Raw genomic sequence first — 285,000 nt, forward strand, 5'->3', positions numbered from 1 at the left:
GTGATCAGACAACGTCATCCTGCAAATTAAAAAAGCCAAAGTCATCCCGAGTCCTCTATTGCAGTTCAGATAGCTCCGACGATGAAATGGAGGCTCCATCAGAGCGAAAGTGTTCACCGACCAGGTCACTCTGCAACGATACTCACAAAACAGAAAGCAGGACAAAAAGAGAAAGCTTAACCCTAACGGCATCCGAAAAAGGTAAAGCGAACAAGAAGAAGAACAAGAGCCAAAGCAAAAACAAGGAAAATCAAGAGGTTCAAGAGGACGGAAAAGAAAACAGCAAGTCTCTTCTTTTTTCTACAGCGACAGTGTCTGACAACTCTGATAAAAGTGTTCGAGAGGAAGACTCTTTCAAAATGTCCTTCAGCCCAAAGGATGATTCGTCAGTGCACCTGTTTCACTTGTCGGCTGTGAAATCCCCAAAGCTCACTTACAGCCAAACTGACAAGCAGATGACTCCATTAAAACAGGAAAATGCAAAGACTTTTGTCTCCATTGGAGATGGATCCTGCCCTATGGATAATGTCAAGTATAACCACTACACAGATTCAGACTACACAGAAGGTTCCAGCAGTAAGAGCTGTAAGCACAAGGACAAAAGCAAACATCACTATAAGGAACACAGCTTGGAAGGAGATGACCGAAGCTCCAGCCCTTTTAAAGATGCCAGTTTAAGCAACAGTATGGATAGCTCTGAAGGAGCCTTCAGGAAGGCTGACAAAGATGGTAAGGTTGTCAAGAAGCATAAGCTAAAACACAAGGAGAAGGACAAGTACAGGAAAGACTACGAGTCTGAGAGGAATCGGCATCGCCAGAAAGAACTACGGAAAGATGGACATAGGAATATGGAGTTTGACCGAGAATTTTGGAAGGAGAATTTCTTTAAAAGTGATGAGAATGAAGAACTTAAAGGGAAATGTGAGACACCAGACAGTTGCTCTCCTCAGAAGTCTCTTGACTCATCACCAATTAAAGAAGAAAAGGCAACTTTAAAAGACAAACACTCGGTCTGCAATAGCACTAAGGAGAGAAAACAAAAAGACGAGCGAGAGAAAGACAAACTCATAAAAAAAGAGAAGAAAGAGGTGGCATATAAAGATGATCGAGGAGGAAAGGACGGGAAAGGGGCTGAAAATTATGACCGGTCAGAAAGTCTTAACTTGTTACGAAAGCCTGAAGACTCTCTTCCAAGTCCTTGTGTTAAAGAGGAGGTAGAAGATAGGCCTCTCACTGGAAACTTGGTAGATCACAATCAGCTAGAGACCACAGAGAAGAGCTCTAGAGATAGAAATGATAAACGGCTACCCACAAAGGACCGAGAATTTGAAAAAGGTGAGAAAAAACAGGCAGAAAAGGATAAGAAGATCAAATTGGAACATTTATTAGATAAATCGGACCTTCACAACTCCACAGATCGATGGAAAGACAGGGACAGATTAACCACGTCTAACTTGTCTAGTGAGAAGAGCCACAAGGAAAGTGAAAAACTTAAACCTGTGCCTGTTATGAAAAAGCATGAAGAAAACAAAAAAAGCAAGGACAAGCTTGACAGAAGAAGTGAGAAAGAACGGCAAGAGAAAGAGCATTCCTCAAGTGATCACAAGGACAAAGATAAAATGAGTTCTGAAAAGAAATCAAAGGCTCCAGAGAAGAACAGCGATCATAGTAAAATTGACCGAATTAAAGAAAAGGAAAGAGAAAAAGACAAAGACTCTGACAAGAAGAAAAAAGAAAAATCAAAAGAAGCCACTCTCCCCTCCTCGAGTTCTAATCTCAAATTTCTTTTGGAAGAGAAGAAGGGGTACATACCCGAGAGCAATAAAACGGTAACTTCAAAATTAAAAGAAGAGGTCGTGAAAACCCCTGAGAAAGACCGAGACAGACGGGAGAGGGATCGAGATTTGGAAAGGCATCGGGACCGGGACCGAGAGCGGCACAAGGAAAAGGACAAGGATAAAGAGAGGTCACTGCAGAGTAGGGATAGCAAACTCAGTAAAGCAAGGCCTGTTGAGTCAGAGTCAGACAGGTCCAAATCCAAAGCCTCCCCTGCACAAAAGGAAACCCGTCCCAAAGAGAAAAGATTGGTTAATGATGACCTCATGCAGACCAGCTTTGAACGAATGCTTAGCCTGAAGGATCAGGAGATTGAGCAGTGGCACAAGAAACACTTGGAAAAGATCAAGCAAAAAGAGAGGGAAAGGCTGAAACAACGACCAGGAGCCGACACTGGGAAGCAGAAGAACAAAGATAAAGCAAGAATTTCCACTTCCAGCGAACCAAACAAAGAACTCTTGCGCTCCAAGAGCTCAGAAACCCCAGAAGTTTCCAGTCGTGAGAAAATCTTAAAGGATGCAACCAGTGGAAGGACGCTCTCACTAGATGCGAAGAGTCTCTCGTGTTTTGGAAAGACTGGGCCAGTAATAGAAAACAGCCTTAGTCGATCTCCAAGACCTGACAGTGAACGATCTGGTATCATGTCAAGATCAGTGTCCATGATCTCAGTAGCCAGTTCAGAGGATTCCTGCCAGGCTAGCACGCTAACACCCAGGCCCACTGAGTACGACTCGGACCTCAATTTGGAAGCATCCGACTCCCAGCCACCTTTCCTCCAGTCTTCCCTCATAGTTCAGTCCTCCAGATCACCAGTTGTCAATGATAAAGATACCAACAGTCTTCCTGACATTGCTCCTGGCAGTCGAACACCACTGTCAAGCAGACTTGCATCCCCTTACTTAAGAGCCGTCTTGGACGAGGATGCTAAAGCTGGTCCATGCGAACCAGACAGACCGATTGAAGAACCTCAGAAATTCGGTGACCTAGCATACTCCAATGAGGAACCTGGTAAAATACACCAGACTGAAGCCACTGGAGCAGTCACACAGGAAAGTCTTAGTATTCACAACTCGCTGTCAGCGCATCTCGCTTGTGCTATACCTGAAGCGGAACATTCTGTCGGTGTTGAGGATGCAAGTGGCGGTTCGAGCAGTCAGTTTGCATGTGGATCTAACTCTCAAGATACTTCAGTGAAAGATTTTGCAGATCAACAATCTAGCCTTTCACAAGCCAGCAGTTTGTTGCCAACTACAGTAGAGGTCAGCAAGCTAAACATGGATACTTCACCAGAGCAAAGTGGACAAAATCAACTTGACAGCTCTGACACAGAAATGACAGACGGCTCAAACAAAAATTCCTTGTTAGCACCTGTGTCCCAGGTTGCATCAGCTGCGTCCTCACAGCCGGAACAAAGCTTCTCCACCAAAACACCTACACGTTCAATTAGCCTGAAGTGGGATTCTGTCGCAGAACCCAATAATGACCACCCAGCAAGGACTGATGTTGATTTGGGACTAGAGCAAAGAGCGAGAAGTCTTACAATGGGTCCTGAAAATATAATGGAGGACAGATGCATGGAGAACGTTTCTGGTGGAAGCAGAATGGATTGGACAACTATCCAAGCTCCATCCATAAGCTCTTGTAGGATTAGTTCTGAGGAGTCTACTAAAACACTTCCATGTACAGCCAGTGTGGTCAGAGATTCTCAGCAGGTTACAGAAAAGATTTCGCAAGATGACTGCAAATCAAGTCTCTCCAATGAGAACGCAGGTGCAGCTGATGGACAGCTGGAGAAAAACGAGCATAGTTTGCCCGTCAGTTCAATTTCAAATGTCCCTCATTGTGCTAGTCCTGAACAGACAGCTGAAGAGTCAATGGAAGTATCCGGGGAAGATCCAGACAATAGCCAGGTCGTTTCTGAGACGCAAGTAGAGAAAGCGGTGACTACAGAGGATGCTGCTCAAACCCAACTTCCCTCGGATGCTAAAGCAGATGTCAATGTGGAGATACCAGACCAGCTTGCTGTTGAAGATCAAACAGCAAAACCAGGTACTCCATCAGATGGAGATCAGAGTCTGGGCTGCACTAGGGTTCAACTCGATTGTCATTCAGAAATAACCAGTGGAGCAACATCTGGAAGCTCTTCTCCATTGTCAGTGGCAGACAGTGATTCGACTGGAGCCAGGACAAAAGTGAAAGCTCTAGATGACGAGGTTGAACTCCAGGTCGCTCATCCAAGGAAACGAAAGATGCCTAGAGTTTCTCCTTCAACCCAAGCCAGCCTTTCAGCCCAACAGATCAAGGAAAAGACCCAGCAGTCTTTGGCAGCAATCGTGGACTCACTAAAGCTTGAGGAAATTCAGCCCTACCAGACAGAAAGAGCTAATCCTTATTATGAGTTCCTGCACATACGCAGAAAGATTGAGGAGAAGAGGAAGGTGCTATGTAGCGTCATTCCTCAAGCACCACAATACTATGATGAGTATGTTACATTCAATGGGTCCTACTTGCTTGATGGGAATCCACTGAGCAAGCTCTGTATTCCAACGGTGAGCCACTTACAATTGTATTTTTGTACTGTATTTACATTATTTATTACATGACTGTATGAATTCATGCATTTATTTATTTTTATTAGATAACACCACCACCCTCACTACCTGAACCACTAAAAGAGATGTTCAAACAGCAGGAGGTTGTGCGCATGAAGCTCCGCTTGCAGCACAGCATTGAAAGGGTGAGTGGCTATTTCTAAATACATTTCCTTCTCAGTGTAGCAGATAAAGCTACCCTGGCTAAATTCCAGGGTTGCAGTACTTCACAATTTAGTGTAGTCCTAATCTGTGAGAACTAATTAGTAAATAAGTTGAATAATGTCGGAGGAGGTCGTATCCTGTTTTTTTTTTTATTACATGCTCCAATGTTTTTTTTTCCCTTCTTACAGGAGAAGTTGATTGTCTCCAATGAGCAAGAAGTCCTGCGTGTCCATTATCGTGCTGCAAGAACGTTAGCCAATCAGACACTACCCTTCAGTGCTTGCACGGTCTTGTTGGACGCAGAAGTATACAACATGCCCCAGGATGTACAGGCACGTAACTGCCAGTCTGGCCTGTATCAGACTATCATGTTATTGGTTGTGCTGCAATATGTATTTTCCTAGTGTCCTTATGATGATTCCATTGATGATACATGGCCTAATTTGGAAGCATATATTTAACTCCAGTGTACTGACCAGAAAAAATGCTTCCACCTTTAGTGGCTGAAATGCCTCATTGTTCTACTTCAGACTTTCATAACACTGTGTTGAAAATGCAGTCGAGCCATTTACTTTAGCCAGTGTCGTACAATCTCTGGAATTGTATGTTGGCTCAGGTTTCTGGATAAAAAGATTTCTAAAATGTCTAGGTTACCCTGTTCCCTGAGAAGGGAACAAGACGTTGCGTTTAGCACAACAGTATGAGAAGCGCCTCTTGCGCGCGACCGGCATCTGAAGCTTGTGTGAAATCATGACTATTTATAGGCCTGCCATGATCAGGTGATGTGGCAATTAAGCACGTCACGTGATATAAATATGGCACCTGTGAACCGTGCCATCAGCCTCTATTATCTGAAGTGAAGACGCAATTCCCAGGCCTTCTCTGGTATGACAAAGCTACGCAAAGTCTCGTTCCCTTCTCACGGAACAGGGTTACGTGTGTAACCCAGACGTTCCCTTTCAAAGGGAACAAGACGTTGCATTTAGCATAACAGTATGGGAACAAGAATACCCACTCTGTCATACCGAGGGTACGGCCTGTTCAAAAAGACCCAAGCCCGAGGGTCACTGCAAGACACTAGAGCCCAGGGTGGAATGAATATCCAGGCTGTAATAACGAATGAGTGTGTGTGGTGTAGACCACCCTGCAGCAGCACACACGTCCTGTAAGGATACCCCTTTGGACAAAAGCTTCGAGGAGGCGACCGCCCTAGTGGAATGAGCCCTTATGCGCCTCATAAGCAATAGAGATTGCTTCCACTATCCAATTAGAGATGCGCTGCTTTGACACGGCATCACCTCTACTGTCGCCGCCAAAGCAGACCAGCAGCTGCTCTGACTTACGCCACTGGCTGGAGCGGTGGATGCAAGTACACTTAGCCCTTACTGGACACACCAGGTGCATCCTCTCTTGTTCCAGTGTGAGGAACGGAGGAGGGCAGAAAGCCTGCAACACCACTGTGTGGGCAGCCGATGTAGGCACCTTAGGAATATAATCCGGCCTAGGATACAGGAACGCCTTGGCTAATCCAGGGGCAAAGTCAAGGCAGGAAGGGGCGATAGAGAGAGCTAGTACATCTCCTACTCGCTTGAGAGATCTCAGGGCCAGCAGAAGAGCTACCTTTAGAGTCAGAAGCTTCTCAGAGGCTGACTCTAAGGGCTCAAATGGGGCCCCTGACAGACCTTCCAGGACCACAGAAAGGTCCCAGGAAGGTATGCACAGCATGTAGATGGGCCTCAGCCGCCTGACACCACGCATGTACCTCGAAGTTAGAGTATGTTGCCCCACAGAGGCTCCATCAACAGGGGTGTGGCTGGCCAAAATGGCGGCCACATAAACCCTGATTATAGAAGGAGCCAACCCCGCTGAGAAACGTCCTTGTAAGAACTCCAGGTCTGTAGCTATTGCGCAGTTCACTGGGTCTACAGTTGATCCCTGCAGATGGGACTCTTCCAAGGAGTGCCATCTAGCAGGGATATTATCTCTGAAAAGCATATTCGAGCACACCAATAAGGTGCTACTAGCAGCAGACAGACTGTCGTGATGAACCCTCACTAGAACTTGTGGGAGCAGAGCGACCAGGGGAAAGCATACAGATGTGACCTCGGCCACATGTGCACCATGGCGTCCAGCCCTAATTGTGCGGGAAGATTGAGGGCGAACCACAGCGGTCTGTGTGTCGTCTCCTCGGAGATGAACACATGCAGTCCTGCTTGGCCAACCTCGCCATATGGACTCCACGACTTGTGGATGGAGCCACCAGTTCCTGGGCCTCAGCCCCTGCCTCAACAGGATGTCTGCCACATATTCCCAGAATGTACATTGCACTCACTGACAAACTTTCCCTCTGCCCAGAGAAGAATTAGTTGCGCCTCCCTTATGGTCAATATATGAGACCACCACTGTGTTGTCTGTAAACACATGGTGATCTCTCATTTGAGGAAGAAGGAATTTCAGTGCTAGAAATATGGCCCACATTTCTAGGCAATTTATATGCTGCTCGAGATGAGGGCTGCACCAGAGACCGTGAGCTGAACAGCTGTCTAAGACCGTGCTCCAGCCCATGAGGGAGGTGTCTGTCATTACCATTTTGTGCTAAGGAGACACCCCTAGAGTTTGACCCAAGGCTAGAAACCGGGGACACTCGAATTTTCAGAGCACGTAGGCATTGCCGCGTGACACTGATTACATTCAGAGGCCAACTTCTCAGCCACCACTGAACGGTCTCCTGTGCAATAGGCCCATAAGCTCCAAAGGTCTCCCAAAATCCAGCTTTATCTTGCTCAGTGTTGATAGGATTGACCCTACGCATGTTGGGGATAGAAACACCCTCATCGTAGTAGAATCCTTATAACCCCTAGAAAAGTTGTCCACTGCACTGGGGAAAGCATACTTTTCTGATGTTCAACATGAGCCACAAGCTCTTCATGTGGGCGAGAACAACATCTCAATGTTGAACCGCCAGTTTCCTGGATCATGCTAGAATTAATCAGTCATCTAGGTAGTTTAGTACACGCATGCCCTGGAGTCACAATGGAGCCAGAATGACATCCATCCACTTTGTGAAGGTGCGAGGGGATAAAGCTAGCGATATTTCTATGTGGAAATATGCACCTTTTTGCTCTATCGTCACAAACCTGAATCTAAAAATTCACAAAAAACTGAATCTGTGGAACGATAAGTTTGGGCGGCAGCATCTTGCACCTGTATGTCCAGAGAGTACAGTTCAGATGACGCAGATCTAAAATCGGCCGCATACTCCTCTATTTTTTGCAGACCAGGAAATAACGGCTGTAAAAACCTCCTTCCCTCAGGGAGCGGGGTACATGTTCTGTGCCCCCTTTGTCACAGAGTCATCTTACTTCCTGCGCTAACGTCTGGCTCTGGTCTGTGCTGACTACTGTGGTGAGTACACCTTTGAACCGGGGGGGTCGAGCTCTAAACTGGACCTGGTAACCCTTTTCTACGGTAGACAGAACCCACAGAGACACATTTGGCAGTAGTTTCCACGCTGCCAGATGATATTTTAGTGATGTTAACTATTCCACATTCTATTGGAGGGAAAGCATCAGATTTTCGTTGCCCTGTGACAGCTCGCTGATCAGAGGACACAGAAAACTTGGGACAGCCTTGGCTAGGGGAGGCCCTACAGTAGCACTGGGGGCTAACTACCCTAACAACCTCATGTCTCCCTAAATTACCTGCCATCGATGGAGAGAGGTAGCTCGCAAGCACCTCCTCCACCTTCAGCATAGCTAAATAGCCATGCCGTTCATTCCCCACAATGGCCGAATAATCCAACATCGTGGGGTTATAAATAAGGCTTATGAATGGTTTTCCCCCAGAAGCCTGATATTTTGTCATGCACTTCTGGAAGAAAGGGTTTTCTGCAGTGTGAGGGATTTACTTTCACTGGTCCGAAAAAGGCTCATCCAGCCTTAGTAATCACTTCAAGCAGCTCTTTATATGCTGCTCTCAGTTTTTAGCACATCCTTCTGGCTCCTCGGAATCAAAGAGGAATTATTACTATTATTTTTGTGTCCCCGCCCCCCCACCCCCCCTTTGGGCTTTCCATAGCAGAAGGAGGAGTCGCGACGCAAGCTCCAAAATCGAGCGGCGAGCCGGACCCGGAAGACAGAGTAAGAGATAGAGCAGCGCTCGTCTCCAGCTCCTCTTCCAGATCCATAAGAGATCCCCCGGACCTGAGACGGCTAGCTGCCTCGGCAGCTGCCGGCCCAGATCAGCGGGGCTCTGAAACCCAACTAGCTTCAGCTTCCGAGAAGAGTGCAAGTCCCGAGCGGAGCTGCAAGATGTAGGCGTTACAATGCGTAGCCTCTCTAGGCTACCATTGCATGCTCCACCCCTTAAACACTTCATCCAGAAAGTGCGCACGGTCACTACTGTAACACACTACCTGAATTATCTCACTCATATTTTTCTCTCTCGCTCATTACTTTTTTTTTCTTCTCTTTTTTTAAAGGGATAGAAAAGTCTAGAGATTTTGAGAAAAAATAGAGAGGATATGAAGTCTCTTTTTGTTTGTTTACACAAACAACCGACATGCAGTCTTTCGCTGAAGATAATAAAGGCTGATGCGCGGTTCACAGGTGCCATATTTATATCACGCAACGCACTTAATTGCCACGTCACCTGATCATGGCAGGCCTATAAATAAGCATGATTTCACACAAGCTTCAGATGGCAGTCGCTCCAGAGATGCACTCCCTATACTGTTATGCTAAACACAACGTCGAGTTCCCTCAAAAGGGAACATCTGTATTGGCAACTAGTCAAAAAGAAAATAATGAAGTGATAATTTTTTTGTTTTATACTCATGTGTATTGTTTGCTTGCGTGGCAGGGAGATGATGGGAAAACCTCAGTGAGAGATCGGTTTAACGCGAGACAGTTCATGTCTTGGCTTCAGGATGTGGATGACAAATTTGAGAAGTTAAAGGTAAGCTATATTATTGAATATTCATTGAAATTACATATCTAAGTTCACAGAGCAGTATGTAATGTTGAGTTTGATTTGTAAGGCCTTTATGTGATAAATGGTTTGCGTTACTCTGGCTTTTGTCTGTCCCAGACATGTCTCCTGATGAGGCAGCAGCACGAGGCAGCAGCTCTTAATGCCGTTCAGCGATTAGAGTGGCAGCTGAAGCTACAGGAGCTGGACCCTGCCACTTACAAATCAACCAGCATCTTCGAAATCCCAGAGTTTCACATCCCACTTGTCGAGGTCAACGATGACTTTGACCTCACCCCGATATAACAGCAGTGAGTCGGTGCTCGGATAGTAAAGAACTGACGAGGCTCGTCTCTCCAGGACTTGAGAGGAGTAGAGAAACACAAAGCACTTGTTTTGGGCGAGCTGCAGTGTGCATGGGTGTGTCGTGCAGTCTTGCACCATATGATCAGACACTCCAGAGAAATAATAATAATAATAATAATAAAAACAGACGCAATTGAAAACAGTCCTCCATCTCTGCGGATTAGAAAGTCTGCAGTATTTGTGTTGTAAAGTCATTTCGATAGGAGTGTCTGCCAAAAGACTAAACGCACGTGCTATGTTTCTGTACCGGGTCCAAGGCCCAGCATTGCATCCCTGAAGGTCCAATTACTTTTCTCTGTATCAGCTCTTGTTTGAAGACACTTACCTACTCCAGATGCACTTCTGTTACAAGAATCCAGTGCAATTCTTACAGCTGCTGGCTTTAAGTCCAAACTGAAATGCACTTAAACTTCCCTGTTGCAGAAAAGTAGAATCACAGGCAGGCAGGCAGGCAGAGCTGCATGTAGGAGATCCAACCAGCAGAGGGCGATGCCTACCCTCAATGATCAGAGGGAGAAAATGAGAGAGGGGAAAAGTTAGAAGTTAAACACTTTACCTCTCCTGTGATAGGACAGAGAGGTCTTGTTCCAAGTCGTTTCAAAAAGTGAGTGTTCATGATGTATAGAATGTGCTCTTCATTCTTTTTTTTTTTCTTTTTTTTTTAACTTATTTTATACATACTGATTGTGCATTTGTAAATAGCCATGTAATTATTATTTTTAACTTGTAAAAAAAAAAAAGAAGAAAATAACAGAAAGGAAGTTAATAGATATTTTGATTGTAAACTTTTTGTCAAATGTTTAATGGACCAAAGTTGGTTTTATATTGAGCGTCCTCTCTGTTGTTGATGTTGGCTTAACTCTTTAAGCATGTGTTTTTGAATTATGTTTGTTACGTTTCTTCTGCTACACGTTTCCTCCTAGATTCATCACAGCAGGTGTTTTTTGACATGTGATTCTATGCTGTGCATGCATTGCAGGTTTGTAATTCTTTTTTTTCTTCTTTTTTTTCTTCTTTTTTTTTCCCCGGAAAGCTGTGCTGTGATGAGGTTTATGTAAGTGGTCCTGCTTTTTCCCGCCTTTTTGTCGTCTTCTTAGTAACACTCACTTCCTACGTGTTGCCCGTTGTGTCTCGCGCACATTAAGAGAAAACAGCATTGATGTGTCTTCTCGTTAGAAAAAGGAAACATACTTTTACAGTTTTAATGTGAGATCACAACAAAACCTATTTTTTACAACACGCCTTTTGAACGATGGTTCTAAAAATGTCTATTTTAATATTTACTTGTTACAGGATAATGTACATAATTGTAATATATACCTGAATAAATTTTATTGGTTGTGAACTTTTTTAATGTCGTGTCCGTCTTCTTATGAACACTCCATACCATAGAGCATCACTATCAACTGTTACACACTTGAGTTGCATCCACAGCCATATTTCTTCAATCCTAGTGGTTTTATCTTTGCAAATGTTTTAATCTATGAACGGATACTTGGAAACAATGTTAAGGTTATTATTTATTATATTTTTAAAAAGTATGTGATTTTTTTTACTCTTGGCTGAGGAGGAGAAAATTTTCATAATTAAGGTATAAACATTCTGGTACGCTTTTATAGGAAAATGATCTACGATGGGGTGGTGTGATACAGCTGAGGCGAATCAAGCATTAAAAAGCACATTTATGAGTAAATAGTGCCAGCAAGTGTGTGTGCTCCTGTGTCTCTATGACCAGCTGCCTTGTACTGCTCACATTATTGTGTCACATTCTTTTTAGGATATTCTACAAAACCATTAGTTGATGGGAATGCATGTTCTCTTGCCATTTCTGAAAACCAGTACATGGAAACATATGTAGTAATTAAGTGTGTGGTATGTGGGTTTGGCTAGAGCTAAAAGGCATGTTTCTATCCATGTTCCACACTTTTCTCAAAAGTTACTTCATTGCCTTTCATTGTGTTTATATAAAATGGCTCCGCTTGTTGAAATTATAATCAGTCATTTTGGCAGAAGTTACAGTGAGGGAAAAAAGTAATTGAACCCCTGCTGATTTTGTACGTTTGCCCACTCACAAAGAAATGATCAGTCTATAATTTTAATGGTAGATTTATTTGAACAGTGAGAGACAGAATAACAACAAAAAAATCCTGAAAAACGCATGTCAAAAATGTTATAAATTGATTTGCATTTTAATGAGGGAAATAAGTATTTGACCCCCTCTCTATCAGAAAGATTTCTGGCTCCCAGGTGTCTTTTAAACAGGTAATGAGCTGAGATTAGGAGCACACTATTAAAGGGAGTTCTCCTAATCTCAGCTTGTTACCTGTATAAAAGACACCTGTCCACAGAAGCAATCAATCAATCAGATTCCAAACTCTCCACCATGGCCAAGACCAAAGAGCTCTCCAAGGATGTCAGGGACAAGATTGTAGACCTACACAAGTCTGGAATGGGCTACAACACCATTGCCAAGCGGCTTGGTGAGAAGGTGACAACAGTTGGTGCGATTATTCGCAAATGGAAGAAACACAAAAGAATTGTCAATCTCCCTCGGCCTGGGGCTCCATGCAAGATCTCACCTCGTGGAGTTGCAATGATCATGAGAACAGTGAGGAATCAGCCCAGAACTACACAGGAGGATCTTGTCAATGATCTCAAGGCAGCTGGGACCATAGTCACCAAGAAAACAATTGGTAACACACTACGCCATGATGCGCAAGCATCAACTGAAAAGTTTTGTTTCTGCAAGTCCGTAGGAAGTAGATTTATTTCTTTCCCTGGTTATTGGACAAGTTAAGTGAAGTGAAGTGAGCAAAATAAATAAAAATTGCCATAGACGGTTACATCATTCTGATCGGATGCCGCACGACTGCAAACATCTGTGGTGGATCTGTGAAGCACCACTAATAAGATCTTATATTTACACAAAATGTCTAGAACATTCAGCCGTGACCCTTTTCATAGTATCAGAATTCAGCCGTGACCCTTTTCATAGTATCAGAATAGCTGCGCTGGTGTAAGATAAGATTCCTTACGTCATGGTATTACTCATTACAGCTTATCCTGGCTTATTCAATTCTTCTTTTTTCATGCTTCACTTGAAGTACTACAAACACATAATCCGGGGTCAGTGCATTACATTACATATGCCGTTATTAAAGTGTGTCTGAACAGAAAGCATGTCAGATACTGGCTCTGACGCCGATCAAAAGTGTGCTGAGTCTGATCTGAGGTTATACATTTCATTGCAGGCCCATGATGACCCCTGTGAGCCGTTGCTGCCACAGCTAGTCAGAAGCTGCACCATGGCCAAGCCGGGGACCGACAGAGATGGAGCCATGGTGGAAAAGATGACCGGGAAGAAGGTGACACAACCACTAATGATACTTTTATTGTTATTACACCTGGTTTGGTTTTTTGCTAATGTTAGTTTCACACAGCAATATACAGGTGCACCTCAAAACATTAGAATATTGTGGAAAAGTTCTCTTTTTTTTTTTTTCAAAATTTAGTTGAAAAAGTGGAGCTTTCATGTATTCTAGATTCGTTACACATAAAGTAAAATATTCCAAGCATTTTATTTTGCTTTAAATCTTGATGACTACAGCTTACAGCTCATGGAAATCAAAAATCCAGTATCTCAAAATATTAGAATAAAGAATTTATAATACAGAAATGCCACAGTGTCGTATTCCTAGTGACAAGCCACTCCTGAACCAGAGACAACGTCAGAACGTTACCTGGGCTAAGGAGAAAAACAACCGGACTGGTACTCAGTGGTCCAAAGTCTTCTTTTCAGATGAAAGTAAATTTTGGATTTGATTATGAAATCAAGGTCCCAGAGTCTGGAGGAAGAGTGGAGAGGAACAGAATCCAAGCTACTTGAAGTCCAGCGTGAAGTGTCCACAGTCAGTGATGATTTGGGGGGCCATGTCATCTGCTGGTGTTGGTCCACTGTGTTTTCTCAAGTCGATAGTCGATAGTGCAGCGTTTACCAGGAGATATTAGAGCACTTCATGCTTCCATCTACTGACAAGCTTTATGGCTTGATGCTGATTTCCTTTTCCAGCAGGACTTGGCACCTGCCTGCAGTGGCAAAACTGATTTGCTGACCATGGTATTACTGTGCTTGATTGGCCAGACAACTCGCCTGACCTGAACGGGTCAGATCAGGTGAGTTGTCTGGCCAGTCACGCACAGTAAGGCTGAACCCCCTAGAGAATCGATGAGAGACACCAGACCCAATACAGAAGAGCTGAAGGCCGCTATCAAAGCAACCTGGGCTTCCAGAACACCTCAGCAGTGTCACAGGCTGATTATCTCCATGTCATGCCATATTGATGCAGTAATTCGTGCAAAAGGATTAAAGCCCTGATCCAAGTACTGAGTGCATATATGAACATAGTTTTCAGAAGCTTGACATTACTGTATTATAAATTCTTTATTCTAATATTTTACTTTACTTTTTTCACTTTGTGTAATGAATGCAAAATATATGAAAGTTCCACTTTTTTAATTAACTGACGGGCAATGCACCTGTAAGTGTTCATGGATTGGTCAGGGATTTGGTGGGGTGTGCTTTAATATACACTTCTTATTGGTTCTTTTTGGTTGGTTTTACTTTGGAGGTCATGCCAGTGCGTTTTGATTAGAGAAACGATAGAATACTATATTGGTTAACAATGAGTATGTCTTTATACATTAGAGCTGTTGATTGCTCAATTCTGCTTGGTCAGAAGGCGTTTAATTAATTTTCTGTAGCAGCAGCTCTGGCAGTTCCTTCTGCAAGTTTTATATACATTTTTAAATCAATTTCTCCAAAGAGACATTTATTTAGCATTTGGAACAGTATGAGCCATGAGAGAGGGTTTTGCAGAGCCATGAGAGAGGGTTATTTAAGGTCAGTAACAATGTCTAATGATGTAGTCCACACTCATGGAGCTATTTTGCTGATGCTAAAATATTCTTTAAAAAGTATTTAAGCTATTTTAGGGGAAAGACATGCATGTCTGTTGGTCCGTGCGTGCTCTAGAAATAAATACACTTTGTTTTGTATCAAGAGTGGTCTTTAATTTATTAATTTTTTTTCTAAAGTAACTGGTGCGTATCATTCTCATGTTATGCTGTTGTAAATAACGCAGTGCAGCCTATTCAAATGTTATTAGAGCAGGGGTCTCCAACACATCGCTCGCGAGCTACCAGTAGCTTATGGCCTGATTGTATGTAGCTCGCAAAGACATTCTGGAAACTCTTCCCATTTCATCCAATCAGATTGGCTATACAACGTCCTATCCCGCCCCTTCCACTGAAAATGTAGTATTTATTTATTTAGTATAGATGCAATGTTGAGCGCCATTTCACTCAAGTTGATGGTAACTTTACAATGGACTTTCCTGTGGGCAGCGGGCTACGAACTGAAAAGGTGAAGCAGCTGAAAGCACCAATACAAAAACAACAATCTTTATTCACCAAACCTATTAAGAGAGAAAATGGTGGACTTCAGTGACACAGCCAAGTTGGCTGTTTTCGTTTGGATGGTTTTTGATGATTTTTTCATCAAAGAGGAGTTTTTTACATTACTTCCTCTGAAAACCACAACCAGAGGAGTTGAGATCTACAACATTTTGAAGAACTACTGCATGGAAAAAACCGTGCCCCTTGAAAAGCTGGTGTCTAGGACAACAGGTGGAGCTCCAGCCGTGATGGGGTGCCACTCTGGATTTATTGCACATTGCAAGGCCGACCCAGACTTTCCTAAATTTCTGAACTATCACTGAACTATCATCAGCAGGTGATCTGCACTAAGGTTATGGGTTTTGATCATGTCAAGAAACCGGATGTTCGGATTATCAACTCAATTCGAGCAAAGTAGAAACGACACAGATGTTTCAAACTGTTTCTTTTTTTTTGATCACAGAATTTTTATTGGAAATTTGCATTTTACATCTTATAACACCCTACCCAACAGCCCCAACAAAACAAACACAGCCAAAACCAAATGAAAAGGGGGAAACAAAAAAATAATAACAAACAAACAAACAAACGAACAAACAAATAAATAAGGGAAAGATGATTTACCGTCTACCTCTCCTCGATCCACCTCCAGGGTGCGTACATCATTGAAGTAAGTAATAAATTGTTGCCATTTTCCCAAGAATGAGTCACCCCTGCCTCTGATGTTATACTTGATTTTTTCAAGTTTTAAAAAGAAGATTAAATCTTTAAGCCACACTGATATAGAGAGGGGTTGTGGAGAGGTCCAAGACAGCAATATTCTGTGCCGAGCAAGTAACGATGCAAAAGACTAAAACACTAGCTTGTTTGTGGTTCAGAGGCTGACGCTGAGATGGAAAACCAAAAATGGCAATTAAAGGACAGACATCCAATTTGATTTTAAGAACATCGGACATAGTTTCATAGAAAGAGTTCCAAAAGTTCTGCAGTTTGGGACAGAGTGCTGATATGATTGAGGTTACAGGGCGAAAGTTTGCATTTTTCACACATCAGGAACATTGGGATATATTTTAGACAGTTTACTCCTAGAGAGGTGAGCTCTGTGGACCACTTTAAATTGTATGAAACTAAGTCTAGCACAGGACGTGGTAGTACATATATTATCTAACGCTCTGCCCCAGTAATCATCCTCAAGCTCCAGGCCTAATTCCTCCTCCCAAGCACTAATGGTTTTGATATTGTAAGAATCGTTCTGTGACCAGATCGTTGCATATATCCGTGAAATAATGCCACCCTTATGAGGATTCAGCTTGAACACCTCTTCCCATGCAGATTTTGTAGGTAAGGAGGGAAAACCAGCGAATAGGGAAGAGACACAATGCCTAATTTAAAAGAAATGGAATAGGTGAGACGGAGGCAGGCTGAAGGACGAGGATAATTCAGAAAGGTTTGCAAACACATTATTAATGAAAAGATCCTCAAAGCATTTCAGACCCTTCTTTTCCCAAAAAGAAAATGTGGAATCTATAATGGAAGGGAGAAAGAGGTGGTTATTACATATTGGTGCCATGGTTGAGGCCGACATGGATTTAAAATGATGGTGAAACTGATAGAAAATTTTTAGAGAGGTACATACTATTGGATTATCCGTGTATTGTGAAAGGGGTATAGGAAGAGAGGAGAACACCATAGCAGGGAGGGAGGTTGAAATACAATACTTTGCTTCTAAGTGGCACCATGGAAGAGAGGGGGCCTGCACCCAGAGCACCAGTTTCTGAATATTAGCTGCCCAATAATAATACATGAAATTGGGAAAGGAGAGGCCATCACTTAGGCCGACTCTTTTGAAGTGAAAATTTGGAAACCCTGGGAGTTTTTCCTGCCCATATAAAAGAGGAGATTAATCGGTCTATATCCTTGAAGAAAGATTTGGGTAAAAACAAAGGGATGGACTGGAAACGGTAGAGGAATTTTGGAAGAATGTTCATTTTTACCATGTTTATTCTACCAAGAGGGGATAATGGTAGAGCTGCCCATCTTTGAAAGGCTGACTTCATGTATGAAATTAAAGGTGTAAAAATCACCATCATTAATGCAGAATAGGAACGGGTGACATTATGCATCCCATCCATTCATCTTCCACTGCTTACTCCTTCTTCAGGGTCGCAGGAAAACCTGGAGCCTATCCCAGGGAGCATCAGGTACAAGGCAGGGTACACCCTGGACAGGGTGCCAATCCATCACACAATCACATACACACTACGGGCACTTTAAACACACCAATCCGCGCATGTCTTTGGATTGGGGGAGGAAATCAGAGTACGCGGAGAACATGCAAACTCCACACACATGGCCCCGGCGGGAATCGAACCCCGGACCCTGGAGGTGTGAGGCAAACATGCTAACCACTAAGCCATTGATTGATTTATGGGGAAGCATTCACTCTTTTGTAGGTTCAGTTTATACCCTGAAAATTTCCCAAAGTCATTTAATATGGGTATAATCTCTGGAATAGATGCAATTGGATCTGTAACATAAAGTAGTAAGTTGTCAGCATATAGGGCTAGTCTATGTTCAATTCCTTTGCAAATTATACCCTGAAATACAGGAAGAGTTCTAAGCGTTATCGAGAGAGGCTCAATTGCTATGGCAAAAAGTAAGGGAGAGAGAGGACATCCCTGGCGGGTACCCCGTGACAAAGTAAAATAGTCAGATTTAGCATCGTTGGTATATATGGAAGCTTGTGGTTCCACATATAATAAACGGATCCATGAAATCAGTCCATCCCCAAAGCCGAACCTCTTTAGCACCATAAAAAGATATTCCCATTCTATCCTATCAAATGCCTTTTCTGCATCCAAAGAGATGACCACTTCAGAGGAGTCGATGATTTGCTTTGAATACAAAATACTAAGTAGAGTACGAATATTAGAAAAGGAATGCCGTCCTTTAATAAATCCGGTTTGCTCCTCTGAAATAATGCTAGGGAGAATCCCCTCTAAACGAGAGGCCAAAAGTTTGGCTAAAATCTTGACATCAACATTGAGGAGGCTAATAGGTCTGTACGAATTACATGATGTTGGGTCCTTCTCATCTTTAAGCAATAGAGTTATAGATGCTTGTCTCAATGTTTGTGGCAGCATACCTAGTTCTAAGGATTCCTTGAGTACAGCCAGAAGTAATGGGGCCAATGCAACATGAAATTTCTTATAAAATTCGGAAGGAAACCCGTCCGGGCAAGGTGATTTCTTAGATTGCAATGGATTGATTGAGTTAATGATCTCATCTAAGGTGATGGGGCTGTCAAGTTCAGATGCCAATAGAGGGTCAACTCTGGGAAAATCAATATTTCTAAGAAAATGGTCCATGTTACCTGAATTGTCAGGAGATCCAGCTGTGTATAAAGACGAGTAAAAACTTTTAAAAGTTGAATTAATTTCTACAGGATCTGAGGTTAATGCACCACTGGACTGCATAATCTGAGTAATAGAGCGTGAAGCTGCTCGGCTACGCAATTGGTGAACCAACAACCGACCAACCATATCCCCATATTCATAATAATTGGCACGTGTATGTAACAAAAGCCTCTCCGCCTCACCTGTCGATAACAAATCGAACTCTGCCTGCAAATTAAGCCTTTGTTTATGCAGCTCAGGGGTCAGGTTGAGAGCATATTGGTCATCAATGGCTCGAATATTATCAGATATCTCTTTTTTCTTATCCTTGCGTTGCTTATTGGCACTGTCCCCTTAAGAAGGCCTTTAGAGTTTCCCAAAGTAAAGAGTAAGAGATTGAATCAGTTTGATTAGTAAGAAGAAAATCATCTATCGAAGTAGAGATATACTTGCAAAATGCTGAAACGGATAAAAGTAGAGCCTCCATGGTGGACGAAAGGCGCGATGTTAAAGTAGACGAATGTCAAGACTTAAAGGAGCGTGGTCTGAAATAACAATTGGTAGATATTCAGAGTTTACATCCCGAGAAATCAGGGAGTTATTAATAAGAAAGTAATCAATGCGAGAAAAAGATTTATGTACGAAGAATATTTTCTCACTGTGGGGTTAAAATACCTCCATGGATCCATGTAACCATTCTGAACCATAAACTCAGACAATACCTTTGCCATTGCAGAGGGAGCCTTTGCAACAGCAATAGATTTGTCCAAAACTGGGTCAGTAACACAGTTTAAATCTCAAATCTCAAATATCAAGAGATGTGTGTTCAAAGCAGGAATTTTTGACAACAAATTCTGAGCTAAAGGAGCATTATCAAAATTCGGGGCATATACATTCACCAAAACTACTGGCGTCTGTGAAATTTTCCCTTCCACAATCACAAATCTACCATTTACATCAGAAATAACTTTATCAAAAGAAGAGGGCACAGTCTTACTTATCAGAATAGAAACTCCCCTGGACCTGGAATCAAAATTGGAGTGGAATATATGTGATGTCCAGCGAGCTTGGAGTCTGCATTGATCCCTAAGACGGAGATGAGTTTCCTGAAGAAATGCAATGTTAGGTTTTTGTAGTTTTAAATGTGTCAAAATCTTCTATCTTTTAATGGGACCATTCAGACCTTTCACATTCCAACTTAGGAATCTGATCGAGCTTCCGGTATTTTCCATCAATTTAGATTAATATAGAATGGAGTACAGAGAGGTTGATATCAATAGGAAAGGGGAAAAATGAAAAAAAAAAAAAAAAAAAACCAAGCAAAAAAAAACAACAACAACACAGCATCCCCCCATCTCCCACCCCACCCTCCCCACTCTGAACATCAGTTAATTTCTCTCCATTCCCAAACAATGGAGGCAGAACCCTACAACACTGGAACATCCGATACTTGTAAACCATACCTATTCTTGTTGTGTGAAGTCACTCCCAAGCATAAAAGGTGCCACAGTGACCATGTATCTCAGACAACCTATAGATTCACATGGAAACTGATATAGTTGCCCACACTCGCATAGTTTTACAGTCACATTACAGGTATTAATAAATTGGTTAACTGTCATGTAGGAAGATTAAGATGGAGGATACCGTTTTGGGGACAGTCGAATTGCAGTCTCTCATCACCGAGGCATATCCGAATCAAAACTCTGGGCCTTTGATTCTCTCGGTCCTCCGAGGGCGCAGGGCCAATACGGTGCGTTCTATCCAGCAATGGAGTGGTTGGGAAGATTTCTGAGCCGAGGACATCCTGGAAAAATTTGGACATAAACGTTACTGGATCACTCCCTTCTTCTGGATTGCAGCGCTGGATTGCAGCGCCGTGAGCGGGACTCCAGGTCCTTCATTTTATTGGTGAATTGTTTGTTAGCCGAAGTTAGCTGTAGCACCGTCTGTTCCAGTGCTACAATGCAGTCACTGTAATTGTTCAGGTGCTGGTCAAGCTCGTCAATACGCCATCCTTGTGATTCAATGCCCGATTTAAAACTCTCAAAAGACGCAACAACTGGGGCCAAAGCTGAGTCAATATTTGCTTTCACCTGTACTGCGATGGTAGATGTTAGCTCTGTGATTAAAGTGGTGCGGAGATTTTCCAAGTCCAGCGGTAGCTTGTCGCCATGACTCGTCATGCTTGGTGAAGATTTAGGTTTCCGTAGTCTTTCAGAAGCCATGACTCCTTTCTGGTTATAATTGTAGACTGAGTAATTGAAAATGAACGCACCAAATGTCTTAGAAAAGATTCAGGTTGCCTGAAAAGCACAATTAAAATATAAAATGCTCGGGAGCTCACTCCACGCTTGCCTTCTCACTCACATGCTCAGCCGGAATCCTCAAACTGTTTCTTGATGAAATTTCTGCAGAGTATAAGGATCTCCTCCTTCACAGATTCTGTTTTCTTCTCTGACTCCTTCAGGTGTATATCAGTTTGTTAATTTGAGAGTTACGATACATTATGTGAAAGATTGTAAGTATTGTATGACATGAGTAGCTCTGACACTTTCTTTAAAAAAAAAACAAAAAACAAAAACTCTCAAATAAAAAAAGGTTGGAGACCCCTGTATTAGAGCCAAAGAGGTGAACGTGAAAATGAAACTTTATCGCAGTAAGACAAGCACTTAGGCTCATTTATGTCATTTTTCTGCAGATCAATGTAAACGTCATTTATCTCGGACTGGGTTTGCTCAAGAATATGTGTGACGTGCTCGAACTTAGATGTATTTGTGGTGTTCCACGTTACTATGTCGAATTCAGAATAGAATCACTGTTGTGTTGTTTTTCTTCTGTGTAAAGATAAAATCTCCCCATTTACCAAAACGCCGAAGCTGGATCGGAGTGAGATTATGGGGAAGCCGAAGTCTTCCATGAAACGCAAGCTCTCCTTCAGTGTCAGTCCGCCCTGTAACGAGAAACGGGACTCAGACACAGGTCAGTTTCATTCTGGTAGAAAATTCCAGTAGCTTTCATGCGCTTCTACACTGCCTCTTGTGGTTAGTTCTGGAAACGGTTAAACATGCAGAGTGTACCGCTGTGCCTTTTCCCCTCTGGAGTTATATAACAGTTGAGCCAATGTCTTTGAATGTGGAAGACAAGGAAATGTTATTCATATGTGTTGGCTGGGAGAGCGACTGGAAATAGCTGTTTTGACTGAGAATTGTATTTCCTGTAAGAATATGGGATTTTAGTGTCTCTACTTCTTTGTACTGAAAGGAGAAGCGAAGAAAACAATATTTCTTTCAGCTCATTATGTCGAAGTTGTGGATGTGGTTGTTAAGCTGTGGGGTTTTACTTTATTCCATCAAGGGAATATGGATATGTACAAGAACTTATGCTTGTTATCCTAATAGGAGGTGAATCCCTTTTGCAATATGTAAGGGGGAAATGAGACAAAATAACCCTTAGAATAGCTAACAACAATATTCTTATTCTTATTTGTTTTGGTGTATGCCCTGCTACGTATTAGAAACCTTTAAAAAAAAAAAAAAAGAAGAGGCTTTTAAGCCATCATGATTGAATTCATGATGCCTGGAATTCAAATTGATTTTTGGTGATCATCTCTTCATGCAGATAAAGATGGTCCTGATAAGAAGAGGGTAAAAAAGGAGTCTGGGGGTAAGAAGTCCACCCCTGTGAATATTTTGTTTGGTTACCCACTGTCTGAACGCTTGCAGATGGCCCTGGTGATGCAGATGACAGCAAGGGACAACAGTCCAGGTAATTGCAGCTGCCTGACATGAACTGTATGTGGAATTGTCAATTTTCTGTTGAACCTTATAACTGGGGATCTTCCAGTCATACAAGATGTGCAAAACGTCTCCTTACTTAGATTGCCTCTGAATTTTTTTTTTTGACATGTTGTCAAAAATGATATTCTGCTCTTACTTCCCTTTATTCTAACCAAGACTGATTACTGTTGTACTACTTTTTTAGTACAGTACTATTTTCCCCAGAAGATATATGTAGATAGATAGATAGATAGATAGATAGATAGATAGATAGATAGATAGATAGATAGATTATATACATACATTACAGGTAAAAAGTTTGACTGAAATGTTTCTCATGATCTTAAAAATTGTGTATGATTTAATTATTTGAAATCGGTGTTGCAGACAAAAATATAATTGTGCCAATGTATTAATTTATTTAATTAGAACACTAACATTTTATTTAAATATTAAAATAAAAATAAATAAATAAAAAAAAATAAACGTTTTTAAATGGATGACTTGGAGCGTAATATTCAGAAAAGCAGCCGATTAATGTCCAGCATAGGTGGGAACTCCTTTAATACTGTTTAAAATGCATCTCAGGGAGATTCTTTAAGAAATCGGTTGAGAAAATCCCAAGAATACATTTCTGGAAATTCTCTGCAAAAAGGGTGTCTACATTGAAGATGCTAAAATGTGAAATTATTTTGATTTACATTGGATTTTTTTTTATCACAACATAATTCCCATAGTTCCATTTATGTTACTCCAGAGTTTTAATGACTTTATTATTATTATTCTAAAACGTGGAGAAAAAATAAAGATTGAGTGTTTCTAAACTTTTGACCGGTAGTGTATGTATGTATGTATGTATGTATGTATGTATGTATATATATATATATATATATATATATATATATATATATATACACACACACACACACACACACACACACACACACACACACAGTACTGTACATATACACACAGTACTGTACAAAAGTCACATGCAAAGAAATGCTGTATAGCAAACATGCCTTCAAAAATAATGAAATTAAATGTTTCTATATTTTTTAAACATACTATGAAAATCAGTAAACAGTAATCAATAAAACAGTAAATATTTGTTGTTGTGATAACCCTTTGCTTAAAAAATAGTAGTCTCCCATACTATTAGTGCAGTTTTATAAGGAAATGAGATGTAGGTTTGATTGAGCATCTTGCAGAAACAGTCACGGTTCTTCTGGAGACTTTGACTGTCGCACTTGTTTCTTATTTTTGCAGCAAAACCCAACAACCTTCATTATGTTTTTTTTTTTTTTTTTTTTGTCTGAAAAGTGTCTCTTACATAATATGCTGCTTTCTTTACTGACATACAAAAAAATTTCTGTAACATTTAATTTCGTACTGGAAAACTAATGTTTAGGAATCTAAAATGTTTTTTGTACTGACTTGATAATGTAGAAGACATATGAAATAAAAATGTAGAACTATAGGTTTGTACTAAAAAACAAGTGTGCCTAAGACTTTTGCACAGTACTGTGTATGTATATGTATATAAAATATTCTTTCCTTCAATGCAGACACAACGCCAAGCCAACCCTCCCAAGCTCCAAAGATGCCAAATAACTCCCCTTCGCGTCAGAAAGACAAGGTGAACAAGAGGAATGCGCATGGAGAAACACCGCTGCACATGGCTGCCTTCAGAGGGGATGTCAAACAAGTCAAAGAGCTGATTGGACTAGGGGCTGATGTAAATGTGAAGGATTTTGCAGGTAACGTTGTCTTTGAACATGGTAATTTTTTATGCATTATTTACTCTTCTAATGAATGGTCAACTCTGTTTTTGTAATTTGAACACATCTACATGAAGCTTGCAACCATGGTTACTATGATGTAGCAAAGGTTTTTATTGGTGCAGGAGCTGAGGTGAACACACGGGGATTGGACGATGATACCCCTCTTCATGATGCCTCCAGCAGTGGACACAAAGATGTAAGTTTCTTTACAGCACTCTCTTATAATTCCAGTGTATTCTTTGGATACAATGTTTATAAATGACATAACTATTCAAAGAAGCCATACTGACTGTTAACCAGGTTATTTAATTCTCACCAGTGTTTTTATTTTTTTGCCAGCTGATTTATGTACCTACTCTTTTGCAGATTGTGAAGTTACTCTTGCAGCATGGAGGAAATGCTTTCCAGGCAAACACGAGAGGCGAGCAGCCGGTGGACTTTGCTGATTCTCAGGAGGTTGAGCAGTTACTAAAGGGGGAGATCCCATTGTCTGACCCAGATGACAGCTCTTCAAATCTACACTACATTGCCAAAGGTTTGACACCTCACCTATATATGGGTTTTCCCCAAACTGTTGCAACAAAATTGGAAGCACAGAATTGTATAAGATGTCTTTGTATGTTGTACCATTAAGATTTCCCTTCACTGGAACTAGGGGGTCTAAACCTGTTCCAGCATGATAATGCCCCTGTGCACAAAGGGAGGGTGGTCCATGAAGACATGGTTTACCAAGGTTGTAAGAACTTGAGTGACTTGCACAGAACCCTGACCTCAACCCGGTTGAACAGCTTTGGGATGAACTGGAACGCTGAGTGTACCTCAAGCCACCTCACTGCCCAACGTCAGTGCCTTACCTCACTAAAGCTCTTGTAGCTGAATGCCACGCTCCAAAATCTAGTGGAAAGTCTTCCCAGAAGAGTGGAGGTTATTATAACAACAACAAAGGGTGTTGGGGCTAAATCTGGAATGGGATGTTCACAAAGCACATACGGATGTGATGGTCAGGTGTCCACAAACTTTTGGCCATATAGCATGTCTTGCTCAGTTTTGGTCGGTTCATTATCTGTGGGTTTTGCTATTGCATGCTTATACATAATACTTAATGCAATACTTAATGCCACTTTTTTATCTAAATGTTGAATATTTGTTTATTGATTATGTTCCTGCTACATGTTGTAGACTCTGAGGACCCTCCGTCAGTCAACCGCTCTAGTGTAGATGAGAATATGGAGTACTCAGACACCGAAATGGACTCTGATGGCAAATATGAGTTCAAGGACGAGGAAGAGGAGGAAGACCTGAGCAAGGCCCTAAATGACAGATACATCCTGAGACGAGAAACGCGTCAGAAAGAGAAGGAGGAAAAAAACCATTACACACCCAAACAGACCAACAAGAGTGATCAGACAACGTCATCCTGCAAATTAAAAAAGCCAAAGTCATCCCGAGTCCTCTACAGCAGTTCAGATAGCTCCAACAATGAAATGGAGGCTCCATCAGAACGAAAGTGTTCACCGACCAGGTCACTCTGCAACGATACTCACAAAACAGAAAGCAGGACAAAAAGAGAAAGCTTAACCCTAATGGCATCAGAAAAAGTTAAAGCGAACAAAAAGAAGAATAAGAGCCAAAGCAAAAACAAGGAAAATCAAGAGGTTCAAGAGGACGGAAAAGAAAACAGCAAGTCTCTTCTTTTTTCTATAGCGACAGTGTCTGCCAACTCTGATAAAAGTGTTCAAGAGGAAAACTCTTTCAAAATGTCCTTCAGCCCAAAGGACGATTCGTCAGTGCATCTTTTTCACTTGTCGGCTGTGAAATCCCCAAAGCTCAATTACAGCCAAACTGACAAGCAGATGACTCCATTAAAACAGGAAAATGATAAGACTTTTGTCTCCATTGGAGATGGATCCTGCAATATGGATAGTGTCAAGTATAACCACTACACAGATTCAGACTACACAGAAGGTTCCAGTAGTAAGAGCTCTATGCACAAGGACAAAAGCAAACATCACTATAAGGAACACAGCTTGGAAGGAGATGACCGAAGCTCCAGCCCTTTTAAAGATGCCAGTTTAAGCAACAGTATGGATGGCTCTGAAGGAGCCTTCAGGAAGGCTGACAAAGATGGTAAGGTTGTCAAGAAGCATAAGCTAAAACACAAGGAGATGGACAAGTGCAGGAAAGACTACGAGTCTGATAGGAATTGGCATCGCCATAAAAAACTACGGAAAGATGGACATAGGAACATGCAGTTTGACCGAGAATTTTGGAAGGAGAATTTCTTAAAAAGTGATGAGAATGAAGAACTTAAAGGGAAATGTGAGACACCAGGCAGTTGCTCTCCTCAGAAGTCCCTTGACTCATCACCAATTAAAGAAGAAAATGCCACTTTAAAAGACAAACACTCGATCTGCAACAGCATTAAGGAGAGAAAACAAAAAGACGAGCGAGAGAAAGACAAACTCATAAAAAAAGAGAAGAAAGAGGTGGCATATAAAGATGCTCAAGGAGGAAAGGACTGGAAAGGGGCTGAAAATGATGACTGGACAGAAAGTCTTAACTTGTTACGGAAGCCTGAAGACTCTCTTCCAAGTCCTTGTGTTAAAGAGGAGGTAGAAGACAGGCCTCTAACTGGAAACTTGGTTGATCACAATCAGCTAGAGACCACAGAGAAGAGCTCTAGAGAGAGAAATGATAAACGGCTACCCACGAAGGTCCGACAATCTGAAAAAGAGCGGCACAAGGAAAAGGACAAGGATAAAGAGAGGTCACAGCAGAGTAGGGACAGCAAACTCGGTAAAGCAAAGCCTGTTGAGTCAGAGTTGGACAGGTCCAAATCCAAAGCCTCCTCTGCACAAAAGGAAACCCGTCCCAATGTGAAAAGATTGGGTAATGATGACCTCATGCAGACCAGCTTTGAACAAATGTTTAGCCTGAAGGATCAGGAGATTGAGCAGTGGCGTAAGAAACACTTGGAAAAGATCAAGCAAAAAGCGAGGGAAAGGCTGAAACAACGGCCAGGAGCCGACTCTGGGAAGCAGAAGAACAAAGATAAAGCAAGAATTTCCACTTCCAGTGAACCAAACAAAGAACTCTTGCACTCCAAGGGCTCAGAAACCCCAGAGGTTTCCAGTCGTGAGAAAATCTTAAAGGATGCAACTAATGGAAGGACGCTTTCACTAGATGTGAAGATTCTCTCATGTTTTGGAAAGACTGGGCTTATACCTGAAGCGGAACATTCTGTCGGTGTTGAGGATGCAAGTGGTGGTTCAAGCAGTCAGTTTGCATGTGTATCTAACTCTCAAGATACTTCAGTAAAAGATTTTGCAGATCAACAAACTAGCCTTTCACAAGCCAGCAGTTTGTTGCCAACTACAGTAGAGGTCAGCAAGCTAAACATGGATACTTCACCAGAGCAACTTGACAGCTCTGACACAGAAATGACAGACGGCTCAAACAGAAATTCCTCGTTAGCACCTGTGTCCCAGGTTGCATCAGCTGCATCCTCACAGTCAGATCAAAGCTTCTCCACCAAAACACCTACACATTCAATTAGCCTGAAGTGGCATTCTGTCGCAGAACCCAATAATAACCACCCAGCAAGGACAGCCGTTGATTTGGGACTAGAGCAAAGAGCAAGAAGTCTGTCAGTGGGTCCTGAAAGTATAATGGAGGTCAGATGCATGGAGAACATTTCTGGTGGGAGCAGAATGGATTGGACATCTAGCCAAGCTCCATCCATAAGCTCTTGTAGGATCAGTTCTGAGGAGTCTACTAAAACAATTCCATGTGCAGCCAGTGTGGTCAGAGATTCTCAGCCGGTTACAGAAAAGATTTCGCAAGATGACTGCAAGTCAGGTCTCTTCAATGAGAACGCAGGTGCAGCTGATGGACAGCTGGAGACAAACGAGCATAGTTTGCCTCTCCCTTCAATTTCAAATGTCCCTCATTGTGCTAGTCCTGAACAGACAGCTGAAGAGCCAATGGAAGTATCCAGGGAAGAGCCAGACAATAGCCAGGTCATTTCCGAGACACAAATAGAGAAAGCGGTGACAACAGAGGATGCTGCTCAAACCCAACTTCCCTCGCATGCTAAAGCACATGTCGATGTGGAGATGCCAGATCCGCGTGCTGTTGAAGAGAAATCAGCAAAGCCAGATACTCCATCAGATGGAGATCACAGTCTGGGTTGCACTAGGATTCAACTCGATTGTCATTCAGAAATAACCAGTGGAGCAACATCTGGAAGCTCTTCTCCATTGTCAGTGGCAGACAGTGATTCGACTGGAACCAGGAAAAAAGTGACACCTCTAGATAACGAGGTTGACCTCCGGGTCGCTCATTCAAGGAAACAAAACATGCCCAGAATTTCTCCTTCAACCCAAGCCAGCCTTTCAGCCCAGCAGATCAAGGAAAAGACCCAGCAGTCTTTGGCAGAAATCGTGGACTCGCTAAAGCTTGAGGAATTTCAGCCCTACCAGACAGAAAGAGCTAACCCTTATTATGAGTTCCTGCACATACGCAGAAAGCTTGAGGAGAAGAGGAAAGTGCTATGTAGCATCATTCCTCAAGCACCACAATACTATGATGATGTTACATTCAATGGGTCCTACTTGCCTGATGGGAATCCGCTGAGCAAGCTCTGTATTCCAACGGTGAGCCACTTACGATTGTATTTTTGTACTGTATTTACGGTATTTATTACATGACTGTATGGATTCATGCATTTATTTATTTTTATTAGATAACACCACCACCCTCACTACCTGAACCACTAAAAGAGATGTTCAAAAAGCAGGAGATTGTGCGCATGAAGCTCCGCTTGCAGCACAGCATTGAAAGGGTAAGTGGCTTTTTCGAAATAAATTTCTTTCTCAGTGTAGCAGATAAAGCTAACCTGGTTAAGTTCCAGGGTTCCAGTGCTTCACAGTTTACTGTAGTCCTAATCTGTGAGATCTAATTAGTAAATAAGTTGAATAATGTTGGAGGAGGTTGTATCCTGCTGTTTTATATTACATGCTCCAATGTTTTTTCTTTTCCTCCTCACAGGAAAAGTTGATTGTCTCCAAAGAGCAACAAGTCCTGCATGTCCATTATTGTGCTGCAGGAACGTTAGCCAATCAGACACTACCCTTCAGTGCTTGCACGGTCTTGTTGGACGCAGAAGTATACAACATGCCCCAGGATGTACAGGCACGTTAACTGCCAGTCTGGCCTGTATAAGACTATCATGTTATTGGTTGTGCTGCAATATATATTTTCCTAGTGTCCTTATGGTGACTCTGTTGATGATACATGGCCTAGTCTGGAAGCATATATTTAACTCCAGTATACTGACCAGAAAAATGCTCCCACCTTTAGTGGCTGAAATGCCTCATAGTCCTACTTCAGACTTTCATAACACTGTGTTGAAAATGCAGTCGAGCCATTTACTTTAGCCAGTGTCGTACAATCTTGGGAATTGTATTTTGGCTCGGGTTTCTGAATAAAAAGATTCTTAGAAAACTTCTGTATTGGCAACTAGTCAAAAAGAAAATAATGAAGTGACCTTTTTTTGTTTTATACTCATGTGTATTGTTTGCTTGCGTGGCAGGGAGATGATGGGAAAACCTCAGTGAGAGATCGGTTTAACGCGAGACAGTTCATGTCTTGGCTTCAGGATGTGGATGACAAATTTGAGAAGTTAAAGGTAACTATATTATTGAATATTCAATGAAATGACATATCAAAGTTCACAGAGCAGTGTGTAATGTTGAATTTGGTTTGTAAGGCATTTATGTCATAACGGTTTGCGTTACTCTGGCTTTTGTCTGTCCCAGACATGTCTCTTGATGAGGCAGCAGCATGAGGCCGCAGCTATTAATGTCCTTCAGCGATTAAAGTGGCAGCTGAAGCTACAGGAGCTGGACCCTGCCACTTACAAATCAACCAGCATCTTTGAAATCCCAGAGTTTCACATCCCACTTGTCGAGGTCAACGATGTTTGACCTCACTCCGACATAACAGCAGTGAGTCGGTGGTCAGATAGTAAAGAACTGACGAGGCTCGTCTCTCCAGGACTTGAGAGGAGTAGAGAAACACAAAGCACTTGTTTTGGGCGAGCTGCAGTGTGCATCTGTGTGTCGTGCAGTCTTGCACCATATGATCAGACACTCCAGAGAAATAATAATAATAATAATAATAAAAACATTTCTCCATCTCTCGCAGTATTTGTGTTGTAAAGTCATTTCAAAAAGAGTGTCTGCCAAAAGACTAAACGCATTGCGTCCCTGAAGGTCCAATTACTTTTCTCTGTATCAGCTCTTGTTTGAAGACACTTACCTACTCCAGATGCACTTTTGTCACAAGAATCCAGTGCAAAACATATGTAGTGAGGTGTGCCGTGACTAAAATGTCATCCTTATTAACTACCTGGCCAATGAGCTCTCTTCCTACCATAATATATAAGCTGTTGTTTAGGCCTCACGGAATGCGTCATGGTCGAAAACTCGCCCCTTCCTTTCGTTGCTACGGACTGCAGTGGTATGTGCTGTTAGCTTTGTCGCTTAGCTGTGTGATGCTAGCGTTGTCCACTTATCATGCGATTTATTTGTTTAGTGTGACGTTGGGCTACCGAGACTGTGTATGTGTGGTGTGCTGCTTGCTCTCAGTGTAGTGTGCAGTCAGGCCTCTCATCTGTGTAGCATGGCAGTTTAACGTAGCCCTGGTCGGAGCGCCAGTTGCTGCTGTCACAACTATTAAACAAGCTATCATATGGTTTTCGGTTTCCGGATCACGGTAGGTAAATCGCTTAGTTCAATTATTTGAGCTAAATGATTTTGTATGCTTTCCAAATTGAGGTTGTAACACCTGTTTGTTGTTCTTAGGGTCCTTGATATTGCATGCGTTAAGGCAGACTGAGTGAGTGCGGTCGTTTTGGTATAGCTCCTCCCCCTTACTCGCAGAGCCACCTTGCTGCTTTGGGGCTGCTTTGGGGCTGCTTTGGGGCTGCTTTGGGGCTGCTTTGGGGCTGCTTTGGGGCTGCTTTGGGGCTGCTTTGGGGCTGCTTTGGGGCTGCTTTGGGGCTGCTTGATTTTGTTGCTTCAGTTTGTTTTGCCTTTTACTTTGTGCTTGTTTGTGTTTTAATTTGCTTTATTTTGTTCTGCTTTGTTTTGTTATTTTGTGTTGGTTACTGTCACTAACATCAGTTTTCTTTAATTCAACTGTGTTGTAACAATCTGTATCAATTATGCTGATACTGCTGTGCAGTAGTAGTCATTTTGGTCAGCTTTGGTAAACTTGCTACCTGCAATCAGTTTGAGTGTGGGGTTATCTTTGTTTTTGTGATAGTAAGTTTGTCTTTGTTTTGTTTTATTCTTTTGTTTGTCTGCTTTGAGTGTATTGTAATTGATTTTGTGTGTTTTTGTTTTCTCCTTGGAGGAGCTGAGTGCTTCCTGAGGCTGTGGGGGAGTTCTTTGCTGCACCTTTGGCTTTACTTAATTAAGGGTTGTTATTATTGCTGTGTTTATTTGCAGTGAATTTTGTGGGTATGATTCTGATTAGTGGGGTGCTTTTCCCTTTTGTATAGCTGGTGCTGTCGTACTAGCCTGCCCTTCATACAGGAAGCCTCAGTCCTCCTATGATTATAGTTAATGTGACTGTTTTATTTGACCAATGCTTGACTGCGTTGGATGTTTCTTCTAAAATAATTCTTGGCAGGTCTTTTTAACTTCAAAATAAAATGTATTTTTATATGGAAACCCATGCCTCTTGCCTGTTCTAAGTGGAACGTACTTACATGTCTTTATTTTGGTTATTTCCCCGTTTTCTCAGGGTGGCGTGGTTTGTACAAAACGAAACGAACGAGCCACATTGCTACACATAGATTCTTACAGCTGCTGGCTTTAGGTCCAAACTGAAATGCACTTAAACTTCCCTGTTGCAGTAAAGTAGAACCGCAGGCAGAGCTGCATGTAGGAGATCCAACCAGCAGACGGCGATGCCTACCCTCAATGATCAGAGGAAGAACACGAGAGAGGGGAAACGTTAGAAGTTAAACACTTTATCGCTCCTGTGATACGACAGAGAGGTCTCGTTCCAACTCGTTTCAAAAAGTGTGTTCATGATGTATAGAATGTTCTCTTCATTCTTTTTTTCTTTCTTTTTTTAAACTTATTTTATACATACTGATGGTTCATTTGTAAATAGCCATGTAATAATTATTTTTAACTTGTTAGAAGAAGAAAATAACAGAAAGGAAGTTAATAGATATTTTGATTGTAAACTTTTCGTCAAATGTTTAATGGACCAAAGTTGGTTTTATATTGAGTGTCCTCTCTGTTGTTGATGTTGGCTTAACTCTTTAAGCATGTGTTTTTGAATTGTTTGTTACGTTTCTTCTTCTACACGTTTCCTCCTACATTAATCACAGCAGGTGTTTTTTGACATGTGATTTCTATGCTGTGCATGCATTGCAGGTTTGTAATTTTTTTTTGTTTCTTTTTTTCCCCCGAAAAGATGTGCTGTGATGAGGTTTATGTAAGTGGTCCTGCTTTTTCCTGCCTTTTTGTCGTCTTCTTGGTAACACTCACTTCCTCCCCGTTGTGTCTTGCGCACATTGAGAGAAAACAGCGTCGATGTGTCTTCTCGTTAGAAAAAGGAAACATACTTTTACACTTTTAATGAGATCACAACAAAGCCTATTTTTTTTTTACAACACGCCTTTTGAACGATGGTTCTTAAAATATGTCTATTTTAATATTTACTTGTTACAGGATAATGTACATAATTGTAATATATACCTGAATAAATTTGATTGGTTGTGAACTTTTTTAATGTCGTGTCCATCTTCTTATAAACACTCCATACCATAGAGCATCACTATCAACTGTTACATACTATCACACCTGAGATGCATCCACGGCCATATTTCTTCAATCCTAGTGGTTTTATCTTGGCAAATTTTTAAATCTATGAACGGATACTTGGAAAACATGTTTTTATTAAGGTTATTATTTATTATATTTTAAAAAGTATCAATTCTTCCTTTTTCATGCTTCATTTGAAGTACTACAAACACATAATCCAGCGTCAGTGCATTACATTACATATGCCGTTATTAAAGTGTGTCTGAACAGAAAGCATGTCAGATACTGGCTCTGACGCCGATCAAATGTGTGCTGAGTCTGATCTGAGGTTATAAATTTCATTGCAGGCCCATGATGACCCCTGTGAGCCGTAGCTGCCACAGCTAGTCAGATGCTGCACGATGGCCAAGCCGGGGACCGACAGAGATGGAGCCATGGTGGAAAAGATGACCGGGAAGAAGGTGACACAACCACTAATGTTACTTTTATTGTTATTACACCTGGTTTGGTTTTTTTTTTGCTAAAGTTAGTTTCACACAGCAATATACAGGTGCATCTCAAAACATTAGAATATTGTGGAAAAGTTCTTTTTTTAAATAATTTAGTTAAAAAAGTGGAGCTTTCATGTATTCTAGATTCATTACACATAAAGTGAAATATTTCAAGCCTTTTATTTTGTTTTAAATTTTGATGATTATGGCTTACAGCTCATGGAAATCAAAAATCCAATATCTCAAAATATTAGAATAAAGAATACAGAAATGCCACAGTGTCGCATTCCTAGTGACAAGCCACTCCTGAACCAGAGATAACGTCAGAAAGTTACCTGGGCTAAGGATAAAAAGAACCGGATCTTTGCTCAGTGGTCCAAAGTCTTCTTTTCAGATGAAAGTAAATTTTGGATTTGATTTGGAAATCAAGGTCCTAGAGTCTGGAGGAAGAGTGGAGAGGAACAGAATCCAAGCTGCTTGAATTCCAGCGTGAAGTTTCCACAGTCAGTGATGATTTGGGGGGCCATGTCATCTGCTGGTGAGGAAAGGTTCAGTGATTTTGAGAACCTTGAGCCATGTGTGGCATTTATTGCCAACCATTTCATGGAGATAGACATTGATCACATTTCAAAGCAGATGGCTGAACTGTTCAATGTCAATGCTGTAGAGATGGAGATGGAGGTTATTAATCTCCAAAATCATATCCAGCTGAAATCTCAGCAACATTCACAACATTTCTGGAGTCTGGTAGACCCAGAAAACTACAAGAACATTCACCAAGCTGCCTCAAAGCATCTGCTTTATTTAGATCTACATACTTTTGTGAAGCAGCGTTTTCTCATATGAATGTGATCAAATCTAAATTTAGAACAAGACTGACAGATGAACATTTAAATGATTGCATAAGAGTGAACATAAGTGCATACACACCAACAGCATATACCTCCCTAGTGTAATCAATGCAGTGTCCGTCAGCTCATTCACTGTAAATAAGTGTGAATGCATTTCATGTCAAACTTGTGACTCATCATGCACTTTTCTCATTTACCATGCACTCTCATTCATGTAGTATACATTTCAGTTCAGAATGCAGGCCAACATTTGAAATGCTACTGCTGTTTATATTCCAGTTAATTTAGTTTGGACTTTCATTAATGTATATACGTAAACAACTGTATAGTTGTGTGTAGACAACTATAACAAAGTGTGCTGTTTTCCATAAAGAACTGTATTCTCTGATTCTGTTTTCTTCTCTGACTCCTTCAGGTGTATATCAGTTTGTTAATTTGAGAGTTACGATACATTATGTGAAAGATTGTAAGTATTGTATGACATGAGTAGCTCTCACTTTCTTAAATTTTTTTTTTTTTTTTTTTAAATAGCTCTTAAATAAAAAAAGGTTGGAGACCCCTGTATTAGAGCCAAAGAGGTGAATGTGAAAATGAAAATTTATCACAGTAATACAAGCACTCAGGCTCATTTATGTCATTTTTCTGCATATCAATATAAACGTCATTTAACTCGGACTGGGTTTGCTCAAGAATATGTGTGACGTGATCGAATTTAGACGTATTTGTGGTGTCGAATTCAGAATAGAATCACTGTTGTGTTGTTTTTCTTCTTCTGTGTAGAGTAAAGATAAAATCTCCCCATTTACCAAAACGCCGAAGCTGGATCGGAGTGAGATAATGGGGAAGCCGAAGTCTTCCATGAAACGCAAGCTCTCCTTCAGTGTCAGTCCGCCCTGTAACGAGAAACGGGACTCAGACACAGGTCAGTTTCATTCTGGTAGAAAATTCCAGTAGCTTTCATGCGCTTCTACACTGCCTCTTGTGGTTAGTTCTGGAAACGGTTAAACATGCAGAGTGTACCGCTGTGCCTTTTCCCCTCTGGAGTTATATAACAGTTGAGCCAATGTCTTTGAATGTGGAAGACAAGGAAATGTTATTCATATGTGTTGGCTGGGAGAGCGACTGGAAATAGCTGTTTTGACTGAGAATTGTATTTCCTGTAAGAATATGGGATTTTAGTGTCTCTACTTCTTTGTACTGAAAGGAGAAGCGAAGAAAACAATATTTCTTGCAGCTCATTATGTCGAAGTTGTGGATGTGGTTGTTAAGCTGTGGGGTTTTACTTTATTCCATCAAGGGAATATGGATATGTACAAGAACTTATGCTTGTTATCCTAATAGGAAGTGAATCCCTTTTGCAATATGTAGGGGGGAAATGAGACAAAATAACCCTTAGAATAGCTAACAACAATATTCTTATGCCATTTTGGTTTTGCTGTATGCCCTGCTACATATTAGAAAACTTTAAAAAAACAAAAACAAAAAAAAAACAAGAAAAATAAACAACAACAAAATGAGGCTTTTAAGCCATCACATGGAATTCATGATGCCTGGAATTCAAATTGCTTTTTGGTAATCATCTCTTCATGCAGATGAAGATGGTCCTGATAAGAAGAGGGTAAAAAAGGAGTCTGGGGGTAAGAAGTCCACCCCTGTGAATATTTTGTTCGGTTACCCACTGTCTGAACGCTTGCAAATGGCCCTGGTGATGCAGATGACAGCAAGAGACAACAGTCCAGGTAATTGCAGATAGAGGAAGAGAGAGAGTGATAAATATAGAGATTGATAAATAGATAGATAGATGGAGATATGTATGTATGTATGTATGTATATATATATATATATATATATATATATATATATATATATATATATATATATATATATAGAGAGAGAGAGAGAGAGAGAGAGAGAGAGAGAGAGAGAGAGAGAGAGAGAGAGTGAGAGAGAGAATATATACATACATTACGGGTAAAACGTTTGGAGGCACTTGACTGCAATGTTTCTCATGATCTTATAAAAAATGTGTATGATTTAATTGTTTGAAATCGGTGTTGTAGACAAAAATATACGTTGTGCCAACGTATTATTTTCTTCAATTATAAAACTAACATTTTATTTACAAAATAATATTTTTTAAAATGGTTGACTTGGAGTGTAATATTCAGAAAAGCAGCCAATAAGTGTCAAGCGTAGGTGCGAACTCCTTTAATACTGTTTAAAAAGCATCTCAGGGAGATTGAAATCGGCTGAGAAAACGCCAAGAATACATTTCTGGAAATTCTCTGCAAAATGGGTGTCTACATTGACGATTCTAAAATGTGAAATTATTTTGATTTATATTGGACTTTTTATCACAAAATAATTCCCATAGTTCCATTTGTGTTACTCCAGAGTTTTTATGACTTTATTATTATTATTCTAAAATGTTGAGAAAAAATAAAGAATGAGTGTTTCTAAACTTTTGACCGGTAGTGTATATATATATACACGGACAGTACTGTACATATATACACACAGTACTGTACATATACATACACACAGTACTGTACATATATACACACAGTACTGTACATATATATACGCACAGAATAGTGTGCAAAAGTCACATGCAAACATGCCTTAAAAAATAATTGAATTAAATGTTTCTATATTTTTTAAACATACTATAAAAATCAGTAAACAGTAATCAATAAAACAGTAAATATTTGTTGTGATGACCCATTGCTTAAAAAACAGTAGTCTCCCATACTATTATTGCAGTTTTATAAGGAAATGAGATGTAGCTTTTATTGAGCATCTTGCAGAAGCAGTCACAGTTATTCTGGAGACTTTGACTGTCACACTTGTTTCTTATTTTTGCAGAAAAACCCTGCAGCCTTCATTATGTTTTTTTGTCTGAAAAGTGTCTCTTACATAATATGCTACTTTCTTTACTGACATACAAACATTTTCCTGTAACATTTAATTTTGTGCTGGAAAACTAATGTTTAGGAATCTGAAATGTTTTTTTGTACTGACTTGATAATGTAGAAGACATATGAAATAAAAATGTATAACTATAGGTTTGTACTAAAAAACAAGTGTGCCTAAGACTTTTGCACAGTACTGTGTATATTGTGTAAAATCTAGTGGAAAGGCTTTCCAGAAGAGTGGAGGTTATTATTACAACAACAAAGGGTGTTGGGGCTAAATCTGGAATGGGAAGTTCACAAAGCACATACGGATGTAATGGTCAGGTGTCCATAAACTTTTGGCCATATAGCATGTCTTGCTCAGTTTTGGTCAGTTCGTTATCTGTGGGTTTTGCTATTGCATGCTTATACATAATGATTAATGCAATACATAATGCCACTTTTTTCAATTTAGAAGTTTAATATTTGTTTATTGATTATGTTTGTACTGCATGTTACAGACTCTGAGGACCCTCCGTCAGTCAATCCCTCCAGTGTAGATGAGAACATGGAGTACTCAGACACTGAGAAGGACTCTGATGGCAAATGGACCACAGCAAAGGCCACATCTTCAGTGTCTGGTGTGGATGAGTATGAGTTCAAGGACGAGGAAGAGGAGGAAGACCTGAGCAAGGCCCTAAATGACAGACACATCCTGAGACGAGAAGCGCGTCAGAAAGAGAAGGAGGAAAAGGAGCAAAACCATTACACACTCAAACAGTCCAACAAGAGTGATCAGTCGACGTCATCCTGCAAATTAAAAAAGCCAAAGTCATCCCGAGTCCTCTACAGCAGTTCAGATAGCTCCGAGGATGAAATGGAGGCTCCATCAGAACGAAAGTGTTCACCGACCAGGTCACTCTGCAACGATACTCACAAAACAGAAAGCAGGACAAAAAGAGAAAGCTTAACCCTAACGGCATCCGAAAAAGGTAAAGCGAACAAGAAGAACAACAAGAGCCAAATCAAAAACAAAGAAAATCAAGAGGTTCAAGAGGACAGAAAAGAAAACAGCAAGTCTCTTCTTTTTTCTACAGCGACAGTGTCTGACAACTCTGATAAAAGTGTTCAAGAGGAAAACTCTTTCAAAATGTCCTTCAGCCCAAAGGACGATTCGTCAGTGCACCTTTTTCACTTGTCGGCTGTGAAATCCCCAAAGCTCAATTACAGCCAAACTGACAAGCAGATGACTCCATTAAAACAGGAAAATGATAAGACTTTTGTCTCCATTGGAGATGGATCCTGCAATATGGATAGTGTCAATTATAACCACTACACAGATTCAGACTACACAGAAGGTTCCAGCAGTAAGAGCTGTATGCACAAGGACAAAAGCAAACATCACTATAAGGAACACAGCTTGGAAGGAGATGACCGAAGCTCCAGCCCTTTTAAAGATGCCAGTTTAAGCAACAGTATGGATGACTCTAAAGGAGCCTTCAGGAAGGCTGACAAAGATGGTAAGGTTGTCAAGCAGCATAAGCTAAAACACAAGGAGAAGGACAAGTGTAGGAAAGACTACGAGTCTGAGAGGAATCGGCATCGCCAGAAAGAACTACGGAAAGATGGACATAGGAACGTGAAGTTTGACCGAGAATTTTGGAAGGAGAATTTCTTCAAAAGTGACGAGAATGAAGAACTTAAAGGGAAATGTGAGACACCAGGCAGTTGCTCTCCTCAGAAGTCCCTTGACTCATCACCAATTAAAGAAGAAAAGGCCACTTTAAAAGACAAACACTCGATCTGCAACAGCATTAAGGAGAGAAAACAAAAAGACGAGCGAAAGAAACACAAACTCATAAAAAAAGAGAAGAAAGAGGTGGCATATAAAGATGCTCAAGGAGGAAAGGACTGGAAAGGGGCTGAAAATGATGACTGGACAGAAAGTCTTAACTTGTTACGGAAGCCTGAAGACTCTCTTCCAAGTCCTTGTGTTAAAGAGGAGGTAGAAGACAGGCCTCTCACTGGAAACTTGGTAGATCACAATCAGCTAGAGACCACAGAGAAGAGCTCTAGAGATAGAAATGATAAACGGCTACCCACAAAGGACCGAGAATCTGAAAAAGAGCGGCACAAGGAAAAGGACAAGGATAAAGAGAGGTCACAGCAGAGTAGGGACAGCAAACTCGGTAAAGCAAGGCCTGTTGAGTCAGAGTTGGACAGGTCCAAATCCAAAGCCTCCTCTGCACAAAAGGAAACCCATCCCAATGTGAAAAGATTGGGTAATGATGACCTCATGCAGACCAGCTTTGAACAAATGCTTAGCCTGATGGATCAGGAGATTGAGCAGTGGCGTAAGAAACACTTGGAAAAGATCAAGCAAAAAGCGAGGGAAAGGCTGAAACAACGACCAGGAGCCGACTCTGGGAAGCAGAAGAACAAAGATAAAGCAAGAATTTCCACTTCCAGTGAACCAAACAAAGAACTCTTGTGCTCGAAATGCTCATAAACCCCAGAGGTTTTCAGTCATGAGAAAAATTTTTACAGAAAATTTTAAAATTTTATACATACTGATTGTGCATTTGTAAATACCCATGTAATTATTATTTTTAACTTGTAAAAAAAAAAGAAAAAAAAAAGAAGAAAATACCAGAAAGGAAGTTAACAGCATTGATGTGTCTTCTCGTTAGAAAAAGGAAACATACTTTTACACTTTTAATGAGAACACAACAAAACATATTTTTTACAAGACGCCTTTTGAACGATGGTTCTTAAAATATGTCTATTTTAATATTTACTTGTTACAGGATAATGTACACAATTGTAATATATACCTGAATAAATTTGATTGGTTGTGAACTTTTTTAATGTCGTGTCCATCTTCTTATAAACACTTCATACCATAGAGCATCACTATCAACTGTTACATACTATCACACCTGAGATGCATCCACGGCCATATTTCTTCAATCCTAGTCGTTTTATCTTGGCAAATTTTTAAATCTATGAACGGATACTTGGAAAACATGTTTTTATTAAGGTTATTATTTATTATATTTTAAAAAGTATATTTTTTATATGATATATTATTATATAATATATTATATTATATATAATATATTATATATTATATATTATATTATATTATTATATATTATATTTTTTTACTCTTGGCTGAGGAGGAGAAAATTGTCATAATTAAGGTATTAAACATTCTGGTTTGCTTTTATAGGAAAATGATCTACGATGGGGTGGTGTGCTACAGCTGAGGCGAATCAAGCATTAAAAGGCACATTTCCTGGGTGTACCCTGCCTTGTGCCTGATGCTCCCTGGGACAGGGTCCAGGTTCCCCGTGACCCTGTAGGATAGGATGTATAGAATACCTCCTCACCTCTCCAGGGCCCTGAGTTCAATCCTGAGCTTGGGTTGTGCCACCTTTAGCAACAATAACTGCAACCAAACACTTCTGATTAATGGAGATCAGTCTTTCACTTACTTCTAGGACTTGGACTTATTCCTATGCTTTGGATCATTGTCTTGCTGTGCTTGAGCTTCATCTTACAGACTGAAGACCGAGAATCCTAATTCTCTTTTAGGATTTTCTGGTAGAGAGCAGAATTCATGTTTCCTTCAATTATTGCAAGTTGCCCAGACCCTGAAGCAGCAAAACATCCCCACACCATCACACTGCCACCAACATGCATGACCGTAGGTATGATGTTCTTGTATGATGTTTTGGCAAAATATGGAGATAATGGCTCTCACTGTGGTTCTTTGGAGTCCCTGAGCCTTTGAAATAGCTTTGTAACCCTTCCCAGACTGATGTATTTCAATCACCTTCTTCCTCATCATTTCTGGAATTTCTTTCAGCTTTGTCATAGTGTGTTACTGGGTAAAACCTTTTAACCAACTTCATGCTGCTGAAAAAGTTCTATTTAAGTGTTGATTTGATTGAACAGGGTTTGCAGTAATCAGGCCTGGTTGTGTCTAGTCCAGCTGAACCCCATTATGAATGCAGCTTCATAGACGGGGAATTAGTAACTGTGGGGGCAAATACATTTTCACACAGGCATAACATTTTTGCTTCAATAAATAGCAATCACTTAAAAACTGTATTTTGTGTTTACTCAGTTTGCCTTTTGTTTTCATGTCTGAAACTATTTAGTATGAAATATACAAAAAAACATTTTGACAGCACACATAAATAAACTCTTAAACTCAGTGATCTGTAAAGCTCAGTGTGCATATTTTGTGCATCCTGAGATGCTTTTATGTTCAACACGGTTGTAAAGAGTGATGATTTGAGTTACTATATCCTTCCTGGCAGCTCAAAGCAATCTGGCCATTTTCCTCTGACCTCTCTTATTAGCAAGTTGTTTCCACCCACAAAACCGTCGATCACTCAGTGTATTTTTTTTTTCAGCACCATTCTATGTAAAGAGACTGCAGTGTGTAGAAAATCCCAGGACATCAGCCGTTTCTGAAATCCTCAAACCAGCCCATCTGGTACCAACAACCATGCCACAATCAAAGTCACAGATCATAATTTTTCCACATTCTGATGTTTGATGTGAACATTAACCGATGCTCTGGACCTGCATCTGCATGACTGTATGTATTTTTCAGCTGCCACATGATTGAATGCTTTCATAACTGCATTAATAAGCGGCGTATAGGTGTTCCTATTAAAGTGGACAGGACATCATTGACTGGGAACTACGTGAACCAACTGGAGCATAATGCATCTGAGCAAGCATCAACTGAAAAGTTTTGTTTCTGCAAGTCCGTAGGAAGTAGATTTATTTTTTTCCCTGGTTATTGGACGAGTTAAGTGAAGTGATGCAGCGTTTACTGTAGATTAATGAATAAATGAATGAAGAGCGAATATATGAAAACATGCATTTAATCATTCAAAAAAAAGGTTAATCCCAGCAAACATAAACGCGCTTTCGACGAAGTCAAGCGAATCCCCTCCGTTGAAATGAAAGCTACAGTTAGTCGAAAAGAGGCTTTATCATGACGAAAAAAATCATCGACGTCGAATATACGTAGAAAAGAAGCTTGAACAATGTTAACATTCTTGAAACGGTATATTACTTTGAAATTATGTGAAGAAAACTGATTAATGAAGTTACTGCTGTGTAATTTCAAAGAAATATATCTAGATGTGATTGTTCATTGTTCACTAAGATTTATTTTTATTTCATTTTTTGATAGAGTATTCTCCAATTTACGGGAATACGAAATCTCTTGCATACGAAACGGCACATACGAAACCAAACATACAAAGCTAAGCACGCTCATGCGCAGATATTGTCCCTAAACAATGTTGGATTTCATTGAGGCTATATCTTGAACTGGTATGTTTGTGTTATATATGAATGGACTGTTAAGTAGATTATACTCTAGGCATTTCTATGACGTGTAAAAATGTTTATTTTATATACCCGAAAATTTTTTTTACCTGAAGTCGCAATCCCTTCGTTGCTAATATGTGGTCAAAATCGCGTTTAATAAATACGAAAGTTGATCTGATAGTGGTTGATATAGCGCTTGAATGTGAGCGATAAAAGAGACACAGAGATCATGCCTGAAACTTATCACTAAGTGTCAGAAAAATTCAGATCAATACCTCAAGAAATAATAATAATAATAATAATAATAATAATAATAATAATAATAATAATATCATATTTAAAAAATCGTATAGAAACCAGCATCAGATTTAGGTATTAACTTTAATAATAAAGATAAATATGTGAAGTGATACGTGAGGAGCTGAAAGAGAGTTGCCCCTCCCCCGCAGGGAAAACAACTGAACATCTTTTCCTGCTGGAGTTCATTCTCTCTCACACAGCTACATCTGAGTGGAGCAGCAGCAGTTCATAGCTGGACACCAACTCAAGGCAAGTAATGTTTTTTCTCCATATCTTTACACATAGTTATAAATCTGTTATGTAGTTTAATTAAATTAAATCGTTAAACAGTGTTTCAGCTATACAGTTTAAAGAAAAGACAGCTAACTAACGGTTAGCCCTAAGATTAAATCTACTGAAAATTATTTAAGCTGTGATGTAGAGTTGATACTTCTTTTGAGTAAAATCTAACATGTTAAAGTTAAAGGCTCAAGGTTTACTTCTTCCTGTGGACCTTTTTGGTTTTATTTTTACACACATTTCCCCACAAAAATGTTAGCTTTCTAGCTAACTTGCTACTGAACAAATTAGTTTAGTTTAGCACAGCATGAATTTTAGCTAACATGAGCTTAAAATGGACATTTCATATTTAAATCACAGCATTTTGTCTGAAGTTGTAAAAAGCTGATTTTTTTTTTTGTATGCTTTTTAAAGTTCTCAGTGAACATATTAACACAGCTTGCTGCTAGCTGAAGTTCAGTCGGTTATTTACACAAGATGGCAGATAGTTACACAAGATGGTCTGTCTTACCTCAGGGACTACGAGCGTGCGCGTTACCGCTGCCGGTTCAGCGAGGCTTTCTAAGAGAAGTGTTTTATGTGACTTGTTAAGAAGTTGTTTGTCATCAGAATGAGCATTTTAACCGTTTAACAGAGAAGGTTTTCTTACCAAAGACATTAAATCAGCTCTTCACTTTATTGCTGTGTGCCTCAGTGTGTTAATTCTAAGGGGTATAATTCAGAAAAACTGTTTTAAATGTGTTTCCAGTACTTCACACATACTAAAGATGTGAGTATCATCAAAAATACCTTGCCATAGTCTTTATGAACTCTTGTTTGAATATTAACCATTGAGACTGAAAGTTTACTGTTTTCTGATATGTATGACTTTTATGAATGTGTTATCTCCTGATCATGCATTTGACTATGATGTGGTTGACCAGCTAAATTTATTTATTTCCATTATTTCCATAAATAGCAATGTAAATAATGTAAAATAATGTAAAAATAACATATACAAAATTTCAGATACCTGTTATGGACATCACAAAACTGACAACTCTGACGGACATACTGTCCTAACAGTATTATGTTGTCAAGTTTCTGGAAGAAGGAGATCCATTTGCCATCGTTCATTAGTCATGGATTAAAGAAGATAAGGAGGTAATGTACTGGATAATGTTAATTTTTGTGGACATTTTATAGTAATTGTCACATGCTGACTATAGTGCATTTTTTTTGTATAGTTACTCAAAGTCATGAGCATATTTTTCAGCAGTCCTATCACATCAGTAACATTCAACTTAGTGGATTATACTACATCCCGTGGCCCGAATAGCAGCCAACACCAAAATGTCTGACGCGACCAGTTCCTCCAAGCCATATATTCGGTGGAACCATTATGAAGTATATGTCCTCTCCCGTTGTAGTAAGTGAAACCGCATAGCATAGGAAATGTATACTAGACTGTTTTCAAATGACTTCAGCAATGAATCCCTGCCACACACACACCAAAAAAACGACAACAAAATAACTTGCTATCACCTCTGGAACCATGACCAATGTAAATCTGCTAATGATTGTCCCAAGGAATTGAGTCCAGATGAAACAGTTTGTCTACCATATTGTTTCTCTTTTCTATTGTCTGAAATAATGGTATTGGTGAGCTTCATGAAATCATCCAGAAATAAAAATGACACCCAGTGACTCTTTCATGTTCTGACTGAAGATTGATACAGTAAAAAGGTAGCCCTTTATGCCAGTACGGTGATGGAATGGTCTACTATTAAAATCATTTCCCAGTATAATAATGAAAGAAGGAATTACAGTCATCATATTTTTAAAATGACTTTCTATGTATTATTGAATCATATGAATAACATTTCTGTATCTTACAGAAGATCTCCAAACTGCGACTAACCGGTTGCAAAACTATAAATGACATGGTGAAGCTGCGCATCTCTTGACTACGGATGTTGATGCACCGTGCCGTAAGAGGATGCTTGCTGAAGCGGATAATGAGGAATCTGATGACTCAGAGGAAAGCAGGAGGGTAATGAAAAGTGCAACAGAATGAAAAATTAAGAAAAAGTCAAGTAACGCCTCAAAAGGGAAGCAGGTGTCATGTCCCCCTTCTCCACCTCCGTTTATCGCTCACCACCAAAAAGAAAACATCTGTGTGGAGACACGGCAGCCAGTCCCCCAATCAACATCATCAAATATGGAAGTTAAGGTGAACATTCACCCTACTCCACAGGATAACCAAACATTCAGTGGCCTAGATGGCAATGGAGTTTCACAGAGATCGACTCGTTCCTGGTGTCCACCCCTGTGCGTTCTGTGTGTGTACTTTGTGCTGTTTTTGTGAATAGTCATAGGTCAGATGCATGACAATTTGTCACATAAATATGTATTCTGTTTTTGATAAATAGTTTGTTCATATTGCAGCTCAATGTTTGTTCATATTGCAGCTCTTACCACGGCCTCTCAAAACTCTCAGGGAGTTAGAAGATCTGAATGTGTCGTAGGTCTGAATTTGGTGTCGCAGGAAGCTGTGTCCCTCGAGCTGACACTATTTTCTTCTAATCTCTATACTTTAAAATGATTCTTTTTTTTTTATCTTTACAACATTTATTATGTTCTATGATGTATAAACATCATTATACAACAACATTAACATATATATAATATCACTGATACTAGTTTAGATAAAACAATCGTAACGTTGTGCTGTCGCTAAGTTTTATTGGTTCTTACAAACATCCACGACTAGTGATGCTAGCTGGCTACAAGCCTCATCGCTAGCCTTGTTTACATTTCACATTTATCTCATTTACCGCTGTTTTTTAAAGCAAATATGTCAGTTGTTTCTCCGCTTTTGAGTGCACCTGGTGCTGCTAGAACTGGGGGATGTGGAGAAACAGATCCGCGAACTACTCGACTTGCAGGCCCAGCTGCTGGAGTGAAGAACCGTGCTGGAAACATCTTGCGCTTCTGCCTACACATCCAGGGTAAGCACGCAGTGTGGTATTGCCACTGAATGCTTAGAGTCAACACTCCGCTACACGCTAGATAGAGTGGCTCCACTCAAAAGAAAATTAATTAGAGAGAAAAAGCTAGCACCCTGGATTAATGATAAAATGCATACCTTAAAACAGACCACTCAACAATTAGAACGTAAATGGCATTAAACCAAATTGGTAATATCTCAAACAGCATGGAAGGAGAGTCTGTTGAACTATAGAAAATCTCTTAGCGATGATAGAAAAGTCTATCTCTCCACCTTAACAGCAGATAACAAAAATAATTCGAAATTTCTATTCAACACAGTAGCAAAATTAATTAGGAATAAAACCACTACAGAAAAAAGCACTCAATCATTACATGGCAGTGAAGAGTTCATGTAATTTTTCATTGGTAAGATTGAAAATATTAGATGTGAAATTCAGGCTATTAAATTAAAACCAGACAGTATTGTAACTAACCCTATAGATGATAATATAGCAATATCAGATCAATGTTTAGAATGTTTTACTCCCCTTAGAGAGACCAAACTAGTTACATTAATCTCTTCAGCGAATTCATCAACTTGCATACTAGATCCTGTACCTACATGTTTATTTAAACAGATTTGTCCTGGAGTAATTGAACCGCTTTTAAAAATAATCAATTCTTCCCTTAGCACTTGCTATGTACCTAAATCACTTAAATTAGCAGTGATTAAACCCCTGCTTAAAAAACCTGACCTTGACCCCTCTCAACTGTCCAGCTATAGACCTATATCAAATCTCCCCTTCATCTCCAAGATCTTAGAAAATGTTGTAGCAAAGCAGTTATGCTTATACTTGCATAGGAATAACATTCATGAAATGTATCAGTCAGGATTTAGACCTCATCAAAGCACAGAGACAGCGTTAGTTAACGTAGTAAACGACCTACTACAGGCCTCTGATCAGGATTTTGTCTCGCTGCTTGTGTTACTTGACCTTAGTGCAGCTTTTGATACTATAGATCATACTATTCTCCTTGATAGATTAGAAAATGTTGTTGGCATTAAGGGAACAGTCCTCTCCTGGCTCAGGTCTTATTTGACTGATCGTTATCAGTTCGTAGATGTAAATGGAGACTTCTCCATGCATCGGAGAGACAGTCCGCTCCATTTTCCAAAGAATCGGGGAGAACAACCTGTGGTGTATGTTTTCGTTGAAAGGGTCCAAAGGTGGGTAGCTGGCTTTGACTGATCAGGATGAAGTGTATCGCCTTTTACACTGTGAGTATAAAGGATAAAAAATGTATATATGATAGTATATGCCTCCTTTTTCAAACTCTTGAAAATAAATTTTTGCCTTCAGAAATTGGACATTTTCTCTGTTATTGCATTCCAAGGCTGAATGTTTTTGTTAATATTTATGTTACAGATATTGCCGAACAAGCCCATGGACGTGAATATACTTTTGCCAGTTGCAGAGAGGCCATCGGCAGCTACGTAAAAAATGCCCCAGCCAGGAAAGGTGGCAAGAAACATAATGTGATTGTTTATGTATGTCTAGAATTTAAATCTACAACTTCTGTGATTCTATTTCTTTTCTCATTCATACAAATGTGCCATTGTGTAACATTGTTGACTGATTCATTAGTTTTTATATCCATTTGAAAAGCAAAAACCTTTCCACTATGCATATAACTGAAAGTGCATACATACTCCAAACCTTTTGTGAATATTGATGATTGATTTGGAGGTTTCAAATTATGAGTGAATTGTGGTTCACTTTCTTGCGTTCTGGAATGTGTAGCTAATATCTGTAGTTTACTGATTCAGAAATTGTTGGTTCAGACTGCATCATATAGTACATGTATATACCAATGAAATGAAATGCCATATATTCAGATATATCCACTGTCTGTTCACAGCAGAGTTACGTGGGATCTCCTACAAGAATTGGGCGTGAGTCCAATTTTGGAATCTCATTCCTCTCCCTCGCGTGACATCCTCCAAACAGTACAATTCTAATGAGCTTGTATATACTGAGAATTCAATTGGGATTTATTTGATGTCTGATTAATAAATTGTTTTCTTTGATTAGTAATACATAGGTATATCTGGTTGTTTTGTGTGTTACAATATTGAATGTCATTTTTCAGCTATTCACTTTGTCTGCATTTACTAAAATTCATGCATGTTTATTAAAAATATTCACGGAGTTTGTTAAACTATATCATTGTTACCTGTCATTCATAAGATTCATCATGGGAATTCCACAAACCAGATTCTAAAATCCACATTATTGAAGCATTGTTTAATTACGGATTTTTTAAAGCATGCGGTATGTTATATGCTTTAATTGTATCTTGCCACCTAATGTAGGAAATTGAGGACTTGTGTACTTTTCTGGAAATGATAGGTACAAGTGATTTCCATTACATGAGAGTAGATGTTAAACTTCCTGCTGATTTTAGAACGGCGAACTTGGCTCTCGCCAAGATAAGCACCAACTAAGACGTACCTTCACAGTAAACTAATGTGATCCATATGTGTCTCCGTCCATTTACGCTTCCTTCCATATAATGTCCTTCTGTCTGGTGTTGATGGCTGAAGTGTAATGCTGGTTCCAGGGATTAAAGGATTACACATATCTGATTAGAAAATATAGCATTGTAATGTATGTAACTTTGTGCATAAATATTTGTGTAGTGTATTTACACCACATTATGAGGTATATACAGCCAATTACAAAATATTATATGCATGTGTATCATTGAGCATATATTTGTATATGAATTATTACAAAATTTGATTAATATCTTGCAATGCTGGAATCAAAAACTGGAACTTCATGTATATGTTGCAGTTATCCTCATGTAGTGTTTGTCCCCCTGGAACATCATTGTCAACTGTCTAAATTTTCTTGTTCCAAATTTTAACTACAATTTTTACAAATGTTAATTAATTCTTAGCTCTTGGGAAAATTTCCCTGTATAATGAATGACTTCAAATCTATGTAAATATACTAGTCTGATCCCAGTAAACAATGCGCCGTAGAATATCCGCTTAGAGCCGTTACATTTAGAGGCTTCGTTTCGCCGCAGAATATCCACTTAGAGCCGTTACATTTAGAGGTTTGGTTTCGACAATAAAATGCGTATAAAAGTGTCCCCGTTTTACGACTTGAAAGCGGCTTGATTATAAGTCATATTGACGATAATCTTTGCGATTTTCCGCCGACTATTCCATGTCGAATTGTTTGCTGGGATCCATCTCAGGCATCAATCTCATTTTATCATGTTTCTTTGGAGAAAATGGCTGCATTTTGCGCTTAAATGAGAAACAGGGTTGAACGCAACAGGGTTAAGTTTTGTTTTAATTTTTTTTTTAAATTACGGAACATCGTTTTCTTCTTCACATGATCTTCAGGAAAGTCAGATGATACAACATCCTGTTGAACATGTGACTTGTGGTATATTGCAAATAATTAATGGGGGTGAATGTGTTAAATCCATCCATCCATTTTCTGTACTGTTTATCCTACACAGGGTCACGGGGAGCCTGGAGCCTATCCCAGGGAGCTCGGGGCACCAGGTGGGGGAAACCCTTGATGGGGTGCCAACCCATCGCAGGACACAATCTCACACAATCTGCTTAATGACAATAAAGTTGAATCTAATCTAATCTAATATATTTGAACTTGGGGAGCAAACTGGAGTACTCGGGGGGAAACCACCGAAGCACGGGGAGAACATGCAAACTCCACGTACACAGGGTGGAAGCAGGAGTTGAACCCCCATATCCAGAGGTGCTAGGCAAATGTGCTAACCACTAAGCCACCATACTTATAATGATTATTATAATGAGGTAATGAATAAATTTCATAGTAAAGTGTAGTTACAGTGGATTGGAACAGATGAGTACATCGGTTGTTATGACTATCTTCAAAATGTTTTTACCGTTGCGTAAATATTTGTAAATGTAATCTCTGTAGTAATTAAATCTTTATTTATATAGCATTTTTCTTAACCTTATTTACAAGGTACTTCTTGCTAGATAAATCACCATGCTTCATGACAGTAAAATTGACACATGGAACAATAAAAGTACAGTAGGACTCAGATGGGGCAGAAAGCATCAATGCTAATGGCTGACTGCTTGGTTTTTATGTTTTTTAAATAAAAAATGTTTTTACTGAAAACTTCAGCATATTATATATATATATATATATATATATATATATATATATATATATATATATATATATATATATATATAGAGAGAGAGAGAGAGAGAGAGAGAGAGAGAGAGAGAGAGAGTTGCGATGGACCGACAGCCGGCACACAAGAAACTAAAATCGCTCCTGCCGCAGTGGTGCTGAAGAGACAGCCCCGCTTCAGCACCACCAACGTTTTGGACAGCCGGAGAGCACGTGGCGGCCGACACACCTCGGCCGATGAATGGCATGCTGCATGGGAGAATTCCACCATCTACCAGACAAGGGGAGAGTATAAAAGGCCGCTGTTTCGCTCGAAAAGGGGGACAACTCCCACAATACATACGACTCAGACCCGAGCGAAGACTCCGCCCCTTGGCTGCAAACGCGGCGTGCCTGACAGCCGAGAGGAACCCCCGTCGCTCAGGAAAGCCCCGGTGTGACTCCAGCAACCCCGCAGTCAACTGAACCCCTCACCACATGATTTCAAGCCCACACGCAAGCACACACACACTCGCACTCACTCACACCCTCCAGACTGTCCTGAATAAAGATCCTACTCTGCAACACTAAAACGGCCTCCCGTGCGTCTGTGCTCCACCCACCACTGGCTAGTTTCCGTACACTGGTGGAGGATGTGGGCATGAACACAGACCCACCCACCTGAAAAAAAAAGGAGAGTTTTTTTTTCCCTTCCCCTTTAGGTTTCTTTTTCCACCTTTGTATTTAAGCCCCACGCTCTACACCACCCTTAAAATAAATAAATAAATAAATAAATAAATACATTTTTAGTAAATAAAGTGGCTCCCACGCTGCAGCACCTTCTGGAGTCAAATCTACAGCAGCAAGCCGTGATGCAGCAGCTCGGGCACAGCCTACAGGGCGCGACCCAGGAACTGGTGGCCCTGAAAACAACTCCCACAGCTGCCACGCCTCACTCTGATCCCGGCCACGAGGTCCGATGCCTGCTTCCCCCACTGACCCCTGAGGACTACATCGAGGCCGCACTAGAGACCTTTGAATGCATCGCCCGCCGCGAAGATTGGGACAGCGACGAGTGGCCACACATCCTTTGCCCGCTGCTCTCCAGGGAGGCGCGCACGGCCTACTACGCCCTCTCTCTGGAGGAAGCAGCTGACTATGGAGAGGTGAAGAAGGAGATCCTGGTGTGGTGTGGGCGGTTCCATCGGTGTAACTATTGGCCAGGGGTCAAACCACACGGGCAGATGAACACCCTTCTGTGCATAACCAAGAGGTGGCTTCAACCCAACAGATATACACAGAGGTAGCTTCAACCCGACACCGAGGTGGCACATAAGGTGGCCATGGACTGATTTCTAAGGGCTCTGCTGCCAACAGAATGCCAGGTCATGGGAGTGCAGGCTCCAGGGACACCCAAGGAACTCCTAGCCACCCTGGAGCGCGCTTTGGCCACCCTGGAGCTCGGCCTAAGGACGCCTATGGGACGCCCAGGGAAGAGCCCATGCCAACGGAGCCAGACCTGGGGCCACCCAAGAAAGCCCAAAAACCCTAGTTGGCGGGCGCACCCTCCACACGCCGAACCTGCCAAGAGCTCCTACTCTGACGGTGTGGGTCCAAGGGAGCCCGGTCACCGCCCTGCTGGACTCCAGGAGCACAGTGACCCTCGCCCGGCTGACAATCCTGCCAAGAGAACTAAGCCGGGACGGGACCATCACTGTAACCTGTGTCCATGGGGATACCAGGGAAATCCCAGCGGCTGAGGTCCAGATCCAGGGTAAGGCAGGCACCTGGCCACTCCTAGTCGGCGTCATCCCCAACCTCCTGGTGCCGCTGCTCCTGGAAAGAGACTGACCAGGGTTCCTGGCCAGCCCAGCTCCAAAATCCAGCAGGGTGCCTCAGCGCACGAAAGAGACATGAGCCTGGCAGGCCTACTTGGTGCAAGATGTGGGGGATTCCACAGTAGAAAGTAAGCCGCACACACACTAACCCGATCTCGTCTGAGTTCCAACAGGTGAACTGGCAGGGGAACTTTGGGTGGGAGCAGAAGGAGGATAACCGCCTGAAACACTGTTGGGCCCAGGTGCGGCAGATAGATGGGGTTGACCAGAACCCAAACCAGAGGCTCCCCTCCTCCTACTTCCTCGTTAGGGGCGGTCTCCTATACCAATGGGCCAGCCGCTGAGGGGAGATCATGGACCTCCTGGTAGTCCCCAAGAGCAAGACACAGACGCTGATGCACCTGGCCCACACCCATCTGCTCAGTGGCCACTTGGGAGCACGAAACACCCTAGAAAAGCTAAAAGACCACTTTGTCTGGCCAGGGATGGATGCAAAGGTCTGGGGCTTCTGCCAACAGTGCCCCCAGTGCCAGCGCACCACCCCACGGAGGCCCCCGCCAGCTCCCCTTATTCCTTTGCCCATCAAGGTTGGCATGGACCTCGTGGGGCCACTCCCCAAATCCGCCTAGGGTCACGAGTACATACTCGTAATCCTGGATTACGCCACCCGATACCCAGAGGCGGTGCCACTCTGCACAGCTACCTCCCGTAATATTGCGAAAGAGCTGATGCTCCTCTTCAGCTGCGTGGGGATACCGAAGGACATCTTAACCGACCAAGGTACGCCTTTCGTCTCCAAACTAATGTCTGATCTGTGTCGGCTGTTGCAGGTTAAGCACCTAAAGGCGTCCATCTACCACCTCCAGACCGATGGGCTTGTCGAGAGATTCATCCAGACCTTGAAGCAGATGCTACGGAGGGTGGTAAACGAGGAAAGGAGAAATTGGGACCTCCTCCTACCGTATGTCCTCTTCGCCGTCCGGGAGTGCCCCAAGCCTCCACGAGCTTTACCCCTTTGAACTCCTCTTCAGACGACGACCCCGAGGGCTGTTGGATGTGGCCCGGGAAGCTTGGGAGGAACAGCCCTCCCCATTCCACTCGGTCATTGAGTACGAGCAGGAGATGCAGCAGAAGATTGCCCGAGTGGCCCTGATCATCCAGGAGCATATGAGAGCCGCCCAGGAGGAGCATAAACGAGTGTACGACCGCTCAACACAACCCTGAGAGTTCCAACCTGGCGATCAGGTGCTCCTACTGGTGCCGAACAGTTCCTGCAAGTTCCTAGCTCGATGGCAAGGGCCATACACAGTTCTTGAGTGGAAGGGGGCTGTAAACTATCGCCTGCAACAGCCTGGTAAGCGAGCGGAGACACAAACATACCATGTAAACCTGCTAAAGAAGTGGGTAGAGCAAGCACCAGTAGTGTCTGCATTCGCGACCCGAGACACAGGTCATGATGAGGGTACCTTGGTCCAGCTGGGTGAAGACCTCACTCCCGGGCAAAGACAGGAGTTATCAGAGTTGGTGGGTCAATTCACGGATGTGTTCCCTACCTCCCCAGGGATGACGCAACTGGTCCACCACGAAATCAAAACCCAGCTGGGAATGGTGGTGCGACAGCGGCACTATTGTGTCCTGGAGGACTGCCGCCAGGCTATCGAGGAGGAGATTGGCCGAATGCTGCGAGACAATATCATCGAGGAATCCAATAGCCCCTGGTGCAACCCTATTGTAGTCGTACTGAAATCCGACGGAAGTAAGCGGCTATGCAATGACTTCCGGAAGCTGAACCAGGTCTCAGAATTCAACAGCTATCCCCTCCCCCGAGTGGATGACCTAGTGGAGTGACTGGGGAGGGCCCGATTCATATCCACCCTGGACCTAACCAAAGGATACACGCAAGTGGCTCTGGCCCCAGAGGTAAGACTGAAGATGTCCTTCAGCACGACGAATGGCCACTGGCAGTACCGGGTTCTCCCTTTTGGGCTCCACCGACTTCAATGTTCCAGTGACTAATGGACATTGTCCTGCATCCACATCGTCCCTTCGCAGCTGCCTACCTGGACAATGTGGTTATCCACTCCTCCATGTGGTCGGACCACCTGTTCCACCTGGGGGAGGTCCTGAAGGAGCTCTGGAAGGCCAGGCTGACAGCCAAGCCCAAAAAGTGCCATTTGGGGCTAACGGAGGCACAGTACCTCGGGTACCATATTGGCCGGTGGTTACTAAAGCCCCAGATGAAGAAAATTGAAGCAGTAAAAGACTATCCCTGGCCTACATCAAAAAAACAGATATGTGCCTTTTTAGGGTTGGCAGGGTACTACCACCAATTTGGGCCTAACTTCTCCTCTGTAGCCTCCCCTCTCAGATCTCACAAAAAAGGGCCAGCCGGACCGGGTGAAGTGGTCAGCCCAAGCGGAAAGGGCCTTCCAAGCCCTGAAAGAAGCCCTCACCAGCACTCCAGTGCTACGCAACCCAGACTCCACCCTTTCATTCACCGTGCACACAGATGCATCCAAAACCGGGCTGGGCACAGTTCTCTCACAGACTTTCGACGGAGAGGAACACCCAGTCCTCTACATCAGTCGGAAGTTGTCCCCGGCTGTGAAGAAATATGCAGCCATGGAAAGAGAGGCCATGGTGATAAAATGGGCCATCGAAGAGCTATGATATTACCTGGCTGGTCGGCACTTCGTCCTGGTGACAGGCCATGCCCTACTAAAGTGGATGGCCAAGGCCAAAGACACTAATGCCAGGGTAACCCGATGGTTCCTTGCATTACAGGACTTCTCTTTCCAGGTCCAGGACTGGGCGGGGACCTACCATGGGAATGCAGATGGTCTCTCGAGACGGGATGCTCTGTGGGCCTGACACACGGTGGCAGTAGGCTCAAAGTTGAGGGGGGGTACTGTCGCGAAGGGCCAACAGCTGGCGCACAAGAAATTAAAATCACTCCTTAAAGAGACAGCCCCGCTTCAGCACCACCAATGTTTTGGACAGCCGGAGAGCACATGGCGGCGGTGCGGAGCCGCCAACACACCCTCGGCCGATGAATGGTGCGTGGCACGGGAGAATTCCACCATCCAGCAGACGAGGGGAGAGTATAAAAGGTCGCTTTTCCGCTCGAAAACGGAGACAACTCTCACAATACATACGACTCAGACCCGAGCGAAGACTCCGCCCCCTGGCTGCAAACACGGCATTGCCTGACAGCCGAGAGAAACCCCCGTCGCTCAGGAAAGCCCTGGCGCGACTCCGGCAACCCCGCAGACAACTGAACCCAACACATGATTTCACGCCCACACGCAAGCACACACACACACACACACACACACACACAAACACACAAACACTCGCACTCACTCACACCCTCTAGACTGTCCTGAATAAAGATCCTACTCGGCAACACTGAAACCGTGTGTCTGTGCTCCACCCACCACTGGCATATGTATATATATATATATATATATATATATATATATATATACACTATTAAATATAATACAATACTATTAAAAAAGTTATCCAACAGCTATCACTAATGTGAACATTGACTTGCCTCCTGAAACTTAAAATCTGGTTGTGCCAACTTTAGCGCAATAACTGCAACCAAATACTTCCGGTAACTGGAGATTAGTCTTTCACTTACTTCTAGGACTTGGACTTACTCCTATGCTTTGGATCATTGTCTTGCTGCACTTGAGTTTCATCTTACGGACTGAAGACCGAGAATCCTAATTCTCTTTTAGGATTTTCTGGTAGAGAGCAGAATTCATTTTTCCTTCAATTACTACAAGTTGCCCAGACCCTGAAGCAGCAAAGCATCCCCACACCATCACACTTCCATCACCATGCTTGACCATAGGTATGATGTTCTTTTTGTGGAATTATGTGTTTGGTTTATGCCAAATGTAACAGGACCCGTCTTCCAAACAGTTTCACTTTCGATTCATCGGCCCACAGAACATTCTCCTAAAAGGTTTGAGGATCATCACAGTGTGTTTTGGCAAAATATGGAGATAATGGCTCTTGCTGTGGTTCTTTCGAGTCCCTGAGCCTTTGAAATAGCTTTGTAACCCTTCCCAGACTGATGTATTTAAATCACCTTCTTCCTCATCATTTCTGGAATTTCTTTCAGCTTTGTCATAGTGTGTTACTGGGTAAGACCTTTTAACCAACTTCATGCTGTTGAAAAAGTTCTATTTAAGTGTTGATTTGATTGAACAGGGTTTGCAGTAATCAGGCCTGGTTGTGTCTAGTCCAGCTGAAGCCATTATGAATGCAGCTTCATAGACTTGGGGAATTAGTAACTGCGCTGGCAAATACATTTTCACACAGGCATAACTTTTTTGCTTCAGTAAATAACATCATTATTTTAAAACTGTATTTTGTGTTTACTCAGGTTGGCTTTGTTTTATATTAAATTTTGTTTTCATGTCTGAAACTATTTAGTATGAAATATACACAAAAACATTTTCACAGCACACATAAATAAATTCTTAAACTCAGTGATCTGTAAAGCTCAGTGTGCATATTTTGTGCATGGTGAGATGCTTTTCTGTTCACCACAGTTGTAAAGAGTGATGATTTGAGTTACTATATCCTTCCTGGCAGCTCGAAGCAATCTGGCCATTTTCCTCTGACCTCTCTTATTAGCAAGTTGTTCCCTTTCAAAGGGAACTTCGACGTTGCATTTAGCATAACACTATGGGGGAGCGCCTCTCGCGTGTGAATGGTATCTGAAGCTTGTGTACAATCATGTCTATTTATAGGCCTGCTATGATCAGGTGACATGGCAATTAAGCGCGTGGCGTGATATAAATATGGCACCTGTGAACCGCACCATCAGCCTTTATTATCTTCAGCGAAAGACTGCATGTCAGTTGTTTGTGTAAAGAAACAAAAAGACGCTTAATTTCCTCACTATCTTTTCTCAAAATCTCAGAACTTTTCTATCCCTTTAAAAAAAAAAGGAATGAGCGAGAGAGAAAAATATGAGTGAGAGAATTCAGGAAGTGTGTTATGGCTTGCTCCCGTTTCATCACGGGGAATAGTGCACACTTTCTGCGTGAAGTGTTTAGGAGTGTAGCATGCGATGGCAGCCTCGAGAGGCTGTGCATGGTAATGCCTACATTAAGCAGCTCGGCTCGCAACTTGTGCTCTTCTCGGAAGCCGAAGCGAGTTGGGTTTCGGAGCCTCGCGGATTTGGGCCAGCCGCTGCCGAGGCAGCTAGCCGTCTCAGGTTCGGGGGATCTCTTATGGATCTGGAAGAGAAGGTGGAGACGAGCGCTGCTCTATCTCTTGCTCTGAATTCCAGGTTCGGCTCTCCACTGGATTTTGGAGCTTGCGTCGCGACTCCTCCTTCCGCTATGGAAAGCCAAAGGGGGAAAAACACACACACACACACACACACACACACACACACACACACACACACACACACACACACAAATAATAGTAATAATTCCTCTCTGACCCCAAGGAGCCAGAAGGATGTGCTCAGAACTGAGGGCAGCATATAAAGAGCTGCTTGAAGTGATTACTAAGGCTGGATGAGCCTTTTTCTCCCCAGTGAAAGTAAATCCCTCACACTGCAGAAACTCCCCTTTCTTCCAGAAGGGCATGACAAAATATCAGGCCACTGGGGGAAAACCATGCATAAGCCATATTTATAACCCCACGATGTTGGATTATTCGGCCATTGTGGGGAATGAACGGCATGGCTATTTAGCTATGCTGAAGGTGGAGGAGGCACTTGCGAGCTACCTCTCTCCATCGATGGCAGGTAATTAGGGGGGGCCGGCTTTGCCATCCAAGCCACCATGTAAGGCCACTGTGGCATTGGTGGGCAAGGCCTACGTGGTAGTAGTCTTGCTTGTGGGTCACTGCAGACAATGGCAGTGTTGCAGGCCTACCAAGCAGACCTGCTGAGTGAGCTCAACATATGGCGGCATTCATCCAGTTCCTTCCCTGTTGTCTTGAGCTCACCTGGGCATCCACGAGTGGAGCCCGGGCCAGCACTAGTGCAAGGGAGACCCAGAAGGTGAGTATGGCAGCCCGCCAACCCCCGCAGAAAGCCAGGGGAACCGGACGGCCACAGTCGCGGCCTGCTACTAGGCCTGCTCTGAGAATGGTCATAAAGGCCAAGCAGGCAAAGAAGAGCGGTCCTGAGGGGCCGTGGAGGGACATATCAAGGGACATGAGGTTGTTAGGGCAGGTACCCCCAATGCTACTGTAGGTCCTCCCCTAGCCAAGGCGATCCCCAAGTTTTCAGTTTTCTCTGGACAGCGAGCTGTCACAGGGCAACGAAAATCTGATGCTTTCCCTCCAACAGAATGTTAATGTCAAAAGACCATCGGGCAGCATGGAAACTACTGCCAAATGTATCTCCATGGGTTCTGTCTACCGTAGAAAAGGGTTACTGGGTCCAGTTTATAGCTCAACCTTTGCACTCCCATCTGCAGGGATCCACTGTAGACCCAGTGAACTGCACAAGAGCTACAGTCCTGGAGTTCTTACAAGAACATTTCTCAGCGGGGTGGGCTCCTTCTACAATCAGGGTTTACGTGGCCGCCATTTTGGCCAGCCACACCCCTGTTGATGGAGCCTCTGTGGGGCAACATCCTCTAACTTCAAGGTTTATGCATGGTGTCAGGCGGCTGAGACCCATCTGCAGGCCGCGCATACCTTCCTGGGACCTTCTGTGGTCCTGGAAGGTCTGTCAGGTGCCCCAATTGAGCCCTTAAAGTGGATCTACTGTCTCAAGCCGGAGGACTGATTTATCACCCTCAGCAAGAACTATGGAAACATAGGGTCTGGCCCCTGAGGGCCACCAGCTCATAGATTCTGTTCTCACAACTGAGATTGTAGAGACCATGTTAAATGCTAGAGCACCATCCACAATGAAATTGTATGCACTCAAGTGGCAGCTTTTTTTCTTGTGGTGTGAGGAATGTCAGCTAGACCCAGTGAACTGCGCAATAGCTACAGTCCTGGAGTTCTTACAAGAACGTTTTTCAGCGGGGTTGGCTCCTTCTACAATCAGGGTTTACGTGGCCACCATTTCGGCCAGCCATGCCCCTGTTGATGGAGCCTCTGTGGGGCAACATCCTCTAACTTTGAGGTTCATGCATGGTGTCAGGCGGCTGAGGCCCATCTGCAGGCTGCTCATACCTTCCTGAGACCTTTCTGTGGTTCTGGAAGGTCTGTCAGAGACCCCATTTGAGCCCTTAGGGTCAGCCTCTGAGAAGCTTCTGACTCTAAAGGTAGCTCTTCTGCTGGCCTTGACACCTCTCAAGCGAGTAGGAGACCTACAAGCTCTCTCTGTTGCCCCTTCCTGCCTTGACTTTGCCCCTGGATTAGCCAAGGCCTTCCTGTATCCTATGCTGGATTATATTCCTAAAGTGCCTACATCCGCTGCCCACCCTGTGGTGTTGCAGGCTTTCTGCCATCCTCCATTCCCCACACTGGAACAAGAGAGAATGCACCTGCTGTGTCCGCGTAAGTTGGAGCAGCTGCTGGTCTGCTTTGGCGGCGACAGTAGAGGTGATGCTGTGTCAAAGCATCGCATCTCTAATTGGATAGTGGAAGCAATCTCGATTGCTTATGAGGCACGTGTTCTCGCTACGCCTCTGGGCATAAGGGCTCATTCCACTAGCGCGGTCACCTCCGTGAAGGCTTTGTCCAAAGGGGTATCCTTACAGGATGTGTGTGCTGCTGCAGGGTGGTCTACGCCACACACATTCATTCATTATTACAGCCTGGATGTTCATTCCACCCCGGGCTCAAGTGTCTTGCAGTGACCCTTGGGCTTGGGTCTTTTTGAACAAGCTGCACCCTCAGTATGACGGAGTGGGTATTCTTGTTGCCATAGTGTTATGCTAAACGCAGTGGCGAAGTTCCCTTTGAAAGGGAACGTCTGGGTTATGCATGTAACCCTGTTCCCTGAGAAGGGAACAAGACGTTGCGTAGCTTTGTCATACCAGGGCAGGTCTGTGAATTGCGTCCTCGCTTCAGATAATAGAGGCTGATGGCACGGTTCACAGGTGCCATATTTATATTACGCGACACGCTTAATTGCCACGTCACCTGATCATGACAGGCCTATAAATAGGCATGATTTTACACAATCTTCAGACACCAGTCACGCGCGAGAGGCGCTCCCCCATAGTGTTATGCTAAACTCAACGTCTCGTTGCCTTCTCAGGGAACAGTGTTACATGTGTAACCCAGACGTTTCCACCCACAAAATCGTCACTCACTCAGTGTGTTTTTTTTTCCTGCACCATTCTATGTAAAGAGACTGCAGTGTGTAGAAAATCCCAGCACATCAGCCATTTCTGAAATACTCAAACCAGCCCATCTGGTACCAACAACCATGCCACAATCAAAGTCACAAATCACAATTTTTCCTCATTCTGATGTTTGATGTGAACATTAACCGACGCTCTGGACCTGCATCTGCATGACTGTATGCATTTTTCAGCTGCCACATGATTGAATGCTTTCATAACTGCATTAATGAGCAGGCGTTTAGGTGTTCCTATCAAAGTGGACACAACATCATCGACTGGGAACTACGTGAACCAACTGGAGCATAATCCATCTGAGCAAGCATCAACTGAAAAGTTTTGTTTCGGCAAGTCATTAGGAAGTAGATTTATTTCTTTCCCTGGTTATTGGATGAGTTAAGTGAAGTGAAGTGAGCAAAACAAAAAAAATTGCCGGAGACAGTTACATCATTCTGATCGGATGCCGCACGACTGCAAATACCTGTGGTGGATATGTGAAGCACCACTTATAAAATCTTATATTTACACAAGATGTCTAGAACATTCAGCCGTGACCCTGATTTTCATAGTATCAGAATAGCAGCGGTGGTGTAAGATAAGATTACTTCATAGTATTACTCATTACAGCTTATCCTGGCTTATTCAGTTCTTCTTTTTTCATACTTCATTTGAAGTACTACAAACACATAATCCCGGGTCAGTGCATTACATTACATATGCCGTTATTAAAGTGTGTCTGAACAGAAAGCATGTCAGATACTGGCTCTGATGCCGATCAAATGTGTGCCGAGTCTGATCTGAATTTTTAAATTTCACTGCAGGCCCCCGTGAGCCTTAGCTGCCACAGCTAGTCAGAAGCTGCACCATGGCCAAGCCGGGGACCGACAGAGATGGAGCCATGGTGGAAAAGACGAATGGGAAGAAGGTGACACAACCACTAATGATACTTTAATTGTTATTACACCTGTTTTTTTTTTTTTGTTTTTTTTTTTGCTAAAGTTAGTTTCACACAGCAATATACAGGTGCACCTCAAAACATTAGAATATTGTGGAAAAGTTCTTTTTTTGTGTAATTTAGCTAAAAAAGTGGAGCTTTCATGTATTCTAGATTCATTACACATAAAGTGAAATATTTCAAGCCTTTTATTTTGTTTTAAATCTTCATGATTACGGCTTACAGCTCATGGAAATTCTGTCCAAGCTTGGGCAGCAATTTGAGGAAAGGTTCAGTGATTTTGAAAATCTTGAGCCATGTGTGGCATTTATTGCCAACCATTTCATGGAGATAGACATTGATCACATTTCAAAGCAGATGGCTGAACTGTTCAATGTCAGTGCTGTAGAGATGGAGATGGAGGTTATTAATCTCTAAAATCATATCCAGCTGAAATCTCAGCAACATTCACAACATTTCTGGAGTCTGGTAGACCCAGAAAACTACAAGAACATTCACCAAGCTGCCTCAAAGCATCTGCTTTATTTGGATCTATGTACCTTTGTGAAGCAGCGTATTCTGATACTGAACAAGACTGACAGATGAACATTTAAATGATTGCATAAGCGTGAACCTAAGTGCATACACACCAGCATATACCTCCCTTGTGGAATCAATGCAGTGTCCGTCAGCTCATTCACTGTAAATAAGTGTGAATGCATTTCATGTCAAACTTGTGACCCATCATGCACTTTTCTCATTTACCATGCACTCTCATTCATGTAGTATACATTTCAGTTCAGAATGCAGGCCAACATTTGAAATGCTACTGCTGTTTATATTCCAGTTAATTTAGTTTGGACTTTCATTAATGTATATACGTAAACAACTGTATAGTTGTGTGTAGACAACTATAACAAAGTGTGCTGTTTTCCATAAAGAACTGTATTCTCTGATTCTGTTTTCTTCTCTGACTCCTTCAGGTGTATATCAGTTTGTTAATTTGAGAGTTACGATACATTATGTGAAAGATTGTAAGTATTGTATGACATGAGTAGCTCTGACACTTTCTTTAAAAAAAACAAAAAAAAACTCTCAAATGAAAAAAGGTTGGAGACCCCTGTATTAGAGCCAAAGAGGTGAATGTGAAAATGAAACTTTATCGCAGTAAGACATGCACTCAGGCTCATTTATGTCATTTTTCTGCAGATCAATATAAACGTCATTTAACTCGGACTGGGTTTGCTCAAGAATATGTGTGACGTGCTCGAACTTAGATGTATTTGTGGTGTCGAATTCAGAATAGAAACACTGTTGTGTTGGGGTTTTTTTTTTTTTCTGTGTAGGGTAAAAATAAAATCTCCCCATTTACCAAAACGCCGAAGCTGGATCGGAGTGAGATTATGTGGAAGCCGAAGTCTTCCATGAAACGCAAGCTCTCCTTCAGTGTCAGTCCGCCCTGTAACGAGAAACGGGACTCAAACACAGGTCAGTTTCATTCTGGTAGAAAATTCCAGTAGCTTTCATGCGCTTCTACACTGCCTCTTGTGGTTAGTTCTGGAAACGGTTAAACATGCAGAGTGTACCGCTGTGCCCTTTCCCCTCTGGAGTTATATAACAGTTGAGCCAATGTCTTTGAATGTGGAAGACAAGGAAATGTTATTCATATGTGTTGACTGGGAGAGCGACTGGAAATAGCTGTTTTGACTGAGAATTATATTTCCTGTAAGAATATGGGATTTTAGTGTCTCTACTTCTTTGTACTGAAAGGAGAAGCGAAGAAAACAATATTTCTTTCAGCTCATTATGTCGAAGTTGTGGATGTGGTGGTTAAGCTGTGGGGTTTTACTTTATTCCATCAAGGGAATATGTATATGTACAAGAACTTATGCTTATTATCCTAATAGGAAGTGAATCCCTTCTGCAATATGTAAGGGGGAAATGAGACAAAATAACCCTTAAACTAGCTAACAACAATATTCTTATCCAATTTGTTTTGCTGTATGCCCTGCTACGTGTTAGGAAACTTCAAATAAATAAATAAATAAATAAATAAATAAATAAACAAACAAACAAAAAAACAAAATGAGGCTTTTAAGCCATCACATGGAATTCATGATGCCTGTAATTCAAAATGCTTTTTGGTAATCATCTCTTCATGCAGATGAAGATGGTCCTGATAAGAAGAGGGTAAAAAAGGTGTCTGGGGGTAAGAAGTCCACCCCTGTGAATATTTTGTTTGGTTACCCACTGTCTGAACGCTTGCAGATGGCCCTGGTGATGCAGATGACAGCAAGAGACCACAGTCCAGGTAATTGCAGCTGCCTGACATGAACTGTATGTGGAATTGTCAATTTTCTGTTGAACCTTATAACTGGGGATCTTCCAGTCATACAAGATGTGCAAAACGTCTCCTTACTTAGATTGCCTCTGAAATTTTTTTTGACATGATGTCTTGGTAGTCTGCTCTTGCTTCCCTTTATTCTAACCAAGACTGATCACTATTGTACTATTTTTGTTAGTATAGTACTATTTTTCCCCCAGAAGATATATATATATATAGATAGATAGATAGATAGATAGAGACAGAGAGAGCGAGAGAGCGAGAGAGCGAGATAAATATATACATACTTTACGGGTAAAAAGTTTGGAGACACTTGACTGAAATGTTTCTCATGATCTTAAAAAAATGTGTAGGATTTAAATGTTTGAAATCAGTGTTGCAGACAAAAATATAATTGTGCCAACGTATTAATTTCTTTAATTAGAAAACTAACATTTTATTTACAAAAAATATTTTTTAAATGGATGACTTGGAGCGAAATATTCAGAAAAGCAGTCAATAAGTGTCCAGCGTAGATGGGAACTCCTTTAATACTGTTTAAAAAAGCATCTTAGGGAGATTCCTCAAGAAATTGGTTGAGAAAATGCCAAGAATACATTTGTGGAAATTCTCTGCAAAAAGGGTGTCTACATTGAAGATACTAAAATGTGAAATTATTTTGATTTATATTGGATTTTTTATCACAACATAATTTCCATACTTCCATACATAATTTGTTACTCCAGAGTTTTGATGACGTTATTATTCTTATTATTATTCTAAGACGTGGAGAAAAAATAAAAGAATGAGTGTTTCTAAACTTTTGACCAGTAGTGTACATATATATACACACACAGTACTGTACATATATACACACAGTACTGTACATATATATACACACAGTATTGTACATATATACACAGTACTGTACATATATACACATAGTACTTTACATATATATACACATAGTAATGTACAAAAATCACATGCAAAGAAATGCTGTAGAGCAAACATGCCTTCAAAAATAATCAAATGAAATGTTTCTATATTTTTTAAACATACTATAAAATCAGTAAACAGTAATCAATAAAACATTAATTATTTGTTCTGATGACCCTTTGCTTAAAAAAATAGTAGTCTCCGATACTATCAGTGCAGTTTTATAAGGAAATGAGATGTAGGTTTGATTGAGCATCTTGCAGAACCAGTCACGGTTCTTCTGGAGACTTTGACTGTCGCACTTGTTTCTTATTTTTGCAGCAAAACCTAGCAGCCTTCATTATGTTTTTTTTTTGTCTGAAAAGTGTCTCTTACATAATATGCTGCTTTCTTTATGGACCTACAAACATTTTCCTGTAACATTTAATTTTGTGCTGGAAAACTAATGTTTAGGAATCTAAAATGTTTTTTATACTGACTTGATAATGTCATGGGCCCATGAAATTGAAATAGGGCCCAATTAGCCATTTTCCCTCCCCGGTGACATGTGACTTAGCGTTACAAGGTCTCAGGTGTGAATGGGGAGCAGGTGTGTTAAATTTGGTGTCATTGCTCTCACACTCCCTCATACTGGTCATTGGAAGTTCAACATGGCACCTCATGGCAAAGAACTCTCTGAAGATCTGAAAAAAAGAATTTTTGCTCTACGTAAAGATGGCCTAGGCTATAAGAAGATTGCCAAGACCCTGACAGTGAGCTGTAGCATGGTGGCCAAGACCATACAGCGGTTTAACAGGACAGGTTCCACTCAGAAGAGGCCTCACCATGGTCGACCAAAGAAGTTGAGTGCACGTGCTCAGCGTCATATCCAAAGGTTGTCTTTGGAAATAGACGTATGAGTGCTGCCAGCATTGCTGCAGAGGTTGAAGGGGTGGGGGGTCAGCCTGTCAGTGCTCAGACCATATGCCGCACACTGCATCAAATTGGTCTGCATGGCTGTCATCCCAGAAGGAAGCCTCTACTAAAGATGATGCACAAGAAAGCCCGTAAACAGCTTGCTGAAGTCAAGCAGACTAAGGACATGGATTACTGGAACCATGTCCTGTGGTCTGACGAGACCAAGATAAACTTATTTGGTTCAGATAGTGTTAAGCGTGTGTGGCAGAAACAAGGTGAGGAGTACAAAGACAAGTGTGTCTTGTCTACAATCAAACATGGTAGTGGGAGTGTCATGGTCTGGGTCTGCATGAGTGCTGCCGGCACTGGGATGCTACAGTTCATTGAGGGAACCATGTATGCCAACATGTACTGTGACATATTGAAGCAGAGTATGGCTGCAGGGCAGTATTCCAGCATGATAACGACCCCAAACACACCTCCAAGATGACCAGTGCCTTGCTAAAGAAGCTGAGGGTGAAGCTGATGGACTAAGCTGCTTGACGTGATGTCGGCATGGAGGAGTGGAAGTGTACTCCAGTGGCAACCTGTGAAGCTCTGGTGAACTCCATGCACAAGAGGGTTAAGGCAGTGCTGGAAAATAATGGTGGCCACACAAAATATTGACACTTTGGGCCCAATTTGAACATTTTCACTTAGGGGTGTACTCACTTTTGTTGCCAGCGGTTTAGACATTAATCGCTGTGTGTTGAGTTATTTTGAGGGGACAGCAAATTTACACTGTTACACAAGCTGTACACTCACTACTTTACATTGTAGCAAAGTGTCATTTCTTCAGTGTGGTCACATGAAAAGATATAATCAAATATTTACAAAAATGTGAGGGGTGTACTCACTTTTGTGCGATACTGTGTATATATATATATATATATATATATATATATATATATATATATATATATATATATATATACACAGTATCTCACAAAAGTGAGTGTTGGGTTGGGTTCGTTGGGTTGCGTGAGGGTTGGCTTGGCGTTGTGTCTGCATCAAAGGAAAGAATATTTTATATGTATACACATAAATATATATATATATATATATATTTATATATATTTTTATATATATATAAATATATATATTTATATATATATATATATAAATATTTAGATATATTTTATATATATTTATATATATATATATATATATATATATAAATATATATATATATATATATATATATATATATATAAATATTCTTTCCTTCGATGCAGACACAACGCCAAGCCAACCCTCCCAAGCTCCAGCAGTGCAGAAAAAGACGCCAAATAGCTCCACTTCGCGTCAGAAAGAGAAGGTGAACAAGATGAATGCGCACGGACAAACACCGCTGCACATGGCTGCCTTCAGAGGTGATGTCAAACAAGTCAAAGAGTTGATTGGACTAGGGGCAGATGTAAATGTGAAGGATTTTGCAGGTAATGTTGTCTTTGAACATGGTAATTTTTATGAAAGCATGCATTATTTACTCTTCTAATGAATGGTTGACTCTGTTTTTGTAGGTTGGACACCTCTACATGAAGCTTGCAACCTTGGTTACTATGATGCAGCAAAGGTTCTTATTGGTGCAGGAGCTGAGGTGAACACACAGGGATTGGACGATGATACCCCTCTTCATGATGCTTCCAGCAGTGGCCACAAAGATGTACGTTTCTTTGCAGCGCTCTCTTATAATTCCAGTGTATTCTTTGGATACAGTGTTTATAAATGACATAACTATTCCAAGAAGCCATTCTGTTAACCAGGTTATTTAATTCTCACCAGTTTTTAAAAAAAAAATTTTGCCAGCTGATTTATGTACCTACTCTTTTGCAGATTGTGAAGTTACTCTTGCAGCATGGAGGAAATGCTTTCCAGGCAAACAAGAGAGGTGAGCGGCCGGTGGACGTTGCTGATTCTCAGGAGGTTGAGCAGTTACTGGAGGGGGAAATCCCATTGTCTGACCCAGATGACAGCTCTTCAAATCTACACTACATTGCCGAAGGTTTGACACCTCACCAGTACACCCATATATGGGTTTTCCCCAAACTGTTGCAACGAAGTTGGAAGCACAGAATTGTATAAGATGTCTTTGTATGTTGTACCATTACGATTTCCCTTCACTGGAACTAGGGGGTCTAAACCTGTTCCAGCATGGTAATGCCCCTGTGCACAGAGGGAGGGAGGTCCATGAAGACACGGTTTACCAAGGTTGGAAGAACTTGAGTGGCCTGCACAGAGCCCTGACCTCAACCCAGTTGAACAGCTTTGGGATAAACTGGAACGCTGACTGCACCTCAGGCCACCTCCCTGCCCAACATCAGTGCCTTACCTCACTAAAGCTCTTGTAGCTGAATGCCACGCTCCAAAATCTAGTGGAAAGCCTTCCAGAAGAGTGGAGGTTATTATAACAACAACAAAGGGTGTTGGGGCTAAATCTGGAATGGGATGTTCACAAAGCACATACGGATGTGATGGTCAGGTATCCACAAACTTTTGGCCATATAGCATGTCTTGCTCAGTTTTGGTCTGTTCGTTGTCTGTGGGTTTTGCTATTTCATGCTTATACATAATACTTAATGCAATACATAATGCCACTTTTTTATCTTAGAAGTTGAATATTTGTTTATTGATTATGTTTGTGCTACATGTTACAGACTCTGAGGACCCTCCATCAGTCAACCCCTCCAGTGTAGATGAGAATATGGAGTACTCAGACACCGAGAAGGACTCTGATGGCAAATGGACCACAGCAAAGGCCACATCTTTAGTGTCTGGTGTGGATGAGTATGAGTTCATGGACGAGGAAGAGGAGGAAGACCTGAGCAAGGCCCTAAATGACAGACACATCCTGAGACGAGAAGCGCATCAGGAAGAGAAGGAGGAAAAGGAGCAAAACCATTACACACTCAAACTGTCCAACAAGAGTGATCAGACAACACCATCCTGCAAATTAAAAGAGCCAAAGTCATCCCGAGTCCTCTACTGCAGTTCAGATAGCTCCGACAATGAAATGGAGGCTCCCTCAGAACGAAAGTGTTCACCGACCAGGTCACTCTGCAACGATACTCACAAAACAGAACGCAGGATAAAAAGAGCAAGCTTAACCTTAACGACATCAGAAAAAGGTAAAGCGAACAAGAAGAAGAACAAGAGCCAAAGCAAAAACAAGGAAAATCAAGAGGTTCAAGAGGACGGAAAAGAAAACAGCAAGTCTCTTCTTTTTTCTACAGCAACAGTGTCTGACAACTCTGATAAAAATGTTCGAGAGGAAAACTCTTTCAAAATGTCCTTCAACCCAAAGGACAATTCGTCAGTGCACCTGTTTCACTTGTCGGCTGTGAAATCCCCAAAGCTCAATTACAGCCAAACTGACAAGCAGGTGACTCCATTAAAACAGGAAAATGATAAGACTTTTGTCTCCATTGGAGATGGATCCTGCCCTATGGATAGTGTCAAGTATAACCACTACACAGATTCAAACTACATAGAAGGGTCCAGCAGTAAGAGCTGTAATCACAAGGACAAAAGCAAACATCACTATAAGGAACACAGCTTGGAAGGAGATGACCGAAGCTCCAGCCCTTTTAAAGATGCCAGTTTAAGCAACATTATGGATAGCTCTGAAGGAGCCTTCAGGAAGGCTGACAAAGATGGTAAGGTTGTCAAGAAGCATAAGCTAAAACACAAGGAGAAGGACAAGTGCAGGAAAGACTACGGGTCTGAGAGGAATCGGCATCGCCAGAAAGAACTACGGAAAGATGGACATAGGAACGTGGAGTTTGCCCGAGAATTTTGGAAGGAGAATTTCTTCAAAAGTGATGAGAATGAAGAACTTAAAGGGAAATATGAGACACTAGACAGTTGCTCTCCTCAGAAGTCCCTTGACTCATCACCAATTAAAGAAGAAAAGGCAACTTTAAAAGACAAACACTCGATCTGCAACAGCATTAAGGAGAGAAAACAAAAAGACGAGCGAGAGAAAGACAAACTCATAAAAAAAGAGAAGAAAGAGGTGGCATATAAAGATGATCGAGGAGGAAAGGACGGGAAAGGGGCTGAAAATGATGACTGGTCAGAAAGTCTTAACTTGTTACGGAAGCCTGAAGACTCTCTTCCAAGTCCTTGTGTTAAAGAGGAGGTAGAAGGCAGGCCTCTAACTGGAAACTTGGTAGATCACAATCAGCTAGAGACCACAGAGAAGAGCTCTAGAGAGAGAAATGATAAACGGCTACCCACGAAGGACCGAGAATCTGAAAAAGGTGAGAAAAAACAGGCAGAAAAGGATAAGAAGATCAAATTGGAACATTTATTAGATAAATCGGACCTTCACAACTCCACAGATCGATGGAAAGACAGGGACAGATTAACCACGTCTAACTTGTCTAGTGAGAAGAGTCACAAGGAAAGTGAAAAACATAAACCTGTGCCTATTATGAAAAAGCATGTAGAAAACAAAAAAAGCAATGACAAACTTGACGGAAGAAGTGAGAAAGAACAGCAAGAGAAAGAGCATTCCTCAAGTGATCACAGGGACAAAGATAAAATGAGTTCTGAAAAGAAATCAAAGGCTCCTGAGAAGAACAGTGATCATAATAAAATTGACCGAATTAAAGAAAAGGAGAGAGAAAAAGACAAAGACCCTGACGAGAAGAAAAAAGAAAAATCAAAAGAAGCCACTCTCCCCTCCTTTATTTGTAATCTCAAATTTCTTTTGGAAGAGAAGAAGGGGTACATACCCGATAGCTATAAAACTGTAACTTCAAAATTAAAAGGAGAGGTCGTGAAAACTCCTGAGAAAGACTGGGACAGACAAGAGAGGGATCGAGATTTGGAAAGGCATCAGGACCGGGACCGAGAGTGGCACAAGGAAAAGGACAAGGATAAAGAGAGGTCACAGCAGAGTAGGCATAGCAAACGCCGTAACGCAAGGCCTGTTGAGTCAGAGTCAGACAGGTCCAAATCCAAAGCCTCCCCTGCACAAAAGGAAACCCGTCCCAAAGAGAAAAGATTGGGTAATGATGATCTCATGCAGAACAGCTTTGAACGAATGCTTAGCCTGATGGATCAGGAGATTGAGCAGTGGCGCAAGAAACACTTGGAGAAGATCAAGCAAAAAGCGATGGAAAGGCTGAAACAACGACCAGGGGCCGACTCTGGGAAGCAGAAGAACAAAGATAAAGCAAGAATTTCCACTTCTAGTGAACCAAACAAAGAACTCTTGCACTCCAAGGGCTCAGAAACCCCAGAGGTTTCCACTTGTGAGAAAATCTTAAAGGATGCAACCAGTAGATGGACGCTCTCACTAGATGCGAAGAGTCTCTCGTGTTTTGGAAAGACTGGGCCTATAAATGAAGCGGAACACTCTGTCGGTGTTGAGGATGCAAGTGGCGGTTCAAGCAGTCAGTTTGCATGTGGATCTAACTCTCGAGATACTTCAGTGAAAGATTTTGCAGATCAACAATCTAGCCTTTCACAAGCCAGCACTTTGTTGCCAACTACGGTAGAGGTCATCAAGCTAAACACGGATACTTCACCAGAGCAAAGTGGACAAAATCAACTTGACAGCTCTGACACAGAAATGATAGACGGCTCAAACAAAAATTCCTCGTTAGCACCTGTGTCCCAGGTTGCATCAGCTGCATCCTCACAGTCAGATCAAAGCTTCTCCACCAAAACACCTACACGTTCAATTAGCCTGAAGTGGCATTCTGTCGCAAAACCCAATAATAACCACCCAGCAAGGACAGCTGTTGATTTGGGACTAGAGCAAAGAGTGAGAAGTCCATCAGTGGGTCCTGAAAATATATTGGAGGACAGATACATGGAGAACATTTCTGGTAGGAGTAGAATGGATTGGACAACTATCCAAGCTCCATCCATAAGCTCTTGTAGGATCAGTTCTGAGGAGTCTACTAAAACAATTCCATGTACAACCAGTGTGGTCAGAGATTCTCAGCAGGTTACAGAAAAGATTTCGCGAGATGACTGCAAGTCAATTCTCTCCAATGAGAACGCAAGTGCAGCTGATGGACAGCTGGAGAAAAACGAGCATAGTTTGCCTCTCCCTTCAATTTCAAATGTTCCTCATTGTGCTAGTCCTGAACAGACAGCTGAAGAGTCAATGGAAGTATCTGGGGAAGATCCAGACAATAGCCAGGTCATTTCCGAGACGCAAGTAGAGAAAGCGGTGACTGCAGAGGATGCTGCTCAAACCCAACTTCCCTCGGATGCTAAAGCAGGTGTTGTTGATGTGGAGATGCCAGACCCACTTGCTGTTGAAGAGAAACCAGCAAAGCCAGATACTCCATCAGATGGAGATCACAATCTGGGCTGCACTAGGATTCAACTCAATTGTCATTCAAAAATAACCAGTGGAGCAACATCTGGAAGCTCTTCTCCATTGTCAGTGGCAGACAGTGATTCGACTGGAGCCAGGACAAAAGTGAAAGCTCTAGATGACGAGGTTGACCTCCAGGTCGCTCATCCAAGGAAACGAAACATGCCCAGAATTTCTCCTTCACCCCAAGCCAGCCTTTCAGCCCAGCAGATCAAGGAAAAGACCCAGCAGTCTTTGGCAGCAATTGTGGACTCGCTAAAGCTTGAGGAAATTCAGCCCTACCAGACAGAAAGAGCTAATCCTTATTATGAGTTCCTGCACATACGCAAAAAGCTCGAGGAGAAGAGGAAGGTGCTATGTAGCGTCATTCCTCAAGCACCACAATACTATGATGAGTATGTTACATTCAATGGGTCCTACTTGCTTGATGGGAATCCACTGTGCAAGCTCTGTATTCCAACGGTGAGCCACTTACAATTGTATTTTTGTACTATATTTACAATATTTATTAAATGACTGTATGGATTCATGCATTTATTTATTTTTATTAGATAACACCACCACCCTCACTACCTGAACCACTAAAAGAGATGTTCAAACAGCAGGAGATTGTGCGCATGAAGCTCCGCTTGCAGCACAGCATTGAAAGGGTAAGTGGCTTTTTCGAAATACATTTCTTTCACAGTGCAGTAGATAAAGCTAACCTGGTTAAGTTCCAGGGTTCCAGTACTTCAAAGTTTAGTGTAGTCCTAATCTGTGAGAACTAATTAGTAAATAAGTTGAATAATGTCGGAGGAGGTCGTATCCTGTTGTTTTATATTACATGTTCCAATGTTTTTTCTTTTCCTTCTCACAGGAGAAGTTGATTGTCTCCAAAGAGCAAGAAGTCCTGCGTGTCCATTATCGTGCTGCAAGAACGTTAGCCAATCAGACACTACCCTTCAGTGCTTGCACGGTCTTGTTGGACGCAGAAGTATACAACATGCCCCAGGATGTACAGGCACGTTAACTGCCAGTCTGGCCTGTATAAGACTATCATGTTATTGGTTGTGCTGCAATATATATTTTCCTAGTGTCCTTATGGTGACTCTGTTGATGATACATGGCCTAGTCTGGAAGCATATATTTAACTCCAGTATACTGACCAGAAAAATGCTCCCACCTTTAGTGGCTGAAATGCCTCATAGTGCTACTTCAGACTTTCATAACACTGTGTTGAAAATGCAGTCGAGCCATTTACTTTAGCCAGTGTCGTACAATCTCGGGAATTTTATTTTGGCTCGGGTTTCTGAATAAAAAGATTCTTAGAAAACTTCTGTATTGGCAACTAGTCAAAAAGAAAATAGTGAAGTGATAATTCTTTTGTTTTATACTCATGTGTATTGTTTGCTTGCGTGGCAGGGAGATGATGGGAAAACCTCAGTGAGAGATCGGTTTAACGTGAGACAGTTCATGTCTTGGCTTCAGGATGTGGATGACAAATTTGAGAAGATAAAGGTAACTATATTATTGAATATTCATTGAAATTACATATCTAAGTTCACAGAGCAGTGTGTAATGTTGAATTTGGTTTGTAAGGCATTTATGTCATAACGGTTTGCGTTACTCTGGCTTTTGTCTGTCCCAGACATGTCTCTTGATGAGGCAGCAGCATGAGGCCGCAGCTCTTAATGCCATTCAACGATTAAAGTGGCAGCTGAAGCTACAGGAGCTGGACCCTGCCACTTACAAATCAACCAGCATTGTCGAAATCCCAGAGTTTCACATCCCACTTGTCGAGGTCAACGATGACTTTGACCTCACCCCGATATAACAGCAGTGAGTCGGTGCTCGGATCGTAAAGAACTGACGAGGCTCGTCTCTCCAGGACTTGAGAGGAGTAGAGAAACACAAAGCACTTGTTTTGGGCGAGCTGCAGTGTGCACCTGTGTGTCGTGCAGTCTTGCACCATATGATCAGACACTCCAGAGAAATAATAATAATAATAATAAAAACAGTCCTCCATCTCTCACAGTATTTGTGTTGTAAAGTCATTTCGATAGGAGTGTCTACCAAAAGACTAAACGCATTGCGTCCCTGAAGGTCCAATTACTTTTCTGTGTATCAGCTCTTGTTTGAAGACACTTACCTACCCCAGCTGCAGAGCTGCATATAGGAGATCCAACCAGCAGAGGGCGATGCCTACCCTCAGTGATCAGAGGGAGAAAATGAGAGAGGGGAAAACTTAGAAGTTAAACACTTTACCTCTCCTGTGATAGGACAGAGAGGTCTCGTTCCAACTCGTTTCAGAAAGTGAGTGTTCATGATGTATAGAATGTGCTCTTCATACTTTTTTTCTTTTCTTTTTTTAAACTTATTTTATACATACTGATTGTTCATTTGTAAATAGCCATGTAATTATTTTTAACTTGTAAAAAAGAAGAAGAAGAAGAAAATAACAGGAAGGAAGTTAATAGATATTTTGATTGTAAACTTTTCGTCGAATGTTTAATGGACCAAAGTTGGTTTTATATTGCGCGTCCTCTCTTGTTGATGTTGACTTAACTCTTTAATCATGTGTTTTTGAATTATGTTTGTTACGTTTCTTCTGCTACACGTTTCCTCCTACATTCATCACAGCAGGTGTTTTTTGACATGTGATTTCTATAATGTGCATGCATTGCAGGTTTGTAATTCTTTTTAAAAAAAAATTTTCCTCCTTTTTTTCCCGCCGAAAAGATGTGCTGTGATGAGGTTTATGTAAGTGGTCCTGCTTTTTCCTGCCTTTTTGTCATCTTCTTGGTAACACTCACTTCCTCCCCATTGTGTCTCGCGCACATTGAGAGAAAACAGCATTGATGTGTCTTCTTGTTAGAAAAAGGAAACATACTTTTACAGTTTTAATGTGAGATCACAACAAAACCTATTTTTTACAACACGCCTTTTGAACGATGGTTCTAAAAATATGTCTATTTTAATATTTACTTGTTACAGGATAATGTACATAATTGTAATATATACCTGAATAAATTTTATTGGTTGTGAACATTTTTAATGTCGTGTTGGCCTTATTATAAACACTCCATACCATAGAGCATCACTATCAGCAGTTACATACTATCATAATTGAGTTGCATCCACGGCCATATTTCTTCAATCCTAGTGGTTTTATCTTCGCAAATTTTTTAATCTATGAACGGATACTTGGAAAACATGTTAATGTTAAAGTTATTATTTATTATATTTTAAAAAGTATAAGTTTTTTTTTTTTTTTACTCTTGGCTGAGGAGGATAAAATTGTCATAATTAAGGTATAAAACATTCTGGTGTGCTTTTATAGGAAAATGATCTACATTATTGTGTCACTTTCTTTTCAGGATATTCTACAAAACCATTAGTTGATGGGAATGCATATTGCCATTTCTGAAAACCAGTACATGGAAACATATGTAGTAATTAATTGTGTGGTATGTGGGTTTGGCTAGAGCTAAAAGGCATGTTTCTATCCATGTTCCACACTTTTCTCAAAAGTTACTTCATTGCCTTTCATTGTGTTTATATAAAATGGCTCCGCTTGTTGAAGTTATAATCAGTCATTTTGGCAGAAGTTACCTCAAGTATGTGCTCCATTCCATCCAAAACATATTACTAATGCTGTGTCACTTTGGACACTGTGTACTTTTAGTGCGAGTGGTGTGCTCACACTGGGAAGTTTAGTGAGATGCGTTGTACTTCCGAGACTTGGATGATGTATTAAATTTACCAAAAAAATGAAGGGTGGGCTACTGGACACTTGTTTTTGCTTTCAGTTGTGGTTTTCCGCGTATGGTGGTTCCTGTGGGTGCTGTTTGGGTGCAGTTCAATGACATGAAATATTGTGCTACTTATTTGTCATTTCTGTTTAACACAAAAAGTTGAACACTAACGTACTACATACTCAAGTACACACTGTATACTATCTAGGGTCGGGCTGATTTCATGATTGTGGTGCATTTAACCCTTGTAACTCTAGGCAGAGAGTTCGCCTCATACCTCCAGGGTTGTGGGTTTGTTTCCTGCCGCTGCCTGTGTGTGCAGAGCTTGCCTGATCCCCCTGTGCTGTGGGGGTTTCCTCTGGGTACTCCGGTTTCCTCACCCAGTCCAAAGTCATGCATGGTAGGCTGACTGGCCTTTCCAAAATGTCCGAAGTGTATGAATGGGTGTTTGAATCACTGCGCCCAGGGTCCATCTTCAGTTGTCTTGACTCGGTCTTGCCATTGGATCATGGTGGTCACCGGGAAGTGAGAGTGAGGCAGATGCTGCGCAAGTCTTCCTCACTATACTCCAATTCACGAGCAAGTCGAGTTCCAGTTTGTGTTCTGCATAATGGAGGCAGAAATGGAAACTTTGGTCTCGTTGAAATTGACGGACGAACTTCTCTGTGTGTATGTGTGTGACTGTGCCCTGTGATGGATTGTCACCCTGTCCCGGGTGGTACCCCACCTTGTGCCTGATGCTCCCTGGGATGGGCTCCAGGTTCCCTGTGACCCTGTGGGATAGGTGGTATAGAAAATGGATGGATGGAACTCTGGACACATAGGAAACCACCGAAGCATAGGGAGAACATGCAAACTCCACGCACACAATATTTGTAAATGTAATCTCTGTAGTAAGTAAATCTTTATTTATATAGCATTTTAAATCTTATTTACAAGGTACTTCATGCTAGATAAATCACAATGCTTCATGACTTAGTAAAATTGACACATGGAACAATAAAAGTACAGTAGGACTGAGATGGGGCAGAATGCATCAATGCTAGTGGCTAACTGCTTGGTTTTTATGTTTTTTTTACATAAAAATGTTTTTATTGATAGTTGCTGTGAGTAATGTCAGGAAAACTTCACCATATCATATATATATATATATATATATATATATATATATATATATATATATATATATATATATATATACACACACACACACACACACACACACACACACACACACACACATATATATATATATATATATATATATATATATATATATATATATATATATATATATATATATAATATATATATAGTGCTGTGAAAAATAGTTCTTTTGTTTTTGTGTATCTCTCATACTAAATAGTTTTTAAATACAACATAGAACTAAGGTAACCTGAGTAAACACACAATACTGTTAAAAAAGTTATCCAACAGCTATCACCAATGTGAAAAATGAATTGCCCCCTTAAACTTAAAATCTGGTTGTGCCACCTTTAGCAGCAATAACTGCAACCAAATACTTCCAATAACTGGAGATCAGTCTTTCACTTACTTCTAGGGCTTGGACTTACTCCTATGCTTTGCATCATTGTCTTTCTGCGCTTGAGTTTCTTCTTACGGAGTGAAGACCGAGAATCCTAATTTTCTTTTAGGATTTTCTGGTAGAGAGCGGAATTTCCTTCAATTATTGCAAGTTGCCCATACCCTGAAGCAGCAAAACATCCCCACACCATCACACTTCCACCACCATGCTTGACCGTAGGTATGATGTTCTTTTTGTGGAATTATGTGTTTGGTTTACGCCAAATGTAAAAGGACCCCTGTCTTCCAAACAGTTCCACTTTCGACTCCTCAATCCACAGATCATTCTCCCAAAATGTTTGAGGATCATCACACTGTGTTTTTGCAAAATATGGAGATAATGGCTCTTGCTGTGGTTCTATGGCATCCCAAAGCCTTTGAAATAGCTTTGTAACCCTTCCCAGACTGATGTATTTCAATCACCTTCTTCTTCATCATTTCTGGAATTTCTTTCAGCTTTATCACAGTGTGTTACTGGGTAGGACCTTTTAACCAACTTCATGCTGCTGAAAAATTCTGATCCGATTGAAAAGTGTTGATTTGACTGAACAGGGTTTGAAGTAATCAGGCCTGGTTGTGTCTAGTCCAGCTGAACCCCATTACGAATGCAGTTTCATAGACTTGGGGAATTAGTAACCACGGGGCAAATACATTTTCAGACAGGCCCAGTTGGTACTGGATAACTTTTTTGCTTAACTGTATTTAATGGTTACTCAGGTTGCCTTTGTTTTATCTTAGATTTTGTTTTCATGTCTGAAACTATTTAGTATGAGATATACACAAAAACAGAAGAAATCAGGCAAAAACATTTTCACAGCAAACATAAATAAACTCTTATAACTCGGTGATCTGTAAAGCTCAGTGTGTTTATTGAGAGTCGCGTTGTCTTTAAGAAGCCTAATGGCGGTCAGTCCTTCACTCGGGCGGGGCGGAAAGACTGGTGTGTGTGTGTGTGCGTGTGCGAGTATAACACCAGCAGCTGCTTTCTGATCCACACGGTAAGACCAGACTCGCCTTTGCTCTTTTGTGTTAAAAAATGAAGACTGTGGAGAAAAGTGTGAGGAGGTAGGATAACAAAATATACTTAAAGAACAGAAAGAAACATATTTTTAAAAAGCCACTTTATTAGTGTATGATGGATTAAACCTGTTGGTCGCGTGCTCTGAGGTGCATTCCTGTAAGGTAGATGTGTGTGTGTGTGTGTGTGTGTGTGTGTGTGTGTTCAGGTTTATAGTTGGTGTGCAAACCTTGTGTCTGAGTCTATAAGGCATGCTGGAAACATTGCGACTATGTGCAGAATTTATACATAACCCATATAACTGTACTGATGTAGCATACAAACCTAATCAGACATAGATTATAATAAATCATAAACGCATGAGTTTCATCATCATCATCATCATCATCAACATCATCATCAATATCATCATCATTGTCTACCTTCGTTTGTTGCTTCATATGGAGGTGAAGGAGCTTTTCCATTTTTTACTTTTAGTTTAGTTCTGTTTGAATTCTGAGCTTGTGCATAAAGATGGCTGTATGGAGAACGTATTGAAATAAGTAAATAAATAAACAAACAAATAAACTGACAAAACACAGCTAAAGTGTTTGGAGAAAAGGCCACATGTTAATGTCACACACTCTCCTGTTTCAATATTATGAAGTACAAATTTAGAATTTTTACTTTGTGCATGAAGATGGCTAAATCGAGACACCTGGGACAGATAGATAGACAGACAGACAGACAGACAGACAGACAGATAGATAAACAAGCAATCCATAAGACGGTTCTGAAAATGGTAATACACAAACACAACTGCAGTGGTTTTAGAAATGTTAATGTTACACACTTTTTGTATCAGTATTAAAGGGTTTTATAATAATAATAATAATAATAATAATCATCATCATCAGAATATGCCACAAGAGGTTATTGGAAATGATAATAAAATATAACTCCAGTCAAAGAGCTGTTAATGTTACATGCTTTTGGTTTCAGTATTGTGACGACCTAATTTGGATTTTTTTTTTATGTGGATTTTGAGTTTGTGCATGAGGACAGCTGTATAATACCTGTATAACACCTGAAATGAAACAGCAGCAACAACAACAACAAGCAAGCAAGCAAACAACAACAACAACAATAATAAAAGTGATAATCATATGCCGCAGGACTGTATTGAAAATGGTAATAAAAAACAACTCTGGTGGTTGTAGAAAAAGCCCCACACTAAGGTTACACACTTTTTATTTCAGTATTATGAAGAACATGTATTATGCATGAGGACACTTGTATGGAAACACTGATATGGCAAACAATGATGGTGATGATGATAATAATAATAATAATAATAATAATAATAATAACATTTGCCTCACACCTCCAAGGTTGCGGTGGTTGATTCCCGCCTCCGCCCTTTGTGCATGAAGCTTGCATGTTCTCACCGTGCTTCAGGGGTTTCCTCCAGGTACTCCAGTTTCCTTCCCTAGTCCAAAGTCATGTGCTATAGGCTGATTGGCATCTCTAAATCGGCCGTAGTGTGTGAATGGGTGTGTGAATGTGTGAAAGTGTATTGTGCCTTGTGATGGGTTGGTACCCTGTCCAGGGTGTCCCTTGCCTTGTGCCCTGAGTCCCCAGAGATAGGCGCCAGGCTTTCCGTGACCCTGTGAAAGATAAGCAGTACAGAAAATGGATGAATGGATGGATAGTAATGATAATAATAATAATAATAATAATAATAATAATAATAAAACAAAACACAACTCCAGTAGCTGTAGAAAAGGCCCCCACATTAATGTTATTTGCTTTTTTTGTAATGTTATTATGAAGACAGGAAAGCGCCTGTAGTACCACAGCAGCCTCTCAGTCTCTCCCAGTGTGTATGTTTAACTCCTCTCTGTGTTTACCTTGTAGGTGTGTATGAATGTATATATACCGGAGTGGTGAGGATGAGGTCGGCTCTCCTCCTCCTCCTCCCTCTCTCCTCACTCTTCTCCCTCCTCCTGTTCTCCCACATCCCAATCATCTCCGCCTGTAACAAAGCTCTGTGCGCCAGTGACGTGAGCAAGTGCCTCCTACAGGTGAGCCGAGACCCAGCGTCATTTCCTCTCCTTCCCTCCACCTGCTTTTCATCTATAGTGCACTTGAGCGTAAAGAGACCTGCATGGAATTTTACAGATGAGTATATCTGACTTCCCGGAGGTGGTGTGCTGTTTTGACACAGGCCTGTTGTTCAGTATGACATGCGGTTGAAACATTTTTGTGTCTAAAAGTTGTTCATTTTACAGCAAATTGTTCATGTGTAAGGGGTTGTGCTGAAAAGAAACAAATATGAGGTTGTGGTATGACGCGTTACAGCCCTGAAGTTGATTATACCACAGCAATTGACCAACGATCGCAATGTTGTTGTTTTTTTATTAATTAAAGATTGATCATAGTTTTTATCACATTATAGCTACATGTACTGCAGTGTTGAACATCCATGAAGCTTAGTTCCTGTTATTAAGTTACAGCAGCTATAAACAGTCATTCCCTCACGTTCTCTTGAATTTATTGAGATGGATAAATGCAGCTTGTCATGTTACTGAGAAATCACAGTAGTCCAAGTGAGAAAAATCTCTCTCCCATGTCAATCACAGCGACACTAGCCAATCACAGTTGTCTATGAGCTCTTGTATGAGGAAGAGGGTAGAGATCGAATGTGTTACTATGCCCAGTGATGCAGCGTGAGAGAAAAGATGCATTTTGCTGGCTTTAGACGTCGCAGAGGAAGCATGTGTTTACCTTCACCCTCATTAGTTGGTTGCTGTCGTATGATGGGGAGAGTTGGCTGCTGGGTGGAAATTGGAAAAGTGTAACGTTGTGAACCCTTAACCTTTCCCATAGAGGGAAACCGTCTGACTGTTACAAAGTGCTGGCAGACACTGGAGTATGCATTTTTCTCTGTTAAAAAGCATATTTTAAAAAATCGTTTATTATGTGTAGTTTCCACTATACAATTCCCTGTGAATTAGTTGTTACTATAGAATAATATAGGTATAATATTATCCAGGGGGGCATGGTGGCCTTCCATGCAACTCCGGGGTTGGGGGTTTGAATCCCGCCTCTGCCCTGTGTGCGCAGAGTTTGTATGTTCTCACCATGCTTCAGCGGTTTCCTCTGGGTATTCTGGTTTCCTCCCCCAGGCCAAAGACCTGCTTTGTACTGTAGGCTGTTTGGCATTTCCAAATTATCCGAAGTGTGTGAGTGTGAGGCGATTGTGCACCTCATTTTTTTGAAAACTCATGTCATCCATCCATCCATTTTCCATACCGCTTATCTGACACAGGGTTGCGGGGGAACCTGGAGCCTATCCCAGGGAACATGGGGAACAATGCGGAGGACACCCTGGACGGGGTTCCAACCCATAACAGGGCACAATCACACACACACACTCACACAAACAGCCTACAACACATGTCTTTGGACTCGGGGAGGAAACTGGGGTACCCAGAGAAAACCCCAAAAAGCACAGGGAGAACATACAAACTCCACACACACAGGGTAGGGGCGGGATATGAACCCGCAACCCTGGAGGTGCGAGGCAAGTGTACTAACCACTATAGAAATGCAGGTTTTGCTCTTGGTTTGTGTCTTAGAACACAATGAATCCAATACTATAACTGTATTCCTTCTTTATCTGCGCTGCTTTCTATGTCAGTAGTTAGGCTGACAATGAGTAATGTTTTGAACATGAGTTTGTGTGTGAAACTGAAATTATTTACTGGCGCTTTAAAGTGTACCGTTTTTATCCATTTTTATTTTACAATGAATTACTTTTAAATATGTACTCTATTTTAACTGCGTGTTTGACATTTGTGTCTGATCCTTCATAGACACGGGAGGACATGAGTCAGTATCAGCTGTGTGTGTATGTGTGTGTGTGTGTGTGTGTGCGTGTGGCCATGTTGTGAAAGCTTTGTGAGTCAGATCTCAGTCGGGATGTTATGTTTATGGTGAGCATGTGTTTCTCCTAAAGTCGAGGGAAAGAGTGTGGGGGTGGGAGGCAGAAAAGTGGAAAGAGAGACAAAGTAAAGGATTGAGAAAACAACAAAGGGAAATGAAACCCAGAAAGAGACGGATAAAGGAGATGAGTGAGAAAGAACAGCAAACAAAAGAGAGGAGAACCAGAGACCGAAGGGAAATGTGAAACCGAGACGGTAAAGTCGAGGGATGGAAAAAAGAAAAGAAATAGCAGATAGATATGGAAGAGGTTGAGAGAAGAATAGATGGAGCACATAGTCAGATAAAGCTTGTGCTTTGTAAGGCATTCATTTATTTCTTTTATCCCTCTCCAGTGCAGGGTTGTGACGTACTTCTTTACGGAATGCATTCTCTCTCTCTCTCTCTTTTTTTCCCTCCACATTTCTTCACTATCAGACCTGTCTCTAATGTTCTCTTTAATCTTCCTGTGTGCTGAGTGAAGATTTATAACATGAAAGAGGGGTTAAGGATTTCTCATAGCTTGCACTAACTACTACACCTGGATGGAAGCTGATTGTATATGTCAGTGTTGCTAGCTTTATTAACAGATGTCCATGTCGCGCCATCTACTTTTCTGGGAATATTTATTTCACATAATAATAATGCGGGGCAATATGACCTAAGACTGGGTGATATAACAATATTATACTTATTTTGTGATGTACAGTGAGGGGAAATACTGTCCTGTCTGAAACTATTGGAACAGTAAGGCCAATTCTATTATCTTTGCTGTGGACTGAAGACAGTTGGGTTTGAGATCAAAAAATGAATATGTGAAGAGAGTTTAGAATTTCAGCTTTTATTTCCTGGTATTTACATGTAGCTGTGTTAAAACGACATAGATCATAAGACTTTTGTGTCGAGGAAAGATATTGGAACATGTGACTAACAAGTGTTTCTTATTAACCAGATGTTTCCTGTTAGATTGATTGTTTAAACAATAAATAGCTCTGAACTTCTACTCTACTCAATTTACTCGTACTCCTCTGAGTTTTAGCCTTCAGTTTCACTCGTGAAAACTGCATTTGTTGTTAATAAAAGGATAAGCCAACATGAAGACCAGAGAGCTGCCTATGGGAGAAAAGTAAACCATTTTGAAGCTGAAAAAAGAGGGAAAATCAATCAAAAGCATTGCACAAATATTGGGCGTAGCCAATACAACACTTTGGAATGTCCTGAAAAGGAACAAAACCACTGGTGTACTGAACAACAGACACAGAATGGGTTGGCTGTGAGAGAAAAACCCAATAATAACAGTAGGTGACATCACCAACAACCTCTACAGGGCAGGGGTGAATGTATCACAATCCAACATTCGAAGAAGACTTTGAGAGCAGAAATATAGAGGCCATACCACAAGATGCAAACCACTCATCAGCAGTAAGAATCAGAAAGCCAGATTTGAATTAGCAAAGAAATACAGAGCCAACACAACAAAGGACTTTATAAAGGGGAAAAAATGGAAGGTTTTACACTTTTTAGTCACCAGACCTTAACCCATTTGAGCAGCATTTCACCTCCTGAAGAAGAGACTGAAGGGAGAAAACTGCTGAAATGAACAACAACTGAAAGAGGCTGCGGTAAAAGCCTGGAAAAGCATCACAAAAGAAGAAAACAACAATTTGGTGATATCAGTGATTGGAATTGAGGGATTTGCAACCAAATATTAAATGTTATTTACTTTAATTTACTTCAAGACTTCTCTGTTCCTATACTTTTGCTCACCTAAAAATTTAAGTGCTCTGATACAAAAGGTTCTATGTTTTGTGTTGTTTAACACATCTTGATGTAAATACCAGGAAATGAAAGCAGAAATTCTGATCTGTTATCTCATGTCCATCTTTTGATCTCAAACCCAAATGTCTTTGGTGTATAGCGCAAACAACAAATGAATTGGCCTTGCCATTCCAATATTTTCAGAAGGGACTGTACACACGAATAAAATTCTAGCATTTTAAAGTTTCGTTAGTCCAAAAGTGAAATACGTTAAAGTTAGCATTCAGAGATTTCATTCCGACTGTGGTGCAGGACCATCACAGACATATTGACCGTTTACATTTAAATACAAACAGAATAGATGAGGGTTATGCTCATTTCGCTACGGTATGTAGCTATCGAACAATTTAATCATTTACTGTGTGTGGAAATCATATAGTACTTAGCTAGCTTAGCTTAGTTTTTGAAATCTTATCCAGCATAATATTTGCAGAAAGCTTAATCAAGTTTGAAATGTAAATAAAAATATCCCTATGTCATTTTGGTGAAATATTTTTATGTTTTCTAATTTGAGGTTTCGAACTTTGTTATAGACAGAAAACCCTTATTCTGGCCAAAAACCCCATATTTTCGCCCAGAATTCAGCCTCAGCAACATCCGCTGGGTTTCCCAGACCTAATTCTAATTGAAGGTCTATTTGTGGTTACTCTGCTTCTTTTAAAATAGCACACCGCTAACAACTTATCCAGTTATTGTGAGATTCAAGCAAGGTTTTACAACCAGGTAGCGACCATGAGCATTTTATCAGTCAGTCAAATTACGCCTAAAGCCCTGAAAGGGGGTAATTGTGTTTTATAACAGCTGCAGTTCCTATACAATTCACTCAGCATAAGTCATTGTTTACCACACATACTGTAGACAACTTCAAGTATACTGATGGCCAGCCAAGCATATTTTTATCTCATTTAAAACACATTTTCATGTTCTGATTATGAAGGTTAGTGTCTGGGGAGGGAGTGATAAAACAAAAGAGTGGAAGGGACAGAGCAGAACAAACAGGTAATAAGGCTACAGAAGCACGTGCCAGACTTCTACATGTTTTGAATTTAACACAGAAAGAGGAGAGGGGGGAAAAAATGAACATTTGGTACAAAAATGCATCTTTCAAAAATTCCAAATGTTTTTTCTCGCCTAAAAATTGGGTGGTCTGATGCAAAATGTGTTATGTTGTATATGTCGGTTAACACATCTACATATAAATACCAGGAAATAAAAACTCTCTTGAAATTGTAAACTCTCTTCTTATATTCATCCTTTGATCTCAAACCCAAATATCTTCAGTCTGCAACAAAATCAAACAAATTGGCCTTGCCGTTCCGATAGTTTTGGAGAGGACCGTACATACAAATGCGGAAAATATTTCCGTTTATGAGAAAGTCTGTAGTTTTCAGAACTGCAGTACTTTTCTGTGAAAGCGTGAAAGAGACTACCATTTTGTTTTCATCGAATGACCATTCAGTACTTATTAATTATTTAGTGCCAAACGATAGTGATGGGAAAATATACAGTACATTAATTACAACTATGCAATGTTTATTTTTTGTAGGACTATTTTAATGTTCAATATTTACAAACTAAAAACTAAAATAGAGTGCCTAAGACTTTTGCAAAGTACTCTATATATAAATGCTTAAAAAATTGTTCTCATGTGGCTTGCAACTGGTGTCATTATAAAAGACATTTCAAGCAACAAGTAGCAATCATAGTGAAAGTGAAGGAGCTTCCTAAAGTTCTCACGTACAACATTATTAAACAAAAATCAACAGAGCTATAGCGAATACTTTAAACATCCCTGTCATTACAGTTGGTTCAATGATATGCAATGGAACGTTCATGGAACCACAAGCTAATGGAAAGGACAGGTACGCCACTCAAAATTTCACTAAGCGCTCTTAGACTGTTGATAAGGAAAGTAATAGAGAAGCTAGCAATCACTAGAAAAGAGTTGCAGGACGACCTGAAAGCAGCAGGAACAACAGTTACACAGAGAACAATAAGTTCTCACAATTTTATGTTCAGTATTACAAATAAAATATTTACAGATTTCATATGTCATGTTTTTGCTAGACCGTTGTACGATTTCTGAGCAAAAACAATAATGAATAATAATGATGGGAAAATGTATTTAACAGAAAATCACACAAAGTTCTTTAAAAAAGTACGAAATTTTATTATTAATATTGAACTTTAATATTAAACCTGCATGAATAAGTACTGCATGGCTGTTTGATTTAAAAAGGAATGAATGTATTGTTTATTTCCTCATCATTATTGCTTGCCACCAAATAAAACAAATGCTGGTCTGTGACTTTCGTACTGTACTATATATATATATATATATATATATATATATATATATATATATATATATATATATATATATATATATATATATAGTAGAAAATGTAAAAAACAATTCACAATAGCTGCGTCCCAATTCACCTACTATCTGTCCTAAATAGTATCAGAGATTAGATTTAGTAATAATAATTAAATTAGATTAAAGTAAAATAACTTTGCTTGTATTCTCTCATTTGTAAGTCGCTTTGGATAAAAGAGTCTGCTAAATGAATAAATGTAAATGTAAATGTCCCAAATCGTAGTCCCAAATCGTAGCATGTTGAAATGAATATCACAAAGGTTCCCAGATGGTCTACTATTTCCGGTCCATTTTCAAACTGTGGCTCCGTGGACACTTTTTCAGCTAATATTGCCCACAACTCCTTGCATGAGGGAGGAAGAGTTATGTCATGGTTTGCTCCACCATAATTCAACACGGAAACATGGCGGACAAGTGTAACATCGGCGATGCATCTTCGGTATTAAATGTAATAGTATAAATGATATAAGGTATAATGAATGAAGAAAAGGTGAAATGTAATGAGGAGTTTGTTTATGGTGACGGTGTGCGTAACTAGGCAACATGACGTATTAGTATGCCCCAGTACTTGCATACTCTTTTGATACACACTCAAACATATGTACTATACCTTCACAAAAAGAGTAAATACTTATAGTGCATACTCTAAGTGATGGGAAAGGGGAGAAGTGTGAGCACAACTAAAGCTTTTTTGATAATAAAACACCACATACAACTGCGACAATAAAATAATTGCATTTAAAACTAGTAGGTTAGATGAAAAAAATAATTTAATCAAAAACTGCGCGTTCTTAAAGTGCTGAGTATCTAGTTTCATATGAGCCATTAACCATGACTGTGGAGTGTGACATCACAAATAAATTAAATACTGGACACAGGCATGCCAACACAGGATGAAATTCCATTTTTTGGCCTTTGGTAAAAACAGTGTCAGCCATGATATGGCGCCCCTGGAGCAGAGAAGGTTAAGTGCCTAGCGCAAGGGCCCAGTGGTGGCAGTTTGGCAGTGCTGGGGCTTAAACCCCCAAACTTCTGATCAGTAACCCAGAGCCTTAACCGTTGAGCAACCACTGTCCCGAGTAGGGCATCAAACAAGACAGTACTACACTCACTGAACGAGGGGAGGAGGAGTCAATGAGGAGTGGATTTTAAATCAGGAATGTCTGCAATAAGCACAGAAATGCATGAAGTGATTTCTTTGCCATTCTGCACACTACATGGTGTCCCAAAAGGTTCCATATTTAGGGGAATATGTTTGCCAGCACCACTTTGGGTGTGCCTTAGTCAGTGGATGTTCATGGACGTCCAATTCTCGGGTCGGTCCGCAACACTTCCAGTCTTTTTGAATTTGTTAATAAGTTTGTCAACAGAGTTGCGTGTGACGTGCGACAGCTTCCCGATCCAAGCCATAAGAATAATATTTCACTTCTAAAGCACTTATACTTAAAAATAATAATTGCGCCAGATTGCGTTGAATTCTGAGCAAGTTCTGCTTCTGACATCTACGTTGACTTGATCTCTCCACTTGATCTTGTACATGAATGGAACGTTCATTTCAAGGCAAAACAGCAAGGGCAAGTCAACGAGTGCATGTTAACAACAGTATTGAAAAGGAGCATTTCTCGACTCTTGTGCGCACACACACACACACACACACACACACACACACAAACATCTGGAAGCTACTTTCTTCTTGAACCACGTCTTTCTCCCTCTCTTTCAACCTGTAATTACCTATAAATATGTCCATGAATCTGCTCACTTTCCTCACTGGGTCATTTTCAGATGCGTGATTGTTTTCTGTTTTCCATCATACATGATTTTTGTGTAAAGAGCCTAGAGTTACACTGATATTTCCATTTCTCCATTTCTTCATTTTTTGCTGTTTCCGTCCCCACTACTCCTGTATTTATCCGTGTGTCTGACTATTCCAGACTTCCTTTGGATAGTTTTATTCATTCGTGGCAAGTCTTGGACATGCTGATGTTTGTCTTTCCTTTGAGCATGTAATTCCAAGTGAGTCAGACTGTATTTAACTGTGAGGACGGTCATATTGAAGGCTGTTCAGGATGCAACTATTACTCAGAAATCCTAAAACTGGTCTGGAGTGTTTGCATTTTATGTATATCACAGAAGCACATCTTTGTATATGTATGTGTGTGTGTGTGTGTGTGTGTGTGTGTGTGTGTGTGTGTGTGTGTGTGTGTGTGTGTGTGCAGGGCCTGTGTCAGTGTCGGCCATCAGAAGGAAACTGCTCCTGCTGTAAAGAGTGTATGCTGTGTTTGAGCACACTATGGGAAGAGTGCTGTGACTGTGTGGGTGAGTCGATATTAATCAGTAATCAGTACACAGCAGAAGTTACAAATCAACCCTGAACGACTTGCACGTTAATCTTTATAATTAACTTGTGATCTTCGGTGGCGTCCAAGATTTAATTTGTAAAAAAAAAAAGAAGTTATCAAGTTAGCTTTTTTAGTTATGTCTTATTGACATATTTGTCTACTTTAACTTTCAATGGTTTCCAGCATTATCTACCGACGATGCCATTAGATCCCGCTGATTGTGTTACTAGTGAGGCTGAGCCTAGCCTCCTCGCTACCTAAAAAGAGCGGTGCAGCATGACTTTAGTCATCTCCTTGTCATCTGTATACTCCGCTAAAACAGATCAACGCTTCAGTGTTTATGCGAATACCACCATCAATGTTTTCATGTTTGTCATCTCACAGATTGCTGACTCACTGAGCTGAGTCGCTGCCGTAACTCGGAGCAGCTCTGTTATACGTATAGCTGTACTCAGTGCTTGAAGTGGGAAAAAAAATGCCAGTAGTCCCCTTATTCACATGATGGAGTGTGTATTGGCCAGTATCAATTCAATTCAATTCAATTTTATTTGTATATATGTAAAACAAAGAAAGTAAATGTTCGATATTTTGAATATTTAATATTCAAGATTCTGGACTATTTCTAGGTCCCTATTTAATATAAGCCAATGTGTAATATTGACCATGTTAACTGCTTTGTAGAAAAGGTCAGATTTTCCTCATGTCTCTTCTATTGAAGCACGTGTTCAGACGACACTGCAATGGATTTGATCTAAAATGGATCATTGGGTTTTGCACAAACTTGCGGATTCCGTGCCGGCTCGAGTGCACGCTGTCATTAAAGCAAGAAACAAAAAAGGGGACGTAAAACAAATACTTAGAAATAATAATATAATAATAATATAATAATATAGTTTGTAATGAAAATTGTATTATTAGGGGCACACGGTGGCTTAGTGGTTCGCCTCACACCTCCAGGGTTGGGGGTTCAATTCCCGCCACAGGACACGCTGTATCTGCAGAGCTTGCATGTTATGCAACCGGATACCTCCAGGTACTCTGGTTTCCTCCCCCCAGCCCAAAGACATGCATGATAGACTGATTAGCATGTCCAAAGCGTATGAATGGGTGTTTGAAAGTTTATGTGATTGCGCCCTGCAATGGATCGGCACCCTGTCCAAAGGTGTACCCCACCTTGTGCCCCATGCTCCCTGGGATAGGCTCCAGGTTCCCCGTGACCCTGTAGGATAAGCGGTATAAAAAATGGATGGATGATTGGATGGATAGAAAATTGAACTAAATTAGAAACAAATGCAAAGTAGAAGCATTTTCACTAGTGCTCTCAGACTTTTGGACCCCACGGTACTTATGGAGCCCTGAAATAGGGAGTCATTACTTCTTTGCAAAGAAATTGCTCTGAAATACAAAATTAAAACAATAAAAATGTGCCACTTTCCAGTAACTGCACTATGTATTAAACACGGCCCCATTTCTAGCACACACGCTAATTCCGTAGGCGAGTGTGTTAGCTGATTTAGATGAGTGCTGGCTCGGACTCTGACAGGAAAGAGGGTGCAAGGTGAAACAAACCAGACACAACATCTCGTCATAACAGAGCAGTTTGACCCAAAATTACTTTTTCATCAGCGCCAGGTTTGGGAGTGTTCTCATGGTACAGGGACAAACGTAAATAAAAAGTGATATACAATATTGGCAGTTAAAGTAAGTAGATTAGCTGATGCAGGTTTTAAATGTCTGTCTCTAAGTGTTTTTTTTTTGTTTGTTTGTTTTTTTAAATGGCAAGCACCTCATGGTTTTGTACATAGTTTTGTAACTCACTCACTTATGTTTGGCCAGCTGAAGCTTCTTCTATTAACACTCAAGTAGCAAGTAATAGCAGCAATAAACACTGTCCATGTAGACATTACTGGAGGTTAGAACATTGCATGAGAACTGTAATGTTGAGAAATGCTAGACTAAAGACTAGTGAGAATGAACTACACTCTTCTGTTGGTTTTTGCACAGAAGGAAGAATACTAGTAAACAGGAACGCTTGTTATATGACCTAGCATGATGGCTAATCCTCTCTGATAAAAATACATCAGTATAAGTCTCAGTTTTGGAGTCCATATCAGATTATTTGTTGGTAATAAGTGTCTTTAAGCAAATTCTGATGAAACCAGTATAAAGAAGCCATGCTGGGGCTGATTTCTTTCTAGCCCAGACTATAGATTAATGCAGTTGTGTCACACAGAGTAAAACGACAATAGCTGTTTGTCTGGTTTCCAAGCTGCACTTTAAAATGTAGCATTTTCATGCAATGTTAGGACGTTTTCAGACCCGTGGATCTGTGCTTTATTCCGAAACGGGGTCTTAAATTATTACAATGTTTTATTTTCTCCTTGGCTCAGTTCGCTTTCACAAGGCAACATTTCAGAGCGTACCAAAATATTTTTATGCAAGTCACATGTGAGTAAACTGTCCTCTCATTGGCCAAGATTGATAGACAGCAACTCCATGAACTTATTGTGGCTTTTTAGCTGTAATTTTAGCTGTAGTTATTATAATTGATCTCATATATATATTCCACGGAGCGATTAGAGCCCAGCTCCTTGAGACGCTCGCTAAACACTTTGTAAATCTCTGTGTTTTTATGCATTTATGAAAAGTGTTCACAATTATGTTGGTCAGACCAAATTTCCTTGAGGAGTTTTACTTCGTATTTGGTCCAATACAAGCTGATAGCTAAACAAATACGCTTTTTACATAACATATTTCCCCTTATGCATCGCTATAGAGGTTGGTTTGTTGGTCCGTTGGGTCGGATTGCTTTCTCACCACATGCGAACCGCTCCAGAGTTCGTTTGCAATTGGTACGAGACCACCTTGTTCAGGTGGTCTCCACCAGATTATATTGGCGCGGGACCAGTGTGCGATCGCTGTGTTTAGATATTTCTAAACCAACCGAACCTAGAAAACACGCCAGGTTCCAAAATAAATGCTCCAAACGAGCCAGGTGTGAAAGCGCTCTTAAACAAACTTACGAGCTCTGATTCTCTTTAAAACGTTCTGCTGGCGTCGTGATTGGTGTCATGAGCTGCGTCTCAAATCGAAAACTCCAAACTTACTTAAAAAATATTAACTAAATCTAGAAAACCAAGAAGACTGGTACTCAAGACTGACTTCTGGGGAGGCTTTTAAAACTCAAACACTAACTGTAGTAGGAAAACCGGTTAGCAGGGGGCGCTAAACATTCAAACTGTTGCTTTAAGGACATTTTTATGATGGATAAAATATACAGTAGGGTCGGACTATTTTGTGCTGTGTACTGTTCCTTTTGTTGCTATTTCATATAAATATGAAATGTATCTAAATACCCTATCAACACCACTTTTGTTTAATTTGTTTTTACATTATTGCCCAAAAACCATATGTGGTGTTACCATATGTGTTGCTTAGTGATTCATAAGCAATGTGTTGGATTGTCGAAGGCATGTGTAACCCGAGGAACTACAGTGAGACCCCACCCACTTCCAAAAGCACAGTCGAGGACCTCCATGCACCGATCCCATCACTCTTCAGGGCCCTCACTGATGGAGACACTCCTATCAACATGATGGTGGTGTCATTCCCCGTGGCTGACGAGCTCTCACACCACGAGAACCTCGTGTCCTTCCTGGAGTCTCTGGAGCAAGAGCATCAAAATGTTTCTCTGCCTGGGACAAGCATCCATGATACCTATGAGAAAGGTACCAGAATTAATAAAATGTTTGAATTTTAAATAAATAAATAAATAAATAAAAACATGCAAAAGCATGATGTTTTCCCATTAGTTTTAGTCATAGTCACCACAGAATAAAGACGAACTAATAAGCTTTGTCATGTGATTTATTCCACTTTGGATTTCTATTACAGCTCTCTCTTTTTCTTCCGTTGTTTCTTACTTGTTTCTTACTTGTTTTCTTGCTCATGACTGAACTCTGTGTCTGTGTAATTTGTGACAGTTATTTTTTCTCTTATTTTTTTCTCTTCTCTTTTCATGTTTTTTTCTTTATTTTTTTATTTTTTTAATTCTTTCTTTGTCTTGTCTTTTATTTTTATTTCTACCTCTGTTTTACTATTACTGCTATTACTATTTTTAAATAATTTTTTTTACCTTTTTCTCATATTTAATCTTTTCTTCTCATTTATTCGTTCTCTTCTTTTCTCTTCTTATTTCTACTCTTCTTTTCTTTCTCTCATTGTTTCTTCTTGTATTATTCATTCTCTTCTGTCATTATTTATTCTGTTATTTTTTCTCTTCTCTTCTCTATTTATTTATTCTTTTCTTTTGTTCTTTTATTTTGTCATTTATTTTGTTATTTTCTTCTCTTCTAATGTTTTTTCTTTATACTTTTAAAAAAATATTTCCTTCTCATCTTTTGTTTTTATTTCTACCTCTGTTTTATTATTACTGCTAATACTGCTATTATTTTTTAAAAATATTTTTTTCTTTTTCTATTTATCTCTTATTCTTTTCTTCTCATTTATTCTTTCTCTTCTTTTCTTATTTCTACTCTTCTTTTCTTTCTCCCATTGTTTCTTCTCGTATTATTTGCTTTCTTCTTTTCATTTATTCTTTTCTTTTCTTTTGTTATTTATTCCATTATTTTTTTCTCTTCTCTTCTCTTCTCTTCTCTTCTGGTTTTCTTTTTATTAACTACTTCCCCTTGTTCTTTCCTCCTGTCTGACAGATAACCTGTGCACGGTGGTGTATTTTGACGAGTGCGTGTCTATCCGCCAGTGTAAACAGTATTGTGAGTCGATGGGAGCATCGAAGTACCGCTGGTTCCACAATGCGTGCTGTGAGTGCGTTGGGCCCGAGTGTGTGGACTACGGCAGCAAAGCGGTCAAATGCATGAACTGTCTCTTCTGAGAGTGCTGACACACGGGATTGTGTTTCAGTACCTTATGGTCTATTAATATCATATTCCGTCTTTTATTGCTGATCATGTGTAATATGATTTTAGTTTTCTTTGCAAAACAATTGGTATGCTACATCTTTACTGACATTGTATGTTATTATTAATTTTCTGTTCTGTTCACAAATTGCAGTTTTTCTCAATTGCAAAGACACATTTCTTGAGCTCTTCACCAACTTTAAACACAAAGCCACATTCACAAAACTCTTCTAGCAATATCAAACAATGCTTTCAGATCATGCAAACAGCCGGACAATATATAAACACTACAGAGCATTCATTAGACACTGCATCAAAAAAATGAAGAACACAGCAACCAGGGCATGTAGTTACAGAAAACAAAAGGTTACTGTATATAATACAGGCATTTTGCAAATGCAGATGTTCAGTGTTGTACGGCCCAAGTGTTACATGATTGTGGAGAACCCCACGATTACTTTGTGCAAATGGTGGCATTTCCACCATGCAGGCCAAGGACTTCCACAATGGCACATAGGCTGATTATGTTCCTGCCTCTCCTTCTCCATTGTTGATGTCAACATTCAATGCGCCTGTGCACCCTGAGCTGTCTTATATTTTGTGGTTTGAGCACATCATTAGAAACAAGTGTGAACAATTTTGAGTTCTTGTGTGGTACTGATGATGACTGAATTGTAGTTTTGCTGCTTGTGTTTTTGCATTACCGAGTGCACCACAGTGCAAAATGTGTTTCAGTGAGTGAAAATGTGCTCAGAGTTTTGCAAAAAGGTGTCTAACTCCCTGAACTTGGTTAAGGTTTCGCCAAAAGAGCAGTTGATTTGACAAATGGGTTTAGGCTACTGAGCATTTGGTTCAGAAAATCAGGTTTAGTGTTTTAGAAATTGAGTGTGCTTAACCCTTTCCTGTTTGTGTGGTGTGTATCATCTAGTGTTAGTCACTAGATGGCACTCTCTTGCAAAAAGTTCTTTTTTGTTTGATCACATAGCTGAGATGAAGTGTATATACCATTAACCATTAATGCAGGAGAAGCAGTGGTTTGAAATCATATAGAAGTATTGTTATTTATATATAGTGTCAATCCATTGTTCAAATAAACCTATGCCACAAGAAATCTATACCACATAGAGTATATCTACATGCTTTCAGAGAGCTGTACAGGTTGCATTATGGTTCCCATAACTGACATTATTTAACACATTAGTTAACATGAACAAACCATGAACTTCAGCATTAATGCACCTTAACTAACATTAACAACTTAACTAACGCTTATGTTCATCGATTGATTAGTAATAAACCAAATAATCCAAAATATGATCTAATGTTCATACCATCAGTGAATAAAATGATGCCCACCATGAGCAGTATGTACAAGACCTTAATGAACAGATCAGATTGAATTTCAAGTTTCGATATGCACTGTATACACCTAGAGTTTATAAAGTTCTCATTGTAGTAAATATGCTATAGCATAAATTAGCTAGGCGCTAATTTATTTTTATTCATGGATTGGCGAGTTGACACATTAGCCAATACCGTTGTATTTCATTAACATTTAAACAAACGTCAGTCTCAGACTAAATATGTGTGTTCATGCTGCAATTCTCAAATCTGATTGATCAGAAGGTGTTAATTAATTTGCTTTAACAGCAGCTCTGGCAGTCGTTCCAGCTGCAGTACATATCACATGTTTCTATTAACGCGCTCGTTCAAATATGTTTCCCGTTTCTGCGGTATAATAACAACTTGTTCAAACTGACTTGTATAGCAAATGCTCCACATAAGCCAGATGGGTTTTTTAAAGTGTTGTTATTTAGCAAAGAAAATGACTGCTATGGTGAAGCTTTCTTTGAGGATGAATTATGAAACAAGTCTCCAGTGCCAGTGCTTTCAATAGCAGTCAGTAAGTTGTCCACCAGGAAAGTCTTCAGATTATTTAGCACTTTTTATTAAAGCATTAAATGTAACAATTCATGGTTAAGCGTACAGCATATTGTTCATTAAAAATGAAAACAAAAAACTTAAACATGGATATGCTGTTATTGGAAAACATAAACCTGTTCTTGATTATTTTCCTAAACCAGCATGCCTGTGATGTGTTTTATTCCTATATACATTCTAAACATTCCTTATGGTTTATTAAAGCTGAATTTCATCATTTCTTAACTAATGCAATAAATATGTTAATAACCAGGAATCTTAATGTACAGAGTTTTCAATGTATTCTTGTTTTGGAGATACAGTTGAGGTCATAAATTTATACACCGTGCAGAATCTGCAAAATGTTTTTACATATAGGCCACAAGACACAGTAATAACGGAATTTACACAAATGAACCAGTTCAAAAGTTTACACACGCTTCATTCTTAATATTGTGTCATTGTTGTTACCTGGATGATCAACGACTGATCAAATGGCAGTAATAAATGAAAAAAAAAGATCTTTAAACAAAATAATAACAATTTACACAAATCATGCTCTTCAAAAGTTTACATCAGTCCAGCTCTTAATGTATCCTATTGCCTTCTTAAGTATCAGTGAATGTTTGAGTCCCTCACTTACCCTTAGTGTGAAAAGATGGATCTCAATATCATATAGTCACCGTTGGAAAGGGGTCAAATATGCAGAAGATGCTGGAGAAGCAAAGAATGTGCAGGACCTGGAGGATTTTCTTGAAGAACAGTGGGCAATTTAACTGTTCAGGACAAATAAGGGACTTATGAACAACGATAATAAAACATAAACACAGGTAACGACACAGTATTAAGAATAAAGCATGTGTAAACTTTTGAACTGGTTGATTTGTGTAAATTCCATTATTATTGTGTCTTGTGGACTATATGTTATGTGAAATAGCTTATTCATGACCTTATGGCCTTAACTGTAATTTTGATAATGAGAAAATACAGGCAGTATTTACAATTGACTGATTTAGAAAAAATAAACTGGTAGATCTTTCTGAATTTCAACGTCACCAATAAACCATGCACCATTCTCATTTCAGTGTGCTTCATTTACATTACCTGACATCAGTAATGATTCATTATCTTAAAATTTTGCATTGGGAATGAGAGATCATTAGAACAGGCTAATCTGTAGAGAGGGTGTGTCAGCCATACAGGTGTGTTATTACAGTCATGAATGAAAGGAAGAAAAGGGCATGTTTGCATCATTTTAAAGCTATTCATCTTTCTGTCAGACGCTGAATACAGCCAGGTGCAAATTCATACAGTGTACTGAGACCACACGCACATACACTCCAACCTGCAGCTGTGTGTGTGTGTGTGTGTGTGTGTGTGTGTGTGTGTGTGTGTGTGTGTGTGTGTGTGTGCTTCTTACACAAAAATCACAATGTCCATGTGATATGGGACCTCTACACGAGAGTGATTTCTCTGCTCAATTCTAGGATTAGATGATTTGAGGATGAAGGGTACAGAACTGGAAACATTAAAATGATTCAGTAAACACATACAGACAGATTAAATGACACATCAAACAAATATAGACAGATTACATTGAATGAGCAAATTTATAGACAGGTTAAATGATTCAGAAAACAAATACACATTGAATGATTCATCAAGCACATATTAACAGATTAAATGATTCATCAAGCACATATAGACAGATTGAGTGATTCAGCAAACATATATAGAGAGATGAAATGACTCAGTAACCAAAAATAGACAAATGACATCATTCAGCAAATTTATAGACAGATTAAATTATTCAGAAAACATATATATAGAGAAATTAAATAACTCAGTAACCAAATATAGACAAATGACATCATTCAGCAAACTTCTAGACAGGTTAAATGATTCCACAAACATGTATGGGCATATTAAACGAATCAGTAAACAAATATAGCCAGATTAAATGATTCAGAAAACATATGGACAGATGAAATGATACACCAAGCATATATAGACAGATTAAATGATTCAGCACACACAAATGGACAAATTAAATGATTCAGCAAACAAATATAGACAGATTAAATTATACATTAAGCACTGATCAGCAAACTAAATGATTCATCTTGCACATATAGAGTGATTAAATGACTCAGCAAACAGACATAAATATACCAGTCTATGTGGTGTGGTGCCATCAAGGATACATCTTTTGTACGTTTATCAGGCCTGTATAAATTATACCTGAAAACATAAATATAGTGTACCTTTAAAATAATGTAAACTGTATAATTGTACCTTATGCATCACTGATTTACCTTTCACTCAAAAAAGCTCATTTAAGATCCACCACATGCACCTTCCCAGGTAAAGATACACAATAAATGTGGTACCACCCCAGTGACAAGGAACAGTACAATTCAGTACCTTTATTTGTGAGAATGTTGATATCAGTTAGGTTGTCTATCACAGTGGTTCTCAAACTTTTCCTGTGCAAGGCCCCCCAAATAGCATTACAATTTGACCGAAGCCCCCCTTTTGCAAGATATCTTTGAAACACATTAAAAATACAGACTTCTGAATATATCCCCCTTTTTTATTATTAATAATTACATCTTACATCTTTACATTACATTAGGAATTGACTGTGTGTGTGTGTGTGTGTGTGTGTGTGTGTGTGTGTGTGTGTGTGTGTGTGTGTGTGTCTGAGAGTGAGAAAGAGAAAACATGCATATATTTATTTTTCACACCAAATTGTTGAGGCCCCCCGGGCGCCCCCTGGCCGCGGCCCCCACTTTGAAAACCACTGGACTATCAGGCTCTGGGAAGAGTTGAGTGTTATCGTGAGTAATACAGCACCATCTTCAGGCCAGTTTGGGAGTATCTTTTCTTTATTTCTAACGCTATTGTAGTTGATGTACTTTGCTTTTAGTTGCTGAACCCAGACATGAAGACTTCAGTGACAGCTGCAGTTTGTATTTAGTTGAAAAAGGTAATGCCTGACACTGGACTAAGTGGTTTTTTAAACACTTCTCAATATGTAAAATAATAATAATAATAATAATAATAATAATAATAATAATAATAATAATAACCATCATCATCATCATAATCATTATTAATTAATAAATAAATAAATAAATTGTGATCTGACAGAACAGTAGCTGTGTCATATACCAATCTGCATGAATGTATTAGTGAACTTCCTAGGAGTTAAGCCTTAACTAGTGTTGAAGTAAGGTATATGCTCAAAGGAAATTTCTAACCAAATGTATTGGTTTGTATTATAGATTTTTGGGGCAGATAGCGGTTAGGATGTGGTCTTTCATTTTTGTGTCCTTTGTATCATCCTTTATCTGATCAAATTAAAATAATATTGTGTAAATTATTGAAACATTCACATAATGTTTATAATTGTGGCAACATTGTTTTAATTCTCTCATATGAACATTATATCTACACACCTAAAGGTTCTGCATAGAATCCTAAAGCACAGGCTTTTCCAAAACATATCCAGGCAAAAATTGTTAACCATCTTAGGAACACTCATTTCTCAGAATGAAAAGATAATTAGAGATTTTTAGTTTGTGTCACAAAAACAGTAAAACCACTAAATAATTTTAGGACAATAATCATGTGTGATCATGTGTGGCACAATGTGGTCCTTTTTATATAGTCTAGATTAGGGGTTCTCAAACGTTTGCATTTAGGAATGCCTTAAACAAACAAACAAACAAACAAACAAACAAACAAACAAACAAACATACAAAAGCATGGACCCCCTCAGTACATATTTATTTTACAAGCAAACTGTTAAAAACAATTAGGCACATTATTTAAATGTGTATAATAATTTACATTGACATTTATTCATTTAGCAGATGCTTTTATCCAAAGCTAAATGAATAAATGTAAATGTAAATTATTATATATATTTAATAATGCAATATTTATATAATATGTAATAATAATGCAAAAACAGTATGTTCTCTATTTACTGTAACCAGAATGCTTTTTTCCACCAATAGAACCCATTAAAAATATGATTAGATTCCAGTTCATATTATTAATAGGCAGAATAACATGCATAATAATTAGTCATGGTTACAACAAACAAACAAACAAACAAACAAGCAAACAAAACTCACAGAACCTCTGGATTCCCCACTAGAAAATACACATAAAGCTCAATGAATGGCTGATCTCTTTATAAATGTATTTATTTAAAATATTTTCATATTTTATTTTAATTACTTTAATTGCATTTTAAATGATATTACACTGATAAGTGGACATGTATTGTTTTTTTTCTGTTTGTTTTTTTTCCTTCATAAATTGTCCATGCAATATTTATTGAATGATTAAGAGTGACCTGTTTAGCAATATCAAATCTTCTTACACGTATTTGTGTTTAAGTATTTGTTTATTTGTTTAAATACACAGACGAGTTCTACGTGTACAGCTATTACTGCTGATTGCTGCACGCTCGATTATCTCGCTTCGCGTGTGCCTCCGGTTTGTCCCTGACGGGGATCCGTACACGCTGCGAGTCCCGCTACAGTGAATCCGAAGATGGCGGAAGCTCCCTTACGGACTCGCCGGTATTTCTGTCACCGATGTTCTGAAGAGATTAGCCCTCGTCTCCCAGTAAGTCGTACGCGTATACAAGTGGAGCATAATCGTGACGGTCGGTCTGTTTGTTCAGCAACATGTTGCTTTGTTTGGGAACGTCGTTAGTTTAGGTTCGACTATCCGCTAGTTAGCATAGCTCCCAGCTAAGTTAGCCTGTAGTAGGACTGATAGAATACAAGCGTATTATCTCTCTTGTTTGAGAGATGTACTGTAGCTGGTTAGGTTAGCTAGATGCTAACTATTGCATAATGCTCTCACACTCTTTTAGAGCATGTAAACATAACGTTAGCTTTCCAGCTAGGTGCATTTTATTAGAAGTAAACTAGCCTCGCAGGCTAACACTGACATGCTGCACAGAAATCGGCGGTGTTACTCGGGCTAGTTCTCAGTGTTTTCACTAACATTACAGTTGGTTTAGCTGTTGTTTACTAGCTGTTGCTGGAATTACACTTTGTTCAATCAACGTGTTTGCATGTGAGTATGTATTCCTGCTTACACTTCTTGTGCTTGTTAAACTGTCGGTCTGGTTCTTCAACCCATTCAGTCTGCTATCATGATTTCAAAGCATATATCCAGGCCTATATATGTTCAGTAGCAGTGTAGTTGATACCAGTGAGAACGGTCACTGTCACCTGTCCTGCTTGACTGTTTTCTGTCATCAGGACTGCTGCTGTAATGTGCTGTTCAGTAATCAGCTGATCAAAACGGGTTTCCAGAAAGTTCATGAGTGTCATCTTTGCCTGCAGGCATTTATTTCATTCAGACACACAGTGAGAACTTTGGTATTTGTGAAGTATCCTAGAAGTACTGTGTATGTGTGTGTATGTGTGTGTATGTGTGTGTATGTGTGTGTATGTGTGTGTGTGTGTGTGTGTGTGTGTGTGTGTCCGTGTCCGTGTCCTGTCGCTTGATTACTTTTGGTAAGGTCTGTCATAAAGAATGTCATGTGTGTAAAGGGACCTTTTATTGTATGGATCCTCTAGAACTCTCACTGTATGGATCTGCTGTTACAGTACAATAGCTACATGTTGTGGTGGTCGAGAGTAAACTGAGACGATCAGTGCAGTCTAATTTGTGTACCAAGTTGTTCTCACTGCTATATGTTAAAAAAAAAAACTTTAGCTCTTGTTATTCATTAGTTAAAGGAATGCAGGGTTTTGTTGGGTCTCTAAATAGGAACCATGTTTTTTGTTCAATTCCAACAACGGGGGGACGGGTAGAGGACACATTTTGGATGCTTTCAGCAAATTTCTGTTGTTTGCAGCTGACAAAAACCTCACTAACAATGCTTTTGTGACCTGAGTAAGCCCATTTTGGAAGCTTGCTGAACTATGCTTACAATTTGTTTAGGATTACACCTGTCCACGGTGTGAGTCCGGCTTCATTGAAGAGTTACCCGAGGAGAGAAGGTATGTTCTCCTGCTTTTGACGGATATTTTTGATTGTTTCTATCGTGTTTAAGGAGTGATTGCGAGATTTGCAGTCACACACAGCACACAAGAAGACCAAAACCCTGCTATTGTGTACTTGGACCAATCCCACCCAGTCCTGCAGAAAGTTTCAGTAATCTCACCCAGTCCACAGAAAGTTTCAGTAATCCCACCCAGTCCCGCAGAAAGTTACAGTAATCCCACCCACTCCCACAGAAAGTTTCAGTAATCCCACCCACTCCCACAGAAAGTTTCAGTAATCCCACCCACTCCCACAGAAAGTTTCAGTAATCCCACCCACTCCCACAGAAAGTTTCAGTAATCTCACCCCTTCCTACAGAAAGTTTCAGTAATCCCACCCACTCCCACAGAAAGTTTCAGTAATCCCACCCACTCCCACAGAAAGTTTCAGTAATCCCACCCACTCCCACAGAAAGTTTCAGTAATCCCACCCACTCCCACAGAAAGTTTCAGTAATCCCACCCACTCCCACAGAAAGTTTCAGTAATCCCACCCACTCCCACAGAAAGTTTCAGTAATCCCACCCACTCCCACAGAAAGTTTCAGTAATCCCACCCCTTCCCACAGAAAGTTTCAGTAATCCCACCCACTCCCACAGAAAGTTTCAGTAATCTCACCCACTCCCACAGAAAGTTTCAGTAATCTCACCCCTTCCCACAGAAAGTTTCAGTAATCTCACCCCTTCCCACAGAAAGTTTCAGTAATCTCACCCCTTCCCACAGAAAGTTTCAGTAATCTCACCCCTTCCCACAGAAGGTTTCAGTAATCTCACCCCTTCCCACAGAAAGTTTCAGTAATCTCACCCCTTCCCACAGAAAGTTTCAGTAATCCCACCCCCTTCCCACAGAAAGTTTCAGTAATCCCACCCACTCCCACAGAAAGTTTCAGTAATCCCACCCCTTCCCGCAGAAAGTTTCAGTAATCCCACCCAGTCCCGCAGAAAGTTTCAGTAATCCCACCCAGTCCCGCAGAAAGTTTCAGTAATCCCACCCAGTCCCGCAAAAAATTTCAGTAATCCCACCCAGTCCCGCAGAAAGTTTCAGTAATCCCACCCAGTCCCGCAGAAAGTTTCAGTAATCCCACCCAGTCCCGCAGAAAGTTTTAGTAATCCCACCCAGTCCCGCAGAAAGTTTCAGAAATCCCACCCAGTCCCGCAGAAAGTTTCAGTAATCCCACCCACTCCCTCAGAAAGTTTCAGTAATCCCACCCACTCCCGCAGAAAGTTTCAGTAATCCCACCCACTCCTGCAGAAAGTTTCAGTAATCCCACCCACTCCCGCAGAAGCTTTGACCAGTCCCACCATCTCCCTCAGAAGCTTTGACCAATCCCACCCACTTCTGCAGAAAGTTCAACCAATCCTGCTTCTGTTTTACATTAGTTTTTAAATGGGTTGTTTCTTCCTGCAGTGCAGACAATGGGTCCACATCCACGTCGTCTACCAGTGATCAGAACCGTTATCCATTTGAGGTGAGTGAGCAGATGCCCTTCAGTGAACTGTTTGGTCTCCCTTCAGTTTGCGTCTGTTGTTCAATTGCCCAAATGGAATATGACCACACTGAATTTTAATGACTCTTTTTGTTCTAGTTTAGTTATGGTAAGTGTTATTCCGTAACCCGCATTCACACCAGCAGTGACTCAGGTCGATCAGTAATCCAAGAATGCTTTACTTTTGCAAATACTATCCAGGAATGTATATTTTTGACTTAAAATAGAATTTAGAATTTAAAATAAAGAATTTTATATTTTAGTGTTATCTATTTCAGTATTTTTTCCTGTGAAAAGAAAAACGTTGTTTGACGCTAGTAGATGATGATGATGCACTGCACAGATGCACTTTAAACACGTGCACTTTCCCCTTGAAATGTTTCTTTTGGGTGGTTTTGTGTACATTTTGTAGCTAGTCTGTGGAGATATTGTGCTTGTTTGGATATCATGCTAGCCTAATGCTACCAGTAAAAGCATGGCAACCGGTAATAAACAAAAGATATGATTATCAAGCGGCTTGGTGCAATCTGAGTGAGGTGAGTTGGGGGGAAAAAGTATCACTTATCAGTGTGAATGCGAGGTAAGGTTTGGTTAGCTTAATTCAGAGCTATATTGGAGTCCAGATGCTTTGTATAGCATGAAAAAGCATCTCATGGAGAAACCAGTTGATTGATTTGCATAAAAGAGCAAAAGCAAAGTGAACCACCTAATAGTTGTCTTGCTGTTTTCTCAGAATGTGGACCCGACTCTGTTTACCTTTCCACACCCATATGGCCAGCTGGCTCTGGGCATCTTTGGTGAGGGTTTTGATCTCCGGACGGGCATGCCCTCTGAGGACGGGCGCGACGCTGAGAACCGGCGGGAGCGGGAGATGGCGTCACGCCAACGCTATGGGGCCAGACAACCTCGGGGGCGCCACATTCCCCGGAGACAAGGGACACGGCACGAAGGAGTGCCCACTTTAGAGGGGTCAGGACTGGACAGAACACGATAGGACAATCAGTTACTGCCAAGCAGTGCCAACTATAGAGCACTGACTGGACAGATGGCATGTAGTGCCAATGCATTTCAATTTGAGTGTGACTTGATTGCTGTCTGCGCTTAGTCCCTCTGTAGAAAACAAATCTACATATAAAAATTTACATACATACAAAACAAAATGTACAAAAACATTTGTTGGAGAAAAAAAGTCAGGTTCAGCAACACAGCTAAAAGATCACTTTGTGTGTCATGCGTTCAGTTTAAGTTAAAATCGTTTTAAGCATCACACGGTTTAGGAACCATGTCTATGTTGTCTCGGATTCAACGCAAGTATTTGTTTTTGTGTTTCAACAGAATAATTCAGCAGTTAGTAAATGGAATCATCGCCCCAACAGCTATGCCAAACATGGGAATGGGACCATGGTATGTTAATGCCGAATTCACGCTTATTATTTGCTTTATTTATAATTTACAATACTCTGAATGTGATTGTCAATTGGTTTGATCTTTTTTTAAAAAATTTTTTTTAGGGGAATGCTACATTCAAATCCAATGGATTATGCATGGGGTGCCAACGGCTTAGACGCCATTATAACACAGGTATTACACCTGACAGGATTATATCATTCTTTTTAACAAAAATTGCTGTTATTTACTGAAAACAGTAGCAAGGATATGTAGTCACTGACGTTCAATTTTAAAAAAAAAGGCGTGGTGGCTTAGTGGTTAGCACATTTGCCTTGCACCGCCGAGATTTGTGGTTCGATTCTCGCCTCCACGTGGAGACATCTGTGTGTGCATGGAGTTTGCATGTTCCCCCATGCTTCGGGGGTTTCCTCCTGGTACTCCGGTTTCCTCCCCCAGACTAAAGACAGACCAAAGATATGCGCTTATTGGCATGTCTGAATTGTACATAGTGTGTGTGTGTGTGTGTGCGCGTGCGATGTATGGTGTCCCCTGCCTTGTGCCCGACTCCCCTGGGACAGGCTTCAGGCTTCCCGTGACCCTGTGTAGGATAAGCAGTACAGAAAATGGATGGATGATTAATTAGATGAATTAATTTGAGAGAAATGTATGTATTTCTGAAGTGATGTGTTCTTAACTAATAAATGAACAATTAAGACTGAATGTAAAAAGTAAGAACTGAAATGAAACCATATGATATTATTTTAAGTAATTAGTCAAAACCCCATTGCAAAATATACAAAACACTGTGTTTTGAATGCTTTGAATATTTGTTCATTTTTTTTCTTCTTTTTTTCACTTGTCTTCCCACAGTTATTAAATCAGTTTGAAAATACGGGTCCACCTCCTGCAGACAGAGAAAAGATCAAAAACCTCCCAACAGTTCAGATCACAGAGGAGCATGTGGGTGAGTCGCTGCCAGCAGAGTGTGTTTATTACTGATGCATTGTGGGAGGATATGGAGAAACATCTGACCTGTTTGCTGCTCATTTAGCTGCCGTTCATGATTCCGATTGTGTAATATAAACCGTGAACATGACAAAAACTTGTTTGGTTGGTAACCACAGATCCTATTTACATCAGATTTGCCTGTATTAACCTATGTTGAAGCACTTGCTCTGTAGTAACAAAAGTGTTTAGAGGGATTGCAAAGGGGGAAGAAAAGCGTTTACCACGTGTATTCTAATGTAAGTATAACCCGAGTGTTTGCTAGATAATAAGTGATGAAGCTGATCGGGAAGCATAAAACACCAAACAAACTCATTTTAAAAGCGCATTAGATAGCCGTGCATAACTAAGGAGTAGATAAATGGTTTTTGGAATTCGTGATTGATTCACTATTGAAGATATGTGCAAGATATCCCACCCTAAGCTCTAACGCACAATCCCCAAGAGGGTGACTGTATCTCCTTGGAGTGGAATGATCAGCTCTATTAAAAAAAAAAAAAAAAAAGTGAAAGTGCATCTTCCCAATTCACTCACATCTCATTGCTCAGCGGAAGGCCATTCCACCCCGAGAACCCATGAGATTCGATTTTCCCTTGTGGCTGTGAATAGTGCATCTGTGAACTCGGACTCTCCAAATGTTCAGCTACACTCCCTGCAGAAAGTACTACAACGGCAAAGCCAAGTCTTTTCATATTGCTATACATTGAACACATTTGGGTTTGAGATCATAAGATGGATATAAATTGATGGATCAGAATTTCAGCTTTCATTTCCTCATATTTACATCCAGATATGTTAAACAACTTACACCATGGCACCTTTTGTGGCAGACCGGCCAATTTTTAGCTGAGCAAAGTAATTGAACTGATCGTCTTAAAGTAAATTAAACTAAACGACGCTTAATATCTGGTTGCATATCCCCCACTTGGAATAACTGCATGAAGCTGGTGACCCACTGACATCACCAAACTGTTGCATTTTTCTTTTGTGATGCTTTTTCAGGCGAGTACTGCAGCTTCTTTCGGTTGTTGTTTGTTTTGAGGGTTTTTTTGCTTCAGTCTCCTCTTCAGGAGGTGAAATGTAGCTCAATTGGGTTAAGGTTTGGTGAATGACTTGGCCAATCTAAAACCTTCCACTTTTGTTGTGTGTTTTGGGTTGTTGTCTTGCTGCACGATGAAGTTCCTCCCAATTAGATTAGAAGCATTTCTCTGTTAACTGAAAGACAATTAGTTTCTGGAGACTTCTGAATTCATTCTGCTGCTACCATCATGAGTTACATTAACAATAAAGATTAGTGAGCCTGTTCCAGAAACAGCAATGTAAGTTCAAGCAATGACACTACCTCCACCATGTTTCACAGATGAGCTTCTATGTTTTGGATCCTTTCTTTCTCCACACTTTGGTCTGTCCATCACTTTGGTAGAGGTCAATCTTGGTTCTAGAACTTTTCTGGCTCATTTCTGTATTTATTTGCGAATTCCAAATGCGTCTATGTTTCTGCTCTTCTCCGAATGGTGGATTGTGATTCCTTCATCCCTGCCCTTTGGAGGTTGCTGGTGATTTCATAACTGTTGTTTTTGGGTTTTTCCTTCACAGCTCTCGCAGTGTTTGTCATCAACTGCTGTTGTTTTAGTTTGGCCTGTCTGTTCCATGTCTGGTTGTTAGCATACCAGTGTTTTCTCTTTCTAAGGACATTGTACATAGTTGTATTGGCTATGCCCGATGTTTGTGCAATGGTTCTGATATATTTTCTCTCTTCCCTCAACTTCAAAATGGCTTGCTTTTCTCCTATAGACAGCTCTCTGTTTCTTTATGTTGGTTATGCTGCAAAATAAAATGCAGTCTTCACAGGCAAAACCTAGGGTTCGATCCTAGAGCAGACATTTAGAGCTATTAATTGTTTAAATAATCAGTTTAACAGGGTACACCTATCAGTCACATGTTCCAATATTAATGATCACTTGAAAAAATGGCAGGGTTCAAACAAAAGGTGCCATCTAGATGTAAATATGAGGAAATGAAAGTTGAAATTCTTATCCAGCATCTTTTGATTTCAAACCCAAATGTGTTCAATGTATAATGAAAGTAATTGAATTGGTCTTGCTATTCCAATACTTTCAGAGGGGACTGTATATAAACAACAAGTTCCAGTCTGGTATCTGGGGGGGAAAAAACAGGCGTCATCATTTTTCAGACAAATTGTGTGAAATTGGCTTGGACACCTGCCACTAGTGAGATGCTTCAGTAACAGGACTGGTGTCTGTGTGCACTGCAAGAATGAGAAGATGCACTTGTATTCAAATAGTTTTGTCTTGGCATGTTTTTTTTTTTTTATTCAGCATAGTACTGATATTATACCACATATCAATTTTTCCCCCATACGTAATTGCAGAATTTAAGTAAAAATAACGTTTTTGTTCCAGTATAACACATATTAATACAAAATCTAATAAAATGTAAATAAAACTATACCACAGCACTGTGGAGGTTTATATCAATTTGTTCGTTCTTGCATGTTATTGCGTCTATTGTGACCTGAAATTCACAGAGTAAATGTATTTAATACAAATGAACAGATTCACAATTGTTTGTTTGTTTATATAGTGAAGTTTACCGTGAGGAGACGATTATCTAGCAGTCCAAGGAGTAGCTGCGACTTTAAGTTTTCCAACAAGGGGAAGTCTTCAGGATTGACAGCTTAGTTGTTTCAGTAGCAAGACGAGCTGCATGTTTTGTGTAATTAATTTGAGGAGAGAGAAAAAGAGATGTAGACTTTATAATATCTGTTATAACGCAAGTAATACAACAGGAACTACGTTATTGCGAGGATGTTCCGCTGGTAAAATGTTTGAAGTTTGATGAAGATTGTGAGCGGGATAGATTGTGAGAGAGAGGGAAGTTGTGAGCGGGAGAGAGAGGGAGAGCTTGTGAGCGGGAGAGAGAGGGAGAGCTTGTGAGCGGGAGAGAGAGGGAGAGCTTGTGAGCGGGAGAGAGAGGGAGAGCTTGTGAGCGGGAGAGAGAGGGAGAGCTTGCGAGAGCGAGGGAGAGCTTGCGAGAGCGAGGGAGAGCTTGCGAGAGCGAGGGAGAGCTTGCGAGAGCGAGAGCGAGGGAGAGCTTGCGAGAGCGAGGGAGAGCTAGCGAGAGCGAGGGAGAGCTTGCGAGAGCGAGGGAGAGCTTGCGAGAGCGAGGGAGAGCTTGCGAGAGCGAGGGAGAGCTTGCGAGAGCGAGGGAGAGCTCGCGAGAGCGAGAGCGAGGGAGAGCTTGCGAGAGCGAGGGAGAGCTCGCGAGAGCGAGAGCGAGGGAGAGCTTGCGAGAGCGAGGGAGAGCTCGCGAGAGCGAGAGCGAGGGAGAGCTTGCGAGAGCGAGGGAGAGCTTGCGAGAGCGAGGGAGAGCTTGCGAGAGCGAGGGAGAGCTTGCGAGAGCGAGAGCGAGGGAGAGCTTGCGAGAGCGAGGGAGAGCTTGCGAGAGCGAGAGCGAGGGAGAGCTTGCGAGAGCGAGGGAGAGCTTGCGAGAGCGAGGGAGAGCTTGCGAGAGCGAGGGAGAGCTTGCGAGAGCGAGAGCGAGGGAGAGCTCGCGAGAGCGAGAGCGAGGGAGAGCTTGCGAGAGCGAGGGAGAGCTTGCGAGAGCGAGGGAGAGCTTGCGAGAGCGAGAGCGAGGGAGAGCTTGCGAGAGCGAGAGCGAGGGAGAGCTTGCGAGAGCGAGGGAGAGCTTGCGAGAGCGAGGGAGAGCTTGCGAGAGCGAGAGCGAGGGAGAGCTTGCGAGAGCGAGGGAGAGCTTGCGAGAGCGAGGGAGAGCTTGCGAGAGCGAGGGAGAGCTTGCGAGAGCGAGAGCGAGGGAGAGCTCGCGAGAGCGAGAGCGAGGGAGAGCTTGCGAGAGCGAGGGAGAGCTTGCGAGAGCGAGGGAGAGCTTGCGAGAGAGCTTGCGAGAGCGAGGGAGAGGCTTGCAGAGCGAGGGAGAGGCTTGCCGAGAAGCGATGGAGAGCTTTGCTGAGAGCGAGAGGGAGGGAGAGCTTGCGAGAGCGACGGGAGAGCTTGCGAGAGCGAGGGAGAGCTTGCGAGAGCGACGTGAGAGAGCTGCGAGAGGCGAGAGCGAGGGAGAGCTTGCGAGAGCGAGGGAGAGCTTGCGAGAGCGAGGGAGAGCCTTGCGAGAGCGAGAGCGAGGGAGAGCTTGCGAGAGCGAGGGAGAGCTTGCGAGAGCGAGGGAGAGCTTGCGAGAGCGAGGGAGAGCTTGCGAGAGCGAGGGAGAGCTTGCGAGAGCGAGGGAGAGCTTGCGAGAGCGAGGGAGAGCTTGCGAGAGCGAGGGAGAGCTTGCGAGAGCGAGAGCGAGGGAGAGCTTGCGAGAGCGAGGGAGAGCTTGCGAGAGCGAGGGAGAGCTTGCGAGAGCGAGAGCGAGGGAGAGCTTGCGAGAGCGAGGGAGAGCTTGCGAGAGCGAGAGCGAGGGAGAGCTTGCGAGAGCGAGGGAGAGCTTGCGAGAGCGAGAGCGAGGGAGAGCTTGCGAGAGCGAGGGAGAGCTTGCGAGAGCGAGGGAGAGCTTGCGAGAGCGAGAGCGGGGAGAGCTTGCCGAGAGCGAGGGAGAGCTTGCGAGAGCGAGAGCGAGGGAGAGCTTGCGAGAGCGAGGAGAGCGAGGGAGAGCTTGCGAGAGCGAGGGAGAGCTTGCGAGAGCGAGGGAGAGCTTGCGAGAGCGAGGGAGAGCTTGCGAGAGCGAGGGAGAGCTTGCGAGAGCGAGAGCGAGGAGAGCTTGCGAGAGCGAGAGCGAGGGAGAGCTTGCGAGAGCGAGGGAGAGCTTGCGAGAGCGAGAGCGAGGGAGAGCTTGCGAGAGCGAGGGAGAGCTTGCGAGAGCGAGGGAGAGCTTGCGAGAGCGAGGGAGAGCGAGGGAGAGCTTGCGAGAGCGAGGGAGAGCGAGGGAGAGCTTGCGAGAGCGAGGGAGAGCGAGGGAGAGCTTGCGAGAGCGAGAGCGAGGGAGAGCTTGCGAGAGCGAGAGCGAGGGAGAGCTTGCGAGAGCGAGGGAGAGCTTGCGAGAGCGAGGGAGAGCTTGCGAGGGAGAGCTTGCGAGAGCGAGCGAGAGCGAGGGAGAGCTTGCGAGCGAGAGCGAGGGAGAGCTTGCGAGAGCGAGAGCGAGGGAGAGCTTGCGAGAGCGAGAGCGAGGGAGAGCTTGCGAGAGCGAGGGAGAGCTTGCGAGAGCGAGGGAGAGCTTGCGAGAGCGAGGGAGAGCTTGCGAGAGCGAGGGAGAGCTTGCGAGAGCGAGGGAGAGCTTGCGAGAGCGAGGGAGAGCTTGCGAGAGCGAGAGCGAGGGAGAGCTTGCGAGAGCGAGGGAGAGCTTGCGAGAGCGAGGGAGAGCTTGCGAGAGCGAGGGAGAGCTTGCGAGAGCGAGAGCGAGGGAGAGCTTGCGAGAGCGAGGGAGAGCTTGCGAGAGCGAGGGAGAGCTTGCGAGCGAGCGAGGGAGAGCTTGCGAGAGCGAGAGCGAGGGAGAGCTTGCGAGAGCGAGAGCGAGGGAGAGCTTGCGAGAGCGAGGGAGAGCTTGCGAGAGCGAGGGAGAGCTTGCGAGAGCGAGAGCGAGGGAGAGCTTGCGAGAGCGAGGGAGAGCTTGCGAGAGCGAGAGCGAGGGAGAGCTTGCGAGAGCGAGGGAGAGCTTGCGAGAGCGAGGGAGAGCTTGCGAGAGCGAGGGAGAGCTTGCGAGGGAGAGCTTGCGAGAGCGAGGGAGAGCTTGCGAGAGCGAGAGCGAGGGAGAGCTTGCGAGAGCGAGAGCGAGGGAGAGCTTGCGAGAGCGAGAGCGAGGGAGAGCTTGCGAGAGCGAGGGAGAGCTTGCGAGAGCGAGGGAGAGCTTGCGAGAGCGAGGGAGAGCTTGCGAGAGCGAGGGAGAGCTTGCGAGAGCGAGGGAGAGCTTGCGAGAGCGAGAGCGAGGGAGAGCTTGCGAGAGCGAGGGAGAGCTTGCGAGAGCGAGGGAGAGCTTGCGAGAGCGAGGGAGAGCTTGCGAGAGCGAGGGAGAGCTTGCGAGAGCGAGGGAGAGCTTGCGAGAGCGAGGGAGAGCTTGCGAGAGCGAGGGAGAGCTTGCGAGAGCGAGAGCGAGGGAGAGCCTGCGAGAGCGAGGGAGAGCTTGCGAGAGCGAGGGAGAGCTTGCGAGAGCGAGGGAGAGCTTGCGAGAGCGAGGGAGAGCTTGCGAGAGCGAGGGAGAGCTTGCGAGAGCGAGAGCGAGGGAGAGCTTGCGAGAGCGAGGGAGAGCTTGCGAGAGCGAGAGCGAGGGAGAGCTTGCGAGAGCGAGGGAGAGCTTGCGAGAGCGAGGGAGAGCTTGCGAGAGCGAGAGCGAGGGAGAGCTTGCGAGAGCGAGGGAGAGCTTGCGAGAGCGAGAGCGAGGGAGTGCTTGCGAGAGCGAGGGAGAGCTTGCGAGAGCGAGGGAGAGCTTGCGAGAGCGAGGGAGAGCTTGCGAGAGCGAGGGAGAGCTTGCGAGAGCGAGGGAGAGCTTGCGAGAGCGAGGGAGAGCTTGCGAGAGCGAGAGCGAGGGAGAGCTTGCGAGAGCGAGGGAGAGCGAGGGAGAGCTTGCGAGAGCGAGAGCGAGGGAGAGCTTGCGAGAGCGAGGGAGAGCTTGCGAGAGCGAGAGCGAGGGAGAGCTTGCGAGAGCGAGGGAGAGCTTGCGAGAGCGAGGGAGAGCTTGCGAGAGCGAGGGAGAGCTTGCGAGAGCGAGGGAGAGCTTGCGAGAGCGAGAGCGAGGGAGAGCTTGCGAGAGCGAGGGAGAGCTTGCGAGAGCGAGGGAGAGCTTGCGAGAGCGAGGGAGAGCTTGCGAGAGCGAGAGCGAGGGAGAGCTTGCGAGAGCGAGGGAGAGCTTGCGAGAGCGAGGGAGAGCTTGCGAGAGCGAGAGCGAGGGAGAGCTTGCGAGAGCGAGGGAGAGCGAGGGAGAGCTTGCGAGAGCGAGAGCGAGGGAGAGCTTGCGAGAGCGAGGGAGAGCTTGCGAGAGCGAGAGCGAGGGAGAGCTTGCGAGAGCGAGAGCGAGGGAGAGCTTGCGAGAGCGAGAGCGAGGGAGAGCTTGCGAGAGCGAGGGAGAGCTTGCGAGAGCGAGGGAGAGCTTGCGAGAGCGAGGGAGAGCTTGCGAGAGCGAGGGAGAGCTTGCGAGAGCGAGGGAGAGCTTGCGAGGGAGAGCTTGCGAGAGCGAGCGAGAGCGAGGGAGAGCTTGCGAGCGAGAGCGAGGGAGAGCTTGCGAGAGCGAGAGCGAGGGAGAGCTTGCGAGAGCGAGAGCGAGGGAGAGCTTGCGAGAGCGAGAGCGAGGGAGAGCTTGCGAGAGCGAGGGAGAGCTTGCGAGAGCGAGGGAGAGCTTGCGAGAGCGAGGGAGAGCTTGCGAGAGCGAGAGCGAGGGAGAGCTTGCGAGAGCGAGGGAGAGCTTGCGAGAGCGAGGGAGAGCTTGCGAGAGCGAGGGAGAGCTTGCGAGAGCGAGAGCGAGGGAGAGCTTGCGAGAGCGAGAGCGAGGGAGAGCTTGCGAGAGCGAGGGAGAGCTTGCGAGAGCGACGGAGAGCTTGCGAGAGCGAGAGCGAGGGAGAGCTTGCGAGAGCGAGGGAGAGCTTGCGAGAGCGAGAGCGAGGGAGAGCTTGCGAGAGCGAGAGCGAGGGAGAGCTTGCGAGAGCGAGGGAGAGCTTGCGAGAGCGAGGGAGAGCTTGCGAGAGCGAGGGAGAGCTTGCGAGAGCGAGGGAGAGCTTGCGAGAGCGAGAGCGAGGGAGAGCTTGCGAGAGCGAGAGCGAGGGAGAGCTTGCGAGAGCGAGAGCGAGGGAGAGCTTGCGAGAGCGAGGGAGAGCTTGCGAGAGCGAGGGAGAGCTTGCGAGAGCGAGGGAGAGCTTGCGAGGGAGAGCTTGCGAGAGCGAGGGAGAGCTTGCGAGAGCGAGAGCGAGGGAGAGCTTGCGAGAGCGAGAGAGAGGGAGAGCTTGCGAGAGCGAGAGCGAGGGAGAGCTTGCGAGAGCGAGGGAGAGCTTGCGAGAGCGAGGGAGAGCTTGCGAGAGCGAGGGAGAGCTTGCGAGGGAGAGCTTGCGAGGGAGAGCTTGCGAGAGCGAGGGAGAGCTTGCGAGAGCGAGGGAGAGCTTGCGAGAGCGAGGGAGAGCTTGCGAGGGAGAGCTTGCGAGAGCGAGGGAGAGCTTGCGAGGGAGAGCTTGCGAGAGCGAGGGAGAGCTTGCGAGGGAGAGCTTGCGAGAGCGAGGGAGAGCTTGCGAGGGAGAGCTTGCGAGAGCGAGGGAGAGCTTGCGAGGGAGAGCTTGCGAGAGCTTGCGAGGGAGAGCGAGGGAGAGCTTGCGAGGGAGAGCTTGCGAGAGCGAGGGAGAGCTTGCGAGAGCTTGCGAGAGCGAGGGAGAGCTTGCGAGAGCGAGGGAGAGCTTGCGAGAGCGAGGGAGAGCTTGCGAGGGAGAGCTTGCGAGGGAGAGCTTGCGAGGGAGAGCTTGCGAGGGAGAGCTTGCGAGAGCGAGGGAGAGCTTGCGAGAGCGAGGGAGAGCTTGCGAGAGCTTGCGAGAGCTTGCGAGGGAGAGCTTGCGAGGGAGAGCTTGCGAGAGCGAGAGAGAGGGAGAGCTTGCGAGAGCGAGGGAGAGCTTGCGAGAGCGAGGGAGAGCTTGCGAGAGCGAGGGAGAGCTTGCGAGAGCGAGGGAGAGCTTGCGAGAGCGAGGGAGAGCTTGTGAGAGCGAGAGAGAGGGAGAGCTTGTGAGAGAGAGGGAGAGCTTGCGAGAGAGAGAGGCAGGGTTTGTGAGAGAACGAGAGAGAGAGAGGCAGGGTTTGTGAGAGAGAGAGGCAGGGTTTGTGAGAGAGAGAGGCAGGGTTTGTGAGAGAGAGAGGCAGGGTTTGTGAGAGAGAGAGGCAGGGTTTGTGAGAGCGATTGTGAGAGAGCGAGGGAGATTGTGTGTGAGAGGGAGATTGTGAGAGAGAGAGAGGGAGATTGTGAGAGGGAGAGAGATTGTGAGACAGAGATGGAGGTTGTGAGACAGAGAGAGAGGAAGATTGTGAGAGAGAGAGAGGAAGATTGTGAGAGAGAGGAAGATTGTGAGAGAGAGGGAGATTGTGTGAGAGAGGGAGATTGTCTGAGAGAGAGGGAGATTGTCTGAGAGAGAGGGAGATTGTCTGAGAGAGAGGGAGATTGTCTGAGAGAGAGGGAGATTGTGTGAGAGAGGGAGATTGTGTGAGAGAGAGGGAGATTGTGAGAGGGAGATTGTGAGAGAGAGAGGGAGATTGTGAGAGAGAGAGGGAGATTGTGTGAGAGAGAGGGAGATTGTGTGAGAGAGAGGGAGATTGTGTGAGAGAGAGGGAGATTGTGTGAGTGAGAGGGAGATTGTGTGAGAGAGGGAGATTGTGTGAGAGAGAGGGAGATTGTGAGAGGGAGATTGTGAGAGAGAGGGAGATTGTGAGAGAGAGGGAGATTGTGTGAGAGAGAGGGAGATTGTGTGAGAGAGAGGGAGATTGTGTGAGAGAGAGGGAGATTGTGTGAGAGAGAGGGAGATTGTGTGAGAGAGAGGGAGATTGTGTGAGAGAGAGGGAGATTGTGAGAGAGAGAGAGGGAGATTGTGAGAGAGAGAGAGGGAGATTGTGAGAGAGAGAGAGGGAGATTGTGAGAGAGAGAGGGAGATTGTGAGAGAGAGAGGGAGATTGTGTGAGAGAGAGGGAGATTGTGTGAGAGAGAGGGAGATTGTGTGAGAGAGAGGGAGATTGTGAGAGAGAGAGAGGGAGATTGTGAGAGAGAGAGAGGGAGATTGTGAGAGAGAGAGAGGGAGATTGTGAGAGAGAGAGGGAGATTGTGAGAGAGAGAGGGAGATTGTGTGAGAGAGAGGGAGATTGTGTGAGAGAGAGGGAGATTGTGAGAGAGAGAGGGAGATTGTGAGAGAGAGAGGGAGATTGTGAGAGAGAGAGGGAGATTGTGAGAGAGAGAGGGAGATTGTGAGAGAGAGAGGGAGATTGTGTGAGAGAGAGAGGGAGATTGTGAGAGGGAGAGGGAGATTGTGTGAGAGAGAGAGGGAGATTGTGAGAGGGAGATTGTGAGAGAGAGAGATGGAGATTGTGAGAGAGAGAGAGGGAGATTGTGAGAGAGAGAGGGAGATTGTGTGAGAGAGAGGGAGATTGTGAGAGGGAGATTGTGAGAGAGAGGGAGATTGTGAGAGAGAGAGGGAGATTGTGAGAGAGAGAGGGAGATTGTGAGAGAGAGAGGGAGATTGTGAGAGAGAGAGGGAGATTGTGTGAGAGAGGGAGATTGTGTGAGAGAGGGAGATTGTGTGTGAGAGGGAGATTGTGTGTGAGAGAGCGAGGGAGATTGTGAGAAGGAGATTGTGTGAGAGAGGGAGATTGTCTGAGAGAGAGAGAGAGGGAGATTGTGTGAGAGAGAGGGAGATTGTGTGTGTGAGAGAGAGAGGGAGATTGTGAGAGAGAGAGAGAGAGAGAGAGGGAGATTGTGTGTGAGAGAGGGAGATTGTGTGTGTGAGAGATGGAGATTGTGTGTGAGAGAGAGGGAGATTGTGTGTGAGAGAGAGGGAGATTGTGTGTGAGAGAGAGGGAGATTGTGTGTGAGAGAGAGGGAGATTGTGTGTGAGAGAGAGGGAGATTGTGTGAGAGAGAGGGAGATTGTGTGTGAGAGAGAGATGGAGATTGTGTGAGAGAGATGGAGATTGTGTGTGAGAGAGAGAGGGAGATTGTGTGTGAGAGAGAGAGGGAGATTGTGTGTGAGAGAGGGAGATTGTGTGTGTGAGAGAGGGAGATTGTGTGTGTGAGAGAGATGGGGATTGTGTGTGAGAGAGATGGAGATTGTGTGAGAAGGAGATTGTGTGAGAGAGAGGGAGATCGTGTGTGTGTGTGAGAGAGAGAGGGAGATTGTGTGTGAGAGAGAGAGGGAGATTGTGTGTGAGAGAGGGAGATTGTGTGTGTGAGAGATGGAGATTGTGTGTGTGAGAGATGGAGATTGTGTGTGAGAGAGAGGGAGATTGTGTGTGAGAGAGAGGGAGATTGTGTGTGAGAGAGGGAGATTGTGTGTGAGAGAGGGAGATTGTGTGTGTGAGAGAGATGGAGATTGTGTGAGAGAGATGGAGATTGTGTGTGAGAGAGATGGAGATTGTGTGTGTGAGAGAGGGAGATTGTGTGTGTGAGAGAGGGAGATTGTGTGTGTGAGAGAGATGGGGATTGTGTGTGTGAGAGATGGGGATTGTGTGTGAGAGAGATGGGGATTGTGTGTGTGAGAGATGGGGATTGTGTGTGAGAGAGATGGAGATTGTGTGAGAGAGAGAGAGAGAGAGAGGGAGATTGTGTGAGAGAGGGAGATTGTGAGAGACAGAGCTGGAGATTGAGAGGGAGGGAGATATTGAGGGGGGGGAGATTGTGTGAGAGAGCTAGGTTGTGTGAGAGAGAGAGAGAGAGAGAGAGAGAGAGAGAGAGAGAGAGAGATAGAGATGTGTGTGAATTACCTTGGTCTGTGCCAGTCTCTACTAATAACGAAGACTTGTGAGTTTAACTACTGTGCAATTGTAACTGTTACTATGGTTACAGTTGTTTATAGGCCACGCATTATACAGTTTGAATGCACACCACCTAGCCAATCAGAATCAAGTATTCAGACAGACCATAATCTAAGTGGAATAAAACACTAGACGTGTACTTACTGTTATTGGAAAATAATCAACTTTGCGTCATGTAGGTCCACTTCACCTCACTGTAATGTTGATTTTATTTTATTGCAACAGAACATTCTGTTTTATGCTACATGTTCGCTTCTTACAGAAACAGTTTGGATTTGTTTTCTTTTTGTTTTTTTTTCTCTCTGATATCCAATCCAGCATTCTACTGTTGATGTCAGCCTGATACAGATACCGCATATCCGTCTCTAATGTTAAGCCTAACAGCGTTTGAGCGGTTGTTGACTTGATTAAATAATTTGTGTCTGACCTCAATCAGCACCAAGAGTTTGATTTCTGAGGATCATTACCTAATGAGAGCTTCTCCATTTGTTTTTTCTTTGTTTTTCTTCCCCGGTTCTTGTGCAGGAGCTGGTTTAGAATGTCCTGTGTGTAAAGAAGACTACACCGAGGGAGAGAGCGTTAGACAACTTCCATGCAATCACCTCTTTCACAATGACTGTATAGTGCCCTGGCTCGAACAGGTATCTCTCTCGTCTTCTCCCAACTTCTACTTTGCTTCGCTTTCTGCTTTGAAATGCTGTGGTTTCATTTGCTGGTGCTATTTAAAAAATTTTTTTTTGCTTTTTAAGACACCGATTTATTGTCGTGTTTGCTCAGACATTGTCCTAGCTTTCAATCCTTACAGAAGTATGATCTTGCAGAGGACAATTTTGTAATCGCTGAGTCACCACATGTCTGACTGGAGATTTTTCATAGCAAAGCAGTAAAGCAATTAGCATGAAAAACTCTGTTCAGAGTTTACAGGCTGGTGGTCCACACAAAGCAAATCTCTGTTCAGGTGAACTAGAACCACAATTCCTAAAAGTTGGGACAGTATGGAAAATGCAAAAAAAAAAAAGTTATTTGAGAATTCACTTCACCATGTACTATATTGAAAACACATCAATAACACATTATTTAATGTTTTACTTTGTGAATTTACTTTATTTTTGAAAATACATGATCATTTCAAATCTGATGCCTGCAACACACTCTAAAAGAGTTGGGACAGTCGACTGTTTACCACTGTGTGACATCACCTTTTCTTTTAATAACATTTATTAAGCGTTTGGGCGCTGAGTGAAGACACCAGTTGGTTAAGTTTAGCAGGCGGAATTTTCCCCCGTTCATCCATTATGCATTTCTTCAGCTGCGCAACTGTATGGGGCCGTTATTGTGCGCTTCATAATACGCCACACGTTCTCAATCGGAGACAGGTCAGGACTGCAGGCAAGCCATGCTAACACCCGCACTCTCTGCTTACGCAACCATGCACTTGTAATCCGGGCAGAATGTGGTTCTGGGTTGTCCTGCTCTAGATGGCAGCATATGTTGCTCAAAAATGTGTACATATCTTTCTGCATTAATGATGCCCTCACAGATGTGCAAGTTACCCATGCCATGGGCACTGACACACCCCCATACCATGACAGACACTGGCTTTTGGACCTGACGCTGATAACAGCTTGGATGGTCCTTTTCCTCTTTGGCCCGGAGAACACGACTGCTGTTTTGCCCCAAAATTGTGAAATGTCGACTCGTCAGACATTTCATGTAAATGTCTTTGTGAAATGATCTTTCTTTTTGTGTAGCACAACAGTCACTAAAGGGGGCGGTGGTTGTATTTGGTAGTATTATTTAATAATGGTAGAAAACAAGTTTTTTTTTTTTTTTTTTTTTTTTTTTACAATTTGTAGGCCAGTGTTCTTAGAAAGAAGTAGAATAAAATCTTATTCATATTATTGTATAATCCTCTGTTAACACTTCATGCATGGGGAATGGCTTTAATTTTAGAATTAGGACACTGATTAGACATGACTATTTGTTATCATAACTCATTGTGTCTGCTGTGTGTGGTGTGTTTGTCCTTTGTCCACAGCATGACACATGTCCGGTGTGCAGGAAGAGCTTGAGCGGCCAGAATACAGCCACGGATCCTCCTGGCTTATCAGGAATGAACTTCTCACCTTCCTCATCCTCCTCCTCCTCTTCCAGTTCCCCCAGTAACGAGAACGCTGCCAACAACTCCTAAAATTAGTCCGCAATCCTTCCTGACACACACACATACGCATACACACATACAGACACACGCGAAACCCCTTCACATCTTACTATCTCAGTCAGAGAGGGCGTGGCCAATCCTGTTAAAGCTCAAACCATTCACTCACATTTTAGTAATGCAGCCCTGAAGAGCCAGGAGCGTTCTAGATTGTTCTAGCCCTCCAGTTCACACTCTGTTCTGCTGTTACTGAGAATGACGTGAGGGCTGAGCTGAAACCTGATCGTCTATAATACACCCTTTAAGGCCAACGCCTCATTATCCTCCTCCTCCTCATCATCATTACCATCATCACCATCATCATCATCATCATCATTATGATCTGACTCCCTGGAGCAAGCGCCAAAGGACATGTCGACAAGCAAACAAAGGAGAGAAAACACACACACACCACCTTCACCTGTATTCCACTACTTTTTTTAAATTATTGAACTGGAGCATGATGGTTCTTCTTTTTTTCTTTTCTTTCTTTTTTTTTTTTTTTTTTTTTTTTTTTAACACATGACAAGCTGTCCCATACAAACAGGGATTTTAATTCAAAAAGTGACTGGGGGGTAAAATAAAGGGGGGAAAAAAGGGATGACTGATGTTAGAAGATGTATATAGAACTCTTGCAGACACACACACACACACACACACACACACACACACACACACACACACACACACACACACACACACACACACACACACGCGCGCACACACACATTCTCACACCCAGCCAATTGCAGGATTTGAATGTCATTTTAATAGAGACTGTTATGTCTCATTCCCATAAAGGGAAAACCTTCAACTAGAACAATTTTTTTTCTTTAGTTTTTATTAAAATGATTTTTAAAATTCATATATATCGGCGGCTAAGAGGTGTACTCTGTGAATACGCATATAGCGATATTTATTGATGGGGCGGGGGAAACAATTAGACAACAGATGAATGAACAAATAACATGTTAAAAAAAGACAAGCAGATCAGTTGTCTCAAGTTTGTGTAAATAATTTATTTGCACAATATTTTATTTTCTTCATGATTAGAACCTTATGTATGGATGTGAATGCAGCAGGTAGAAAATCACTTAATACAGCCCGTTTTTTTTCTTAATTTTTTAAGAATGTTTATATAGTGTGTGTGTGTGTGGTTTTATTATTATTTTTTTTTTTAGGATTTAATTTAGATCCACACAGCCTCCATGTTCCCCTCATCCTCAAGCAGACTATTTTTATTTTATTTATTTTTTTATCCTGTTCACTTTCCCCTTACACATATGCAGTGATTCAGTTCAGTGCAGCTGTTGTTTTTTAAATTTTTTTTTTTAACTTATTCTGAGTTAAATGATTTGTTTTTGTAAATCATAATAAACTGAAAGAAGAACGTACAGAAGCATCGTTCTTAGGAAATTAGGATGATGAAAAAGACAATTTTGTCTCATGAACAATCACACTTTGGTGTTTTTCTGCTAAAATTTTTATGAACATGTAGTGTTTTTTAAAAAATTAAATAAATATCTAAGTATTAATATATTAACTGTTAATAATATTGACGTACATAAAAGATATAGATTCAAACTGAACCAAAAGTAACACTCCAAATAACAAAAAATAGATATCCAAAATGAATCAAAGAGAACTTCAAATAACGCAACAAAATTAGACAGTAGTAGTTTTTATTTCACCTCTAGAGGCTGCTCTCGTACTGTATAATGACCGCGGACGCGACCTGGAAAAAAAACTCTCAGTGTGGATTTTTTGCCAATAACTTAGTTCCAGCAATTGGTCGACCTCTAGTTGATGATTATTTTTTGTAACAGCAGCTCTGTCGTTAGTCTCGGCTGAATTTCAAATCACAGGTTTATATTAATGCGCTTGTTCTTGCTCTGTGTCCGATTCATAACTCGGAAAAAGCAAAGAAAATGCCCCCTCGACTTGGAATTCCTATTTGGATAATTTGGAAGGTCGCCTCAACCTCAATTTCATCAAGTGCTCTCAAATCAACATGGCTGCAGTAAACAAACTAACACCTTTTTGTGCTGTGTAATATACGTCACTTAGTTCACAGTTAGCTGGCTAGATTGTTGCTAACAACAGGCGGTGTCCATGTTTATTTCCCCCACTTTGTAGCTCAAAACACACACAGAGGTCGAAAATGACGTAATTCCGATTTCCTATATCTGAGTCTGACGTAACGTAGTATGTTAGCGTTTCTATAGTAACATCTAATTCGCAGGTGTAATCTAAGCGTAATACTTGACAGATTTAAAGAGTTCTCATTTCACAAATAAAGATGTCTAATCATTGATATGTGAAGCTTTCCCTAAAAGAGATGTGTTAACTTCTGTTGTAATGAGTCTCCAGTGTCAGTGCTTTGTAGCAGGGAGAGGTAAAGCTGTAGCTTTGAAGTTTTCCATCATGGGAGAGTTTTAAGAAGCTGTGTGTTTTTTTCCTTTCTTCTTCTTCTTTATTAACTTACAGTGAAGGTGAGTGAAGGACGGCCTATAGCTGTTATAATGTAAGTCATAACAGGAACACAACTATAAATGGATAAAAATACACGGTTCATAAATAAATTGGCAGGTTTCTATGGTATAAAGTAAAGAAAGCACGTGCACCACTGTACACGTACAGACAAGTTCTTACGTGCTCTCAGCTACACAGCTGTGTGAGGAAGTCTGTGTTATCAGCTCTACTCTAGTTGCTTCTTCTTGTGACCCATTTTTAGCTCTCATATCTATGTGTTTGACGTCTTCAACTTGACCACACGCAGGAATCTGAATGCACTACCAAGAACTGTTTTTATATAAGCCTTCTAACGCTGTTTTTTTTCCCAAAAGTACAGCATTCCTCACTAAATTACAAAATAGCCTAATTACTTTGAATTACTTTAAATCAATTGAGAATCGAGTCACACTGAGACTGATCCTTAATTAATCAAGTGTTCATCTTTAAAATGCTAAACTCAAAACAGCTGCGTAAACCACCACCACAAACACCATGTGAATAGACTGAAAACACAAATCGATCTAATGCACCAGACTCAATAAAGATCAATATCTAATGGAAATTTTTAACTAATCGGAACTAATCAATATTGCAGTAGTGTTTATTATTATTTTTTAAATTAGAAATATTCTTATTGACTGAAAATACTCAAATGTAGTGGGTTAAATCAATATCTAAGTGTTAATTACAAGATGGGAAACATTGTTATAGGAGGATATTACTGTTTAAAATAAATGTGACATCAGACGCTTTTCGAAAAACAAACAGATGGTGTGGGAGCAGGATGTGCGTACAATGATTTCAGATTTCAGAAAAATAAATAAACAAAAATAAGAACCTCAGTGCCTGAAAAGTCAATTCTTGGTCATGGTGGTGGTGGACTCAGATTTTTGGTGCCCCTACACACACACTAACAAAGCAAGGGTTGCTGCTGTACTAATGAACCCCCTGAGTCCTAAGCACCCAGCCCCCCCCCAAGAGTACTTCATGACTCATTCGTCTTCTGCAGTCTGGGAGGCTCGAAGGTCAAATATGGCCTGTGGTGAACACTCATTATCCCATTACATGTTTGTAATGTGTGATAACGGGGTGCTCAGCGCTGATACTTCGGGCTCAGTGGCGCTGATTTCTCAGCTTATCATGACAGCTGTGTAGCTGACGCGCTGCTTTACAGCTGCAAAGCTTTTTGCTCTGCTATGTATTAGTCATGCAGGACAATTACAATAAGTAAGGAATCAAACGTAACAGTGCATGCTGTTATAGGAAAAGGAAAAAATAAAAAAATGTTGGATTGTGATGTGGCCCAATACAAAGGCGAGTTGTTATTATCACCCCGAAGTTGATTATTTTCCAAGTGTTTTGAAGTCTTTTATTTTGCTTAGCAATATGCCAACAGTTACATTATGTTTTCAGTTTGTCTCTGCATGATTTATATGGAATTATTTACTGGAACAAACAGATGAACTAATGAATTCAAGTACTTCAGAACATGATCAAGGTCACAGCAAGGTCAAATGTCTAAAATACAGTCTCCTCCGAATGTACTGGAACGGTAAGGACAATTCTTTAAATTTTTCCCCCTATACAATGAAGACATTTGGGTTTGAGATCAAAAGATGAATATGAAACGATAGATCAGAATTTCAGCTTTCATTTCCTCATATTTACATCTAGATGTGTTGAGCAACTTAGAACATGACCACTTTTGTTTGAACCCAACCATTATTCAAGTTATCTAAAATTTTGGAACATGTGACTGATAACTGTGTTTTTTGCTGGCCAGGTGTGCCCTGTTACGTTGATTATTTTAACAATTAATAGGTCTGAATGTCTGCTCTTGGATTGAGCCCTGGTTTCATCTGTGAACCAACATGAAGACCAGAGAGCTGTCTATGGGAGAAAAGCAAGCCATTTTGAAGCTGAGAAAAAAGGAAAAAATCAATCACAAGCATTGCACATACATTGGTCATAGCCAATACAACTATTTGGAATGTCCTGAAAAAGAAAAAACAAATCACCTGGCGCCCTGGAGATTGCTTAGGATGGTACGGCTTGAAGTACCATGGAAATGGTTTTGGACCTCAATTCCACATGGACATTCACGCTGTGGTTGTTGGGGCTACAGTTGCTGCAATAGCCTTAGGACTGCAATTACCACATGCAATTTTTCCACATGCAATTTTCCATTAGTGAACAGCGGACTATTCATCCATCCATCCATCTTCTATACTGCTTAATCCTTTTCAGGGTCACAGGGAAACCTGGAGCCTATCCCAGGGAGCATCGGGCACAAGGCGGGGTACACCCTGGACAGGGTGCCAATCCATCGCAGGGCCCAATCACATACACACATTCACACACCCATTCATACACTTCATACACTTTGGACATGCCAATCAGACTACCATGCATGTCTTTGGACTGGGGGAGGAAACCGGAGTACCCGGAGGAAACCCCCGCAGCACGGGGAGAACATGCAAACTCTGCACACACATGGTAACAGTGGACTAGTTCAACAAAACAGACCTCATATAAAAAACATAATAAACTTTCCTTTACTTTCACACTATTCATTGTTACCCAGATGAGGACGGGTTCCCTTCTGAGTCTGGTTCCTCTCAATGTTTCTTCCTCATATCATCTTAGGGAGTTTTTCCTTGCCACCGTCACCACCAGCTTGATCAATAGGGATAAATTCACACATTTAAAATTTGTATCCAGCGTTTATATGTTTCTGTAAAGCTGCTTTGAGACAATGCCCATTGTTAAAAGCGCTATACAAATAAAACTGAATTGAGTTGAATATTTTATAAGTGTGTATCAAAAATAGATTGTGAATGGAAACCACAAAAAATGTAAAGAGCATGAGCTCCTACGATTGGGAGCCACTATATTAAAATACACAGATTCCATGCAGAAAATATTTGTGATTTTATTTAACATGCTTGCTTCTGCAAATGTTATTAGAGCTCTCTGGCTCGTAATTCTTGTATAGATGTTCCTTTCAAGTCCGGTGGTGCTGTGTGTCTAGAAAACATCAAGCACCACCATTTCAACGATTACTTCTGAATAGCGCGTCTTCTTCTGTCTTGGTTCCTGCGATCCCCTCCGTCTGGCTCGCCTCCAAGATCAATCCCAGTCTTGTCTCCTTTTCTCGGAACTCTGCCTTTTATGCAAATGAAGCCGGGAGCATCACACTCCTGTGTATCCAACCAGGAAGTGCGTGACGCTGCAGACACACAGAAACTGTGATTCAGTGTTATGCAGCTTGTCATCAGTCAGTCAGCAGCAGGCAGTTGAAGGTAAAAACAAGCAACTGGGGAAACAGGATGCCGTGACGGCTCACTGACCCTTTTTTAGGCACCGCATGATGTGTGTCCTCGACACATGGACGCCACGCTCCGGTCCACTGGGCTCAGACAACCTTTCAATGACATTGGCACACACCGGCTCTCTCAAGGTAAGCTTGCTTCTCTGCTGGGGGTAAATCTATGTCAGCTCAAGGGAACATGATCTGCGGAATGATCTGTCCCTCGTTCTTAAAGAGAACTGATGGGATGCGGGATCAAATAAATCAGTGGGCTTTATTGTTGAGTTGTTGTTAGTTGGTGTAAGTCATGTGCATGCCTTTACTCTGCCATGTGTAGAGTGCACTCTGTAGAAGTATGTAAAGAGATGTAGGAGCTCTGCGCTGATGAGCTTAATGACCTCTTTTAAAAATTATTCAAGGAATTGTTATATTATCTCTTGGATGCTTTGCTGTTTCTTTGAAGTCCAGATCAATGACAGATCCAAAAATCGGATCAAAAGTGCAGCTAAGAGAAAAGGTAGGATTCCTAACAAAAGTGTCCTGCAAGGCATACTGAAGACTCTATTCTCTCTCTATGTGTTTTGTGCTACCTTTAGAGTCAATGTGATTGAGATTGAGAACAGGTCTGTGCCTGACCACACTGCTCTCCTCTTGTTTTAGGATGTGAGACAGACTCTCATTTCTGTCACCAGGGGGCAGTAGGCTGATGTCATTGAGGGAAAAGTGTCAATGAGAACATTCTCTATGACAAGGACCTCACAATGTCGTTGCAATTTATTTTATGCTGATTACTCGAAAGCTTTCTTAGATACTGCAGTGGCATTTAAATAAACCTTGGTTCATAAAATGTTCAATTTATTTTAGCTAAGAACAGTTTTACAGATTGAATTGTTGTGCAGAGAAAACTGACAAAACAAACAAATAAATAATAAACAAAAAAATACACAAACAGTTAAATGTAAAAGACTTGTTTCAGTTGTTTAATTTATCAGGCACAGATATTGCAATTCAGTGGATCTTGCTAGTTTCTTTATTTGTGGATTTCGTTTACAGTTTTACGGACCAGAAATTAGCTCCACCCCCAGCCAGAATAGCTGGCATGACGAGCTCTTTGGCTTCGTTTTCTTAATAAGAAAGGTTAAAATGGTATTGGTTGCTGTGAAGAGGTATGCATTCCAATATTTTATGTTCAATTTTCCCTCACTCTTAGCAGAAGGCTATAATTTGTTGTTGTTGTTATTTATTTATTTATTTGTTTGTTTATTATTACAATGTCTTCTTTACAGGAAATTAAATCCAGCCAAGAAATTAGTCTCCTTAAACATTTAGAAACTCAAATATATACTCTTGATTTAAAAAAAGTTTAGTCTAGATCCCCAACAGAGTTATTAGATTTGTTTTCTGGTGAAAGCCTTAAATATTCTTGGGGGTTTTTTTCCCTATAAAAGAGAGTTCCAAGTAGACCCTAATTCCAACTAAATTCACACCTAAAGGGCTTTTTTGTTGTTGTTGTTGTTGTTGTAGGAAGTGTGTTGTCTTCCTGATATTACACATATATCACTGGATCTGTGGAGCACCTTTTAATTACAGCAGCCAAAACACTGATTAGGATATCTCTCTATATTTTAATTGAATAGCTGAAAATGAAATTTGCTTCTGATGTGTAGTCCCAAGACATGTTTGTTATCCAATCATTATTTATTTCATTTTACATCCAGTTTGGGTCTCATTCCCTGCTGAAATATCCAGCTTGGTCTGATCAGCTATTTAAACACAAGCTGCGTTGGTCAAACTGGTAGACTATACGAGCTGTTGAGTGCTGGTAGGTGGAAACTAAATGAGTTTCTGAATGCCCCGTTGTAGATGAATTATTTTTAAGAAAATAAGACAACAGTACAGCAATTTGAAAAGCACTGATTGATGGAAGCTGGAAAAACAGCTTACCAGCTGATAAAGATGATCTACCAGTCTGACCAACTGTTTTGTTTCTGGTAGATGGTCAAGCCATGCTGGGTTTATTAGCAGGGTTGTATTTCCAGTGCAAAAAAAAAAAAAAGAAGCAAACTTTAGACACCAGACTGGTGATCTGATATATTGGGAAATTGTGTGATTTTCATATTAACTGAAATGTTGCTTTATTCGTTTAAAGTACTTACACTATATGGTGCTGCATAAAAAGTTTGAGTTTTCCACTGAGCAGCACTAACCCTGAAGAGCATTAAGCCTGAATGAATGAATGAATGAATGAATGAATGAGATTATGCATAAAGCAAGAAAGCATATAGCAAAAAAAAAATCATTCTCTCTCTCTCTCTCTCTCTCTCTCTCTCTCTCTCTCTTTCTCTCTCTCTCTCTCTCTCTCTCTCTCTCTCTCTCTCTCTCTCTCTCTCTCACTTTCTCTATCTCTCACTCTCTCTATCTCTCTGTCTCTCTTTCTCTCTCTCGTAAATGGTTTCCCCTCAAGATTACCGGAGGCCAATTTTGATCCCACGAACGCGATGGACCGGAATGAGCTTTCCCCCGGGTCTGGAGCTGTCGCGCAAAAACCTGCGCTCGTGAGCGGTTGTGGCGCACCTTCGTCTCATTGCGCAAGCCGCTGCGACACCAGACTGTCCAACCAGTGCGGTCCGACCAAGCACGACATTATGGACAAGGCGGAGGACAGTGAAGAAGGGCCCAACTTTCAGCACCCTCGACTTAGGCGAGCTGGTGCCACCGGAGGTGGTGGAGGAGGAGGAGCAGGAGGCAACACTAAGATGCAAAACTTTGCGTCGGGAGGAGGAGCCGCGCTTAAGAGCTCCCCCAACGACGAGATCCCGGCGGTCCAGGACACTTCAGAGCTCGAGCAAGTGGAAGTAGTCGCTCCCACGGGCGCAGCCGCAGCAGCTAGGACGTTCGCGCCTGCGCGTCTGAGTGATGCGGCGGCACACGACGACCCCGATCCTGGGAAATCGTCTCCTCTAGCGCTCACGGTAGACGCCTGTAATGTTCCGGCAGAAGGAGGTGGCCACGGCGCAGCTCCGATTTCCGCAATGAAGTGCAACAAAAACGGCGAGTGCAGGAGAGGCTCAGGCACGGGCAGTTTGCGCTCCATTATGTCCAAGCAGGACAAGCAGGATGCGAATAAACGCGCCACGAGCTCCTCAACTTCAGTCACAGACGCGCCCGCTGCTCCCACGGGCCCTGGAGACTCCTCCAGTCCCGCCGCCGTCCCGGACAAAAAGGACTCCAGGGTGTCGTTTTCCAATGCACCGAGTCGGAAAACATCCGCTTCCATGCAGAGCCAGCAGCCCAGGAACTCCGTGACGTTCCTCAAATCCGAGGACGGAGCACAGATCGCATCCGAAGATGCTGAGACGCGCGGGAGCCAAGCGAGCTTCATGCAGAGGCAGTTCAGCAGCATGCTGCAGCCGGGGGTTAACAAATTCTCTCTACGAATGTACGGCAGCCAGAAAGGGGTGGAGAGAGAGCAGGAGCGCGTCAAGTCAGCTGGAAAGTGGATCATTCACCCTTACAGCGACTTCAGGTAAGCTATGAAAAAAAAAGTTATGTGTTAGAGTGTGTTGGTATGCAATCACTCCCTGGTGTACCATTATCAACCAGGGAATTCAATGATCAAAGCATTTCTAGCCACAAAACAAAATTGGAAGTTGAATGAAATCGGGTTTAAGAGATGTGTTCCTGTGTGCTGAAGCTGCTGTTTTATAGTAAAGTCAGCTGCTAGTTTTCAGCACCACAAGCAGCGGACAGCTCCAAAACAGACAGACATGACACATTTAAACTATCTATAGTAGCCTACGTATCTCTATTGCTCATGATGCGTTTTAATTATTCTCCATGTATCTCAAGAACTGACCTTTCTTTTCTCAGCCCTAACAGTTCTTGTGTTTCATTGGCTATTTAAGTTGATTCCATTCCCTAGCTTTGACACTGCATACTTAACCCTCGGTGTTGCAGTTTAAGTTTAACACTCTCTGGCGCATGAAGGATCCACACTAGGGTTGCCAGATCGGGCTGGGTGTTTCCTTCAGATTTTCTCAGTGGCAGGTTTTTAGGCATGGAGTGCTTGGTGATATTGGCGTTTTGGAGGGGGGGGGGGGGGGGGGGGGGGGGGGGGGGGGGGGCAGACACTTTCAGATGGCACAACGAAATGATGTTCCAATAGTGATTGGGGATATGATGATATTATTGTACAGGCTTCATAGTTGCTTTATAGTTCCTTATACTCTGCCGGTACACCTACACTACAGTCATGTAAATCAGCATGAGCTAGTTCATTAACTATGCATGAATTGGACAGGAGTAAAAGAGGTGTGATTTAAGGTTAGAAGTGAAGCAGCAAGGCTTTTTTTTTCTTTTCTTGAGTGACAGCAGACCAACCCAGTCTGTGTGTATTATATCGATCAGACATACACCATCTTCCTAGTGTTATCAATATCACAGCCTTGAAATCTTTAAATCAGGGGACTGATTATGAAATTCTGCAATGAAGACCACCATTCGAATCCATTTTATATTATTGAAAAAAAAGAAAGAAAAAAGAGAGATTCTTTGAGTGTTGTTGGCTCAAGTATCCCCACGAACGACCCTTGGCGCATAATGCACAGGTGTGTGTGTGTGTGTGTGTGTGCGCGCGCGCGCGCGTGTGCATGCATTTGTGTTTTAGAGAGCCGCGATTTTACTTCATCCGAGACTTTTCACCGTCACGTGCAATTATGACGCACAGGTTTGTGCGTTCGTCGTGACGTTACCTCTGCGGTACCATCTTAAAAATCAAAAAATTAAAAAGTAAGAAGGTGAGACGCTCGAACGTTTCTTTTTTATTTTCTCCCAGGCATTAGGTCATCATACGTTAAGAAAAAGAAATAATCCTCAAGAAGCCAATGTGGTCACGGATTACATCAGCCTGGAGTTATGAGTCAGCAGTGCGCCTCGGGAGTGGGAGCGGTGACCTTGAGCTCGCTCCACGCGCCGCGCGGAAACTCGTCACTTCCGCCAATCCGCAGACACTCCGGTGCACGTGCTCACTCAGCGCCACATAAACACTGTTGTGTTACCCTGCTGCCAGGGTCATTTCAGGTTATTCATGCGTAGTCAAAACAAAACCAGGAAGAAAAGCAGGTTCGATAGTTTAGTCTGCTTACAATTTAAATATTAGGCTTACACCAGATATCCAGTTTAACCAGCTCAGTTTCATTTCTTATTCGGTAAATAAATCTATAATATATAGTGAAATGTACTGATTTTCTTCTGTGTAGTGAAATGTATTGATTCTTTTTCTTTCAAAGAAATATAATGCACCATGTTGTTGAGTGTAGCACAAATGATGTACAGTACTATGCAAAAGTCTTAGGTACATGTAAAGAAATGCTGATGAGCAAACATGTCTAAGATCAAAGAAAATAATGAAATACAATGTTTCTACATAAAAAAAAATACTGTGAAGACCATTAAGCAGTAATAAATGTCAATATTTTGTGTGACAATCTTTTGCTTTAAAGTCCCAATGAAATCAAAATGGAAGTTTTGTGGCTTTTAGTGTGAATATGTTAGCCTTAAGGTTGTCTATAAGCTGGTGTGCTCCAAAGCAATGACAAAATTCACATTTAGAAGACATATCCATTGAAAATGTACAGTCTCTCTCTACCACCAATACGGAGCAACAAATTTGATGATATCATTCTGCACTTCAGCTTCTCATCAGATTTTTTGTCCAATCAAATGCTCTCTAGAATCTGAAAACATTCTAAAAATCACCTTGCTTAAAAGTTATTGGCTATTTAAAAAGGTGTGGAGCCACGCAATATGTCCTGCCCTGACTTCTTGTTTCAGTAGAAATGTTGTCAACACATCGAATAACACGCACATTTCAAGGTACTGAAGGGGAATTCAAAAAAAGTGTAGTCTCGTGTACATTTTGGGCAGTTTTATAAGGAAACGAGATGTAGGTTTTATTGAGCATTTTGCAGAAGCAGCCACGGTTGTTCTGGAGACTTTGACTGTCGCACTTGTTAGTTATTTTTGCAGCAAAAACCAGCAGCCTTCATTATGTTTTTTGTCTGAAAAGTGTCTCTTACCATTTAATACGCTGCTTTCGTTACTGACATACAAACATTTTTCTGTAACATTTAATTTTGTGCTGGAAAATTAATGTTGAGAAATCTGAAATGTTTTTGTACTGACTCGATATTGTGAAAGTCATAAAATAAAAATCTATAACAAAGTTTGTACTAAAAAATAGGATGCCTAAGACTTTTGCACGACACTGTATGTGATAGCAATTTCATTTGATTTAATTAATATTTAATATTTTTGGATAGAGTCAGTGTACACTATACTATATAGCCAAAAGTTTGTGGACACCTAACCATCACACTCGTATGTCCGTTTTGAACATCCCATTCCTCGTTTAGTCCCTCTTTGCTGTTATAATAACCTCCACACTTCTGAGAAGGCTTTCTGCTTGATTTTGGAGTGTGGCTGTGGGGATTGGTGTCCATTCAGCTACAAGAGCTTTAGTGAGATCAGGCACTGATATCATCCCAAAGGTGTTCAGTGAGGGTGAGGTCAGAGCTCTATGCAGGTCACTCAAGTTCTTCCATGCCAACCTTGGCAAAAGACGTCTTCATGGAGTTCGCTTTGTGCACAGGGGCACTGTCATCCTGGGACAGGTTTGGGCTTCTTATTTCCACTAAAGAGAAATTTATAATGCTACAGTGTACAAAGTCATCCTGTACAAAGTTTGGGGAAGAACCACATATGGGTGTGATGGTCAGGTGTCCACAAACCTTACTATATTATGTTCATTTATTTGAATAAATGGATGAATGTAAGTCTATGTGTAGAGTTTTATGACCTGAATTTTTGAGTTAATTAAATCAAAATGGGAGTGTGTAGGGTACTGTTTTGCTGCCAGTACAATTATAACACTAGTAATTAATCACTGCTCAATAATTAATTATAACACTATACAAATGCCATCGCTGACCACCTGGATAGTTTATCTAAATTGAACAAAAACTGAATGTTACGAAATGAGTTATTTTTATTTCATGATTATTATTGACAACAATATGTCTTAGTTTCAGGTTCAAGAAGGCACAAAAATCAATTCAGAAAAGAAAAGTGTGAAAAATCTAAATCTCTAAACAGATTTTTGCTGATATACACAGAGCAAAAATATGTATATTGTATGGTGAAATCTCTTTAGCTCAAAGAAGACACTATGACATTCTCTGTCATCCTGTTAGCACTGTGCAAATGCTACATTATTTATTCTATTTATAATCCTGTGTGACTGTGAGAAACAATAGGTCTATTAATTATATGACCACCTACCCTTCCTTTAAGTCAAGTTCAAAAATCAAATGCTTTTGTAGCAAGTATTTACTCCATGTCCAAAACATTGCATCTGGAGATTTAGTGTTGAGTTAAATGAAGATTTCATGAGCATATAAATATTACACCATTGTGTGTTTGATCATAATGGAGGCTTTTGCATTTGTCATACTAGCACTGATCATTTGTCTTGTTTTGTGTCCTGCTTTCCCTTCTCTCCAGGTTCTACTGGGACTTTACAATGCTTCTCTTCATGGTGGGCAACCTGATCATCATTCCAGTAGGCATCACGTTCTTCAAGGAGGAGACCACCACGCCTTGGATCATCTTCAACGTTGTCTCCGACACGTTCTTCCTAATGGACTTGGTGCTCAACTTCCGCACGGGCATCATCATCGAAGACAACTCCGACATCATCCTGGATCCCAAGACCATAAAGAAAAAGTACCTGAAGACATGGTTTGTGGTGGACTTTGTCTCGTCCATCCCCGTGGATTACATCTTTCTCATTGTGGAGAAGGGAATAGACTCGGAGATGTACAAGACAGCGCGGGCCCTGCGCATCGTGCGCTTCACGAAGATCCTCAGTTTGCTGAGGCTGCTGAGACTCTCCCGGCTCATCCGCTACATACACCAATGGGAGGAGGTAGGCTGCTTTCTGGATATAAGACAGATTAGAAAAACATGGGATTTTTTTTCAGAGGCTCACATTCAATCTAGTGGTGAAAGATTCCAACTTAAAGAATCCAGTGTCATGAAGGCAGGTTAGGCTAACGTCTCATTTGGTTTAAAGCTGAGAGAAGGGATAGGGGGTACTTTAACATGTCACAGTCTAACAGCGAAAACTATGATTGTCAGCACCCAGGAGAAATGTTTTGTACTGCATTAGCAAATGGATGTAGTACACCAAGTTTAGAAACTGGCTGCAGAAAGACACCGGGCATCATGCATAAACCTTTAGCAAAGTTATGTGTGGATTTTCAGTAAGCCAAACCAAGCAAAAAACTCCTGGCAGATTTATAAAAGTTTCAATAATTCAACTTTTTCGCACTCATGTGTGTATATTGACAAATGCCAGTCACTTGTGCATTACAAAATTACAGTTCACAACACAGCTAATTCATATTTAGTGACTCTAAATATAAAACTACATAAAAACCAAAACTCACAGAGCTAATGGTGGCAAAATTATGTATATGATGTAATGATATATGGTGAAACAGTGCCATCTAAATGAGGCATGCACTAAAATCTTCCAGTAATGCAGCTCAGCCACTGCAGTGCATCACTACCACAGGCATAGACTACCTCTAAGTCCTTTTAAGAATTGTGCCAATTCTTTTGCCCTCATTGAATGGCTAGTATTATTTGTCTAAATTTATGTAAAGCGACCGGAGACCATTCATTCAGCTGGCAACTTCTGGCGACATGATTGACAGCGACTGCAGGCGACTATATGTGGGCGTGTCCAGCACAACAACAAAGTTGGGAAATACATGAGGCTGGGAAGGGTTACAAAGCTATTTCAAAGGCTCTGGGACTCCAAAGGACCACAGTGAGAGCAACGACTCATCCCGCAAGTCACAAAAGAGCCAAGGACAACATCAAAGGAACTGCAGGCCTCTCTTGCATCAATAAAGGTCACTGTCCATGACTCCACTATCAGAAAGACACTGGGCAAAAATGGCATCCATGGAAGAGTGGCGAGGTGAAAATCACTGATAAATCACTAAGAACATTATGGCTCATCTGAATTTTTCCACAACACACCTTGATGATCCTCAGACCTTTTTGGAGAATGATCTGTGGATTGACGAGTTGAAAGTGGAACTGTTTGGAAGACAGGAGTCGAATTACATCTGGCATAAAGCAAACATAGAATTCCACAAAAAGAACATCAAACCTATGGTCAAGCATGGTGGTGGCAGTGTGATTGTGTGGGGATGCTTTGCTGCTTCAGGGCCTGGGCAACTTGCAATAATTGAGGGAAACATGAATTCTGCTCTCTACCAGAAAATCCTAAAGGAGCATGTTCGGTCTTCAGTCCGTAAGTTGAAACTCAAGCGCAGCAAGACAATGATCCAAAGCATAGGAGTAAGTCCAAGTCCTAGAAGTAAGTGAAAGTCTGATCTCCAGTTATCGGAAACATTTGGTTGCACTTATTGCTGCTGAAGGTGGCACAACCAGATTTTAAGTTTAAGGGGGCAATTAGTTTGTCACATAGGTGATGGGTGTTGGATAACTTTCTTTGCTTCAATTTAAAAAAAAAAGTGTTGTGTGTTTACTCAGGTTGCCTTTGTCTTTACGTTGTATTTCGTTTGAAGATCTAAAAGTATTTAGTATGAGATATACACAAAAACAGAAGAAATCAGGATGGGGCAAATACTTTTTTTCACAGCACTGTACAAACACTCTCCCTCCATAATATTTAATTTTAGCAGCAAGAAATTTTTTTTTTGTCAAAAGTGGAATTCTAGTTGCGCCATCCACTAATAAATGTTACTCTGGCAACCAGTAGTAGGAACACCTACTAGGGTCTTCGTAGTACAGCAACTGGCAACTTGCAGTGATAAAATCACTGTGTGTGTGAATGTACAGTACCTTTACATTATTGAGTCTCCTTATACGTTTATTTACACAAACTCAGTAACTCTTATAGGACACAAACATTTCTTCCAAACTAACTGAATTTTCATGAATCCCGCATTTCTTGTATAACCGCTCCTGTGAATGATTTATGAATGCATTTGTATCCAGATTAATTAAATGAAGGATCATCATTAGTAAATGTAGAATCATTAGGTGTTAATATTTCTTTGTGTTGTAGAACGTGAGCACCATAAGAGTGTAGTTTATATAACAACCCCGACGCACCCTTTTGATGCATACAGAAGATGCCCTTTTGATGATCCTCCAGAGGATTTTTATAAACAACTCTCATTCATTTTTCCCTACAAATACCTAGAAAAGGTATAATGTACAGTAAGAGCAAACAAGGTTATCAGTTCATGCTGAGTTTTATGTACTCCATTTCTAACATGGTAATTGTGATATTGTACATCCTGGACATTTCCACAAAAAAAACAAACAAACAAAAAAACCCATAAGCATCCAGCAACTTCTAAGCGTTTCCATAAGGATTAAGTACAAAATTTTACTAACACATCAACTGCTTCCAGTGAATTTGTAATTAAATTAATAATAAAAAAAAGATATCACAATATCCACAATATCTCAATATCTCTTATTTAAGGCTACTTCTTACTGACAGCAAAAAGTACATGTGTTCAATTAAGTTTATTTCTCTGCAGCCTCTTTCAGTTGCTTTTGTTTTTGTTTTTTGTTATTTTTGGGGGGGTTCTCCCATCAGTCTCGTCTTCAGGAGGTGAAATACATGCTCAAGGGTTAAGGTCAGGTGATTGACTTGGCCAGTCTAAAACCTTCCACTTTTTCTCCCTGATGAAATCCTTTATTAAGTTGGCAGTGTGTTTTGGATCATTGTCTCGCTGCATGATAATGTTCCTCACGATCAATTTGGATGCACTTCTCTGTAAATTGGCAAACAAAACGTTCCTGTAAACTTCTGAATTCCTTCTGCTGCTACCACCATAAATTCCATCATCAATAAAGATTAATGAGTCTGTTCCAGCAGCCATGCAAGCCCAAGCTTTGACACTGTCTCCACCATGCTTGACAATCGTTTCTTTCTCCACACTTTGCCCTTTCCATCAGGTTAATCTCGGTTCCAGAACTTTTGTGGCTCATTTCTGTATTTCTTAACAAATTCCAATTTGGCTTTCCAATTCTTACTGCTCACAAGTGGTTGGCATCTTGTGGTATGGCCTCTATATATTTCTGCTCTTGAAGTCTGAACAGTGGATTGTGATATCTTTACAATGCCTCTGATGGATTTCCCCTCTTTTCTTAGCTTCAAAATGGCTTGCTTTTGTCCCATAGAGAGCTCTCTGATCTTCATGTTGGTTTATCCTTTTTAATGCAGTCTTCATAGGTGAAACTGAAGGCTCAAACAAAGAGTATATGTTCAGAGCTATTTATTGTTTAAACAGTCAATCTAACAGGGCACACCTTTGAAACAAGAAACGCCTGTCAGGCGTGTGTTCTAATATTTTTGCTCGCCTTAAAAATGATAAAATCTGATACCAAATGTTCTATGTTGTTTAAGACATCTACATATAAATACGTGGTAATAAAAACTGAAATTGACCACTGAAACTTTTTTCATAGTAACAATAATTAGAGGTAATTAAGGGACTGCAATCAGGCTAAATCATGTGACAGAAATAAGATGACAGACAAGTTATTGATGATTTATTGATTGCAAAGGCATGAGCCTATTCATATTACTTAGCAGATGAAGTGAAGGCGACATTACGTTTACAGAAAGGGTAAAAAGGAGATGAAGAAGTTTATTCTAAGGACAAAAGTCAGGCAGTAAGAGAGAGCATGAAGAGATCAACTGAGCTCAAATTTGGTGCCTAGACTCATTCCTATGTAATTGAACATTAATAAGAATTTTCACAATGCTTTCAGAGATGCTCAAATGATCACAGGACTCTTGCGTGATGGGACATTGTCCTCACTTGCACTTGAAATTTGTACCACTGGCCGTTTGGTCTGATTGTGAAACTAGGCTGTTTGCCCAGTACAGTGTGTCATTTGTGTAGTGCCACAGTCAGACTCTTGTTTTTTCCCATTGTATTCTGGCAACCGAGACCCTACATGGCTGCTGTCTTTGCTGTTTATGTCTCCCCAGTGTTATTCTAATCCCTAGATACACTTGAGTGCTACTCCTAAGCAGCACAACACACAAGTCAACATGTTTGGATCAATCAAAGCACCAGGGGCGGATCAAGCAGCCTCCGTTAATGCAATAATGAGAGAGCGCCAATGATAATTATCCAGTAACTGGTCATTTGCCTGCAATGAACCATCAGAGCATGTGAGAGCACAGAGCTTGGACATTTTCCCTCGCTCACTACAAAAGGAATACAAATACAAATGGGCTTTTTGAAAATGATTTCCAAAGATATCAGATATTCTGTAAAACATTTTTAGTAACACTTTCAATGATGGCCATATATAATGACCTTTGAAAAGATTCATAACATTGTACAATATTGTAGTAATTATTTCAGAAAAGGCATTACGCTTTATAGCAATGTTTACAATGCATTTATAAACTCTTAACGGAACGCATTATAAGTAAGTGTTTATAACACATGATTATAACTAATACCAATTTTTGCTTCCTTCGTTAACTATTATTATTTAATTATTTAATTAACTATTATTATTACTATTATTATTGAGAACCTTCTGAACTTATTGCAGAAGCTGTAAAGATGTGTAGAAAAGAAGTGTCATGTATTTTCATCATTCTTACAACAATGTATATAATGCTTAATGAATATATTATAACATGCTACGAATGTCTTCAAAGTTCATTATAAATACGACATTCATAGAAAGAGCTATATGCTTTCTTTAATTAAATTATATATATATATATATATATATATATATATATATATGTATATATATATATATATATATATATATATATATATATATATATATATATATATATATATATATGTACCAAAACGTTCTAAACAGCAGCTTTTCCCTTTTGATATTTGGAGATTATTATCTGCCAGTTAAGTGATAAACTTTAATCTTTTAACTGATCATGCCTTATTATTTTTCTTGCAGTAAAGGCAGTATGCCAGTCATGACTACTACTGCCAATTATATATAGTTTGCATAAAAAAAACTATAATTTACAGAACACTGATTTATTATACTTATTTTAATGAATGCCCAATGCAACATTCTCTAGTTTAGTTTAATATAACGTGTAAAGTTTATTAATTGAATAGGATTTTACTTCTATGCTCAGTGGCAAATAGAACTTTCACAAAGTTTGGATTAAAACCAATGCCAGAGTGCTCGCTGCTGCAGTGGGCTAGGGACTGAAATATTGCCCATATGCTGAGGTTATGGGCTTAAAGTGCAAAATATAGCGTGAAAACTGTTTTTTGTAGTGCAAAAAGAGCTCTAGAGACCACAACTGTGCTGCACAAAAATACTTCAAATCAAGATTATGTGCATAGAACTAGATTATAAATAACGGTTGATAAAAAAATTCTGCAAAAACAGTCATGTCTCTGCAACCCCAAGGTTAAGAATGGACCAAAATGTTCTTATTAGCATCCTCAATTTAAACGTGTGTAGTAAGGCAAAAACAGTCAATTGTTCCCAATATCTCTTTTAGGAACATCCAGTAATATGTTGGAAATGGTTCAAACGTCACAGAATGCTCCACAATACTACTGTTATTTATGATATATTTGTAATATGGGGGCATTATAGTAAATCTCTGCTGTAAAAAAGACATAATGAGTGGTCCATTTTTATGTCAGATATATAAATATGAAAGTAAATATATATCTTGCAACATAAAAAATGCATTTATTACTCAACTGTGATGCCTCTGGCTATATAAAACCTCTTTCATTGTTAAAGCAGATATTATGCTGAGCTGAACAAAGCATTTTGTTTCAGAAATGGTGCTGGCAAGCAGCTGATGATCATCAATCATGTTTCAGAGCCAGCAGTCAGAACAACCCAGTGTTGATGATCACCATTCGAGTGTAAGAATTGTAACTAAAATAAAACCTGTAGGCAAATATGGCTGTAAATCCTAAATATCTTATTGCTATTTTGATGCTGTTTAGAACTACAATAACCTAGTTGAGAAGTGTTGTATAGCAACAATCGGAATAGCTTTTATTCCCAATCAGGGTAATGTATGGAACCCAGACGTGGGTGTATTTCAGCTGTTGAAGTAATATTATTCGTAGCAGAGGTCATATTCGGTTTTAACAGAGGCAAATCTATAACTGTTGTTCAAACTGGAAAAGCATGTGCCTTTTGTATCTTTTATCAATATGCATATAATGTACCTTTAATGCTTTACTCTAAAAGGCCATAACTGACCAAATAATGTAATAATCCGAAATCTTTTTTAAAACGTACACTTTATATACATTTCCAGGTGAACCAATTAAAGGTGTGAAGGTAAGGTACAGTTTAGTACCGTTTTTTTTTTTTTTCTTTTTCTGAGAGTGCAAGGCTAGGAACCAAGGAGAACTGCAAGACAGCAGCAAGACTCGCTGGTCTTAAATACAGCATGTTAAATATGGCACGATAGTGGGTGTGGATCATTTGGAGCAGTGTTGCAGGGACTTTAAACAGCTCAGTGTCACTGCTGGGTTGAGAAACAGTCCACTATCCAAAAATATTCCACCAGCAACAGTCAGAAACTGAAGCTGATGGAAGGTAGATGATTAATACAATCTGTGTGTAGAAAATGCATGATTAGCTACAGTCTATAAATCCATACCTAGAATGTGGACCAATAATGTAAGCTTGGTTAATAAAGTGGACAGTATACAAAGTATACACAGTGTTGAAAAGAAGCAGCAGAACCATATCATGCTGATGATACAATATCTGGTTACCAGTAGTGGTGTTTTTCCACTGATAACAGGCTTTATATACAGTAGCATACAGTGAGGGAAAAAAGTATTTGATCCCCTGCTGATTTTGTACGTTTGCCCACTCACAAAAAAAATGATCAGTTTATAATTTTAATGGTTGATTTATTTGAACAGTGAGAGACAGAATAACAACAAGAAAATCCAGAAAAACGCACGTCAAAAATGTTATAAATTGATTTGCATTTTAATGAGGGAAATAAGTATTTGACCCCTCTGCAAAACATGACTTAGTACTTGGTGGAAAAACCCTTGTTGGCAATCACAGAGGTCAGACATTTCTTGTAGTTGGCCACCAGGTTTGCACACATCTCAGGAGGGATTTTGTCCCACTCCTCTTTGCAGATCTTCTCCAAGTCATTAAGGTTTCGAGGCTGACGTTTGGCAACTCGAACCTTCAGCTCTCTCCACAGATTTTCTATGGGATTTAGGTCTGGAGACTGCCTAGGTCACTCCAGGACCTTAATGTGCTTCTTCTTGAGCCACTCCTTTGTTGCCTTGGCCGTGTGTTTTGGGTCATTGTCATGCTGGAATATCCATCCACGACCCATTTTCAATGCCCTGTCTGAGGGAAGGAGGTTTTCACCCAAAATTTGACGGTACATGGCCCCGTCCATCGTCCCTTTGATGCGGTGAAGTTGTCCTGTCCCCTTAGCAGAAAAACACCCCCAAAGCATAATGTTTCCACCTCCATGTTTGATGGTGAGGATGGTGTTCCAGGGGTCATAGGCAGCATTCCTCCTCCTCCAAACACGGCGAGTTGAGTTGATGCCAAAGAGCTCCATTTTGGTCTCATCAGACCTCAACACTTTCACCCAGTTGTCCTCTGAATCATTCAGATGTTCATTGGCAAACTTCAGACGGGCATGTATATGTGCTTTCTTGAGCAGCAGACCTTGCGCGTGCTGCAGGATTTCAGTCCTTCACGGCGTAGTGTGTTACCAATTGTTTTCTTGGTGACTATGGTCCCAGCTGCCTTGAGATCATTGACAAGATCCTCCTGTGTAGTTCTGGGCTGATTCCTCACTGTTCTCATGATCACTGCAACTCCACGAGGTGAGATCTTGCATGGAGCCCCAGGCCAAGGGAGATTGACAGTTCTTTTGTGCTTCTTTCATTTGCGAATAATCGCACCAACTGTTGTCCCCTTCTCACCAAACTGCTTGGCAATGGTCTTGTAGCCCATTCCAGAATTGTGTAAGTCTACAATCTTGTCCCTGACATCCTGGAGAGCTCTTTGGTCTTGGCCATGGTGGAGAGTTTGGAATCTGATTGATTGATTGCTTCTGTGGACAGGTGTCTTTTATACAGGTAACAAACTGATATTAGGAGCACTTCCTTTAAGAGTGTGCTCCTAATCTCAGCTCGTTACCTGTATAAAAGACACGTGGGAGCCAGAAATCTTTCTGATTGAGAGGGCGTCAAATACTTTTTTCCCTCATTAAAATGCAAATCAATTTATAAAATTTTTGACATGCGTTTTTCTGGATTTTTTTGTTGTTATTCTGTCTCTCACTGTTCAAATACAACTACCATTAAAATTATAGACTGATCATTTCTTTGTCAGTGGGCAAACGTACAAAATCAGCAGGGGATCAAATACTTTTTTCCCTCACTGTACATACAGATGGACTACAGTTAGTAATTGTATACCTACATGGTAGATTTACTTGATAGCTGAGCCATTGACAATAAATGCAAATAAACTAGGAAATGAGTGTATACACATTATGAATTACAAATACAAATACATTATTCGGAATGAACAGATTATGAATGAACAGCTTATGTGTCCTAAATCAGTACAAATACAGATATGAATAGGAGATGCACTTTTTTCCCCCCACACGTCTGGTTGAGATTAGAGATGTGCATCAGGACTTGAATCTCACTGGCTGAAAAAAAAAGTCATACCAGTGTGAGGTTTTTACTTTCATTCAGGTGCAACTAAGCAGTTAGATATGAAGCTCGCAGGACCAAGAAAGTCCATGGTCTTTAACATGAACATGTGATGTTGCATGATGCAATTACAGCGTTCAATCATTCATTCATCCTTAGTAACTACATAGATGATAATTAGTCTATTAGTGATCATCAGCCGTGTGTGGTTTGGACCGCCCCGCCTTCTAGCCATGCGCTCATACTGTCCAAAACTCTAGGACAGGACAAAGGACAGTTGCACGAGGAGCGTGTTTTGGCCGTGTTTTGGCCACGTACCTCTGGTCCGACATCACACTGCCCAGTCAGGGTCATGGTGGTTTAAATTTGGCTATGAGTTTGTGCATATGTTCAGAAATATACTAAATGCCAAAAAGTATGTGGACACCTGACCATCACACCCATATGGTGTTCTTCCACAAACTGTTGCAGCAAAGTTGCACAGTTATCTAGAATGACTTTCTATGCTGTAGCATGAAGATTTCCCTTCACTGGAATTAAGGCGGCCCAAACATGTTCCAGCATGGCAATGCCTCTGCACAAACCGAGGTCCATGAAGACTTGATTTGCCAAGGTTGGCGTGGAAGAACTCAAGTGTCCTACACAGAGCCCTGACTGCCTTTGGAATGAACTTGAACACTGACTGCACCCCAGGCCTCCTCACCCAACATCAGATCCTGATCTCACTAATGCTCTTTTGGTTGAATGAACACAAATCCCCATAGCCATGCTCTAAAATCTAGTGGAAAACCTTCCCAGAAGAATGGAGGGTATTATAACAGCAAACGGGGACTAAATCTGAATGGGATGTTCAATAAGCACATGGGTGCCTATAAACTTTTGGCCATATAGCATGCAGGGAACTAACTAAAAAATAATGCAGCATCACAGTAGTAGGGTTCACAAGTTTAAAATAAATAAATAAATAAATTACAAAGCAAAACAAAAACAACTTTTCAATTTAATCCATGTTTAAATTTGAATAGAGATACAGATATTTGAAGTGGCATTGCATTGATAATGGCATTGCATTTACATTAATATACATGCAAACCAGACACATTGAGGCTAATTAAAGCAAGCAGGTGTCGACAGTGATCAAACGAGAGTAACAGCTGTGAGGACAACCTGCAAGCAAGAAGGTTCTGTAACATGACATGACCCAGTAGTTGAACCTTCCAGAATATAACAGTTACAGAACTGCATACATTTTATTTGCTACGTTGATGTACTCCTAACAGGTTTCAGTAACTGAGGTGTTTTAGCATGGGTCTCCAGTAAAATGGTAAATTACATGCTGGATTCATTTTGGGGCATTAGTGATTATCATTCAGAGCACAGTGGCAGGGCTGTGCTCTGTTGTAATTACTTTAACTGTATAATCCTGTGTCCCGCCACCCCGAGCCTTCCGCTCCTCCCTTCCGCTCAGACACTCAGCTCTGACCTCTGAGAACCTCTGATTGGCCACTCAAGCCAGCAGACGGTGCAGGATCCAGGTGGAAATGGGGGATGGTGGTGACACCAGGGACATGTGGATGTAATGAAGGTGTTTATAACATATGGAGTTACGAAGAGGAAACAGAATGAATACAAATCGCTGATGAGGTGATTCAGCTTGGTGAGTCAGTAGTGAGTCAGAACAGAAGATATGCAGAAAATGCAGAAATTTGAATATTACAAAATGGATGAAGGATGCAATTTATATGGAAAACAATATGGTGTTGGCATTTTATCAGGTACACTTACACCTGTCCGGGTATTCTTACTGACAGAAACCATCTGCTGGTATATTTATCACACCCTTTTGCCCTTTTGAACGGAAAGGGACTATCAAAGGACCGCCACTTCACTGATGATTAACTGTAATATGCATTATTATTATTACTAAGTTAATTGTGATATATTTAATTGGGTGGCATGGTGCCGCAGTGGGTAACGTTGCTGGGTCACAGTTCCAGGATTCTTGGTTCAGTCCAGATCTTGGGTTAGTGTCTGTATAGAAGTTGCCAGACTCAGTTTGGGGTTCCTGGTTAGGTGTGAATATATGTGTGCATCCCACCCAGTGTGCTTTACAATTCAAAGCCTTTGACTTAGAACCATGATTAAAATAATTCGCTTTGATAACACGAATGGATGGATGTCGAATTGAGAATGGATGTTGTGTTTACGGACTATGTAAATTTTTATAGAAACATATGGTTGAAGAAACTAGCAATTAAAAGCGATCAGCTCAAATGTGTGGCAGAATGGGAAATACCTTCAGATTTCTTACTGTGACTAAAAAAGGTTTTGGCCAAAATTGGGTAACATACTTGCTAGCCTTGTGTAAAGCCTTGCTAACTAAGTGCGATTTCCTCACACATACAGTAAGTCTGATCAAAAAAGTTTGCAATCAATTCTGATTGATTACGGCTGTCAAGATATCAATAATAATTCCCACCCACTAGATAGCTCTCCCCAATCATCTGACAGCTAGCAACCAGAAGAATGAAGTCTAAAAAATGCTTCCTTTGAGACACGAGACGCCAGCAACCTATCCATCCATCCATCCATCCATTTTCTGTACTGCTTATGTTACACAGGGTCATGGGGAGCAGTGAGAACATGCGGAGACTATCCCAGGAGACTTGGGGCACAAGGCAGGAGACACCCTGGACGGGGTGTCAATCCATCACAAGGCACAATCACACACCCACTCACATACTATAGATAACAGAAATGCCAGTCAGCCTACAGCACATGTCTTTGGACTGGAGGAGGAAACCAGAGTACCCGGAGGAAACCTCTGAAGCACAGGGAGAACATGCAAAATCCACACATGCAGGGCTGAGGCGGGAATGAAACCACCAACCCCGGAGGTGCAAGGCAAAAGCCATCATGCCCCTGAAGCCAGCCAACCACCTCTTTTCGACTTGCTGCTCATGCAGTATCACATGGTAGTGTAATACATTCAGAGGAAGGCACTATCTGCCCTCTTCCGCATAAATGAGCTCACAGACTTCCACAGTAGGTTAGCATCACTGTGATTGACAGGGGAGAGCAGAGTATGCCATCCCTTCCATCAAGACAGCATGGCCACTGTTGCTCTCTTGGCTCCCAGAATGTCAACGATCTTCCTTTTCACTTTTGAGGGTATCCAAATGCTAGCATTTGAAATTCACAGAATAACACAAATAATTATGATTGGGTAATTAATGATAGACAAGACACTATTTTTCCAGTATGTACTAAGTATGTACAGACAAAGTATGTACAGTATGTACAGCTGTAGCGGTACACCTACAATATACACCGATCAGCTATAACATTAAAACCACCTGCCTAATATTGTGTAGATCCCCCTTGTGCCCAAAACAGCTCTGACACATCGAGGCATGGACTCATGGACAAGATGTGCTGTGGTATCTGGCACCAAGACGTTAACAGCAGATCCTTTAAGTCCTGTAAATTGTGAGGTGGGGCCTCCATGGATCGGACTTGTTTGTCCAGAACATCCCACAGATGCTCGATCGGATTGAGATTGGGGGAATTTGGAGGCCGACTCAACACCTTGTCTTGTCTTGTCACCTTGACAAGTCTTTGTCATGTTCCTCAAACCACTCCTGAGCAATTTTTGCAGTGTAGCAGGGCACATTATCCTGGTGAAAGAGGTCATTGCTATTAGAGAATACCATTGCCATGAATGGGTGCACTTGGTCTGCAACAATGTTTAAGTAGGTGGTATGTGTCAAAGTAACATCCACATGAATGCCAGGATCCCAGCAGAACATTGCCCAGAGCATCACACTGCCTCCTTCTTCCCATAGTGCACCCTGGTGCCATCTCTTCCCCAGGTAAGCGACGCACATGTACCTGGCTGTCCACATGACGTAAAAGAAAATGTGATTCATCAGACCATGCCACCTTCTTCCATTGCACCATGGTAAACAGTTTTTTGTTGTGCTCCAGCTTAGTGACGTTCTGCACAAATCAGAAGTATTAGTTTACCACTTGCAATGCCAGAAATAATATCGTGCAATTATCTTCCTTTAAAGCATCAAATGAAGTTTGCTGATTACAAATTTAGCTTCTGTGAGGCTCTGATTCATTCTGGGAATTATGCAATTCATCGTGTTGTTTATAAACCTGAGTATGCGCTATTATGTTCTCACCTTTATAAAAGTCGGCCTGTGGAGTTGTTTTTATTTATTTATTTATTTTTATGCTGAAGTATATACTTATTTGTATTCTGACTCAGCGGCGGCAACCTGCTGAAGCTTGATTATACCTTTGCAGTAGATTCATCAGCTCCCTCCTGACCTGCTTACATTCCTTTCAGTAGTCGTGAGAAACAGTTTGCAAGCAAAGCAACTGTTTGGATGATTGTGTATTTATTTCTGGAGTGGCTGAAAGATATATAACAAGACAAAGCTTATATATATATATATATATATATATATATATTAAAAAAAAAAATATATATATATATATATATAAATATATATAAATAAATAAATATATATATATATATATATATATATATATATACATATATATATATATATATATATATATATATATATATATATAAGCTGTGCATGTTTTACTACATCCGGCAGCTGTGAGTAAATCTAGGGCATCATTGATTGATAAGTGCTGTTGTGTGTAGTAACAAATGTCCTATGTCTGATGGATGCTTGATGGTGCGATGTTAGATTAATCAGCACTAATCGCTCTGTGTTTTCCTGAGCAGCAGTCAAGACACGCAAATGTAGCACAGCTCCTGGAGAACGTAAAAAGTGAAGGCAGAACATTTTGGCACTAATCCACAGCTGCATGATAAACACAACTCTTTATAGCCTGTGTTGTTGGGTGCAAAAAACTGATTTCATTTACTCTTCCTTTATCTTATTAGATAACTTGTGCTAGCACAAACGTGCTACACCGACTACGGTTGTTATGTCATCGTTTGTCATCCTCTGACATTCATCACTTTGTTAAGACAAACACAAACTGGATTCAGGAAGAACTATAGGAATGTACAGGAACTATATGGTACAGTAAAGTAATCATTAACAGCACAGTGAGTTTCTGATACGCCAAGTTGATTCTTTTCCAATAACAGCATGTTATGAAGTGCTGTATTCTTCTTAAACCACAGCAAATTGCCAGTGATTACAAATTTAATTAATTAATGAATTCATTCTTAATTAATTAATTAATTAAAACTGATTTTTTTTTTTTTTAGAATAACCACCCACTTGTTTTCCTTTCTCATGAAGTAAATAAGACAAAGCTTATCATGTTTAAGATAAGATAAGATAATACTTTATTAATCCCCAGATGGAGAAATGAGTGTTTCAGTAAAGCCCCGGTAAACGTACAGTTACAGCTTCTCCTCCGATTGTTACTGGAGACTGACACTGGAGACTCCTTCCATAAATGCTAAATAAATGCAGATTTTTTAATATATGGAAAGCTTGCTTATATCCTTTCCTGTCCCCCAAATTTTATATATCATATCAACAATTACACAAGACTTTAACTGATTTGCGATGTCACACTCCACAGTACTGATTAATGACTCCAATGAAAGTAGACACACAGGTTTTTGTTTTTTTAAATTTGCAGTGTTTCATAAGTATAGTATTCCTTTCAGGACCCAACAGTGTCCGGACTAATCTTATAACAGACTTTCGGCGCTAAAATAATTCATTTGTTTTTAATGATTGAAAAAGTCTGATAAGTCGATTTCCATTCCACCGGCAACATTGAATGGCAGTGTACTGTGAGAAGGGGTTAAACACAATGTACTTACACACCTCTCTGTGTAAGTTATTATTATAGAAGAGAGCACATATTTCAAAGAGAACATTAATATAAACCTTGTAGCCGGAGCAACTGTCAGAGCTGCCATTATAATAAATTTACGAACACCTTCTGAAAAAGCTGAATCATTCGTTAGTGCTAGTATACAGTATAAACAAAATTAGATACGTAGGCTATGTACGCCAATGACAAGAACGTCACAGCAGCCATTTTCCAAAAGAAATGGTTTTAAGACGTAGCGAATACATAGATTTGAGTTCTCATTCTTGTCTCAGGGTTTTTAATACACAGGAGAGGAAACACGTTGGTTATGTAAAGCAGAGTTAGGAAAGAAAATCTCACAGCCCTCGATGTAACCAGCACTAGACTTGCCTGAGGCTTTATTAGCCATTTGTCTTGTACAGAACAAATTATTCCCTGTTGATTTAAAACTCATAAGAGTTCGGTGCATGAAGTTGCTTTGTTGTATTTTTTTTTTGCAGCTGAAGTAGGTGTGTAATTTGTAGCAAATACAGCAACACAGATCATTTCAAGCATATATATATATATATATATATATATTTATTTATTCATGAATATATATATATATTCATGTGATCTAACACTTCTGTCCTTTCTATCGCACTCTAAGCAATGAACTGAGTGTATATATATATCTATATCTATATATATCTATCTATATATATATATATATATATATATATATATAAAGTGTTAGATCACATAAATATACGTATATTGTATAATTGTATAATGTACATTGTATAATGTATATACGTGTTATTCCTTACCCCTCTATCTCATCCCTAATCACCTTCCCAGTGCAAACCCATGCTAAATCATTCCCCAGCTGCTACAAACTACTTCTTTGACTTTTTCTGATTTTATTTAGTCATATATTTGATCTATGTGTTTAGTCCAGGGTGTATAAAAATGTCATGCTTTTTTTTTTTTTTTTTTTTTTTTTTTTTTTAAAAACAACAACAAAAAAACAGATGCAACAAATGTTATACAAAAGTTCTACACTCTTTAGAGGTATATTGTAGTAGAACTTTTGTTTTTGTTTTGTAAAGAACCTTATTTATCCATGATGGAGAATTTGATTTTTCTGTAAGAGAACTGAAAAAAATCCCACTATACTGTATGTTATGTCCGTAATGTGTGTTTGATTGTGCCCTGCCATGGGTTGGCCCCCCACCCAGGCTGTCCCCTGCCTCATGCCCCTGAGTTCCCTGGGATAGGCTCCAGGCTTCCCGTGACCCTGTGTAGGATACGATGCATACACAAACGAATGGAATGGAATAGAAACTAGAAAAAAAAAATCAACACGCTATAACTGCTTTGGTTCCTGTGGGTGAAAAGTTCAGGAATAAAAAGCTCTACTAGCACAAATAAATATGTGTAAATAAATAAATATGATGGTACACATCTGATTACAGTGAACACTAGTTGAATAATTGGATTACTCTTTAAAACTGACATGTGAAACCAGTCCCTGGTGGTAAGACATTTGAGAAGCTCAGATGTAGAGTACAGGCTTAACATGGCTCGCTTTCCTATCATGCACTAATAAAGCGCTGTGTTGTGCTTCCTTGTAGATTTTCCACATGACCTATGACCTGGCGAGTGCCGTGATGCGCATCATCAACCTGATTGCTATGATGCTACTGCTCTGCCACTGGGATGGATGTCTTCAGTTCCTCGTGCCCATGCTGCAGGACTTCCCCTCCGACTGCTGGGTCTCGCTCAACAAAATGGTGGTACGCAACCCATTAAACAATCAGAACTGGCTGATTTCCGAACGGTTTGAACTTGCTGACATTTCCCAGGTGTACTCTCTTTCGTTTAATCTTTAATTGAGGATTTTAGAGGTTAGAGCTGCACTGGAATCTTTTTTTTTTTTTTTTAAAGTCTCATTTTTCCTTTGTGATCTTCATCCTCATACACTTTAGTACAACTGTGGTCTTTGTAGTCTTTAGCCTTTTTAGCGTTTTACTCTTCAATGCCGTATCCTGCCACACGCTGTGAGAGTGTGTCAGTAACAATAGGTCGAGGTACACCAAGAGACTGTCGCTGATCCTGCTGAGCATGCATTAATGTTAGCACAATGATGCTAAATACGCAAATCAGCTCACCAGCCGAACCCCAATACAAGAGTGGCATAATTGAATTGAATTAAATTAGATTTATTCTGCTCCCTTGGCATGAATATACAGATGAATGCTTCTTGAAGCAGGGGAGGACAGCTCACTAAGGGTAATTTGCAGAAATTAGCTGTCTTATAGCATTTACGTTATTTCATTATTCTCATATGATGTGACTTTCAGTTAACGTAACTCGTAAGTGGTATATACTCTAGTTAGTAAAGTGCACTGAGATGCATTGATGCTATAACTTCAAGCACAGCTGGCACAGATCATCCACTTTAAAAAGTGCAACATAAAAACACTTGCTATTTAGCGTACATTTGCACTTAGTATGAATCATTTGACAGAGTGTTTAAAAATGTGTAAGACATGAGATGGATGATTGTTTGTAAAAATGGTCTGTTGAGTGAAGAATGCAGGAGAGAAGTTATTTTCGGCCGCTCACATGGTTTATCAAGCTTTATCATGATAATGAGCAGAAAGATGAAGAAGGGAGAATCGTGTGAGGTGTGATGCACCTTGTTTTTGTGTGCGGGGGCGAAACGAGGCAGGGTGATGACGGTGGAGATAAAAGGGTATGTGTGTGTGTGTGTGTGTGTGTGTGTGTGTGTGTGTGTGTGTGTGTGTGTGCGTGCACGCATGTGTGTGGGACGTGCCAGAGCAGATGTTTTTTTTGTTCCTCCTTTTAACACACATGAAAGAACCTGTTTAGTGTGTGACACACACACACACACACACACACACACACACACACACACACACACACACACACACACACCTCGATTTGATTTAAAAAGTTCCTGTTTCAATAATAATGAGCATTGCTCTCTATCCCCCCCGCCCCACCCCATCCTCTATTATCTGTATTTACGCTCAGATGCACCTAATAAAATTGCTTTAATTCAGTTTTGTCACATAGTAGCTGATTCCCACAATTCTGAAGCCACAATTCTATCCTTATTAAAAATGTACTATTTCAATAAGGTTGTTTGGAAAAAGCAATGTTTTGAAAACGCTGACAGTTCAGAATGACTCACCGCATAAACCTGTCCTGCGTTTGAAATGATGCTACGCCATGTTCATACATCAAAATACTTTGTGGGTATTCTGTACTCTTAAGGGTACATACATCATTTAGACCACAACATACAGTATTGTAGTGAGTTGTGGGATTTTATGAACTCATTGCTGGCTCTCCATTATACTTTCAGATGTGGTATTCAGAGTGAGAGATTTAAGGCCAAAAGTTACCCAAGGAAAGGTATGGGTATTCAGGCTCAGGTTCCAGACATGCTTAAACTGATGACCACCTAGACCACCACCTTTAAACAAAAGCACTTGCATTTAAACCTAAAAAATATCAGCGATACAGATATACAAAATGCAGACAATATGTAGATAATATGCTTTTTTTTCTTTGGTGTCAAGTGTGATGCAATGTAACATAAGATCAAGAGACAATTTCAAAATGAAAAACTAAACACAACCCTAATACAATGATATATGAAAGAGAAGATGACAAACATTAAAATAAACATCTATTAGGAGTCTAGTATATTGCCAGTATATTGCTGTATCACATTAATTATCACATGAATCACTGCAGGGGGCACGGTGGCTTAGTGGTTAGTACGTTTTCCTCAGGGTTGGGGGATCTCCTTTGGGTACTCCGGTTTCCTCCCCTTGTCCAAAAACATGTGTTGATGTGTGAATGTGTGTGCGATTGTGTCCTGCAATGGGTTGGCACCCTGCCCAGGGTGGTCCTCGCCTTTTGCCCCGAGTTCCCTGGGATAGGTTCCAGGCTCCCCGTGACCCTGTGTAGGATAAGTAGTATGGAAAATAGATGGACGGATGGATGACTGCAAATTTTGTTTTCATTGATCAATACAGTTTCCACCCTTGTTATTTGGAATCTTATAAAATAGCACTTGATCCAGCACATCCCTTTATCCTGCATTTCACTGACAGTTAATGAAACCACAAGATACTAAATCAAGGTCATGAAATTAAAACATGTGCATCAGATGATTTGACTTGTGGAATTATTAAAATAATGCCAAAGGTTTACTCTTCAAACTTAATTTGAAGGATTAGCTGTCTTAGCATTCTTCTACTATGCAAATCAAGTGCAAATGTCTGAATAGCACTTAAAACTGTAGTTAAGGGCTTGTCTGTGGACTGAATATTTACCTTTCAGGATTAAATCCTGATGTAACTCATCTCTGAATATGCCTCAAAATGAATATGGTACGAGTTTAGATGCAGCCCTGATGATGAGTTAAGCCACATTCTTAGTGGAACATTATTGCTTTGATGTAGTATTTAAGTAGACACCAATCAGCCATAACGTTAAACCACCGACAGGTGACGTGAATAACATTGGTTATCTCGCTATAGTGGCACTTGTCAAGGGATGGGATATATTAGGTAGGAAGGAAGCAGTCAGTTATCAAAGTTGATGTTTGGAAGCAGGAAAAATGGGTAAGCGTAAGGATGTGCGTGACTTTGACAAGGGCCAGATGGTGACGGCTGGACGGCTGGGACAGATCATCTCCAAAACGGCAGGTCTTGTGGGGTGTTCCCAGTATGCAGTGGTTAGTACCTACTAAAAGTGGTCCAAGAAAGGACAACTGGTGAACCGGAGACAGGGTCATGGGCGCCCAAGGCTTACTGATGTGCATGGGGAGCAAAGACTAACAGGTCTGGTCTGATACCATAGAAGAGCTCCTATAGCACAAATTGCTAAAAAAGTTAATGCTGGTTATGATAGAAAGGTGTCAGAACACACAGTGCATCTCTGCTTGCTGCAGACCAGTCAGAGTGCCCATGCTGACCCCTGTTCACCACCGAAAGTGCCTACACTGGGCATGTGAGCATCAGAACTGGACCATGACGCAATGGAAAAAGGTGTCCTGGTCTGAATAATCACATTTTTTTTACATCATGTGGATGGCCGTGTGCATGTGCATCACTTACCTGGAGATAGCACCAGGATGCACTAAAGGAAGAAGGCAGGCCGGTGGAAGCAGTGTGATGCTCTGTGTTAGAGAAATCTTTGGTCTTGGCATTCATGTGGATATTAATTTGACACGTATCACCTACTGCAGACCTAGTTTACCCCTTCATGGCAACGGTATTCCCTAATGGCAGTGGCCTCTTTCAGCAGGACAAGATACCACAGATACCACAGCACACCTTCAGAGGTCTTGTGGAGTTCATGCCTCAACGGATCAGAGCCGTACAATATTACGGAGGTGGTTTTAATGTTATGGCTGACAATTAAGATGGTGTTAGTCTTCCGAAAGTCTTTTTAATGTTCATTTCCCTTCAAGCGTCAAACAGAAAAAACACAGAACGAACTGAAGACATGTAGGATTTATTTGGTCAAAGTCTTGACTTCATCTTGCCAAAAGATTTGCATAAAACAGCTTACACATGCAAATGTAAACTCATTGTGATTTAAACATTATTACAGTTAAGACTATTAGCAGGATTAGTCATAATATGCTTTTCTTATCAATTCATTTAAATTTCACGTTTATCGCTCTTCCTTATTGAAATTCCAGTAAGTTCTTCATGATATCAGGATGAACGTCATGCAGCAGTCTCACATGGCTCCATGAAATGAATACTCTGGAGATCAGACAGGAAGGATTTCGGGGGGACGAGGACGGGTGGGGGGGGACATCAGAGGGAAAGTTCAGAGAGACAGGTCAGAGATAAAAGGTTACCCAGAGAGAAAGGTTTGTTTCTCAATCATGTCTCTTTAGAATTGTTCATATGCTGAGTTGTTGATAATTTGTTACATCGTTGTGTACACACACACACGAGCGGGACATCTGTCTTTATTTCTGTACCGCATTAGGACGCCAGGACCTGTTAGACGTCCTCACAGCTTCTCACAGTGGGAGGCCAATCTGTCCCACACACACACACACACACACACACACACACACACACACACACACACACACACACACACACGCAAGATTCAATTACAAATTCCATGTGTGTTTTCAGATTAGATTTGTCTTTCAGTGTGCTCAGGAAATAATTACAGATGCTTCAGTGACAGAGTTTACTCACATACACAAGGAGTAGAAGGAGACCCAACTGAACTGAAAACAGTGGATTTAGGGCCTTCTGAGCAGATTTTTTTTGCCAACAATGATAAGTCAGAGACTCAGGCTCAACTGAAATGTGTTCACCTTAACACTCGAATCCAGATGATGCCTTAGCCATCAGTAGCCTGGAGCCATGAAAGAGATCTTTGGAGATTTTTTGGCCACTCGAACCATCCTCTTCACAGTGCATTGAGACAATACAGAAACGCGTCCAATTCCAGGTTGATTCATAACATTTCCAGTTATCTGGAACGTCTTAATTATTGCCCTGGTGGTGGAAATGGGCATTTTCAATGCTTGTGCAATTTTTCTTATAGTCACTTCCCATTTTGTGAAGCTCAACAACCTTTTGCCACACATCACAGCTATATTCCTTGGTCTTACCTATTGTTATGAATGACTAAGGGAATTTGGCCTATGTGTTACCTCATATTTATACCCCTGTGAATCAGGAAGTCATCACTGAACAATTTCCTGCTACTAGTCAACCAGGTATACTAAAAAAATGTAAAATATCAGTGGGAATATACTTTTCTTAAATTAATTCTTAGGGGTGCCAATAATTGTTGCACACCTATATATAACAAAGATAAATATATATTTTTGGATAAACCTGTGTTGTGTTTGTAATTGTTTGATATCCATGAGAGCAGAGTAGTTATTGTGAAATTTTTTTTAACAAAAGATCAAAAAATCAAACAATAAAGACAAGTTCTCACAGCCTTCTTTGCTCATATTTATCAAGGGTGCCAATATTAGTGGAGGGCACTGTATTTTTTGAAAGATTCCATCTACTTAAATTTTTCAGAGGTTATGTAATCTCCAACTGTCATTACCAGCGACGTTAATAGACATAAGTAGATATAAAGCAATTCCTCTGTCAAATGCATTATTCTGCCTTCATGTTACTTCATGTACTTAGTGCATGAACAGAGATATTGACAGTCCCTTTATCCATCGATGATTAAAATCCTTATAATACATTGTCACAAATTGTGACGGAGCAGAGATAAGGCGGATGCAAGTGCAGGACAACAGTTGTTTATTTGTAGAGACAGGCAGGCAGACAAATCCAAAACGTGATCCAAAACGTAATCCATAAACACGCAAGAGGTCAGGCGATTGGCAAACAGGCATACACGGGGCTAGGCAGGAATCTAGGTCGATAACCAAAACAAGACACGAACTAGAACGAGGGACTGGAAGCGGAGAATCCAGCACGAACTGACTATGACTATGACTATGACTATGACGCGAACTAAACTAACGCTAAACATTTACTTACGACTTATTAATCTTCCGCATTGTGTGCTGGGAAGCGCATGGTATATATGCGGACCTGATTAGCGTGTAAACTGCTATCAGCTGGGAGCAATACAGACCCACGTGAATTCCCAGCCAATGACGGAACAGGGAGGAGACATGACAAACATAAACAAAACACACGTGTTCCAATGTCACTACGGTCAACAGCGGAAAAGCAGGTGCTCACGCATTCGCGCTTAGAGCACACTGCTTCAAGGGGGAATCGTGACAGAACCCCCCCCCCCCCAAAGGCAGTCCTCCCGGAGTGTCATGAGTCATCCCATTTCATTAGCAGCCCCGGCCCCCTGGGCTGAATGTCCCGAGCAGAGCCAGGAAACTGCACGGTGTTCTTGGCGGCATAGGGAAGCAGAGCGACGACCTCGGCTGGACAGGGGGGCTGAGCGACGACCTCGGCTGGACAGGGGGGCTGAGCGACGACCTCGGCTGGACAGGGGGGCTGAAAGACGACCTCGGCTGGACAGGGGGGCTGAGCGACGACCACGGCTGGACAGGGGGGCTGAGCGACGACCTCGGCTAGACAGGGGGGCTGAGCGACGACCACGGCTGGACAGGGGGGCTGAGCGATGACCTCGGCTGGACAGGGGGGCTGAACGACAACCTTGGCTGGACAGGGGGGCTGAGCGACGACCTCGGCTGGACAGGGGGGCTGAAAGACGATCTCGGCTGGACAGGGGGGCTGAAAGACGACCTCGGCTGGACAGGGGGGCTGAAAGACGACTTCGGCTGGGCATGAGGGCAGAGTGACGTCCTCGGCAGAGCAGGGAAACAGAGCACTGTACTCAGTGGAGCAGGGAAACAGAGCACTGTACTCAGCGGAGCAGGGAAGCAGGGCGACGCCCTCGTCGGAGCATGAAGGCAGAGCGACGCCCTCATCGGAGCATGAAGGCTGAGCGACATCCTCGGCGGAGCAGGGAAACAGAGCACTGTACTCATCAGAGCAGGGAAACAGAGCACTGTACTCAGCGGAGCAGGGAAGCAGGGCGACACCCTCGTCGGAGCATGAAGGCAGAGCGACGTCCTTGGCGGAGCAGGGAAACAGAGCACTGTACTCGGCGGAGCAAGGAAGCAGGGCGACTTCCTCGTCGGAGCATGAAAGCGGAGTGATGTCCCCAGCTGAACTGGGAGGCAGAGCGAAGTCCCCCGTAAGGCCAGGGAGAGGAGCGTGGGTCTCCATGCGGCCAGGGAGAGGAGCGTGGGTCTCCTTGAAGCAGAAGGGGGGAATGCTATCTGCCATGGAGCAGGAAGGCTGAGCGACGTCCACAGCTGAAAAGGGAGGCTGAGCGACGTCCACAGCTGAACAGGGAGGCTGAGGCTCTGAGGTCACTAGGTGAACCTTGGGCATGGGCGGAGCTTGGCTGGCCGTGTCGGCAGACTGTGGCACGGGCGGAGCTTGGCTGGCCGTGTCGGCAGACTGTGGCGCGGGCGGAGCTTGGCTGGCCGTGTCGGCAGACTGTGGCGCGGGCGGAGCTTGGCTGGCCGTGTCGGCAGACTGTGGCGCGGGCGGAGCTTGGCTGGCCGTGTCGGCAGACTGTGGCGCGGGCGGAGCTTGGCAGTGCGTGTCGGCAGACTGTGGCGTTGGCGGAGCTTGGCGGTGCGTGTCGGCAGACTGTGGCGCGGGTGGAGCTTGGCGGTGCGTGTCGGCAGACTGTGTCGCGGGCGGAGCTTGGCGGTGCGTGTCGGCAGACTGGGGCACGGGCGGAGCTTGGCTGGGAGTGTCGGCAGACTGGGGCGCGAGCGGAGCTTGGCTGGGCGTGTCGGCAGACTGGGGCGCGAGCGGAGCTTGGCTGGGCGTGTCAGCAGACTGGGGCGTGAACAGAGCTTGGCTGGGCGTGTCTGCAGACAGGGGCGTGAGCGGAGCTTGGCTGGGCGTGTCAGCAGACTGTGGCATGAGCAGCATTTGGTCATTAGGCTGAGATATTAGCAGAGCTTGGGAAACTGGATCAGCAGGCCTGAACATGACCTCAGGGACGGGAGACTTGACTTGGACCTCAGGGACGTGAGACTTGGCTTGGACCTCAGGGACGTGAGGCTTGGCTTGGACCTCAGGGACGTGAGACTTGGCTTGGACCTCAGGGACGTGAGGCTTTGCCTGGACGTCAGAGCCTGGAGGCTTGGCCTGGAAGTCAGAGCCTGGAGGCTTGGCCTGGATCTCAGGGGCTGGAGGCTTGACCTGGATCTCAGGGACTGGAGGCTTGACCTGGATCTCAGGGACTGGAGGCTTGACCTGGATCTCAGGGACTGGAGGCTTGACCTGGATCTCAGGGACTGGAGGCTTGACCTGGATCTCAGGGACTGGAGGCTTGACCTGGATCTCAGGGACTGGAGGCTGGACCTGGATCTCAGGGACTGGAGGCTTGACCTGGACCTTCCTGACTTGAGACTTGACTGGGACTTGGACCTTCCTGACTTGAGGCTTGACTTGGATCTCAGGGACTGGAGGCTTGACTTGGATCTCAGGGACTGGAGGCTTGACTTGGATCTCAGAGTTGAGCTCTGCATGAAGTTGCCTGTAGTAGTGGGTAAACGGCAGGGCAGGTTCACCTTCCAGACTTACCCCCCTGAGAAGTTGTTCTAGCTCCTCCTTCGCCTCCGGACTCCCGAATTGCATCATGAATTCCCCCACAAACTGTTCTACACTGTCCAGGTTCCCACAGTGCTTATCCAGTTTGAGCTGCACCCATTGTCGGGCCGGTCCAAAGAACCGGGACCACATGAATCGGAGCCAGTGCGTCTCCTCTGGCTTAGGGTCTGACAGGCTGGAGAAATAGAATTGACAATCTACCAGGAAATACTCTGGGGCACCGAAAAATCCGTCAAATGGATCAGGAAGCTCCATAATTGTCCATTGTGGGAAGTGGACTGAGTCCATAGCAGGGACGGTGGGCGTCGACTTCTGGGTTCTGCGTCTCCTCCGTTCTCCTGCTGCATCCATGTTTCGGCGGAAGATTCTGTCACAAATCGTGACGGAGCAGAGATAAGGTGGATGCAAGTGCAGGACAACAGTTGTTTATTTGTAGAGACAGGCAGGCAGACAAATCCAAAACGTGATCCAAAACGTAATCCATAAACATGCAAGAGGTCAGGCGATTGGCAAACAGGGATACACGGGGCTAGGCAGGAATCTAGGTCGATAACCAAAACAAGACAGAGGGAATGGAAGCGGAGAATCCAGCACGAACTATGACTATGACTATGACTATGACGCGAACTAAACTAACACTAAACATTTACTTACGACTTATTAATCTTCCGCGTTGTGTGCTGGGAAGCGCGCGGTATATATTGGACCTGATTAGCGTGTAAACTGCTATCAGCTGGGAGCAATACAGACCCACGTGAATTCCCAGCCAATGACCGAACAGGGAGGAGACATGACAAACATAAACAAAACACACGTGTCCCAATGTCACTACGGTCAACAGCGGAAAAGCAGGTGCTCGCGCATTCGCGCTTAGAGCACGCTGCTTCAAGGGGGAATCGTGACATACATAATAATAATGATAAACAATTCTTATCTTTCTGCTCCATCACAAATGATTTCCAAACACCTGACATTCCTTTTTGGTTGTAATATATGTACTGAGCTATTTCGAGCTGCTGCTGTACCTGACTAGTCAGGACCTGTTGCGCTCTAGCAGCTAGCTCAATGTGTTAGATGAAACATCTGTTATAAATCTGTGTAAGGAACATTATGGATGCAAGGCCTTCACTAAAGTCTATTTATATTACTGTAAATAATCGAAATGCAAAGTAGTTGCAAAGTAGAAATGCAAAGCTACATATACTTAAAACTGGCATGAGTGTATCATCAATTTCCTTCTTCATTGGTTGGATTATTCGGTTAACAATCAATAACAGCAATCTATGAGTTGCATAAACCCATGAGAGGTCAAAGAGTAGTCTGAAATATTCTCATATTTGACCCTACAGTATACAAGGATTTTTTACATTTGAAAATGAGCTGCTGTGCTGTTCTGCAGTATTTAGTGCAATGTGTTTGAAATCCCCAACAATATGTCAGAGTTTGCTTAAGGCTTTGTCAAACACATTATGCTGTAGAGACACTGTTTAAAAGACAGCTGTCTCATTGCTGCAATAGCTTCAGTCATCATCCACAACAGCAGTTATATTCTTGCTAAGTGTAATTTTTGTAATTTTCAATGTTTTGCTGATTTGGTACATGCTTCAGCATAAGGTTTGTTTATAACGGTGCAATGAGTTAATTACCAATAAACAGTGGTTTCTATTTAAAAGGGCAGTTACAGCTTTTTCAATTGTAACTTTCATTCATAATGACTTAGAAAAGACTCTGGATGGTTCAAAAGGATCAAACTAGGAAAATGTTTTAATGGTGGAAAAAAAGTGTTATCCCTTAAAGGCTGACACTGACACTGGAGACTCCTTCCAAAAATTCTCAATAAATATTACAGAGAGCTTTAGCATATCAACGATTACAAATTTTATATCCGTTGAAGAGGGTTCACCATACAGGTCATTGTGTAAATTGTTACTATAGAAACAATAATATGCAGGCAGTGGTGGCTTGACGGTTAAGGCTGATGGGATGGTCAGGGGTTCAAGCCCCAGCACTGCCAAGCTTCCACTGTTGGGCCCTTGAGCAAGGCCCTTAACCCTCTCTGCTCCAGGGGTGCTGCATCATGGCTGACCCTGCGCTCTGACTCCAACCTCCTAACATGCTGTGGTATGCGAAGAAAAAAGAATTTCACTGTGCTGTAATTTATATGTGACCAATAAAGGCTCATTATAATATATTAGAATATCCTTAAAAACCTGGAACTACTGTCAGAGCTGCTGTTATAGATTATTAATCAAGCACCTTCTGACCAATCAGAATCAAGAATTAAACAGTGCTGTGGTATATGTGCAAGTCTGTATGAAGTGCACCTCATGGAATATGGGTTTTCTTCCTTATTATGGTCACCTGACAGTTCCCACCCACCAGCCAGTACAGAGGGTGAAAGCTAACAGGTGCTTCATCTGAGTGTGTCACAGGTCAGTTTAAGACACTCAGAGGGAAGGGTTATCTACTCTCTTCTGCCAAACATGAGCTCACTGTGATTGACAGGGGTGAGAGAGTATACCACTCCTCCCACCAGTTTTGCTCCCCTGGGTCCTGGCCATAGATAGCTGTAGTAGTGTCTGGATTTCAGCTCTGGATATACTGATGACAGGGCAAATATTTTTTTCTCTTGCGCCACTCGGGAGCCTGGTACTATTCAGTTATCACGATTTTCCCTTGAGCTAAGCACAGTAGCACGCAGCATGCTCGGAAACCCGAAGGGCAAGCTCGAAACGCAAGCGGACACTTCTGTGTTTTCAGTGACCTTGACTTTGTTTACATTTGACACGTGTATCTGTGAAGATTTCTGTCCTGTCTGTGCCCCTGTATTTTCATTGGTTGTTTCCCGTATGTGTGCCATCATTTTTCTCAGCTGTCTTGTGTTTCACCCCTGATTACGTTTGTTATTTAAACCCCTCATGTATCTATATATGTTGCGAAGTATTGAGTGTTATCACCATACCGAACGTTTGTACCCTGTTCCTCGGTTTGGTTCCACAGTCTTTGATCTTGTTTCTTGTTTATCATTTCTCGTGCCTGTTTTATGCCCATTTGTAAATTGCCTGACCCATTGCCTGTTTTTTGACCACCACACCAACTTTGTAAACACTTCCAGTAACTCTGGACATAATGAATGGTTTGAAAGTCTTTTTAAAAATGTAAAAATAAAGTTAACCAGAGTGTAAATCCTCAGGCTGACTAAATTGCCAATTTCATTTTAAATTCACATGCGTATACTACAACTTAAACACGACAGATTTGTAATTTTCTGTATATAAATTCATTAGTATGGGTTTGCAGAAAAGTAACCTCCTAGAAACTAATTTTGATGTGCAGTTATCTGGATGCATGAATTTTAGCATAGAGACATTTATTGCAGACAGCACCCTGAAAATCTGGGCTAATAGGGCTAAACTGATTTCTAAAAAAATTAATAATTTTCTCTTGTGAGCTTTTATGTGCGGATTTTTAACGGACTGTGCTTTCAAAAGGTGTCTCCAGCGTAAGTTATGCCGATACCTCATACCAGTGCTGAAGTGCCAGAGAAAACCCCTGAAGTAGAATACACAAACAATCCAAACACATACTGTACATGCACGTTTACCCATCCATTTCCTGTGACATGAACACACCCTATTAGCAGGATCTCTCAGGAAATGATTAGAGCTAATGAACACCTAACACTGTTGATTTGAGGAAACAATGGATCGCTTGCTTAGGGAAAACCCTGGAGATTTAATTCTGTCTGATATCACACACACCAAACCTGCTTCGACTGCTAACCTGGATACAGGAGACCGAACAGATACATTAATGTAATGAGTAAAACACATCGGAATGTGATGTTATAGGAAATTAATCAAAGGAAGGATGGTGTGATGTGGCCCGACATCCATCCATCCATCCATCCATCCATTTTCCCTACTGCTTATCCTAGACAGGGTCATGAGGAAGCCTGGAGCCTATCCCAGGGAACTCAGGGCACAATGCGGGGGACACCCTGGATGGGGTGCCAATCTATTGCAGGACACAATCACACACAGTCACATACTACAGACAATTTGGAAAAACCAATTATCCTGCAATGCATGTCTTTGGACTGGGGGAGGAAACCGGAGTACCTGGAGGAAACCCCTGAAAAGCACAGGGCGAACATGCATACTTCACTCACACAGGGCTGAGGCAGGATTCGAACCCCCAATCTCGGAGGTGTGAAGCAAACGTGCTAATCACATTTAATCACCCCCTCCTCACAAAATCCTGTTGCCACTTATTGAAGCATCTCGCAATCACTCTTTATTAGAGCGAAATAACACTTCATTTTGTTGTCATTATAAACCCTGACAGTGACATTGAGTTTAATTTCCAATCTCGCCAACCTTCTTCACATTCTGCTCCTGGTGAAATAATTACGTGTTTGATTACAACGAATGCCATCACACTGTACAGCCTGAAGGTAAAAACTAAAAAATATTAAAATAACAGACAGGTACAGAAATGTGATAACGTACTGAGTCAGGCTTGTGTTTGAGGTGAGCTGAAATGAAGCTGTTTTGGAAGCGGTTTTCTAGCTGTCTTCTTAGGGAGAAAATCCATATATTATGGCTCATGCGGTGCTTTACTTGGGGACAAGAGCCAATAGCAGAGAGAGCACTGGGTGTCCAGATAAGCTGAGGTGAACAGAGAGGATGGATAGGGTAGGGCTGCTGCTCTGTGTGTGTGATGTTTGTGGAGCTTATCGGCTTCTGGGCACACAGGCTTGTTGGCCCTCCGACGTCCATGTGTGTAAAGGAAGCAGTCATGTGTGTGTGTGTGTGTGTGTGTATAGCTATGCATGGTCTGAAATTTCTATTTTTAAGCATAAGTGCTCACTTTGCATCTATTATTCAGCTGTGTTCAAGCCACTGTTTCATACCTGTGCCTCTCTCAGGTCTGCGCTTCTTCATCCACTCTCCCCTCCTCCCTGCATCACCACTCTCTTCCTCTTCCTCTTCCTTTTGAACTCTTCAAGCTCTCTAATCCTCAACCAGTTCACTTTCACTCACCCTAATGACTTTAGGTGCTCTTTTTTTACGTCAGTTCCCATTTCACGTCTCGCGCTGAGTGCTCTCTGAAGCTTTCACTTAAAGCCCTGGAACCTTTCAAGATTTGCTGAATGTACGCAAACCTCACGCTAATGACGGCAGCGCTTCTCTGTCTTGTCATGCCGAGGTTAGGTGGCACAGTAATTAATCTTGATCTGACAATTAAAGAGCTGCGGAGTTTCCATAGAATAGTTTCAAAAAGCAAATTTAATACTTAAAATAGTACTGCAGTGGTACCATCAAGTACTTACATCTTACATATGTACATTTACTATATATGTATCTTTATACCTTTCTAAGTAATTTAAGGTACATAATTGCACCTTAAGGACTACTCTGTAAGCTAATTAAAGGTACACTATTTGTTCAAAAGTTTGTGGACATCTGACCCAGGGGCGTAGAAGTGCTTTTGAAACGGGGGGCACTCAAGCACTCAAATGCTTATTTCTAATGACTTTTGGGAACAGAATGTACTATTTAGTGTGGTTGTAAGAGGGTATTTGCAGTGACAGAAGATACTCAGACCGGGGAGGGGAGATTATAAAGACTCGGGTGCACAGAGAGCCGTCAGGGAGACGGACTATAATATAACTAGAACAAAAACTACTACATACCATAAACTGCGTAATACACCTTATTTAATAACGGACGTTTTCCAGAATCACAACAGAAAATGAAAACACACAGTCTCGAACTCATAGCTCCAATTCACCTACAATGGGAGCGATCCTCACACGATGGTGCCCCCGTCCCAAACATCCAACAAGGTGTGACGTGAACTAGCTGGCTAACTGGTAGCTATCCATACAACTTACAGTACAAGCTCGTCCTCCTCAGTCGTTTCTACTCCTACGACCTGCTGTTCATCCTCCTCTGTCCTCTTCCTCTTAAAATATTGTCGGGATGCTCATCTCTGTATGAACATTTTGACTAATTTTAGCATTAAATCCTTTATGGACATGTAGCAATGACTCATACACACGATTTTGGTGTGCTAGCTAGCTTGCAAACTTATGCATATTTGACAGTTTCATAGGCTGAATAATTATTTCAACAACAAAACTGTCGATCAACACCAGCAAACAATCAGCTGAAATAGCTACAATATCCTACCTCAAATACAAAGCGGTAAATCTTTCATCTAGTCTTTAGTGTGCTCAAGAGAGTCTGAATGCTGTGTCATAATCACCCTCACCTCAGGACGCGAGGTATTTTTCCACGGATGGTCACGGAATATTCGAGTCATCTCCAAATGAATCCATTCTGCTTTAACTGTGTAAGAGTAGCCACCACTCTGAATATCCATACCAGACAGTTTGCTCTCGTCAAGCTTGGCAACAACCAAACTGTTCAGCGAGCCCTAGTTACTTGAGTCTGACCCCAGTGCTTAATATAGAGAAAGTGCTTTTAAAAAAAATAAAAATAATTATGTTCTTAAAATTTGTGGAAAGGATTCATTTGGAGACTGTCCAACTTAGAAATCCTCGGAGACAGGCAGGCAATGCAAAATAAAATTTGAGGTTAGGAAAAAGTGGGGGAACAAAACCTAGATTTTGAAATGTTGGGGGGACATGTCCCCATGTATAATGATCTGACCCATGATCTGACCATCGTTCACATATGTGTAAGCCTCCCCCAAACTGTTGCCACAAATTTAGAAGCACACAATTGTATAGCCTTTGTATGCTGTAGCATTGCAATTTTCCTTCACTGGAACTTAGGGCGCCCAAACATTTTTCATCAAAAGATGCACCCTTGATGGTACCACGCCAGCGACAAGAAAATGTACAGTTTGGTACCTTTATTTATTAGTTCTACAGTGTGCACTATGTATGATTACCAGAGAGAGACACAATTTTGACCTATTTCCATAAATTGGGAAAAGAACAAGAAAAATAGGCTACTCAAATTTGTTGATAATTGTAGTCTAATGGAAAGCATAATTTTTACCTCCATGGTTGGGGGTTCGAATCCCAACCTGTGTGTGCAGAGCTTGCATGTTCTCCCCGTGATTCAGGGGTTTCCTCCAGGTATTCCGGTTTCCTCCCCAGTCCAAAGACTTGAGTTGTAGGCTGATTGGCGTTTCCAAATTGTGCGTAGTGTGCGAATGCGTGTGTGAGTGTGTGTGCGATTGTGCCCTGCGATGGGTTGGCACATGGTCCCTGTGTCTCGATGACTTGTGCCCCAAGTTCCCTGGCATATTCTCCAGGCTCCTCGTGACCCTGTGTCAGATAAGCGGTATGGAAAATGGATGGATGGATCTTTGTCAATTCTTAAGTCAATAATATTTTTCAATTAAACTTTGAATCTGTAGAAATTGTTCTTTGAGGTCAGATTTTTTTTTCTATAGCAAAAAAATATATAATAAAGTATAGCTTTTTAACAATTTTTGACACCGTCACAAAGCAGCTGTACAGGAATCCAGATGTAGATTTAGAGCTCTAATGAACAAGCCAGAGGTGACAGTAGCAAGAAAAAACACCCTGAAACAACATAGGAAGAAACATTAAGAGAAACCATGATGCCCAATGGTGGGATTATTAAACATTGCAGTACACAAGTGTAGAATGGTATAATTAAACAGTAATAATTATGTTGAAATTATGTTCGTATGAATATATTGGGTTCTGGGATGAGCACAGGACAATTTTCATGATTACAGCAGCAGCTCTTAGGTACAAATATACAAGCTCCAGGAAGGATTATCCATTGAGGCAGGGGTGAGACTTGGCATGAACTGTATTTTTTATTTATTTATTTTTTTTGGCAGTGCAATATTCAGAGTACACATGTGGGACCATGGACAGCAGCAGAAAATGAGTCACAAGTGCAGAAGCTACACGCAGAAGTAGATCATCAGGATGAATCAGGCAGGTCCGGAGGGCAAGAAGAGAAACAGCAGCGGCGATGTGTCAGGATCTGGCACTGATAGGCAGCAGGAGTACATGGAGAGAGAGAGAGAGAGAGAGAGAGAGAGAGAGAGAGAGAATGAGAATGAATATTAGTGTCATTAGACTTCTATTATAAGTGAGCTTCAAATAAACAGGGAAACACTGAAATGATTGTGCTTGGTATTCAGCCATATCTATCTATCTATCTATCTATCTATCTATCTATCTATCTATCTATCTATCTATCTATCTATCTGTATATAAAATGCAAGTACTTCTGTAGTGAAACAGTCATGCCTCTTTTGTTGATCAGTTTGTGTTACTTGTGAGTGTTGATGTGTGTGTGTATATATGTATATATATATATATATATATATATATATATATATATATATATATATATATATATATATATACTGTTCAACACTCACAAGTAACACAAAATGATCAACAAAAGTGGCATGACTTAAAAATTTCACTACAATATGTCAAATACATATTTAGCTACACATTTCACAATTGTTGTGCAGAAGTACTTGCATATTGCTAATCTGTTTTAAATTGAGACCATTTTGGAATTCCAGCTTGGGTAAACTGTTTAAAATAGAAAAGTCGAGGAATAAAATGAACACGAACATAAACCCTTAACACTGTATGATTTTCCGTTGGATTTTTGCTGCAACATTCACAAAATCTCACTTCCTAAAAGAATTCGATATCAGCGGTTTTAGAACACATGATGTGAAATGCTCACTGAAATTTTTTATTAAAATCGCACAGTGTAACCACTGCTATAAAAGCCACCTATAGGAGGACAGCAGAGGATTGCACAAATGCAAAACATGCTACACAAAACATGCAAATGTACAGAAAAAAATATATCCTTATTGCAGTACATCAAGCTGACTTAATTTTTTTTTTTTCTGTTTATGCAACCCTGTCTTCTGCATGGATTGATAACGCATGAAGAATGTAGTAGTTTTCTTTAGTCACTGGTCTATTGTTAGAGGATCTTTTTGTCATTTAATCTGACATGGGGAACACACACTTTTTACTGGGATCCTCATCCTTCACTGAACTCTCCATAAAGTTTCCTCATTTTCCCATTTGTCCTCCAGAATCTCCAATAGACTATTTTTTAAGACTTGATCCTCATATAAAACACTGTATCTCTACTATCTATGAACTGATTCAGACTCCAAACCCAGGTGTTCCTGCTCAGGTTAAGATTGCTTGGGTGGAGGACTTGGGCTCCGAGCTGTCTAAAGAGAAATGGGAGAACATTCTTGAATTTGTTCACTCATCGTCAGTATGTACAAGGCACGGCTTGTTGCAGTGGAAGAGTTTACACAGGATCTATTATACTAGTGCCAAACTTGCAAAGACATACTCCAATGTTAGTGATGCATGCAATTGATGCACTCACTCACTGGCCAATCTCATGCAAATGTTCTGGTCATATCTGAAATGATTTGATTATTGGACTAAAATATTTAAAACATTGCAGGATGCCTTCAACGTAACGCTCTGCAATTGCCGATGCAAAAGCCACTGGCTTTTACAACTTTATTAGCTAGACATTTCATTATTTGAAGTTTAACCCCTTACCCTTGATATGTGGATTAAAGATTTATTTATTTGCATAAAGTTAGAAAAAAAAATTGATTCTCACTCACAGGCTCCTTAACCCTCTACTGCATGAATTATTACATTTACATTATCAAAAAAAAACATGTTTTTTAAAATGGATTTTATGGAAAAAATTACATTTAAAAAAGCATCTCAAAGTTATATCTTCTAGAAAGGAATTACAGTTACAGTAAAAAGTATGTGGTGGATTTACTCAGAATACTCAAAATACACACAAAATTAGATCCAAACATATTTTGGGTGTCTTTTTAATGCGTTCTCTTGAATTGTTAATTCTTTCTCTTGAAATATAAAATTTAGAACATAAGGTGCAAATAAAGTGAAAGTGCAACATGAATGAAATATGAACAATGAATGTGAAACAAAATGTAAATATACTATTAGAGAAGCCTAGTATCTTTTTTCGCTATGTAGGTCTGTTTCAATTTATGCAAAATGCATATACCACAGTTCCATTATCACATGATGTTGCCATATGGCAATTACAGTTTAACACAATACTCAAAATATCTAAACTTGTTTAAATGACAAAAAAATTATGTTAACTTATCTCAATTAATGTTATTTTTTTCCTTTAAGTATTTTTTTTCCAAAATATTGTAAAATGAATAAAGTTTTGAGACCCGTCTGAGGATGACCATCACGCCATGTGATTGCAGAATAGGATTGCCTATCAAGAAATATGGAAATAAATTCATTGTCATATGGCAACATCATGCAGTAAAGGGTTAAAGACATTTGATTGTTACGAAACAGGACTCGAGACAGGAAGTAAGCACAGGAGTGACGTCTTTATTTAAACATAAACTAGAGACTTACAACAGAAAACCTATCCCTCACCTCGGGATGAGGCATGAAGCACAAAACTTAGGACAGGCTTATGCCTAGAACCAATAGCTTAACTCATGTATGAAACATTAATTTAACTTAGGCAGGAACGCTCCTTTAACTTAGGCATGAACTATCTTAACTATGGCAAGGCATAGGCACTCTTAACTATGAAATAGCACACACACTCTTCTAACTATGGCAGGAAACACTCTTCTAACTATGGCAGGAAACAGTCTTCTAACTATGGCATGGCATGAACACTCTTAGCTATGACTTGGCATAAACTAAGGAACAGGATAACAGACAGCATGGCAACATCACAACCTGGCACCATTATTCATTCCGTCTTCTTTTCTGTTAGTCCTTTCTCCACTTTACTTTACTTTATTATACTTTAATGCCGCACGATGTACGCAGCAACGCGAGGGGTTTAAGTAACCAGTCTCCTAATTGCCAACAGCTGGCAACACTTGACACAGCTTTAGCATCCATGCGCACTTCAAGTACGTGCACGTGCACGCTCTCAAACTGCTCGTGCACTTTGTCGCCACAGCGCCATCTGTCGGCGGGATCATAATATTGATAAGGTATGGTATCCATTTTTGGATAAGGTACAGGTTGACTCTGCAGACAGTTCTGTTCTAATTTTGTTTTATTGCTGTGTATTATATTTTACTGCTTAATTTATGTAATTTGTTGGTGCTTTGTTAGGAATCTTAACTTGTGGTGAATGCTTCTGTTATCGCTTGTTATTCCATGTAGAAAATCCAATAAAAAAAAATGTCAAAAATCCAATAAATGAAAAAAACAAAACCCCTGATTCTACTGGAATCATCCCCTACAGTCACACCAGTAATAATCTGAAATGACTGCTGAAATCACAAACCTTCAGTGGGGGAAAAAAATTACAAGGTACTATAGAAGGAAGGAAATGAGATCACAAGTGGTTAGAATGCTAAGATCTTTCTTTCAAAGTCACCCAAAACATATATCTTTTTTCACATGAACAACATTTTCCAGGATTTTCAGTTTCTTCTTCTTCTTTTTCTTTTTTCTTTTTAGAGAATGTAGAAATGATGTGACAGCATTTACACTTCATCCAGCCTGTGCATTCAGGTGCATTCTCCTGAAACGATCTAATCATCCAAAGCAAGTTATGTAAAATGTAGGCTAACTTTAAAGGTTAATAGCGGTTTGTTTGATCCAGTCAGCCGGAGATAAAACTCTCAGTCATGAAAACTCTCAGTTATGAAAACTCTCCCAGCTTCATTATTCATTCTCCTTTTAAGAGTTATCACCTGGTTGGTATTAGAACAGGCTTTAAATGATGGATACTATTCATTTTTTTCTCTTTCTCTCTCTCCTCTCTGCAGAATGACACATGGAGTGAGCTGTACTCCTTTGCTGTGTTTAAGGCGATGAGTCACATGCTGTGTATAGGTTACGGCCGCCAGGCTCCAGAGAGTTTGTCTGATATATGGCTGACCATGCTCAGCATGATCGTAGGAGCCACCTGCTACGCCGTCTTCATCGGCCACGCCACCGCTCTCATCCAGTCACTGGACTCCTCTCGTCGACAATACCAGGAAAAGGTAAGAAAGCCAGTCATGTGGGATATGAAAAAAGGTGAATGTTTGAAAGACGGATTGGTCCTATAGCTGCTTATTTTTTTATTTTGATCAAGAATAAAAAGCCTCTTTCTCTATTGAGAAATGGAGGTCTGATGGGAGGGCGTTATTATGAAACCCACTTTACAAGGCTAAGATAAATTTAATGATACAGGCATCATAAATCCCACCATACAGCTTAAACAAACACAAGCCACATAAATCAGCTTGTTAGCATAGTTAAATACTAATTAAATATTTAAAAAAGAGGCACCAAAAATAACATAATATGTTATATAACAAGAAGTCATCTCTTTGGTCACTCACTAGAATGATCTATAGTGTTCAGTTTGAGTAACTGTTTTCGTTTAATCAGTGGGAAAATATTTTTGTCCAATTATATTCCTCAAACAAGATGACATCGACCTTTTACTGATAACTAAAACAATGGATTATTGCATACAGAAAGCAATATGGAAAATATATCAGATCACAGCACTACTGAATGCTCAATTCTGATTGGTCAGAAGATATCGATTAAAGGTTTACATTTTATATTATAGAATATTATATTAAGGGATTATAGAAAGAGAAAAAAAGAGGCTGAGGAAGAAATGGTAATAGCTGCTATAACATAAGTGATAACAGTGATAAGCTAACTAACTTTTTTTTTTTTGCAGGTGTACCACTATATTAAACATAATTGTAAATTAGTAAAAAAAAAACAAAAAACAAAAAAAAAACTTCTCGTTCTTTAATTAACAAAAACCTGTAATAATTGGCATACTGCTGTGGTATAAGAGGAATAAAACATTGCAGGACAATCTGTTATTATCAAATAATAAATAATGGACTGTGCAATAGGTGGTTGTCCTATAACAGCATGCCCCATCATATTTTATTTCGCATACAGTATACCAAGGCAATTTGTAAATGATTACTATTAAGTCATTTTATTTCTTTTGTAACTCACAGGGGACAGTACTAAAGGAGTCAATATCAGGTTACTATTAACTCTGTTTGTTAGGTGCAAACATGATTGTCATGTAATATGGGAAAAGGGACTAAAACTACGTTTCCCATCAGCCACTGCACCATGTCACATGTCAGTTTCATCTGATTCACGTTTGGCTCATTGGCACTTATGTATAAATAGTCACGTTTTACACTGCATGGGTTGTCTTGTGTTTTGTCACGTTGCGGAGGTGAGGATGGATGCAAGTGCAGACTTGCACTTGCACTTTCAAACGTTTTGATGAGGTACAAACCAAATATAGTACAAGACTTACAAGAACTCAGGGCTAGACGAAAGTGATACATAGAGATAAACCAAACAACGCAAGACAACCAGAACGTGACCATTTATACATAAGTGCTAATGAGCCAAACGTGAATCAGGTGAAAGAGACATGTGACATGGTGCAGTGGCTGATGGGAAATGTAGTTTTAGTCCCTTTTCCCATATTACATGACAATGATATTACCAATAAAAATGTTCTTACTAATGAATGAGTTATGTAAGCTGATATTACGAAGTAATTTATAAAATGTTATGCAAGTAGCTATAACTAGCTATGGGGATTTATACAGGCTTATGCCAGACATTTGAACATATTTGAGTGGTATATAGCATAATTAATGCAGGATTCATAGGAAAGGTTGTCATATGAGCTATGTGGTGTCACAGCAATTTATAAATGAAGCACATAGAGTACTAGTAGTTTGTTGGAATGGTGCAAGGTCTTGGGGGAAAAAAAGGAAAAACGAGCTACTGTGTTGTTTTGAGTGTGAGTTGAGACGCTAGCACTCAATCAGGCACTGGAATGATCCATGGCAATGACAGAAAGCTACAGCTACAGCCGTTTGCAATCACACCAGAGAAAGATGTACAGTATTGGCTGTGGGAGTTGAGTGGAATGTTCTGCCACAGCAGGAAATTGTCTTATTGTTTGGAAGAAAAATTCACTGGCCTTGGGGGGTCCATTAATACCACACAAAAGCCTTTTACAGAGAGGCCTAGAGAAAGATTTATTTGCCGCAGGCACGTAACTCTCGCCAGCAATCATGATGAGTCTCCACATAAACATATAGTAGCTACTGTAGAAAAGCATCTCACATCAAACCTTGAGGGTGATGGGGCAACAGTCACACATGAACTTCTGTCAGTCAAGAATAGGATCATGAGGCTTCAGTGGGCAAAGGCTGACCAAAACAAGACCAGTGAAGAACAAAGGAAAAAAACAGTTTTACTATTCAGAAAACCTTTTTGTTTTATATTATATTTTAAAAGTCCGAGTTACTTCAAATGGATAAAATCTTGAAATTAGATAAAGTTGCCTCACATTACCTTTTGTATTGTAAACACAATTAATCAATCAATTACCCAACTAACCAACCAACAGTGTTGACAAAACATCGAAGGCTGAATACTAAATCCACATTCCTGAATGTTTTCAATGATTATGTTTTATTACATAAATGGTAAATGGTCTGTACTTATAAAGTGCTTTTTTTAACCTTAGCGGTTCTACACTGGTTCTCATTCAACCATTTACACACACACTCACACAGCAATGGTAGCAGAGCTGCCATGCAAGGCGCTAGCTTACCATCAGGAGCAACTTGTGGTTCAGTGTCTTGCCCAAGGACACTTCGGCATGTGGAGTCATGTGAGCCGGGTATCAAACCATACAATTAGTGGACAACCTGCTCTATCACCTGAGCCACAGCCACCCACCGGCTGATCTACCCTAATTAAACTCCGATAACAAAATTGAACTTGTATATATATATATATATATATATATATATATATATATATATATATATATATATATATATATATATGTATAAATGAAAAACACACAGATGGCATGGTATATGCTTATAACTTTTGCATAAGGCTTTGAATTAAGAAAAATATGCTTGAAAATTTAATAAAAAGATTCAGTCAGACGATCGTGTAATTTGAGCATAGACATTCATCTAAAAGGCAGTAACGTTTGCCCAACACCAAAACCAGTCAAGGGACATTGAATTATTTAACTATACTCCATGCTAAAAGTTGTGGTTGTGTGTTTACTATGTTGGTACATATGGCTGCTCTGTAGCGAGCAATGAAAAGGAGCATGGTGATTAACAAAAAATAGTAGAAGTATTCTAAAAGGATTCTCTTAATAATGCAGGTCACTGTTTTCTGAATACTGCCCTTTCCAAACATATTGTGAACTGAATACAGATATTTTAATTCTGTATTCTGAATATGTTACAACATTATTTATATTCAGTAACAGTCCAACCCTGTCAACCAACCAATCCATACTCAGTCACTCAGTATGCCACCACAGTACGCAACAAAACCGAAGTTTAAACCATACGAACTAGAAATGCTAGCATACAGAATCCACCAGGTCAATTAAAACTGATTCACTGATTTAAGCTCCGCCTTCAGCTAAGCTCAATAATAACACACTTACCATGATTAAAAGAGGATTAATTGTACCGCCCTAATGGTTGGTGTGTGTGTGTGTGTGTGCGTATGTGTGTGTGTGTGTGTGTGTGTGTGTATTAAAGAGAGAGATCTCATAATGATCAGAGGAGGACTATTTATTTAATTTATATTAACCACAATTCATCACACAACATGAAGCCCTGCACAGATTAATCATTCTGTCAAATGACTTGGCTGTTTCATTTACAACGCATCAGTCATCAGACTATCTGCAACTTCTTTCACTTATGAAGTTTTAAGCGATATATTTATCACAAAGCACTAAAAAGAAATTGTCCAGTGACAAAAACACTTCCAAAGGCATTCCTTTTCCTCTTTTTTAACCATTCATTCCCATCCCAACCTATATACACACAGTTGCAATCAAAATTATTCAACCCCCAATGCAAATCAGGTTTATTGTCAAAATGTACAGACTTTCAACTGTTTGCAATGAACAAATCAAACAAAAGCAACTGAAATAGTTCAACACAATGCTTCAATTAGTTTCCTCAAATTCAACTGAAAATGCAACTTATAATGACTTCTCCAGTTTCAAAATTATTCCCACCCTGAATAGAATCCCTCTCAACAGCACAAATATGCAAAACAGGACAGGTGTTGTGCTACCTGATGCAACCAATCAAGGGCTTCATTAGTTGCACCAGGTGTGCTTGAGCTGGAACACATGAAATACCTGAACTGGCTTGGGGTAGAAAATGTATGAAATACCTGGATGGGGCACAAAAAGGAAGATATCAACAGCTGCAAGAAGATTTCTGAGAAGGCAGGTTGTGAAGAACCCTCGAGTGACTGCAAAAGACCTGCAGCAAGACTTGCTGGCAACAGGCACTGAGGTTTCAGTGAGCACAGTAAGGAGTGTACTAAACGCAGAAGGTTTCCATGCCAGAACTCCAAGACGTACACCACTACTGACCCAAAAGCACAAGAAATGTCTGCTCTAAATCATATAAATAAGCCATTTTATATATATATATATATATATATATATATATATATATATATATATATATATATATATATATATACAGACACACACACATACACACACACACACACACACACACATATATATATATATATATATATATATATATATATATATATATATATATATATATATACAGACACACACACACACACACACACACACACATATATATATATATATATATATATATATATATATATATATATATATATATATATATATATATATATATATATATATATATATATATATACATAATGACCTAGCATATGGACTTGTGTGCTCACTTGCTTACTTGTAGGGTTCCACATGCTGTAGTAGTTCCCTTATGTCTTAGATTACTTCACAATGGAAGCAATGCATTATTCTCAAAATACATTATTAAAGGATATAAAACAGAATCCAATTATGATTCTGGGGGCAATTGAGGGAATACAGAGCACTGAGCTTGGATGAAGCGACGAGCCCGAAGATAGCGGAAGCCTAGGTGCTACCATTGCTTACAAATTGTAGAGTCTAATTTGGTGACTGGAAAAAGATGATTGTTGATGATTGCTATGGGGTTTATCAAGGAAAAGTCAATAGGCTGAAATGCTTGTCTGAACTGATTCTGTATCTTGAGAGTCAAAATTTATACTGGAATTGTGGTGAACTGCGATGGCGAGAATGACTACTTCATTGTGATCAGTCTAGTAAGTGAGGTTGACAAAGTCACTTTCTTATAAGCTCTCTCTCTCTCTCTCTCTCTCTCTCTCTCTCTCTCTCTCTGGTGTGGTGTCAGTTCAATTTGATTCAATTCAATTCAATGTAGATAAATTCAATCCAGTTCAGCAATGTTTGATGAACATAAATATTACAAAAGCACATTCAAGCCTTATTAAACAGTAGACATATATAAGAGAACAAATTACTAACAGTCACATCACTACATTTGTGCACACACACACATACAAGTATACAAACACTCACATTAGTGAGAAGTGTGTAGGTGGAGTCTCTCACTCACAGTCCCTCAGGTTGGGGCATATTTAAAAAAAAAATTCTGCATGCAGAGGCACTACAATATTTGTCTAACCTAATGTATTTTTCACAAAGAAAAGACTGTCACACATTTTGGACCGATTATAATGAGTAGGTCTTTTTCTGTTTTCGGTTTTCTGACTGTTCTTTTTGTTCCCCCTGCCTGCTCTCTCTATATCCGTCTGTGTCTCCCAACACACTCACTTCCTCATACTTTCTTTTTCGGTGTCTACATGATGTTTCTTTATCTGTATCTGTCTCTTCTGAGACATGCTCTCTTCCTCACTCGCTAGCGCTCTGGCTCATTCCTGGAAACCATGATGGGTTGCCTTGAGGCCGTCACTTTTTCTGATTATTGCAATGACTAAATATAAAATTTATTCTTTTAATATATAAAAAATATAAAATTCTTATTCTTATACTTGTTTATTCTTCTTGTTTATTTTATGTACATGTTGGCACGGAACAAAAAAGGAGTGGCTCTTAATTTCATTGTACATGTGTATAGTGACAATAAAAGGCATTCATTCATTCATTCATTCATTAAAATCAACCCATAATCAATCATAATCATGACTCTCAGTAACAATATTTGGTTAGGTAAATATTGCCATGGTCGTAAAGTTTTCTAGTATATATATATATTGTTTTTTTTTGTTGTTGTTTTTTTAAAGAAAAATGGTGCTCCTTCAGCTGTTTTAAAAACAGAAACTGTTTCAACACTACACTGAGGACTTAAAGCTAACAGCCCAGCTGCCATTTTCCTTTTGCACCTCAAGCAGCTTTGATTCCTTCTTGTTTTCCAGCTGTCACAGTGATCAATGTTACAGCACTCTTACGAATACTGATCGAATGAGTCACTATAGCTGCACTGTTGTCCTATAAAACTCTGTTTACAACCTCAAGGAAACTTTAAACACATCTGCAATCCAGTCAAATCGCTCTCCTGTGACCATACAGAAGGCTGAGGTGATTCAACGTTCTGAATGGATGCACGAGGAATGCTAATCGTTCACGTTAAACAATACGAAGGAGTGCGCACTTGAGTGAAGGACAGAACCCACAAGGTATGACTGTGAGTTAATGTATGGAAACATTGCAGCATTATCGAGGCCATATGGAAATCTGAAGGTTGGCACTTTTTTTCAGGAGAGAGTAGCTGTAATAAGTGTAATTATTCTGTCATAAGAACACAGGATAATTACCCAAACATCTACGTGCTATGTAAAGAATTGGTGATAGTGTTTGAATGATAAGGACCTGCAAATCCTGACAAGGAATTATGGAGTACATTTTCAATATAGTCCTTTCACTTTACATTAACAATACATGAATAATCATGCACTAATACCTGAATTAATACTTACTTAAATATGAACTAATGATGAGTTATGATGAGGCATGTACTAATCACGAATTAATGAAGCACTAACCTTAACTACGACGTGAATCTTATGAATTCATGCGTGGATAACGACCATCTTAAGTACATGTTAGTACATGTTTGTTAGTTAATGTATTAATGAACACGTAGGGGTAAACTAAATCATACATGCTCTATAGGAAAGAATATGAATGACACGTTTATATAATTTGCCATATGCAGCTGTGTACACAAACATCATTGGATGGCGCTGGATTAGATTAGAAAGACTCACTAATAATAAACACCAATAATTTAATCTCAACCCATTTTGCCTCGTTCTCCATCCATTTCTCTTCAAATCCCACTGTAGTACCAGTACATTGTCTGGGTGGATAGGACCCGGGGCACTGCTCCTTTAGCCCACATGCGTGAAATATATCAGAGATCAAAACACCTGTGCAGCTGTCACTCACTTCAAGATTCATATGTCAGCTGGATCGTCTGCTATTTTTGTGTATTTTTGCCGGATAACTCATAGCAGTGTACTAGATGTTGAAATGTGGAGCTTCGATGCGCCAATTCAATGAAATTGAAAGCATGCAGGATGTAATGACATGCATTTGCTGTTGGTAGTGGTTACATTACATTTGTACCGATGTTACCTGGGAATTTTGTGAACCTCTGTCTTGTGAGCCAATAGAAACTTAGTGGGCGGGACTGTGGTCTTTTTGGCAGCTAATTATGAAGTATTTTCTGAGTTTTGTTGTAAAATTCTGTATTTGTTCTTTCAGTCTGCTAGTGTTTTCATGTTAGCAGTGCAGTCATAACGTTACATTTTAAGGACAGGTGCCTTCTCTATGTAAAAGTGTGTATTTGAGCCAATATATGACCTACTTACTGATCTGCAGTCTGCAATTATATTCGCCTAACATCAGAAGCAGGGCCTGTTCTGGTGTGTGTGCATATACGCTTGGGTGGGTGCACATTATGGGATCATCCCTGTGTGTGTGTATGTGTGTGTGTGTGTGTGTGTGTGTGTGTGTGTGTGTGCTTGCGTGTGTTTAAGAAATTACAGCGTCCCATTAGACAGGTTGAAATTGTTGAGGCAGCAAACCAGCGTTCTGCCCGTGTCCTTTTGAAGGTGATATACACTATGTGTGTGTGTGTGTGTGTGTGTGTGTGTTTGAGTGTGTGCATTTCTATGGCGTATTTGGTGTCCTTGAGGGTAGAGTAATAAGCTGATGAGAGGCAGAAAGGGACAGAATGTTTCTGTAGGCGACGTGTAAGAGGTGGCCGCATCATATGCCGTATTTCCAGAGCTGCTTTCGATAATTTAATAAAGCATAATAAAGCACTGCTTTAATGTGAAGGTGACTATTACAGTAGTGTGGATCAAACCCCTCTCCACCTCTACACATCCTCCACTATACACTTCCTTTCAGCACTTAGAGATGTAATCCTACCTCTTTTGTGCCACTGCGACACCATGTGAGAGGATAGATTTGCATTTCCTGTTTGAACCCAAAAAAAAAAAAAAAAAAATGCAAACGTTGGCTGACAGAGAATGGCAGGTTGCGCCAAGCAGTCAGCATTTTTCTGTTTTCATTGTTCTAACTCTTGCGTTCTGGGTTCAGGATTAGTCACATTTCACGTTTTTCAGAGAGGTGTTTCTTTAATTCAGAAATTGGAAACGAAAGACAAAAAGACCCTACAGTCACATCTGAGTAGGTCTATAATTATCCTGTGCATAGTTTATCCTGACTTAATCAATCTTTTCGTGTTCATGTCTGCGTCTGTGTTTCATAAGAACCGATCTTGTGGGCTCTAGTAAGGTTTCTCTATTGTCCTTAAGCTTATTATTGTCCTTAGTGCGCATATTTACAGACACTCCGGACACCTTATGAGGTGCTCTCATACCACTTGTCAATCATGTCAGCATCATTGACAGAGTAATTACTGACTTTAGTGCTCAGAACAAGGTGCAATTGAAGTCAAGTAAAATCACATGAAAGGCACATTTAAAGATTGATTGCAGATGACGCTTGACCTTGTCTTCCTTGAGGACTCGGTGCGCTCAGCTTTGTGCAATGAGGAAGACTGCAGGAATCTCATGGCAGAGAGTGATGAGTGGTTTATCAGTTGATTTCGTTTGCTTGGTACAATTTTAGTTGATCTCTGCCAAAAACTCATCCAACACCACACACCAATAAACATAAAATCACCCAGCTTTCAAGAAATACATGTATATGAACAGGAAAGGCAGCTCTGTTAATGTATAAGCACGCCATGACTCACAGTTGGATCATCACGGCTGGCTTATTATATTTCTATTTATTTCTCAGACGGACCATTTGTGTATTTATTTCTTGTAAATACGACAAATCATTTGTAATAGTGCCAAATTAAAAAAAAAACAAAAACAGTTTTACTTTCTGCAGACTACTGGAAGTTGTTTACCATATATGGCAGTTTGGGGGCATTTCTTTATGTAAATGAGCGTGGCTGTGCAAAAACTGAGCAATTTAGAACGTGTAGGATTTATCAACATCCATTACATACAGTCCATCCATACTGTATGATAAATACCGATGATAAATGTTTTATCATTTATAATTATAAATTATAATATATGTTCTAATATATTTACAATAATTCGATGATATAATTATAATATAAAATGGCAAATTGTAATTGCCATCTTTAAATGATCATTTAGAGATGCCAGTCAGCATACAGTACATGTCTTTGGACTGGGGAGGAAACTGGAGTACCCAGAGGAAGCCCCTGAAGCACAGGGAAAACATGCAAATTTCATGCACACAGGGAAGAGGCGGGATTTGAGCCCCAAGGCCGGAGGTGTGAGACAAAGGTGCTAACCGCTAAGCCACTGTACGCCTCACAAATTGAAGCATATGTGGTTTAAATGTATATCAAATAAAATTTGCTTTGTGAAAGTCAGTGCGCCCTGCGATGGATTGGCACCCTGTCCAGGGTGTACCCCGCCTTGTGCCCGATGCTCCCTGGGATAGGCTCCAGGTTCCCCGTGACCCTGAAAAGGATAAGCAGTATAGAAGATGGATGGATTGATGGAAGTTAGTGAAGCATTGTTTCCTTGTTTCTATCTGAGGATGGGAGAAACGTATGCTGGTGTCCACTATATCAGCATCCTATTTAAACTAAATCTGCTCCTCTCTGTGGTGTGGTATATAAACATGAAAAGTAAGCCAATACATGTGTAAATAAAACATGTAGATTTCTATATTTCTGTAAGCAAGCAAATACATATTATAACAGCTGTGTTCTCAGTTGATCAGTGTAGCGTGAAAAAAATGTGATTGATCCTGTCAAAATTCGAGTGATAATTCTTTTCGTGGGAATGTTTCATTTCGTCGAGAGATCACATTTTGAAACCAGTGATTCAAGGGTTCGCAAAACATGTGCATGGTTTTGAGAAATATATTCAAGGGAATTCTGGGAGAGCAGAGACACTGCTTTCTAAAGCCAACTGAGATCAAGTTCAAGTATTCATAGAAAAAGTCATAGTGTTGAGACATGAGACATGGCGACCGAGTATTCAGTGCCTGAAGATGGCGCGTGACACAAAAACAGCCCTCGCGTCTCTCCGCATATGCTGCACTAAATGATTGTGCCTACTGTGTGCGATTCCTTCAGGCGTCTGACCTACTCAGCTCTGCCGTTTTAGTTCTGCTTCACAGTATGCACACACAGCTGTGTCCATGTGTGTGTGTCCGTGTGTGTGTGTGTGTGTGTGTGTGTGTGTGTATGGATGTGGACACCAGTGTACAGTGTGTACATGTCTGTATGCATGTATGAGTATTTCTGGGTGTGACTGTGTGCATGTATGTGTGTGTGTGTGTGTGTGTGTGTGTGTGTGTGTGTGTGTGTGTGTGTGTGTGTGTGTGTGTACATTACATTATCTGCCAGTTTGATAGCCTCTATAAAACTATGTTGGATGCCTGTAGTAAATCTAAAAGATGGAGAAACAGATTGGATAGTAAAAAAAAAAAAAAAAAAAAAGCGATTGAGCCAGAGTCTTCATCTGTCTTTCCTACACACGCAGGCACACATGCACGCACACACGCACACACACACACACACACACACACACACACACACACACACACACACACACACACACACACACACACACACACACACACACACACACACCCACCCACCCCAGTCTTGCAGCACCATCCTCAAACTAAAACCCCTCAAATTACATGACAGCCTACAGCTTTCTTTAATGCGCCAAGAAGATTTGGCAAAAGCAGAAATATCAAACTTTTTAACACTGACATTTTAAACTTCTCCAGCAGGCACATTTAGTTCTCTGTGATTTTATTCTGAGTACATAATGCGCATTACTCATGTTGTGTTAGTGCGGTGTACAAAATGAAAATGTGAGCATGTTGAATTCAATTAACTTGATCATATTCTGTGGTATATTTGATGACAGTGGTCAATTGATGCTCATTTCTGCAGGGAAAAATACTAAATGGTTGAAATAAACTAATCATTTGTGGATGCTATTCTGTTCTTCTTCTTCTTCTTTTTTTATACTATACTCTGCATATGATGTGTTCAGAGGGAATTGAGAAATGTGTGTGTTTGACATTGAACTGTAGCACTCTTGAAGTGATTAAAGTCTTGAGAAAACTGTTCAGAACTGTTAAACCGAGAATAAGCTACAGTAGCTAATGACTGAGGTGAAGCGGTCACCATGTGTTCATGGAGCTCACTTTGTGCACAGGGGTATTGTAAAAATTGTAAAGCTACAGCATAAAAAGACATTCTAGACAATTGTGTGCTTCCAACTTTGTGGCAACCGTTTGGAGAAGAACCACATATGGGTGCGACGGTCAGGTGTCCACAAACTTTTGGCAACATAGTGTACTTTAAATGAATGCTGTAGTGGAAACTACAGTTTAGGAACATCAATATCTCCCTCAAATATCTTGGAAAATGACTAGGAAATGTCTTCTGCGACTAAACTGACACTATAATTAGACTTAGCATTGGCCACAAACTGAGCTTCCATGCATTCTGCCATATTGAGAAACTGCAGCATTTCAGAAAACTTTTAAGTTGTAAATACTGTATACAAAATAGCTAGTCCTTAATATGAAATAAATACACAGCCTTATTTGAACACAGAAATACAGTCCTGGTCAGAATTATTGGCATCACTGAATTGTAAGTATAGAATTTAGAATATGTTCAGAAATAAATGCAAATGAACCAATTTTGTCTAACCTGGATATTTTAAAAACATGTCCAAAGTTATTGAAGAACAATAAAAACAACAAAAATTAGTATCATATAGTGAAATTAAACATACAGACAAAAAAATGTACACTGGACTGTGGAAAAAACACCACAAGCAAGACATCTAAAGAGCTTTAGGCTGACCTGGAGCAATGTGAACCAAGTAGGGCTCCATGGGCGAAGGCCAAGGAGGAAACCACTATTGAAAGAAAGGCTTTAAAACCAAGAGTAATGTTTGCAAAATCTTTCATAGATAAGCCACAGTCTTTCTGGGATAATGTTCTATGGACAGATGAAACCAAAGTAGAGCTCTTTGGGAATGCAGTGCATCAGTTTGTTTACAGGCAACAAAATGAAGCCCATAAGGAAAATAACACTCTCCCTACAGTAAAACATGGTGGAGGTTCTATCATGCTGTGGGGCTGCTTTACTGCCTCTGGTACTGGAGATATTGAATATATCAAAAGAAGGATGAAATCAGAAGATTGACGATGCATTTTATAGAACGAAATGTGTTACCTAGTGCCAGAAAAATAGGTTTTAGGCAAAGGACAATGACCCAAAGCACACAACTTACAGCACAAAAGAATGGCTGAAAAGGAAAAGATGGAGTGATTTAAATTAGCCAGCAATGAGTCCTGACCTAAATCCCATTGAAAACCTTTGAAGAGAGCTGAAATCTGCCATTGAAAAAAGGACTCCTGCAAACTTAAAAGTGCTTGAACGCATAGCAATGGAAGAGTGGCAGAAAATACCAGCAGACAGGTGCAAGAAGCTTCTACACGGCTACAAGAAACATTTAGAGGCTGTCATTGTTGCCAAAGGTTCTGCAACCAAATATTATTGAAGGGCGCCAATAATTGTGTCCATACAATTATAAATTTTTTTTAGTCTGTATTTTTAATTTTACTATATAAAATCATTTTTGTTGTTGTTGTTGTTGTTGTTGTTGTTGTTGTTCAACAGCTTTGGGCATGTTAGTCAAATATTCATTTGCATTTATTTCTGAAGATATTCTAAATTCTGTACTTACAATTCAGGGGTGCCAATAATTCTGACCAGGACTGTATATACAGTGATACACTATATAGTGTGTATGAATAGAATACACTATGATACATTAGAAGAGAATAGCATGCATTATACACTGTAAGCCCAGTTCACACTGCACAGACAGATGCCGACCAACGGCAACAATCACTAACTATAGGAGTTGGCCATTGGATTTAGAATGTTGGGACATTGCCCCAACATACATCAACAAACCTTTTTGTTACGGATAATCAGACTGGTTTAAAAATGGATGACCCTTTTACCACAATCAAAATGTTACTATTATTAGTGTCTTTATGTGCCGTTCTTCGCCTGAAAAGACGAAGAGTGAAACAGAACACATTGTGGGTGAAGCCTTGGTTGTTGTGACGTGAGAGACAGGGCGCTTACTTACATCTATGCAGACACAGGATGTGCAGAAAAGTTTCCTTGGTTTGCCCCCAAGCAGTTTCAAAAACTCAGAGAAAGGCATCTTAAGGTAGACTATGCGGTAATCTAAGACCATTGTTAGGTCCTACATTATGAACAATATTTTTATGTGAATGTAAGTTATAAACATTTGTTGCGATTTCGCTTCTTACTTCACGAAACAGAATACGGAAAATGGTATACGGTTAGTGAGTAAGAGTAGATGATCCTCAGCAGGGGTAAAAAATAAACAATTTGAATTAAATAATGATAATGATAATGAGTCTTTATTGGTCATGTATACATTACAGCACAGTAAAATTCTTTTCTTCGCATACACCAGCATGTTATGGGGTCGGGGTCAGAGTGCAGGGTCAGCCCTTGGAGCCCTTGGAGAGAGGGTTAAGGGCCTTGCTCAAGGGCCCAATAGTGGCAGCTTGGCACTGCTGGGGCTTGAACCCCCGACCATCTGATCAGTAACCCAGAGCCTGGGTTGCTGGGGCTTGAACCTTCCGATCAGTAACCCAGAGCCTGGCAGTGCTGAGGCTTGATCCCCTGACCTTCCGAACAGTAACCCAGAGCCTGGCAGTGCTGAGGCTTGATCCCCTGACCTTCCGATCAGTAACCCAGAGCCTGGCAGTGCTGAGGCTTGATCCCCTGACCTTCCGAACAGTAACCTAGAGCCTGGCAGTGCTGGGGCTTGAACCCTGACCTTCCGATCAGTAAACCAGAGCCTGGCAGTGCTGGGGCTTGAACCTTCTGATCAGTAACCCAGAGCCTGGCAGTGCTGGGGCTTGAAACCCTGAACTTCTGATCAGTAACCCAGAGCCTGGCAGTGCTGGGGCTTGAAACCCTGACCTTCCAATCAGTAACCCAGGGCCTGGCAGTGCTAGGGCTTGATCCCCTGACCTTCCGTAACCTAGTGCCTGGCAATGCTGGGGCTTGAACCCCCGACCTTCCGATTAGTAAAGCAGAGCCTGCCAGTGCTGGGGCTTGAACCCCTGACCTTCTGACCAGTAACCCAGGGCCTGGCAGTGCTGGGGCTTGATCCCCTGACCTTCTGATCAGTAACCCAGAGCCTGGCAGTGCTGGGGCTTGAACCCCCGACCTTCCGATCAGTAACCTAGAGCCTGGCAGTGCTGGGGCTTGAACCTTCTAATCAGTAACCCAGAGTCTGGCAGTACTGGGGCTTGAACCCCGGGCCTTCTGATCAGTATCCCAGAGTCTGGTAGTGTTGGGGCTTGAATCCTCGACCTTCCGATTAGTAATCACAATGATTTAGCACACCTAGCACCTAGCACACAGGCTTTCATTTCTATGGAGTTTTCAGGGACACTTGAAGATTGAACACGTACAGTCGGTGAAAACAAGCGCCAAGCAATGGCAACAGATGCTAACAGGGTAACACGGCAATCTGAGTCTCTAGTGTGTCGACACTTTGTTACAGTCAGAGGTAAAGCTGTTCTGACACAGGAAATTGTTCATGGTTTAAGAGGAGTATGACACTTCAAGATGTGTGCTTCAAATTCAGGGCCTTAACTACTAACCCCATCCTTGTTTTTAAAAAAAAAAAAGATTTTATAACTGCGCGCCTCATCATGTGTTATTCCTCACATATACAATTTACAGTCGTGTTGAAATAACTGTTTATTTCACACAGTTTTTTGCTCTTTATATGCATACCATTAATTAATATGGTTATTTAAACAGGTATACAAACTTGTTTGCTGTGCAAGTTTTTTTTTTTTTTTTTACTCTAAACTACGAATAGCTGAGCGAGCCACATCTGGCTGATTGGTGCAGTAGGTGGAGTACACTGTAAGCTCCATCTGTAGCTCTTTTGGCTTTTGTAGATGCAGCTGCAGTTCAGGTGCAGTCCAAAGAGCTAAGCATGAAGAATGATTCTCTCTCTTTTCATTTCTAAGCCCCAGTAGTCGTTTGTCTTCTGCCGCATTGCTCCTGCTCCTTATCGCTTATCACCTTCATTTTCGCCCCATCTCTGGCCGTTTATCTAATACGGCGCCTTGCCATTATTCTTGTCTGCACACAGCTAAAAATATGCACCCGTATAGTGAATTGATCCTCAACCTAGGGAATTGCCTGGTCTCTTTAAACAGACAATGAGACGATGTGTTTGATTGGTTACAGTGAGGAAATTCTTTCAGGGTTTAATCAATACTGCTTATAGTTGCCTGACTTACAAGGCTTGGAAATTGCCAACCCATGCAACAAATGCAGTGCAAAAAATAGCCAAAAAACCCCAAACCAAACGTCTAAACACCAAATGTTTCTTGCTTCACGACCCAAATGATATAGTCTAAATGTTCTGATCAAAGCTTATAAAGCCGTATTGTTATTTCCAGCACTTCTCTTTGTGCCATTTGAGAGTTTTATAGCTTTGAGAGCTATAGGTCATTCTTTACAGAAGTACACAGACGGCAAGAAGTGTTTGGGAACTGTGGGACATTCGTTTTAGTCGTTTCAGTCATTTTAGTTGTGGCTGCAGTCCAAAAAACCTGGCTCTGGTCCGCTTGAAAATGACGGTAGATGGTCTCAGGTTCACCTCAAGTCAGCTCGGTTGCGGTTAGCACCATGTATGAAGGATATCCACTACCTGGAACTGGACAACGTGCCGATATTACATCTTGCTTTAAGCTTCAGAAGCAGCTCATTTGCTTATTTATGCAAAGAATATGAAGTTACAAAATGTTTCTGGTTACAGAATGTTTCTGAGTGTACTAATTTAACGGGTCCCACGTTATGTATCAATATACTGTAGGTCTAACAGTATAAAATTACATAGGAATGGAAAGGGGATACTGCAGTCAGCACAACTTGTGGTTGTTGTGCAAACGTTTGCATGAATAGCATGGAACAAGATGCACATCTCATGACTATTGCCAAAATTGTTCTGAAGTGAGAATGACATGCTTGAAGGTGGTGTGTGCCCTATACTGCACAGGACAGTGGTGGCTCAGCGGTTAGGGCTCTGGATTATATGCGACTTCATTGTCGGGCCTCTGAGCCTTGAATTTTATGTCACGTTGGATAAATATCTGCCAAATGAATAAATGTAAACGATTTGAACATTTTCATTGGTAATAGGAACAAATGAACACCAAGAACGATACAGGATACCAACACGTCACGCATATACCAAAACATATCTACACAGCAGAACTGATTTCTAAAATTGTAAACCTATGCTGCTGAAATGAAACCATAACCAAGTCCAGAATCGATCCTTGGAATCAATCAATATTCGGGCTAATTGTAAAAATGTAAAAATGGCGATAGTTATATGATTAGCAAGGACCACAACTACATTGTTGAGAGACAGCACTATAATATCCACTACTATATATATATATATATATATATATATATATATATATATATATATATATATATATATATACAGTACACAGCTGCCATGAGAACCTGCTCTATACATCATGGTAATAGGACCGTTAAGAAAACAAAACATTAATAAAAACAATAAAGGGACATCAGCAACATAAACAAGGTATAAAATTGTGAACGTATGATGTTAAAACTAAATCGGACTCAAATTTGAGCCGAGTATATAAATGCGGATAGTCATGTGATTAGCAAAGATCACAACTACATTATCTGCAGACAACTACAGTATAATATCCAGAAGACTGACACTGTACATGGCTAGCGGTGGAAAAACATGTATATATAAAGAATATATAAAGAATTCACAACATTAAAGTACATAAATAAAGTTATGTGTAATAAAGTCGAATGACACACACAAAAAAAAATGTATTTCATGTGAATAGGCTCACTGGAAATATATTTACTGAAAAAAATGTTGACACGTCCAATACTTATTTCCGCCGCTGTATTTATACTTTACTTATTATTGTATTATTGAATTTTAATACTTGTACTCTTTTAAATTTTTATTTAGACCTTCAAAATACTCATTACATCAGTTTAGCATTCAATCATTTCGGTTTAGCGTCCAATCAAGATCATCAATGTAGAAGAAAACCGTTTTAGGAATAGTGCCATTTTGTCAGCTACTGAGACCTTCTCATGCTACACAATGTAAAAGTGTAACGCTAAAGCTATATGTGTGTATGTGAAGATGGAGAATCCGCCAGACTGCAGCGTGGAACTCGAGGATAAGCGTACCTGGCTGTACCTAAGTAAAATTTTCAATATGCTGGATAAGGCATTTTCTTTGCCTCTCTAGAAGGCCTCAGCATGTTGAGGTAATTTTCACTAGTTTGCTAACAGTAACTTAGCTGGTTTGTTTTCTTTGCTAATGCTAGGTTAGACCAACGTCAGTTCCAGTAGCTAATGAAATCATTGAGGCTGCAAGTCAAAATCTGGCTAATGCTGAGGATACAGACGTTGAGACTGAACAATGTTTTCAGGCATAAAAAATCATCTTGTAATAATTGTATGCTGTTTTGCTTTATAAGCTTATTATTATTCTTCTGAGACCCGAAACGATCAATCACTACTCCTCCCAGAGCTTTCAAGCTACATGCACCTTCAGCCTGTTCTGACTCGAGTTGTATCTTTTCGAAGTGAATGGAATTCCGGAATTCCTGGTACAGAAGTTCAATGTGGCCAAAATTCCTATTGACTTGCATTAAAAAATTTTGACTGTTATAACTCGCTGAGCTTTCAAGCTACTTCCAAGGAACTCAGCAGAGTCCTTCAGACTGTTCAGACTGCTCAGGCTGTATTTTTCCCAACTGATTGGACTCCCAGTATTCCCGTTGCGTTAGATGAAATTTCCCAAACTCTCTCATTCACTTACATTGAGGGAATGTTCTGAGCCTGGCCCCATCTGTCATAACTCACACACACCTGAGTGCACATGGTCTGAAGCCTAAACGTATTGGGACATGGCCTAGCTCCAAAAGTACTGGAACACTTTATCTCCAAAAGTATTGGGATGCGGTCTAGCTCCAAAAGTATTGGGACACTGTCTAGTTCCAAAAGTACTGGGATGCTGTCTAGCCCCAAAAGTACTGGAATACAGTCTCTCCAAAAGTGTTGGGACACCATCTATCTCCGAAAGTATTGGAACACGGCATCTCCAAAAAGTATTGGGACGCTGTCTAGCTCCAAAAGTATTGGAACACTGTTTAGCTCCAAAACACTCTAGCAACATCCTAGCAACCACCCACAACACCCTAGCATCAGCATAGAAACTACCCCTAACACCCTAGCAACTATCTAGAACACCCTAGCATCTGCCTAGCAACCACCCAGAACACCCTAGCAACTGTCTAGCAACACCCTAGCAACCACTCAGAACATCCCATAACAGCCGCCTAGCAACACCCTAGCAACCACCCAGAATACCCTAGCAACACCCTAGCAACCAACCAGAACACCCTAGCATCCATTTAGCAACACCCTAGCAACAACACTGAACACCCTAGCAACCGCCTAGCAACCACTTAGAACACCCTAGCAACCACCTAGCAACATGCTAGCAACCACCTAGGAACACCCTAACAAGCACCTAGCAACACACTAGCAACCACCCAGAACACATTAGCAACTGCCTAGCAACACCCTAGCAAAATTGCTTTCTCAAGCCGATGTCAAAGTTTGTCGTGACGAACATTATCTATCTAGTTAAAGTTACTTTTTTACATGAAAACATTAACTTAATTTCATCAGTTAAAAACATTTATTTTTAATTCCAGAGTACATATACTTAGCAACATGTTTTTACTTTCACTTGAGTACATATTTGGTTGCATACTTCCATTTTTAATTAAGTAAGAGTTTGACATATAATCTATACTTTTACTTAAGTATAATTTCTCAGTGGGGGTACGGTGGCTTGAAGAATACAGTAGTTATGGGTAGCATTTGCCTCACACCTCTGGGGTTGGAGGTGATTGTGCTCTGCAGTTGTCACCCTGTCTTGTGCCCTAAGTCCTCCCTGTAGGACAACCGGTACAGAAAATGGATGGATGGATGACTAATACACTAATACATAAGCTTAGCCACTGCTGTTGCTCCAGTTTTATTCTGAAAGACAGAATTAAAATAACATCTCAGCTTGGAGGTTTTCAGTGACACTGACGACTTTAACTTCAGAGCTGAAGTACAGGTGAGGAATAGTTCGGCACATAGCTTTGGGGCAGACTGGTTTTGGCATGGCCCTGTCTACCAGCAGCAACAGTGCTGCTCCATAATTTAATGAACCATTTTCTGCCCAAATCAGAGGGACGTATTAAGCACCTCCCAGCTGACCGTGTTCTGAGGTGCCTGTTCCCAACCTCAAATTAGTCAAACTTCACTTGCAGCAGGAGGGCACTGCGACAGAGCTGCAGGAGATCTGACATGCTGTGCCTAACACACACACACACACACACACACACACACACACACACACAACCCCTGCTGAAGGTTTATCTACTTAGCAGACTTGCTGCCATCGTTTAGTTTCCACTTAGCTGCTGTGTGTTGGCTAAAGTGTTTTGTTTTAGATTAGAAAATCTTTAAACGGGGGCAGTGTGAAGTCCTCGGGGTGCAGTATAGCGTGTCTAAACTGAGCAATGAGAATAGGAGTTGAGCCTTTGACATATTCAAAGAGAAATAAAAAATAAAAAAATTACAGGCTTCCTAAAGATTCTCACGCAGAAAATAAGACACTGTGTAGCTGAAAGGGAGAGAACAAAACCTTGTCAAACAGAATTATTTCTATTCTTCTGTGACCTTTTCCAAAAGACGTGACTATTTTTAGCATTGCAGTAGTGCTGTTTATATTGAGGAAAGCATTATCATTTTCATAGTACCAATGACCTTCAGCTCTTAAGTCCTTTCTATAAACTCAGTGGGTAGCATAATTTTCTTTGAGACACATACAAACATGCAGAATATAGTTCATGTCAGGAATGCCGTTAGTATGCTGCTAGCCTGGCACTATAGGAGATAGGGATGTAACCAGGTACATGAACTTGAGTAATGTAGCTGAGGTTGATGAACTGTCAGAGCCATTGCTGACATTTCAAGGGGATATAATGGTATAAGGCTCATAATTTTTTTTTTTTTTTTTTTTTTAAAACACCTTTAGACCATACCCAATTTGGCTTTGAATACAGATCATGATATTTGCTGCACTAAACAGATATAGATCTAGATTGTGTCACTGTGTTACACCCTTAGTAGGGGAACACATGTAATGTGGCCCCTCAGGGAAAAAGAATAGTTTAATGCTTGGAGCTGAAGGAAATCTTTCCTCCTGTCAGTTATTCACACCCAGACATTTAGCCTCCAGGGCCACTTCTCTTTCCTTCCTCCTTTGTCTCAATTCCCCCTTCCCCTTGTCTCTTTCTCTTTCTCAATCAGTGGAGCTAGATGTCAAACTGAAGGTCACAATTGAGGTATTTGGAATAGCCATGCTGCTCTCTCTATAGATAAGTCCACATCATTGATTTAATAAACACTAAGAGCAGTTTTTTTCTTGTATATAAAATGATATAAGCCTACTCTATCACACACTACATTATCCCACTGAAGGACGATGTACAGTCAAATGGTTTCACCTGAGTACCTGAGTCCAAAGAACCCTCTGGATGTCCCTGATAATAGTTAAATCAATAGACAATTAAATCAATAGTTAAATCATTTTTTTCATTGTACCAGTGGACATTTATTTTCATACCTCAAGGACTGAAGCATTGCAAAACATAACTACTGTACACTAGAGAAAGTGAAGATCTGAAGCTATATTTTACTTGTAGGACATATGATAGGCCTGTATTGCTCTGACACATTTAAGAAACAATATTGTATGGGGGGAAATTCACATACTCACTGGCCACTTTATTAGCAACTCTGGTACACCTGTTTATTCATCAGCCAGCAGTGAAATGCAGAACAATATGCAGATAAAGATCAAGAGCTTCAGTGAATGTTCACATCAAACATGAGAATGCGGAAAATGTCATTTTAGTGACCCTGGCATGGTTATTGGCGCCAGGCTGGCTGGTTTGAACATTTCAGAAACCACTGCTCTCTTTACACAGAATGGTGTAAAAACCAAAAAAAAAAATTGAGCTGCAGTTCTGCATGTGGAAACATCTTGTTGATGTGAGAGGTCAGAGGAGAATAACCAGACTGGTGTAAGATGACAGGAAGGTTACGCTAACTCAAATAACCACTTTTTACAACTGTGGTGAGCAGAAAAGCATCTATGCACAGACTGTGCAACCTTGAGGCAGATAGGCTACAACACCAGAAGACTACATAAGGTTTCACTCCTGTCAGCCCGGAGCAGGAATCTGAGGCTACAGTGGGCACAGGCTCACCAACTGGACAGTTGAAGATTGGAAGAATGCCGCTTGGTCCTTTTGCCACTTTCAGCTGTTCAGTTTCTGTGAGTCTGTGCCCACTGTAGCCTCAGATTCCTGTTTTTGGCTGACAGGAGTGGAACAAAATGTGGTCAGCCTGAACCAGTCTGACAATTATCCTTTGACCTCTTTTTCCAATTTTTGTTTTTGTTTTTCTTGGATGTACCCATTCACTGAAGCTCTTGATCTGTATCTGGATGATTTTACACATTGCACTGCTGCCACATGATTTGCTGATTGGTTAATTACATGAATAAGCACAGGTACAGGTGTTCCTAATAAAGTGGTTGAGGTCAGAAGGTGCCAATGTGCTAATATTTATAGAATATAGTATATATACATCATTTTGTTAACGTTATAATTTCAGATACTTATTGTCTAAAATAACTAGTATTTTGCAATTGTGTACATCTGATGAGTTAAAAGAATAGGGAAGGGGTCCAAGCACTAATTATAAATAGGCTCTGCTTATTTATAATTTCGTAGATGTTCAGTATTTAAAATTCTAAACGTGTGTTCCTTTTAATATGGAATTCTGCTTAGGGCTATATTGGGCTTCATTGTGAGCATCAAACTTTTATGTGTGAGAGTGTGTATTTTTTGGGCTAAATCAATGTGCAGTGTACACTGGTGTCTGGTGAAGCTTAGCATTTATAGGTAGACCTGCTGTAAATCAGGGAAAAGGAGGCTGACACAAACCAGCACACCGAGACCTCCTACTGTCCCTGAGCTTTACTGCCACTGCACATCTCACTGGAACCCTGTGGCACAGCTATAAATACAAAGCTATAAATCACCCAACGAAATACAGATAGAACAGCCAGACAGCCGTCACAGCTCTTTATTACGTCCCTGTATGAGAAACACACATTCAAGCCCCACCTACTGCATGTCTGTTTCATTCCACTACTAATTATTTTCTAATATTTGTTTGAAAGTGATTGCTGCTATCTGTTTGAGTGACAATGAGCAGATGATAATAATCCCCCATTCAGCCAATCAAAACCAGCGATGAGATGCCAGACTCAGGCACTAAGTCGCTAATCCCTAGGGAAATGGAAATCTTGCAGAAAATGACACATTGAACCTCTTTACATTATTTTCCCATTGCATCTGGATTCTGTTCTGAGGTCAAGCAGCCACTTTGTTACACTACATAAAAGGATATCAGTCTACATCAGTGGCTTTAATTCAGAATACTTTCTCTTAGTGTCTTGCTTTCTCTCTTGAGTCAACCATTACGCACATTTACCTTTATTAAGCCATCAATGAGCTCAATGAGCTATTGAGCCATCATGGCCCAGGTTTCTTTCTACTACTTAATGCTTATTGAGCAGTCTCGTGTTAAAGTAGCTTAATGGTGCTAGTAATCAAGCCAGTGTGGCCTTTAGAGTCAAATGAGGGACAAGTTCTATACCCAGGGCTATTAAATATTTTTGTAAGGCTACAATTTGCCTAAGAAAACCATGTATCTAGACAGGGTTTTACAGTACCTAGATAACGTGTAGCTCTGCTGTCTCACAGTTCCAGGTGCTTGAGCCTGAGCTTGTGTTTCACTGTCTGTGCAGAATTTCACATGTTCTCCCAATGGGTTTCCTCCAGGTTTTCTGGTTTCCTCCCATCTCCCAAAAACATGCAAATAGGTGAATTGGCAACTCTAAATTGCCCCTAGCTGTGAATGAGTGTGTGAACGAGTGTGTATGTGCATGGTGTCATGTGATGTACTGGCATCCCACCCAGGGTGTATTCCCACCTTGCACCCAGTGTTTACTAGGCTTTGTCACCCTGAGTATGCCATACATGATGCCTGGAGTTTCCATAACAGTTTATGTCTAGTGATGCAAATGATCATGATACTCTCAGTGGTAACTGCAATGACAGTTGTCATAATGTTTGATGTCAGTAGTATTATGACAATAATGAAGACGGAGAAGGATGTGCCTAGACATGGCGTTTATGGTAGGACCATTGCTATTGGGGTTTTACACACCTTGTAATATTCGGTAACACTTTACTTGGACGATGTATCAAACACTTTGTATGCTGTCATGACAGTTCTGTTGAAAGATAGGTCATTATTGTTACTGTTATAATACTCGTCATAAAGTATATATACTGACTCCATTAAACAAAAAACTTAAACTGTCATGGCATTAGGGGGCACATTAGTGGTTAGCACGTTTGCCTAGCACCTACAGGATTGTTTTCCCCATGCTTTGTGGATTCCTCTGGGTACTCCGGTTTCCTCACTAGTCCAAAAAAATACGTTGTAGGCTGATTGGCATTTCCAAATTGTCCATAATATGTAAATGGTTGAGTGTGTGTGAGATCGTGTCCTGCGATAGATTGGGACCCCGTCCAGGGTGTCCCCCGCCTTGTGCCCCGAGTTCCCTGGGATAGGCTCCAGGTGACCCTGGAGTCCCTGTGTAGGATAAGCGGTACAGAAAATGGATGGATGGATGGATGGATGTCATGGCATTAAATGTTTTGACAACTGTCATTAGGTTTACCAGTGATACTAACATGACATATTATGTCACTGCATATAAACTTTCATGGCAACTCAAAGCCGCATATGAAATCTGTAGCTGGCTTGTGCTTACAGCATCCTTATAAGATTATTACGTCCCACACTGTATGACATGATTAGATAACATCTTATCCAAATTCTATAACTGACTATGTGACATTAATGACATGATTATATTGGTCATACGATGCAAATAAAGTGTTAACCATATTTTTCAAGCCTGCAAATGCTGTTGTTCATAGGACACACTCTTGTTGCTGTAGGGTCATGCCACAGTCGGAGTGACCTTTTTGCATAAATATTTGTCATCTACTTGGGAAGCAGAAATTAGTAGTTCATAACATGTATATTCTTAACGTTAAGGCTGGCATAACCTTGTTTCTGTATGTTAACTGATTAAAAAATGTGAACATACTCCTTCTGTGCCAAAATGAACAATCTGTGAGATGTTGCCGCATTAACTAATGATGATACATAAATTCAGCGATGCAGCCCAGCAGTGCAAAGCTGCATCTGTGCAAATATGAATATATGCATAAGATAGAAAAAGGAAAAGAGACATAGTTCCTTTAACACACACTATCAAAGATTTAAAAATATATATATATTTTCATCCTCTTAGTACAAGCAAGTGGAGCAGTACATGTCCTTCCACAAACTTCCAGCAGATTTCCGGCAAAAAATCCATGACTACTACGAGCACCGCTACCAGGGCAAGATGTTCGATGAGGAGAGCATCCTGGAGGAGCTGAACGAACCGCTCAGAGAGGTGAGACAGAGCATGCTCACTTTGTGTGGTGGGGACGTTGGTGTAGATGTATGTGTGGAAAAACAATCCCAGGAGGCCATGCAGTTACCTCAGTTCTCTTCTCACTTTCCAAAACAATAAAGAGATGCTGACAGTGAAATGTTTTGCCCTGCAAATGCAATCCATGTCTCAGGAAAGCCACGATGTTGATTCTTTTTTTATTTAATATATATTCCAATGGTTTTTTTTTCATTCTACTCAGTAAGGATGTAGTAGTCAGTGCTTGACAAAATGCTCTTTTGTATGTGTTTGCAAATATGCAGCAGTGCATTTACACTCACCAGCCACTTTCCATGTGGCACTCACCAGCCAATCATGTGGCAGCATTATGCAATGCATAAAATCATGCAGACACAAGACAAGAGTTTCGGTTAATGTTCATAACAAACATCAGAAATGGGGGGAAAAAATGTGATCTCAGTGACTTTGACAGTGGCATGGGTGTTGGTGCCAGATGGACTGGTGTGTGTATTTCAGAAATTGCTGATCTGGGATTTTCATGCATGACTGTCTCTAGAGTTTACACAGAATGGTGCGAAAAACAAAAAAAACATCCAGTGAGTGGCAGTTGTACGGGTAGAAATGCCATGCTAAGATCAGAGGAGAATAGCCAGACTGGTTCAAGCTGACAGACTGCCTACAGTAACTAGTCTTTGCTACCGTGGTGAGCAGACAAGCATCTCGGAACACACAGCACGCTGATCTATAGAGACTGCTATATGTGAAAATAGATCATCATTTTCTGAACTACTCAAACCAGTCTGTCTGGTACCAACAATGTCACTGAGATTCCATTGTCCCAATTCTGATGTTTGATGTGAACATTACCTGAAGCCCTTGACCTGAATCTGTATGCATTTATGCATTGTACTGTACACTGTATATCATTTATATTGGGTGAATACCTCTCCTACCCTCCCTAGGAAATTGTGAACTTCAACTGCCGTAAGCTGGTGGCCTCGATGCCTCTGTTTGCCAATGCTGAGCCCAACTTTGTCACGGCCATGCTAACTAAGCTCCGCTTCGAGGTCTTCCAGCCCCGGGATTACATCATCCGCGAAGGCACCATTGGCAAAAAGATGTACTTCATCCAACATGGCGTGGTCAATGTCCTCACCAAAGGAACTCTGGGAATGAAGCTGTCCGATGGCTCCTATTTTGGAGGTAAAGTGTCCTGTCATCCTTGAAAGGAACCTGTTTTCATAACTGCCTAAATGAGGCTGAAATTAAACTGTCACATTCAGTAATTAAACTGCCCAAATTCTAATTAAAACGCTACAACATTTAGAACATGATTTACCTCAGTTATGAGCTTGTTTCACAAGAGGGAATTAAAGTTGAATATTTAAGCATCTTTTAATGGGGACCATCAAAATCTTTCCACCCAGGCGATAACACCCAACAGCGCCTTCTGAGATCACTCTGTCATTTATGATAATTTTCCTGAGCTGGTAATGTAATTTTACTAGCATAATTGTATGTGACAAGCAAAATTCAATTAGTACTTAGCCAACTACAATGCTCACACTGATAAACTAGCATGATAATTATATCCCTGTTATGTGAAAACCTGTAATGAGTATATTTTCAGTATATGGCAAAATCTCTGGCTTGTTTGATGTAGTCTAGTTTACACAAACCTTCAGGGTTAGATTAAATAACAGTATCATGATGCTGTAATACAATGCTTTCAAAGGTCAATAGGCCAGTATGGCAGGTTATAATAGAAAGTCAGCTTATAGCAGAAAACAGCAAGCAGATTTTGTAGATCTCAGAATTATCTTCATTAAGTGCAGGTGTTAGCCTTTTGTGTCCTATTGTTTACAGTGACAGTGTGGGCTGTACAGATAATGTGCTCCACATTTAATTAAACTCCAGGCCCATGCTCCACAGGCATCTGGAGTTATTTCCCTCCAATTCCCAATTTCACTCAGTGCACCATAATGCAAATGGTGAACGCTTACGAACAGTTAGGGTTGATAGTCAATGACCTTTTTGTTTTCAGAGTTGGTTTACAAAGGCTTCCGACTCCAGCTCTGCCTCTTTATAATTCTGTCTTTGAATTGAATTTCTTGAATGAACTTCAATAACCTCAAAGGCATACGTACATCCTTGGTTTGGAGTTAGGATTTAATGTTTGCATAAGCAGCAAGAATATTTACATGTACTAGAAAATGAGATTTTACACCAGAGATTTTGCCATATACTGTACAATAGACTCATTACTGGTTTCCATTACTAGTTTAGTGTTAGTAATACTTAGTTAGTAGTTAGTAGCAGTAGTACAGTAGTAGTAAAATCAAGAATAGTAGTGGTAGTAGTAGTAGTAGTAGTAGTAGTAGTAGTAGTAGTAGTAGTAGGAGTAGTCAGAGAAGGAAGAGGAGGAAGAGGAAGAGTAGCAGCAGTAGAAGTAATTTGTGGTAGAAGTAGCATGAGTGATAGTCGTAGTAATAGTAGTCAGGGTGGATGTAGTGATTTGAAGGCCCTAGACAAAATATAGGAATGGTGCCCTATTGCATATTTCAACTGCATGCATTTAGCATTAATCAAAAATAAACCAATTATATATATATATATATATATATATATATATATATATATATATATATATAATTAGCATTTTTAGGGAGCCCTTGGCTTCTGGGGGCCCAAGGCGATTGCCTACCTTTGCCTAGTGCTAGAATAGTAGTAATATTAGTAATAGGAGCAGTAATAATAGTAGGGGTGGCAGTAGTAGTAGTAATGGTAGTAGTATTGATGGTAGTAGTAGTAGTAGTGTTGGTCGTGGTAGTAGTAGTAGTAGTAGTAGTAGTGGTGGTAGTCGTAGTAGTATTGGTAGTAGTAGTAGTAGTAGTAGTGTTGGTGGTAGTAGTAGTATTGGCGATAGTAGTAGTAGTAGTAGTGTTGGTGGTAGTAGTAGTAGTAGTAGTGTTGGTGGTAGTAGGAGTGTTTGTGGTAGTAGTAGTATTGGTGAAAATAGTAGTAGTAGTGTTGGTGGTAGTAGTAGTATTGGTGGTAGTAGTAGTAGTAGTAGTGTTGGTGGTAGTAGGAGTGTTTGTGGTAGTAGTAGTATTGGTGATAGTAGTAGTAGTAGTGTTGGTGGTAGTAGTAGTAGTAGAAGCAGTAGTATTAGTAGTAGAATTAGCTCTGAATGGTAAAGAAGTCCAGTGTGGGCTTGAGACTACTTTTCTCAGACAGCAATGGTGGATTTTTCTTGTCATCTTGAGATATCAAATGTTGATTTATTTGGCTAGTAGATGCAGCATGGATCAGTGGATTCTACTGTACACATTAGCCTGTCTATAAGAAAGCTGTTCATAAGAAGATAAAAATAAATTTTTATGGAACAATGATAAAGAAGGGTTTATTAAACTAAGGCTTTTGCTTAGAAGTCCTGAATTATATACAGTAAATATATTTGTAGCAGAGTGTGGTATAGAAAGGGATGACTAAAGGACGTTGACTGATTTCAGCCTGGAGAAAATAAATCAAGAGAAACTCACGTTTTAATTCTGTCCACATAAGATTTACTCTACACTAGTAGCACAAATGAATGAACTTCAATTTTTCCCTTTTTTTGACCAGCCAGCACTGAAACAAAATAGATCCCTGAGCCTGCTAAATGTTGTAGATCTGTGCAGATTTTTTATCAATTTTAGTAGACGTGAAAGATTATCCTTGTGTGCCTTTAAAATCTTGATGACTCAGCGCTCCTGAGCCGCAGTGAGCAGGGAGGACCGGGAGATTTTCCCCCGAGTGACCTTGGAAAGGTTGCGACTAAAACAGATGCCTTCTGTAGCCTGAGTTAAAAGGGTTTTTCAGATGGTCCTCCCCTGGGGTGTTCAGTGGGACAGATATTGAACACAATCATAAAAGAAATATCAGTAGCAACAGCAGCATGGTTTTTGGTTCCTTTTCAATGCACTGTGCCAGCCTCTGGGGGCTTCACAAAACAGAGCTGAGATAGAGATTAGATGCAAGTCGAGTTGTTTCTCTGTGTGTGTGTGTGTGTGTGTGTGTGTGTGTGTGTGTGTGTGTGTGTGTGTGTGTGTGTGTGTGTGTGTGAGTGTGTGTGTGTGTGTGTGTGTGCATATGTGCCTGTGTGTATTCGTGCATGCCCGTGCATGCGTTCTTGTGTTTGTGCATTCATTTGTGTGTGCGTGCTTTCGAATACTGCCTCTTGACTTGATGAATGAGACTCAGCGGTGAGTGAGTGGCTGTGGAGTGACACCACTGTCTATAATTAACTTCAGCCTCCTGGAAGGAGGATATTGGAATTTGCATATGCTGATCCAGAACTGATTGATGGCAGGCAATGTTAATACAGTGGCCAGAGTTTATAATGTCAACAAGGTATGCTAGAACATTTTCATCACTCACTAAGGAAAGGAGAACTGCACAACTTTGTAACTAATGTTTTTAGCAGTTCTGCTAAAAGCAATAAAATATGTAGTCAAATAATATGTTTTCAATATAGTACAGGGTGAATTGAATTTTCAATTTTTAAATTTTTTTATTTGCATTTTCCATACTGTCCCAACTTTTTTCAGAATTGAAACTAATTGAAGGAATGATTTTATTTTTTTATCCACCCCCAAATTTGGGTCACCTGCCATTCCCACCTACCAACCAACTATTCACTATCATTCAATAGTGTTCCAACCATGGAAGGTGAAAGCTAACACTTTCTCTTCTTTATGAATCACTGTTCATGCTGTGTCACAGGGCAGGGTAACACACTCAGAGGAAAGTGCTGTTTACCCTCTTCCACATACATGAGCTCACAAATGTCCACAATTGGCTAGAGCCACTGTGTTTTCTAGGAGAGAAAAAGTATGCCATCCTTCCCACACTGAGAGAAGGGCCAGTTTTGCTTCCTTGGCTCCTGGCCACGGATGGCGATGGTTTCGTTGGGATTGGAACTCACAACCTCCAGATGATAGGCCAATTGCTGCTTCCTCTTGTACTTGCTGGCCGTCAATTGGTTGATAATCTGTTCTGCGGGGTTTGTATTTATATTGCTTGTACAGTACTTGCAATTAATCTGATGTGGATGGTAGAAATGAAACCTTATATTGATGTTTGTTTATTTTGGAAAGACAGGGGACTTAACCCTGCTAGCCAACGTATACCAGCAGCCCCTGTGTGTGGACATTACACTTCACTTTACTGTGTAGTTCGAGATAATGAGTGAAGAAAGTCTTCTGATCATTCCAATCACCATATAAAACTAATCTATTGTCATTACATGATACATATTGGTCAAACTTAAATGAGCTCATAAAACTGAATAGCAGCCACAGACATCAATTCGAACATCTGACTTTGCCTCAACTTCTGTGTCTTTTTTCTATGTTCTCAAAACTTTCCATATCTGTTATATCTCACAGTTTTTCTGTCTTAGGCTTGAGGCTGTTAACATCTATTAATGGAAAAGAACATGTCTTATGTTTAACTATGCAAAATAGCAGATGCAATCGAGTTGCTTTGTGTGTTTGTGGTTTGATTTTCTCTCAGAAATCTGTTTGCTAACACGAGGGCGCCGGACAGCGAGTGTTCAGGCGGAGACATACTGCCGTCTTTACTCACTCTCCGTGGACAACTTCAATGAGGTTCTGGAAGAGTACCCTATGATGAGAAGAGCTTTCGAGACTGTAGCCATTGACAGACTCGATCGTCTAGGTGAGAGTTTTGTACTCTCCTATTAATGTGCACACAACATAAAAAAACAAAACAGTAGTATAGTCACTTGTTTCTCTAAGATGTTGAAGGTGAGTGCTGAAGGTGTGTCTACTGCTCAGAGAAAAATTCAGTGACAATGAAAGCAAAATTTGTCTTTTGTTTTTCTAGTGCCGCAGGCAGGGTGCAAAAAACTAATATTTCCCCAGTTTCAGTAGTTCAGCTGAGTCATGCAATTACCTTAGGAAAAAGCATTTTTTAAATGCTTTAAAATGCTGTGCAAGTATATTCTAGAATTTTGATTAATTACTATTATTATAAAAGAAGTGCAAATGTGCCATGGCAACCTTCTTTGTAAGTAAATTACCATCTTCTATCCATTCCCTACCAGGTAAGAAGAACTCCATCTTGATGCACAAAGTGCAACATGACCTCAACTCCGGTGCCTTCAACAACAGAGAGAATGAAATGATCCAGGAGATTGTGAAGTATGACCGAGAGATGGTCAAACTAGTGGACTTTCAGCGTCCACGTGCCATGTCTATGACGGCCGCAGTCCCTGGTGGCATATTTGCCCCACCGGGCCAGTCACAGGGCACCTCAGCCATCGCCACCCTACAGCAGGCTGTAGCCATGAGCTTCTGCCCACAGATGGTGAATCCTCTGGTGGGCACAGGCACTCTTCAATCTCCCCGCATGGTCCGGCGCTTCCAGGTAATCCAGAACATTTCCAGCCCTGCATCTGTCTCTCCCATGCAGCCACAGCCACCAGGGCCAATGCCAGGGGGTGCGTGTGCTTCTGCTGCCACATCCAGTCCACCTGTGCAGAGCCCCTTGGCACCAACGTGCTCAAGGACATTCCAGTATGGCTGCAGCCCCATGGGTGGGCGTACAGGATCTCAGCTGTCTCTTGTCCAACAGCATGTGCCCAGTCCAACGCGCAAGGGTGCCCACTCCCTGCAGCATGCAGAGAGCCTGAGTCAAGATGCCCGTTCATTGTCTACTTCCCAGCCTTCTTTGCCCCAGGATGGAGTGACAGGTGTGGGTACCAGCCCACCACCCTCAGCCCACGTCTCCTCCACGTCCATTGGGCCACAGCATGCCCCTCACCCTGCAATACCTGGGCCCTCTGGAATCAGAAGCTCTGTACCTCATAGAATTGTACAGCCTCACCAGATGTCACCCCCCACACCGCCCCCTGTTGCTGGAGCAGGGCCAAGCTATCTCGAGCCAATAGTGCACAAGAAAGATTCTATAGTTAGCCTTCCTGAGACGGACTCCACTATCAGATCCAGGCTGTCCTCGAACCTCTGACCAAACTCTGGTGTATGCTGACATGGTGGCACTATTGTGTATCCTGAGGTTTTCTGTATCCAAAGGAAGCAGAATGTGTATTGTGTAGGGGGAGCAATCAGATCAGTCTGTCACTAATAGGTGCACCACTGTAACTAGGTTGAAGGGGTGGGATTTTCCTAGCTGGCCCACTCATGTAGTTACTCCCTTCTTATTCAGCTACCAATTTGCCCTTTGCTGTCTTTGTTATGAAGAAGTACATGGAAAGAGAAAATTTCTGTTGTATTCTGTAGAGTCCATACAATGCAATCTGGCCTGAGCTGGGACGTAAAGAAAATCAGGGACTTGTATCACATGACTATGATAAAATTTTAAGCTTTGCAAAGTGTTTTTGAGTGTCATTTGTTCTGTATAATTGTAGCAAAAATAACTAGCTGTTCTTCATATTCTTGTAAAATATCAATGAAAATAGTGTTACAGACCGCTGGTCGATCTTATATTGATATGTAAATATGATACATTTTAAAAAAAATGAAAGAAAATATCTTCATTGTATCAACTTAAAAACCAAAGTTGAGCTTGGTTGAGTTTGGTCATGTCCGTGTCAAATGAGAAAAACAATTCAAAAGATATGCCATTTATTTAACTGCCTTTATTCCAAGTTTAGAAGCCATATACAGTCCATGGTAATTGTGAGTCTATGTGGGAGTGAATGGGGGTGGGGGGTAGAGGGGTAGAGCATAATTTCGTCATTTATTTATTGACCTGTTTTCTCAAGAGAGTGTTTATTTTGCTGGGCATTTTGACAGATGTGTTTGTAATGGTAAAGGCAATACCCCAGAGCGTCTAGCCTGCACTGAGAGTTCTTATTGATGAACATCACTGACTCTCTATTGGGAGATACCAAAACAGGAGTGACTAGGAATGGATAACCAAAAGAATCTATATCTGAACTGTGAGGCAAAATGCAATATGTTACTGATTTTGCAATACCCTGCAATTTAGTTTTGCTGTGTGAATGCTTTATTTGGGTGTATTTAAAAGATATTTTATGGCTGTAGGTAATGGAGGGTAATAAAGTGAAATGAGCGAGGAAATGTTTATGTAAAACGTATTTAGAATTTAGCTTTTATCATAAATATTAAATTCCGGAATTATAGTTTTCTTTGCATGGTACAATTCAGAATTGACATTACCCAGAAAAGCTGTTTTAAGCCGATACTAGTAGTTGAATTTGTGGTAATAAAGTGCTACAGTAATTCAGTGAAATATAGATTGAACCAGTTGAACATGGTTCCGTTTTACATTTTAAACCAGCATGACTTATGAAAAATTCAAACCATTTTATCTTGTGAGAAAAAAACTGCAGCAATTTACTATATTAACTTGACAAAAGCATTATTTGTTCAACTTAACTAGTATTGGCAATATTCTGCACTTTACCAAAACCTTCCAAGAAATTATTAACAGAGATGCTGATGTGTGAGCATTTTTAAAGGGATCGTTAAACGAATCGAACAAATCTTTTGCTTGGTCATTGGTCAAAACAAGATGATCATCTTGATTGAAAAATATATTAGCTAAACAGTTTGTAGTTATTAGTTAAGCGCTGCATTTTCTTCACTTGGATTGTAAATATGACCTTGTACATCAGCTGTAAATGAGTCTGATTAGTAAAGTGAGTTTACTTAATACTGACAAAAAAGAAAGCTGAACTCAGATGGCCAATGGTGCGTATTTGTTCTTGAATGTATGCCGACTGGCGCTTACTGCCATGTAAATAGAATCATATCGACTAATGCAAAATGGAAAACGTGCGTATTTGCTGAGTGTTTATTGTGATGGTCAATTGTTAATTAAGCTAATTAGCTCATTAATACTTCATTACAAACGAACTGTTTGTGTTACTTCTGCCATTACTTGCTAGAAGCTGGATGTTAGACATAAAACAATGTGTGTGTGTGTGTGTGTGTGGGGGGGGGGGGGGGGGGGGGGCACGTGAAAACAAACAAGCATACAAAAAAAGCATACACAATATCCCCATGGGCGCCCTCTAGAGACAGAATATGGTGGCATTTCACCATATTCGTAATAGCCACAATGAGGTGATTTTGGGCGTTCTGACGATTTGCTGAAGCGGATGCAGTTTTATCAGTGCAGTAAAATAGCGGCATGAGCATTTGTGCTCCATGAGATAACTCCCATTCATGCTCAGTCCCATATCTTTATCATTATTGTAGATTGAGTCGTAGTCTTTCACCACTAGGTTTAGTATCAGCTATTAAAATGAAGGATGGTGCAATTTGAGTCAATATGACTGACTGAAAGATTTTTTATTTTGAGTCCTCCTGAACTGACATTGCCATTTTCTAGCAGTAATGGGATACTTGATCTAATGAATCCTTAGAAACCCGATTTGCAGTGTATGCATCTTTAATTACGCTCAAATGATTCTTCCTGTACTGCCATTTTTTCTGAATGCCAGAAGTTTTTTTTTGTTGTTGTTGTTGTTTTTTGCTGCAATTCTCATTTTCCAAGATTAGCGAATACTTTATTTGTTGATCCCATTTTAAGTGTACACCGTAAGTTCCCAACATACTAACAAATGTATTCTGAGTGAGCTGAATGAACTGAATGCATATCTGTTATGTGTATTCCTGTGGTTTTACTGCAAATGACTGAAACTCTTTATTTTTGTAATCATGCACTTATACTGGCCCTATTTACGCTGCTATTTTAGGCTCTGCTAGAAAGAAATGTCTTCAGAGTATTGTGTACGAGGTGGTCACAGTCAGTGCAAACACGTGATCCTTTATACTGCCAGATATCCTGGCGAATATCGAAAGGAAGAAACTGATTTTAAGTTCACCACGGAATCGATTGGCTTCATTTCGCTGTAACAATAGCAATCCTGATTGAAGTATTCCTTTAAGTAGAGATTTTGAGTATCTTCTGTTTTTCTGTACTTTTCCCTGACCAAAAAACAAAAACAAAAAAAAAAACAAACAAAACAAAAAAACAACCTTTGTTTCTGGGGCAGAAAGTCAGCTTTCCTCACCATGGCTGAATAATGGACAATACTTTGAGAGGACTGTCATCCAAACCTCTTGTTTCACCGTGCCGCATGTAAACGGTACAGAATGCCTTGGTATAAAATGTCTTAGTAAATCAGGGTACTTTGTGTTTGTTTTGTTATTTTTTTCGTCTTTACGGTGTGCCCCGATGCACAATTAAACGTAGGCCAACATACCCAGTGCCTAGTAATACCTAGTTTCCACGTTGTCTATTTTAGTGGTACTTGACCTTGTAAAATGAACTGCAAACTACGTGTTCTTTTTTTTTTTTTTTTTACCTTGCAATATATGTATAATATAGCTGCTGAATAGTTGTTAGCAACATAAAACGAATAATCCAGCATAGTCTTTCCCCATGTTGGGAGACACAACTTGCACATTCATGTTTGTCTGGACTTTTGAATGCAGTGGATCATGGAGTACATACCAAACCTCTGCTCCACCGGAATGCTGCTTTTCACCGGAGCCACCAGAGCAGGCTTTGCTTTTGAGATCTGTAGACATCACGCCAGATGGCTTTTTAAAAATCAAACTCGCCTCCGTAGATGCCAGCTGAGCACACACACACACACACACACACACACACACACAGATCAAATGAAAAACATCAGGGGTGAGAACATAAAATACATTAGAAATCCTATATTGAAATGCATGTATATATATATATATTTTTATTGATGAGTATATAACAGTAACAGTTTCATATATATGTATAAGTGAAATTTAAAGAAATTATTTTGTATAGATACACTATAAAATACTACACGGGATTAATAAATAGTTTCCCTGTTTAAACATATTGCTACGTATATGTGACAAGAAAAAAAAAACAACATTGGTTGTGGTTTAAAGTTGTAGTCAATGATTGGAGGAAGTTGAAAGCTGAAATTTTTTGTGCCTCCTAAGCCACGCCCCCAAAACCCATGTGCATTGACTGTCATGAAGAGACAACTCCTTTTTTTATTGGTTGGATGTTGGTGGTGCAAATTATTTTTTCCCCTCCCTGTTTTTTTCTCTGAACAGATATTTTATTGAGAGAATTTGAGGAGAAACATCACTCAGCCCACCTGTTCAACACCAACATTTCAGAATGAGAAATGCAGAATTCCTCTGAGAAAAATGAGGCCTAATTGGCCATCTGTCATTTCTTAAACCCATCAATGGAGTACAGTAGCAAAGCCTTGTAAGATGACTGCTGGTGTTCTTGCGCTGTGTTAAAAATGATGGTGAGATGGTGAGCTCTTTCTGGGAATGTGAATTTAAAAATTAAACACATTTGTGTGTGTGTGTGTGTGTGTGTGTGTGTGTGTGTGTGTGTGTGTTTGTGTCTATGAATACCGAATATCCAGTTGGTTCATTTTGCACTTCTACCTTGAAACAGATTCAATATTGAAATATTTGTGATGTGCTTTAGTGATTCTGGTGTTAATTTGCTGTATTTTTGGTATTCCCGTGAGAAGATAGTGGTGGTGTACTGCACTGTACATGCTGCATCATCACAACGGGATCTTGCCAGCACATTTGGTGGTCTTTAATAGGAGAAAATATTTCAACGATCTACTTTCAATGTCATTTTAATGAAAAAACATTATGTAGTTGCACTGACTCATAGCAGGGACTCGGACTTGGCTAGTTATCGACCTACGAATTAACGGGCGTGAAGGCATAGATGGCAGAATTCATACAAAAAGTGACGCTTCGGAAGTTGATCTATTTGAGCAGTTTACAGATGGAGGTGGTAGTGAGAGAGCTGGACAGAATATAGTGAAATAGAGATGAAGTGAGGGCTAAATCCCACTGGCGTCACTATCAGCGAGTAGTCGAACAGCATTGTGGGAAACTGTTAACCGAAGTAAACATAGACTGATAAAAGAAGTTCATTCCAAAATAAATCTTGGACACCACTGAAGGTCACTTATTAATTCTAAAGATTAATATGTAAGGCATTTTGGGTGGATTTTTTCAGTAGGTGTCTCAGTAAGAACAAGCTGATTTCACTACTGCAAATAAATTCTTAAGATGTATTAAAGTTCACCAGAACGATCTATTTCACAGCAATTTTGCATAGTGATCAAGGTTCTGGGGCTTTTCTTGTGTACAGCAAAAGTGAAAACCCGAAACTGACATGAAGCCTGCGGAAGCCAGACTAGAAGTCGTTTTAAAAAGTGCCAGATTAAATGTTATTTCAATGGGTGCAGACAAAATGTATTCAGATTTGTGTCTGTGATGATTCGAGCCCTGCTAAGCCCCCAATCATGCTAAGGAAAGGCTGTCAAGGGTTTAAAGAGTGACTTTAGCAGGATGAGATCTTTCATTGGTTTGGATTTGTACTTGTAAAATGTCCAGTAGCTGTGAAAAAGAATTGTCTCTTCCTTTGCTGATGTACTCCTGCTGATTTGAGTCTTAGTCATGATTAGCTGTGTGTGTGTGTGCGAATTAATACACACTTACCCAGTCAGATATTAGTCATCCATTGCCTGTGGCGGTCGATTGAAGTGCACTAGTTTAAGATGGTCTCCCCACCATGCCCTACCTGCTTTTTCAGTTTATTTATTTATTTACTTATTTATTTATTTATGAACAGCTCCTGCTTTTTCAATTTTATTCAAATTGAGGATTTTGTTGGAGGATTTGGACATTTTTGTTTAGGGTAATTTATAACGACAGACATTCAAAGCTTCATTCTAAAACCTCAATAGAAGCTTCGAATGTAAATATGACATGACAAAAATGCCATTCAGTACAGTCTAGTATGAATGGTCAGAATAAGCGCTATGGCCATTCTAGTAGTTATAGATTTCCTGTAGTTCTAGTGTTAAACACCCTTCTTCCTATCTATTCTCTGTTTCAGTTACACACCCCTCCCCCACTAGCACACCTCTTCAGTTACACAGCCCGATCTGTGGGCAAGTAAAAGCAAGGTAAATGATACTAGCCCTGTAGCAAGGATAAAGCAAGCATAAAGCAAACTCAAAAGCAAATTATGAGCGTCATTTAAAAAAAAATTGTTTTATAAGCAATTAATGACAATAAACACAATATGACAATAAGCTCTGGAGTGATGTCTATGGCAGTGATGTGCTAAAGCTTCTGGTACTAAGCATTATACTTGTCTTTTTCAGTAACCTGCTCCATCAGTACCAATGTTGTTAAAGCATTCCTTACAGATGAATAATTGTTGTGCAATAAAAATGGAGAGCACTGGCATATGATCACATGTGACTGTCTTGTTATTTAAGGTCAAGTCTCTTCAAAGGAGAAAATATCTACAGGAATATGAACAGTTACAATGCACCGAGTAAGCAATAAAGGACAATGAGATGGAAAATAAAATGGTCTGATGTGAAGCTGTTACAACCCTGAAATCTATTATTGATATATTCTTCGTATATCAGCACTTCAGTCTGTATATAAGTCTGAAATATATGATTTCGCAGAGGTTTTTTGTGATTGTTGCCGCCAAAAATGCTCAATTTTGCTCCAGCTTTTTTTCCTTTTCAAAATTTATGATGCAACTTGCCTAGTTGTTTGTGCTTTTTTTTTGTTGAGAAAACTACTTGGTGAAATTGCAATAGAAAGGAATTGTTTTAAAGGTCTTTCGCAGTGAGGTTTGGGGGTAAATGAGACCTTTGGGTGTACTCACGTTCGACGCACTTGAATCAAAGAAGGATTTGGCTGAATGTGCGTCGTGATGATGTCACATGACATGCCTTGGGCCAAATCTGCGGAAAATCTAAGGTCATTTTGAAAAAGTGCAGCTCCTCTGAATATTGCGCCGTTTGCTTGATTTTGAAAAAATTTCTGCGATCGCAAATTCGCGACATCCTGGTGGGACTGGCACTTTAGACAAATATGAATTTGTATTAATTAAAGAATGACATGTCACATGTTTTAGTTTTTTTGGGATGTCTGTGAATCAAGTTAATTCCTGTTATCACTTATATTATAGCAGCTACTGTATAAACAGTTGTTCTCTCACCAGTCTGTTTTTTTCTCTCTCATGAAGCTATAATGAAAAATCCGGTTAGAAAGAAAGCCCTCCATCCTAAACTTGACTTTGACTGTTACAAAGCGTTGACACTGGAGATTCCTTCAAAATAAATGCCTCCTCACAGAAAAAGTCACTATATCAACAATTACACATACAAAAAAAATAATAATAATAATAATGTGGAGCATCTGCCAAACAAGTGTTTGTTATAACTATAGTGTGATAACATATTGAAATGAGATCAATTAGTTAAAATTCTTCTCCCCCAACTGGCTTTCAGCTTAGCTGCTGCCTGCCTAAAAAACCTTTTTGCATACACATCTACAGGCTGAGGAATTGACGGAGATAAATGCAGGACCTGCGTATTAAGAGTTTATATCTCCTATTAATTCTAAACCCAGGTAGAACCTCATAATCCTAAGGTCATGAAATGCGTTATGATCAACACTATGTGACCTTTTCACAGACATTAAATTATTGTTAACATAATAAGTGATGTGATTGTTTTGAAATACTGAAGAGATACATTTTATTACAGTTTAATTACTATTACTGCCACAGACCAAACAAAATGATAGCGAATAGCAATTAAAGAATGACACCTAAATCTTTGTGGAGCTCATTAACTGGTCACTCTCATCCTAATGGCACTCTAAACACATGCTTTATTAAAGGCAGGCATAAACACATTAAGTCTACAGATAAAAGACTCATAGATAGTACTAATATTAGCTGTAAAACTTAAATATGTGGTTTAAGTGACTAATTAGACTGATAGAATTTTTACCCTCTTCTGATTTGATCTAGATTGTTTCAATAAAATTAAGTGATTTCTAACGTTTCCCAATTCACAAAACATTTCTTGATTCAGTGAGATTTTCACATTTTAGACTATTTCAAAAAAGTCTCTGCCCGGAGGTTTATGAAAGCATAGATTATAAATAGCTTCCAAAAACATTATATTTGAACTCTTTTGTGCATTAACACTCCCACTAACTGTGGAATTCCTTCAAATTCCTACTTTAGCTCAAATAATTGGCTAACATTAGTGCCAACCCCCTTAGCTTTACCTGCCATAAACCCTTCAAGTTTGTTAGCTAACACTTAGGTAAAGCAGGTAACAAGCTAGCTATATTGGCTATAATTTGCTACAAATTCAACTTGTAGCTAGCTATGTGAATTTACTCTGTAACTAATTACTAGAACACTCTGTATATGATGTTCAGTATATTGCATAATGTTTATATTGGTAAGCTATTAACCAACATGCTGTCACAACTTCAGTGGTTACTACAGACTCTGCTTTTACTTTACAGACTGAGTAGTACAGCCAAGGCAATGAATGATTACAGCAGCAGCCTCCCCCAGATCCTAGTGTCCAGCCATCTTAATATATTGTGAGTTTGGAGATGCAATGACACGACTGTATAATAAAAAATGATTGATTTATGTACTTATAGACAAATAATGCATATTTATTTAAGGGTTGGGGGCAGGGGCGGAGCAAAGGTTTTGTCTTGGGGGTATGAGAAATGTTCAGGGCCTCCTTCTTATTAATATCTTGATGTATGATAAAAAAAAAATAGTGGCAGTTAATGCAACCTCAAACATGAATGGGCACATGTATCTATTCAACAGTCTGGATCAGCAAACCAAAACAATGTATTCAGCAGTCTTTCAAATCACACACGTAAAATTTTTTTACAGCATTTGGCAGATGCCCTTATGCAGAACAGCATACATTTTTATTTCATTTATACATCTGAGCAGTTCAGTGTTAAGGTCCCAACAGTAGAAGCTTGGCATGGCTGGGGTTTGAACTCATGACTTTCCAATCAGTGTCCCAATGTGTTCCATTTAGGTGTCAAGGTCACAAAAAGGAGTTCAGCAACGATTAGGCCTGCATTAGACTAAAACACAACAGTGCAGTGTTACCAACTACTAACAAACAGATAACTTCAAAATCCTTGACAGTTGCAACATGTTATATTATCTGACCGAAACAATCAGACAGTCTGATTAAGAAAAACGAGCAACTGAACAAATTCATTAAACACGTTCAAGGGGAGGAAAGTTTTTCAAATGAGAACAATGCATTACTGAACTAGGTTATAGGCCACACAACAAATAACATTTAGGCTATTTAAACTTCATCTTCCTCGCCTTTTCTTTGGCAAATCTGGTGACTACCTTGTCCTTGTCGATGTAAATTTCCCTTTCGATGCAGAGCAGTGCTAAATTTGACAACCGTGACTCACCCATGCTTTACCGCATGTAACTTTTGGTGAGTTTCAGACGGCTAAAAGTTCTCTCTGCCTGTTACTGTTCTAAAGGGAAATGACGCATATGTAAACAAATTGCAACACACAATGTACTAGTTTGCAATGTAATGATTTTTTAAACCAATTTTGTAATAAAATGATGTTGAACGGACATTTGATCTATGTTTTGTTACTAAAAAAGAAAATAAATTTACAAAAAAAAAATATCTTTGTGATCAGTAGCGGCCCTCCTAGAAGGCATGCCCAGGGTTGTTCGTGCCTCCACCCCCTTCCCCCAAAAACTCCGCCAATGGTTGGGGGGCTAGATAGGGATTTAAATATCAAATGAGACTGATCATCCATACAAAGTCTTTAATCTTATAAGTTCCCTCTAAGCATGCTAGGCAGTGTATTTGTTCCAATGAAATGGTGCATGGCCTCAATTCCCAAGCCCTATACAGTAAAAAGATATTCAGGATTATTACACTTTTGGGGGGCTGAACCTGAGGCAATTCCATGTTGACTTTAAGCTACAAAATAACAATATAAAGATTTAGACCTTGAATGACGCTCATTAGAGCATTCAACAAAAATACGTATTTTCATATCATCACCTGCTTTTTGACTTCCATTATATGTGAGGTGTGATTTAACACACACATGCTACATATACTGAAAACAAAAACAAACAAAAAAAAAACATGGTGGGTTGTTCCATACATTTTTATAAAACATAAAGTTGACTCAAAAGGTTTGACTCCATTGTACGGTAAATGCTGTTTTTTATTTCATGAGCTGTCAAAATATTATATGTTTTCAATTCACTTGCGTTCAGTTGTATTTTTATAAACCTTTGACACAAACAATATACATTGTCACAAAGCAGACTTACAGAAATCTGGATGTAGATTTAGATCCCTAATGAACAAGCCAGAGGCAACAGGTGCAAGGAAAAACTTCTTGAGATGACATGAGGAAAAAAACTTGAGCGCAACTACACTCAAAAAGGTATTACTCTTCTTCTAGGTGACACCAGTTAGTAGGATTATTAATCAGTACAGTATACAGGTGTAGAAGAGTTAAGATAAGTAGTGCTAATTGTGTTGACAGGATGTTCAGTATGAGTATGTTGTGTCCTGGGATGAGCACAGGACAGTCTTTATGATTAGAGCAGCAGTTCTTAGGTATAAGTCTACACTATCCAGGTGTCATTATACACTAAAGCATAAGCTAATTTTGGGAAGTGCAAATCATTAGGGTTTCCATGTGGGACATTGGTAGCAGCTGAAAGTGAGTCACAAGTGCAGAAGCTCCAAGCAGGAGTAGAGCATCTGGATGAATCAAGGCAAGAGGAGCCACAGCAGGAGAAATGTGTCAGGATCTGGCACTGATATCACATCAAGCAGGTAATACTTATCCCACTATCCGGTGTCACCCAGAAGAGGATGGGTTCCTTTTGTCTCTGGTTCTTCCTCATGTCAACTCTATTTTCTACCATGCCACTGCTGTCTCTGGCTTGGTAATTAGGAATATAAATCTATGGCTACATCTGAATTTCTATAAAAATGCTTTGGGACAATGTCTGCTACTAACATACAAACATGAAACGCTGTCATCTGTTAATAATCAAAATCTGACTACAGAACATTTGGTCTTCTATGCTTTCTGCTACTGCATTCAGTCAGTTTTTGGATTTAGTTACAGATGAAGTAATCCTGCAATTGGACAATGTTGCATTAGCTTTTCATGACTGGTGTAATGAAAACAGCTCTTGCTTTTGAAGTCTGTTCATTTTAACAGTGCAGGCATGCATGGGTTTCAGTAGATGCAGCCCTCAACCACCCAACACCCCCCTCCTCCCAACCCCAACTCTCTAGAGACTGAAGATGATGTTTATTGCAAGTAAGCTGATGACCTATAAAACATAGCTTTTGTATTCTGAATGAGACTCTCTTGGGGCTTGAGCAATCACACAGAGTGCCAAAATGGTACATATAGTATAGATGAATAGCGCAGTTACAAATGGGAGTAAAACAATACCTAACTCTTTCCCTGCCATGAGGCTCTCTCTTTCTCTCTCTGTCGCTCTCTCTCTCTCTTTCTCTCTCTCTTTCTCTCTTATACACACACTCCTCTGGTTCTCTGCAGACACTGTCTGTGCTGCATCAGTGATGAGGTGTCTGTATCTCAGAGTCTCCCATTAGCGTGTGCAGCAGTGGGGAAGTCAGTCCAAGGACATACTCCTTTACACACAAGCACAAATGCAATGGTATTGTATGCACTGAAGTGAAAACCTTTTCCTCTCTCTCTCTCTCTCTCTCTCTCTCTCTCTCTCTCTCTCTCTCTCTCAGACACACATACACACACTGTATATAATAGCTTGATTATTGTTTCCTCAATAAACTGGGGATGCTTCAACCAGCATTGCTCATGCAGATGCAAGCACGTGACTAACTAGGTCAATATTTACATCTTGGACAGCATGGGAAATTAATATGTGTATTGCAGAGACAATCCTAATTTAGTCATCAAGCATTCCAGCTTTTCTCCCAGCCAAAACATTACCCACCCCTATTTCCTCCCACTTCTGCCACTCTCTTGCTTTCTCCTCATATCTGAGTATCAGCTTGTTTTCTTGTCGTCCTGTGGCCTACTTCCATTAATCACTCATTCCTTGTCTTCAAGCCCCCTGTGTTTAGGTTCAAATTTCAAATTTCAAAGTGAATGAAAAGACAAGATCACCCAACCAGCAGAATTAAAGCCAAGTGGTGAATGTCAGAATTTGCATTTTGTTACTGGCAAGTCAATGAGAGTGCTGCAGGGGAATGGAGAGGATGACAGAAAGGAAAGCGAGGCTGTGAAGACAAGCGTATTAGAATATGTAGCTGTAAAGAAGGCAATAAAAGTCTCAAGACTAAGGTCTGCATTGTTTGAGAACTTGCAGGTGACAGATATTGGAATGAGATAAAAGGAACAATTGTGCTGGAATATTTGTGAGTCTCATTCATCTAACCAGATACTGATGTTTTTTTTTTTTTAAACAATCCCTGAATACACCCTGGATGTCGTGTCAATTCATTGCAGAGTACCATGCACACACACTTGCACACTGCTTCACACCTAGGGGTTATTTAGAGTAGCCAGCCCCCCTACGACCATGTTTCCGAGAGGTGGAATGAAACCAGAAGAACCCAAAGGAAACCCATGGATTGAACTTTGATGCAGCAATTCTACCCACTGCCCCACCATGCCACCAGAGAAAACTGTTTAAAGTGAAAATAGCTCAAGGCACAACAATACAAAGTATTTGGATACTCTAAAAGGATTCACTACTTGAAACATAAGAGACTAATGCTGGGTTGTGCACAATGCTGCACAGAAATATGTGAAAGATCTGCATCCTAAATAACAAGAGTACACCAAAGCAGTGTGATCTCACATTATGATTATGGTTAGACCTCAGAAGTACATACAGTTGCAATCAAAATTATTCAACCCACATTGCAAATCATGTTTATTGTCAAAATGTTCAGACTTTCAGCTGTTTGCAATGAACAAATCAACAAAAGCAATTGAGATAATTCAACACAATGAATGCTTCAAGTGGTTTCCCCAAATTCAACTGAAAATGGAACTTATAGTGATTTCTCCAGTTTCAAAATTATTCAACCCCTTCAGGGCAAGCATCTTTAGTACATAGTAGAGCACCCTTGCACTCTTATGACCTGCTGCAAACGAGATGCATAGCCAGACACCAACTTCTGGCAGCGTTGTTGAGGAATCTTAGCCCATTCCTAATGAGCAATGCCTCCTTTTCAGTAATATGCTTGTGTTTGCGTGCTGGAACCACCTTCTTCAAATCCAACCAGAAATTTTCTATGGGGTTCAAGTCAGGTGACTGTGATGGCCCTGTAGAATCTTCCAGAACTTCTTCTGCAACCAAGCCTTGGTGGAATTTGAAGTAGGCTTGGCATCATTGTCCTGTTGGAAGGTCCAATAATGCCCAAGCTTCAGCGTCCACACAGACAGCATGACATTTTCTCCTAGGATTTCCTGATACTTCAATAAATCCATCTTTGTTCACTGAAAACTGCTGAAAGCCTGTAACTTTTGACAATAAACCTGATTTGCAATGGGGGTTGAATCATTTTGATTGCATCAGGTGCATTGAAACTGAAGCCCTGAGTTGGTCTGTGGATGGTAAGAGTGTGATGAGACCTGGGGTCCAAAGGCAATTGTTTTGCACCAGGGAGCCACTGGATTGACTTCAGTAGGGGAAACACGTGAGAGAACTTTAGGAAGTTGCTATCCAGAATTATGATAACTTGGTACAGGAGATATAGCATGTAAAAGGAAATCAATAAACCAAGTAGAGATGTGCAGTATGCTACAAATTAATTGTAGGTAAATTTCAGTCATTTCTGGTTGTGTTCTTCTGACTGTTTAAAGAAGGAATCTGCTAGATTCAGTGACTGAGGTTGATGTAGCGTTATTAAAGAAGTTGAGCTCATCATGTAGAATCACACCAAGACCAAACCAAAGTGTGAGGATGTCCATGGTGGATAAGAGTTCCAACACAGGAAAGTTATTTTCTGCTAGGTACTATAGATCAGACCTGTTTTGTCAAGATTGTGTTTCAGATGATGGTTCTCTATCCAGGAAACGGTGTCAGACTTGGAAGGTGGATGGCGAGAAATAAACCTGTGTCATTGCAGCTTTGAATAATGCGATTTATGTAATTCTGTCACAGTTACATTTTGTGTATCCAGTAACTCATTATACAGTTCAGTCATTAGTGATTACCATTTACCATTCATACACTCTAAAGACTCTTTAGTTTTCTGCCTAATGTCATAAATGTTAAGACTGTTTTGCATTGTGTGATTACAGTGGTCTCAATAACATCTTGGCTGAATTCTATATCAGACTGTCCATTCTTCATGTCAGATTATACAATGAAGATCTTCTAAATATAGACATGCAGAAAATGGGCTTGCACAAAGAGAAACATTCTTCAAAGTGAGTTTGTGGTAATAAGGATATTTTTCTATCCTTCAGAATGTTTTATTCGTGTTTTACCAGTGCCAATATCATATTTGTAGCTGTCACATTCTTGGGATTTAATAATAATAATAATAATTTTTAAAAAAACAGCTACAACTTACTTTGGAAATTATATCAGATATGTCACAATCATTTCTGAAGTATGAGAATATGAACACTATTTCCAAAGTGCCCCCCATATAAGTACCAGGTTGTTGAGGGTCACAACCCTACTGTTGATTACTAAAAACTTACTTTTGCTTTAAGTGAAAAGATAGCCAAAGAAAAATGGTAACTTAAAGTCAAAGTTACTAATGAATGGTAAGTAATTAATGGGATACATAGATTCTGTTTGATAACACTATATGGATTGCAGTGGATTTGTTTGTACTGTTAATCAGCAGCACTGTGGGAATAAACACCATCTGTGCCGACTGTCTACTTTCATAGACTAGTTCAGTAGACTGTGTCGTAAACGTCAGTGTGAATGTCAGGGTTTCTCATTGTTCACCCATGTGTGTAAGCAGCTTCTTGAATTATAGGCCAATAAACTACAGTAAAGCAATAATCCTGACTGTTGCATCTTCATCTAATCTACATTACTTTGGCTTTACCCACTAAATTACATGTAGTGGGTTTACCGACCTGTCTGCAGAACATTTACTTTAATTAGTCTCTTTGGCAGATCACCATGTTGCTCTAAATGTAGCACAGAGTGCTTTGAACATCTGGCTAAAGTTGAGAACCGGGCCAATCAGTGATGTAGAGTCCTGTAACCCTAGCTTCTCAGGAGGATAGAGTGACAGAGAGACAAAATGACTTGTAGTTAGTCTACTAATGTTGATAAATTTGGGTATTTTTGTATTTGATGTCTAATGTTCAAGTTTTCATTTAAACCTTGGCTTTGTGACTACAGTATACAAGTGACAAGTGAAAAAATACACAAAAGAAAAAAACAGTGGCTCTGTTATGTTATAGCATTTTGCTGCCATCATCAAAACATCAATTGAGGGAATATCTTTTTGACTTACATTCAGTTCCAGAAACTTGTATAATCTATGCAAGACACATTGAAGCTGTTCTGGTAGCTTTTGGTGGCCCAAAACCTTACTAATACACTTTTATTTGTCACCTGGCTGGATGACACACCATAGCTTTTCCAACTGGTCAGCAAAGACAAGAGTTAAAGTTTTTAAACTTTTTTTTTTTTTACTGGCAATTGGTAGAATCTAACTAGCATAATACCTAACTGGGTTAATATTCAAATAGTGGCATAATATCAGCTGTTATATACAAATAGAGTAGTAGACTGCAATACATGCAATGCATTTTGGGCAAATTCTGTTGCTTTTTACCTTTGTATGTTTCACTTGGGAAGGTGCATGTAGTGTGCCTTTAATGAAATGATATAAAAGCTAATTATATGTCCTTAAGGTCCCTGTAAATGATGTTAAATGTACACTGTATTCACATATACTATATTTAAGAGTAATAATCATTTTCATGTGGGAGGCAAATGAGACACCCTGTATGAACTCCAGCAAAAGAAATCTTACTGAGAAAATGCAAGGAGTAAAAAAAGTATGTTTTTTTTTCTCCTGAAAATTTACCTGAGTAAGAGTACAAGCTTTCGACTTCAATTAAACCTGAGTAAAGTACAGATATCCATAATAGTATATAAGTACAGTAAGAAAGTAAAATAGGTCTAGTATTTTCCACCCCTGCCAATGAACCCCTAAGAAATCCTTTTTATACTGTAGGAGTGTCCCATGTGTTTGCTGATTAGCGTCTACGTTGGTCTAAGCTGATTCTTCAGCAGTGACATTAGGTTCTGGGCTTCTCTGTCTTTCACTAACACTCTATGAGAGCATTTCTGAGGACTCGCTGAGTTTTTTATCATGTTTATTCCAACAGATGGAGGCCTAATCACATTTCCCCCTTGCCTTGCACTCTGTAATTGATAGCAGAACAGTTGCCTCCGATGATGTGTTTAAAGCGAGGCGCTGTCGCCGACTTTCATGAAAATGTTGTGGCAGGAAGATGTGTTTGAGAGACAGCGACTAAAAGAGAAGTCTGACGAGCTGCTTTGAATTAAATTTCATATCCATCATTTTCTCTGTAATAGCATCTGCACTTCCCAAAGTGTGTGCGTCTGTCAGGAATAGGAAGTATTCAAATCGATATTGTATTCCAGTGGAAACCCAGTTACACTTCAGTAGAAAAGACAGACAGTAAAAATTGGGGCCTGTTGGCTTGCACAATGTTCCCTGAGATATTACTTTGAGTTGAAAAATTGCAGAAGACAGAACAAAAAAAAAAAAAACAAGGCCGCCTATGGGGAAAAAACATAAGACAAGAGATCACTGTAGTAATATCTCTATAATTTCTCTTAGACAGCACTGAGATCAGATGAGGGGAAAAATGAGTCTTCTCAGATTTTTATGCTGAACCAAAGACTTTGGTACTATCACGCATATATCTCCTCTTGAGAACTATAAAATGACATCCCAGGCGTGATCCCTTTTGAAACAGTAAGTCTGAGTGACTTTGTGCCAAATACAGCAGTCAGTACTGTTTGAGATGCAGTGAAGAAATCCAAGTTGGTAAAACCAGTCCCAGCAAAGTGCCGGTAACATAACTGCTACCTCGTACAAATTCCACCTTCTTCAAACCATTTCTTAACCAATGCAATGCCCCCCTTTGCAGCTAATTAGCTACTACTGTATAGCAAGATCCACCCACTGGGGCGGGACATATTGTATATGAATCTAGAAAGCATTTACAAATTGGATGATCATGAAGTACTGCCTAGATATGAGTCATCAGAAAATTTTCCCCATATTTTTTTTTTCTTTTTTTGTTTAGAGAAGTATATCATATCAGTGTCACTAAAGGACAGGTACAAAAACCTCGGAAACACAAATAGTAATTTCAGGGGCACTTCGTGCACATATCTCATTGTCATGTAACATGTTTAGGTTTGCTGATTGTGATTCTTTTGCTAGTTTTAGATGATGCATGTATAGCCTGGAGAGAAGTTTCATGACTGGAGATGCTGATGGGATTAAAATTAAGACATAAAACAAAACAGACCAAGCATAAGGTGGAAGGAAAAAGCTTTTTTTTTTTTTTTGCCCTATTCATACAGGGATATAGATTAACCATGCTACTCTTGCTTCCTACAATAGATCAGGCTACTGAGGCAGGATGTGAAAAGGATCCATACTCTCTCTCAGATAGAACTCAAGAAGGGGCTCTGGAACTTAATCTGTAAGTCTCCTTACACACACACACACACACACACACGCACACACGCACACACACACACACACACACACACACACACACACACACACACACACACAGAGAGAAAGAGAGAGAGAAAGAGAGAGATTGCGGTTCTGTCTTGGCTCTCCTTCAGAGACAATAGTCTAGAAAGCTGAACAAATCATATTTCCTTATGAACACAGACCTCTCTGTCTGAACAGAGAGAGACAGAAAAATGAAGCGAGACTGAGATTTCAAGATGTGTGTGTATGGACGTTTTTATGTCTTATTATTTTATATCAAATGTCCACATAAGGATAGGAATATCTCACAGTTTTGACCTTCTTGGGACATTTGATTGGTTCCCACAAGGGAATGAATAAATAAATAAATGAATAAATAAATAAAAACTATAAGAGCTGAAATGTTTTCTTTTGCTTACTGAGATTAAGATTGGGGTTTGATTTAGGTGTAGGATAGAATTAATTAGCTGTATTAATAATTATGTCACTGGAAGGTCCTCACAAGGATGGTAAGTCAAACCTTCCCTTCCCTTCCCTCTCATTTCCATTGTACAATTCCATTGTAATGTACTAAGAGCTCTCAGAAGACCCACAGTCCAAAGTGCTTTCCGTGTCTGTGTGGGTGAGATGTGAGATGATTAGATGTTTAGCATGCCGATCTGACAACGTGAAAAACCAGCGGGCTCTCAGGCATGAAACTCTACTGCGTCACATGACGCCAGCACTGATGATGTTTTTCATGACGCCAGCAGTGACTCAGCCACCTGCCTCCAGGGCATGCAAACTACATTTCCCATAAAACTCTCCCCGACATCTCACTTGTCACCCCAAACCTGTTTGATCAGCATCGGCAGTCCATCAAAAACTCATTCTGTTGTCTCTTGAATGACTCCTCGACTCTCTACAAAATATACCTCTAAAAATATCATTACTGTCATGTGTTTCAGAGGTGTTTGTCAGACAAGTAGGTCAGCAGTCTGCATGGTGGGCTGTCTTCCTGCCACATCAAAATGTCTTCAGTGGAGCCTCTTTTGCATAGTACTGTAATTATGCATAAGCTTTGCATAAATATGCTTCAGCACTGATCTCCCCAAAGTTCATAAGCTAGTGCTTGTCTTTGTATTAAATATTCATCGAGCAGTTTGAGAAAACTAAATATTCACAATGAAGTTTGAGAAAATATTTAGCTTCAGGCATATTATATTAAGACAGATCTGGCAAGTTGGTACGCTGCTATGGGAATACACCAAAATAGACAAAAGCCTTCTTCTGTTCCCCTAATAAAAATGGAAGACGAGCCAATAGACAAACGAATTTAGAAGGTCTAGGTGACTAGGTGACTTGCGTAGGTCTTTTGACTAGAGATCGGCCGATATTGATTTTTTTTTATAACCGATACCGATCCTGGTTATTTGCATGTTTATGTGCCCGATAACCGATATAATATAATATTTATTTATTGTTTTACTTCTGTTTTTGACACAATGATAACACCACCAACGAACTGAACAAACTGTTGTATTTATAACAATTTTGTCAATTTCACTTCCTGCTTGCATGCAAAACAAAGCAAAAAACTTTTATTTATACACCAATAAATAGAGGAGTCTGAAAGAGTACAAAAATAAATAATAAAGTACACTGTTACTAAAGTGTCTTTAAAAAAAAAAAAAAAAATGTTTGAGAGAGTAAACAGATTACGTGACTCTGTGAGTTGGTCTCTATTTCTTATCGACCAAGCAGCTTATCAAGTGTTTATGTAACACATATAATTTGTGCATTAACGGATTAAACAGATTAACGGATTAAAGTTTATTAATTAAAGCAAAGCAAGTATACTTTACCTGTGCACACCGTTTTTCGTCTCTCCTGGATACACAATTGTCCTGCGCACAATTGTCGAAACGCCCACAAGATGGCACCATTTATCGGTGGAGCCGATATTACAAAATCGATATCCGATTATGGAAAAATGCTTAAATATCGGAAAAAAAATGTCGGTAAAACAGATTATCGGTCGATCTCTACTTTTGACCTCTCTTTACAATGTTAACTGACTCCTTAGAAGCCATGCCCACTTCCCCATCTCTCATTAGTAATCGCTTATCTTGTCTCATTTTTTTCCCTCCAAGTTTTTGAGTTCATTCATTTGAAATAAAATCTATCAATGTATGTTCGATTTAGCTAACATTAGAAAGACTTTGGCTGAAAATGGCACTAGAAAAATTTGTAAGCACACTTTAAGAAAAAAAAAAATCCTACAATTTCCTAGGAAGAAAGAAAGTAGACTTTACTAAGCCAATCATGACACAGTTGAAGAGGCAGACGGAAGTATGATGTCATTATACAAGCAGAGAGAGACATAGAAAAGAACTTTCTCACAAACCTTGACATACTAGAAAGCAAAATATCAACAATATTGGTAAAATTTTAGGGTTTGTAAAGCTGTGTGCCTCTGTGCCAACTGACAGAAAACTACATTAGTGTCCGCTATCATGAGGACTGCTCTTTTTTCCAGTCAATTTTGATGTCAAGGTGAAAAGTGACTATGATTTTTATTGACATAAGGTTATCAGTAATGAGACATTTTGATCTTATTGACAATAAGATTATTGACATAAGGTTGTGTTATGAGACTTTTCAGGCTGACTTACTGTATAGTGGAAAATCATGACAAACGAATATAGTTCAGTTTTAGGAAAACAATGCAGAGGTGTGAGGTGGCCCACCCTGAAGCGAAGTTACTACTACCACCCCGAAGTTGAAGCGTTTTATTCTTCTTACACCAAAGCAATTTGCCAATAATTCCACACTTTTTTTTTTTTAATCAATTAACGAAGGACACTTCATACTTTTCATCTATTTATGGTTACACTTAAGAAAGACAATCTAATTCCTGTTAACATTTGTGTTATAATGCCTATAAACAGTCATTCTCTCTTTATCCTCTCCTTTCTTTTTCTCGCTTAAAGTTAACAGACTAGGAAATGCAATTTGTTATTGAACTAATAAACCAAAAGTGCAAAGTCCTCTGTCCAAGCTTACTAATTGTTACAAAGCACCGACACTGGAGACTTCTCTTCAGTAAAGGTTAATTAAATGTTTACTCACAGAAAACGCCACTCTACTGACAATCTGACAGTTTTCTTTGTTTAATAAGAAAATGTTTTTATTATGATTATTATTAGGCTCAGATTAATGAAAAGTGTCCACAATATATTGTAAGTCCCAGTGAATGAGCTGTTACTATAGGAATGATAACGTATGAGAATGACCTCAGCAAATCTGTTACCTAGTTTTCCCATTATGAAAAAATGGATGAGCATGGACTTGTTACCAATATAAACAACAGTTGTTTTTTTGTGTGTTATATTTAGATTGGTGAGTTTATCCATCTCTCTGTCTCTTTCTGCAGAGGCCGAGTCTGCCTTTTCAGCTATTTTAGAGCCAATTTGTGTTCTTGCACAGCGTCTAGCATAAGCTCTTTAACCCTTTTCTGGTAGTACACCGGTGTTGACTTATCAGAAATTTTCAATCAGTAAAAACAAATGAATTATTTTATCGTTGCAAGTCTGTTATAAGATTAGTCAGGACACTGTTGGGTTTCTGAGTGTAGAGTATCATGACTCTGTGTTTAGCTGCTGGTGAGCACGGTGATGGGAAAGGGGAGGAATGTGAGCCCCCTGCTGGGCAAACTATTCACATCTCTCTACAACAATATTGGTAGAGAGATAAAACAAACAGCACAACTAAAGCTTTTTAGATAGTAAAACACAATATACATCGCATACTCCTGCAATAAAATTATTACATTTAATCCTAGGCTGGGTAAAAAAAAAAATACTTATGAAAATCTGCAAAGCCCTGAGTGTCTACTTTCATATGAGCCATTAAATACTGTGGAGTGTGACATCAAAAATAAACACAAACACCCCCAAAAGAGGCAGAGATTGGATTTTCAATTCACAGTCATGTTAAAAAGTTACTTCTTAGCTTCGTTCCCATAAACAACCTAAACTGGAAATATCGACGGTATAGTTTGGAGATAATCTGAGATGATCATAAGATTACAATGATTTCGCATCAGATCTTGTATCCAGTTCTAGTCGTAGTCATAGCGACTGAAATATACTAACCCAATGGTTTTCAAAGTGGGGGAAGCCCAGGGGGCCTCAGCAATTTGGTGTGAAAAATAAATTCTCACTCTCAGACAACCACACACACACACACACACACACACACACACACACACACAATAAATTCCTAATGTAATGTAATGTAAAGATGTAAGATGTAATTATTAATAAAAAAAAAGATGTATATATTCAGAAGTCTGTATTTTTAATGTGTTTTAAAGACATCTTGCAAAAGGGGGCCTCGGTCAAACGTTAATGCCATTTGGGGGGCCTTGCCCTGGAAAATTTTGGGAACCCCTGTACTAACCTCTTTCACTTCATAAAACTTTAAACCATGAGCAGCGAAACTGAAGTATAAAAGCATAGGCCACTCCTCACAGGGCTGTTTTCCAATTCTTTTTGGCATACTTCTCTCATTAACTTTCTAGAAACTCATCAGAAATAGCTGAAAGCGCACTGACTCTTTGCCGCAAGCGCCACTGTTGAAATCTCAGCTATATTGAGATTTCAGCTAGAATCCTATGTTTAGACATTTGTTTTTAAACAAGCAATTTTTTACTCACTCTGACTTGCTTTTTTTTTCTTTTTTTTCTTTTTTCTTTTCATTTTCCTGAAGTCTAAACACATCAGTCTGGAACCAATATTTGATTAGGGTATTGCTGACAGAATTTAACCATCGATGAATACCAATAAATCGCTTGTTTTTCTCTCTGAGAGATCTGATTTCTCTCTGGGCCACACTTTGATTTGAGATATTTCTTTGGTTGCTCTTGTTTACAGGATGTTTGATTACAGTCCCATGCTGGATCACTTTCTGAAGGTTCAGGATGTCTGATTCTTAATTCCCAGTTTTTTTTTTAATGAGCTGAATCTATAATTGGAGCTGTGAAAAGGCAGTTTTGTTCAGTAAAGCCCCTATGACTCACTCCTTTTTAGACTTTAATTCAGACATCTTTTTGCTCCTTTACACACCTCTGGACACCTGCTTATATGTTTTGCTACTTTAGGATAGTGTTATACATTAAAACCAGGGTTTATTAACAACGCTTGTCAATACACATCACCTAAGGACCATTGGTTTCATTAGCGAGGCTGGATTTCTCATTGTCCAACACATACAGTAGGTTCCAGGTGTCCTCTCATAGACGCACCACTCTCTGCAACACAAAGAAGTCTGAAATGTCACCAAACACATTAAAGCCACCAATTCTGCCGCATTAAGTTGCACCGCCAGACCATTTATCCATGGGAAAACTGATCATTGACATTTCATGTCATAGTTCTGATTCAAATCCCTGGTGGATACCGAACAATGCCACCTTATTGATATGTTTGAAGCAATTGCACTGTATAGGTCCTGTTTATAATAAGACTTAATAAGACTAGTAGCACTTTAGAAAAGCAAGTTTCAATACAGAGCAAAAATAAACTTCAAGTGATTTATTTTTAGTTTCTGGATTGGACACATAAATATGAGCACCATGTTGAGTGTTAATACTGGGAATCCTTGCTTTGTTGAGAGACCTGTAATAAATATGGATAATCAGGCTGATATACAGTATATATTACTCTCTCTGCTTTTTCTGTGGTAATTTCAGAAAAGGAGACAACCCTGCAAAAACAAGGTTTGTATAATGTAGATTTTTTGTGTGGCAAAAGCTCTACTATACATATTGTATATTGTATAAAGTTTTATTACAAGAATGAGTTTGACTATAGAGTTTGCTTATCGAGTCATTGGTTCTAATACACTTATTTGTTTTAATCTTGATTATTATGGCTCATTGAAATGAGAGAATGAAAAAATCCAGTAGCTCAAAAATATCAGAATAAAGAAATTATAATACAGCAGTGTCGACCTGAGAAGAGCTCTAATCAGCTAATTAACTCAAAACACCTTTTTACTAAAAACACCATTCCTCAGTGGTCCAAAGTCCTCTTTACAAATGAAAGTAAATTGTGCATTTCATTTGGAAATCAAGGTCCCAGAGTCTGGAGGAAGAGTGGAGAGGAACAGAATCCAAGCTGCTTGAAGTCCAGCGTGAAGTTTCCACAGTCAGTGATGATTTGGGGGGCCATGTCATCTGCTGGTGTTGGTCCACAGTGTTTTCTCAAATCGAGAGTCAGTGCAGCATCTACCAGGAGATTTTAGAGCACTTCATGCTTCCATCTGCTGACAAGCTTTATAGAGATGCTGATTTCCTTTTCCAGCAGGAATTGGAACCTGCCCACAGAGCTAAAACTATTGGTAACTGGTTTACTGACCATGGTATTACTGTGCTTGATTGGCCAACCAACTCGCCTGACCTGAACCCCATAGAGAATCTATGAGAGACACCAGCCCCAACAATACAGACGAGCTGAAGGCCACTATCAAAGCAACCTGGGCTTCCAGAACACCTCAGCAGTGCCACAGGCTGATTACCTCCTTGCCACACCGCATTGATGCAGTAATTCGAGCAAAAGGATTAAAGCCCCGATCCAAGTACTGAGTGCATAAATTAACATAGTTTTCAGATGCTCGATATTTCTGTATTATAAATTCTTTATTCTAATATTTTAATACTGGATTTTTGATTTCCATGTGCTGTAATCATCAAGATTAAAACAAAAAAGGCTTGAAATATTTCACTTTATGTGTAATGAATCTTGAATATTTGAAAGTTCCCCTTTTTGAATTAAATTACAGGAAAAAAAAAACTTTTCCATGATATTCAAATTTTTTGAGATGCACCTGTGTGTATATATATATATATATATATATATATATATATATATATATATATATATATATATATATACACACACATATATATATATACACACACACACACATATATATATATATATATATATATATATATATATATATATATATATATATATATATATATATATATATATATATATATATATATATATGTGTGTGTATATTTATATACAACCCCAATTCTGAAAATGCTGGGACAATATGGAAAATGCTTATGAAAACAAAGAGGAGTGATTTGTAAATGCAATTTGACTTGTTTGATTTAAAGAAAAAACATATAAAGACAAGGTATTTGATGTTTTTCCTAATTAACTGCATAGTGTTTTGAAGATAAACGTTTACTTTGAAATTGATTCACGCAACACGTTCCAAAAAGGTTGGGACAAGGGCAGTTTAGGACTAATAGCGATGTGATGAGTTGAAATAAGAAGGTGATGTGAAACAGGTGAGGCAATCGTCTAATCATAGTATATAAGGAACCTCCAAAAAAGGCCTAGTCCTTCAAGAGCAGAGATGGGTCGAGGCTCGCCAATCTGCCAACAGATACGTCAGCGAATAATCCAACACTTTGAGAACAACATTCCCCAAAGACAAATCAGTAGGATTTTGGGCATTTCACCTTCTACAGTTCACAATGTAATTAAAACTTTCAAGGAATCCTGTCAAATCTTGGTGCATAAAGGGCAAGACTGAAAACCACTTCTGAATGTGTGTGATCTCACCATTCGCCACTGCATCCACGGTTGCAAGTTAAGGCTTTACTATACAAAGCAGAAGCCATACATCAACACTGTCCAGAAGCGCTGCTAACTTCTCTGTGCTCGGTCTCATCTGAGATGGACAGTAGCACAGTGGAATTGTATTTTGTGGTCCGACGAGTCGACATTTCACATAGTTTTTGGACAAAACAGCCGCACGTTCGCCGAGCCAAAGAGGAAAAGGACCATCCAAGCTGTTATCAGCATCAGGTCCAAAAGCCAGCGTCTGTCATGGTATGGGGGGTGTCAGTGCCCATGGCATGGGTAACTTGCACATCTGTGAGGGCATCATTAATGCAGAAAGATATGTACGCATTTTGGAGCAACATATGCTGCCATCCAGAGCAGGATAACGCCAAACCACATTCTGTCCGGATTACAAGTGCATGGTTGTGTAAGCAGAGGTGCTAGCATGGCCTCCCTGCAGTCCTGAACTGTCTCTGATCCACAATGTGTGGCGCATTATGAAGGCCCTGTACAGTAATCAACACTTTCTGACCAACAAATTTGACCACTGTGGTATCATTTAGAATCACTCATTAAAGACAGCTAATGATTCAGCTTCGTATTAGAGACAGACCACTCCGAGTCTATGGGAAACATGCTAGATCTTTATCGATCTTGTGTCCCTGCTCCCATCCCATCTGTTTTCATAAACATGACATTTACTGTCACCTGGTCCTATATCCATTTTGCTATTGCTGACTCATGCTCAGCTGCAGCTTGTTGTCTCTGGTTACTCATTCATCCTGTGGTGAGAACTAGAAATAATGCGCTAGTGATCCCTCCGTGATGTTGCATCATTGTGGCATTCTGGATTGCTTGTGTACAAACTCAGTGCACATTGGGTAGATGATGTCATGAAGGGTGCAGTGCCTAAGGAGAAGAGATGCTTGCTATTTAGGACAAGCCCCCGTTGCTCATCTCACAACTCTGGCATGACGTCATGATTTGCTGCATTATCCATTGTTATGGCTGCATTGGACACACACACACACACACACACACACACACACACACACACACACACACACACACACAATGCACAGACACAACAGTTGACCTTGTTGCAGGATTTTCACTTTGTTTAGGATCACTGAACCATGCTGAAGGGCATGTTACAAATTAAGACAACACAGTTCTGACTGAAGGTGGGAATTCGGACAGATTCGACTGAAATACAAAAAACAGTCAGGCAATGAAACATTATGCACCGTCACACATAATGAAGTTTTAGATGCAAGAGTGGGATGCAATGTGTGTGTGTGTGTGTGTGTGTGTGTGTGTGTGTGTGTGTGTGTTCTGTGGGAGAATTATTTTCTTATGAGCAATGCAGTAGGCCTATTATCTGGGAGAAAAAAGACCAACGTATTAATGCAACAGATGTTTCGTAATCATCGTTAGTAGCCAGTAGTCATTTGCCTTTTTTTTTTTTTTTTTTACTTTTTTTTTACCAATGTGACCTTGTCTTATTTACTGCATACACATCAACTTACCATACATAAACATAGTAAATCATCATCTTGTTCTACCCTGATCTAATAAATGCATGCACCATGAATGCCATAAAATGCAGTAAATGATATAAATACAATAAATCATGAATCCTGATTTCCATAACCCTGGCAATTCAGCCGTACATAACAGCTCAGCTCATTTACTTGGATATCTCACTAACTCAAATCTGAATCCAAATGGATTTAAGGGGATGTTGCTAATCAAGGTACCTCTTAGTCACCATTGAAAACAATGCTGCTAAGAGTGAGTTGTTTATAATGAGGTTTGGTGGCTCTGCTGTTCCTCAGTGTCCTTGCCGCAGCTGCTGCTAAGTTATTTGAGTGATGAGGTGTGTCGGTGCCTGTAGGATTCCCCAGGGGACAAAAGGAGGTTAGTGGGATAAGGAAATGATTCCTACAGCTACTGCAGACCACAGCTGTTCTAACACATACACATACAAATACAGCTGGTTGCATGTAGGGGATTACACTGCTGAGAATAAATCATCTGGTAACTACTACAAGCAAACAGTTTTTGGGAAAACACTTGAGTTGATTCCTTTGGCTTCAGTATGTTAAATTCTTCAATGAGTCTGGCTTATATACTGTACTTGTACCCCTGCTCATTCATGCAATTATCCAGTCATGTGATAGGGATTTGGGCTGTTGCGTGGTTGTTGGTGCCAGATGGGTTGGTTTGAGTATATCAGAATCTCCTTGGATTTTCACACAGAACAATCTACAGAGTTTACATAGAATGGTGTGGATAACAAAAAACATCCAGTGTCGTGGAAAATGCCTTGTTAATATTTATTGCTCTTTATTCCACACTAAAACTGTGTCCTGGTCAGTGCTGCACTGTCCTTTACTGTGCCTTTTGTCCTGTTTTAGTAATTACTGTATGACCATCGGGAGAGCCGGGAGTTTTCCCGGTTGGCCGATGCTAGGGGACCAAAGCATGTTGAGGTATAAAAAACAAATCAATATAATAATGTTTTTTTTTTCATTAAAACCAGCCAACTATGAACAAAAAAATATTTAAAACATGAAATATTCAAATAATATCACAAATATCACAAATGTTTAATTTTGAAAATAAACATTACCCCTTCGCTCCCCCAACATTCTTCGTTTTTGAATGTTTCTCATGCCACCGCAGCAACATCATGACTTACAGACGATAGAGCGCAAAAAGAGAAATGGCGGTACAGAAAAATTGCGAATGAAAAAGCTGAAAAGTCTGCAGAAAGATGCCTCAAAATGTAAAAATCACATAATACAAAAATCACTGACCTTTTGTTCACAACAAAACCTCAAAACGGTTCAGTGTCGTCAAGTGTTCCCGCTCAGGAGCTGGAGGCAGGTGAGACAGAGACTGAGCCTTCGGGAATGTTACCAGATGATGAGGCAGCAGGGCCCAGCAGCAGCAGCCCTAGTCAAATGCAATTTGTGCAAAAGCATACTGATTCTGAAAGTGATTCAGAGCCGGCTGTGAGGAAAGAAGATGAAGATTCCACATTTTCCTATTTTGCACGGCCTCGTCCAGGTGAGCTAGAATTGCTTTTTCAACATTATCCATGCCAAACATCTTTACACACCATACTCAGCAAAGTCTTCTTTTTTTCCACAAAGATGGGACTAACAGAAAATGGCTTTCTTACTGTGAAAAAAAAAAAAGATCTCATTGACACAAGGTAAAAATCATGCAAGAACTGCACCTTGTGTTGCTATCGAGCTCTCCTGAAATACAACCTATTCATAGATGCGTATAACGTCATTGGGCTTGCATACAAATATGTCCTTTCTCTGCCAGTCACCCAAGTGGTATGTGATAGGAGTTTTTCAATTCTTAAGTTTAAAAAAAAACAGATTTAGGAGTACACTGTCACTGGATAATCTGGAGGCGTTTATGTTAATGTCAACGGAAAAGGATATTCTCTCCAGGATATCTCTTAGGTATTTAAAAAAAAATACTGAAATAGGTCGTCAGTTATATGAATCAATTTTTGGAGCTTAAATATGTCTAGTGGGGTGCATGAGTCTCCCAATCCGACTCTGTCTGTGTAGTCTTAGTTAGTCCTGTATAGTCTCACTATGTTGTTTTGTATGTAGCGCCCTGATGCTGGAAGATCTTTGATTCATTTCATTGTGTACTGTACCAGCTGTATATATGGTTGAAATGACAATAAAGCCACTTGACTTGACTTAACTTAATGAGTGAGGTCAGAGTAGAATGGCCAGATTGATTTGATTTGACAGAAAGGCTATGGAAATTCAAATAACCACTGTGTTGATCAGAAAAGCATCTCAGCATGCACAAAACATAAAACCTTGAGGTGGATAGGCTACAACAGCAGAAGACCACACTGGGTTCCACTTCTACCAGCCAAGAACAGGAATCTGAGGACTGAGTGGGCACAGGCTCAATGAAACTGAACACTTGGTGATGTTTTTCCAATATTCTTGGTGAGGTGCTAACATTTTGGGTGTGTGCCTTGAATGAAACTCAACATGGAGGGGCTTAATTTGTTTACATTTCCAAACAGCTAGTTTTAGTTTCATCAAAATAGACATTACTGTAAATTAGGACAGATAGAATTACTATGCGCATACAGTATGTAGCGAAGTAAAATATTTTCTTAATACTTTCTCAGAAATTTTGATCAGTCTACATGAGAACCACTCAAATCTAATAGAATTCTCTGATCTTCTGCAGACACAAAAACACAAAACCCACAATCTCTTTCCCCTTCTCACGTTCCTACATTGTCTCTCACACAGACACATATAATCATTCGTTTTGCTTAATTAGTTTTTGCACTTGGATGAAAGCTGGTCCACTGGGCTTTTGTTACAGGGTCAATTATGGGCGAGAAGAAGTTGAAGGCTTTAAAAGCAAATAAGAAATGTAATTCCCCCCATGCTAAATAAAGGGGGGGGGGGGCCTCTGATTATTCCAAACGGATGTAATTATGAGTGAATGTGTCTCTCGGCTGGGAGAGATCTATAATATGTAGGCTCATAATGCATGGCAGTTCCTGGCATTCGGAATGAAAATATGTTGCACACAACTTTTTAATGACATTGGGCAACTATTCATCAAAGGGTGTGTGCAGCACTGGGAACTTGCATGGTTACTCAGAGGCAAACACTGTGAAGAGTTTTCCAAGGTTCTCTTTAAAACTAGTGTTCTTTTGATGCCTTTGAACAAATGTCCAAAGTCTAAAATCAAAGGCTACACCCATTATCGAAGCTTAATTTGACTAGTGTATCACTAAATAGGGATAGACTTTGGTTCTTCAGATTTGGTGGTGAAGTGAGTAACATTGCTGATACGCAACTCCAGGGTCCTTGGTTTGATCTGGAGCTTGGCAAACTGTCTTTCTATGTTCTCCTACAGGTTTTCTCCAACTTCCTCTGACGTCCCAAAAACATGTCAGTAGGTGAAATAACTACTCTAAATTGTCTTGTGATTAGCAGGGTGTAGGATCAAGAGTGTATTCCTGCTTTGAGCCCTGTGTTCCCAAGATAGGTTCCTGAACTGTTGCAACCCTGACCCTTATTGAAGACGAATGAATGAATATCCTAAAATCTCTTCTCACGTCAAGAAAGGTATAGGGTCAGAGAGTAGGGTTGCTCCAGGAGCAGTTAGGTTGTGTCATATTAAGGGCCAAGGCATGGCAGATCAGGACAGTTTCTTTTGTACCCTTCTATGTGCAGGCTCACTCATGTCATTCTCTTCCACCCACCAAGCACCATACATCCATGGACATTGTATTTTGGGCTAAATCTGTGTCATGGCCTTTATTTAGCCCAAAATTAGTTGTTGAAAATTGGGCTCTGTTTAGTCTGTCTCATTTGGTCCAATGGATGGACGTCAACGTCCTGAAAAAGATGATTTTTCACCTTTCACTTTTCAAACAAATCTCATCATTGTTGAGACATTGGCAAAGCTTTCTTTTCAATGAGTTTTTGCTGGGTGGACAATGATGTAAACTCAAGACTCCTAGTCTTGGTTGAACTGTGGCCGCTCCATAAACTCCATTTTAAACCAGCCACCTAAAGTTAACATCTACTGTCCTTCTCAGACCTAACTAAGTTTATGCAATACATTTTAAATTGTAGCCCTATGCATATTTCACATGCTTTCTCCTAGCAGTCTTGGTGTTATTTTAGGCTGCGACAAATGTGTCCGATTGATAAGCAGGTTTCAAATTCGGTTTCCAAAGAAAGTTTGGATAATCATGTGACAGTCAGTCAGGTGTGTAATAATTTCCAAGTGGATTGCTGTGGCAAAATTTGGCAACACATCAGAGACTGAGAAGAAACTGTTGAGGGAAAAAAATAGGTGCTGGAAACACCAGAGGATGCTGAGAGCAGAGTGTAAATTTAAACCTAAAAAAGGCTCTCCAGAAGCTTGCTAATTAAAGCAGGTGAGAAGTTGACTGTGACAGGCTGAATTTAGCATTGACACCTTACTGTGGAGCAGATATAGCGATAGAAAGGGGAAATTTGGAGCCTGAAACACTGTTTATGAGTATGCACACAATAATTTAGCAGCTGACCTTTTCAAGTGGTTGAGCTTTGGTCCACTGACAACGTTGCAGATCTATATTACATTTTAAGTGATAAAATCTTTCTACAAAGGAAGAGCTCTGATGAAAAATAAGATTCCCAATTGACTAGGCCAGATATTTCGAGCATGTCCAAAATTTTTGTTTTTTTTAGATGTAGCTTGATGGCAAAGTTCACAACACTTGCCTGCATACGATATGCAGTTAATCGATACTATTTGCACTCATCACTCAGTATGTTTACATGGACAACAATAATCTGATATTAACCCGATTAAGACGATACTCTGATTAAACTACCATGTAAACAGCGATTATTGATGACCTTAATCCAACTAAAGTCATACTCGAAGTAAACACAAATGGAATTAAGACGTGTGGAGTATTCCTGTTTTAGTCGCATTATCGACATGTATTACAGACATGTACACACCTTAATCACGCTATTAACGTCATGTGGGAGTTTTCACTGCATTTTGCGACAGGACACGTACACACGACAGTGCTCAACCATTTGATCGCAAACAAGAGAGCACAGCTGCGTCCCAAACCACGTACTTACCTACTATATAGTAGGCGAAATACATGTATTTTGGCAACTATACTGTAGGTAAGTACGAGGTTTTAGATGCAGCCCACGGCTTCAAGCAGTCGTCTATTAGCACGTATAGCATGTCAAATAATTAATTGAACTTGTAGCTTTCATAAAATTATAAATGAAACACCCCAAACTATATACGGTACCATAACGAAGACGAACTGACTACGTTTACATGGATAACAATAATCTAGTTATTGACCTTATTCTGAATAAGACAATATTGTGATTAAGGTGTTTACATGAGTCGCTTTTAGAATACTCCTTTCATGTTCCTGTTTTACAGCTTATAGAACATAGATCGATTAACAGCACACGTCATTACGTCACCGTGCCACGCCGTCCGACGTTCCCTCCAGAATTTCACGTATCGACGTACACTTCGTCTTTGTTATGGAACCGTATACAGTTTTGGGTGTTTCATTTTTAATTTTACGAAAGCATCAAGTGCAGTCAATTATTTGTCACGCTGTACATGCAAATAGACGGCTGCTTGAAGCCGTGGGCTGCGTCCGAAACTGTGTACTTACTTCCTATATAGTAGCCGATATACATGTATTTCACCTACTATATAGTAGATAAATATGCGGTTTCGGACGCAACCGTGCTCTCTTGTTTGCCGTCAAACGGTTGAGCACTGCCGTGTGTGTACGTGTCCTGTCGCAAAATGTGGTGAGAACTCCCACACGAGGTTAATAGTGTGATTAAGGTGTTTACATGTCTGTAATGAACATCGATAATGCATCTAAAACAGGAATACTCCACATCTTAACTAGATTTGTGTTTACTTCGAGTATGACTTTAGTTGGATTAAGGTAATAAAAAATTACTGTCTACATGATAGTTTCTTAATCAGAGTATTGTCTTAATCGGGTTAATATTGGATTATTGTGTAAACGTACTAATTGACTAGGTCTTGCTTTCAGTGACTAGGCCGGCCTCACCAGGCCACACCTCCTCCAACATCTAATCTGCTCTGGAATACATCAGCTCCTTGGATCAATACATTTCTGTAGGAATTAGATATCATTTAAGACACCACAAAATATTTCACCTATGAGACACAGTCATAAAATGGAAAAAAAAAAAATCAGATAAAATATCACATGTATTGTGTGAGAATCCATTATAGCACACTATGCTGGTTGTCTTTCTAGTTGGATAAGGCTGCTGAGCTGTGATAAAGAACTGTGGAATTTTCGAACTCACCTTGTGCTATATTACTGCATTCACTGAGCACTGTGAGCAGTGATGCATTTCTATGCGTCACTGCTTTCCACGGTAAATGAACCCTAAATTACACTCACTCCACATTCACAGGTTTATCAGCACAGGTAATTGAAGCTAGCAAATCTAAGTATGGCTCTTACACTGAAAGGCTGTACTTTGGGTTTAAAAATATTTGTTAAGTACAGTACAATACTAATTTATTTTATACTACTGTAAAATTCTATTGAATTCTTGAATCTGATTTGCTTAGAAGATGTTTAATTTTCTAAAACAACATGGTTCTGACAGTAGTTCCGGCTGTAAAGCAATTCGGAGGTTTACAGTATATTAATGCACTGGTTCTAATGCATTATTGTTTCTATCGCAACAGCTAATACAAGGGACTTGTATGGTGTATGAGCTACATAATCTAATAATAATAATAATAATAATAATAATAATAATAATAATAATAATAATAATAGACAGATTTTGTTATTTAACCAAAGAAAACATTAAATCATTGATATGGTGAAGCTTTGTGTAAGTAGATGTAGTAGATGTAGATTTAGGGAAGGAGTCTCCAGTGTCAGTCAGCAAGTTCTCCACAAATGGGAACATTTTCACAAGAGGGCTTTTGTGAGTTAATATGACAAGCTGTTTTTTGTATGTTTGTTTGTTTTATTGAGGGAATAACTGTTTATAGCTAGTGTAATGTAAGTGATGTCACTATAAATTGTTAAAAGTACTACATCCATCCATTTTCCATACTGCTTATCCTACACAGGGTCATGGGGGAGCCTGGAGCCTCTCCCACTCAGGGCGCAAGGCGGAGAACAAGTCTCAGGCTATTCTTGTGATAACTGGACTGCAACCGAGTGTGGAAAAAATTAAAAAGGCAAAATGTATTGCAACAAAAATCTCAATAGACCAGGCCAGAAGATCATAAATATAGCAAAAAAAAAAAAAAAAAGAAGCCCCAGTCCCCCTCAGCAATTAGAGGTTGGTCCAGTGATCCGTCCCACCTAACTCGATGAAAAATACAAAATATCAAATATAACATAAAGTAGAAGTAAAAAAAAAAAATGGAAAGAAGGAATCAGCAAGAGAGGTAACAAATGTAGGAGAGAACATGATCATATAATCTTCCAATTGCAGCACTTTGTTTTTTTGTCTACAAAAAAGTACAAAAATCCAATTCACCTACCAGTTTTGGGAGGTGGGAGGAAACTGGAGAACTCTGAGGAAACCCACACAGAGACAGAACATGTGTAACTGTATAGGCAGTAACCTGAGCTCAAACCGATTGAACCAGGGACCCTGGAGCTGTGAGACAGTAACATTACCCTTCTGCACCACCATGCTGCACCAATGTGTATACAAGCTTTTCTCACATGGAGACTTTTACTCATAATGTTCTTATATGTTACATCCTCAACATCATAACAATGTCCACATTTCATTATGCGCTTCATTCATAAGCTTTTGTCATTAGCTCAATAACCAAATCGTAATATCCGGTGTCTTCCAGAGAAGAATAGGTTCTGTCTATTTGATGTTATGCAGAGCAAATCTATAAGATAGAAAGATCTCTGAAATATACTTTGTGGAGTCAAGCTGCTCAGTGATTGCTAACCCAAGGTCACCGGAAGACCTTGTTGGTATTAATGACAAGAGCCAAGCTTAGTGATGATGGCGTTTTGGACAGAGTGACCAGGAAAACATAAAGCTCTGTTGTCAGAACTTTGATTTGAAGGTCTCAAGGACAGGTAGAGTTGAATATTATCACCATAGCAATGATAAAGGAAGCCATGAGAATGAATGACTGATGCTACATTATAATGGGGTCATGTTCCCGAAGGTTCCACATGAAAAGTCCACACGTGATATTTATGTGAGGCATAGATCCTTGAGGGATAGCAATCATCAATCACTGTGACTTGGAGTCCTCAAATTGCCATAATCCCTTGTAGGATATTCTTAAGAGTTATGGGGTGATTTGTCTGAGTGCAATTCCTGTGATGCCAGTTGTAGAGTAATGGTTTACAGCACCAAAAAACTGAACACAGATCCAGTGGTATGAGAATTGAAGACTTGCTGTCCAAGCTCTTGCAGATTGTAAGGTGCCCAAAACCAGGGGAAGCTGGTATATTTGGGTTGGTAGGGCATAGCCTTCCCTGTCTTGTTCTTAAGGTGGATTATTTTGGACTGGTGTGGAACCCAAAACAACACCATTATCAAAGGTTGTAAGAAAAATAAACAGACTAGTATGAAGACGTGAAGCTAGGGCTGATTTCTTTCCTGCCTAGATTATAGATTCAAGCAGCCTATCTGCAGTGTTGCCAAGAAAGTAAAACTGGCCATGCTGTCTGGGTGAGAGGGATGGGATACTCTAACTCCCCTGTGAATCACAGTGACATTAGCCCATCATGGGCGTCTATGAGCTCATGTATGCAAAAGACGGTAGGTAGCGCTTTCCTCTGAGTGTCTAATGCTGCTCTGTAATGGAATAGTTTGAAAAGATGTGGTTGGCTGGCTTCACATGTCTTGGAGCAAGCATGTGTTAGCCCTCACCCTCCCTGGTTGGTGGCTGCCATACGACAAGGAAGGGCTTGCGGGTGTGAACAGGCAGGTCAACACATTGGGGAGAAAATAGATAAAAGTTTTTTGACTGGCAGAGGAAACCCCACGAAGCATGAGAAGAACATGCTAACACCGCACACACACAGGGTGGGGTCAGGATTCAAACCCCCAACCCAAGAGGTGTGAGGCAGGTGTGCTGACCACTAAGCCACTAAGCGTACGGAATAACAGCATCATGCTACTATAACTACAGAGGAGTATCTACTAGTGTACTAGTCAAATGTCCATTACCATGTTTGTCAAAGTTTATGAGCATGAAATATCCGTATGGCAATGTATGTTTGTTTGTAGACTACATACACTAGAATTATAAATACTCTCAACATCCAGAAATTTAAGTACCAGTATAAGAATGCACATAAAAGTAGGCAGGTTGTTATCTTCTCCTTCTTCTTTAAAATAAATAAATAAATTGTTGTTGATTAGCTATCTGGTTAAGTAACAAGGGTGCTAGCATTAAGAGCTGAGTATTTTCTGTGGAATGAATGTGATGAGGCAATGACTTATCAAAATACCTCACTGTTTCCACAGAGCATGATAGCCGACCTCAGGTAATTATCCTAGCTTTTCTTCATTTTGACAAAGTAGCATAACTGAAAAGAAAACAAACACATAGAAGCTTCACTGTAGTTAGCCACTTTTTCTTAGCAGCTTGTAGTGTAGCTTACTACCTGTTGGCTACAGCCGACTCAGCTAGCGAAAAAGGGGTGGGTATATTGTGCTGTGTACAAGGGAAGGCTTATTCGGTGTATGCAACAAGGGGAACCATCTGCTAATTCTGAAAAGCAGGCCAAAAATGCTAGATGCGACTATTGCTGCATGTATTATGTGTTACATACATACTGTATTTTACAAAAGGTATTCTGACAAAACCATCCTCAAGTATGTATACATCATTCCAGCAGTTCTGCATTACATGTCCAACTCTGACTTTTCTTTCATTCATTCATTTTCAGTAAGTGTAAAATAAGTAAGTTTTGTCCTGGTCAGGGTCACTGTGGATTTGGAGTCTATCCCTGGAACACACCCTTATTGGGACTAGGGATGTCATAAGAACCGATACTATGGTACCAAGTCGGTACCAACATTCTTAAAACGTGACGGTACTTGTTTTTCTGCAGTAGTGTTGGTAGTGCTCGTAATGAAGATACCGTTGCAATTCTTCCGGAAGTGAAGGGGGCAGCAAATACGCACAAGAGTTTTAGTCGGTCCACAAGTGGTGAAGAAGAAGAAGAACACCTACAAGCACACAGTAAAAACAACAGAAGATGGTGACAATTTTAGCTCCAACCCGACTCCTTGAGAGGCAAAGAAAGGAAAGGTAGCATCGGCTGCCAGTGTGCAACCGATGCTATCGTTCATTTCAAATAAAGTGAGGAAACACCTGGAATTTGGAGAAACACCTGAAAGTTGGTCCTATATTATGTTTGTTTGAGGCAGCTGGCATTGTAGCCGTGAAACCAGCTAACGTTATGCTCCATGTAATGTTAGCGATAGCCAGTTATTTGTTAACAATGCTAACACATTGCAATCTTATAAACTATCTCCTAATGGGCCATCATGCATCTCCATTCAGCCCGTGTCCTGTCAGCTAAATATAGCCTAATGTCACTAATGTTCATGGTTTTAATAAATCTTTTTGGCCTGCGACCATATCAGTGAATTTAAACTAATGAGTGTGTGTGTGTGTGTGTGTGTGTGTGTGTGTGTGTGTGTGTGTGTGTGTGCACTTATTATTAGCACTTAGCACTGTTTTATTAGTCATTGTCAGACAGTGTTTGATAACTAAAATCTCTCTCTTTTTTACCAGTATTAGCCAGAGGAGGATGTCCTCCAGGAGTTTTTAATTTGATTTTTTATTAAAAAAAAATATTATACTACACTGTGGTATTGACTTTGGTATTGAGTATCATGTACTTTTGGTGGTATTGGTCCCGACTACTAGATTTTTGGTATCGTGACATCCCTAATTGGGACATGAGTACATCGCAGGGTACCATGCACACATAATTTCACACCTAGGGGCAATTTAGGGTAATTTATCCACCTACTGGAATGTTTTCGGGAAGTGGGAGAAAATGGTAGAACCAGGAGGAAACCCACAGTGGCCACATGGAGAGCATGCAAACGCTGACCTTCACCATGACCAGGATAAAGCAGTTACAGGTGAATGAATGTGTGACATGGCATTCCAACAAACTTTCTTTTTTAATTTAATGTAAACCTTTCTCTTGAGAGCATTTTCACAATGAAATAAATATTTTAATTCTCACAACATTGAGCATGCAACTGTATGCATATTTAATTAAACGTAGCCTCATTTGCAGGAATAAATGTGTGTAGGTTTTTTAAATTTGTCATTTTATTTTTTACATTTATTTATTTATTTTTAACTACAGGTGAATATGGTAATGTTTTTTTTGTTTTTTTTTAAACAAACAAAAAACAAAACGAAAAAAAAAAAACAATAGAGCCACACCCCGGTTCAGACTATTTCTAAGAATTTTTCAAGAGGATTTGTTAACTGCATATTAAGTTCCTAACCCCTTTGGATGTTCTTAGCATATGCAGAGCGCGCCATCTAGTGGTTATTAGTAAGTAATGCACCTATAATGGCACTCTGAAGGTCAATGTTTAATATCTAACACTGTTATTATTTTTTTTTTAAGATTATACAATAGTATAATTATGGGTGTATACATTGCTCGTATCAGGATAAACATCCTGTTTATATTTTCAACAAAACCAACTAATTGTCTATTATAATAATCAGCAGGGGTTTTTTGTTTGCTCACTATGCGTCACTTCTTAGTAAGTGAAGGAATGCATACAGTAACTCCTCTTTTCAAAGTTCGTTATGAGACGGGGAAACTTAAACATGGACTACATTTCCCACAATACAATGCGTGGACACAGCCATTCCTCTGGACTTCGCGATGGTCCCGGTGTGTCTTGGGTTTTGTAGTTTAACCCTCGATGACTGGCACCGTATTGACGTCGCGACGTCTATGAGGCAGACAATTTTCTGCAGAGGGAAGACATGAAAATAGAGGCCAGGTAATTTTTAGTTTATTTACTCTGCTATGTTGGTATTATGTGGATATACCGTAATAAAGGCCAATTGTGAAACGAATAGGTTTTATTTGAGGCGGTTTTTTGCCTGTTGCGCAGGCTATAGTACACAGCTAAACCAGGAGCATTTTGGTGACGTGAAACATGGTTGTTTAGTTTGTTAGCTAGCTAGCTAGCTAGATTTACCATGTACACACACACACACACACACACACACACACACACACACACATATATATAGGATATATACTAGTGTATGTATATATGTTTATATTTTTGAGTTTATATGTAGCGGCGTGTTAGCAATGTTCCTGTTTTTAGGCGCTCAAATAAACAGCTTGTAGAAAACAAGCTAAGCTAAGCTAAGCTAATGAGCTAGTTACCTGACGAGCTAGTCTGTCGTTATGCCGCAGTGTTAGCACGTGCCATCTGCTGTTAAACAGCGTATCGGTCTGCTCATGCGCAGCACAGATATTTGCGAGTTAATTAAGAGGCAGACCCGGTTTTTTTTTAGCTCGTGCATTTGATGAAAATAATTGTTATGCAACATGGGCGATGTTGTTATTCATCCGGTCATGCAGCAGATCTCAAGTGACAAGACACAGCGTTACAGTCTGCTGAACCCGAGCTGATTGTTTATGTCTCATCAGGCTTATCTTATGAGCTGGAACAAACAAATCCTGTTAAAAATCAAACAAACAATCAAACAAACATCCTGCGCACGAGTGTACTTTCAAAATCACGTGCTGAACCACAGATGTAAACCCCTCCTTTATAACTGTGTGCGTAGGTTTTGTTTTGTTTTGTTTTGTTTTGTTTTTTTGTCTTGTCCTTAACCTGGTGTTTTTTTCTTTCTTCCCCACCTTTACACTTTGCCAGCAGCAGTTGTTGAACTGAAAACATGTCCAAGAAAAGGGGCAGGTAAGTCACAACCACTTTTATAGCTGGATTTGCCATATCAGCGCTCTTTGGACTGAGTTGTATTGTGCATTATATCATTTCATACACATCATCAGTGTTCCAGATATATAAGAAAGCAAACACAACGGCATGCTGTTGTTATAGGACGTTAGGGGGCTTTAACGCTGGCGGTTTAGTTCAAAACAGAGCACGGTTTGCATGGAAAATGGCTAACGTGAAAGCTGGCGTGGACCAGGAAGTGCACTGCGGTACCGAATAGTGATTTTGAGATTCGTTTTGTACGAATCTTTAATATGACTCAGGAACAATGAGTTGTCTCAGGAGCGTGATTCGTTCATTTTTGACCGCGCATGCACTGCAACATCTGGCGTTCTGTACAGGAAACAGAAATGATTAGTTCACGTCTCGAGTCTTCGGGTCCGAGTCGTCTGTTCTTCTGGTGACTGCCGCATAGACAATGCATCATGCAGTACCGGAAATGGAATGAACGAACGACATGAACCCGAAGACTCGAGATGTGAATTAATCATTTCTGTTTCCGGGGAACAGATGTGACAAATGTGATGTGACAAAACAAAGAACGACTCGGATCGCGAGGTGAGGTGAACTAACAGATCGCATAGCCTGAAAACCCAGCTTAGCTATTAATGAATCATTTCTGTTTCTCATAATTTGGCCTTTGCTGCATTAGCCTATAGTTTATATTATAGTTTAAGTACTAGACATGTTGGGGAATTTAACATGTAACGTTTGAATTATATTATGCTGAAATGAGCGAAATGACTCAAAAAGATTCGTTCATTTTGCTGAATGAGATTCAAAGATCTGAGTCAGTAAAACAATCCTCTCACTAGTAACGAACCCGAGACTAGATGAGGTAGGAGGTGGTCCGAGCTCGGTTACGCTGGAACTGTGCCGCGATTCCCGTGAACCTGCGTAAAGTAATTTACTTTTAGCTGATGACGACATCAATAGTTTCCACAACACACGTGTACTATGAGTGGCAGTGGAACGCTACGGGACACAGAAGAGGTCCAGTTCTGCACATAATATCTGCACCAAAATAATAAAAAAGCAAAAAATATGGTGAGTCGTGTTATGTTGTCCGTGCGTATTTGTGATGACGTAAGATAAACACAAACGTACTGGGGTTTGATAGACTCGAGGGAGTCCGAAACCAGACCGACACTGCGGTGGGTGCTGAGAACAATTGGGTTTGGGCCGCAGCAAACCTCAACATCGGGTCGGTGTGATTCAGCTTGACGTGATGCAGACTTACTGTTACAGTCCTGAAGTTGATTATTTTCCAGTAACAGCATGCTCTGAAGAGTTTTATTTCTCTTGAACCGCAACAAATTGTCCATGATTACAATTTTTCATTTATTCAAAGGGTCATATGATGCTTTCCTTTAGTGTGTAATGTGTCTGTGCAGGTATATGATCTGCAAAGTTACAAAGCTCAGTCTCCCACAAAGGGATTTATTCTATCTAACAGAGAACACTGATCCAGACCTGCCTAAAACACCTCGATCGAAGTCCAGATATTACTTCCATGACCATCTAGGTCACAATTTAAAATATCAGCATAACGCCGCCCAATGGCAGGCACGAAGAAAGAAGGCGAGGCTTCACCGAATTGCGTTGGCGCCACGTCACGGAGACGCTGTGTGTTTCGAAAGCAAAAGCCCTTTGTTTGGCCTTCTGAAAATGGACGAAACTAGGAATCAGTGGTTAACATTTATTTATAACGCTGTTCCTGAGCAGTACAACCCAAAAGTTTGCTTGTGCACAGCGCTTATTAAGGAGGACAGCTTCCTGAACCTGGGAGGGTACAACGCAGGCCATACACAAAGGCTACTCCTGAAAAGTGGCGCGATTCCCACTTTGCTCGGACAATCTTAGGCTTCTGAATCAGAACCTGTAAGTATGATTGATTATTTTATGAAGTATCTGCTATTGACTGTTCAAATGCGGAGTTTTGTGTCGTGGCCCAGGGTTCAGTTGTAGACCTCGGCTAACGTGCTGGCAAATATTATTGTGCTGAAGTAGTTTTGATATTCAACTGTGGGAATTTTTACCCAGAAGCGTGCAGAGTAACACACATTCCCGTGACACAGCTACCCGTCTGTATTTTGTGCCTTTATGTACGTCGATTTCATAAGCCAGATTACACCGTTATAACATCGTATCTGAAAGGTAAGAGAGTTAGAAAATCAAAACTTAGCACTGTGAAACGTTCTGCTCAAGTCGCGCTCGCAAAGTTGGTTCGGATAGATCTGCTCGATCATCCGCATTTTCAGAATCTGACTCAGGCTCGAACCGATACGGTAAAACTGACAACATTATTAACTGTGTTTATAAATGCTTTAGAAGTCTTGGAAGCTGAAGCTCGCGATTATGGTAAAGGGGCATTACATTTCTGACACATGTTTGAGGTTTTTGGCCAGTCACAATGCAATGGGTCAGCTGGCCAATCAGAGCACTCTGGGCTTTTCTGAAGGAGGGGCTTTGTAGAAATCTGAACTCAGTCGGAGTGTTTCAGGCAGTCTGGGAATAGAGGTACTGCAATAATGTGCAGTATGTGAATAATTTTTATTTATATATATATATATATATATATATATATATATATATATATATATATATATACACATTTAAGCATGTTAACCTATTCTATTACACACAATAAACAAAATAATGAACTTTTAAAAAGCATCATATGACCCCTTTAAAGAACGACACATTTTTTGAACCAGTTGTAGTCACAAAACCAACTAATTGTCTATTATAATAATCAGCAGGGTTTTTTTTGTTTGCTCACTATGCATCACTTCTTAGACAGTAAGTGAAGGAATGCATACAGTAACTCCTCTTTTCAAAGTTCGTTATGAGACAGGGAAACTTAAACATGGACTACATTTCCCACAATACAATGCATGGACACAGCCATTCCTCTGGACTTCGCAATGTTCCCAGTGCGTCTGGGGTTTTGTAGTTTAACCCTTGATGACTGGCACCATATTGACATCGCAACGTCTATGAGGCAGACAATTTTCCGCAGAGGGAAGACATGAAAATAGAGGCCAGGTAATTTTTAGTTTATTTACTCTGCTATGTTGGTATTATGTGGATATACAGTAATAAAGGTTTTATTTGAGGCGGTTTTTTGCCTGTTGCGCAGGCTATAGTACACAGCTAAACCAGGAGCATTTTGGTGACGTGAAACATGGTTGTTTAGTTTGTTAGCTTGCTAGCTAGCTAAATTTACCGTGTACACACACACACACATATATAGGATATATACTAGTGTATGTATATATGTTTATATTTTGGAGTTTATATGTAGCGGCGTGTTAGCAATGTTCCTGTTTTTAGGTGCCCAAATAAACAGCTTGTAGCTGTAGGGGAAAACAAGCTAAGCTAATGAGCTAGTTACCTGACGAGCTAGTCTGTCGTTATGCTGCAGTGTTAGCATGTGCCCCTTTTTAAAGTAAACAATTAGTTACCCCTTTTTAAAGAACGACACATCATTTTTGAACCATTTGTAGTCACATTTAACGTTGTACAGTGTTTTTGTGAGACAGGTTACAGCTGCTGTACAGTAATTCCTGCACCATGCAGGAATTTAAATCATGTCAACCATGGTAAATCTCATTTATCCCACAATACCTCTCACCATCACCTGGTCTCCTAAAACATTCGGTTTATGGCTCCTGATACAACCCCAATTCCAAAAAAGTTGGGATGCCGTGTAAAATGTAAATAAAAACAGAATGCAGTGATTTGCAAATCTCATAAACCCATATTTTATTCGCAGTAGATCATAGAAAACATATCAAATGTTTAAACTGAGGAAATGTACCATTTTAAGGGAAAAAAAGGTAATTTTGAATTTGATGGCTGCAACACGTCTTAAAAAAGTTGGGACAGGGCAACAAAAGGCTGGAAAAGTAAGTGTTAGTAAAAAGAAACAGCTGGAGGAATATTTTAACTATTTAGGTTAATTGGCAACAGGTCTGTAACATGATTGGGTATAAAAAGAGTATCTTAGAGAGGCAGACTCTTTCAGACGTAAAGATGGGATGGAATCTGGATGGACACATACAGTGTGTTGCTTTAAAACATGGGTATACCTTTCAGCATTGATGATGCATTTCCAGATGTGCAAGCTGCCCATTCCATAAGCACTAATGCACCCCATACCATCAGAGATGCAGGCTTTTGAACTAAGCACTGATAAAAAGCCGGATGGTCCCTCTCCTTTTTAGTCCTCTTTAGTTTAGAGTATGCAGTGTCCATGGTTTCCAAAAAGAATTTCAAATTTCAGTTCGTCTGACCACAGAACAGTTTTCTGCTTTGCCTCGGTCCATTTTAAATGAGCTTTGGCCCAGAGGAGACGGCGACGTTTCTGGATCATGTTCACATATGGCTTCTTCTTTGCATGATAGAGCTTTAACCAGCATTTGTGGAGTCATGGCGAACTGTGTTCACAGACAATGAGTTCTGGAGGTGTTTCTGAGCCCATGCAGTGATTTCCTTTACAGAATCATGCCTGTTTTTAATGCAGTGCTGCCTGAGGGCCTGAAGATCACGGGCATGCAATATTGATTTTCACCCTTCTCCCTTGCGCACAGAGATTTCTCCAGGTTCTTGGAATCTTTTGATGATATTATGAACTGTAGACGATGAGATATTCTTCGCAATTTTACGTTCAGGAACATTAGTCTGAAACTGTTCCACAAATTGTAGACGCAGTCCCCCCCTCATTTGCTTTATTTAAATTGGTAGTACTGTTTAACATAATGATTGAACATAACTTCATATTTGCCCATTCTCTCCTCCCTCAGGAAACGCAGCAGCGGAGAACTGAGTGACTCGCTCTCCCCCGACCCCAACTGCCTTCTGGGTAAGAGGATCCAGCACAGCTGGAGGGAGAAGGGCGCGCTTACTAAGTGGAAAGGCACCGTGCTGGACCGGCTCAGCGTCAACCCATCGCTCTTCATGGTCAAATACGATGGCTTCGACTGTGTCTACGGCATCGAGCTGTTCAAAGATGAGCGCGTGTCCAACCTGCAGGTGCTCACTGAGAAGATTGGTGAGTAGAACTCAGGCTAAACAGGAAGCCATATACTTTGAACAGGAAGTCAGCTGCGCACATCTCAACTTGAAGCTGTTGGAGTTTTTTTTTTTCTTCTCCCTGATAAAGTAAACTTGTCTTTTATCTACCGCATGTGGTGTAAATGACTGTTGTAGTACTTTGCACTTTAGTGACTCTTTCATCAAAGCAAATATCAAGGAGTTCCTCCTAGACAAATAGTATGAGGATGGTGTTCATAAGGTGCCGTTTGTTGCACCAGAAAAGTTTATTTAGAAACTGGTACAGCAAGTAGGAAGTGGGTGATATGACAAATATTTCACAATACTATAAACATACATGATACAAGATACATGATATGTTTCACATTATAAAGGTTTGCTAAAAAAAAACAACAACAGCCAAATATAATGCTTTTGAAAAAGTCCTGATTATGCTTTTATTACATTTCTACCCAAAAAAATCATTTAATAATAAAAAGGTGGGAAATATGTAACGGTTGGTTAAAAAAAAAAGTTAGAATAACGGAGATGTCTCAGAAAAGTGTATTGTGACATAATTATCACAATGTTTTATATGTCTTTACTATATTGGCGTCTTCCTGGGCGCTATAGAGGAAAGTGAAATACAATACAGAGATGCAAAAGTTTACGATTTAGCTGTAGCTTTTAAGATTTTTGCCCTGCTTTTTCAGTCAGTTCACTGTAGGGGCAGGGGCACGAGACGTGAAGTACGCAAATTTGCTTCTGGTAGCATTTACATTCACTTTGCAACCAGCTTTATGTGCATGACGACAGGGGGTCTTGTGAGCCAGTAGAAAGGGACTTTGTGGTCTCCTTGATTCATAAAACAATGGAGGAGCTGTTTATTACTAAGTAATACCAGACTGAAATTGCCTAGCTGTGTTCTTGTTTTTGCTAGGCACACATCTGGGGGAAAAAAGGCCTACTTATGTATGTACCAACGTAATCTAGGGTTTTTATGGTAATGTTTTTTTTTTTTCTTCTGCCTGCGAGGATTGTCTTGCTAGCAGTGACCACACTTCCTGTTTAATGTGGAAGGAACAAGGTCTACATGTGCACGATGAATAAGTCATATGTAGGTGAGAGTAAACTCTGGTGCAGTGTTGTGCTTCAGTCGGCCTTGCTGTTCTGAATGGCTCATTTCTTAACCCCTCTGAGTGAATTCTGATCATATTCGTGTCGTTGTCAGTTAGCAAATAGCATTAGGTACTTGGCAACTGTCTGGAAAATACGCAATGTTTGAACGCTTTGTTTATGTAATAAAAGCTGTGATTATTTACAGTTTGGTGTTACATTTACTTAATAGGCTTATTTCACTTAATGGATTTGGTTTTCATTTCATGTATGCAGACAGTAGACAGATGAACCTAGCATACCTAGAATTGAGTTTTCTTTATATCTGCAAATAACCTTTAATAATTTGTCATTCATAAATGGGAGGTGGCATTGGACTGCCTCTAGCTAATGCTGTGTTTTTGACAGCTATGCTAGCTAGTGCTTTTACATTATGAGACCGAAGCGTTTAGTTCATTTTTAAGTGTGGCTCAATGAAGGCTAGGATCTAATGTTGTCAGAGTAGAAACTCATGCCGTTGGGTCCGTATTAAGTGATAAGTAAGTATATATATATATATATATATATATATATATATATATATATATATATATATAATGTGTGTGTGTGTGTATGTGTGTGTATGTGTGTATATATATATATATATATATATATATATATATATATATATATATATATATATATATATATATATATATATATATGTGTGTGTGTGTGTGTATGTGTGTGTGTGTATATATATATAGATAGATAGATATATACATATATATACACATATATAACACACACATATATATATATATATATATATATATATATATATATATATATATATATATATATATATATATATATATATATTTATGTGTGTGTGTATATGTATATTTGTGAAGCTCAGTTCAAATGTTGCTTGCTGATTTAGCCAGAATTGCAGTCATCTGTCGCTTTGTTCCTTACTGGTGTGAACGCAATGTTAGTAGGGCTAGGTAATATGACAGAAATATCATATCATGATACCTGAGGACATTTCTACGTTACACAGTTCATATCACGATATGTGCAGTGCTGTAAAAAATCCTGATTTCTTCTGTTTTTGTGTATATTTCATACTAAATAGTTTCAGACATGAAAACAAAATCTAAGATAAAACAAAGGCAACCTGAGTAAACACAAAATACATTTTTTAAATGATAATGTTATTTACTGAAGCAAAAAATTTATCCAGTACCAACTGGGCTTGTGTGAAAAAGGTATTTGCCCCATGTAGTTACTAATTCCCCAAATCTATGAAACTGCATTCATAATGGGGTTCAGCTGGACTAGACACAACCAGGCCTGATTACTGCAAACCCTGTTCAATCAGAAAGCTTACAGTTCAAGCTTACAGTGCTGTGGAAAAGTATTTGCCCCCATCCTGATTTCTTCTGTTTTTGTGTACATTTCATACCAAAATATTTTAGATCTTCAAACGAAATACAACATAAAACAAAGGCGACCTGAATAAACGTTTTTAATTATTATTATTTTTTAATGGGAGCAAAAAAAAAAACTTTAGCAGCAATAACTCCAACCAAATGCTTCCGATAACTAGAGATCAGTCTTTCATTTACTTCTAGGACTAGAACCTATTCCTATGCTATTCATTCAGTACGTTTACATGGACAACAATAATCCAATATTAACCCGATTAAGACGATACTCTTATTAAGAAACTAGCATGTAAACAGCGATTATTGATGATCTTAATCTGACTAAAGTCATACTAGAAGTAAACACAAATGGAACTAAGACGTGTGGAGTATTCCTGTTTTAGTCACATTATCTAAGTGCATTACAGACATGATCACACTATTAACATCGTGTTGGAGTTTTCACCGCATTTTGCGACAGGACACACACACATGGCAGTGCTCAACCGTTTGATGGCAAGTAAGACTGCATGGCTGCGTCCCAAACCAGTGAAATACATGTTTTTCAGCTACTATATAGTAGGTAAGTATGCGGTTTGGATGTAGCCCACGGCTTCGAGCCATCAATAATTTGTCATGCTATATGTGCAAATAGACAACTGCTTGAAGCCGTGGGCTTCAGAACTTTTTTTGCTTCAGTAAATAACATTCTCATTTAAAAACTGTATTTTGTGTTTATTCAGGCTGCCTTTGTTTTATCTTGCATTTTGTTTTAATTTCTGAAACAGTTTAGTATGGGATATACACAAAAACAGAAGAAATCAGGTTTGTGGCATATCACAGCAATTTAGCTAACAAACTGTCTGTAAAACAGTAATAAAATAAACAAAAAACAACAAAGTTAAACTGAGTTTGCTGATACTTTTCTTTAATGTCTACAAAGACAAAGCAGATTAAGTTACATCGAATCAACGGCATCCATTCAGTACCATTTCATTTGTAATTATTAAAAATGTAAAAAAATAAAATAAATAAATCACCATACCAACGATATCTAAGAAAAGTGTATCGCGTAATCCTTTATCATGATATCGATATAATATGAATATATCATCCAGCCCTAAATGTTAGACCTGTGTTATTGATTTACAAACAAAAGCAGCAACAATTTGAACAATCTATCAGTTCAATTCAGTTTTACTTATATAGTACTGACAACAGTAGACTTGTCAGAAAGCAGCTCTTCAGAAATCTCGGTGTCGATTTAGATCCCAAATGAGCGAACCAGAGGTGGCAGTGGCAAGGAAAAACTCCCCGAGAGGACACGAGGAATAATCATGACCCAGAACACTGGGATTTTTAATCGTTATAGTAAACAGTCATATAGAGAAAACAATATTACATGTGTTGCAGGGATACGCACTGTTTAATGTAATCATATTATAAATAGGACAGGATTTTAAGATCACAACATGAGTAGTGCATGTTTCTTGAGACGTACAAGTGAGAAGTGTTCTTGAGAAGTGCACGTTTTTAGTGTATCCCTGTAAGATTAATCACAGCAGCCTGCAAAGCCTCAAGGCAAAGAAGCAGAAGGAGCAGAACAGGAGTAGAGCATCAGGATGAATCAGACTAGTCCAGATCTTGAGGAGAGTCACAGCAGTGTAGAAAGGTGTAAGATTTTTGGCAGCAGGAGAACATGTGCAGCTCGGCAGGCTGAGAGAACAGATTATTAGGTGTGATAAGCACAGACATGACTATAACAGACCATAGGTTTGCCCAGGTTTTGTGGGGGGGGAATTCAGTGCTTTGCAGGTATTTAGTGCCATTTTTATAAGTAATGTGGAATTTTTACTGCAAGGCAGTGCTCTTTGTTAGGTAAGACAAATACAATGTGGTCAAATTCACTTCAGGTTTGGTTACTTGTAATTTGCAATGCAGACTCTCAGTTTAAGAAATAAACAAATGTGCCCTGCTGTGTAAACAAAGTCAAGAGATAGTTTCGGTTAGTGAATTCATGTCAAGAATTATTCTATCTTTTATAGTGAACAACAAGATTAAAGTACCTCATGACCCAGAGGAGCTGGTGGGGAAAGCGGTGGAGCATCTGTTTGAGAAAGAGGATGGAGAAAAGAACGAGTGGAGAGGGATGGTGCTGTCTCGCGCCCCCATCATGACTAACTGGTATTACATCACTTACGAGAAGGACCCAGTGCTGTACATGTACCAGCTTTGGGACGACTACAAGGAAGGAGACCTCCGCATTTTACCTGAAGCAGGTGAGGGATTTGTGTTGATCTGTGAAAACGTATTCTGCTGCTCTTCGTTGGCGAATCATAATTGGTTTTGTCTGTTAGAATCATTATTTTAAAGTTCACTGGCAGCATATGCTGTTCACTCTTGGGAGCTCTACCACCCGTGCACTTTTTCTAGTCTATAACTTTCCAGTTTCAGGGACCCAATGTTAGCAGTGCTGTCTGACATTGTCTCTCTCCCCTGTCAATCACAGCAACTCTAGCCAATCGTGGGTGCTTGTCAGCTTATGTATGTTGAAGAGGGCAGATTGCAACAGTTATGATGTTGTTATAGAATGGTCATGAAGATAAGGCAGGAGTCAATTAAAGCGTTCTCCTCCAAGCACACTCAATTGTATTACGATGTTTGACACTGGCAGACCAAAAACAATGTAGAAATTGCCTATACGTATTAGGGCTGCAACAACTAATCGATAAAATCGCTAATTAAAATAATCGACAACGGATTTGATTATGGATTAGTCGGGTCTGTGTGGATAACCCCCATGTCAGTGATGTCACTTCACAATGATGAAAAATGCATTTCTATGAATAAAACACATCTGAGAAACAGCAGAGGTCACAGAGTGGGCTGCTGTGGGAAAAGTGCACGATCAGGTCCAAAACATGTGAATGTTTTATATTCTGCGCTTCAAACAAACTCGTAAGTGTATTAACTTGTAAGTGGCTTGTCGTGTCGGATGTTGCGACACACGCATGTGCTGTTTAATGTGTTCCAGACATGTATTCTTCAGTGCAGAAATGACATTTTTATCTTTATATCCTTACCTCTAAATGTTAGAAATTCACACCAGTATTTCCATTTTACATAAAGACTCGTCCTGACAGCAAGCGAATCTCCATTAAACTTCACTGAACAAGCGTGAGTCTGCGCATACGCGTCAGTCAGCTCACGATAGAAAGGAAGCACAATAACTTTGACTAAAATATTCATTTTGATCAAATATGTTGTTTGATGCTATATTTAGAAACTAAAGTACTTGTGTTTTTTATGAGAGCAGAAACTGTAATGAGGTTTAACATGTAACTATATAAATGTAAGAAGTGTTGCACATTTACAGAATAAAGTAACGTTACTGTGTTCAGATGAGTGATTGTGTGTGTTACTGCAGAACATTCAACCTCTTCCCAGTTAACACTTAGTTTGTGCTTTTGTTTTTCTTTTTTAGCATTTTTAATATAGTGATTTAACTTCTGCTTTAAATCTTGTGGACAATCAGTTGTTTTTTTTTTGGATTTCAAAATATAATAAAAAATAAATCCTTTGCACAATGTATAGCATAGCACAGATAGATACATTTAATAAATTTTTCATAGCCTTCAGTTTGCACAATGTTTGAAGGACAACACTGGACAATATCAGAAGTAACATGTTTTAAAAACAAACAAAAAAAACCCCAGAAAATAGAAATTGGCCTTTTAATCCAATTGGCCTTTACTCCTAATTGATCAATCGAATAAATATCCGACAGATTAACCGATTATCAAAATAATCATTCGTTGCAGCCCTATCACGTATGTATTAGCACTCAACTTTTGGGAGATGTAGAAAGTGTTTTGGAATTAATTTTAATAGTTTCTCAGTGTTGTGGTTTTTGTTTTGTTTTTTAAATTTCCATTTAAACCCCAGAGAACAAGCACCTGCTGCCTGCTGACAGGAAGCCTGGCGAGGAGACAGAGAGCCTTGTGGGTAAGCAGGTTGAATACGTTACTGACAAAGGAGTGAAGAGAACCGGGCTGGTCATCTACCAAGTCCCCGCCAAGCCCTCTGTCTACTACATCAAATATGACGACGATTTCCACATTCACGTCTATGACCTGGTCAAGACCACCTAAACTAACAAGAAAGCGGCATACGAAGACAAAACTCACCATCACCTCTCCATAGAGTAATGTCGTCAGCTCTCATTGTACTCTCTCTCTCTCTCTCTCTCTCTCTCTCTCCCCACTGTGTGTTGCTTTGGAGGGGTGGAATGGCACAGATGTTTGTGGTTTTATTCATTCGCGTGTGTCATATTCGTGGACGTCACATCATCGACGCAGGATTAGAGAACAAAGCTGAAAGCCTCAATTAGGGATATAATTTTTTTTTGCGCTGAGCATGTTAACTGAGTGATAATTGACTTCTAGTGGGTGTGGTGGTGAAAAGGCAGTCAGTTACAACATTCCTGATTGGGGCTTTAACAGTTTAAAATGGGGAAGCAGGTGTATCTAGAGATACACAGTCTATTTATTGACATTTAATTATGTTACTACATTTTCGTGATAGTCATGGGCCATTTAAAGACATTTTTTTGACAAGGTAAGACCGGATAGTGATGGAGAATATTTACAGAATTAATCTTTTGTAAAAAAAAAAAAAAAAAAAATTAAGGCAACTATTTATTTTTGCTTCCTGATATTCTTGCAAAAGTTTTCCGTTCATTAACTACTGTGAGTGTAGCTTTTTTTTCAATCGAATCAAATTTTGTTATCTTCCCCTAAAAATGAGCCTGAATCCAAGATGGCTGCACTTCCCGTAAAAGCTTTTCAGAGCAAAAAACCGACCATCTGGGCACGTCGTTTGGAGAAATAGTTAAAAGATGAAGACTGAAATCCAGTATCAGTGTGATCATAAGAATTCAGTAGATGGAATTTAAGTTTCAGTTAAAGATTGTAAAAGTTTTTAGTAAGGATACAGTCTGTCATTTCCCAGGTGAAATAATTCATGACTTTTTGTATTTTTTTATTTTTTTTTTGTGATGTATAAAAGTTTCAGCACACGAAATTGTCCAGAACTGCAGAATATGTCATTACGTTATTTGAATATGTATGTGTGTATACACTCACATACACACACACACACACATATATATATATATATATATATATATATATATATATATATATATATATATATATATATATATACACATGTACGTACGTGTGTGTGTAAATAAAACACGATGACATATTCTGCAAGATTTTCTGTGTTCTCCAGTTTTGTATGCTGATATATATATAATTTACTTATTGGCATTCATATATATATATACACACACACACACACTCGTATATAAATGCCAAAAAGTAAATAAATAGGCTCTGTCTATTAGGCTCTTCTTGTCCAATAGACAGGAATTAATGTTGTTGTTTTTTTTAATAGCTCTACATTACTAAAAATGGAGGTTTTATTAAAATGTGTTGATTAATTCATCCATACTGCGTAACCATATAATATTTAGAATGTAAACTTCATTTTCTCTGTATTCAGGTACGATCATCATGGAGTTGTCTTCCTAAGTGACATTTGATGTTTCATTTAAATCTTTCCAGCAGGCTGGATCTTCAGGAGAAAAAAAAAATCAGACTGAAAAATAGTGTTGAAATTAAAATGGATTTCCTTGTATTTCTAGAATTGACAGGGTGTATCAGGGGACGACTGTAATGAGTTAATCTCTAATAGTTGTCTTGTTGAGTTGAATGGCATTGTTTTGTACTATTTCGACACAGTTGATCTGAATAATAACGCACTGGAATCGAAATGTGATTAAGAGAAAAGCTCATTTCAGTCACAGAGGCTGAGTAAGTACTTCTGTACACATCAGCACTGACCGGTAGTATTTTGTGTGGGTCATTCGGAATATTGGACTTAACAAGGAAGTGACATTAAAGTCGTATCTCACTAATGAATTAATCAAACCAGCATCACATATGATAAATCTTGGTCTATAGAAACCTTCAGACCTCCAAGGCTTTTTTCCCATTAAAAAATAGCGTCCCCTAGCAAGATAAAGCCAGTAATGCGATGTGATGTGATGTGATCACTTGGATGTAATCCAGTTTTTTTTTGTGTGTGTTTGTGTGTGTGTAAATGACATAGCACATTAAAATAGTCTTGTTTATGGCAGCAGATCAGTGTTTGCTGTTAGCACTTGTGTTTATTGTAGTCAACTTATTTATAAAAGGATACAAATAATGCTTAAAACATCATGTCCTGGCTGTATAATAGTGTATACAGTATCGTGAATTTTACTCATGCAAATTCTATTATTTTAGTAGAAAAATGGCAACTATAGGATTTCTGTAGTTAATGCTTGGCAGATCCATAAATGAAACCATGTCTTTTTGTTTGTGGCATTGATTATTTAAAATCCACACAAAATTCCTACCGTTCAGTAAACATAAGGATAACTAAAATAATTTATTGAAAAAAATATATATAAATCACTCAGTTAATTAATCAGTGGTGCATTATTGAAGATATTTACCCAGTCTGCTTATTCATTCTCTTCCTCCTCCCTCCATGATAAATGTACAGCTATTAGCAACACATATAATCAACACATTTGTTTAGTTACTGCATGTAATTCAGAGACGGACACATTAAGAATTAGATCACTCACAATCTTCTCTGCAAAATGGTTTTAAAAGGTGTAATCTTATATGTACTTAAATGTATTTTTTGTAAATAATGCATATATGCTTGAAATCGTTATTTGTTGCATTTTTCTTTTTTCTTTTCTTTTTTTTTTTTTTGCTCATAGCAATCGCACTTTATTTTAGCTTTAGTGTGCCTCAGTGAAAGAGGAATTGACCTAATAATTCAGGCAGAATCATTTTATCTTTAAAGAGCAACTCCAGCAGGCTTTTAATTCAAACACCTTAATCACTGGGGAGGAAGGGTTGACCATTGAAAGACACATCGTTCTAGTCTCTTCTTGATGGGTATAAGACAGCCTGCGTTGTGTCGCCTCGCTCTCGTCTTTCTTTCAGACATTAAAAGCGTACCAAACTTTCATAAATGTTCGTTTTAACGTTAAACATTAAGCTACACACTAAGCTCATTTTGCCAGGCTAATACACTTTATTTGATCATATACAGTGGTAATAAATGTTCATAATAATCTGAATTACGAAATCAGATATGAAATAATCTTATTACGTATAGTGAGAAAGCACAGAAAGGAAGCTGAATGCTTTAATGAATGAAACAAGTTGCAGGTAGCATGAATTGAAACACATGATCTGGACAATAAATATTTATACTATAGCTCCTATACTGGAAGAAATTACATGAAGGACTTTGGTTGATAATGTATATGTTTGAAGAAGTTCCACTTGAGACTAGTTGAAGCATCCTACTTCTGGATTGATTTAGTGCTTGGACCCCTAAAAGACAGCATTAAGGAGTTTGGACACCATGACTGACAAAAACATTTAAGACGAATAAATCAGTTGCCTTGTAGGCCTGCCCCTGCCTGAAATAGTCAATAAAAAAAAGATTAAGGTTTAGTTATTTAAATGAAATTAGCTGGAGTTGCTCTTTAAACTGAGTAAAACCACAGTGAAGGGGTAGCGGATATGCTGATGGCAATCACCAAAGGAAAATTTGATACTTGTTTTGAGCTACACTTCACAATGTAGCTGTCATAGTATCATGTTAAACTAAGTAAAGATTAAATTGTTAAATGTAACACACCTTAAATTTGATTTTAATAATAATAATTAAAAAGACACAAAACAAAAAAGACCTTGCTATCAAATATATCTTTTCTGAAACGGATTGATTTTTTTTAAAAATTGCACTTATAAGCACAGTATGCCTTTATGTAAGTTTGGTTGCTTTTGCATAAATGCATCTCTCTCTTAGTACTTGGGATTAAAACTTGTAGTCAGATTTCTCCCCTTGTAGCATTTGTTCCTGATGAAAATGTATATGTTCAATTGCAGACCAAATGACTATTTAGTCCGTACAAGATTTTGCGTGTTTTTTTTTTAAATAAAAAAACAAAAAACATTTTTTGTGATTTTTTGCGGCCAAAATTGTTTGCGATTTTGCTGTGGCTTTAAAATTTTTTGTGCTTTTTTTTTTCTTCTTCTTTTTTGGATAAAACTACTTGAATTGGCGAAATTGCAATTGCACAAAATTGTTTTGCACACTCTTTCACAGTGATGTTTGTTTGTAAATGAGACCTTTTTAGCTGTACACATGTTCCACGCACGTGAATCGAAGAGGGCTTTGGCTGAATACGCGCTGCGATAATGTCACATGACGCGTCGTGGCTCAAATCTGTGGTAAAGCTCCTCTGAATATTGCAGTGTCCTTGAATTTGCGTTCAGTTCTGGTGATCCTGGTGAGAATGATTATTTAATCAATAGTGCTTTGAGGAAGGGATTTAAAAGATCACAGAGGGGTGAAGTTCTGGTGGACATCTTACTTGAGATTAATGCTCAGAACTTCTTAATGAACATGTGAGAGAGTATCAGGCATGGTTTTTCTCTCCAACCCGTGATATTAGATAGCTAAGTTTCATTAAGCATGCATTTTAAAAGATGGCCAGATCTGTTTATCGGTAAAGAAAAATCCTGTCGTATAAAATATGACCCTGGTGTACAACTTATTTGCTGTATTATGTCACTGAGATGAAGTTTGACCCAGCTGTACAGTTTTATCTTCTTGTCGATGTAAATAAAGCTTCTCAGATGTTTCCTTATGCTTTATAGTATTCACAATTACATTTGGGTGGAAATATCTTGTGTATTCACCTGTACTCATTTTAAAACGCTTGTACTATACTTTATTTCTGATCCGTATCAGTTTTGCTTGAACAGAAGGGGAAATACTTGTCGATGTCAATCCTTAAAATATTTGATTTAAGCAGATTAACGACATATACGCACTGTGCATTTTCAGTTTCTTTTCATTCTCGCTAATTGTGAATAAGTAAATATCTTCTGTAAATGTGATTTATCGTACGCTTGGCAAGCTTCCAGTAATCCCTAGCACCCCAGTTCCTTCTTTGATATGTGCTCCTGTTAGTTTTCTGCTTTTCGCCAAAGTTATCTTTTTTTTTTCTTAGGCAACATTCAGAAGTGTCAAAGCTGTTCCTGTTGTCTGTGTAATGATGCTATAATAAAATAAATAAATAAATAAAAGAGATATTTTTTTGCACTGATGCCAGTGTGTCATAATTTGTCAAATGTTAAGAGGGGAGCTTGTGCCAAGATGGCGTGTTCAGGTCAAGTGAAGTTTGTGAATATGATTTGCAAATGTGCATGTAAATGAGTGTGAGTCTGGAAAGGGATTGATGCTTGAGCTCAGAAGAGGGTGTCTGTTATTTAAAATAATTGTTAAAGGGGTAGTTCATCCAAAAAAGAAAATTCTGTCATCAGTTACTCACCCTCATGTCATTCTAAACGTATACGGCTTTAGTTCATCTTCGGAGTACAGATGAAGACATTTTAAGGAAACCTGGGAGATTTCTGTGCCTCCATTTTACAGTCCAGTAACCAAAACTTTCAAGCTCCAAAAAGTTCATAAAGGCATCGTAAAAGTAACCCACGTGACTCCAGTGGTTTAATCCCGGTTTTATGAAGTGAAACTAAAAAACTCGAATGAAGTCTTTATTCACAAAATACCTTCACTTCCGCATAGATCTCTGACGCATTCAGGAGAGAACGATGATGCATGCGTGCTGTGTGGACGCGAGAGCCGACAACAAAACCGCAAGTCATCCTCCATGTCGAAAGCTTGTTCTATGTGACAGTACAGCACTTCTGGGTTTCGTTGTATCGTGGGAGCGGACGACTGGAGTCACGTGGGTTACTTTTACGATGCCTTTATGAACTTTTTGGAGCTTGAAAGTTTTGGTTACTGTATAAATGGAGGGACAGAAATCTCCCAGGTTTGATTAAAATGTCTTCATTTATGTTCCGAAGATGAACAGAAGTCTTACAAGTTTGGAACATCAGGAAGGTAATTGATGACAGAATTTTCATTTTTGGGTGAACAATACCTTTAATGCGGGTCAAGATTGGCCTTAGTTTGGTATTGTTTAACTCTATTGCGCATAGTGTCCATGCTTGGACCGTCATTTAACTATCACTCTTGTATGTATATGTGTGTGTGTGTATATATATATATATGTATGTATATATATATATATATATATATATGTATATATATATATATATATATATATATATATATATATATATATATATATATTTTTTTTAAATTTTTTTTTTTTTTTTTTGGGGGGGGGGGGGGGGGGATCTGGGGATACCCAGGGGTTCATTAAGTGTAGCCAGTGATCCCCCCCCCCCCCCCCCCCCCCTTAGTTAGACTGGTGGAAATCACGACTCATCATTAAGGAAGGCGTACAACACCCAGCAGAGGGTTGGAAACCGACCAAGTGACATTTTTTAGTGAGCTTCAGATTGCTGTTCTTGGTTATCAAGTGTGGAACTTGATGGTCTTCTGCTGTCGTAGCCTGGCATGTGAAATGCGTTTCTATTCACCATGGTTGGAAAGAGTGCTTATTTGAGTTACTGTAGCCTTACTGTCAACTGGCATTTCCACTGCTCACTGGAGGTTTTTTGTATTTTGCACAGTTCTGGGTAAACTAAACTCAAGACTGTTGTGCATTCAAAGCCCAGGAGATCGGCAGTTAATTCTGAAATACTCCAAGCAGCACATCTGGCACCAGCAACCATGCCAAGGTCGAAGTCACTTAGATCACATTCCCCCAGCGACCCCTACCCCCCACTCCCCCAGTTCTGATGCGTGTTGTGAACATTACCTGAAGCTCTTGACCTGTATCTGCATGATTTCCTGAATTGCATGCATAATCAGCTGTACAGGTGTTTCCTAATCACAGGATCGAACTGGGGACTTTGGAGCTGTGAGAAGGCAGCCCTTCCCAATCTGCCCCCTTGCTGCCCGAATGTGTCATTTATTAGTACATTTTTAAAAATGTTAGTGTAGTGCTTTTGTATATGAGGATTAAAAGAGTTTGGGAATAAAATACAATATGAAAACAAGCCTCATGTCCAAATCACAACTCCCAGTTGTTGATTATTTTTCTATAACAACATACTCCATCACATTTTATTCCTTGCATTTCATCTTTTGTTCTTGTTTAAGTATGATGTATGGTGGCAAGTGTACTGAGGAGACTAAATTTAGATGTGTTGCAGCACCGTGGTGTAAGTCAGGTGAGCGCACGCACACCAAGTTTATTCAATCATATGTCTTATTCATGCACTGTATTTAATCACTATGGTTTGGCCTTTTGCTAAATCTAGCTCAAGGATTCACTCAAGGCATTAACCTTGCTTTTTTTTTTTTTTTCTCCCCCTTGCACCTGTTGGATAATGATGTGAACAAACTGCATATAGTTCAAGCAGTTTATTCTGATTAAAATAGAAATGTTTAATTTTCTCTTCTGTTCACATGGACAGGTCTGTTCTGCTTCCCTTTTACATAATTAAACCCAGAGCCTCGCCTGTCATCAGCTGAGAGACTGGTGTAAATGTGTGCAACCTACAGAACAGCTACTAAATAAGGTATCGGGCTAAAAACAACATGTATGTCGTCAGTGTTTTTTGCTCCTGACTCGCCCTAATTACTGAACCTTCGTAGCATCTGAGATAAGTTGTCATTAGCATTCGGAGCAGGCCTTGAACTTGTGTGATCTGTTTGTTGATCTGCCATGTAGACAAGACTTTAAATCGAGGACATTAGAAAGGAGTAATTGGCTGATGTAACAGGGCTGAAATCAGAGACAAAATATACACAGGAAGGTTTGGAGTAACAAGTTGAACAAAAAGGGGAATAATTTGGGTACTTTTACGTTTGAGCTATTTTGTTAAACACATAGAATGCGGTATTTAAGAAGGGAAACGTCACAGGTAGTTACTGTATTTGAGTAGAATAATAGAAACACCTGGACATGTGACATTCCGGGAGAGTATGAACCAGTATTATATATGAAGCAGGACGTTAGTATGGGGTATACAGTGCTGTGAAAAAATATTTGCCCCATTCTGATTTCTTTTGTTTGTGTGTATATCTCATACTAAATAGTTTTAGATCTTCAAACGAAATACAACATAAAACAAAGGCAACATGAGGAAACACACAATATACAGTTTTTCTTTCTTTCTTTCTTTATTTATTGTTTTTAGGTAAAAAAAAAAAAAAAAAATTATCCAAACACTTATCACCAATGTGAAAAACTAATTTCCCCCTTAAACTTAAAATCTGGTTGTGCCACCTTTAGCAGCAATAATTGCAACCAAACGTTTCTGATAACTGGAGATCAGTCTTTCATTTACTTCTAGGACTAGGATTTACTCCTATGCTTTGGATCATTGTCTTGCTGCATAATCCAGTTGCGCTTGAGTTTCAACTTACGGACTGAAGACCGGACATTCTCCTTTAGGCAGAAAGCAGAATTCACGTTTCCCTCGATTATTGCAAGTTGCCCAGACCCTGAAGCAGCAAAGCATCCCCACACCATCACACTTCCACCACCATGCTTGACCGTAGGTATGATGTTCTTTTTGTAGAATTCTGTGTTTGGTTTACTGCAGATGTAACGGGACTCCTGTCTTCCAAACAGTTTCACTTTCAACTCATCAGTCCACAGAACATTCTCACAAAAGGTTTGAGGATCATCAAGGGGTGTTTTGGAAAAATTCAGACGAGTGTTAAAGTTCTTCTGGGTTAGCAGTGGTTTTCACTTCGCCACTCTTCCATGGCTGCCATTTTTGCCCAGAGTCTTTCTGACCGTGGAGTCATGAAGAGTGACCTTTATTTATGCACGAGAGGCCTTCAGTTCTTTTGATGTTGTCCTTGGCTCTATTGTAACTTCCTGGCTGAGTAGTCGCTGTGCTCTTGGAGGAATTTTGGAAGGTCGGCCACTTCTGAGAAGGTTCACTACTGTGCCGAGTTTTACCAGTTGGAGATAATGGCTCTCGCTTTGGTCCTTTGGAGTCCCAGAGCCTTTGAAATAGCTTTGTAACCCTTCCCAGACTGATGTATTCAATCACCTTCTTCCTCATTATTTCTGGAATTTCTTTCAGCTTTGGCGTAGTGTGTTACAGGGTAAGACCTTTTAACCAACTTCATGCTGTTGAAAAAGTTGTATTTAAGTGTTGATTTGATTGAACAGGGTTTGCAGTAATCAGGCCGGGTTGTGTCTAGTCCAGCTGAACACCATTATGAATGCAGTTTCATAGATTTGGGGAATTAGTAACTATGGGGGGCAAATACATTTTCACACAAGCCCAGTTGGTACTGAATAACTTTTTTGCTTAAGTAAATAACATTCTCATTTCAAAACTGTATTGTGTGTTTACTCAGGTTGCCTTTGTTTCATTTCTTAAACAATTTAGTATGAAATATACACAAAAACAGAAGAAATCAAGATGGGGCCAAATACTTTTTCTTTTTTTTATCTACTTTTTTTTTTTTTACGATTTCAAATGTTTTATTTACATTTTAATCTTGCCTAGACTACAGAGATCATGCTGATCATAGAGCAGCTGTCAGTAAAATATCTGCTGAGAGAGAAAAGTCTCTGTGGCACCATGAGGTCTGTAAATGAGAGAAAAAAAGTGATATGAACCAACAACAGTCAATACTTACTTGTCAGTCATCATATGTCAATTCAGAAAGCTCCAGCTGTTGCTCGAGCACTTTTTTTAAACACGACTTTGGAGGGAAACATGTTTGGTTGAATTTTACACTGTAAAACGGCTAGCTTTAGCTAATATCATTGACTACATGTTTCCTGTATAGCATAAGTGAGAAATAAATCATGATGGGGCATGTTGTTATTGAAAAATAATCAACGTCTGCCCATTCCAGAGTTTCTTATTTTCCTGTAACAGCATGTCAAGTGTTGTATTCATCTTATACCGCAGTTATCTTCCAAGTATTAATATTTACCAATAATCAGCAAAACTACAGCATAAGCATGATAACAAAATGTGAACACACAACCACACACAACAGCAAATCAAAAACAAAACAGCAAAGCAACAACACAACTAAAAACATGATCAAAAACATGATAACAAATATGTGAACACAACAGCAAAATCAGAAAAACATCAACTAAAAAAATGGCAAGGGATGGTCTTTATTCACTGTCATATGCTTCTTGCTGATTGGCTACAGTGCACATCAGTCTGAGAGACCTGGAAAACAGAGGTCTGCAGGATGTTAAGACATAACATGAGTCTGAACGAATCTACTGATGCTTTTATTCGATGTAATTTTTATTCAGTGCATTCGTACGATTTTATTGTAGACATGCTCTCAACTTTGCACCGCATAAATATGAGTACACGAACACTGAAAACCTGCCTGAAGGAAGCCAGGTTATTCAGAAGAAAGAATTGCTCCTCACTTTAATAACATAAGTAAATTTGCTTCAAATTGTTTTGGCTAGGGTAATTAAATAACAAGCTGAAACAAGCTATTCTTTTTCCTTGTGATCGTCACATGTCATGTCTAATCAGCAACAAGCAGGTGACGTTCAAGGTGGAGCTACGCTTTACATTTTATGATAATGTTGCTGTGGTTCTGAAACTCTATTATTTATTTTATTTATTTATTTATTTTTACATTTATGGGCCACCAACCTGTATTATCTGCAGTTATAATTCATGACCTAAGGTTATGAGATTAGGGCTGTTGTCTAGGATGTGTATGTTTAGACTATAATTGTAATAATCTCTTCACACTTTTATGTCTTTTCCAGAACATCTTGAAATTTGATCTCGGTACATTTTCCATTCGTCATCCATCCATTCATCAGAGAGCCAGGTGTGAAAAATGCTGGTAATAGAAGATGCAGAGCTTCAAATCAACCAAGAGTAAGGTGCTTGTTGTGATTATGCTGCAACTGGTTGCCATGACAACATGTCTCTGGTGATGAAAGGTTCTTTTCTGAGTACAGTAAAGAAAAGTACATCTCAAACATTATCATCAACCCACAATGATTAGATTCTGGAGCTTGTGTACAGTATGCATAAGCAAAGTGTAATATGTCAGATACAGCGAGGTTTTGGAATCGAAATAAAACAAATAAATTAAATGCATGTAAAACTGCATTTTTGTATGCTATAAAATATGTATATCCATCCATCCATTTCTATACCGCTTATCCTTTTCAGGGTCACGGGGAATCTGGAGCCTATCCCGGGGAGCATCGGGCACAGGGCGGGGTACACCCTGGACAGGGTGCCAATCCATCGCAGGGCACAATCACGTACACATTCACACACCCATTCATACACTACGGACAGTTTGGACATGCCAACCAGCCTACCGTGCATGTCTTTGGACTGGAGGAGGAAACCGGAGTACCCGGAGGAAACCCCCACAGCACGGGAAGAACATGCAAACTCCGCACACACAGGGCCACGGTGTGAAACAAACCCCCTGGAGGTGTGAGGCGAACGTGCAAACCACTAAGCCACCGTGCGCCAGTATGTATGTATGTATGTATGTATGTGTGTATATATATATATATATATATATATATATATATATATATATATACATACATACATACACATAAACTCATGCAGATACAGGTCAAGAGCTTCAGTTAATGTTCACATCAAACATCAGAATGGGGAAAGAAATGTCATTTTATGATTTTGGACCATAGCCAGACTGGTTCGAGATGGCAGGATGGCTATAATAACCACTCTTTATGACCATGGTGAGCAGAAATGCATCTCTATATGTGCGAGATGTCAAACCTTGGGGTGGATGGGCTCAAACAGCAGAAGACTACATGAGGTTCCACTTCTATCAGCCATAAAACAGGAGTACAGGTGTACAGGTGTTCCTGATAAAGTAATCAGTGAGTTTATATACATTAGGTTACTGGTTCCCAAGCCTAGTTGCCGAGTATCTCTATTTAGGAAGAGTGTGTTTATTAGTTAATTAGCTTGAACAGGTGTGAGAGCAGGGAAAACAGCAAAAAAAGGCAGGACCAGTGGGGATGTGCCTCAGATTCCTGTTCTTGGCTAACAGTATTGAAGCTCGATGCAGTCTTCTTCTGTGGTAGCCCATCCACCTCAAGGTTCGACGTGTTACGTGTTCTGAGATGCTTTCCAACTCACCGTAGTTGTAAATTCTGACTATTTGAGTTACTGTAGCCTTCCTGTCAGCTTGAACCAGTCTGGCCGTTTTCCTCTGACTTCTCTTATCAACAAGGCGTTTCTGCTAGCGGAACTGCCGCTCAAGGGATGTTTTTTGTCCTTTGCACCATTCCGTGTAAACTGTGTAAGACTCTTGTGTGTGAAAATCCCAGGAGATCAGCAGTTTCTTAAATACTCAAACCAGCCCATCTGGCACCTACAACCATGCTATGGTCAAAGTCACTCAAATCATTCTGATGTTTGATGTGAATATTAACTGAAGATTTTGACCTGTATCTGTATGATTATTATGCATTGCGCTGCTGCAGCATGGTCGGCTGATTGAATAATTGGATGTGAAGACAGTGAGTGTATTTGTGTCCTATGCATCATCATTAATAATACTTTCAGTCAATGTTAACAACCTTTTTTATTATTATTTATTTATTTATTTATTTTACACTTACTAGTTTAAAAACAAAAATATTAGAAATGTCATTTGTAATCCTTGATCTGGGTGGAGTGTATGATCAGTGGATACATTAATCACTATAACCACACGATGGCAGCATTGGGCAGCACATATTTGGACGAGATTTGCAGTTGGAAATGATTCTAGTTGTACGAGTGAGAACAAACCTGTTCGATTTCTCTGCTGTAAAATACTTTTTTAGTATTAGTATTTTAGTACAGACATCTGTAGGCTTTCTCATGACTTGAAATGCTTGGATATGCTTTAATGCAGGAGTGATCTTGGGTTTAATTAAAAGTTTTAATGAGATTATTCTTATTTTAGTATGGGAAGCAGAATGCAGCACAGGTGTTGTTTAAATAACTGTTAATTAAAAAAGTTGTCTCAATCTCCAGGTGGCTTTATTCCCTTGCGAAACAAAGTATCACCTATCAGTAATCTGGTCAAATCACAGTTGTAGACCATGAATGGTCCCAAACCTTGGGGTCTAGCAGTGAAGACTGGTGAAGTAGAATGTGGTGGTAGGACGAGAAATTCAAGCCTTGACCCTGCTTGCTGTAAAGGTCAGACAGCTGTAGCTGACACTCCCCACTGACTTCAATAACAACTTTAGCAAGCTGACCTCGTGCATTCTTATTTACTAAATTCAAATTTCCTTACCAGGCCGCAATACAAAAAGGACAAGACAAGGACAGTAACCAGGATCTGTCATTTCAGTTTGATTCACTATTCTGCCTGTCAGTGGATCACTCTGCTTTCCTTCATTTTCCAGGCTGGAATTTATCTGAATTTTATCTTCAGCTAGAACAGAGATGCCCATCCCTGTCCCTGATGAAAGGTAACTCATACATAGTTTCAACAGAGGTGATGGCATCGGTTATGCAGAGATAATATAGAAAATTCTCTTTATTGTCTTTTATGTTTTTATTGCGATGTAATGATTCAAATCATGTGCATTTACTTTACCAACTGATTAAAACTGCTGCTCGATCGATTTCAGTGTATGATATGATGCAAAAAATGCTCTCCCAGAGGTTTGTACAGCCAAAGAACACAAACACAGTTCACCCGCAGCTTATTTCTGCAGCATTTTTAATATATAGACTGAGCCTTTTTAGCATAAAATATGAGTGCTATATATTACAAAGTAGAAATGAGACACTGTACTATAAATATTTGTCTCATTACATTTCCAACACCTCTTTTTTCCCCCCCTATAGCAGCGTTTTATTCCTTATACCACAGCAATTTGAAAAACAATTCAAGTTTTTGATTATTATTGAATGTCACGTCATACATTTCAACAATTTTTAAATTACATTTAATGTTGTGGTGTTGTAAAATGTCTGTAAAGTCTAGTTGTAAACATTGCATATGTTCACAGATGTTTACATATAGTCCACAAAACACAAAAATAACTGAATTTACACAAATGAACCAGTTCAAAAGTTTACACACGCTTGATTCTTAATACCGTGTGACGTTACTGATGATCAACGACTGTTTTATGTTTTGTGATCGTTGTTCATGAGTCCCTTGTTCGTCTTGAGCAGTTAAACTGCCCACTGTTCTTCAGTAAAATCCTCCAGGTCCTGCACATTCTGTGCTTTTCCAGCATCTTCTGTATATTTGACCCCTTTCCAGCAGCGGCTATATGATGTTGAGATCCATCTTTTCACACTGAGGACGACTGAGGGACTCGTACACAACTACTACAAAAGATACAAACATTCACTGATGCTCAAGAAGGTAACACATTAAGAACCAGGGGGGTGTAAACTTTTAAACAGGATGATCAGAGTAATTTGTTATTACACTGTTGTTATTAGACTTGTATTTTCTCATTTGTAGGTCACTTTGGATAAAAGCGTCTGCTAAATGAATAAATGTAAATGTTATTATTTTGTTTAAATATATATATATATATTTTCATTTAGTTCTGCCCTTCAGAAGCTACATAAGATACTTAAGTTTCCCAGAAGACAATATATATATATATTTTTTTAAAAACTATGAACATTTAGCAAATTCCGCAAGGCGTATGTAAACTTAGGACCTCAAATGTACGTTAAAACAGAGCTATAAGCAGTTGTTCTCTCACCAAACTCTTTTTGTTTCCCCTTAATAAAAATCCAAACTCCTGAAGACCTTCCTGGGTCACAAAAAATGATAGCTCTGACTTGATGTTAAATGAAATAAATAAATAAAAAATTCCAACTGTCATCCTATCAACTATTATGTTTGTTGTATTTGTTTTTAGATTATGACCAGGGTCCGTGTGAATGAGCTGTTTCTATAGAAATAATAAAATATTAGAACGATCAAGTCTGTGATCTGAATTACAGCCAGATATTCTGACCAATCAGATTTCAGAAATTCAGAAAAGCACGACAGCATAAAAAATATATAGTGAGTAAAATAAAGGGTGTACGTTCACTTATCCACTAATCAAGATTGCTGAGTACATGTAGCTTTTTCGGTGATTACAATCAGATCAGGACAGCGTGTTTCCCTGCGTTCAGTTTGTCGAGCTCAGCAGACCTGCTGATGTGGAAATCTACACTATAATCATATCGCTCTAACGGCCTGCAGGTCCCTGAATGATGAAAACATCGCCCTCATTAGAATGTACACAAATTTTCACTCACGCTTTACTGCTTGCTTATGTTTATGTATGGTGTGATAGAAAGAGCTGACATCCGTTCTCTACTGTGGTGAGTTTCAATCAAGTTCAGGAAACTTCCGAAGAGCTATAAAATGTTTTTCAGTCTGCAATGATTTACCAAAATCCAAGTAGATGCGCGTCCTTCAGGATAAATCTGCCCTTTTACACTCGCACTCAATATCCTGCTTTGCTCTCGAGCCCACTGACACGCCTGGCTTCAGGCATTCAATGTTATTTGGTTCCAGGAAAGACTGCGTTGCTGATAAGTACTCGAGTCATAAATCTTATAAATAATATAATCTCTCAGGAGGCGTTATTATCCTAATTCCTAATGATAATTCTAATTCATAATCCGGCCATGGCAAACTGCGAGAGTGCTCACACGGAGATGGAGGAGAGCAGGATGGGAGATTGATTCTCATTAGCTGATCCTAACAAAGATGAACTGACAGCTTCTCTCATCGACCAGCCAGCACGCTTCATCATAATTGGGACAATTTATTTCTCAAGCGAATGGGGGTCAACATCTCATCAATGTGTGCCCAAGAATGGAATCAACTATAGAGATCGTCTTGTCAGTTCATGGAAAAGTGTTAAAAAGATGAGTCACTAAACATAGGCGTCTGTGTTGTCGATTGAGAAGAGTCCAATAATTTCCAAAAGGCAGGACACTACAAAATTGATTCATTGATTGACTGATTGATTGATATGACAGCTAGCAACTAGGGAGGGTGAACAAGCTAACATGGGCTTCCTCCGAGACACGTGAAGCCACTGCATGTTTTCAAACTTCGTGCTGCATCACAGCACAGCGTATCACATTCAGAGGAAAGCACTGTCTGCCCTCTTCCACATACATGAGCTCACACATGTCTACGATTGGCTAGTATTGCTGTGATTGACAGGAGAGAGAGAACACGGCTAATTTTGCTCGTTTGGACTCCCAGCAACGGATGGCTATGGCATCATCAGGATACGATCTCGCAGTCTCCTGATGATGGGTATTGCACCATACCCTTGGTGTGTGCCCACTATTTAAAAACCTCCAGCGTTGTTGTTGTTGTTGTTTTTTTAGTTAAAAAAGTTTTTTTTTTTTTTAAAAAAGCAGTGACTTAATTTTTTTAAAACCCAGTCCAATCCATTCACAACAAAACCCATTCCCCTCGTTCACATTAGTCCAAGTATAATGTACTATAGGTCTTAGTGAGGCTGTAGTGAATCTGTACTAACACAGCAATAGCGAAAATACCAAAAACTACAATAACAATAAAGTGGCTTTAATTGACGTCGACGTCTTTACATCAGGCTTGTGGTGTAAGCATGGAACAAAACAAATGGTTTGATAGAGAGTAAATATTGAAGAGAAGCTTCAGTAGGACATGTTTCAATGTCAGTAACTTAAGGTTGAAAAGCAACTATCCATGCATCCATCCATTTTCTGCACTGCTTATCCTACACAGTGTGGCAGGAAGCCTAGAGCTTATCCTAGGGAACTCGAGGCACAAGGTAGGGGACATGCTGGACAGGTTGAGAACCCACTGCAGGGCTCAATCACACACATTCACACAATACAGACAATTTGAAATTGTCAATCAGCCTACAATGCATGTGTTTAGACTGGGGGAGGAAACCCCTCAAGCACAGGGAGAACATGCAAACTCGCAGGGTGGAGGTGGGAATCGAACCCCCCAACCCCTGCGGTCCGAGGTAAATGTACTAACCACTAAGCCAACATGCCCCCCTAAAATGTGTTTAGAGAGAACAAATTTGTTTGTTTATTGGTCACAGAATGGTTCAACTTTAACTATGGTTCAATAAATGTTTAAATGGCATTCCTCTTAATTATCTGTCTCTCGCATGAAACCCACCTCTTTGCAATTTTGATAAGTGATCTAATCTAAGCTAATAATAATAATAATAATAATAATAATAATAATAATAATAACAGATAGTTAGCTTGTACTAGGTAGGATTCCATTGTGGCATTGTTATAGTTACAGTGTTGAAAAACATCTAGGGTGCTTGGCTGTTTTTTCCCCAGAAAAACTAAAATGCTGGCTGGAGTACAAAGATTTGTTTAGCTCTGGTGATGAGGGTTTTGTTTGCCTTCGCTGTAGCTTTTGATGTAGAAAATCAAAAGAGTTTGAGCTGCTTGTGCAACTTCACTGTATGCAGCCACACAGGTAAAGTGGGACGTATTCATACTGGGGAATGTCCCAAATAGAAACTTTATTTATTTATTTTAGTTATTTAACAATGTTGCAATGTAATATAGGTAATACATATTTTCATAAATATCTTTATATTCGCTCACTAACAAGACAAATGTTTCACCTTGTTTCTCTAGCTTGCCCTCCCAACTTGTAACCTGATTTGTCAGATTTTCTGATTTGTCAGAAAAGCTTAACCGCTTTCAACGTCGGAAATGTTGCAGCCACTTCCTGTAGGATTGTACGTAATTCTTACTTTTTTTTTTTTTCTCTCCAGGTTTTTACTTCAAATGCTGATCAGGAGCAATTTGATCAAATAAATGTCTACTATCTTGTAAAACACAGCAGGTTGTGGAACAAAAAAAAAATGAGCGTGACACAAGATTTCGGAGTTCATTTAAAGTTTTTTATTGTAAAATTGAAAAAAGGAGAAAGAGAGAAAAAGCCCCAATAAGCCTTATTTATACATACATATTAATGTCTGAAATAAAGAATGAGGGAAACAAAACCTAGCATTCGTACATAAATATATAAATGAAAACAAAATGGAATAAAGTTCCTTCAGTCAAATAAATAAATAAATAAATAAATAAATAAATAAATAAATACCAATGAAACCTTTTACACATTTAATTGTCAAAGCAGCAAGTTCAAGAGGGAGAGAGACGGGACAAAAGTTGTTGTTGTTGTTTTTTTTTCTTCCATAAATCAGAACCTTGTCAAGAGGGCAGGCTATAATCTTTAAGCTCCGCCCCAACTCTTAAAGCCCATCCAACTGCTTTCTGGCTGTGTTGTCAAGGCAACAGCCGAATCCTAACATTATTTCACATAAGCACACCCCCCACACTTCCCTTCAAAGCATTTCATTAACATAGTTTAATAATAAGATTCTGTATTTAGCTTACATCTAGTACATTGTGCCAAGAAACCCAAAATTATAACACAATCTTTAACCCAACCCCCACCCTTCAGCCCCACATATCAGACAGAGAGCAATGGAGCTCTTACTCCAACCCACCCACTGTACCTGAAGAAAGATTCCTGTGCTAATAACATCCCCTACATACAGTATACTGATTTCTTTATTCTCGAGCCATCTCTCATCGCACTGCATTCATTAGAATAACATCAGTAAGAGTCTATAGCAGTGTATAAGTCTAAAATGTCAGTGTATAAGTCTATATCATCCTACATTCCTACTTCACAAACCTCTCTCTTCTACACAAACACATTCTCAGTGTTGACTCTGGAGCTGTTCATTCATGAGTGAGACGAGATTCTGGCAGTAAACGAACTCGACTAGAAAAGCTGAAGTGTTTCAAACTCGTGCGCGTATTGTTTTAGCGGTCCAACCGTGGACTCGTTTAGACGGTGACAGCATATAAAAAGCACAGGAAATGAAATCATCCTCACTAGCTCACATATAGTGAAATATGCCTGGTAAAGTAGATCTAAAACTGTAGTGTTTCTAAAGGAAAATCCCATTGTCCATATTTTTCTGAACGTTTCACAGCACTTCATTTTGTGAAAACAAAGTTTCCAGTGTATGTCATGGTGCAAAAATGGCCTCAGACAGGTTTGTGCAGCCAGAGAACTTAAATACAGTTCAACTTATGTGAATAAAAATGACCAATGACAGTGATTGTAAATAGATGAAATACTGTAGGTGACTGTATTATAAAATACATCCATCCATCTTTTCATACCGTTTATCCTACACAGGGTCGCACGAGCGGGAGCCTGGAGACTAGCCCAGTGAACTCGGGGTACAAGGCAGGGGGCAACCTGGACAGGGTGTAATCACACACACATTCACACACCATGTACAATTTGGAAAAGCCAATCAGCCTATAATGCATGTCTTTGGACTGGGGGAGGAAACTGCAGTACCAGGAGGAAACCCCCGAAGCACAGGGAGAATATGCAACACATACAGGGCAGAAGCGGGATTTGAACCCCCAACCCCGGGGGTGCGAGGCAAATGTTCTAACCAGTAAACCACCATACCTCCCTGTACTATAAAATATATTATAAAAGTATTTCATTTTTACTTCACTACTATTTCCAAAAGCAAACATCTACATTTATATTTAAGCTTCTCCAGACACCTTTATTAAGCCTTTCATTCAGGCACATTTTCATAAAGTTGGCTCAGTAAGGAATAAAATATAACATGGTATGATGTTATAGGAAAATAATCAACAACGATAGAGGTGTAATGTGGCCTGACACATATCCCTAAGCATTTCATTTCTCTTATACCAGATCAATTTGCCAAAGATTTAAGACCATTTTTATTGATTCCATTTTTATTATCCATTTACAGTTACATTTAATGTTGTGGACTGTCTGTGAATTTTTTACAATTTTTTTTACCATGGACTATTTTTGTCCATTATACAACACAAAAAGATTTCCAGCCCATGAATGAATCAACTTCATATATTTTGAAATAAGATTTTTTCCCCCCCTAACACTAACAATTATGATTGAAGATATTGCATCACTGAATTTGAGTTTCTAAAAGCAATTCTGATCTGATCTACCAGATTTTATGCCCCATGGAAACCTGGAAGGATATTTTTGCACCATATTTAACCTTAGAAATGTGGAGTCATTAAAAAAAAAAAAAAAGGAAAGAAAACACTTGGAGTTTCCTTTTTAAACACACAGCTTGCTTGTCACTGTGAGTGTTCTTCACAGCAATGTTCACATGACCCCTTGAAGCTCAGTTTCTTAGATTAGCTCTAAATAAAGTGGTTTATTTATAATAATTGCCTCGGATCATTTGAAATGGCATCATTTATACACGCAGACTGAAGTGAAAGCAACTCAAAGCTTTTCCATAGCGGCCTGTTTGCACAAACTCTAGTAACTGTGCTGTTCCTGATCTTCTCGTTTAGCTCACATTATGTTATCGTTATGTTTTTTTTTTTTTGTTTTTTTTTTATTCCTGGAGGTATTGGTTGGAAACAGAAATAAGACAAAAACAAACAAAAAAGTGCAACACTGCATTTTAAAATTTTCTTTTACTAAAAATGCATCTCTACGTGTCTAGCTAAATGCATGCACAGAGTGTTTGTCAGGCAGGGCAAGCTATGAAAGAAGGAAAAAAAAAAAGTTTTGGTAATAAATAGAAGTATAAATGAAGTGATTTTTTTTTCTTCGTTATATTTGTACAGTGAGCTTGTTTATCTGGTCGACAGGATATAATACATCTCTCACTGCCAAACGGCTCTGCAGCGATGCCACGAGCCCCGGAATGTTCTGTTGTGTGACAGTTACATCAGTGTTACACCATCTGGCTGCCAGACGTCACAGAATGAGACAAAGGGTGCACTTGATTTCGTGCCCTGAAGAGTGCCCACATTGCCCCGGTTGGGGGAGACATGTCCTTCCACCTTGTGTGTGTGTATATATATATATATATATATATATATATATATACACACACACACACACACACACACACACTCACACATATATATATATATATATATATATATATATATATATATATATATATATATATATATACATATACATATACATACATATATATATATATATATATATATATATATATATATATATATATATATATATATATATATATATATATATATATATATATATATATATATATATATATATATATATATATATATATATTAGGGATGTAACCAAATAAAGAATGAATAGATGATACTATTGCATATAGGAGGTGCTCTATTGGGACTGGGACTTGAGGGGGTGCAACAAAAAAAAGTAGGATCAATATGTAGCAATGTTAATGACAGTGCAAAAATTGTCTAATCTTATCTGTCTAATCTTATCCACAAAAAGCCAGTGTGAGTGCAGGTCTTCATTCCAATCAAGTAGATGCCAAACTGGATTCCACCTGTTTAATCGGTTCATCTTGGCTTTCAACAGACTCCGGTGTGGCTTCTTCTTGGTTAGAATGAAAACGTGCACCCACACCGGTCTTTTCCAGATAAGATCGGACAACTCTGATTTATAGCATGGCCTGTCCAGGGTCACGGTGGTTTAAATTAGGCTACAACTTTTTTATATACATACTTTGGGTAATAGAACCGAATCAATTTATTCGAAAATATCAGGGGAAGGTACAAACTAGCATCATAACTTTTTGCAAGAGGGATTTAAAGCGCACCTATTATGGATTTGAAACGTGCCTAATTGTGTTTTAAAGTTCTCAGATTTAAATGAATCCAAGGTCTAAAAACACTTTAATGTGCTCGTAATTTAAACTGCAGCGTTACCTTTGTCCCCCCCAGTGTCACAAACAACTCATTCAATGATCCGTTCTAAAGGATTCATTCTAAACTCTTCCTTTCAGAGAGCATACTCTGCTCTGATTGGTCAGATGTCCCAGTCTGTTGTGATTGGTCTACTGCTGTCAGCGTGTTTCAAAAAGGAAACGCCCACTACCATAACGAGTTTCAGCTCAGTCTATTCGCGAGCAGCCGATGAAGACCGGAGGCGGGGTTTTTATTACAAACCTACGTAGGTTAGTACAGGAAGTAAGTCTGGAATCACTAATGAGTTGTTTAAGCTGTTCAGAATCGGTTCCTTCATTTGGGAGTCAATAACTCTGTTTGTCCTGCGCTTTGATTTTTTAAACTTTGCAGATTTTTTACATTCACAAACAGCTCTATAAACACACTACATGAAAAGTCTTATTTGAAAAATCATAATAGGAGCGCTTTAAAAAACAAACAAACAACAACAAAAACTAGTCCTGTGTAGATCTCTAGCTGGATTATAGTGATGTAGCTGAGGTTGAGGACTGTCAGAGTCAGAATTCACAGAGCATGCCGACAGAGCTGACATTTCTACCTCAGTTTTTTCCCAATGGTTTATTTTTTTGATATTTAATAAAAAACAAAAACAAAGCAAACCCCTTCTGGATTAGGTCACGCACACTTTAAATTTGGTTTTAAATCCAAATACAGCCACATAGTGTCATTGCGTTACATCCCTTTAATATATGTGTGTGTGTGTGTGTGTGTGTGTGTGTGTGTGTGTGTGTGTGCGTGTGTGTGTGTGTGTAGGTGGGTGTGTGTGATTGCTGACCATATTGTCACAAAAAAATCACAGAATTCAGACCTTTCAATTGGCACATAGCTAAAATGATCCTAGGATAAAAGGGCAAAGCCAATGGCAGTTTAAACTTTACATGGTAAATGCTTCCTCATCATCTGCGGCTTTCAACTCTAATGAGAGCTGTTTACGGTAAATGGACAGAAGAATATTACGTTTTGGCTGTGATTTTATCTGCAGCCTAACAGGAAACTAGAAATGTGTATCGTCCAGAATTACTGCACATTGTTAAATCGTAGAATTTTTCAGCATTCTGACGTGTCACTTGGTCCCTAATCACTAGGTCTAACAAACAGAATAATCCATGGGCAGTTGGAGATTTCATTTGCGTTGTATTGTCTGTTTCAGTCTCATGTTGGGTTTCAACCCAAAATAACGACGCAGTAGCAAAGTCTAAATCCTGATATGGCCTTAAATTAAAACATACCTCAAATGCAATAAGGAATGTGTCAGTGAAATACAACTGAGTCACTGAGGAAGCTTTTTTTTAGCAGCAGCCACACCTCATCCTATATCTACTGCAATGTACTGATCAATCCCCTTAATTCCCTTTATTACTTTATGATAATATACGTGTAGCAGATGTCTATATCTCTAGAAAAAAACAAAAAAAACCCAAATTCATGTTATCTCAAAAAACAGATTTTTAAAAACAGCATCTACCTTCTTCTAATTTCTATTCTGGTGTTAGTACAGTAGAAATTCTACATGCAAGATTCAAAACGAGTTAACATGTACAAGAAGGTGACGTCGCAGTAGCGTAAGCTGGCGTCATAACTGACGGGGTTTTCTTTTTTTTTTTTTGGCAGGGCTAAGAGGATGTTAAAGGTATAGTTAGCAGTTTTGGCAGAAATGAGCTGGTTTGAAAGTCCAAATCATTACAGCTAATTTATATAGCCACACCCCCCACAACACATGCCTAAAAAAGCTAGTAAGAGAGGCTAGTAAGAGAGGCAGAGCTTGCTATATTGACAGGGAAGTTTAAATTTGGTTGGATGTTAGATGTGGTCCACATTATTAATGTTTCTCATGTTTACAGAGCATTGGGGAGCCAGGGAGTTTTTTCTTGACAGCTGATCGAAAGTCAGGTTGCCAAATATTCCAACTTAAAAATCAACTATACTGACTCCATGTTTAATTCCACCTGATGTAATGTTTCTTTGAGAATTTGATCAGAGCTGTTGTGTACTGCTGTATATCTGATATTTTATAGCATAAACATGTTCCGTGCAAATGTTCAGAGGCAGAAAGCGACGTAATAAAAAGCAATGTAACGTTATGGACTGCCTTTACGAGTTTAAATAAGGCCCAGTCCAGTCTTTGTAAAATGTATCCCGTTTGGTTTCGCATCCACAACGAAACAGCATTTTTGAATCCGTTCTCCAAAGCGGATAAATCTGAAAAGCGATGTTTTCGCGTTTTAGATCAGAAAAACATAGCCTTTAAAAACACTGACATGTGTTTATCATGTGATCGCTACAATTCCAAGATGTCTGAACCCACTGTGATGCAATTTTATGTAGTTTCAGTCATTTTTTCAATTTCATGCTTGTCTGCTTTGTTTAGTATACAAGCAATACTGCGATGTACAAGAAAGCTTGTCTTATGTACTTGGTGGCAAAACATGTGAAATGCGTCGTACACCGCGTCGTAATTACGGTAATTATGAGATTCCGACTTGGAAAAAGCGTTCATGTCCTCGTAGAACTTGTAATTACAAGTTGTGAACTAGGAATTTTCTAAGAGCTCCAATTTCTATCACCTGACCGCCGCGACATCACGCCGAAACACTCAAAATGGTGGCGGCTTCAGCAATAAAATGTACTTAAGTGGTTAAGTCGTAATATTTCTGTGTAATAATTTGTATGATTGACTATTATTAATGATAATGAGTCTTTATTTGTCACATATACATTACATTTTCTTCGCATATCCCAGCATGTTAGGAAGTTGGGGTCAGAGTGCAGGATCAGCCATGATACAGCACCCCTGGAGCAGAGGGGGTTAAGGACCTTGCTCAAGGGCCTAACAGTGACAGCTTGGAGGTGCTGGGGCTTGAACCCCCGACCTTCTGATCAGTAACGCCCTAAGCCACCACTGTCTTAATAATGCACGATTAATCTGAAAATAAAAGAAAGACATACTCTACAATACATTTTAATGTAGCTAGCACAAAGTTTTAGTTGTTGTTTATTTTTTCAAAAACACATTACCAATGCCTGCGTTATTAATAAATTGTTGCATTCTGTATTCTTCAATATTTAGCATAAAAAATGTGATTGAATGTTGTAATGATGTATTTTGCAGTTGTCAACAACATCAAATCATACGGATTCGTTTAGGCTTATAGAGATGCGTTATTCCGAGTCCGAGGAAGTGTAAAGCTCCGAGTAGAATGTCCGGTTGTCATCTAGTAATTACAGTAATTCCGACATAGCGTGAATGAGGTGTGTTTTCCATCATTTGTGTATGTTTTTGTAGGTGGGAAGCTTTTTCACGACATGGACTACTGTTCTAAAACCGAAAAACTGCATTTTCAGATTTGCCTGCATCAGTGTGCATTAACCCTAATTATATATTTGAACAGGGCGTGGAGTTATAGATTTATGTAATACACTGTTAATTCACATTTTTTTTAAACAAGGCCTGAATATAGAACGGAATAATGATGTGAGTTAGACACTAGGGCTTATTGTTTGGTTTGTTTCTGTTCTGTGATTCATATGTCTTTTTTTTGTTTACGGTGGAGGACGCCGCATTAGCTTTAGGGAAAATATGACAAAGAGGTGCTAAAATGAAATTTAGATTAGTACATTTCCGCGCGTCTGTTGAATCACTGAAACATATCTTGACGCTTAGTAAATAGAATTATTATCTGCCTATATTTGAAAACCTGTATCTCCCACTCCCTTTTTGTTCAATATTTCAAAAGAGTGACCTTTTCTAAAAACGAGGTGTGGCTGTGAATGAGAAAGGAGAACGAACCCCTCATGTCAACGCATGTCCAATTCTATGTCAATAACCATCACTGTAGCTTTGCTCCTTTAACCTAGAACCTAGTTTATTCACAACGAAACAGAACCCCCCTGATTTTTTTTTTTTTTTTTAAACATACACTATACACCCTGAAGTATTTTTCTCTAACTCTTAATTGTAATAATTTATGCAATATCCTGTATCATAAGATAATCAGTGATAATATTGAACGTTACTATAGATAGAGATTAAAAAGATTTGGTCCTCTGGACCCCAATGGGGCCATGGGTGAGAGAGAGAGAGAGAAAGAGAGAGAGAGAGAGAGAAAGAGAGGGATCAAAAGAGAGGAAGGAAAGCGAGAGAAAGATTTGCAACGATACTGCTTCTGTGGAACCTCTAATGAGCCATATACAAGAGCTCTGCAGAAAAAAAGAGAGAAAGAGATACAGAGAGAATTCTTACATCCGTCCAAATGACGAAATGTTTCTTCTTTTTTTTTTTTGTACCTTGGAGATTAAACCCTCATTAGTCCATAGAAGTAAAAGCCACAGGTGTCGCTCAATGCCTCGTGAAAACTGTGGCTTCTTCAGCATCAATCCAAAATCTGTCTTTCAAACAGTCTTTCTCTCTGGTTGTTTTTTTTTTTTCCAAGGAAAAGTTTGTTCATTTTTTTTTTGTCCTGTTTGGCTTTCTCATTGCTGGCTTCAGTCCTCTTGATACTGACGTTCCCTGTCATGTTGTTCCCTAAACTTCTCATCGCCGTGGTGTTGCACACAAAGTCAAATCTGATATGTTTTTTTTTTTCTTAAAAAAAAAAAAAAAATCATGTACTTATTTGTAAGCTGCATTTATTTGATTCTTTTTTTTCTTCTTGGTTTTTTTCTTGTTGGTCACTTTTCCTTCTTGGTTTTGCAAGTAAAGTTTTCCATCTGTTACAGATGTCAAGACTGTTCAAAACCTGCAAGAGAAAGACAGGATGTCAGAGTTGGACTCAGGAGAAAGAGACAAGCATGGCGAAATGTCTCAGCCTGACAGCTTGATGTCTGAACAGGGAAGCTTGTACTGTATCAGGGAATCTGGAGCTAGAAATGATCGGATGAGGTCGGATCCAGACGTTTGTCTTTACTTTACACCTTACCGAATTCACTCAAATCTAAGCTTTTAAGCGTGAACACGAGCTTTCCAGCCTACGTAGAATCAAACACTAAATTCTGATATGGTCTCTTATGGCCTTAAATTAAACCATGCCTATAAGCATGGAACGTACCGGTCTAATTTCTAAAAGCGCAGTCTATGTCTTCCTAGTCATTGGAGATTATTTATACCCAATCCCTTGACATAATCAGTGGGAGCAAACAGCAAAAAAATGTGTGTGTGTGTGTGGTTTTTTTTTAACAGCAGAGTGGGAGATAGTAAAATAATCAGCAATAAGGAATAACAATGGCTTTACCACCACCAAAGTGGTCTGAGTTTCATTCCTCATACCTCTCCATGCAATTACATTTAAACTAAGACTAAAAAAAAAAGAATTATGAATAAATAAAATAATTTAAAAAAACCCCGTCATGTCAGAGTTTTTATCCATTTATGCTTACTGTTTTTGAATGTCTGCAAAACAAGTTATCATTTAGGTTATAGCAGCTCTAAACAGTCTTATTCTCGCCAGCCTCGTGTTACCGAGAAGCCAAAAAGCACATAGTCCTCTGTTCTGAATGTGCTAACACTGAAGAATCCTTTCTTAAATGTTCCCACAACCTTTTTAATGATCTCTTAAATACAAACATGCAAAACATTCCTCAACAAATGATCATTTCATCCCAAATTTGACCAAATGATTATAAGTATACAGTATATTCATACATCAAATGATATTTATACACCAAATTATATTTATACACCAAATTATGAGCAAAATGCAAATTTCAAGGGTTGAATCAACAATAATAAAAAAAAAAAATCGGACACCTAAATCCATAAGAAGAAACAGAAACTGGTCAACATTTCATCTACGCTAGCCTCTTAGCCAGGGCTAGTTTGTAATCACAATAGTAAAAAATCAAGGTAAAATTGGTAAACTAACTACATGTATGATATGGGGTGATTTAGATCAAAATCATGACCTTCACGTCCTCCTCATCTTATATTTGTATAAATAAATACATCAGCTGAGGAGAAACTTCGACATCCAGTGCCAATGGATTACTAGCATATCTTTACCCTTTTCCAGATCTATATGTCATTTATATTTTGCACTCTCATTTTTTTTCATGAGTGGAAAATTCATCCGTACATTTACATCCAGGATTTCCAGCATGCCTGAGAACCCTGTGTTCTCACATTTGAGGAATTGTGCTGCTGGAATACGACAACCGTTTCACCTAACATTTAACTCGTTTTGGTGCAACCATTAATCTTTTAAACCATCCACCATCTAGTGATGGACATGAGGACACTGTATGACTGTTACTTTAGCGCTTGTTTGAATTATTTCAACGTACACCCATGCGCTTAAATGAGAGCTAGAAGGAAACGCTCTTTATAGGAGATACAGGAAGTTTGATCCTTTCACGCACATAAGTCCGTACTTATGGACAGTCAATTTAAGGCTGTTTTTGGGGAATATATATATATATAAACGTTTGAGAAACCATCACTGCAATTGATCATGAATCATTATTCTGATTTCTGTTTCTCTTTAGACTAGTTGTCATTCTCAATGCAGCACATGTCTCTGGTATATCTTTAAAAACCTTTGACGCAAAATTACGTGAGAAAAAAATAATTTGGGCCAGGCTTGTGCCAATGAATATCTGATATTAATTACTGAAGATTTTCTTTAACCGCAGACATCAGCTTTGTCAGGCAACCTTTCTCCATCAAGAATATTGTTCCAAAATGCTGTTTTCGATCATTTTCTATATTTTGCTCGTCACTGAATGCTAACACCTTTTGTTTATAAACATATTGTAAGCTTTCTTGTTGTTGTTTGTTTGTCTGTTTTCAAGTTTTATCCTTTTTCCCCCATCTTAAACATGGACAATCTATTTACTTTTTAATTCAAATAAAATGTTTTTTTTTTTAAAAAGATATATGACGCAGTTTAAATGAGTAAAAAAAAAAAAATATGGATATGTTTTGAAATAATTTCTGCATGAAATGATTAAATAGCACACCCATTACACTGCAAAGCAATGGATTGTAAAATCTTTGAATAATCAAGCAGCAACAATCGAACTGTAGCTAAATTCCATAAAGAGTCACTTGTGGATGAAATGATTCATTAACCTTGTCATTTGCTTCTTACGTCTGTCAATCATCCTGTGCTCGGACACGCCTACCTCGCAGTAGGTAAAAACATTTTTGTAAGCATTTAACCATGAGTAAATTGTTATTACTTGAATCTACTCTTAGTAAATGATTTATTATTATTATTATTATTATTATTATTATTATTATTATTATTATTATCAGCTGAAACCATGGGGAAATGGCGGAACGTTTCGAGGTTATTCAGCAGCAGTCCTACCTGTGCTGTCAGCTGTGTGTGTGTGTGTGTATGTGTGTGAGTGTCCTGGGCGAGGGTCAGTAGGGGCGGCTGGCGTCCTTTGGCCGCTTGAGCTGCACTTTCAAGCGCTTCATGCCGATCTGGAAGCCATTCATGGCCTGGATGGCTGCCTGGGCACTGCCAGGGTTATCGAAGCTCACAAAGCCTGCAGGGCACCGAACACAAACACATAGCAGGAAGAATAATTCATAAAAATTTATTTAAAACGTAAAGCATTTTGAGGCTATAATAGGTAAAATGTTATGAGACGAAGTTTCAATATCCCTGCTGCTGGCCAAATGACTTAAAACGAAACAAAACCAAAAAAAAATGCCGAGAGGAATGAAGTCATTTAGCTTTTAATTAATATTGATACTTTTAAACTTGGATTATTTCTTTCTTTATTATGTTTTATTATGCTATCTTTATTTCCTTGATTTAATATAGGCAGCTCTGAGTAGCAGAATTCAGTCAGTTGAATATTATTTATACAGGGGCCGATTACATTATGTTGTTGCAAAGCAGCTTTACAGAAATCTGACTCCAGACCCCCTGATGAGCAGCCGAGGGCAACCGAGGAAAGCAAAGTACCCATAAGAGCTCATAAAGAGAAACTATAAGAGTAGTGGAGTAGGCTCTAATCCTTAAAAAAAAAAAATGTTTTAAAGTATTATAAACGCAGGATTAAAACTGAAAGGATTTGGGGTATGACTGGCATGTTGGATATATCAGGAATGGCAGGTAAAAAGTTCAATATGACCATGAAGCAGGTTTTTAATCGTTTAGGAAAGAGTTTAGGAGCGTGCTAGGGTTGGCAGTTCATAATGCTGGTTAGAAATCATAACAATATGAAGCTAAAGAGGGATGTGGTGGTAATGTATTCATTAAAATCTCTGGAGGCTTGAGAAGGAAGTTTTATGCATAAAAAAATGCTATTTTATAAGACAATCATGGCGACACTACATCATAACAACAAACCTCAATCCCAAATCTAGCATAATTCTATACAGAACAAACCATTTTAAGTATAAACCCCAATATTCATACATCACAAGCAAAAAAATAAATCAATAATTATACATAACTTTGTTAATTTAGACATCATTCATTCTGAGATTCCACCACACTTGTAAGTTAATTTGTAATTAAAAAATTGTATTAGTTTATTTTTTTTTTTTAAATAAACGACACATTCATCTTTATGATTAACATATAATCTTAACATAAGGAAATTCTGACATTATGATCTATTTCCACTATTTCACCTTACCCACAATGCCATCTGAAGTCCTGCTAATAGTGATGCAGTGGGATTTTGTTTAATCTCTACCTAAAGAGAGTGCTGCAGCAGCGCTTTAGTGCTTTAGTCTGTCCTGCTCTCTGACCTCATCATCTGTACTGTACACTCTGCTCAAACAGATCCACTTCCAAAGCTTCAACTTTCATGCATATCAACGACATCGACGCCACCACGCTTGTCACGTCATAGATCGCTAACTAGCCGAGCCGAGTCTCTGCCGTAATCGGGATCTTTGAGTCCAACATTTGCTGCCTGCACTACTTCTCTGTTGGATTTCTGAGATGGAAAATGGTGAGTAAGAAAAGAAGCTCTTTTGTTTTTAGGCACGAACAGTGAAACCTGGCTGATATCCCTTATGTGTGAGATTATTGAATTTTTTTTCTCTTATTAAATGTCATTGTAACTGTGCTATCAATAACAATGTCCCCAGCTGGCATCAGTGTGGCACACCCCCACCGACTAACAAATTAGCAGCAGAAACACAAATATTTCAAACTTTACTGATTGTCTGTCAGACAATTTTTGTTGTTGTTGCAGCAAACCTAGCTTCTGGAAATAATTTTGATGATTTTTGTTATGTCTAG

The 285,000-nt window shown here is 40.2% G+C and overlaps 9 protein-coding genes and 3 long non-coding RNA genes across 24 annotated transcripts in view; 10 read left to right on the plus strand and 2 right to left on the minus strand.

Moving 5' to 3' along the window:
• The window catches only part of ankrd12 (ankyrin repeat domain 12), a 46,890-nt gene extending 35,615 nt beyond the window's left edge, over positions 1-11,275 (plus strand). For both annotated transcript variants that reach the window (XM_053688561.1, XM_053688562.1), the window contains 5 exons: positions 1-4,385; positions 4,475-4,573; positions 4,781-4,928; positions 9,457-9,548; positions 9,681-11,275. The exon at positions 1-4,385 is cut by the window's left edge and continues 270 nt beyond it. In XM_053688561.1, coding sequence (XP_053544536.1) covers positions 1-4,385; positions 4,475-4,573; positions 4,781-4,928; positions 9,457-9,548; positions 9,681-9,866 — 4,910 coding nt within the window. In that variant the 3' untranslated portion in view covers positions 9,867-11,275. The remainder of the gene's footprint in view (positions 4,386-4,474; positions 4,574-4,780; positions 4,929-9,456; positions 9,549-9,680) is intronic.
• Positions 11,276-12,375: 1,100 nt separating this feature from the next.
• On the plus strand, positions 12,376-33,134 carry LOC124629308 (ankyrin repeat domain-containing protein 12-like). Its single transcript, XM_047162802.2, has 12 exons — positions 12,376-12,414; positions 13,178-13,291; positions 21,589-21,757; positions 22,397-22,543; positions 24,123-24,314; positions 24,461-24,534; positions 24,705-24,873; positions 25,518-28,993; positions 29,083-29,181; positions 29,388-29,531; positions 29,932-30,027; positions 30,158-33,134. The coding sequence occupies exons 1-12, from the start codon at positions 12,376-12,378 to the stop codon at positions 30,323-30,325; spliced, it is 4,887 nt and encodes a 1,628-aa protein (XP_047018758.2). The 3' UTR covers positions 30,326-33,134.
• A 384-nt stretch (positions 33,135-33,518) lies between these two features.
• Positions 33,519-40,246, plus strand: LOC108280561 (ankyrin repeat domain-containing protein 12-like). The gene is made up of 4 exons (XM_017495663.3): positions 33,519-33,645; positions 35,307-35,448; positions 36,119-36,265; positions 37,942-40,246. The coding sequence occupies exons 1-4, from the start codon at positions 33,586-33,588 to the stop codon at positions 39,927-39,929; spliced, it is 2,337 nt and encodes a 778-aa protein (XP_017351152.2). The 5' UTR covers positions 33,519-33,585; the 3' UTR covers positions 39,930-40,246.
• Positions 40,247-44,363: 4,117 nt separating this feature from the next.
• On the plus strand, positions 44,364-48,425 carry LOC108280562 (uncharacterized). Of its 7 annotated transcripts, none has more exons than XR_006984277.2 (6): positions 44,364-44,500; positions 45,235-45,569; positions 46,189-46,347; positions 47,547-47,606; positions 47,755-47,876; positions 48,248-48,425. It is a non-coding gene; the product is annotated as an uncharacterized LOC108280562 (long non-coding RNA). The 7 variants fall into 7 exon arrangements; XR_001815796.2 differs by adding an exon at positions 44,613-44,765 and having other exon boundaries at positions 44,370-44,500; positions 45,235-46,347; XR_001815794.2 differs by having other exon boundaries at positions 45,235-46,347.
• Positions 48,426-62,911: 14,486 nt separating this feature from the next.
• LOC108280287 (ankyrin repeat domain-containing protein 12-like) lies at positions 62,912-75,145 on the plus strand. Its single transcript, XM_053688563.1, has 10 exons — positions 62,912-63,068; positions 63,745-63,891; positions 67,014-67,217; positions 67,302-67,444; positions 67,615-67,783; positions 68,436-72,580; positions 72,670-72,768; positions 72,975-73,122; positions 73,524-73,615; positions 73,746-75,145. Exons 1-10 carry the CDS (start codon positions 62,984-62,986, stop codon positions 73,929-73,931), a joined length of 5,418 nt encoding a protein of 1,805 aa, XP_053544538.1. The 5' UTR covers positions 62,912-62,983; the 3' UTR covers positions 73,932-75,145.
• Positions 75,146-78,338: 3,193 nt separating this feature from the next.
• On the plus strand, positions 78,339-96,875 carry twsg1a (twisted gastrulation BMP signaling modulator 1a). Of its 3 annotated transcripts, none has more exons than XM_017496334.2 (5): positions 78,339-78,434; positions 80,351-80,517; positions 88,835-88,934; positions 92,428-92,685; positions 93,670-96,875. In XM_017496334.2, exons 2-5 carry the CDS (start codon positions 80,386-80,388, stop codon positions 93,849-93,851), a joined length of 672 nt encoding a protein of 223 aa, XP_017351823.1. In that variant the 5' UTR covers positions 78,339-78,434; positions 80,351-80,385; the 3' UTR covers positions 93,852-96,875. The 3 variants fall into 3 exon arrangements, with proteins under 3 accessions (XP_017351823.1, XP_047018533.1, XP_047018534.1); XM_047162577.1 differs by having other exon boundaries at positions 78,416-78,501; XM_047162578.2 differs by lacking the exon at positions 78,339-78,434 and adding an exon at positions 79,825-79,904.
• Positions 78,441-80,344, minus strand: LOC124629285 (uncharacterized). Of its 2 annotated transcripts, none has more exons than XR_008393065.1 (2): positions 80,228-80,344; positions 78,441-80,100 (listed from the first exon to the last, which is right to left on the minus strand). It is a non-coding gene; the product is annotated as an uncharacterized LOC124629285 (long non-coding RNA). The 2 variants fall into 2 exon arrangements; XR_008393066.1 differs by having other exon boundaries at positions 80,288-80,333.
• Positions 96,876-100,300: 3,425 nt separating the features above from the next.
• On the plus strand, positions 100,301-120,538 carry rnf126 (ring finger protein 126). Its single transcript, XM_017496409.3, has 9 exons — positions 100,301-100,440; positions 101,776-101,834; positions 103,283-103,343; positions 104,095-104,330; positions 104,697-104,765; positions 104,873-104,942; positions 105,621-105,714; positions 117,730-117,845; positions 119,243-120,538. Exons 1-9 carry the CDS (start codon positions 100,366-100,368, stop codon positions 119,393-119,395), a joined length of 933 nt encoding a protein of 310 aa, XP_017351898.1. The 5' UTR covers positions 100,301-100,365; the 3' UTR covers positions 119,396-120,538.
• Positions 120,539-125,172: 4,634 nt separating this feature from the next.
• Positions 125,173-204,397, plus strand: LOC108280210 (potassium/sodium hyperpolarization-activated cyclic nucleotide-gated channel 2). Its single transcript, XM_017495037.3, has 9 exons — positions 125,173-125,375; positions 127,690-128,751; positions 132,786-133,209; positions 149,488-149,649; positions 169,897-170,115; positions 195,284-195,430; positions 196,393-196,633; positions 200,987-201,151; positions 201,540-204,397. The coding sequence occupies exons 2-9, from the start codon at positions 127,724-127,726 to the stop codon at positions 202,460-202,462; spliced, it is 3,309 nt and encodes a 1,102-aa protein (XP_017350526.1). The 5' UTR covers positions 125,173-125,375; positions 127,690-127,723; the 3' UTR covers positions 202,463-204,397.
• Positions 204,398-241,261: 36,864 nt separating this feature from the next.
• On the plus strand, positions 241,262-259,135 carry zmp:0000000521 (spindlin-W). 3 transcript variants are annotated; one of them, XM_017496059.3, is made up of 5 exons: positions 241,262-241,344; positions 242,239-242,280; positions 247,128-247,375; positions 251,927-252,160; positions 253,827-259,135. In XM_017496059.3, exons 2-5 carry the CDS (start codon positions 242,261-242,263, stop codon positions 254,030-254,032), a joined length of 708 nt encoding a protein of 235 aa, XP_017351548.1. In that variant the 5' UTR covers positions 241,262-241,344; positions 242,239-242,260; the 3' UTR covers positions 254,033-259,135. The 3 variants fall into 3 exon arrangements, with proteins under 3 accessions (XP_017351548.1, XP_017351549.1, XP_017351550.1); XM_017496060.3 differs by having other exon boundaries at positions 242,242-242,280; XM_017496061.3 differs by lacking the exons at positions 241,262-241,344; positions 242,239-242,280 and adding an exon at positions 244,989-245,367.
• Positions 259,136-265,617: 6,482 nt separating this feature from the next.
• Positions 265,618-282,661, plus strand: LOC124629276 (uncharacterized). Its single transcript, XR_006984220.2, has 2 exons — positions 265,618-267,435; positions 280,511-282,661. It is a non-coding gene; the product is annotated as an uncharacterized LOC124629276 (long non-coding RNA).
• LOC108280171 (CUGBP Elav-like family member 5) overlaps positions 275,162-285,000 on the minus strand; it is a 230,960-nt gene continuing 221,121 nt past the window's right edge. The window contains exons 11-12 of the mRNA XM_017494980.3: positions 283,099-283,282; positions 275,162-280,530 (exon numbers count right to left, since the gene is read on the minus strand). Of these exons, the coding sequence (XP_017350469.1) occupies positions 283,155-283,282 (128 nt within the window). The 3' untranslated portion in view covers positions 275,162-280,530; positions 283,099-283,154. The remainder of the gene's footprint in view (positions 280,531-283,098; positions 283,283-285,000) is intronic.

The sequence above is a fragment of the Ictalurus punctatus genome, chromosome 20 (genome assembly GCF_001660625.3).
Source record: "Ictalurus punctatus breed USDA103 chromosome 20, Coco_2.0, whole genome shotgun sequence".
Lineage (NCBI taxonomy): Eukaryota > Metazoa > Chordata > Actinopteri > Siluriformes > Ictaluridae > Ictalurus > Ictalurus punctatus.

Coding starts and splice junctions, on each gene's coding strand:
- LOC124629308 (XM_047162802.2), top strand. CDS start 12,376: ATGGGCTACAACACCATTGCCAAGCGGCTTGGTGAGAAG. Junction 13,292..21,588: donor AAAAGATGACCGGGAAGAAG/GTGACACAACCA, acceptor AATTCAGAATAG/AATCACTGTTGTGTTGTTTT. Junction 22,544..24,122: donor AGCAAGGGACAACAGTCCAG/GTAATTGCAGCT, acceptor CCTTCAATGCAG/ACACAACGCCAAGCCAACCC.
- zmp:0000000521 (XM_017496059.3), top strand. CDS start 242,261: ATGTCCAAGAAAAGGGGCAG. Junction 242,281..247,127: donor ATGTCCAAGAAAAGGGGCAG/GTAAGTCACAAC, acceptor CTCCTCCCTCAG/GAAACGCAGCAGCGGAGAAC. Junction 252,161..253,826: donor CCGCATTTTACCTGAAGCAG/GTGAGGGATTTG, acceptor TTTAAACCCCAG/AGAACAAGCACCTGCTGCCT.
- LOC108280210 (XM_017495037.3), top strand. CDS start 127,724: ATGGACCGGAATGAGCTTTCCCCCGGGTCTGGAGCTGTCGCGCAAAAA. Junction 149,650..169,896: donor TCTCGCTCAACAAAATGGTG/GTACGCAACCCA, acceptor TCCTCTCTGCAG/AATGACACATGGAGTGAGCT. Junction 170,116..195,283: donor GTCGACAATACCAGGAAAAG/GTAAGAAAGCCA, acceptor TCATCCTCTTAG/TACAAGCAAGTGGAGCAGTA.
- LOC108280287 (XM_053688563.1), top strand. CDS start 62,984: ATGTGGAAGCCGAAGTCTTCCATGAAACGCAAGCTCTCCTTCAGTGTC. Junction 67,445..67,614: donor CCAGCAGTGGCCACAAAGAT/GTACGTTTCTTT, acceptor ACTCTTTTGCAG/ATTGTGAAGTTACTCTTGCA. Junction 67,784..68,435: donor TCTACACTACATTGCCGAAG/GTTTGACACCTC, acceptor TACATGTTACAG/ACTCTGAGGACCCTCCATCA.
- twsg1a (XM_017496334.2), top strand. CDS start 80,386: ATGAGGTCGGCTCTCCTCCTCCTCCTCCCTCTCTCCTCACTCTTCTCC. Junction 80,518..88,834: donor TGAGCAAGTGCCTCCTACAG/GTGAGCCGAGAC, acceptor GTGTGTGTGCAG/GGCCTGTGTCAGTGTCGGCC. Junction 88,935..92,427: donor AGAGTGCTGTGACTGTGTGG/GTGAGTCGATAT, acceptor GGATTGTCGAAG/GCATGTGTAACCCGAGGAAC.
- LOC108280561 (XM_017495663.3), top strand. CDS start 33,586: ATGGCCAAGCCGGGGACCGACAGAGATGGAGCCATGGTGGAAAAGATG. Junction 35,449..36,118: donor GAAACGGGACTCAGACACAG/GTCAGTTTCATT, acceptor CTCTTCATGCAG/ATGAAGATGGTCCTGATAAG. Junction 36,266..37,941: donor AGCAAGAGACAACAGTCCAG/GTAATTGCAGAT, acceptor TGCATGTTACAG/ACTCTGAGGACCCTCCGTCA.
- rnf126 (XM_017496409.3), top strand. CDS start 100,366: ATGGCGGAAGCTCCCTTACGGACTCGCCGGTATTTCTGTCACCGATGT. Junction 105,715..117,729: donor GATCACAGAGGAGCATGTGG/GTGAGTCGCTGC, acceptor GTTCTTGTGCAG/GAGCTGGTTTAGAATGTCCT. Junction 117,846..119,242: donor TAGTGCCCTGGCTCGAACAG/GTATCTCTCTCG, acceptor CTTTGTCCACAG/CATGACACATGTCCGGTGTG.